General features: G+C 44.9%; 11 protein-coding genes and 1 long non-coding RNA gene across 18 annotated transcripts; 8 read left to right on the top strand and 4 right to left on the bottom strand.

Moving 5' to 3' along the window:
* Nucleotides 1-697: 697 nt before the first annotated feature.
* adcyap1b (adenylate cyclase activating polypeptide 1b) lies at nucleotides 698-3,899 on the bottom strand (the record flags this gene model as incomplete). Of its 2 annotated transcripts, XM_080011499.1 has the most annotated exons (4): nucleotides 698-881; nucleotides 2,000-2,104; nucleotides 2,572-2,706; nucleotides 3,796-3,899. In XM_080011499.1, 4 exons carry the CDS (start codon nucleotides 3,897-3,899, stop codon nucleotides 698-700), a joined length of 528 nt encoding a protein of 175 aa, XP_079867625.1. The 2 variants fall into 2 exon arrangements, with proteins under 2 accessions (XP_079867625.1, XP_079867626.1); XM_080011500.1 differs by lacking the exon at nucleotides 2,000-2,104.
* A 4,689-nt stretch (nucleotides 3,900-8,588) lies between these two features.
* On the top strand, nucleotides 8,589-39,384 carry yes1 (YES proto-oncogene 1, Src family tyrosine kinase). 3 transcript variants are annotated; one of them, XM_080011487.1, is made up of 13 exons: nucleotides 8,589-8,686; nucleotides 22,407-22,698; nucleotides 24,590-24,689; nucleotides 26,115-26,213; nucleotides 27,242-27,345; nucleotides 27,777-27,926; nucleotides 28,440-28,466; nucleotides 29,120-29,275; nucleotides 31,559-31,738; nucleotides 32,523-32,599; nucleotides 35,087-35,240; nucleotides 35,376-35,507; nucleotides 37,242-39,384. In XM_080011487.1, exons 2-13 carry the CDS (start codon nucleotides 22,416-22,418, stop codon nucleotides 37,448-37,450), a joined length of 1,671 nt encoding a protein of 556 aa, XP_079867613.1. In that variant the 5' UTR covers nucleotides 8,589-8,686; nucleotides 22,407-22,415; the 3' UTR covers nucleotides 37,451-39,384. The 3 variants fall into 3 exon arrangements, with proteins under 3 accessions (XP_079867613.1, XP_079867612.1, XP_079867614.1); XM_080011486.1 differs by lacking the exon at nucleotides 8,589-8,686 and adding an exon at nucleotides 9,132-9,307; XM_080011488.1 differs by lacking the exons at nucleotides 8,589-8,686; nucleotides 28,440-28,466 and adding an exon at nucleotides 9,132-9,307.
* A 301-nt stretch (nucleotides 39,385-39,685) lies between these two features.
* Nucleotides 39,686-42,690, bottom strand: clul1 (clusterin-like 1 (retinal)). The gene is made up of 8 exons (XM_080011492.1): nucleotides 42,579-42,690; nucleotides 42,059-42,207; nucleotides 41,644-41,814; nucleotides 40,897-41,347; nucleotides 40,646-40,768; nucleotides 40,313-40,527; nucleotides 40,000-40,178; nucleotides 39,686-39,772 (listed from the first exon to the last, which is right to left on the bottom strand). Exons 1-8 carry the CDS (start codon nucleotides 42,679-42,681, stop codon nucleotides 39,748-39,750), a joined length of 1,416 nt encoding a protein of 471 aa, XP_079867618.1. The 5' UTR covers nucleotides 42,682-42,690; the 3' UTR covers nucleotides 39,686-39,747.
* A 5,064-nt stretch (nucleotides 42,691-47,754) lies between these two features.
* On the top strand, nucleotides 47,755-76,966 carry colec12 (collectin sub-family member 12). 3 transcript variants are annotated; one of them, XM_080011483.1, is made up of 10 exons: nucleotides 47,755-47,957; nucleotides 51,169-51,219; nucleotides 70,014-70,136; nucleotides 73,455-73,541; nucleotides 73,660-74,703; nucleotides 75,006-75,557; nucleotides 75,646-75,791; nucleotides 75,895-76,004; nucleotides 76,179-76,321; nucleotides 76,478-76,966. In XM_080011483.1, exons 1-10 carry the CDS (start codon nucleotides 47,951-47,953, stop codon nucleotides 76,495-76,497), a joined length of 2,283 nt encoding a protein of 760 aa, XP_079867609.1. In that variant the 5' UTR covers nucleotides 47,755-47,950; the 3' UTR covers nucleotides 76,498-76,966. The 3 variants fall into 3 exon arrangements, with proteins under 3 accessions (XP_079867609.1, XP_079867610.1, XP_079867611.1); XM_080011485.1 differs by lacking the exon at nucleotides 47,755-47,957 and adding an exon at nucleotides 50,631-51,029; XM_080011484.1 differs by lacking the exon at nucleotides 70,014-70,136.
* A 1,535-nt stretch (nucleotides 76,967-78,501) lies between these two features.
* On the top strand, nucleotides 78,502-96,356 carry stam (signal transducing adaptor molecule (SH3 domain and ITAM motif) 1). Its single transcript, XM_080011489.1, has 14 exons — nucleotides 78,502-78,620; nucleotides 79,514-79,598; nucleotides 82,507-82,582; nucleotides 84,809-84,904; nucleotides 85,013-85,159; nucleotides 85,839-85,929; nucleotides 86,102-86,297; nucleotides 87,978-88,072; nucleotides 88,476-88,558; nucleotides 88,825-88,912; nucleotides 89,022-89,076; nucleotides 91,858-92,011; nucleotides 92,773-92,894; nucleotides 93,588-96,356. The coding sequence occupies exons 1-14, from the start codon at nucleotides 78,581-78,583 to the stop codon at nucleotides 93,805-93,807; spliced, it is 1,548 nt and encodes a 515-aa protein (XP_079867615.1). The 5' UTR covers nucleotides 78,502-78,580; the 3' UTR covers nucleotides 93,808-96,356.
* A 457-nt stretch (nucleotides 96,357-96,813) lies between these two features.
* On the top strand, nucleotides 96,814-100,766 carry tmem236 (transmembrane protein 236; the record flags this gene model as incomplete). The annotated part of the gene is made up of 4 exons (XM_080010409.1): nucleotides 96,814-97,067; nucleotides 97,703-97,775; nucleotides 99,112-99,241; nucleotides 100,123-100,766. The coding sequence occupies 4 exons, from the start codon at nucleotides 96,814-96,816 to the stop codon at nucleotides 100,764-100,766; spliced, it is 1,101 nt and encodes a 366-aa protein (XP_079866535.1).
* A 2,932-nt stretch (nucleotides 100,767-103,698) lies between these two features.
* On the top strand, nucleotides 103,699-135,295 carry cacnb2b (calcium channel, voltage-dependent, beta 2b; the record flags this gene model as incomplete). Its single annotated transcript, XM_080010408.1, has 14 exons — nucleotides 103,699-103,746; nucleotides 124,150-124,215; nucleotides 126,977-127,099; nucleotides 127,529-127,668; nucleotides 128,191-128,252; nucleotides 128,346-128,371; nucleotides 129,232-129,312; nucleotides 129,463-129,521; nucleotides 129,633-129,742; nucleotides 131,314-131,465; nucleotides 131,753-131,848; nucleotides 133,185-133,358; nucleotides 134,525-134,917; nucleotides 134,999-135,295. 14 exons carry the CDS (start codon nucleotides 103,699-103,701, stop codon nucleotides 135,293-135,295), a joined length of 1,827 nt encoding a protein of 608 aa, XP_079866534.1.
* A 1,655-nt stretch (nucleotides 135,296-136,950) lies between these two features.
* Nucleotides 136,951-155,526, bottom strand: mrc1b (mannose receptor, C type 1b). 2 transcript variants are annotated; one of them, XM_080011479.1, is made up of 31 exons: nucleotides 155,401-155,526; nucleotides 154,454-154,804; nucleotides 152,791-152,961; nucleotides 152,400-152,555; nucleotides 152,059-152,169; nucleotides 151,282-151,419; nucleotides 150,843-151,019; nucleotides 150,145-150,299; nucleotides 149,690-149,803; nucleotides 148,924-149,039; nucleotides 148,647-148,795; nucleotides 148,360-148,559; nucleotides 148,075-148,190; nucleotides 147,727-147,799; nucleotides 147,434-147,587; nucleotides 147,195-147,233; nucleotides 146,754-146,917; nucleotides 146,564-146,625; nucleotides 145,991-146,091; nucleotides 145,731-145,873; nucleotides 145,420-145,525; nucleotides 144,856-144,980; nucleotides 144,693-144,737; nucleotides 143,038-143,140; nucleotides 141,952-142,184; nucleotides 139,778-139,943; nucleotides 139,284-139,451; nucleotides 139,033-139,149; nucleotides 138,287-138,445; nucleotides 138,121-138,153; nucleotides 136,951-138,001 (listed from the first exon to the last, which is right to left on the bottom strand). In XM_080011479.1, the coding sequence occupies exons 1-31, from the start codon at nucleotides 155,462-155,464 to the stop codon at nucleotides 137,757-137,759; spliced, it is 4,254 nt and encodes a 1,417-aa protein (XP_079867605.1). In that variant the 5' UTR covers nucleotides 155,465-155,526; the 3' UTR covers nucleotides 136,951-137,756. The 2 variants fall into 2 exon arrangements, with proteins under 2 accessions (XP_079867605.1, XP_079867606.1); XM_080011480.1 differs by lacking the exon at nucleotides 152,791-152,961.
* Nucleotides 155,527-160,096: 4,570 nt separating this feature from the next.
* LOC307237650 (MAM and LDL-receptor class A domain-containing protein 1) lies at nucleotides 160,097-180,497 on the top strand (the record flags this gene model as incomplete). Its single annotated transcript, XM_080010407.1, has 39 exons — nucleotides 160,097-160,132; nucleotides 160,368-160,605; nucleotides 161,340-161,471; nucleotides 162,158-162,379; nucleotides 162,852-163,114; nucleotides 164,497-164,587; nucleotides 164,691-164,831; nucleotides 165,012-165,128; nucleotides 165,925-166,058; nucleotides 166,149-166,338; nucleotides 166,579-166,698; nucleotides 167,005-167,150; nucleotides 167,295-167,358; nucleotides 167,451-167,528; nucleotides 167,602-167,721; nucleotides 168,336-168,382; nucleotides 168,514-168,733; nucleotides 169,677-169,800; nucleotides 170,406-170,535; nucleotides 170,647-170,725; nucleotides 171,364-171,525; nucleotides 171,736-171,861; nucleotides 171,981-172,196; nucleotides 172,377-172,496; nucleotides 173,181-173,264; nucleotides 173,792-173,868; nucleotides 174,826-174,984; nucleotides 175,626-175,793; nucleotides 176,320-176,428; nucleotides 176,631-176,753; nucleotides 176,857-176,956; nucleotides 177,175-177,334; nucleotides 177,568-177,682; nucleotides 177,887-178,030; nucleotides 178,199-178,332; nucleotides 178,769-178,934; nucleotides 179,920-180,019; nucleotides 180,218-180,293; nucleotides 180,396-180,497. 39 exons carry the CDS (start codon nucleotides 160,097-160,099, stop codon nucleotides 180,495-180,497), a joined length of 5,133 nt encoding a protein of 1,710 aa, XP_079866533.1.
* A 1,808-nt stretch (nucleotides 180,498-182,305) lies between these two features.
* plxdc2a (plexin domain containing 2a) lies at nucleotides 182,306-192,397 on the top strand (the record flags this gene model as incomplete). Its single annotated transcript, XM_080010406.1, has 17 exons — nucleotides 182,306-182,612; nucleotides 182,842-182,962; nucleotides 183,097-183,340; nucleotides 184,150-184,282; nucleotides 186,983-187,206; nucleotides 187,294-187,437; nucleotides 187,776-187,845; nucleotides 188,031-188,153; nucleotides 188,794-188,912; nucleotides 189,007-189,106; nucleotides 189,262-189,357; nucleotides 189,635-189,716; nucleotides 189,819-189,879; nucleotides 189,975-190,206; nucleotides 191,455-191,490; nucleotides 191,902-192,056; nucleotides 192,182-192,397. 17 exons carry the CDS (start codon nucleotides 182,306-182,308, stop codon nucleotides 192,395-192,397), a joined length of 2,463 nt encoding a protein of 820 aa, XP_079866532.1.
* Nucleotides 192,398-193,968: 1,571 nt separating this feature from the next.
* On the bottom strand, nucleotides 193,969-224,689 carry myripa (myosin VIIA and Rab interacting protein a). The gene is made up of 16 exons (XM_080011481.1): nucleotides 224,606-224,689; nucleotides 222,465-222,623; nucleotides 217,238-217,459; nucleotides 211,841-211,977; nucleotides 205,474-205,551; nucleotides 204,735-204,832; nucleotides 204,262-204,342; nucleotides 203,938-204,054; nucleotides 201,489-201,642; nucleotides 200,839-201,365; nucleotides 198,381-200,519; nucleotides 197,195-197,380; nucleotides 196,462-196,623; nucleotides 195,808-195,906; nucleotides 195,663-195,723; nucleotides 193,969-194,574 (listed from the first exon to the last, which is right to left on the bottom strand). Exons 2-16 carry the CDS (start codon nucleotides 222,572-222,574, stop codon nucleotides 194,561-194,563), a joined length of 4,185 nt encoding a protein of 1,394 aa, XP_079867607.1. The 5' UTR covers nucleotides 222,575-222,623; nucleotides 224,606-224,689; the 3' UTR covers nucleotides 193,969-194,560.
* A 3,723-nt stretch (nucleotides 224,690-228,412) lies between these two features.
* On the top strand, nucleotides 228,413-229,565 carry LOC307238501. Its single transcript, XR_013844434.1, has 3 exons — nucleotides 228,413-228,548; nucleotides 228,696-228,800; nucleotides 229,046-229,565. It is a non-coding gene; the product is annotated as an uncharacterized lncRNA (long non-coding RNA).
* The last annotated feature ends 4,501 nt before the right edge of the window (nucleotides 229,566-234,066 follow it).

Here is a 234,066-nt window from a genome sequence, read left to right as displayed (position 1 = left end):
GGGGGGGGGGGGGGATTTGACCACAATCTAAGTCAATCTTTCATCCATCAAATGAGAGGCTATAGGACAAAAAGCCCTCAGCTTGTGCAACAACCTGTACAAACCCACCCAGCCCCATGAAAGGGGTCAGCAGGTCAGTACATGTCATTGAGGACAAACTGGATGTGCCTCACTGCGCATGCGCACTGCTTCTCTGGGCCCGGGTAGGAAACAGACAACACTAAAAAAATAGACCGTCGCTTACAAAAATAAGTATAACATTCAATACTTTGATTGTCTTTTTTAAAATCTATTTATTTTCTGCATATGTAGATGACCTTTAAAGAATTTCAAGCGCATAACGTTGAAGGTGCACACTTATCTTTTTTTTTTTTTTTTTTTTTTTTTTTTTTTTGCTAATTTCTTATTTTTTATTATTTTTTTGTCATTTTGTTTTGTTTTCCCAACATGTTGACATGAAAATAAAAATATTGGTCCACAAAGTATAACTGTGCGGTATCAAGTGCTTTTTTTGTACAAAAAGGAAAAAAAAACATATTATTATTAAAATATTCATTTTTAATGGCTTTACTTCATACATAAATACATGTTTAAAGAACACAGGCGCAATCCACTGTTCGGTCAATTATATCTGAATGAATTTTTTTAACGACTGGATATTTACACAGAGAGGGCAGTTTTGACGCGCTTTGCAGCGCTACAAATAGGCGAGTCGGCGTCCCTTGTTCCTAACTCTCTGTCTGTACCTCCTTCCCAGGACGGCGGCCAGGTACTTCTTCACGGCCATCTGCGTCCGATAGCGGCTGTAGCTGTCGGTGAAGATCCCGTCCGAGTGCCTCTTGGATAAGGGCTCCGACTCTTCCTCCATGCTGCTGTCCTCCCTGCAACAAGACAAGGACGCACACCTCGTTTCAGCCTGCAGGTTGCCACCCAAGGTGCGCTCGCATTATTCCACCGCACCATGGGCCTGTTTATTGCCACTAAGCTTGCTGATAAAGAAAAAAAAAACGTGGACCTTTATTTTGGCGATTGTGTCTCCCATTTTTTTCATATTTCGTTGATTGAAGTCTTGACACAATGCAATATCGCGATATTTATTTTGGACGAGTATCTCGATATCGATCATTTGACGGTCTTTCGGGAGTGAGTAAGTATACTGGTGATTTCATAAGATGTTTACACACAATAAATATTTGAGGAGAAATAAAAATCATTATCAGTGCGAATATTATGACCAGTCTGTAATGTTCCGAAAACGGCATTGCTGTCCTCGTCGTCCCGCCTTAAAATCGACACTTTTACTATGTGACGAGAACCAAAATGCCAGACGATTTAATCTACTCTCATATCACGATATCGACATATCGCCCGGTGCTACTGAAAAAAAACAAAAAAAAACAAAAAAAAACTAAAAACAAAAACAACCCGCGGTTTAAAGCCTTTCAGACAAACTGTCATGAGTGATTCAACCCCAACCCCATGGCGTGTTGTGACGCGTGGCTTTTTAATAGTGGGGCCCGCCGGGAAATGTAATCAAGTTATGGATAACAAGCCAAGCAGGTTTTGATCGATTTTTATCCCTGCAAAATGCCCCCTTCCAAAAAAAGAAAAGGTGTGCGTGCGTGCGTGCCCGCGCGCGCGAGTGTCCGTGTGTGTGTGTGTGTGTGTGTGTGTGCGTGCGTGCGTGCGTGCGTGCGTGCGTACTGGCGCGTGGGTGGGAACTGCAGTGCCGCGCCGCCGCAACAAAACGAAACCGAAACAACAACAACAACAACAACAACAACAACAACACCGATAATGGGCGAATCCAAAGTAAAAAAGAATCAAGCACGCGAGGGGGAGATGGAGATGATGCGGGGGTGGGGGTGAGGGGGTGGGGGCGTGGGTGGGGGGCGGGGGGTGGAGGTGTGGGGGGGGGGGGGGGCGCACGAGACCGTGGGGATGCGTGATGGGGGAAGCGCACGGCACGTGCACGCCGGTAAGAATGAAGTCCCCTTACCCTACACGTATTGTCGTCAGAGAATGCAGATACTGCCTCGCTGTTAACTGACCCAGGATCTCCCTCAAGGCTCTATCTAATTCCTCCTCTGCATGCCTTTCTGTTCTGAGACGATGAAACGCGAAACACACACACACACATCGTCAGTGGCCAAAAAAAAAAAAAAAAAAATTAAAAAATCAAATAAAATCTAAGAAGCGCAGACGGCAACAGCAACAACACCAACGACAAAAAAAAAAAGAATAAGGGTCACAGTAGCCTAAAATGTGCCCAAACGAAGTGGACAATGGGGTCGATTTCAAAGCCGTGGTATAATCCGCCTTTTTTTTTTTATTATTATAATTATTTTCAATCAATAAGTCGCGATTTCATATTTCACACTCGCATAACAACATTTTAGGCTACAGCAGGTATATGAAATTATAACATTGAACGAATAATATGAAGAGGGAGGGGAGGGAGGGGGCAACTCTGGGGAACAAAGCAAGCAAATAACGTTATCGCAAACATCCAAAAGGAAAAATAAATAAATGAATAAAATTGTTGTTAGAATATGAGGAGTATTTATTTACCTCTTTTCCGGGGGGTAGTACAGCGTGTACACGTCGTCCTCTAAGGATGGGGGGCTTCGTATAGAAATCTGGTCGCTGTCAAAGCCCATGTCGGATAAAGAATTCCCATCCTCATCGAACGCGTCGTTTTCAAGTCTGCAATGGGTTGGTGGTGGTGGTGGTGGTGGTGGAGGGGTGAGGGGGTGAAAATGTTATACGAATATTTTAATTAGATTTAAATTTAAGGATCGTTTCATGGGGGGGGGGAAACCACCCTTCCAATTTAAAACAAAACACATCCAATACATTTGAGGCAAAAAAGAAATGGTTATAAAAAGGTCAATTCGATCTTGAAAACGAAAATCACTCCGATACCTGAATTATGTTTAAGGTAATCAAACGAATAATCGAAAATGAGTGGAAACTGAGATTTAAGAGATAAAAATGCGGGGTTTTTTTCTTTCTCTCCGTATGGTTGTATTACACATTCGTATAAAAAAATTGATGTAGTCTGTATTTAATGCCTCGGCGAATGTACACAGGCTCAAGACTCGTTAATTATTTAGAGACTTAGACAATGGGGGCGAAATGGTTATAGCCTACTGGAGCGGTGCTGCAGGGGTTAAGAATAAAAAAAAAAGGGGGGTAAAAAAAACAACTAAAAACGAGTTTAAACTAGAAACTGTAAAAACGCACCTAAGGTATGGTTATATACTTTTGACAAAAATAAAACACATTTTAATACATTTCATAAGGATAAAGCGTTCCCATTCGGTTTGTCTCGCCTCTTCTCGGTGACGCCATTCCGTCGTCATCCCAAGGGCTCTCCAACGCGGCGCCTCTTATTCTTAACAAGGAGGGGCGCGGGTTCCGTGCGCCGTCCCGGCGGACGGACGGACGGCGATCCGTAAGTCATTTTCCACAGACTTTGTTTTTTTTCTTTCCGATTGGAAGATATTTTCCACGTCAAACATTACTCAATTTCTGTCCCTTTAGACGTAGACGCGCGCGCACCCCGCGTAATTACGCACGCTTCGTTTGAAAATTAAAAAATTAAAATAAAAAAAAAAAGTGTCGATTCCAAAACCAACCAAACTCCACTCCGTCGCAAGTCATATTTCACTGCTGTCATTTGCATAAACGTTTGTCCCGTATTTGTTCGGTTCAGATCGAATGGCGACTATTGAAATAAAATGAAATGCATCAAATGATCAGATTTTTAAAAGGCACATTCACACAGCCTACCTAATCTTAGGGTAACTTAGTCCAATAGGTGAGCAGTAAACGCTGTAGTGCATTATGATTCCGTAGATGAGCAAGACTAAAGTCGCTTTACTCGAACTGGCCATGCTGTTAGAATAAGAAAAAAACAAAACAGAAAGATATGTTAAACAGGTGAATGCAGCCACTACAATACAACACACTCACATAAAACACAGACTTTGTCATTTATAACCGGGTTAAAACGTAATGCACAAACCTAAACCGTCTGCATAGTTCTGGGTTTGAGTTGCATTCATCATTTCTATCCATTTCCGTAAAAGTTCAAGATTGTCATTGGGGTCCATAAACCAAATCCATGCAAAAATAAAAATAAATAAATAATAATACACGGGCTGTCCGCGCAAAAGACACAAAAAAAGAAGAGCCAAATCCTTAACTTCACCCAGTCAAATCCATCAACAAATGCCCCCCCACCTCCCCGTGTTTTAGGCACATACCTATAGCAGAGGTGGAAGAGAAGGAGTGCTGGAAGATGCGATGCGGGCGCGGCCGCTGTGGCGTGTGAGGCGGATGGGAGTCTCCCTCACGCACCTCGTCCCTGGGCTGGAGCGCCGCTGCCTTCTCCCGGTGCCGCCCTCGGTGCCGCCGACCCGACTTGTATTCTTGTAACGCGACGTGCGGCCACAGCCACCAAAGTCGAATGCCGCAGCACGCCGCCGTCCGTCCTCGCACCTTCGTCCCAAAGTTTTTGTCCTGCGCTCTGATCGCCTTGGATTTTTATCCACGCATCGTGAGCCTTGCCTCTTTTTTTTTTTTTTTTTTTTTTTTTCAATAAGTCACATTAAGGATGCCACAGACGTCATCGAGCCTTCCTCCCGGAATATAATAGTACAGTTCCTTCCTCATCGATGCATCCGTCAGAGTCATCCCTCCCCGCCCCCCCCCCCCTCCCTCCACCGCCACCGGCACCGCCACCTCCACCTCCTAAGATGGAAGTTTACTTCCAAACTTAATTCTCCCAGAAAGGGGGTGAATGCATACATTTATGAACTTTGCACAAGAGGACGTGACGGCCGGCGCAAATCACCTTCTCCCTCACCGCGACACGACCACGATCCATTCCACGCGTCATCGCTATAAGTCCGATTAGGGTTTTTGTTTTTTTTGCTATATATTTATGTGTGTATATATATATATATATATATATATATATATATGTGTGTGTGGTCATAGCCGGGAGCTGGGAAACGATCATCTGAGTCATATATGAGGGTGCTGTGGTTTTTTTTTTTCCCCCGTGGAGACGGCACCTCCTCGGGGAGCCGCGACGACGGGGACCCCGGGGTTCGAGGCCTTCGGCGGCTGGGAGCTGTCCGGTGCTGAAACGAGTGGGTTTCGACCGCGCAGCTCTCCAAACCAGCCGCGCTCCGCCTCTTTCAAGGACCAAGGACCCCCGATCCGATACGGATTGTAAGCCACGGACGCCGTTCGATTCGATTTGGTTTCTGGAACCCCAATCGGGAAAATAAAAGATTTGTACTGTTAAGATGTGATTTATTCCGCAGTTCCGTACCTAGAGATAACGTAACATCGTCATGTTTGCCCATTCTTTAATGGTGCTATAGGGTCTTGTAAACGAAATACGTTTAAATATTAATCATTCTGCCGGGGACCCCCCCTGGACGCTGTATCTGGACCCCCGGGGGGGGTCCCCGGACCCCGCGTTGAGCACCACTCCTCTGAAACACGTGTCCACTTTCCATGTTATTTCTATCAGCCTGTGTTATGGTGACTCCAGTTTGGGATCGATCAGCGAGTGTCTAAGCACTTATTGTAAAAAGAAACTACTCGGGGGCCTAATGTGCTTTCAACATGCGGGGCCACTGCAGGTTGGCCCTCCACGTCTCACTGCGGGTCATTTTAGCAGAAGAAATCGAAAACTTGATTCACCATTTCGGTAGGAAAAAAAACAACACCCCACGATTGTTTGAGGGGATATAAATACAAAGTAAGAATGGACCACTGAGTGTGTGTGACAACACAGGCGCTAATAACCCCCATATATTCATGCATTTGGTTGGATGAAGCCTGGATTTTCCGTCGCCTCACATATTATCCAGGTCCTTGTAAATAGTCCTGAATCCACCCCCCCTCCCGGGCGCAGGTGAATAAAGATCGTGATACCCTGGCAGGGAGAAGACGATTGAAGGGGTCGGCCTTTTCTTTCCTGGCGTGTTTCTGACGTCATCGCCGTGTCCACTCCGACGCCCGATGACGAACCGGCCCATCCCGGCGTTAGATCCAGGACGTGACTCAAACTGAAGGGCTCAACTTTCAACGCGGGTGCAAAGCGAGAGGACCGCCGGTAGTCCACGCAGCCACGGACTCCGCGCACCGTAATGCTTAACAAACGGCGCCACCATGAGGCCGAGAATAAAAACAGGCGCCAGCCCACCCGCAGACATGTACAGTATGACATCAGGAACGTCGTGCTCGGAGATAAAAACATCTATATATATATATATATATATTTATTAGTAATCAAATGAATTATAGACAAAACAGACACTCTGGCATTTGAATATATTTAACCCTCCCGCTGTGTCGACGACTCTTTAAAAGTATTTCTCCGCGTGGAAGCTTTTCTGCTGCTGCTGCTGCTCTTGAGTGAAACCAAGGTGCATTTGCCACTGCACTGTAGGAAAATACAAATAAAATGTTGATGAATGGAAAAACCCATTCATTATCATAAGGGGAGGGGATCGTGATATGTTAGGGGTGAAAAACACCGTTTCACTAAATATTGAAAAAAAAAAAAAAAAAAATTCTGAATATAGGCTACGGCGGGTCATTTTGAGCCAGGGACATTTGTGATAATGACTCATCTACTGAATGTGTGGTGTGTGTGTGTGTGTGTGTGTGCGGTGTGTCTGTGTGTGGTGTGTGTGTGCGCACTGTGTCTGTGTAGTGTGTGTGGTGCGTCTGTGTGCGGTGTGTGTATATTGTGCGGTGTGTGCAGTGTGTCTGTGTATAGTGTGTGTGTGTATGTGTGTGTGTGCGTGCGTGCACTGTGTCAGTGTATAGTGTGTGTGTGTGCACTGTGTCTGCGTATAGTGTGTGTGCAGTGTGTTTGTGTGTGGTGTGTCTGTGCATGGTGTGTGTGTGTGTGTGCACTGTGTCTGTGTGTGTGTGTGTCTGTGTGTGTGTGTGTGTGTGTGCACTGTGTCTGCGTATAGTGTGTGTGCAGTGTGTTTGTGTGTGGTGTGTCTGTGCATGGTGTGTGTGTGTGTGTGTGTGCACTGTGTCTGTGTATAGTGTGTGTGTGTGTGTGTGTGTCTGTGTGCACTGTGTCTGCGTATAGTGTGTGTGCAGTGTGTTTGTGTGTGGTGTGTCTGTGCATGGTGTGTGTGTGTGTGTGGTGTGCGTGTCTGTGTGTGCACTGTGTCTGCGTATAGTGTGTGTGCAGTGTGTTTGTGGGTGGTGTGTCTGTGCATGGTGTGTGTGTGCACTGTGTCTGTGTATATTGTGTGTGTGTGGTGTGTGTGTGTGTGTCTGTGTGTGTGTGTGTGCACTGTGTCTGCGTATAGTGTGTGTGTGTGTGTGTGTGTGTGTGTCTGCGTGTGTGTGTGTGTGTGTGTGTCCCGATCAACTGCAATTCAAAATAGGAAAATCGAAAGGTTGAGAATGAATCCCTTCCTTTCTCTGTACTCAACCCGTTTGACTTGAATGCTCCTGACAGCTGAACGCACCGGCGCTAGACCCACACAGACACCAGCTCCAGCCCGCGTCGGTAGAAACAGGATTTGGACATTTGATTGCTGTCCACTGCTACGAGACAAATACCGAAACAGGGGCCGGGGCGGGAGGGAGGAGGAGGAAGGCGGAGGAGGAGGAAGGCCCACCCGGTGGCGTGGCCGCCCTTCCATCCGGCACATGCAGCAGCGGTGTCGGCAGGGGTCAGCAAACGCTTTCACAGCAGCAGCGCTTCCATTCACGCGTCCTCGTTACTCTCCGAGACCTTTGTCGCCGCCCTCCGCGTTCTATTTTTAAAACAAGATACAACCCCATTTTTTATTTTCGTTTCACTAAGTCATTCATTCACAAATGCCTGTACCTCATATTTAGAGTTCTCGAATGTATTTAAATGAATCAAGTTGATTTATTTCCCTTTTTCTCTATTTGCAAAGCAAGTCGAACGTTAGGTACTTATTATTTTAATAAATGTATTGTTATTATTGTTATAATTATTATTATAATTATTATTATAAGCACACGAATAATAATAATAATAATTTAAAAACTGTAAATCAAAGGCGTAAACAGTACTAACAGTTTAGATACTAGCATTGGCATTAGCTAATGGCTACTGTGCTAACTGCTAGCATTAGCTGGAGGACGCAGTGTCACCGTCCCACCACAAAGCGTCGGGGGGGCGCTGCTGCCCGCACAGTTTGGGATCTCCGGCGACGGCGGCGCGTCCCGCTCCACGGCCTGGTTGCCGCGTCGCGTCCGTCGCAAATGGTTTTATGTGAGTGGACGAGCGCGGGGCTGAGATTGAGCGCATCGCGGTTAACTCGGCGGCGCCCGCCATGTTGGGTGCGGGGGGGTGGCGTGGGGGTGGCGTGGGGGTGGCGGGGGGGGCTCCCTCCTCCTCCTCCTCCTCCTCCTCCTCCTCGCTGCGAGTGATGAAAGGTTCGACTCTTTTTTTTCAGATTCGGGTCCGAGGGAGTCACTCAACGAAAGAAGAGCCGTTCCATCCTCCCACTTTTTATTTTATTTTTTAAATTTATTTTACTTTAACATCGAGCCAGTCAAACGAAACGGAGAGGGGGGCTCCCGGTGAACTAGAAACGGGAGACAGAAGAGTCGGGAGCCGCGAATGGAGTTCTCACAGGAACCGTTGAAAAACCAGGTATTTACGCGGAAAAAAAAAAACCGCGGACTGTCAATGCGCGGTGGGGTCCCAGAAAAATGTTTAACTTTGAATGTATTCACATGTCAAATGCAGTTTGGTGGAATGGTCGCGTGTGCATCCATTACATTCGACATGAACAATTTCCAAGGCCTTAAACGTGGCCCTCGGTGATTATTTTCGGTTTGGGGGGCGACTCGCTCGCCCGCTGGGAAAAGGGTTCGTTCGCCGCGAACGAGTCGTTCTCGAGTCTCGCGTCGCCTACTCCTTTTGTTGCGCGCTCCTCAATGGAGGCTCCGCCGGCTCCCGCGACCGCTTCCCTCCGTCCCGGTCGACCGTGATCTCGGCGTTTCGACGACACCTATCCCTCCCTCCTCCTCCTCCTCCCCCCCCCGCCCCTTAACTCAGTTCGTCGTCGCGGAGCGATCTTTTCGTCGGCGGGAGTCTCGGGACGGGACGCCATGGGACGGAGCGGTCTCTGAGACTCCCGCGTCGGTCGAGCTCTGTGACGGGTGTTTCCGCTCGGATTGTACCGTGGAAGTGCGTGGGAGAAGCGGCCCGGGACGCATGTAGCCCGATCCAAACGCAGCGAAGGTCTCTCTTCCTCCTTGTTCTGTTAAGGTAAGGACTTGTTCAGTTTGTCGGGGCGCCCGTGGGCCCCGTTTCCAGCCCCGACTCAGTGAATCTGAGAAAGTTGGGACGACCCGGAGCGATGCGGCTCCAGTGTTAAAAAAAACAACAACAACAAAAAAAAAAACCCGAATCAAAAACAAACAAGTCCCGACATCGAATCGTGTTCATTTAGGCCACGGGTGCTCTGTTTTATTTTCATTTTGTTGTTAAACATACGTTCCAATTCGCCCTGGGCTTCCCCCTTCTTTCAAAAAAGTTGAAATGCATTTATCTCTGCTAGTGCAGGTAGAGGCCTGGGCTGTGATTGGCCAATATATTAAGATATTCAACTATTATTAAACATAGGAGGCCTATATATTAAGATATTAAACTCTTGTTAAACATAGGAGGTCTGTATATTAAGATATTCAACTATTATTAAACATAGGAGGTCTGTATATAGCGATATTCAACTATTATTAAACATAGGAGGCCTGTATATAAAGATATTCAACTATTATTAAACATAGGGAGCCTATATATTAAGATATTCAACTCTTGTTAAGCATAGGAGGCCTATATATTGAGATATTTACTATTATTAAACATAGGAAGCCTACATATTAAGATATTCAACTCTTCTTAAACATATGAGGCCTATATATTAAGACATTTAACTATTATTAAACATAGGAAGCCTACATATTAAGATATTCAACTATTATTAAACATAGGAGGCCCATATATTAAGATATTCAACTCTTCTTAAACATAGTAGTTCCAAACCTGGTCCAATCTCACTCCAGTTTACTTGATAGTTGGAAACGACTTGTGACTCTATATCTCATTTGATATTTGCATTGTCCTTTGGGCTTGATCCTAGTCTTAAAATCTCGGCAACTCATGGTCATGTTACAAATGTCGTACCTTAAAAACAATAATTTGATATCTTTCTTTTGGTCGAGTTAGTCAAGCTGTTCCGAGTCAACATTTCCAGTGTTATAAAACCCTATACCTAACCGCTGAACCTCATACTCGCCTGCTACAATTACCTCTAATACTATTGAATAGGTGAGGGGATTTGTCAAAAAAAAAATCAGTCTAAAGTGCTTGAAAAACTGTCGGTAAGGCAGATCTTAAAGTATTAAATTGAGCTCTACCTGCAGACGCCATGCACTTGCAAATGAAGCCTGTGTGTCGTTGGTAATTTATGTAGATTGCCCACAGTGATTTTCTCCCCTCTATGGTAATGCCTGAGTCGGGTCCGAGCCTGTTAGACATGGATCTTGTATGTTGTCTCCTTTTAAGAGCCACACACAGACAGCTGGAGTGGAGCAGCCTGTTGGCAAGAGTGGAGTGAGGAGCACCCACAGGCGGTGTTTCTTGGCTGTGAAAAGTGACTTATGCTCTGCACTAGAGGGAGGAACAATCCGTGCACACCCTGATCTGGCTCCACTTTGCAAAGTCATTTATCAGGACCTTTTTTTTTTTTTTGATCCCAACATCCAAGTGCTTTCTACTAGCGAAGGAAGTAAAACAGTATCCACGTTAGATTTGCCAGACATTAATTTTCCTATCACAGGCCTCCTATCCCATCCCGATAACTGTGTGTGTTATTATTACTCGAAACATTAACACTCTAATGTTTGCTGCACTCGGAGAACAAGGACAGCTCCTCTTCTTTTAGTCAAAGATGGCTCTTGCCGCTCTCCCAGCCTCACTCTGGCCTTTGACGGGCACAGCAGGTGTCCCGAATGTCATGAATGGATTCGGAAGGAAGTCCCCCACCCCCCTCTGCTCGGCATGATTGGCAGAGTTTGCAGGCTGTCCTGGCGATAAGCTCCGCAGTCTGTATATCGGGGCACTTACTGAGAGTTGTACTACTTAATACAGGAGCCATTAGTTCTGCCTCATCGCTTCCTGCTTGAAAAACACTGACTGGGCAAATGTCATCGTGTGTGTGTGTGTGTGTGTGTGTGTGTGTGTGTGTGTGTGTGTGTGTGTGTGTGTGTGTGTGTGTGTGTGTGTGTGTGTGTGTGTGTGTGTGTGTGTGTGTGTGTGTGTCCTTTGATTATCTGGACGACCCTTCCTCCGATCTACTTCACACTCGCCGGGTGTAGTGCTTGGGACCCAAGGACGTGCAGTGTCGAATTTAGCGCAATTTGGACACGTGACGTGTAATATTAATAAATAAAGTTTCAATAAACACTGGGGGCTTCCCGAGAGAAACAGCGTGCCGGCGGGGCTTCAGGGCTCTGACTGAGTCACAGTGTCTTTCCCCTGTGAATGACTTTAACTGGCATTTCCGTCTTCCGTTTTTTGACCACAAGACTGAATCATTGACTTTTGTTAAACGGTGCTATGAAAATGTCTTAAAGTCTGACCTTTTGAACAGGCACGCACTTGTTTGCTGTAATTGAAAATATAGTCGGAAGTGTTCATCTTTATCTTAACCGTTAACTGGGCTGCCAATAACGTCAACTTACCCCAATGTGTTACTGCGGCAGCTGTGTGGCGATGAAAGCGCACGTCTTGTAATTGAATGCTGACTACAGGTTGTGAAGGTGCACGGGGACAACCCGGCGTACTCGCGGCCTGGTGGCCACACCATAGAGTTCTTTGAGATGTGCGCGAATCTCATCAAGCTACTTGCGGAGCGCTTGCTTGCCTCCCCCCCCCCCCCCCCCCCCCCCCCCGCACCAAAGGTTTGTTCCAAGTGACTGGATACGTGTTGCATGACGTTGCAGCTGAAAGGTTTCAACACCCTTTCCAGAAAACTTCAAAGCTGCAACTTATCTGATCGGCTGTCGCAAGGAAGTGAGTTTTGTGTCACAGCATGCTGGTTCGGGGGCGTTTTTCAACGGTGTTCTGGCTTCTTGTGCCATGAACACACTACACGACTTTCAAAGTTGTCCGATCGCTGCACTGTTCACACGACACAACTTTCTGTCTTGTGATCGGGAATCTTGAAGTCGTAGTGGTTTCACACGACATGACTGATCTGAGACAGGAGGTCACACATTACAAGATCTTTCACCAGGAGGAATCCCAGACGAGTCTGTCGGGGTCTCCAAACTACGCTTTATCATGAAAACACAAGTGTGAAGTCAAATCGGAAATGACCCGATACCATGCGAGGGACAGGATTATTAATTTCTATTATTAGATTCTCGATCACTGTAAAAAATCAAATAAAAGCAGAATTTAAATAAGAAATATATTAAAACCCTAGCGAAGAAAAGTCAAACAGGTATGTTGTGTGTTTCCGGCTGCACTGCCGTCTCTCCTCCTCGACTCCTCCCATCACCCCGTATCTGCTCTCATTGGCTGCAGCTCTTCGTGTCACTCCCGACCTGATCCTGAAATGACCAGATATTAAACCTGATTGATATCTCACTGGCGTCTGCGAGCGTTCGGCGAGCAGTCGGATCACGTTGTGAGCAATTCATACCACAAGCTCGTGGCTCACGGGAGCACGCTACGAATTGCCTTCGATCTGGGGCTTTGCTCGGCAATCTCCAAAAACCTGTCAGCGAATGGGGAAAATCAGGCCAGAATCACGGACTGAACTCGGAATTACGCCGCATAAGCATCATTTTACGGATAATACTGACAGGTATGGTCTGGAGCAGCCAGTCAGCTCTTGCCAATATGCTGTTCTTGGGTGTCCCTAAGCTCAGTTCATCCAAGTAGAGTAGCTTAGTCGAGTAGTAGAGAGGTGGGTCTCTTTCCCAGCTATACCGCAGAAGCTTGATCCTCTCCAGCCCAGCATCATTGTGTCATGAGGCCCAGTGGGAAGCAGCAATCCATGTCTCCCTAATCGGACGCTGCACGGTGGCAGTCTGGCAGCCGGCCTCTCATGTCACATGTCCTGGGAAATGCTCGGGCTCCGTTTGTTTGAACACCACAGGCTTTGTGAGTGCCTCAGCACAGTGTGCCGCTGATAAAACTGTGGACAGATCTGTGTTATCTCGGTGAAATCTTTCAACACACATTGGCCATCTCAGTGTGACATATTTTACACTTTGGTCAAAAATGGCCAAAAATATGATCAGTGTTTCAGAACCTTAACAGCCTGATTTTTCTAAATGTGTCTAGTCTCTGAATCCTGTGGATGAATACACAAACTGGGTGGCATTACATTCCATGTGGTGTGTGTGGCAGCAAGCTTACAAACGCCAACGACTGCAGGACAGTCTCAAACTGCAAGTTGTTAGGGGAATTGAATGATGTTTTGGGGGGCGCGTCGGCCCATTTCTCTACTATCCGTAGCATTTTGTTCCCTTGGAATCACTAAAGGAATGGCACATTTTTTTCACTTATCACATTATCTATATAAAACAGCCTCATTAAGGAATCCGCTTGAGAGGGGCATCTATAATCATGTAAATCTATTTGGTGTGAAGTCAATTTGAGCCATCGTTAGTTCTGGTTGATTCGACACAGTAGATAAAACTCTGTTTTACTGTTGCGGATGTAATGCTAATTTCCGGGCGAATGGCATCTATATTCACAAGATTGTTGGATTTAATTTTCCTCATGGGCGTAGGGAATTTGGTGGAAAGATGGAGGGAGAGAAACTAAACGAGAGCGCTGAGGGTGTCATGACAAATCACATGCCTTTTCACGGAATTGGGTAGATAGAGCAGGGGTTCCCAGATCGCGGTCTGAGGATATCACCGGAGGTCCACAGCAAGACCTTTTTATATTTGTCCATTTTAAATTTTTCACTACATATCAGTACCTACCCATACCAATTAAATCTTAAATTTGTGAATATAAGATTAATTCATTCATAAGATGTTGGAAGATAATTTTGCACTCCACACACATGCTGCTAAGGAAGTGGGAGACTCTGATTCCCACAATTGTAAGTCTGTATGTTAAGTTGGCATTGTGTCTTTTTAAATGTTAAGGTACATGGTTCACAGATATTTCCCCCCCATGGTGTCCTGTGACTTTTGGCCATTTCAACCAGTCAGACAAAAGAACTGCACTAGGTGTGTTTTGAACCGGCAAATTGTTTCATTTCGCATTTAAGTGTTCTTCACTGGGTTTTTCCAGACCTTTTGTAAGGTGTGGAAGCCCATTCTGCTACTAGTGTCAGTTTGGCGGGTTCTTTACCCTCATTAGCAATTGTGCTGCTTAGGGTTAGCATGACTATGGGTCAAACTGGCCAGGGGAACTGTAAAGTGTACTATGATCCATGCGGGAGTCTTGCAAGGTCCTGTATTCAACCCTTTCCCTTTGTCTACAACAAAAGATGGCCAGACAAAAGACTTAATTCAGAAGCTTATTTCTGTGTTCCTGAATGGGAGCGGAATTAGCTCTCTGTCTTCTCCAGAAGAGGTGGCTTATTTTTATGGTCCCATATTATACCCCCTTTCAACAAGGTAATAAAAGGTAAAAGGAAAAACAGGAGGGTTGACAGGTATGCCTCAAAAACGGCACAAGAAACACACATCACAATTCATTTTTTAAATACTTACATTTCCCTAGTCTGCATTTTTTATCACGGACAGTTGGTAGGAATTCCCCTTTTAAAAGATTTGTGCTGGTTGGTGCAGGCAACAACAATGCAGTTCCCATGCCTAGCTCTTGGCTTTGACATTAAAAAAAAATAAAAATAAAAAAAAAACAGCGCACCTTCGCAAAGGTGGTTCTCAAGCCCTGGGTGGAGATACTCAGATGGGCGTCCTCATTCTAATGAGCCTCCACTCGACGTAGGTGGCAGAGACAAATCTGAATGCTGACCGCTCACAAAAATGGAGTTGTCTTATTTCACAGTTTGTGTTTAGCAGACCCATCGGAGACCCAGATGTATGTTCACAAGCATTGGAAATGACTTTTTCCATAATAGGTCCGCTTTAAGTGGTTTGCAAGCCAGGCAGCACAAATCATGGCCATTTTAAAAGCAGATAATTAGGAAAGATTTTAATAACGCTGCTGATTTTTAAAAATTAATATGTAGTGAAACTGTGGACATGTTTTAACATAATTGGAAAGAGCTAGATATCTGGATTTCAAGATATCTGCTAGGATGAGGGGTTCACTTTAAGAAGTCTTTCCCTTTCAATAATGTCACCCTTGTACATAAGTTGATTCTGCTAGATGCTGCCTCTTTCCCTCTGTGCTAAAGAGCGACTCACGCAGGTGAAATTTGTCAGCAATGAACCAATTTTACCCGGCAGGTCACTTGCCACCCCTCCGGGAACCCTCAGCTCAGGCTTGCGATCTATTTGTTGGCATTCCAAGCAGGACTCTTCTAGGAGCGTACCGGCATGTGCGGGAACGCTGTCATGCATTTAATAATTGGTGTTTGAACTCATTAGCTTGAACTGCAGGACTTCATTCTACCAAACAAGACGTATCAACAATAATGCCTCCTTTTAGGATTCCTGATTACAGTCGACAGTCTTCCCGACAGAAAACAGTAACTGTAAGTGAAACGGTTGTCTCACCTCATCCACACACGTCACGTGAGGCGAGGGAGAAATTGTCGAGGTTAGGGTCCCTGAGCAAACTTTCGAAAAAAAAAAAACACTAAAGTTTTGCAAGGTTTGTTGAAGGTTTTGACTTGACGATCCCCTTATTATATTTCAGTCATTGTTATGTGATACGAGGGGGGCAAAATTCCTTTCAGAACGGTCAACCTTCTGGTTACTGAAGTCATCTTGAAGTTACCCAAACACCTTGCTGGAAGTTTATTTTGATCCCGAAGGCATCCCTGGCAATCCGCCCACGTTTCCTCAGATCTAAATTCAAATGTTCATGTTGAGCCCGTCGGCTGCTAATATTGTCCTTACTGGGATCACTTGCCGACGGGCACAGAATCTGTCTACTTAACCCTCATCAACACCGTCAACAGTCAAGTTCCCTCAGGATTAGTCAGTCACCCAAGCCAGGATTATGAACAGGCCGATCATACAGCAAAGAGGTTTGCCTTGTTGTACCTCTTTACAGACACTGACACCAGCTCATTCTGCACTTCACCAAGCCATGCTTTTTTTTAGGAGCCGGGTTAGCCTTTGGACCCGTGGAGTTGTTGACACGCAGGTCAGGACAGGGTCAAAGGTGTCTCTCTGTTTTATGTTTACTTCTCTTCTGGTTTGGTTGCTGTTTACATGCCAGCTGCTCCTGTACAAGTGTCAAACTAACAGTTTTATTGCTGATAGCTGGAGTGTCTGTAGGGCTGATTGCAATGTGAAAGTATGTTCAAATGGAAGTACTCATCAGACAATTCAATCATTTCAAAAAATATTCTTTAGATTTTTCAAATGTTTTTTTTTTTTTTGAATACTATAGATTTGGTTCGTAAGTCAAAAGTTTGCATTGTAATTTTGCATTGGGCGCCTTTTTTGTCATCTTCCGCCTTTTATCATATCAAATGACATTGGGCAAATGGCGTTTGACCAATTCCAAAAAAGCACTTTAAAAAGAGAGCAGCCAAAATACAATTAAGCTCTCCTTCAGGAAAGCTCTATGTGTGTTGTAAATGTATGCGTTTGTATTCATTGACTGGTTAAAACAGACCTTGCTCATGCTGTTGCACATATGGGCACTCGGCCTATCACATCCATGACACCATTGTGAACTAATGTTTGACGGTCTTTGTGTAACACGAGAACAGGGAGGCTTTTGTCTGCCAACAAAGCACACATCTGCTAATGTCCACCACTTTGCATTTTGCCGCCCTGATTCAAACCTGACACTTTATCTCCCTCTGTTAAGTTTCCAATCTTGGATCATAAAGTGGAAATTAGTGCAACTATTTAAAAAATACAAATCCCATATTTCATACTTTTTTTTTTTTTTTGTACGTGGCAGTTCTGAAGAAACGGCCATCCAGTGTGTCTGTATTATGCATGTGCTCCGCTATGCTGTTTCTATTATTAGTGGCGGGGTCCGCCTATGTGGTTTTGAATGGAAATCTGGTACCCAATACAGAGGATCTTATGGACGGCGCTCAGTTTGTTGCAATACTTTTTAACACAAGGTTCTCAGTCACTGCATGGCACTTGTTTATACATATGTTAGCCTGTGTACCCTTCCTGTTACTGTGTCTGCTTCCAGTCACTCATCAGTATTGGATTTCCCAAAAGATCAAAATCGTAAGATACATTTTTTATTTTATTTTTTTCCCAGTTTCTTCAAATCACTGGTTTTGAACCATATGTGTTTTGGATTTTTTCTCCATGTGCTCTCTTCTTTGTCCTTTCTTTCATTTTATATTCCCGCGGCCCTCATTTATCCGTCACTCTATTAGTCCTTCTCTCTCATTGTCCAGTTCCTCATCCATCTTCCACATTCATCTCTCGCTTATCTGCTGGCCCACAATTTTTTATAATTGATTTTATTTTTTTAAATCAATATCGTTTGGACGGGGCGGTGTCAATAAGTCATCCATTTGAAACATGGAGATCCATAAATCGATTTGAGGCTCATTAGGGCTTAGCTTGGGTGCTTTTCTTCTGTGTGTTATTATTTCCCTGATAGAGGCCATAGGCCAAGTAGTCTTTTCTGATGAGGAGCAGATATCGGTTTAATTTCCCAAGTCTACATTGCTGGGTGCGAAGAGTTTCATGTACCATTCCAATCAGAATGGAAGACATGTTTAACAGAAATGCCAGGGAAATATTTTTTTCCGCAAATTCGTAGGAAACGTAATAAACCTCAATTTGTTCATGTCAGTCTAACCTCAAAGGCCCAGGCTGGTTCTGACTGTATAGCAATATCCTGTCTGTCAGCACATTATGTCTGTTAATCACATGTTCACTGGGGCTTACCCCTTAAAGTTGATGAGTCAAATAGGTCTGTCCGTCTGAGATTCAAGTTGAGCAGTCGTCTTTTTAATTATTATTATTATTTTTTTCCTCGGTCAGTGTGCTTTACAATCACACGATAAAACAGATAGAAGCTTACAAAATGCACGGGGATAACTTTTCAATAAGGAATTATAAATGGAATCAAATATATTTTTATGCGAATCGTCCGCCGCGAACACGGCTCTCGGTGCGCCCCGATTTCCGAGCCCCGTTCCTCCAAATAAAACAAGTAAAAAGACTGTGGGGACGGGGCTCGGAGCAATAGGGCACGATTCCTAACGGGACATCAGGGGGAGAGTCACAGAGAAAGTGTCCCCATTACGCACGGTTTCGTTCCGTAAAGAGACTTAAAATAAAACAACCTACATCTAAAATAAAATCCCACTGTTGTGGCCAGAGTTTTCATTAGAAAAAATTGGTGCTGGTCCGTGTGTCCTGAAAGATTTGAATTACCTGGACAAATGGGAGAAATTCCGGTCAAATATTATCTGTGTTTAGTGAGCTTAGAATCAATGGATAAGCAGGCTACATAGAGAATGACATCATCAAGGCATTAAGTTGTATAATATATTTCATTCAATATTTTAAATAAAATAAGTGCTGTCAGTTAAGCCATTTTAAAAAATAAAATGTACGAATAATACTGCTTGAAATCAAATAACTTCTGTTCGTTCAGCTTTAGATCGTCCAAACTGATTGGCTTCCCGTTGCGACTTGCCAAGCGTGGGAATGAACAAATCTGCAGACTATTTTATCGAAATTATCCACCCAGCACTTATTTTAATTGTGCTTGGAGGGAATTATATTCACCGGATATTATGACTGAAGAGATTCAAATATGTATATTCAACATATTTTCCCGGTCAAAAACCGGCAATTACCAGATAATGGAAATGTCGGTTGTGGCGTGCGCATCATCGGTACCGTCGCAGAGGGAGACAGGTGCCCCGAACCCCCCCGGCGCCACCAAATAGTCGAATATTCGCATTGAACAGCCTAATCCGATTAGACAAAACTCTTAAGTCGGGTACAGCCCTAATATCAACGTAGTGATAATGAATTCGTCTGATGTAGCTTTGTGGGTAAGGATGTATATATGTCAATTCTATTATGTTAAAATGTAAATCTTATTCGGCAGTTTGTTTTTTTTTTTTTTTTTTACACTCTCCCATCTTGAGGATCTTTCCTGCTATGCTGCAGATGAAATGTGTTTGATTGCGTGCAGCACTGCATTTCATGTCCTCTGCAACGTGGACTTGTCGAATGGGTTTGGTTAGAACTAGAAAGGCTTGCTTTAATGCTCGACTAATACCGAGGGACAGATGATCTAACCCAACAGAAGTAGAAGCTCAAATTGTTCCTGAAGCAACTGAGTAAATTACCAGTTCATCTGCCAACTTGACTTGGGTATAAAGTGCATTATTAAAGGGAAAAGTAAATCATATGCAGACCAGATGTTTGCTGAGTTTGTAACCTCCGCTGCACATGTAATAGTAGAACGCAATATTTTCAGATTACAATATTGTGATATCATTTTTCCAGGCACCACCAAGACCTGAAAGCACTGGCGATGGTGGTAGACTGACCGTGAATAAAAGTGATTCATAAAAACCCATGTTCAAAACTTACACTAATTGGCCAACCTGAAGTGAAAGCGGCAAGTTTTATTCCAAGTTTTAAGTCAACCGATAAAATGACAATAGATCATAAACGACCAACATCAGACAAACAATAGACGTTATGTGACGGGCTTGGCTACAGGTCTCTCGTGTCCACTTCCCTCCCTTCCCCCATGACGTCAACGTTGTTGGACCCTTAGATCCGAGCGTGACCCCAGCAAACACACGTCTCCTCCACCGCCTCCCTTCAGGAGCAGTGGTACTGCGACTCTGACTCATCCCAAATGAAGTGTTCTTGGAGGCGTTGAGGCCTTTCTATCCTGCTCCCGCAGCGCGGTGCCGTTGTTTCGACCTACATAAAGACGAGGAGCTGAGGAAGACGTCTCTAATCACTCCTACACACACGCACACATACACACACACACAACTAGAGCTGCAACAATTAGTCACTTCATCAATTAGTTGCCAACTATTTTGATAGTTGTTTTGAGTCCTTTTCTTTTTTTTTAAGAAGAATGTTTCCAAATTCTCTTATTCCAGCTTCTTAAATGTGAATATTTTCCGGTTTCTTTAGTCCTATATGAAAGTAAACTGAATATCTTTGGGCCATGGACAAAACAGGCGACGTCTCCTTGGGCTTTGGGAAGCCGCGATCGATGTTTTTCAGCATTTCCTGACATTTTATGAACAAAACCACGAATCGAGGAAACAGTCAACCGATTAATCTATAATGAGAATAATCATTAGTTGCAGCTCTCACACACACACACACACACACACACACACATTATTGTTTGCGCCGCTGTCGCAAAGACAACCCGAACACTTTACGTTTTCCTCAAAACCCATCTCCGTGGAAATGATCAGCACCACTTTGGAAATTAGAGAGAAGAAAGAAGCATGTTCACTCAATATGTAAATTGAAATTGTCACAATTTTACTTCCATTTTATATATATATTTTTTTCCACAGTCGTAGACATACAGTATACATACTGTAGACACTGCATTGACCGCTTCGGACCGTTGCTGCGATATGTTAACGTCGCCGCCGTATTGGAACGGGAAATACCGGCCTGTAAACAAATACAAGTAAACGTGGAGTTGCGGTTTTTCTGGATTAAAAGCGCTGTAATGTTTTACATTTCTCAACCGATTTCAATGAGTCATTTTTATATTCAAGGCGTTTTGATCTAACCGGAGTAGATTGCTCCACCTCCGCCATTTCCGCTAATGGTTGCGCATTGGCTGATGCACTTCCTGTGACGCCCTGCCGTTAATCATTTATTTTCCCGTGAATTCTTACCCGGTGGCAGTCAGTATTTCATAGTGAAATTGAGACATATAGGGAACCAATCAAAATGCAGATGGTGTCATTACTCTATACCCATTACACTCTGCTATCCACATTATCTTCATAACGATAAGTAAAAGCAAAAAAAGGTGTATTACTCCTTTAAATGAAATGTGCTGATGTTCATTTTTATATCCTTCCCTTCAATGTATTTGACACCAAATCCTAACCGGATAAACAAAACATTGCCTCAAAGGACGATTGTCCGTGTCTTCTGACCGCGTCAAATTGTCGCCTCATAATCATAGATGTATGACGGGCGCAGACACACACATACGCAGTCACGCGACCGTCGGATAAAAGAGCTCCGAGGTAAAACCTCCCTCTTTATGTCTGGTAGAGTGACAGGCGTCAGGCGGGCTCCTCTTCTCAGATTTGTGTCAGCCGTGGCTCGCTTGATAATGCAGGGTTGCTGCCATAGCCATAGGCTGTAATAGGATCGAGTCCCTGGCTAGGCTGCATTAGCAGGCTTTTGTTGGAAATTTGAGTCATGTGAGGTCAGTGTTTGCTTGGATTCCTTTTAGTTTCGCCCCCCCCCCAATCGGAGCGTTGTTTGTTTCGAGCTCTGAGCAGCCACGATGGCACTATATCAAGGCGCTTTCTTGGTTCTGAGTTCACGACACTCCCTTGTAGTGGCGCTTGCTTGTAACAGTTCAAAGTCCCCGCCCCCCCCATTTTTTTTTTTTTGTTTTTTTCTGTATACAATTTTTATGACCAAAGACTCTTTAATCTCACAGTGAAACAAATGCCAGAGAAAGAAGCAAAAAGCTGTGGTGACTTATGGACTCAGTCCAGTAGATGTTATGCACATAGCCTCAGCTGTAACCCATTTGAACTTGTCTTCATTGACGGAAGAAATATGACTTTATGTCACCGATAATGTATCTGTGACCCCAAACCAATGGTTTATAGGAAAACTCCAGTCATTTGTAACTGGAACCTTATTTTTCAATTATCGGGAATCAACCCGAGTGACTGGCTTCAGAATCTTTTAAATTGGTCTAGTATGGGGAGAATAACTCCAGCCTACTGCCATGCAGCAAGCTGCAATACGTAGTACAACGGGGACGTTGCAGTTGCGATTTTAAAGTTTCTAATGCCAATCACTCAGATTTACTCCCAATGATCGAAAAATAAGGATTAGGTCAAATACAATACTAGAGTTTCTGTGCTGTTCATCAAGAATAAAGTCTTTGACCAGTATTCTTCATTAGCCAATAATGAATTCAACCTTTTTCTATAGGTATTCTATAGATAAGTGTATTGATATTGATAGGTAAGCTCACACAGCTGTTTTCCCTCCCATCTCAGGCTTAAAGGATGGGTTGCGTCAGGAGCAAAGAGGACAAGGGCCCCGTCACCAAGTACCGGCCGGACAACTCCACCTCGGCGCCGATCAACGCCCACATGGGCCACTATGGGCCGGACCCCACCCTCATTGGCCACTCACCGGCCTCCAAAATGAACAACAGCAACTACAACAGCCACGGCGGTGCCGGTCTCACGCCGTTCGGCGGAGCGTCCATCATGACTCCGTTCGGGGGAGCCTCTTCCTCCTTCACCTCTGTGGCCGTGAGCAGCCCCTTCCCCAGCGTAGTGACCGGTCAGTTTGCCCGTGTGTGTGTGTGTGCGTGCGTGCTTGTGTGTGTGTGTGTGTCTGTGTGGAAGTCTTTGTTAGTTGGCTGCTGATTGGAATAACCTTAAATGTGTGAACATTGACAACCTTTGTACATGGTAAATTCATTTGATAGTAACTCGATAATCAAAAGAAAAGTAGAAAAACTAGACTTTGATCTTTGATTAAAATTCACATGAACATTTTCTCATCGTACGTGTCTTAAAAATGTGGGTTTTATGGCTTTAGTGAAACGGTGGCTTTGTGGATTCTTAGTGAGGTATTTGTTTTTAATGGACGGGATCAAAATGACAACCCAACATTTGATTGGGGGAAAAACTGCTTTGGCACATATTCATAAAATAAAGTCCTAATTCCGCAGCCACGTCCTGCGAACAGGGCACGGCTCTAGAATCGATCCCCGTTGCGTGAACAGTTGTGACTTGCGCATTTGTTATGCACATATCTTGTGAGCAACAGATGTTATGCAAATGAGACCTTTTGAAATGAGACAGCCAATACATCAGGCTCAAAACACAAACTCAAAATATCTCCAGAATCAAAATAGCAGACAATGCAGCACTCATGGCTCCTCTGTTGCGAAAGTAGGGGGTGGCTGAGGGGGGAGGGAGGGTTACACTGATGTGCACTGAAGGGCAGTGAAACGAGCAGCATCATCAGCGCACACAGATTACATTTTTGAATGTATGCAAAATTATTTCTGTCATGAGTTCTCAAGAAATTAAATGTAGTAGAGCCAAACGTGATGGTTAGAATTTGGTATGAAATGGTGCACAATGCGGTCTGTCAGCACACACACACACGCACACAAACACACACACTCCTTTGTGTCTGCTCATCCTTCTGTGTCAAAGACAACAAGACCAAGGGAGGGTTTGGATCTACCCCAACCCATTCGACCCCCCCCCCCCCTTATAAAAACATGACACACTCTTGCTTTCTTCCCCGCGCTCGTTGTTCCATACAGTCAAGCTGACAGATCATTAATAATATTCCCGATGCCGCTCTTTTCATTATGACTCACATTAGCCTAATTGGTTTGAAGTTATGCTCCTGCCGCATTTCAGAATTGCGGCAGGCGATAAAAACATATCCCCACTCTCAAGAGGGTAGGGATATATTTGTAGTGAAGAGCTGGTCATTTACAAAGTTGAATTACAAACGTAATATTTACACAGGGCTCTTGCCAGGTCCTGTAGGTGCTTGAAATGCTTGAATTTCGAAATAGCTTGAAAAGTCCTGTAGAAGTCACTCAATTCCTGGTTTTGTTATTCAAATAGCAACCTGATGAAGAAATTCTAGAATCACTTTTATGACAAATTGCCAGGTTATATATAAATTGAATCCAGCATGGCTGGAAATAGACACTCATTACAGTAGATGACAATGAGATTGTTTATTTATATATATATATATATATATATATATATATATATATATATATATATATCATAGATGCACTAATATAAATAAGACAATGACACTTAGATAATATTATATTTTCATATATTTTTACAAGATCACAGTGAAAATTGATTACATTTTTCTTTGCATGAAGTCCTTGTAAATAAAAAAAATACGCTTAAAATGTACTTGAATTTCCCGGATGAACCCTGTATATGGACGCACACAGTATGATGATGAACATTTTGCATACTATATATGTTTATATCAAGAGGTTATTCAAAAGACGCTTTAAAGGGCTGTCTTGATTCAACTTCAATAGAGAGTCATCCTGAGCCCAAAAAACTAAATTCAGGTTGAATCGAGCTTTTTGTGGATTCACTGGCTTCCCCAGACGTTCAGATCCCCAGATCGTTTTCTTAATCCTCGGCTTCTGCCGCTGTCCTACTTTCAGGTGGCGTGACCTTTTTCGTGGCACTGTACGATTACGAGGCGCGGACGGTGGACGATCTGTCATTCAAAAAGGGCGACCGCTTCCAGATCATCAATAACACGTCAGTATACAAAACGACCACACACACACACACACATCAAGAAAAACCATGAATACGTGAACAAACTTGCATGAGCGTGACTGCTCTAGATGGGTTGTCTGAATGTATATTTGTATTTGAATAGGCCCAAAACTGTGTGTGTGTGTGTGTGTGTGTGTGTGTGTGTGTGTGTGTGTGTGTGTGTGTGTGTGTGTGTGTGTGTGTGTGTGTGTGTGTGTGTGTGTGTGTGTGTGTGTGTGTGTGTGTGTGTGTGTGTGTGTGTCGCTATCGTGTTTAATCCCTCATCGGCCTCAGGTCTGATATTGAGGTTTAAAGCTGTCTGGGTTAATGGCTTTCTTTTTAATGGGCCATCTGGTTTCTCCCACATTGCTTTTTCTTCTCTCACGGATCCGATGCACGTTTTTTAATACCGCCACAATCCTCGAGTTTGGAATATTACAGTCGGTGCCTCATGTGAGAGTGTCTTTGCTGCTGCTTCTTTTTTTTCTTTTTTTTTTTTTTTTTTTTTTCTCTCTCTCGTTAAAGCTCATTCACCAGGAAAAAAACTTTCCAACACGAGTTGGTAGAGAACATTGCAGGGCACCGTATGTTAACGAGTCTCCTTCCAATGCACTGAGGAGAGTCCCTGTTTTACATAAACTTCAAAAATGAAAAAGTGAGCTGAGACTTTTACTGCGGCTGAATATCTTAGATGACAGTGGTATTGTGGAAAGTTTTTACATATATTTATTTATATATATATAACTTTATATAACTTATATATATATATATATATATATATATATATATATATATATATATAGTCATAACTTTTTTTACAACTACCAAAAAGAACACTTCCAACAAAGGGCATGTAAGCATTTGCTGGGAGTGATATGCAAATCCCAACTTGTTTCTAAATTCTTTCCAAGTTGAAACCTTAATCTTCCAAGTTTTTCCTTGTGGTCTGTCTTTTTTTTTTATTTAATTTTTTTTTCCCCCCCAGAGTAGATTGTCAGATTTATTTTTTATTTTTTAAACATTATATAATTGTTGTTCTTCTGATGCTTCGAATGTTAAACACTTATGTATGGTATACACCGAATGACACCCATTAGGACTGTCACTATTTTAAGAGCATCATGACGCGATCTCTAAAGGGTCGTTAAGAGCTCCGTCCGCTGTTGGATTTGAGACGGTCAGAAACTCTTGTGGTCTGAGAATATCAGTTTGGTTTGATGTTAAGTCTCCTCCTATAGTGTGAGCTACACTGCCATCATCTGTGATCCCCCTAGTGTGTGAACTACTCGGATGGAGAAAGGTGTGATGCTGTCTTTTGAAAGTGTTTTGGTGTACCCCTACCATTAGAGAGTGAGTGTGTGCGTGTGAGTGTGTGTCTGTGTGTGTGTGTCTTATTGCTGTACTGTGTCTCCCCGCTCTCTCCAGGGAAGGCGACTGGTGGGAGGCTCGCTCCATCAACACGGGGCAGAAGGGCTACCTCCCCAGTAACTACGTGGCCCCGGCCGACTCCATACAGGCTGAAGAGTGAGGCATCTTTCTATCTCCCTTAAATTGAGTCGGCGTGACGGTGCTAGGCACTCGCACCTTGTTACGAGGCGGCACGATGCCCATGACGGGGCAGAACGCAGGACAATGGGGCACTGTAGCCTCACAAACAGGAGGAAGAAGCGTTCCAGTGGCTGCTCGCCCGCTGAACTGTCACCGTTTTTGTTATAATTTTATGCTTTTTGTTGACATTCTTTTGCCTCATTCCATGCATCCCCCCCTGCAACTAGTCCATCCCATGGACTAGTTGCAGTTAAAGGCCAAATATTTTACCTACATGTCCTGACAAGCAATGGTATTCAGGATTCTTGGCTTTATTTATTTATTTTTTAATTTTCATTGACGAGTTGAAAAAAACCTTTAATGGATTTTTTTATGAAGGCTGTAAAGTGAAGCGGGGCTACTCGGTTCCTTTAGAGATAACTTTTTAAGTATTGGTTTAACACTAAGTGAGGTAACTACAAGACTAAAGGATTTGTTGGCAAAAAGAATTTGGAGGAACGTTTGTCCGAGGCCATACGTTCTTGCAGTACGACATTTTAACGACTGGAGGAAGATCCAGCACACATGAGCACAACATTCTCTCCAAAAGCGGCTGTAATGCCTAAAATGTCAACCCCTTGAAAATTCCTGTTTGACAATATATTGATCGAGCGTATTTGCCTAACCTTTGAAAAGTAAAAGCACGGGAATCTTGACATGAGATGTTAAAACAGTCACTGTGAAAGAGGTCAGTTCTCTCATGCGTGGTGTTTGTGACTCCACCAGGGCAGCAAGACTTCTATCATTAAATTGGGGAGTGGTCTACGTCTAGTCAAATAACTGGTTGACTAATAGAGTAGTAGTAGACTCGTCGAGGAGATTTCATGCAAAGTGCTTTTTAGGTCCACCAATGAATTGTGTACAGTAAAAAATGTGAGTTTTTTAATTTTTATTTTTTCATTAATTTTTCTTTTTTTTTTTAAAAGCGTCCTCACATGTCAAATTATTTCTTTGTTTTGGTGCAGATGGTACTTTGGTAAAATGGGTCGTAAGGACGCAGAGCGTCTCCTGTTGGTTCCTGGGAATCAGCGAGGCACTTTCCTGGCACGAGAGAGCGAGACCACGAAAGGTAATGGGAATTATTTTTCCCTGGAACAGGACGGTCAACACAGCGTCAGCAGCCCAAGCTGCACAGTTATTTCAAATGCTATTTCTCAAGAACGTAGAACAGATTTTGATTGGGTGTGAATGAATGAACGTGCATCTATATACTACCTTTTGCAAGTATGCGTCCTGTTATGTTATTCATGTTAAAAAGGGCTTGGTGTTGAGCACTACGCCGATTTGAATCTAGTGCCAAATTGCCTAATTCGATGGCGTCTTTGAGCCGCCTTTCCACTCCTAAAGATGTAACCCGCTGAAATCAGAGCAGACATGAATCATTTGATCAGTGCAACGCCTTAGAAACGGAGTCTGGAAATGAATACGCTCTGCCGCACAACGGCACGTTTCTGTTGGCGATCCGAAATTGACTCGGATGTGCGGCTCTTTTGTGTCCAGGCGCCTACTCCCTGTCTATCCGCGACTGGGACGAGGCGAAGGGGGACAACGTCAAACACTACAAGATCCGCAAGCTCGACAATGGAGGGTATTACATCACCACCCGGGCTCAGTTTGAGACGCTACAGAAGCTGGTGAAGCACTACACAGGTACGTGGGCGAGTCCCCCCCCCTCCGGAGTAATGCCTACATGCATGCAGGTATCATTTAGGGAAATTGTTGTTTTGCAAGGTGTAAGCGACTTTGCTATCTCTGGCGTGTTACTTCAGGGGCACCAGTCACGTGCCCCTGTGGCGTCCCTGCTGAGACGCTCACATAATTGTAAGATTTGTTCGGGTCACACAGAGACGAAGTGTGGGGTAAAGTTTGCCGGTCGACAAACAAAATAAAGAAAAGTTTTAGATGCCGCTGATAACCAGGTGGCTGTTTAAGGGGGGGGGGACAAAACCCTTGTGGTCAACCAACATCAGGATCTCATGTTGTTATGAACGCACAGGTGAAACTGCTTATTGACATGTAGAATACGGACTACTAGGATCCCTGAAGGAGAGGACGTTTGGGAAGGCTGACTCATCACTCCATGATTTGAGGTTGTGTGTCAGCCCGTCGGCACCAGGACTTGTGACCGGCTGGCTAACCCTGTTTTTCCCTCCCTATGTGCAGAATTCAGATGGGACGTTTCACAATATGGTTAGTCTGCTTGGACACTTGCTGTGTCTGGAAACGGGGGGCTGCCATGGCGACCGGCACCTGTCGTTCTGTAGCCCTAAACTTACGCGTGCTTAATCCGGCAAAAGGAGTCCACGTCGCGTTAAATTCTGTCCGTTTCCCCATATATCCTGCTGTGTCTGCTAACAGAGGTGTCAGGTCACAACCTCTCCTAAAAGGTAATTTGAATTGGACTCAACTGGAGCTACTGATCATCAGTATACTAAACATACCAGGCTTTTTTTTTTTTTTTTTTTTTTTTTCGTGAGTAGATGTTGGCAAAATAAAACGAAACGATTATTTTGGTGAATCACACGGACAGTAAAAGTGGTGGTGTGAGTGGTGTGACGATAGTAAAGTGTTTGGGCTTCAGTGTGGTTACATAGTGTGCTACTGTACATCTGTCATGTAGCATGTTGATAATCCCTCATACTGCTTGTACACAGATCAATTTGTATTGCTTTTGCTTCCAAATTGGATTGTGTGTGTGTGTGTGTGTGTATCTCTAGGTTGCTGAGGTTTGTGATAAGCGTGTCATACTGTAGGGCTTGTGGTGGTTTCAGAGCATGCTAGAGCTAGCGCTAAATTAGCATGGTGGCTCTTGATGTATGTTTTTCTTTTCTTTCATTTTTCAGAACATGCAGATGGGCTGTGCTACAGACTCACGACTGTGTGTCCAACGGTGAAACCTCAGACCCAAGGCCTGGCCAAGGACGCCTGGGAGATCCCGCGGGAGTCCCTCCGCCTCGAGCTCAAACTGGGTCAGGGCTGTTTCGGAGAGGTTTGGATGGGTAAGATGCCGCTGCTCTAACCCCTACCTGTGCCACACACTTCAAATCATACAAGTGCAGTGAAATGATAGAAGGTTAAATTCAGTGCGTGCGTGCGTGCGTGCGTGCATGTGTGTGTATACATACATAAACACAGGCACTCTGTTCGTCTTATCCCATTGCTGTGATGAATTAGTCATGGAAATAAGTGACTACATATATGTTCACTTATACAAACACAAAACAACATTTATGAAGAAAATAAATCCCACCAAAACATGTATGAGACATCACAGCATGTGTCAACACCCTAAATAATTGACTAACGCTTTCGTTGTGTAAACACCCGCACTGCCAGGCTGCACCATTCTGTATTCTATATCCATACAAATGTCTTGTTATATTTATCCGGTGATAATTTATGAGGAAGCTCCTTCCTTGGGGAATGAAGCTTGAAGACGCAAAGCCGTGAAAAGTGGAATGTTGTTGTTTTTCCCCCCTGTAAATAGCTTGTTTATTTTTAATCGCAATTGGAGCAGTTTTGTTTTTTTTTTTTGTTGTTTTTTTTTTAACCCCGGTCTTGGGTGTTTTTCATTACTTCCCTCACACACTTGCAGTAATCGCAGGTTACCACCCACGCGTTAAAGTGTTTGCAGTGTCTGCGAGGCAATGCCTTGATGAACTCCAGCCTCTCCTTTCAACTCCAGCCTCATGGTCTCCACTTTTCATAGTTGACTCTCTCATTAGAGACTGTGCTACAAGCCCAAACCTGCCCCCTTGCACCTACTATGAAATCCGAGGAATCTCTTCTTTCCCTACTCAAAATGAGTTTGGCCTCAAGGCTTTTTCATATATATATATATATATATATATATATATATATATATATATATATATATATATATATATATATATATATATATATATATATATATATATATATATATATATATATACACACACACACACACAACATTGTTAAATACAGTGCTTTCACATTTACAAGCTGTTCATTGACAAAGTCAATTCATACCATGGTAAGAAGGTTGGTAAAGACAGTGACATTGGATATCGACATGCTCCCAACAAAGCGAGCGGATTGGCTCATTAAAGGAAGCCGCTCTGAATGCAGAACTGAACGGGGTTGTCTTAAAACACCGCCAAATCGTAATTGCTTGGGGAAAAAAACGCTCGCGGCGTGCAATTTTAGGGCAGCAGTTGTGTCCCAGGCACAGGTGAAAAAAGGTCACCATGCCAATAGGAGTCACAGATATCCTGTGACTTCCTCAAAGCTTATTTGTTTTTCCCGGCCTTTCTGCACGAACCTGGCAAAATGATTTATTTTTTAAAGACCTCTCTCATTTGGGGAACTGAATGCAAATCATTTCCCTGCATTCTCATCAGCTCATAGTACTGGAATTGATTGCATTAGTGTGTGTGTGTGTGTGTGTGTGTGTGTGTGTGTGTGTGTGTGTGTGTGTGTGTGTGTGTGTGTGTGTGTGTGTGTGTGTGTGTGTGTGTGTGTGTGTGTGTGTGTGTGTGTGTGTGTGTGTGTGTGTGCGCGCGCGCAGTATGATTCATTCATGAAGGTCAGCGATGTGATGAAAGTGGCAGATCTCCTGCCTCTGTGTGTGTGTGTGCGCGCAGGGTGTGACTAAGTTGCTCTTGACCAGGAAGTGGTTGGTTGTTTAGTGGGCGTTTGGATACCAGAAGAATCATCCTCCCCCTTTTTTTTTTTTTTTTTCTTCCTCTTTCCTCTCTCTCTCTCCTGGGTTTCACTTCGCGGATGATTATACTCCTGTTGAATATTATCTAAATAGTTGCTTTAGGGGATTAATTTCCTTGGCAGCCGTGGATTACTGGGTTGAAAATGATCTGTCTATAAATCTGAGAATTCGAACATTCCATGACCATCCCTTGCCTATAACATGAAACACTGAATTGGTTTTGAGCGCTGGGGATGTGAGGAAACACAGGATACAAGAAAACCAAACAGAAAACACACTGAAAGAATAATATTTATCCTGACTTTTAAGATATCAAGATTTATTTTTCAGGGTTGAATACAAATGTATTGTTTCCTGTGCATTCTGGTTTGGTAAATGCAGCAGTGCCCCCTAGTGTCGGTGTCTTTACACCTTCAGATCGCCTGTGCACATTCAGACCCTTGAAAGGAGTTTTGGTCGGTGACAACAAGGACCACCTGATTAGTGGGACCATTTATTTTCCCTTCATAGCACATGCAGCCTTCAGGGCTTATGGTGTATTTCCAATGTCGTTGAGTTGTGTTTTATTTTTATTCAGGCACTTGGAATGGCACCACAAAGGTGGCGATCAAGACCCTGAAGCCCGGCACCATGTCGCCAGAGGCCTTCCTCCAGGAGGCTCAGATCATGAAGAAACTCCGGCATGACAAGCTGGTGCCACTCTACGCCGTGGTGTCTGAAGAGCCCATCTACATCGTCACAGAGTTCATGGGCAAAGGTAACGGCGGCCGTTCCGGGGGAAAAAAAACAAACATTCAAAACATCCGGGGCGGTTTCCGTGCCGTTAATTAGCGCCGAGCTGAGCCGCTGCGATTTCGTCCCACGTGGACGCTGTGACGTCGCTCGAGCTGAGGTTTAATTGCCGTGTGTGAATTATCCGCCTTGGAGAGCGCCGCCTACGTCAGAATAAAACGGAGCAATTAAAATTTGATTCCCCCGGCTGGTCCGAACTGACGCTGCGGCTCCTTTTCCCCCCGGCGGTCTCGGCCCAATCGGCGGTGGTTTTTGCTGAGTTCACCCTGTATGAACCGTGGTTCTCAACTGGTGGGTCCCGGTCCCAAACTGGGCAGCAGCAGGTCAACTTTTGACAGTCCGGGTTCAAAGACGTCTGTTTATGAAAAAGAAAAAAAGGAAATCTTGTTTTAAAGAAATCTATTCAAAACATGGACGTCCATGTTTATTTCCACGTAATATTATGTAATAATGCTGCTTTTTGTAATAAACATCTTGAGGGCAGTATATAATAGTTGTTGCTGTATTTTATTAACCTAGTACATAATGCAGTGTTTGTTGCATATTGGGAGGTTACAACAGCAGCCAAGTTTATTTATATCGCCCTTCATCACAGTACAGTCTCAAAGGGCTTCACAAACCCACATTTCACATTGAAATCGACAGCCTCCCCGAGTCTGAACCCTCATCAGGGCAAAGAAGAACTCCCAGAAAACACTTTGAAGTAGAACATTTAAAAGCCCGTGCCAAATTCTGAATCTGCTTTCCAGGGAGTTTACTGGACTTCCTCAAGGAAGGAGACGGCAAGTACCTGAAGCTGCCCCAGCTGGTGGACATGGCTGCACAGGTAGGGGGGACACGCTGTGTGTGTGTGTGTGTGTGTGTGTGTGTGTGTGTGTGTGTGTGTGTGTGTGTGTGTGTGTGTGTGTGTGTGTGTGTGTGTGTGTGTGTGTGTGTGTGTGTGTCGAGTGGTTATGAATATTATGCCGGGGGAACTGCGTGTTAACTCATTTACTTTTGTGTGTGTGTGTGTTAGCTGGTCCCAGTGTTCCAGGGCTACAGTTGGCTCCCCATCTGGCTGTCATATCTATTTAATATCCGAGCTGCCATCTCCACCTCCTCCTCTTCCTCTCGCTGGTGTGTGTGCCGCTCGGTGTCCTCCACCACTTAACCGCCTGGAGCACTTAAACAGCGCTCCTCGGAGGCCCCTTTAGCTCAGCAGTGTCGAGCTGACACTCTGATCATTGCTTAATTTGCCTCTCCTCTTCCGCTCCTCTCCACGTTCCCTCCCTCCCTCGCTCCGCTCCTCTCCACGTACCCTCCCTCGCTCTCCTCCTCTCCCATCCACGTTCCCTCCCTCGCTCCCCTCCTCTCTGCCCAGTGAAGCAGAGAGGAGCGCCACTGAAATTAGACACAGCCACATACACAGTTGGCGACACTGGCTATTGGGAGTGGAGTGTGATGTTGTTGTTGTTGCTGTCTTTTTGTGTGATGTCTTTTGTTTGTATGTTTATTTTGGGGTGGGATAGGTGCATAGCGGATTCGCACCGAAAAAACATTCTTGGAATAGATATGTGATCCCTGTGGTTGTCAACATAGGGGCCTGGGGACCCCCACAGGTCCTTCAAGAGGTTGCAGGAGGTCCTTCCCCAGCAAAACCATGAATGGTTAATCGTCGTCATCCGTCCACCATTTCAGACTGTTTTGATCCTAGTTTCATGGTTATCTCCCTGACTATAGTATAGGCGGGTGAGGACGTTTTAACGAAATCATATCTAACAATAAGAAAATCTTCTCAAATCATTCCCAGAGACTAAATCTCATCGATGGCTTGTGGCCTAATGCGTATCAAATTGAGGGTCCTTTATATGGGAAAAAGTTTCATCCTCCATCCTGACGGCACCGATGGCAAATCGCAAGAATTAAACACGTTCAAAATGTACAATTCAACCAAGCTGACTGAAATGAAACGAGCCATAAACACAACAGCGGCCACCGCGGCACATGCGAGCGCTGCCGAGCATAAAGTAACGTGAACCGTCCATATGCACGCCGTCTCCATGACGCCAAATAGTCCAGAAAATAGCATCGTCAGTTGTAGCCCGCCCATGTTTGTTTACTCAAGTCCCGTTCGATCGCCCACGATTTCCTGTTTCGAGAGTCGGGACTCTGGTAATCCCGCGCAGCCACACCTCCGTCGTCAGATCTGGTGTGGCCGCGCAGGATTCGGCTGGGGTTGCCGGCGGATGGAATCTGTTGTCGCGTGTGGAGGGGTTTGGTGGAATCGTTGCTCTCCACACACTGTAGGAACAGAACTGTTGCGTTCGTCATGAAACGTCGTCATGCGTGGGGTCGCTCACGTCGCCAACATCTGTTAAGATCAGAGGAACCTTGTAGTGCGGCGCACGCCAGGCAGTAGTTGAGGGAAAACAGCCTTGACTGACGTCCTGCAGGAATAATTGCAGGGTGGAGCTCCGTATCAGGTTCCGAGCCGTTAAATGGGGTCGGGTTGGAATGAACGCGTTGAAAAACAAACGAATACCTTCGCGGCGTAGGGCTCGGGGATATGTGAGAATAAACCGGCTGTAGCGGTGTCGGCATCGCACGGTGTCAAAATAACGACGTACCCTTTTGTTTCCTCTTCTCGGGCGCGAGAAGAGGAAACTCTGTGTCTGCGTCTGCTCTGTGTTTCACGTTTAACGTTAGTTAACAACAAACTCCGTTACATCGCCGCGCTCCGCTCGGAGGTCTTCGGAGTGTTTTTGTGAGATCTGCGATAAAAGGTTCCCTTTCGCCGCCGGCCGTGGATCACGCTGCCTTGATGGAATAAGCCCTTTCCCAGCGTTCCTTATCGATGCCCCTTCAGACGGACTCGAAATGTTTTCTTCGCACGTCCTTCTCTGCTTCTTTCATGCGGTAGTCCTGCGTGATTGATTTCCGGCTCCGCTCTTTTGTCCTACTTGAAAGGCCCCTTTCTTCTCATTTAAAGTCATTTTAAGGTCCCTTCTCATCCAGGGAAGGGATTGAAATCCCCCCTCACCAAGGGGGGCCCATAGCTCCATTTTTTTGGAGTTCCGTTATGAATGAATGTACATTGACGTTTCAGTGAGAGACAATTGGCAATTTTGCAACCGGGGGCCCGAAATTCACAATATTAACCTTCAAAGGCCCTCCAAATTACACTGAATTGTCCAACTGCTTAATCTCCACCTCCCCCTTCGCCAAAGGGATCTTTGGCAAGTACTTGGTTGTGTGGTTTCCGTAGTTCCCAACGGCCCCCCGCCGCCCCCGTCTTTACACGCCTGGTGACCACGCCCCTCCCTGTCCGTCCTAGATCGCAGACGGGATGGCCTTCATAGAGAGGATGAACTACATCCACAGAGACCTGAGAGCTGCCAACATCCTGGTGGCCGACAACCTGGTGTGCAAGATTGCCGACTTCGGCTTGGCCCGACTGATCGAGGACAACGAGTACACGGCAAGACAAGGTCGGTGCGGGAACACTGGAGGGCTCAGGTTTCTCTGTTCATTGAATGAATTCCCGTTTGCCACGCCCATAGGTATAACTCCCCACACCAATGATTTTTATAATACAAATCCCTGCTTTTTACCGTCTTCTCCAGGTGCCAAGTTTCCCATAAAATGGACCGCCCCCGAAGCCGCTCTGTATGGACGCTTCACGATTAAGTCGGACGGCTGGTCGTTTGGAATACTACTGACCGAGCTGGTGACCAAGGGAAGAGTGCCGTACCCAGGTAGGCGGAGAAAACCACCTTAATATTGTAAAGAATTGGAAATATCCATGGTTTAGCCACTTGTTTTGGATTTCCCCATCCTTATCTCGGTCTGAGTCACTCCCTAGAACCTTACCGTCATGAGGTTTGTTTGTCACGGTATACACGGCAGAATGCGTCCATATTTTGCCTGTGACAAATCAGACGTCTATTTGGAGCGGAGACCAAGATGATGTTTTCTCACTTGTATAGTCCAGAATAGAACGCTATAAAGTAGTTCATGAGTCAACACAGATGTCTAATTCCTGATCAGTTCGTGGGAAACTCCCTCCCACCCCCATGTATGATTTCTCCTTTACAAGGAGTCTCATTGGCCACCAGTCGCCACACCGCTACCCCCTGCTGTCTCAGCCTGGTACCACAGCTTTTCTGCTGCTGACAGTGCGGCTAGTGCTGATTACAGAGCGCGCCATATGGCAGACCCCGCCACCGGCCCTGATAGGGTACCATCTGGCTCCTGTGTACTCCTTGGCTTTCAGCGTGTACCCTTCGGTCTAATTAATGCACCCTTTCTGCAGACAGTTTTAACCCAAGCCGAGGCAGGCACTCGCAAGGAATCTGTGGCTTTCCATGTCCCTGCACATGTTACATGAAAAGGAGGAAATGGCGGAGGTTCAGAAACTAAAAGTCCAACCCGGAATTTTGAGTCCTTCACCTTTTTTTCTAATCAGTCCAAACCCATGACTGCAACTTATGAGTGAAATCTATTGGCTGGGGCCAAAACATGAAAGGACTTGTTATTTCTGAACCTGCATTTACCCACCTCTGGGAAAATGCAAATATTGGAAATGTAATTATCAAAGAACAGAAGCTGATCGGAAGATGTTTGGAAGGTGTCCAGACCACGCCCAGTTTTCCATTGGTGTTCAAGTAGGTTCCAGAAGTAAGGAACTCAGTGGAAGAACCCAGATGGCTATTTCTGGAAATTGGGAACTGACAAATCTGGTGAGCCCTGTGACCACTGCCCGACCATTCAGAACATAATAGATTAACCAAACGGAGCACCTCAACGTTGTCTCCATCCAGTATTGGCAGCCAGTACAGGGAGATTAAAATGGGCATTATACCATTGGACTCTGCAGATCTAGTCCATATTTTGTTGCTCCAGACGGTGCTGGCAGGCTGGAGTAACAGACCCTGCCACAGGCTGATCTCTTTTTCCCAAAATGACTCTGTGTGTATACGCACTGTAATGCGGTGACAGCTCAGATGCTCACGTCCAGGACATAAATCACCACGGGTGGCCACGACGCCCCGGGTTCCAACTCAGCCTCTATCGCTTTATGCCACTTGGCAGTTGTGCCAAAGCGAGATCCCCTTTCTCAGGGGGTTACAAGGGAATTCGACCCCCTTGAGGGGTGGGGGTGTCATGGCTGTGTCTTAAGGTCTTGTGGCTCAGGTCCTTTGCCGCCGTGTCACTGGGTTCATGAGCATTTTTATTTTTTTACTTTTATTTTATTTTTTTCAAGTGTTCGATTGATTGGTTTGATTCAATTGCCACTCATTGAAATTAATTAAAAGCATTAAAAACCAAACAACCACTTGATGTGCGCAAAACGTATTTTGTTGACCAATAAATACGACGACGGCGTCGCACGCGCGGAGTGATTTGTCATCGGGGCTGGTCTCGACCTCATCACAGTCTAAACATTCCAGATGGTTCCCTCACCGGTTCCTCATGTCTTCCCGCACTAGGTATGGTGAACCGGGAGGTGCTGGAGCAGGTGGAGCGGGGCTACCGCATGCCCTGCCCCCAGGGCTGCCCCGACTCCCTCCACGAGATGATGCGGCAGTGCTGGAAGAAGGATCCGGACGAGAGGCCCACGTTCGAGTACATCCAGTCCTTCCTGGAGGATTACTTCACAGCCACGGAGCCTCAGTACCAGCCGGGAGACAACCTGTAGTGCGGCGCGCGGACCACATGTTCCTCACGGACGCTTATCGGCTGAGAGGTCGAGGATTGGGATGACGACCCTCAGAGGAACGGTTGCCGAAATGGGAGGGTGAAACCCCACCCACGCTGATGTTTCGAATGCTACCAAACCCCCCCCCCCCCCCCCCCAGACCAGCCACACTGGGGTGTCTGCTTTGTCACCCCTGTGCAAAGCGGGAGGAGCACGTGTTGTTGTGCCAAGCAGAGGTGGTTGACCTTTTTTGTTTTAGGTTATACCTTTTTCTATCTCGGGGTGCGAGCAGGAAAAGTGTCCCAACGGTACAAATTGGTACTGAAACGCAAAAAGGTGTGAGAGTGAGAGCCCCACGCAGACCGGCAAGAACACTGTGATCGATCCAACAGGGAGATTCTTAGAAGCGATGAATTCCAAATCGGTAGTTCTATTGCAGTTGCACAGGTTAACGCTCGTTTCAAATGCTAGACCCCCCCCCCCCCCCCCCCTACTTTTATTATTTCCCGTTTGTCTCCCACCCCCGACACTGATGTCTTTAACATTTCGAGTCAAGGTGTTTTGTATGTACAGGAATTAGGATTATTCTTAGGCTGATAGAATTATTATTTTCGTCTTCCCTCGATTTTTTTTTTTAATGAGCAGTATGTGTGTTGAGTGGATAAGAATGTTGCTGTGACTGTAAACAACGGGCGGGTTAAAGTGGTGGAAGGTGAAGCTGAATGGTGTATATTGCAGAATGTATTCAGAGTACGTAGGTGCAAAGATGTGTATTTTCAGCAGGTGCCAACAGTTTGGTAAGAGTGATGGAGGTGGATGGGTGGAAGTATCAGTCTTTTTTATTTTTATTTTTTTAACGAGATGATCTGAATGGCAAATCATGTGGAATAAATCATGTTTTTGTTTTTTGTTTTTTAAATCTCGTCGTTTAAACAGCGGTTTAACCTGTGACATTTGAAATTAGAAGAGGCATATTGATACTTTTCAACCATTTTTGTGTATTTTTATTTTTTTAAGACAGCTGTGAAATTTTAAATTAATCATATGACAGTCAATTTCTATTTTGTTTAGTGCATAGTAGGAAAAAATAAACTATTCACATTATTTCTCTGGACGGAGCACACATCCCGGTGGTTCATGGAGGGACTTCCAGCAGTTTGTAACGCAGCGTCCAGGTCCTACGGTTGAACTGTGTCCTGTGACTGGGAGTTGTCCTGATGGGACAATCCCATAATTACCAGTGTCAAGTCAATATAGTTGTATTTCTTACGAGACACTTATTCTATCTTCAATGTCCATACTACTGTCTTTGCCAGGCCGAGTTTCTCTCCACCAGCATTAACAACAACAAGCAAGTCTTTCAAAATATAAATCTATGCAAATCCATTGATTCTTTTGCAACAGGATCATCTCAACAACACATTTGTTTTTTGACCCTGTAGCCAATACAACCCAAACCGCCCTCGTGAGATGTGAAATGGCGCATTATTTTCAGGCGCAAGGAAGGTCTTTTTCAATCTTTTTTTTTTATTCCAGACAGAAGTCTATGATTGGATGTTTGTTTTGGTTCTTTCTTTATACAGAGAATGAGAATATCTGACTTACAACGGTAATAAGAGGCTTTGGTATTGTTATCCGTTGCATGTCCAAGAGGAAACTGTCTGGATTTACAACGGATTCCGTGCCCCCAGTCTTTTTTTATCATTATTTTTTTTTATTGTCATCCTGGAGGCCTGGAAAAATGGAAATCGGAAAGATGTGCAAATCTATTACATTTCTTTGTGTTCGTGTGCGCTTCTCATGAGAATCTAATATAGGATTGTTCCCAATGGTGGAACTTCATACTAGCTGGGGGGGGTAAGAGGACGAAATTACTGAGAATAGAAACTAATACGATTTTGTACAGTCAAAAAAATAAAATACGTTTTACTTGATGCTATGCTTCAGTAGTGTGTTTCTTGGGGGCCGTGTTACTCACAGAGTGCACAACGCCTTGGAAAGAAATGGACCAAAAGTAAAAGCATAATATAGGAATACTTTATTGTGGACCTCACATCTGTTTCTCATATTTTTTCCAAGAATGTTATTCATCTGTTTGTTTTACATGCAAGACCTGTTGAGGATATGCTCACATTGGTGCCTTTCAACATATTTTTATACATAGCTTTTATTTATTACATTTTTTTAGACTAGAGTTAATAATACTGTGCTGTACTTGGTACATATACATCTACGCTCTAGTTTTAATTGCCACAAGGTACAGGGATGTTCGAGCCAAGACCCGAGGAATGATGCTCTCAGACGGTTTCTTCATCCTCGTCCCTGTAAGCCAAGGGAAACCATCAATTTCGGAATTTGAGAATACAAAATCATAAATATCTATTTGTATTCTCAAATTGAAGAAAAGAAAGCCCATTATAGTTAAAACACAACACTTAAATAACTGGATGCACAAACGGTCTACAGTTGGGTTCAAATAAAACCACTAAGCCGCTTGAGAGTAGTTCCAGGGTTCGTCGGAGCAGGACGTTCTGTCGGTAGGTTCTCACCTGACCATCTCCTTGTACTTGCTCAGCGCCTTCTGGGCCACGTACTGGATGAAGCCGGGGTCTTGGATCTCCAGCTCACCAGGGACGATCAGTATGAATGGAGGAGAGTTCAAGACGTTCACTTCCACTTTGGTCTCTGTGACCGGCGCATTGTCACCGTCACTGCTCTTCAGCACCACCTAGAGGTAGAAATAAGTGTAGTGAGATGATGAGACGATTTATTACAAAGAACATTTCTTCTCAATGACATAAAGGTTCAACATTCCAATGAAAAAAACGTCTCGCTTGGAGCCTTCACCCTCCCCTCACTCACTGTGGTGATCCGGAAGACATTGTCGGGGCTGCTGCCATTGCCCATCACCTTGGCCACCCAGTCGAACTCTGCGGCCATGTTGGTCAGCCAGCCGACCGTCTCGTCTGTGTGCTGCTGGACGATGGACAGAATCTCCTCATACTGCTCCTTAGAAACATCCAGGAGTTGGAACACCTCGTCTAATTCCACGTGTAGCTCCCGCACATTGGGGCACTCTGTGTAAAGTGTAAATGTGCTCTCTTATTCAGATTCATATCAAGTGAAATGTTTTTGCAAAGGCTCTGTGTGGTTAAGATCTGTGTACTATACGCGTCTGTATGTTTGTGTCTTCACCTGTGAGCAGCGACCCCTGGCAAGCCTCACATTTGCTCTGCAGCTGCCAGCACTCTGAGGTCTGTCTGCGCAAGTCTCTGCACAGCTTTCTCTTCTGCAGAAAACGGGGGAATATGCCCTTTGCTAAACCAAACAGAAAAGGAATATCTTTAGAAATACTTCACTCAGATTTGTAAGTTTTTACATCTCCTTAGTTTTTCTTTGAGCTCAACCACTTATGATGAGATCACTCTGCAGGCCACCCCCTGTACCTTTCTTTGTTTCCTCCTCCACCGCTTCTTGGAAGTCGTCAAACACCTGGGTCACCACGGACCCAAACTCGTCCACCACACTCTTGCCAAAATCAAAGAAGGAGTCCAGCACTTCATCCAAGCCGACGCCCTGCAAGAAGCCAGAGTCGCGGGCGGCATAGAAGGGATCGGAGGCGGTCTCCTCCTCCGCCTGGTCGACAGTCCTGTTGAGGAAGGCTCTTTGAAGGACCCTGTCCAGCCTGCTTCTCATCTTGGAGACCAGGGCCATGCTGCGGTTCACCAGTGAGCCCACCTTGGTCATCAGGTGGCTGAAGGAGTCCTCGATGCTGGCCACTTCCATGTCGGCGTAATCAGGGTCATTGAGGTTCTGGTTCACCATGATGTCGCCGGCCTCCATGGGTGGCTCACGGGGCCCAAACCGCCTGGAGACGCTACGGAAGAAGTTCTCCACCTTTGAATGGATGATTGAAAGAGGGGTTGTTGGGATAGTTAAGTTGGGATAGTTAAGGCGATAAATTAAGGAGAACCAATCAGAGGAAGTATTCTTTAATTTTGCAGTCCTTCAAACTTTAGGGGGTCAATTTCCACCTATAGCCTTTACCCTACCAGCCTCAGATATTGAGCTGCATTGCATCAAATGACAACCCTCAGTAAAAGTACCATTAGAGATCATACAGGTTATACAGATTCAAAGGCTTATGGAATATCATTGGGTGTAAAAAAAAAATGGCCCCAGGCATTGGATACCTTGGCATGGAATGTGGCAAAACCTCTTTGGCAGGTGGAGGTGTAGAAGGTCTTGCAGGCATCCTCCAGGCAAGGTCTGCACTTCTCCCACTCCGACTGGAGGGAGTCCTGACACTGCTCCTCCGCCTCCTCCAGCTTTTCTGTCACCTCCTGGGCCAGCTGGGCTGCCCCCTAGTGTCAGGGGAAACAGTTGCCGTTGGTAACTAGGCAAATTTCCACCTAATGGACAATAAAGTTAATTTCATTCTGTGCTATATTTATTGGCATCAGTTTGTGTGTTTGGTTTTACTGATTCATTTGTTCCTTTCTTGCTTTATTCCAATGTTTGTATGTGTGTTTTACAGTACTCAGAGTAAACCACGTCTCCAAGAGTGTGGGTGTGTAGAGTGCTTTGAGTTTTTGGCCGCCCTCTGACCTTCTTCTTTTCACTGCTGCGCTGCAGAGACTTCATGAGGTGCTCGTGCTTCTCTTCATTCTGCAGCATCACCTCCTTCATCTCCTTCACCCCATACAAAGCCCTGCTTAAAGCCTCGTCCACCAACTTCTCCCCGTCCAGAGACAGCTCTGACAGAGGTAATGAGACAGGGAAACTTCTGTGAAATGAATGGCCCTGACCTTTCTTCCCCGTGTGCAAAAGTTCCCTTTCCAAATGCGAACCACGTTGACTGTGTCTAAGGCGGGATGACCATGAGCCAAGTATCCTCAGTGCCCTGTCTACCATGGGCCCTGCTCTGGCCCGCTATAGGTTTTTACTCAAAGTTATTTCTCACCTCATTATATTCAATTTTAATGTAACTTCTTTCCAAAAATAAAAGAAAAATCATTTCATTAGCCGTCTATGCACAACAGTGCACGAAGGCTATACACCATGCTTCCAATTGTGCAGAAACCTTTTCCGCAATTTCATCGTTGGACCTGAATATGACACAACTCACGTTTCAAGGTCTCCTCCGAGATGCCTTTGGGGAGGGCTTCACCGGCGGAGTGAAGGACACCCAGTGTCGCCACCAGAACCGCCACACCGAGCAGAATCCTCATTTTTTTGGAATCTTGGACCTCAGCCGCCGTCTTGGACAGGAAGGAAAAGGCTTTCTGAAAGAATGTGACAGCTATGTTTGCATCTGTCCCTCGGGGCACGTGGACAGCTGACGATAGTGCAGAGTCACATTCGGACACGGGCAGATGGACACAGGAACGACAACTAATCCGGTAAAACCTAATAGGATTTGAGATTCGAGCACACCTTGGTAAACATCAACATCACATGGCCGTACGTGTTCGTACAGCGGACACTTGGTGGCGCTACACATCTGTCTGAATGTGAAAAGCCTCTGTTGTTTACTCCTTGAACTTTGAGACACGAGAGGCTTGAGTCGCTTCCAGTGAAGTATCACGTGTCGATCTCACGTATAACAACGGCTGACGACCAAAATTCCGGCACCCCTGCCTGTCCTCAGCTCGGGCCTTATCCTATAAACTGGATCCACCAAGGTATATCAATGCAGTGTACGGTGACTGTTCTGTTGTGAGACGTTCATCTTTTGATAACGTTATGTTCACTGCATGCAGCTACTTGGAAGCCCATTATGAACACTGTGTTTTCAACTCTGTCCTGTTATACCACATACCACTGTGAAATGACATGATTGCCCCCCAAAATTGTATTATCGTTAACCATTTACCCATACCCATTAACCATTACCCATTAACAAAGTCCTCTACAGTAGACCCCTGCTCTAGAGTAGACCCCTGCATACCGCTTGGTTCAGGTTTACCCTCGGATGTTGACTTTAAGATGCATAAGTAGTTCCCAGCAGGGGGCAAAGCACCTTGCTGTCCCCTGGCCAACACAGCACAACATTCAACCCCCAAAACCCTGCAGGCTCTACGCTGTCACCTCACCATAAGTCCGCTTCCTAAATATTGAACCGTGCTAACGCCGGACCTACTTTATATCGAATGCACTGTGATAACACGTTGCCCCGGGTCAGTCATGCGTGGAGTTTCACAATTTGGATTTCGGAATAAACATACAGTAAAGGAAGTATTAGATCGCCTACACCAGCAGTATCCTTTCAAGAGTGCTTGTGCAATATATCTGAGCGAGCAGACACATGATTAAACAGCCATATTGCATGTTTTCTTAAATACAAGGCCAAGGAATAAGAAAGGTTGTGTAAATATTTTATTACTAAGCACCGATTCCCAGATTCAAACACGCCGTTCCCGCAAAGGAGAGTGATGTTTGACTTGACTTGAGTTTATTGTGACATCCTATCATAAGACCACATCCAAACATGCTCTACAAATTGGAATCAAACACAATTCAAATGGAATAAGGTATGAACAAAATGGGAGTCTTTACAAAAGGAATAACTTACCGGAGGACCGTTAACGGGGAGACGCGCGGTGTTGTTTCTTTATCTGCTCAGGTCTGTCTGTCCTCTTTCCGCCCATGACTTATCCAATTACAGTATTTACCTGGCGCTGGTGCACGCTAATCCCAGCGGTCAGTCAGCGCGCTGCCAGCGATGTGTGTTTTGGCATAGCGGGCCGCAGAGATTAGACACTGCGGTGTTATTTCTTTACTTTTGAATAGCCGAGCGGTACTTTTCCTTTTTCTCGCCCCAGAATGGGAAAGTTATCCAGACCTCCGAAATGCCACAGGTGAGCCTGCGGTGGAACGCCGGATCAATAAAGGAGCGATGTTCTCATTTCGCCTTGTCCCTTTATAATTATATTTTCCGTCCACCTCGGTGTTTGAGTCATACCAGCCTCGGCCGCGGTGAAATACATGAACCCCCACCCCGGTGTGCCGTGGGGTTAGGGAAAACTTTTTTGCCACCTGAAAGAAAGTGAGGGAAGCGTGCGCCAGGCGAGAGAGTTCCTCCATCTCTCTAAAAAAAATAATAAAAATGTGTGTCTTTCACAAGCCGTGACCCGGAAGACAGGGTCCTGTCTGGATCATAATCAGAAGCAGCCGGTCGCGACACCTCAGCCCCCGGACGCTCTGCAACACCCGGTTCCAGTAATGTTCTTATCTGTGGCCGAGCTCCTCACAGACAGCTGGAAAACATCCCTCCGCTTCATGGCTGGTGGTGGGAAAATACACGTCGTGTCATAACTAACAGGGAGTATAGCACATGTGTGATAGAGCTTTCAGTCATTCTTTATCTTCAGGGCTTATTGTGGTCAAAGCTTATGAGGTTTTTTTTTTTATTTCTTATTTGTTTTATTTATTTATTTATATATTTTTGGGGAAGGAGGAGATTAACAGGTGTGAGAACCTTGAGTGAATGTGCATCGGGCAGGTAGTTATGGACTGGGAACCGCTGGGTTGGAGGCCTGGCTTCGCTTCAGTTGAGGACATTTGAGTTCTCCGACATGTACGAAAAAAAGGTCACAGGTCACAGTCAGCATGTAAGCTAAAGACACTGTACAGAGGTTAAAACTGGATTGTGTGGAGTGGGAGAAGTCAAGCTGGTGCAGGTAAAAGGTCTTGATTGATTAAAGCCGACCGTAGGTATTAGGTATACATACCGCACTGTGAGAAATAAACCAACCTGCCAATGGCATGGAGCTAGATTTGTCTACATGTTGGGGATGCCAATAAAAGCTAATGTTACAAATAAATATCATGCTCTGAATGATCAATAATCTCAATCTGTGTAAAGCTTTTACAGTTGCTTTAGCTCGAAATTTAAAAAATACCTTTTAAGTTATGTTGTGAAGAAAAACTCATATTAAATGGTACAGATATCAATGGAGATGGTCCTATTAAGGTTTTAATTCGTCTTTTTTTTAATTTTTGGTTTGTGCAAAGGTTAAACATTCCAAATATTAGTTCACTACACTAAACACACATATTATGTGAGCAACTTTTTAGGGTAGTTAAAGGGTATGGTCACTGTTGTTCAACCCAGGCCTTATTTAAATGTTGGCTCCTAACAAAACTTACCACTCTGCTGCGGCTTCTTACTGTAAATAGGATCCAATGTGGGAATACATTTAAGCCTTATGGTAAGTTTTAGAAAACGGGAAACTTGCAAGCAAGTCATGCATCTTCATCACATTTTATTTTGAACTATTGCCACAGTGGATTAATGGGAAAAAAGGTTTTACTCTTCCGAGAAAAAAATGAAGTAGCGCAACTTCCTGTTTCTTGTTGCGCTAGTCAGCAGAGACGCAACCAAAAGAGCTGATTTGCTGGACAGCAAAAGGGCAGTGGGAGGTCAGAGTGCTGCCCAAAAGGACACGATCTGAAATATGCGCCGGTGGAACATTTAGAGCTTTATTAAACCATCAAGAGCTTGAAATCTGTTCTGGAAAACCATCTGCACATCAGCATAGAAATGAGAATTAGCCTCCAAATGGCAGATAATATTACCTAGTATAAGCATACGTGGGGGTTATAAAAGGGGGCCCCTGGTGCTGCCCTGGTGAGTCCCATAATCTTTATTAGTATAATAAGAGTTATCAACATTAAATACTACTGAGAAGTTGTAGTTGATGTTTGGAACCCGTCAAATGCAGCACCCTGAGCCCCACTCACTTATCAAGACCATGAATTAAGATTCTATTTTGTATTCTCATCAATTGCAACACTGAGAGTGTTCATGACTTTAATCAAATCAGTTTCTTTAATGCAGTTTCCTCTGAACCTGATTGAAAATTTTAAGATTTGGTTAAAAAGTCTGATTTGCTCAGGTACCAAAATTGCAGTGGGAGGTCAGTGTGATACGGTTTGAAATACAAACCGTAGGAAGGAAATAGCAAAGCAACGCAAGTCCAGGACTAGAGTTACCTGTTAACTCCTCTTGCTTTTGGCTCAAATTGTACCCACCCAGTTTTGAATAATCTTTCCCGTTTTTGCTTTCTCGCTGTGGCAGCAGGAATTAAAAACGAATCAAGATAGTTTTGGTTTTTTTCCTCTCCTGAGCTCCACTTATTAAAAGGTGTTTCAGAGACTTTGCTGTTAATGCAATATGGACTGACTGACCACACATGCCCTCCTGTCCAGAGTTAACTTTTCGGTTTTTGTCTTGATGACACTACTGTACATATTTTATCTTTTTGGCTTTGATTTGCAGCTCTTCATAAACATGCCTGTTGTTGGCTGAATAAAACTGCTCACCTAAAAACACAGCTTTGCGTTTCAATTTATCGCGCTGCAAGGTTGTCACTGATTGGCCTTTAGGTACCGAAAAGATTGTAACCTGTACATGCATATCTTAATATTTGTTTAGAATTGCACTGGTTAAAAAAATGTAAGTTTTGTAATGATTTAGGATTTTTTTAAATTGCAATCATGGTAACCGGTCATATCATCCCCTTTATAACAGACCCTATAATACAACAGTATTATGGGTATAATATTATATCAGGTATAAGTACTTTTACTACTTTAAGTACATTTAAGTTAGCAAGTACTTATATGTATTTACTTAAGTAGAAATGTCAATGTGGTACTTGGATTTCAATAAGAACTGAGTACCTCTTCCACCACTGTTTGTGGGAGAGGTATAGTGTGATAAATATCATATAAATACAATACAATATAATAACATAATATAAATAACATATATCGCTTACATTAAAGCTCTGTGTAGACGTCATTACTTTGATTGCTTTTGCACATTAGAATATATTACGTGTTTGAATGACCTCCTTCGTTTTGTCCGATGAAGTTGAAAGATCAGAACTCTGGGCTTAACATCTCAAGAAGAAACAGCCTAGAGGGCGCCGTATGTGGCCCCATGGCCCCCATGCACCAGCTCGGGAGGACATGTGTTCCCAGGGGCCAGGGGCCAGGGGCCAGGGACCCCCCCCACCCGGTGCTCCTCTGGTCCCACCTCCTGGCGTGTACCAGGAGCGCGCTTTTTATACGGATGGGACGGGGGGGTGCGTGGGAGTGTGTGTGTGTGTGTGTGTGTGTGTGTGTGTGTGTGTGTGTGTGTGTGTGTGTGTGTGTGTGTGTGTGTGTGTGTGGTTGTGGTTGTGGGGGGGGGGGGGGGGGTGTGGCGGCGTTTGCAACCTCAAGGTCCTAATTAACCTCCCCGGCTGAAAACACAGCTCAGTTCCTCCCCCTCGGCACCCGACGTGCAGCTCCAGCCCTCTCGACCTGCCGGGAGGACATCGCGGGAGCGCGGCGAGCTGTGGGACGGGCGGACGTGCGAGGGGCTCCGGCGCCGTGGAACCTAAGGCACCGTCGGCAAAGCGCTTGTGGCGTTCGGCAGCGACTCGAGCCTGCCTTCCGCGATGCAGCGGCTGTGACTTCCAACGGCAAGTTCGCGTTTTGTAAGGCACGATGAAAGGTAGGATTCCGGACGTATCACGTGTGTTTGTTTGTTTTTGTTTGTTTGTTTTTGGGTTCCCCCCCCCCCCTCTGTTAAACAGACAAAACAGCAAGATGTGGGAATCGAGCAATAACTTTTATTAACGTTATTTTTGTTGTTGTTATTATTATGATGATTATTCTTATTGCTATTCTGGAGATGTGTGCGCAGCCCAACGCTGTTCTCCTAGACATGAGGAATGCAGGCTGCAGACTCGCGTGGGGGCATCTGGACTCAATTACACACTCGTGTGGAGGTTCGTGGATTGTTTTGCATCTGGCTGCCGCACATCAGAGCTGCGCAAAAAAATAGTCTTTTCTTTCCGTCAGTGGCACGAGCAGAGTATCTGCGGGGAGAGGGGTCGCAGCCTCCCCGTTGCTTTTTTTTTTTTTTTTGCGTGTCATATGGTTTTGTACGTCTTAATTGATCGCGTCGTTTGCACATGTCCACGCACGAAACGTCGCGCCCCCCCCCCCCCCACACACACTTTGTTTTCAAAAGAATGACTTGAGGAGAAAACAGACTTGAACTCGCGTGTAAGGTTTCAATAAGTTCATTAAAGTTGTTTTTCTCCCTTTAAAAAAAAAAAAAAAAAAAATCCAAAAAGCCCTTAGGAAATAATGAATCACGGTTATGTAATTACTTTACAGAACTTGAAAAAAAAAAAAAAAAAATACTGTGGCTTTTAAAAAAAATAAAATTTTGGGGATGAAGTCTCTGACAAACAGGAACGAGCCCCTGCCTCCTCTGGCTTCGAGGATGTTTAAAGCCCCTTTTTCCAGAACATTGACTGGGATCGCAGACGGCGCTCCGGCTGTCGGGGCCGCGGAGGAGACGACACCGCGCGTTCTGCGGAGATGCCTCCTTCTTTACATTTTTTATTTTTTATTTTTAATTTTTTTGCTTTGCAGCCGTGATCCCGCCGCGGCGCCGCTCAAGGAATTCCGTTTTCGAAGTTCATAAAATTGGCCCCGTCGTCAAAGCGGAATGCGCTGGGGCCGTGCGTACCGCCACCTGGAGGGCGCGCTCGGAGGCTCCGCTGCTGGAGCTCGCCCCGTCCTGTGGCGGCAGGACGGCTCCATGGGTGCTGCGATGACTAACATGAATATGTCCAACTCGTTACCAAACCGAACTAACCAGAGCCAGACAGCCCCGCGCCGTAAGTCCGTGATGCGATCAAGATGTTCCCCAAACGCGCTGAAACTCCTCGGCAATGAATGAAAGGCACGGGCTCCCGACAACATTTGCCTTTTTCTCTTAAATCATTCTTGACGTGTGCGTCGCCAGGGATAGAAAAATGTTTTTTTTTTTTTTTTTAAGGGCTGAAATGATGCCGAATCGTTTTCCCGGAATATCTGTAAATAGAACAGAAGGGTTCCAGGTCTACGATGGCCGTGGGGTTTGTCACCGTTCCGGGGAATGGTGACACAAACGACTCGAGGACCGCCGCCATTCAGCTCGGAGGCAAAACCCCCCCCCCCCCATAAAAACAGAGAGAGCGGAAGTTCCACCCGAGAGGAAAGAGCTTCTCCTCCGAGTGGAAGGAGTCGCACATTTCGGTTTAGTAGAGTTTGGGGGAACTCCGCATCACCCCTTTCTTTAACACTTAGTTGGCGGGCGACGATGCATTTTTTTTTTTTTTTTTAATAGCGAACTGCGGATATTATTTGCCGTCTGCCAACGGCGGTCCGTGTTTTCACATCGTAAGACGGAAGCGCAGCGGTGGGTCGGGTCCAGCTTGATGTTCCCCACAAAGGCCAAAATCTGGAAAATATCTGCGGAGATGAGGGCGGTCAGGGAAAAGTTACAGGGCTGGAAATATAAACAGACAGTCGGCGGTTTCCACCAGAAACGGCCGGCAACACACATGACTTAGTATCAGTCTAATGCCTAATGCCAGTTGTAAGTGCCTCAGGGAACCCAGGCTGACGCGGGAACGCAGAGTGACGAGCAGGGGGGGACGCCGTAAACGGGGGCACGAGGTGGAGAAGGACGCGGAGAAAATAAAACGCATGGAACAAACTCGGGTTGGAAGTCGGGCGTCGCGGATCCGCAGCCACGTCCACGCCTGGTTCGGTCCGGGAGTTTGCCGTCCACGCACCTGGTCCTGGCGACAGGACGGAGGCGAAAGCGGCGGTGAAAACAGGTGGGCTTTTGGCGCTTGCTCGAAATGAAAGGAGAGCGCATGCGTCGCGTGATGGAGGAAGCCTCGTCCTCCTCCTCCCTCCTCCTCCATCCCCGCCGACACCACCGAGGCAGGAATTTTTAACGGGCGGGGAAACATGCGGACGAAGTGGGAGGTCCCCCGCTGAGGCGTCACGAGCTTTACCCGAGCCTTTGTCGTCCGGGCCGAGCCGCGGCTCCACCTACCGCGCCGCCGGGGACGCCGCCCGGGGGCGGCGACGCCGCGCGGCGTGCTCCGCCAAATAAGCCGTAGGAGCCGTAGGAAAGTTGGGACGAAAGTTAATTCTTTCCAGACTGGCCGATCGTCGGGCCAAGCGCGGCAGCCCCATTGCCGTTGCAATGAGACGCAGCCGGGTTTGTTAGGTAAACATCCAAAGTTAAAAGTGCAAAGCAGAAACAAAACGCTCGAGTGGGGAATTTGTATTAGCTAAAGTTTTTTTTTTTTAAGAATTTCCGCAGCCTCGAAATGGGCACCCGAGCAACATCTTGGTTCGTATCGTAGATTTACTCTCGCTGCGATGAGGACCTAAACCAACTTGGATGAGCGGATACCGTGACCAAGAACTTTGGATGCAAAGACTGCCGTCGACAGCCTTGGCTCACGCTTAAAAAGCGGATCGACGATGCAGAACAACCAAGGGCGAGGGTGAGAGGTGGACAAGGAGATCCCTGGGACGCGCGGCCCCTCTTTGTTTGAACTGGCCGGCGGCCGACGACACCGAAACCAACCTCCGAGTCACCGTCGTACTTTCCCATGAACGTGGGAGCCACATGAAAGGAGACGGCCGGCGCCCGGGGGGCCCCCTGGGGGCGGGGGCCGCTGCAGATGGCGGCGACCGAGCAGAGGAACTTCAGGAGGCTGAAAAAGTCCGGAAACGGGAGCCAGGGGATTGAGAGACCCGGGTTGTGTTTTGGCATTTGCGAACGCTGAGTGTCTTTTTATATTGATCGTATTTTAAGTTTTTTTTTTGTGTGTTTTCTCCCCCCCCCACCCCTGCGCCGCTAGACGACTTCGCTGATGACGAGGAGGTGCAGTCCTTCGGCTACAAGAGGTTCGGTGAGTCAAGGGTCGCTTTTCAGCGCGTCTCACGTTTCCTTCTTCGTCTGAACGTTCGCGATGTCGGGATGGCGTTAACTCCCCGCGAGTTGTTCAACAGTCCGTATCGTGTCGGTATTTCCAAGAAGTTCACGACGCATGTCACGACCGGGAATGTCCGGGGGACGTGACAAGATCCTAAATAGTGGGGGATTGAACACATCTGTTTTATCCAGGCCTTATTCCAGACCAACCGGCCAACATATTCCGTGTAGTCCATACCTTGTTTCACGGAGAGCCCTCCCTCTGAGGCTGTTTGGTTTGGCCCTAACTGCCATTGTTATTTCACAGTAATTAAACACTTGAAGAGCACAGTCAGGAAAGGCAAACCTCGGCATCCTGGGTGTTCCAGTTGTGACCAGTTGAAGAACTCTGCGGCCACATCAATCTCACCACTGTTGTTTTAATCCAACCGTTGCTATTTGACCCCAGAAAACATATAAACGAAGCAACCGAACCGTTTCCCAATGAACGGTTGCTTTCAGTGCAGTTTCCCACCAGATATCTGTATCGGCGTCTAACGTGACTAAACTGGACCCCGTGTATTTGCTGCCTGCAGCTATATTTACGATTTTTTTTGTTTTTATTCTTTTCTTTTGGCGAAAACCACACCACGGCACCACCATAACTTTCCTGTCATGAGTTTCAGTATCTCCTTCTGTCCGTGGTCAGTGTCCCAGAACCTGTGTCACGTTTCGCCACTGTTGGGGTTGAAACGGTCCCAAACAAGAGTTGCTCTGGGTCTAGTGGTGTTATATATGTACATAACTAGACTGTATATGTACATAACTAGACTGTATATGTACATAACTAGACTGTATATGTACATGACTAGACTGTATATGTACATAACTAGACTGTATATGTACATGACTAGACTGTATACGTCATGCAACTGCACGGCAGCCACCATGGCAGTGGGGAGAGCGTGGCGTAGTTCACGTTCTGTGTCACAAGGATCACTTTGCACATGTCCAGCGTAACTCTGAGCGCTCGCACCTCGTCGACCCGGTGTGGGGGGTGAGGGGGATGACGTTGTTTTAATGCAGTGCGTTCAGCCGTCGCAATTTGAGCATGTCGAAAGTTTATTTATCCCAAGACTTTTTACCGAAAAAGCATTGGTGCACATATTTGTCTGGCATCTGCTTAGTGCAAATGCATTCTTCTGCTTATGGCCACATAGCAGATTTAGAGCATTGGGGGGGGGGGGGGGGGTGAATAGACAAGAACCATCTGTGGGATAGATAGTAAGGGAGCAAATTGCTGGTTCTCCTCTGCTTACATTTTCTCAGCAGAGTCGGGGAAGAATGGCAGGTGCCTTTTGAGGTCACGTTGGCCAAGTTCACACATGCCTTTGTGCAAATGGACAAAATGAGTGGAAACCATACTTGTAAGTTAAAACCACGAGCAATATTTATAAGGAGCATGTTATTGAAAATGACTACTACCCGGGGAGGGGGGGGGGGGGGTTCCTCGAACTTATGCCAGTTTATTTGTGGTGCCTGCTCTGAAGACATAATGACCAAGGACGGAGCTAGAGCTTTGTAGATTTGGGCGGCGTGCGCAGAGTCTTGGTGTGCTGCGGGAGGGACTGAAACCATCGGACACACAAAGAAACGCACCCACCTTGCTCAAACAGGACCTGTCAATCAAGGCACCTTTGCCCTTATGTGCTTTACATCATGTAACTTGTGGCATGAGTTATTATCCGGACTTCTGTTTATTGTTGTATGTTCAAATCAATCAATCAATCAATCAATCATTTTATGGTCCCATTCAGTGAATGGCAGACTATCTAATTGTGTATCCTGAGAGGAGCGTGTGCAGGGGGCGGGACTTGAGGCCTTTTTTTTTTTTTTTTTTTCTCCCCGTGCCTGAGCAGTGCTGTGTCAGCAGAACCTCAAGGAGAAAGGCTGTGGGTGAAGTGTGCTGGATGTGGGGCCTCCGAATACAAGGCGTGGGAAGCGTGCGGGGTGGGGGGGACACGGTCGTCAAACATGATGGTAAGAGTTATAGCTCTTTCCACCTAAACACAGCAAGGCAGGAGTACATGCCATACCAAATTTTCCCCCATTTTACAAGTGATCCGTCATGACCTCAAGAGGCTTTAGAACAGTTATACAACCGGCATGCGATGACGTCTCTCGTGGCAGGGGGTCGGGAGATGGCGAAGCAAGCCATGAGGGAAGTTACACAATACATCTCACTTCCACATGTTTGTCTCAAACGGTGCCCAATAATAGATCAAGACTTTATTTGATCATGGCTGTTTATAAAGAGGAGGAAAGAAGGAGCCGGAGACCCCCACCGGTGTTTTAAACAGCAAGTAGGGGTTCATTTCATTAGTTCATAGCTTGCACCGTGCTTATTGGTAATCTGCTTTTCTTCGCCTTTTTATTGAGAGACGTAGCGTTTGCCAGCAGTATTATTTTCAGCTGAGGAGCAGCATTCTTTGGTCAACTTCAGTTTTTTTCGGGAGAAACAGCAAGTGGTTTTAATTTACGACTTTATTACCAGAGAAGAATGTTTTCAGAATGCTTGTTTATTAGAACATCCTCCCCCCCCCCCCCCAGCCCGTGTGTGCGCAAAGTTTGTGTTCTGTCTTCCCCGATGAAAGATTACTTGCTCGCGTTTTCAATAAAACGTAGATTGCGTGGGAGGGAAAGAGAAGGCCCGGTCTCGATGGGGGGAGAGAGAGAACTGGATCCGAAAGAGTAGACATTAAAATAAGTTAAAAAAAAAGAAGGGATAAACAGCGAAAAATGTCATAACAAAACTCTGTCCAGCCGTGTTGGATTTCTTATTGCTTACTTGTTTACCTCAAACCCCAAACTGCGACTCCTGTCCCTTTGCAGCAGAATAGCATGTGATTGGTGAAATGAATAGTGGGTCAATCCGGGCTTTGACCGGTGGCGGTCAGGCAGGAATGTGTCCCAGACAAGTGTGCAAATCATGCGTCCTGCCTGGGGGTGTTCGTGGTGCGTAAAGAACGGCATGAGGAGTTCTGGAGTGTGTGTGTGTCTGTGTGTGTTTGTGTATGTGTGTGTGTGTGTCTGGGGATGCCCGCCACAGGCCACTACAGGTCACCAGGATGACTCCTGAAGAGCAGGCCCTTTATTCAACCCCCTTGACTTCTGTCTGACTGTCACTGATAGTGACAGCTAACACATCGTACCCCATTTTGGGATATTTGTTTTTTTTCACTTTCAAATTATTTCTCATGCGTGACAGAAGCTGGGGCTAAACATTGGTGAGTTAAGCCTTTCCCCTGAACTGGCTCCCGCTGACTAACCTTTTCAGCTGCCCCGAGGATTTCTGCCTGATGTGAGGGTTTGGCGCCAATATTTCATTCTTTCCATTCATTGCCGAGCACTATTCCAGTTTTCAGTTGCAACTAATCAAATGCTGTGGCGTATAGACCTCCTAAAATGAACAACACCACCACCCGCCCGGACTCAATTAGTGATACCCTGGAAACCTTTGACCACTATCATCATATTCCACCCCGTATGCTAAAAGGTATGTACGGTCTGATTCTGTCCTCAGATTTGACGGGCAGATAAATTCTAGATAAATTATTTATAAAAAAAAACAAAAAACGACGAGTCCGATCAGAACCGTGAAACGTACAAAGACGGGAAACTGAAACGCGTCCAGTCTCTACGGAGACACGTCTTTATACTCTTCGATTTTCTTCTCTTTCTTCTTAAAAATACCACTCAGGCCCCGGACGTGTCTTTTGGCGTCTTTCCACCGTTGGCGTGCGGTGCGGAGACATTGGGACCAAACGCTTCGCTCGCCCGCCCCGGCTGCACGGCAGTGCGGAGCCGGTGAGGGAACGGGCGGACGAGGCAGAGGCAGAACGGGCGGAGAACGTTCATTCTCCGGAGGCGGAGAGCGCAGGACAGGGCTGAAAACCATCACACTGATTTAACAACATTGGCTTTGGGTTATTGCGTCCGGGGACGGCGGGGGGGCTCTGTCCTGTCTCAGTCGGCGGAAGGAAGAGTCAGTGGGGCGGGGTGACGGGGGTGGGATATTAGACACCTCTCGCTCGACCCTTACGTAATGTCTCTGTAACAGTCATCTATGTGGGAACAGACTCCATACGGAACTTTTCCGTAAAGGAGGCTTTGTTGGAATGACCGCCTACTGCCTTTTCCAGATATATTTTTTTATCCAGACAATGTAACGGATTCCATGCGGGAAATGGGGCTTTAGTTGTGACAGGGAGGGTTTTTCTGACAAAAAGTACTCCTCGACTACTGTGATTAACCGCACACGGGAGTTGGCCACTCCTTCTCTTCCTCGTCTGCAACTTGTCAAAAAAACGCTGCTGCTCAGCCGGAGCCTGACACCTGAACGTGGGACCGCATCACCCGCGTAATGGCCTCCCTCCGCTCCCCGATTTTTGGGGTTTTATTGTTAGTTTTCAAGGCACTTAACTGGGTTGGCACCTTCTTATATCTCTGACCTGCTTTGCCTCATTCTACGTCTACTGTAGGTCACTCAGGGCCTCTGGCCAGATGTAGTCGCTGCCCCTTGGGCTCAGTTAAAGCTGAAGGGCGATCGTGGCTTTTCTGCTGCGGCTCTGGAGGAAGAGTTTATCACTGCGTAATATATCTGCTCCCCATATTGACTCTTTGAAAGCCCAGTTGAAAAGCCACCTTTATTCTTTTGCTCATGAAATTGAGATCTGCTGTGCCGTGTCTTTGAGCATCCTGTGTTTGTCTCTTATAACTGTATCTTATTTATTGTCTCTTATGTTGGATTTCAGTTCATTTGTTGAAGCTCTACTGCACTTTGGTCAACACTAGTTGTTTTTAAAAGTGCTTTATAAATGAAGCTGACTGGACTTCAGAGGTGAATTTTTGGGAATGCTCTGGGACTAGGGGTGAAATGGTTGATCGAATAATCAGTGAGTCCATCAACAGGGAATTTGTAGAAGTGAACGTTAGGAGATGCATATTCAGTTTAGTGATTAGTATCATGTAAAAATGCACTACTTACAACTGTTATGAATTACAAAGATCTGTTTTAGTTTGCCTTGATGCCATTATATTGTCCAAATAACATTGATTTGTTGCATAGATTGATAGCGCGATCCCAAAAAATTATCAACAGATTAATAAATTAATAATATAATCATTAATTATCTTCAAACTAAGTATAGGTTTAAATTTATATTGTAGGTAGTTGATTTTTACTAAAGACATTCTCCAGCTGCTCTGGTCTACTATTTTCTCAGGAAAGTGCAGAGTTGTTATCTACAGTTAACTAAGAAAACGCTTTCAGGCCCTAGAGAAGGTTCTCTTTTAAATAGAATTGAATGTTGCTGCAGGTGGACGGGAGTTTTCTGGAGCCTCACCGCCTTGACATTCCAGCCAGCCGGTTTTTGCGCGGTTAGGCCTCAGCAGAAGGTTGTAACGACCGAGGTCGACCTCGCCGTCCCACTGTAAACATCAAGCTGCTCGACGCCACGTGTCAGCAGACACGTTGACCAATAATAACCATAATGATTCTCACAAAGCGTCACCTGGAGGGAGGGCTCCTCTCGGCTGTGGCTTGTTGGGTGAACCTCTTTCTCGAGAAAAGCTCCCACCCATAAATTGCCAGAAGAGCACCGTCATCGCTTTCAAAGTGAGCGACCGGCTACATTTCTTCTCTCAACCCTCCAAATACGAGACCGGTTGAATAAGTTACGCTTGTGCCTCGGAGTCTGGTATATTAACGATAGTCTTTCGGGCCAGAAGTTTGCCAAAGTCCACATCTCTGTTTCCTGTTCCTGGAAAGAAAAAAAAAACAAACAGACGGCATATGTAATATATGTATATTTTTCTTTGTTCTGTTCCGAGGCACAGCACTCCTGACTCCCCCAGTTTGTGCCCGGCCAAGACAGAGGCACGGTGGGTTTGTTTCTTTGGCTGTGATTACTTTGGCCCCAAACCAGCACGCCCCTGCGATGTTTAAAAAAAAAAAAAAAAAAAGTATTTTATTTTTTTCTTTTGCGTTCAGTTTCCCCGCTTTCGATATTGAGGAAAAAAAGCTGTGAAAAAACACGACACGGCCGCACAGGCCCCCGGATTCTTTTCCCTTGACTCAGCCCAGTGCTTGAAAATGTACGTTTCAAGTCAGGCGTTTGTTTGTGTGTTCACATCTGCACATCTGCTACGAAGGAGAATGTCCGAGAGCTTTTCTCTGTCTGGAAGAGCCAACCGGCTCTGACTAACTGCACCGTCGCTATGTTTTGCCGCAAAGGGGTGCCGGTTATAAGAAATGACTATGCTCATTTTCTTGTTCTGGAGGTGAACCGTGGATCAACCACCATGGCTTTTTGGTCACACGTGGTACGCTATCCATCGTTTCTGAGTGGCTGGCACCTTTCTACAACCACTGAGGCCAGACTTGGGTGACGGACCGGCGCGCCCCACACACACACACACACACACACACACACACACACACACACACACACACACACACACACACACACACACACACACACACACACACACACACACACACACACACACACACATCGTGTGCGTTTCCTCGGCTCTGCTCGGCGACGGGCCCCGAAAACCGTCCCGCGCCAGCGGAATCGGGTACGGCGTCGTACCTCCGGGAAGATCTGTTCAGCGCTAATGAGCTAATGGCGGTGGGTGTTTTTCATTTAGTATCATAACTGCCTCGATGGTGGTCCACCCAGTAGGTCTGACCACACTACACCCGGCAGCGCAGATGGTGTGTGCAGAGAGACGGCTTAAAAACCGTAAAACTCTATTACTTTGTACAGACTTTGTACAGACCTCAACGCTGCGGTTTTGGCGGCTCGCCCGCGTGTATAATTAAATACTTTAAACCAACAAGATGAAGAAAAAATAAAAATAAATGTCTTGGCTTATTCGCGGTGTTGTTGTGGCGTGGCGGGGATCAGGCGGAGTAAGGCTTTTTGTTTGATGGCGCCGCGTTTTTATTTTGGGATACCTTCCAAGGCCGAGTTTGTACACTGTGACGCGGGTGATCCTGAAATTGCCTTTCCCCCAGAAAAGACAGCAGCGTCACGGACTAAACTCCAGGTGGAACACACTGTTTACCAGGAATGATTGCGCAGGCCGCAGATTTTACGGTTTTTCACACGACGATAAACAGTCGGCGCAAAAAGTAGAGGCTTGTGAAATGATGACTTCAGAGGTATAGTGCATTGCTGCAAACAGGTTTGAAATCTTAAAAACAAAACACCCGCGAGCCCAGCATGTAGGGTGCTCCCTTTGCTGGCCCCCGTCGCCCGGTTTGTTTTTCGGGGCCAAACCATGAAAGCAGGGGTCTGAATTAGAGGAACCAGTGACAACTCTTTTCCTCCCAATGTGTGTTCCCTTGTTGGAGTGGTTGTTGCTGATCACTCAAATGTGCTCAGTGTAATAACACAATGGAATTAACGACGGGGAAGACTTTTACAGGAGTTGATTTATTGATCTGCGCTTGGTTCTGCACTTCTGTTACCAGATGCCTGCCTCATTTGCTGATGTGTCACAAGTAATGGATGGGGAAATGTTTTCTCTAGATGTAGATGTTTTGCTGTGTCACATTAGCCGGTGGGGTCTCATTACAGGCCCCGGTAGCCTGCCGTGATCGTATAGTGGTTAGTACTCTGCGTTGTGGCCGCAGCAACCCCGGTTCGAATCCGGGTCACGGCATCGGATCACAATGTCACGGCATAAGGGCTGATTTGTTTTATTTTCTCCCGGGGATTAATAATGTGTTATCATATCCTTTCTGTTGAAGAACAGAAAGCTCATTTTATTAAAAAATAAAATAAAAACAGTTTGTATGGCCATTCATAGACAGAGCACAATGTCGAGGTTATTGGTATGACTGACAGAGGTATCTATCTATGTATCTGTCTGTCTGTCTCTCTGTCTGTCTAGCTGTCTGTCCGTCTATCTATCTATGTGTCTGTCTCTCGGGCTGTCTAGCTGTCGGTCTGTCCATCTATCTGTCTCTCTGTCTGTCTGTCTCTCTGTCTGCCTAGCTGTCTGTCATCTATCTATTTATCTGTCAGTCTGTGTATCTGTCTATCTATCTCTCTCTCTCTCTGTCTGTCTGTGTATCTATCTATCTATCTATCTGTCTGTCTGTCTGTCTGTCTTTCTGTCTCTCTATCTATCCATCTGTATAGGATTAATATGATCGTAAGTGAAGAAACACGTGGCAGAATTTAAAAAAAACCAAATTGGCCAACACTCCCTCTGTAGCTCTCACCACAGATGGTTGGACATCCGGGTCAACTGAAAGTCACCCGACTGTGACTGCGAAGGGAACCCTCAGTGTTACAAACACACCCCGCGCTCTGAGAGCCAAACAAGCGTTGGATTTAGCCGGCGAATGCGCTGACGGAGACTGTGGAGCCGGAGGGGCCCCCAGCTCCACAGTCTCCGTCACCGAAGACAATGCACGGAGCGCTGTGAGCGCGATAAAAGAAGTAGTTGAACTGGGGCCACACGTTGGATGCCTTCCAGATGTTCTCAACCTCGCGGCCGAGGAGGCGGTCTCACTCAAACATACCGTGCGTCCCACCTTCTGGGGGGGAAGTTAGATAAGTGCCGACACTTTCACATCAAGGCACCATAGCTGCTAATGTCTTGAAAGCCAAGCAGGAGAGTCTAAATATGTCTATTCCAAAGCTAATCCATGACGTCCCGGCTCCACGGAGCACCTTACATGAATGCGGTTGAATTCTGTCTGGAGCGGCAGCCGCCCGCCCATCCACCCTGCTCTGGTGGAGGGGGGATGTGGAGAAGGTCGTCAAGGCCGGTGAAGTACAACTGCCAGAGGAATCCGTCCAGTTGCCGAAAGCCCCTGAAGACGACGCCAACCCCTCGCGAAACGGCCGCGCCAACGATCCTCCCTCCCAAGGAAATGATTCGAAATTTTTTCAAATCCATGGCACCGAGATGAGGACCGTGCAAATTGTAATTGTGAATAAACTATCTCTCTACCGGGGCTGTCTATTTGTGCATGTATTTAAATTTTTGTTCTTATTATTCATAAATTGTGTCGTTCTGTAGTCGTGCTGTCTCCTTGATGTTTGCACGGTCTGGATTCGCTTGAAATGACCTCATGGTCTCGCGTGCCATCCGTGTAACTCGAGCAGAGGGGTTCAGGGGGTCTCTGGTTCTCCCACCAGAGCCAATAAAACCAGTTTATTGCCACTTTGTTGTTGTTTGGAGTGCATGCATGTGCATGACTTAAATGATATACGGTTCTAATGCACTCCACAAACTCTCGTTAGGTAAGACCTTGATAAAACCCTGACTCACCATAATACCCCACGGACGTCCAAGAGAAGGAAATCTGGATTAGAGGACTGTTTAACAGATACATGTGCTTTCATGTCTTAAGTACTGGACTCTTAGCTTTGAATTGTTGTCATAAAAGTCGCAATCCGTAACATCGTTTTAAGAAGAAGAAGAAGTCCCAGAATTCCACTTGAAACAGCGACTTTTTATTCCCCCGTTCCGTGGAAAGTTTGCCTTCTCCATCTGTTTTTGTCTCAGCCACTGGAGATATTTTTCATCCGAGGGTATTTTTTTTGTGGATATTTATCCATATCAACAGTTTAATGAACACAACTAGCTACGCTGCCTTATCAAATTCACCGTGGCTGCACACACCAATGGAAACAGAGTTTAGAGGAGGACATGCATACGGCAAATATGTTGAATTTCTATTTCTTAAAAAGTGACAGCTCAATAAAATTTTAAATATGGGAATTTTAAAGTGGAAAATCTTACGAATGATCGCTTCAATTTAGATTGAAGTGGTCATTCTGCCCCCAGAGATGTTTAACGTGTAAATTGAATGGGTCTGTCAATGCGTTACATGAACGCACATTCCTCATTCTTCTGGAGTATTATCCATGAACATTGCACATACTGTTGAACTTTGGACGAAGCATTTGCACTTTTTTTGTTCCTGCACAAACTGTACAGCTTTATTAAAGAAATAACAAAAAAAAACAGCCTTATCTTACATATTGTTATATATTTTACTTATTATTTTACATTTATCTTTCATGTATGCACCGTACACCAAGACAAAGTCCTTGTGCGTGTCAACTTACTTGGCATTAAACATGATTCTGAAATCACAGTCAGATGATGATATCTAAGTGGATGAGTTTCAAGATGAAGTCAAGTCTGCGTCTGTGTCTTTATGTACTGTGTGTACTCCGTGTGTATGTGTGCCTGCATTGAGAGCGATCCCATTACATAACGTATGAGCAGGTGCTTCTTGGAGTCTCAAGTTTACAGTTAGTCCTGGGAATATAAATCCTCAATTGCTGAAATAACTTCTGCCAAGACGGTGTGCCTCAGCCCGGCAACCGCTGTTGGCGTCGCATCAAGCTGTTTAATTTCCTTACGTGGTCAATAATTAGGATTTCTTTTCGGCACAGACTTCAAGACCAAAACCTCACATCATCATCGGCGGGATCACACACACACACACACACACACACACACACACACACACACACACAGGGCCTGGGTGTGAGTTTTACATGGAAACTGCTGACTGCGACACATTTGACATTGGATAGCAAATCCCAGCTCACAGAGAATTCCGACTACAGCGGCCAGGCTTTGTTTATGCGGTGCACTTGCGTGCTCTCGGTTCATGCGATGAAGATAAACTACCTATTTGTCATGGTTTGCCATCCGCTAACCGGGCCCACATGTCACCACCAAACCAGACCCAACCCCGCTGTGCGTTCACCTGCTCGATCCCCTTAATAGTCTGCCCGACGGTTTTCTTGGACTACTTAAACCTCCAGTTGTTGCCTCCTCAGCGGTCTGCGGCTACGAAGCCGCTCAGTTGCCATAAAGATTTCAATAAAGCTTCAGTTTAAAGCAGGAATCCATTCCGCAGCAGAAGTTCCCGCTTGTTTTTTCTCTACGATGGCCGTCTGAGACGCTGCGTCGCTGAAGCTTCCAAGAGCTCCTTTTATTTCACGAGTCGCGTCCCGCGGTCTCCTGCGGCCGGTGGGGCTCGTAGCGGTGTGTAGAACCGTGCCGAGGGGCCCCCGCAACTCTGCCGCCCTCGCCGAGAACAGCCTCATCTGCGGATGGTATGGCGAGCAGGTGGACGCCATCGAGAAAACAAACACGGTTGTTGCAGATGTGCGCCGACGAAGTACGAACCGCTCCTGCTCATACCTAAAGCTTAGAGATGGACTTTTAAGGGAATATCTGTATCCAGGCCAAGGAAACTAGACATTTAACATTTGGCCATGCTACTGGCATTGCTGGAAGAACTTACTGAAGCAAAAGTGAAAGAACCATATTGACACTTCTACTTACGAGTATGTAATGATTTTCTTTTAAATGTCCTTGTATTAAAAGTACAAGAACCTGTCATATCCAGTGCCCTGATATAACAGAGGTTATAATTCTGGGCTACGCACTCTGATTTGTTGAGTGGATTGGTTCCTCTTGCTTTGGCTGGAGCGTGATATATACAAATATAAATCTCCTTAACTATAAACTTGAGAACTTTTTATTTCAAGCAAGCTGTAAATAAATGGAAAGCATTACCTTGTAGGTAGCGCCTTCTTTGGCCACTATTGCGGTGTAGAAGAAGACCCGACAATAATGGTTGCCCAGTTGCCCCCGTGCCGAACCAGATTTGGGCCGTTGTCAACCATCTCGTGAAAAGAAAGTGTGGTATACTTCCTAAAGGTTCGAAACTTCCACCAAGGAAAAATTTGTTTTGCTGCCGCGTTGATTTACTCTCTCAAACAAGTGAGAATATTGAAATATGGGTCATAATTAAATAAGATCATTATCACTCAATTATAAAATGATTTGACTTTGGCAACCATTTTGTCAGTCTTGGCAACATACAGCTGATGCATGGTCGCCAACTTGGCCACTGGGCCCTGTAGAATAAAAGAAGCACCAGTGGATGTCCAGTGTTTTTCTAGTCGATATATGTATGTTCTAGTCCTTTCCTGGAGTCCAATAGATATGTATGAATTCCTAACTTATCCCAAATGCTCCCTTGACAGAGGACAGCGTGCTTCAGAGTCAGGTCTAAAGATCTTAAGACTCCGGTGGAGCTTGTCTCTGCCCTCCACCGCAGTTCTCATCTTCCGGTCTGTTTCTAACCCCCCCACCCCCGAAGCCTAGCGCTCTGCCCGGGGTGTCGTCCCATACGTTACTCGCGGTTCCTTGACCACAGGCCGCAGATTTTCTTTTGCATATCACGAAGAGGAAGCGTCCTTCAAAGACGGCCTTTCACGAAGAAACCGCTCCGTCTCACCCGCGGCCGCGAAGGAAAAACCGACATCTCCACTCTTTTTCGTCCCGGAGAACGCCTGGCACGATGCAGGCGAGATCGAATGTTCGCGTGCGTCCTTTCATTTGGCTGCGATATAACTGGGTCCAGATGCCGCGGAGGAACAGGCCCAATTTAAAGAATCATAAAGCTGTTAACGGAGAGTAAAGAGAAAAAGGAAAAAAAAAACAAAAAAACAAGACACGGTGCTCTGGCATGCTCGGCCAGCTCAGCGATTCGAGGACCTTAATGGCTCGGTAATTTGTCTCAGTGGTAACTTCCCCTGTTGGAGAGTGTTTACTTGTTAACATTCCAGTTGAAAACTGTTCATGCCGGGGTAGTTATTAGGGAACAAGACCACGACCCCGGAGAACCCTCGTCCATGGGATGATGGACTCCACGATCACTTGATTTGGAAAGCGTCAATCAAATCAAAAAGCATCACTTCTTTAAAAAAAAAAAAAAATCTATTATTATACATTTATATATATATATATATATATATATATATATATATATATATATATATATATATATCTAAAAGCATCAGTTCTATTAAAGTTCTCAAATATGAAATATTTAATGACAGAAATTAACATTATATCTGATTATTTTCGTACAACAAATCCTAGCTCTTTGCTGTTATATTCATTTCATTTTCATCAATGGAATCAATGAAATATCTACGAGGAAATTTTAATTCACACTTAGACAGACAGACGGATGGACGGACGGACGGACGGACGGACGGATAGATAGCTAGATAGATAGATTTCACTTTCACCCCCTGAGGGTAATTGCAGTGTTACAAGATTGGCAATATACACAAACTCATCGAATAAATATAGGAAAATAGAAATAGTCAGTTGCACATCATGTCTTTGATTTATTCATTTGTACTTCTTTTTATTGCAAACCAGCCTGCTTACTGTGTTGATGTTGTGCTTTGGTCTGTGGACTTTGCGGAATTTGGAAACCAAACCACTTTACCACAAGGCTGAACAGAGTAATTAAACGCTCCGTGCCCCCCCCCCCCCCCCACACACACACACACACACACACACACAAATGTCTATGATCGATCAAAACCAAGTTATTCATCAACTCCTTTTTTAGTCAAAATGCAACAACAGTAAAACAGGTTGAAGCTCCATTTAATAGAATTCTTACTCTGATCCATTGAGACAGGGGCAGAGGGAAGAGCTCCCCGCTCCTTGGACTCTTACTGTAGAGTACACTGCATTTACCGCAGTGTTAATGACCGGTGTCATGCCTCTGCTCATGAAAAAAAAAAAATAAAAAAAAAAAACCCTCTGGTGTGCACAGGCTTTCTTTGTGTTGCTATGGAAATTTCCACTGGCTGAGGCTGAACATAGCAGCGAGTCCAATTGCAGGTACACGGCATAGGGGGGAAAAAGTGCAAGGAATTTCAGTCTTTCCCTCGCGCCCCGAGTCAAAAATGAAATCCAGCTGTTACGTTCACCTGAGCGGTGGACCCCTGCCCTCCTCCAACCCTTTTCCCGCTTCGCTCCGTGTCTTTTCCCCCGGTCTAGTTCATAACGGGGCTTCATCATCTCCCACGTGGTGCTGGTGCGACAGTGTGATACGACGAGATTTCAGTACCACGTCCATGCCAGACTCTGTTGACCAAATCTCACTGACCTTGGATCCCTTTGAGTGGGGAATATGTTCACATTCTGTAAGAGCCCCTTGAACATATCTATACTATGAGTTGGGTCTGGCACAGTATGGGGAAAAGTGTGGGGAATGGAGTGAGCAGACATTAAATAAGATAAATGGAGATAAATGCATGTGCTTTGGCTCATGCTCGCTGAGAACCAATTTTGGTCCTGTCTGTGTGGACTGCTTCCTTTTCCAACAAAAACAAAAAAAAAATTATATAATTATAATTATATATCAAGATCAAGAGATTATTTGTCACATACATACACATACGGTCGTACATATATGCAGTGAAATGTCATGACACCCGGTGATTACGCACAATAAGCTCTATAAGCTCGAAAAATACTCAAATGTGCGTAATCGACACGCGGTACTCGCGCAGGCGGCCGCAGGGGGCGGCGCCACAATCGCGATTTTGGGTTCTATAATTATATAATAGAATTAATTGTCTGTGTTGTATTAAATATACATCTAAATCCTCCTAAATGAAACTTTACCATAACTTACCTCCAGTACTTACCTCACAAAGCTTGCGTCCATGTGTGTATATATATATATATTTATATATATATATACATACACACACCCACCCATATAAATATATATATGTACACACACACACACACACACACACACACACACACACACACACACACACATACAGTGTATATATATATATGTGTGTGTGTGTATAGATAAATAAAGGATCTCTGTCTGTGTCTGTATGAATGGATGTATGTCCTTCGATCATAATGTCCCTCGATAATCCTGACAACTGTTCATCTGATCTACCTCACACTTGGTGGGTGTACTGCTGGGGACCCAAGGACGTGGAGTTATTAATTTGGTGCAATTTGGACACGCAACGTTAATAAACTTTCAATGAACAGTGAGCCAGCGGGGGGCGGGGCTTCAGGGCTCTGCGCCTGAGTCACGAAGAGTCATCAGATTCATCTTCCATTGTGCAAGACAGGACTGAATCATTGTTGTTAAACTGTGCTATGGCCATATATGTGTGTGTGTGTATAAATATATATATATATATATATATATATATATATATATATATATATATATATATATATATATATACATACACACACACACACACACACACACACACACATATATTTATTTATTTTAAAAAATTAACAATTTGTAAATATCAGATTTTTAACCCCACAACACCGATGTGCTACATATACTCCATACATATACTCCATACATATACTCCATACATATACTCCATACATATACCTGATTCACCATCCACTGTACGGCCACCCCCTGTTCTGGTCTTCTGGAATTTATTTACCTCTTGGGGATCGTCTGGCCAGATTCCAGCTTGTTGATTGGGACACTCTGGCTTGTTTCCAGTACCCCCCCAACACACGCACCCACACATGCACGCACGCACGCACACACACACACACACACACACACACACACACACACACACACACACACACACACACACACACACACACACACACACTCTGCACTGTACCATGTCAGTGGATTTAGTGGCGTTTGTCTGTAGTTTATTTAATGGAACGCTCTATATGTGTCAGCATGTGTGTGTGTGTGTGTGTGTGTGTGTGTGTACCGGGACTTATTTAAGACGCAGACAGCGAGAGGCCGCGGACGTTTTATGACACATCGACGAGACGCTAAACGCCGACAGGGAGACGTGGGAAACACAACATGCATTTTTTCTGTAAAAATATGCGATGGGTTGTTTTTGTACCTTTGCTTAAGGGATGAAGCGTCTCAGCGACCATCAACTAAGAGGCTTTCCATGATTGTACTGTACAATATGTTCAAATATTAAGAAAAAGTTGATTGTTTCTTTATGATATGTTGCATTTTAATTTGCTATTTAGAATATCCTCCTCTCTAGGTCTTGCACGGTCACCATATCATTATTTTGTTGTGTAAATTCAAACACCACATAGTAAAAATGTAATTGGTTGAGAACATGAATATGTGGTTTTGCTTCAATAATAGGCAGTAACACACATTTGCTTTTTTTATTTACCAAATTTTAATTTCTGTACATTTAAATAATGAGGAAACTTAATGTGCTCCACATGAAAAAAAACCACAACAAAAATAGTTGAAAAATGTAAATATGGTTAAGTTGAAATATACATTCACATATAGTATATGCATGTTAAAACAAACTTAAAAAAAAACAGCATATACTGTACACCCCCACCCACGTGCATAACACATGTTTACCACACATACACGCTGGAAAACACACACTTACATGTAGTATAGCACCACTTCACCATTGATGCTCTCTGCTGCTTGTTTACATGTGGTGGTGGCCCCAAACCTTTGGGTTAGTGTGATGTATCCCCACTATGGTTCCCAACAGGAGGCCTTCAGTGCACGCACGCGCACACACACACACACACACACACACACACACACACACACACACACACACACACAGGGACAGACATGGCGTTCCATAACCCACGTCCATGGCCACAGCTGGGTCTTTCTGAGACGTTTAGCCATTATGTTTTGACAGATGTGTTCGTCCTGGCCCCGAGCCCCCCCCCCCCCCCCCCCCCACTGCCCACTGGGGGGAGGGGGGGTCTGCGCCATGCGGCTCCAGATGCAGCCCAAACAGGATAACACCACTGGCTCCAGGCGAGAGAGCTGAGCGCACTGTGCAGAGATAAAACGGCAGGCGCCCGTTTGAAGGGGGATCCAGGATCCAGCTCCCAAATATGTGGCGTGTCCAGCGGCGCAAAGGAAAATTAGTTATATAAATAATTATATTCTATGCGTGAACTCAGCTTTGTTGCTTAAAGAGGGTTTAAATATTTTGGCGAAAGACTTCTAAAGTTGTTAGTTGTACTTACGGACGTTCATTGAACCATATTGAGCATCTTGACTCACTAAATTGCTCATTTTTTTAAGGTCGTCGCTGCTTGTCTCTATGGAAAAACATGCAGAACATATTGATTCCACACGTGCATCCACCACCGCTTTCAGTATGCTGTGTTCTCCATGACCTTCAACACTCCTGTCTTAACAAATCTTTCTTAAGAATTATTTTCAGATTGTCGTTTAGACCACGTCATTTCTTGTATTTTTATTTTTATTTTTTGCATTGTTTTTCTTCCTATAATCAGTTTCCTGCCTGGAACCAGATTACAGCTTTCCAAAAAAATTCCGTGTCCTCGGGCGAATGTGATTAAAAGATCAGTTTAACTGCAGAAAGTTCTTTATTCCTGCGCGTGTGCCCCCCCCCCCCCCGCGCTCTCCTCGTCGGGGGCCTCTGGGTCGCTTTTCATAAAGTTCCCGAAACTTCCTGGACGTTCGCAGCGTCTGTAAGCGCTCGGCGTCGGCGCGTCTCACGGTGTTTATGCTCTTCAGGCGACTGGATCCCAGACCGTTTGACACGCCCGACGTGAGCGGCGAGCGGGAGTCGAGGGCGGCCGGCAGTGGGGGGAATGTCGCAGAAAGAGAAACGCTGCCATGTCGCTGTGTTTGCCTCTCCGCTGCATGGACAACACATGGGCGGAAGTTTGAAATACAAAAAAATTAAGAAGAAGAAAAGAAAAAGACGTTGTTTCGTGCTTCGTCGTTTTTTCCTGTTCATGTTTTTAATCGACCACCGGCTTAAGACACAGTTTGCCTCATTTCAGACGCGCGTCGTGCAACCCAAAGATGAAAAGGGAAAGTTTGTCCTTCGGGGACGTTCTTAAAGGCTTAATCTATCTAAATGGGGAGATAAAATACAATATAGAGCCAACACCTCTGACGTTGGTTACATTTTTTGAAATCTTACCAAGTTGTAAGGCACCATGGTTAGTACCATTGATGAAAATAAAAATAAAATATAACTCTAAAATTATTATGCTGGGACCTCAATTTGTTCCCAAAATGTGGTCTTTGTTCCACTGTTTTCTATATTTCCACATTTTTCGTACACCCGACATTTTCACAGTAGTGCTCATGATGCTCAAATTCTGGTGAAATTATATATATATATATATATATATATATATATTTTATTATTATTATTATATTTTTTTTAGGTCATCAAAGATGCAGTGTGTAAAATTTACGGAACGGACTTGGCAGAAGTGGATTATAATATTCATAAGTATGTTTTAATGAGTGTATAATCCCATGGAAATAAGAATGATTGTGTTGACGTCACCTTAGAATGATCCGTTTTTATCTTATCTATCTTTATGTTTCTACGGCAGCCCAGAACTAACAAACCAAACACTGGCTCTAGAGAGGGCCTCTTGCGTTTTTCACGGCCACCGTCTCTTACACGGAAGCTGCCGTGTTGCATCGCCATGTTGCGCCGCCACGGGGGAGGGGTATGAAGTTGGTTGCAATCTGCAACCTTACCACTAGATGCCGCTAAATTCTACACACTGCACCTTTAAGCCTCGTTGATTCGACCAGTTATTCAATTTTTTTCATTCACAAAAATCCTCTTCTCATCACCGATACTGCAGCTGCTCTCTCACAACTGGTAAAAAATGTCAAATATCCTCTGGAACATTAGGGATGTTTTCGCCTCATTAAGCCATTTCGCGTCAAATCTTGTAGTGCAGTGTGTCCAGTCAGACTCAAGACTCTCATTTCCCTCGTGATGATTTAAAGCCCCGTTCTAGTTATACTCGACCTGAGATGCCCGTTTCAGAATGAAATCATACGATGTGAGTCTCACTCACACCCTGTTCCCTGTGCAGGAATCCAGGAGGGTACGGAGTGCACCAAGTGTAAAAATGACTGGGCGCTCCGAGTCGCCATCGCTCTGCTCTACGTGCTGTGTGCGCTGCTCACCATCGCCGTGGCCGTGCTCGGATTCAAAGGTACGTCCGGAATTGATTGGGGAAAGCTCAATCCAAGCATCTTTCTTTTCCTCCCAGAATAAATGATTTTTTTGTCTTCAAATAATACCACGTAATATAAGTACAATATAAATGATGGAACAACTAAAACAACTTACTAAATTGGCCAAATTCAGAGGTTATGATCACTGCATCCTTATGTCCCTCATGTCTCATATCTGAATTAGGAATCCAATTTAGCAAGTCATGTTACTGGTAAAGCTTAGTTGTTCAAATAAATTATTCGTACCTTGGAGATACGGTTTTCTGATTTTTCAAGATCCTGGCACTCCCACGCAACTGCCTCTCCACCAGGAGGTGGGTTTGAGCCACTGTCCATTGGATCGCAAGTCCAACACCTTAACATCTCAGCCACGCTGGTGATGAGGGCTGCCTTCTGGAGCAGTGCTTCTCAACATGGGGTCCGACAACCCCCAGGGATCCCTCAGTTTTAGGGGGGGTACCAAGCAAAATGATTAATAGTTCAACTTCAACATTATTTCATTTACCAGATGTTGGACTGTACAATAATGACTGTTTTGATCATAGTTTCACTGTTATCTCCCCAACTTTACAGCAGTACAGACAGCTGTGGAACTTTGGACTAAATTATATCTAACAAGAAAATTCTTAAGATTCTTCTCAGATTGTGCTCCCAGAGACAAAATATTATCAAATATGAGACCCAAATGCGTGTCAACTCTTCCGTCCTTGACGTGAAAAAAGGTTGAGAATCACTCTTCTAGAGGGTCAGTTGTTTGTAGTATTTAGTAGTTTGTAGTTTATAACTCATTCCTTATGTAGATTTTTGTGAATTCAACAATATTCCCCGTTTGGATACCGACATATCACCCCTTCTCTCTCTCTTCCTACGGTAATACCCTCTGAGGTTCACTGTTTATCCGCCTGTCTTTTTAATGCAAACAACATGCATTAAAACCCCAAACAAGCCACTCGAGGCGGGCGCCGCTCCGCTCCGCAATTTACCACTTGAACAGACACGCCCTTGAGGCAAATCCACCACTCACGCTCCAGCCGCTCTTATCTCCGTGTGTATAACCCTTCACCAGCGCTAGGAAGTGAACTCTTCATGCAACCTCGTCCTTATTGAACAACTCTCACTGTTTCTAATTAGTCTTCACGCTCTGTAGTTCTTCGACACAGGGGCAGCAATGTCCCGTGGACGGAGGAAGCGATTCCAAATATTATCTCGATGGCCATCGCTTGTGGAATGTGGCCAGGCTTTAAACAAATTATAATTCATTATCCAATGAGGAGACGTGAACAGGGCGCCAACCACAAAGTGAATGAAACGGTTACGCACTTTTCATGAAATGGTCCAAATCCAGAACACGCCTTGGCAGCCCCGTGCGCTGTCTTGCGGTGGGTGCCACCGGGCGCACGATGCTCTGGGTTCCACGGGAGCCCACGTGACTTTCCGACGGTTTCGGGTTGTAATGCCTCCCAGATGACCACGCGGCGACCACCCCGGTTTAAACGGCACGCCGGAGCTTTAACGGCTTGGTAGCAATTTGTTGTCTCATGAACCGTGGGTTGACTCACAAATGGACGCCAGTGTCCAAAATAGTTTGATTTTGAAAGTGGGAGAAGACGGCGCAAGACGGATGAACCAGGGTGGTAATATGTCAGATATCAAACTGCAGTGCACGTGTGCCATGTGTGCCAATCACTGTTTCAATATCCTGGCGGTGCTTTGTTGTGTCACATATAAGTCCACTTTGACCTCATTCTTCGGTTAAATATTGTTGCCATATTAGGGACGTCACTGTTAGACGTGTGTGTGTGTGTGTGTGTGTGTGTGTGTGTGTGTGTGTGGGTGTGTGGGTGGGTGTGTAGAGTGGCGATTGTGTATCTCTTCAGGGGTGTTAATGCTCCTTGTTTGGCAGCACTAACCAGCACTAATCCTAAAAATTTACGGTAGGTAGGCTCAAAAGTCCAGTTCAAACTTCAAGCCCCGCTAAAACATAATAAAAAACAACCCATGACGCCCCAATCTCCCATATGGGGACGAGTCGGAAAGGATGTTAAGTGAAGCGGAAAGAGAGGGGGAAAGGAAGGGAGAGAAAGTGAGAAGGGAGAGGAAACAGTACGAGAGTAAGCAATGAACGACAATCTTTGGAAACAATCACTGGGAGCAAGCTCCTTCAGGGATGTCTGGTGTACAGGGTTGGCAAACAAATATAACACGGGGAAAGGAAAAGTCCATTCAAAAACAAATATCGTCACTAGATGAGGATGAGATGGATGAGATGAGGGATGTGCATATTTATATCTGTTATTTTAGGAAATAAAGTAGCTTCTCACAACAGCTTTAGTCAGTACGGTTCAAAGTAATACATTTCAGGTATGATAATTGTTATGAGTGGGATTCTTGGTCTGTAGAGACTACAACTATTTCTGGCCAGGTCGGAGGAGAGACAAAGAAAATAAAAGATTTCGGAGAGAGGCAAAGTCAAAGGGAGGTAGAAAAAAGAAAGATAAAAAAAATAGAAAGCGGGAATGGGGGGTCTTGGACTCCAGCTGACCTTCAAGTAGAACTGTGGTCGCCACAGTTGAGCAACAGTCCTTTGAAATGGACCCTTGCGCTTGTGTTTGTCCCGAAAGCATGTTTTTGTCTTGTGTTCGCCACATCTGGAATGATAACAACCAAAGGGCCTTGGGCCAGATGCACAAAGAAGAAAATATAAATCCAGCCAATAGCCAATGTTTTGCGGCTTTGTGTACATACATGCTGGTTCAATCTAGGATTTATCATGTGCTTTGGGTGCCTGTCTCCCTTTAGAGAAAGACTAGCCAGCCGCAGTTACAGTGAAGCATCTGTGTGCATTAAGTTCTACATTTCAAGGCCTCTTGGTGGCTCAACCGTAAAGTGCATGTACTATATAGAGAGAACGTCTACAGCAACCCGGGTTCAAATCCATTTTCTGCATGTCGCTCTACCCCCATTTCCTGCCTCTCTACGATAAAGAGATAAATCCAGACTAGCTATAGTACTGGTGGTGTTGTGTTAGTATAATCTCTTAGGGTTTTTGTTTTATTCATGAACTAGGTGATGAGTATAAAGGGGCGCCCTCCAGTGTTCAAAACTCAGACTTTACTATCTTTGCGCATGAATTTATATTTTCTTTCGATTTTACCTTACACACAACAAGCAGTTGATGACTCGGTCCACCCCCACTTACACCCGTCACATGCTTGACAAACCACACTTTGGCAGCTTCATAGGTGTTAATTGTTTTGTTTCTGTATTCTGTTTCTCTTGCACTCTGTTTTTCATAGTTGTCCAGAGAATGGATAACGTCACTGAGGGAATGCAGAACTACAGAGGCAAAATCAATGCAGTGGAGACAGACTTAAGGAAATTAGGTGAGCTGCGCTAATGAGTAGCAAATATATTTAAATAAGTTTGTTAGGCACTCTTTGATTATTAACCATGTTTTTGTTTGTGGGTAATATGGATTCATTTTTCATCTTATCCTTTCAGATGATCAGACAGGGGAGAAGTCAGATAATGCTACAAGCGAGATCCAGACTTTCAAGTCTGACCTCCAGACATTACAGAAGCAACTGAATGACATTGCGCAGAGGACAAGCAGCAATCAGGCCATGCTGGATGATCTTCATGTAACTGGAGAAGACATGCAAAATGGCCACATCTCCCTGCAGAGCATTCTAGATGGCAATAGAGCATCCCTGCGAAGGGTTAACCTGACATTAGCCTCGTACAGCGCCATGATTGAAGATCTCCAGACGGACACGGCGTGGATGCAGTCGGAAATCCAAGGCCAGGCCAGAGACCAGGGCCAGACCCAGGTCAACATCAATGCCCTCAACATTACTCAGGCCCAGCAGCGAAATCTGCTCAATACCCTCCAGAAAACAGTGGAGGACACCGGCCAAGCTGTGCAAAGGCTAAAGAATGAATACCAGGGTCTGCAGCAGACTGCGAGACAGACTCAAGCTGACACAGACTGGCTCAAGGAGAAAGTCCAGAACCTCCAAGTCCTGGCAGTCAATAACTCTGTCTTGGTCCGGTCCAATGGGGAAGCAGTGGAGGAGATGGGCACCCACCTCAGCTCGTTGGTCAACCAGATACAGAATGCTTCCTCCATCACGGAGGGACACGACCAGAGTCTACGTGAGCTTATGGACCGCCAGCGAGACCATGATAATACCACCTCGGCCAAGTTCGACATGATGGAAGCGAGGTTGGACAGACACGAGAACCACATGGACCGCGTTACAGGAAATGTCAGCTTTGTGTCGCAGCTCCTGGGCACCATCAGCTCTGACCTCAATGGCCTTAGATCCTGCGCTGAGACCGTGGCTCGCCATTCAGACCTACTGCTAGGGCTGAATGGGAGTGTGGCCGAGGCCAAAGCGGACAGCAATGAGCTGCGATCCCAGCAGGATGAGCTGACAGCTCGATTGGACAAAGAGGTCAGCAACCTGTCAGTGGTCATGGAGGAGATGAAACTGGTGGACAGCAAGCACTCGCAGCTCATCACCAACTTCACCATCCTGCAGGGTGAGGATGGACAAACTACATGAGTCATTTTGTGGAGCATACTTTCCACTAATATAATTTGTAGCTAAAAGTTTCTAAAGAAGAAATGTTTATTTCATCATGAAATGAATGTACAGAATGTGCAAATGAAGGTGTACTTGTCTTGGCCACTTTAAGGAGATTTCATATTTACACCTAAGACTATATTCTGGTGCAAGGATGCATGTGTCTTCTTTCATAATAATAATAATAATAATAATAATAATAATAATTAGTGAATCTGATAATAACTAATTCTGACCACTGATGTTTTCAAATCATAGGTCCCCCAGGTCCAAGGGGCCCCAGAGGTGACAAGGGACCCCAAGGCCCAGTGGGCCAATCAGGGCAGAAGGGTGAGAGAGGGGACATGGGGTTGGCAGGAGTGGCAGGACATAAAGGAGAAAGGGGTATATCAGGACCACCAGGGGCGCCAGGCCCCAAAGGTGCATCTGGGTCTAAAGGTGGTCCTGGGAGTAAAGGGTCCCGAGGATCCGGAGGTCGGCCAGGGACCCCCGGCGACAAAGGAGAGCCTGGTATCCCGGGACTCACTGGCAGGGACGGACAGCCAGGACCTCAGGGGCTACCAGGGCCTCAGGGACCTAGAGGAATGGGAGGTCTTCCAGGGTTTGATGGACCTCGTGGGCCTGTTGGACCGATTGGCGCACCTGGTCCACCAGGGCTTCCGGGACTACATGTTCTAACTCCTCAACCCCCTCAACCTCCCCAGCGTCCCAAACCCCCCCAACCGCCTCAACCCCCCAAGCCGGCAGAACAAACAGAGACCCCCATTTCTCAGCAAGGCCAGCCCCCTGTTGCCACAACCCCAGTGCCTGGTGAGTACAGTACAAAGGGACAGAATGTCTCAGCTCTATTTGATAAAGAATATTTCGAGAATTTCATATCATTATTCATGTATTTCAGGCTGCCCACATCCATGGAGACAATTTGGAGACAGCTGCTACTTCTTCTCTGGTTCGGATTCTACGAGAGTCAATTATGATAGCGCCCAAGCATTTTGTACCAACATCTCTTCGTTTATGCTCATTATCAACAACAATGAGGAACAGGTAGATCGGATCCAATTTCTAAATGATTGATATGAGTCCAAATAATCAAAAAACAGTTTGCAACAAACGATTACTATAGTAACATCGTGGCTGTTCTTTTTAGCAATGGGTGAAGAACCAGATTGCTGGAAAGGGCTACTTCTGGCTTGGTTTGACAGACAGGGGGGAGGAAAATGTGTGGAAGTGGGTCGATGGAACCATTCCAGAATTCACGTGAGTGATTTTTTTTAAACCCGCCTTTCAAGGTATAACCAATTAACTTTGCGTTGGCTACAAGCTTTAGTTAACCAGTTAACTATCCGTCATTCAATTAAGGAACCATAACCCAGGCACAATAAGAGCGTTTTGTGCTTGGTTATTTCACTTTGATTTCGGTTGCCATTTCAGGAGGTGGAAGCCAGGCCAGCCTGACAACTGGGACCATGGCCATGAGGAGGGAGAGGACTGTGCCGGCCTGATCCACGAGGCCAACTGGAACGACTTCTTCTGCACTGACCTCATCGGCTTAATCTGTGAAAAGGCCTCTAGCTGTCAGTAGACGACCCTTTCTCCCATCCCTCTATATTATTGTTCAAAGCTCTCGATAAAAGTGCCTCATTCCCATAAATTGTTGTTTCCCCAAATCATTTTCACCATCAAATGAGTTGTTGGTGTTGAAATCTCCCTCTCTCTCTCTCTCTCCATAGTGAGGATGCCGGTTTTATAGCATTCATCCCCAGAAGAAAACAGAAGATCTGTCTCTGGGAAAAGCTGAAACTGAAGACAATCAAGGAATGGTGGAGGTCTCAGAGAGCTCTTTTAGATGACGAGAGGACGCCAATAAAGCACCTGGCACCCCGGGCTAGTATTACAGAGACAAGGACTAGTCCTTATATCACTGTTTCAAAAGACATTTTGCTTCGCCAAGAGAAAGCGCGGGAATCCCCCTCAACTGTTGTACTGAAATAATGTGTACTGAAGGTAAAATGAGAATGTTGTCATTTCATTAGACTATACTTAATCCTGCTATGGTACAGAGCTGTTGTATAGGTTTGTGTGTAAATAATACTTAACAAAGATACAGTGTTGGTGAGGATAGAATTTCATATCTTAACTGATAATGTTGTTTACCTGTTTACCTGTCAGTTTGTGATTGTTACAAAATATGAATAAAGCGGTACTATTTTTATAATGTCTCAGATGTCCACATGCTCAGCAGTATGTTCAGCTCTTCCGGGTTTTTGGAAACGTCACAGGCCCTTGTTGACTTGAGTTATTGCAATTCCACATGAGCAAACATACAGTGACACAAGTGTCCTTTGAAATTGAAAACGCCAAAGGATGTTGACGTAAACTGAACAATGGCATGAACGAGGCTGCTGTTAAAGGAGCAATAGACAACCTTTTTTTTTTTTGCATTTACTTTATTACGAAGGTAATGTGGATAGCAGAATGTAATGACACCATGGGCGCTTCGATTGTCTCCTTATGAGTCTCGATTTCACTATGCAATACGGACTGCCGCCGGGTACGAATCGATTCATGACGTCGCAGGAGGTGCGTCAGCCAATGCACAAGCGGAAATGGCGGACGGTGGAGCGATCTACTCCGCATACGTCACAAGCCCTTGAATATGAAGACCACGCATTGAAATCGGCTGAGAGGTGCAAAACGTTACAGCACTTCTAATCCAGAAGAAACGCAGCTCCCCTTGACTCGTGTTTGTTTACAGGCCAGTCTTGCCCGTACCAATATGGCGGCCACGTTGACGTATCGCAGCAACAGTCAGAAGCGGTCGACGTATGCTGTCTTTGTATACTGTGTATGTAAATAGAATTAAAGTAAAAATTGCGATCGTTTCGAGTTACCTCTTGAGTAAGCATGTGGTTTCAGTGATGTATGCCGGCACAATATGATTTGGCCATCGAGTTCCATGAAAAATGTGAGTTTGTTAGTTCTGATCAATTTCAAAAGTGTTTCTCTGGTTTTTGCAAACACATTCCTCATAGCGTGAGCACTGTAGAGTTCTTGTGTTAAAGCGGCAATCGGTTAAAAAAAAAAAAGAAAGTCATATTTGATATCTATTCCAGATTGATCTAGCTGCTCCGAGAAGGAGCCGTCCCCCCGCATTCTGCGTTACGCGCCCCTCTTGTTTCCACTGTCGGCGGCGGGGCCCGCCTTTCCGCCCTCTCCCGCCGCTGATCGTCAACGTGTTTCCGACCGTGACGTTTTCGTTTTTCAACCGCACGGTGCCCGCGGGGGTCCCCGCCGGGGAGGACGACCGCACGACGCCCGGCGTCGATTCACACCAACAGCCGGAGACGTTAACGCCCACGTGACCGCGGCTCGCCTGGTTCGACTCTTCGTTTTATTTTATTTTTTAGAGCCGTTCGAATCCCCGACCGAGCGACGAGGTCGGTTCAGGGTCAGAGCGGTCGGTTCAGGCGGAAGGGGGCAAAGTGTGGACCTCAAAAAACCGTTTAGCCCCACTCGCAAAAGTCATTTACTCGTGTCAAAATCATTCATTTCCGATTGATTCGGCTTTTTGTTTCCCTTTTGCCTTGGAGTTGGTGGGTGGAAGATTCCAGAGGCTCGCGTTGAACGTGTCGTTCGCCACGAACGAATCGTTCTCGGGGTCGCGCACCCGCTGGTGCCGTCCGCCCCGCTTACCCAGAATGCTCTGCGTGTTGCCGTCCGTAGGAGTGACTGCGCCGCGGAGCGTCCGAGATCCGTCAGGTTCGCGCTACTATGCATTTTATTGTATGAACTTATACAACGACTGAAAGGGGAGAAGGCGGGAGACACCAGCGATGCCGCTCTTCACGACGAACCCGTTCGACCAAGATGTCGGTGAGTGGAGATCAAGCCGCCGTGGGCTGCTAGTTGCTTAGCGGCTAATGCTAGCATGCTAACGCGGATCCACTACGCCAGCTCGACTGTGCGCCTGCGACAACGCTCCCCGCGCAGCCGTCAGTACGACCTGTTCGCCCCCACCTGTTCTCGCCGTGTCACTGTCCGGTTTAGGTCCCGGACTATTTCAGCCCCGGGTCCGTGTGTTGGGATGTCAGCTGTTTGTCAGCCAGTTAAACCGGTGTAAACAAATGACGAATTTCACTTTGGGACGACATAGATGGATGTCGTTCGACTAGTGTCAGAGCATCCCTATAGAAACAATAGTCAATAAAAGTAAAGCAATAATAATAAGACATATCTGATTATTTGACAACACAGCAAACCCCCAAAACTCCCAAAAGATTGGGAATATAAAATTAACCAAAAAAATTGAAGTTTGGCAATATACAAAAAAGCCATAGCAGAATTACAGATAACAAGGTAAAGCGCAATTTAACAAGGTAAAGCGCAATTTAAAAGACTGCTGCCACGTTGCACTTACAGGAACCACTAATGCATCTCCAATATCTGCTTGGATTTATTGAGATCATTTTAACAGCTTACAGTAGAGCTACACCAGCTATCAAGCTTGTCATATCGCAGATCCTATGTAAGTGGAAGTAGATGTGGTTGCATGTGAAACCACATTGGCTTCCACTGTTTCCTCATATCACAGAGTGCTTCACCTCTTTATTTGCCTTAGTCTTTCCTACAGATCACTTCCCTAATGTACGCACACTCACTTGAGTATGTGATAGTTGCCGTTTTTTTTCTGTCGAGGTTTTGTACTACATTTGAAACCCTTCTGAATGAACAACCCTTGACTTTCCTTTTTGTTTTTATCCTTGCAGAGAAAGCGACCAGTGAAATGAACACGGCCGAGGACTGGGGCCTCATTTTGGATATCTGTGATAAGATAGGGCAGTCTCGCACTGGGTTGGTCCCTTCTTATTAAATTTGCCCTTGTTCTTCACAACTATGATCAAATCAATGTACAAGTACTCCTCACTTAACGACTGAGTTCCGCTAAGTACTAAGTTTTCAGCCATTACTTGAAGGTCCCGTTTCAATTGCTCAACTCACCGTGGTACGCTGTAAAAGAGCTTGAGATAGATGGATTTGACCAAATAGCTTAAGAAGGCTCAACAGGGCAGGACTCTAACTTTTAGAAGTGATTGCCAAGTAGGAAACCTTGCATCAGCTTTTGGTGGCCAAGACGGAAAATGGTATTTTTAATCATTGTTTTGTTTCATTGTTTATTACAACCCATGTTTCAATACAGTGGTACCTCAACTTACGACTGCATCTACTTACGACTAATCTAAGATACGAGTAGCGGTAGTCGCGAAAATTTGTATCGACTTGCGACCGACTGCTCCAAGATACGACCGTGGAAATTTGCAGTTGGCGCATCGGCGGCCAGTCAGCAGTCAGTCAGCGGGCGACCTACATCGTGTATTCACGTAGTTCGTGTCTTATCGATATTTTTTTCATATTTACTGTGTTTGGGGGAAAAAGAAATAGGCAATGATTTCCATTGAAACTTAGAAGGAAATCATAGAAAAATATGAGCATGGTGTATATGGGAAAAATTGCTTCGACATACGAACGTTCTTATAGAAGGAATTACAGTCGTAAGTCGAGGTACCACTGTATTAGGAAAGGGGAAAACATACAAATGAACTGAAATACATTTTTGGGTAATATTGTTTTTAAACAGTATCTTGTTTTAAAATAAAAAATGCAATCATCAGTATCTTGACTGAAGTCTAACTAGATTCTCTTTGTACAGTTTGAACTTCAGGTACTCCTCACTTAACGCTAGTGTAGTGAGTACTGACAGACTGGGAACGAGACTGAGACTGAGAACAGTGATGAGATGAGATGTATATAGTATACCGTATTTTCACGACCATAAGGCGCACCGTACTAAAAGGCACAGTCACAGTTATGTGTGCCATTACTGTATTTAACACACACATAAGGCGCACCGGATTATAGGGCGCAGGTTTTATATACCGGTACATATCCTCTACTACGTTTAAATACCTCTACTGCGTATTTAAAAATAGAGCGGGAGCAAAACTGAGTATGTTTGTGCTTTATTCATGTATTTATTACAAAGTATTAATCAAACCCATCGAAGTCATCATCCTCTGTTTCTGAATTAAACAGCTGCGCTAAATCAGACATGCCAGTTTCCCCTTCTTCGCTGTCAGAGTCACTTTCCGTGCCGTGCGGCTCCTCGGAAATGATGCCGGCTTTTGCGAAAGCTCGAACAACAGTGCCAGCAGACACGTTAGCCCAAGCATCTACAATCCATCCGCAAACTGTGGCGTAACTTGCCCGGCGCTGCCCTCCACTTTTCATGAAACTGTGGTCTCCGTCGGTCATCCATCGCTCCCACGCCGCTCGCAGCCTTACTTTGAACGGCCGGTTCACACCGATGTCGAGCGGTTGAAGTTCCTTTGTCAGACCTCCCGGAATAACAGCAAGCACAGCGTTCATTTGTTTCACCTTGTTTTTCACATCGGCTGTGAGATGGGCACGCATGGAGTCACAGATTAACAGCGATGGTGATGCGTGGAAAAAACCACCTGGTCTCCTTACATACACCTCCCTCAGCCACTCTTTCATCATCTCCTCATCCATCCAGCCCTTTTCATTTGCCTTAATAACGACTCCAGCTGGAAAAGTCTCTTTAGGCAAAGTCTTTCTCTTAAAAATCACCATAGGCAGCAGTTTCTGTCCATTTGCGTGGCAGCCAAGCACAACAGTAAACGACGCCTTTTCATACCCCGTTGTGCGTATCGCTACCGTGCTGGTCCCCTTCTTCTCCACCGTGTGATTCACCGGGATGTCGAAAGTGAGCGGCACCTCGTCCATGTTGGTGATGTGGCTTGGCTGGATGCGTTTGTCGGCGATGTGTTTGCTGCAGTAGGAGTGGAAGCTCGCCAGCTTTTCATTATAATCCGCCGGACGTTGCTGCGCTACTGTAGTCCTGGTCCGGATGGAAAAATGGCACCGTTTCATAAAACGAAAGCACCACGACGGACCTCCTTGAAAATGTTCAATTTTCATTTCTTCCGCTAGCGTTACTGCTTTTAGTGGAACAGTGACCGTCGAAACGCTCGCCCCACTCGTTCTTTGCTCGATGATCCACCGCTCGAGTCTTTCCTCCAACTCGGGCCACCTCGCCTTATGTCCGCGGAAACTCAGCTGCGTCTTCTTCACCTGTCGGAGTTCGTTTTCCATCTTCCTCCACTTGCGAACCATCGATTCATTAATCTTGAATTCTCTCGCGGCTGCTTGATTTCCATGTTCCTCTGCGTAGCTGATAGCCTTCAGTTTAAACTGTGCTTCATAGGCGTGTCTCTTTGCCATTTTAAGGGTTGTTAAGACAACAATGTTCTGCATAAAGCACATACCTGTTCTTTTATACACAATCCACGCCCACACTTCCCCCTTTAACGTTCTCATGGTGGTCTCAACAACGTCCGCAGTAACAACACACATAGGGTGCACCGCACTATAGGGCGCGCCGCACATTTTGAGGAAAAAAAAAGACGTTTATATGCGCCTTATAGTCGCGAAAATACGGTATATAGTGTATATAGTATAAAATGGTTGATGAGCGATGAGATGCTTGATACTGAGAAGCAGTGGTATTGTACGCAGTGTACAATACAGACTGTTAGAGAGCTGGTCGTAAGTCCAAACGTTCGTTAAACAGGTAGGTCATTAAGTGAGGGGTATCTGTATGCACTTTTGTATTTTAAATTTGAATTTACTCTGTTGTATTCTTAAGATTCTTATGATCATTTTGATTTTCATCATGTTCCAGGCCCAAAGAATGTCTTCGCTCAATAATGAGAAGAGTGAACCACAAGGACCCCCATGTGGCCATGCAGGCGCTCACCGTAAGCCAGTTTACAAGTTATTTTGATTATATGCCCCTCTACCGTAATGCAAGCCAGTACAGTAACTTATCAGAACAGTAATCTTGAGTACTGGGGTCCCATGACCCACAGGGGTCTACAACAAAACCAAGAAGAGGTTATTGTCACAGAAATCTTAAATAGGAATTTTCCTTAGTAATTATTAATAATTGTTAATAATTTATGGCAACTTAACTGAAAACTGTTTTTTTACAGGACTCTTTACGATTCTGTCTACCTATTGGGTCAACTATGAATTTATTTTAGCATGTTCTCTCGAGTTGATCGTTGACAACTGGAAAAATATTAGTGCAAATGAATTGCGTGTATACACATTTTATTGGGATATCTTGTTCTTGTTACATACACCAATCAGCCATAACATTAAAACCACCACTATTGCCACTAATATTGTGTAGCTACCCCTCGTGACGCCAAAACAGCTGTGACCTCTGAATGTGTCCTGTGGTATTTGGCACCAAGACCTTAGCAGCAGATCCCTTAATACAGTTTTTACACAGAAATTAGCAGGTTTATCCTGGGTAAACCTGCTAAAATAGCCAATTAAAGCCTTTCACATTGCCAGGAGAAAAGCCTTTTAAAATTGTATTTATTTGATTATTTGTTTGTTTATTTATTTATTTTTAGCTGGTCGACCCAGATGTTTACAACAAAGCCAATCAGAAGTGGAGCCTATAAAAACCTGTCTATTGCAGGGTCATTTGACCTGGGACTGAAACCTGGGTGTTTCCTTCCCACTGATGAAAAAATGTGTGTTACCAGGTTTTTCGCTCAGTGGGAAAGGGGTACAAGTCCTGTAAGTTGCGAGGTGGAGCCCCCATGGATTGGGCATGTTGTTCCATCACATCCCACAGATGCTTGCTTGAATCGGGCCCTAACCTGGGCCATCCACAGGATGTAGAAGAAATCGTGATTCATCAGAAGACGTCACCTTCTTCCATGGTCCAGTTCTGATGCTCACGCGCCCATTGTAGCCGCTTTCAGCAGAGGACAGGGGTCAGCATGCGCAGTCTGATCGGGCTGTGGCTGTACAGCCCCATACGCAGCAAGCTGTGATGCACTGTGTGTTCTGACACCTTTCTATCACAGCAGCATTAACTTTTTCAGTAATTTGTGCTACAGTAGCTCTTCTGGGGGATCGGACCAGACGGGCTAGACTTCCCTCCCCACGTGCATCAATGCCCATGCCCATGACCCTGTCGCCGGTTCACCGGTTGTCCTTCCTGGACCACTTTTGGTAGGTACTAAGCACTGCATACCGTGAACACCCCACAAGACCTGTCGTTTTGGAGATGCTCTGACCCAGTTGTCTAGACATCACAATTTGGCCCTTGTCAAAGTGGCTCAGATCCTTACGCTTGCCCATTTTTCCTGCTTCCGACACATCAACGTCAATTTGCTGCCTTTTATATCCCACGCCCTTGACAAGTGCCATTGGAAAGAGATGAGCAATGTTATTCACTTCACCGGCAGTGATTTTAATGTTGTTGCTGATCAGTGTATGATTTGTAAATAATTATTATCAGTGTTCCAATAGGAAAACTTATTGTCATTTCTGGAATTCCTATTATTTATTTTTCTCCTGTATTTAGTCTAATAACTCGTCCATACATTGGTAACTTTTTGTCCATTTTGGCCCACGCATAGTTAAGGCCACATGTAACCTTGCCACAAATAAGGCCAATGATTGACTAAATTGCTAAATTATTAGGCAATCAATTAAAAAAAAAAAAATTGGGGTAAAAACATTAAATTTGCTGTGAAATTGGGACACAGTAATAAATCTACTTGAAATGTATTAGGGCAGCCAGAACAATGATCGTAAACTTTTCTACCAAGTGCCGTGGTGATATCTTTATATTTGAAGAAAATCAGTCCACAACCAAAAATACAAAGGCTATACCAAGGGGGGCTCTGTGCCTGAGAGGTCACTGTTTGCCCGCATTACAGACTCTGCCTTTAAAGTGAGCTCTGGCTGCGGACCAGCCCACGTACACCCAGTGTTAATAAAAATGACCAATGTTTATTTTTATTGTAGATGTAGTCCCGATGCGAGCCTGTGCCCTACGGAAGTCGGAACACACTTTTAAATGACGTCTTGTGGAGCTAATATGAGTGATGATCCAGCTACTGGATTGCTTATTTCTCGCCTCAAACAGCCCTGATGATTCCTCTCTGTGTGTACAGCTACTAGGTGCTTGTGTTTCAAACTGTGGGAAGATATTTCACCTGGAGGTCTGCTCCAGAGAGTTTGCGAGTGAAGTAAGCAACGTCTTAAACAAGGTAAACAGTCATTTATTTACTGACTGTTGTTTTGGTGTTTCGGTGTTATGGTTGCCCTGCACCCAGCCGCTTCCTCTAATCATCCGCTATGGTGTGTTTGTCCCTCAGGGTCACCCGAAAGTCTGTGAGAAGCTGAAGGCCCTGATGGTGGAGTGGGCGGAGGACTTCCGCAACGATCCTCAGCTCAGTCTCATTTCAGCTATGATCAAGAATCTGCGCGAGCAAGGCGTCACCTTCCCCGCCGTGGGCTCTCAGGTGGGCGGATCCCCCTCCGTGTCAACCAGGATGAAACATGCCGATTCCTGCCTTACGTGGTCTGCTCAGCTTCATGAGGTTTAATGTTTCGTATCGCTTTGGCAATGAAGATTGATTCTCAAATTTTGAAACTGTATAAATACCCACGCGTCACAAGATTGATACCGGCTCTTTTTGAGAATCCTTAATTTAGAGTCCCGACAGGACTGCTGCCCCACTTCTGTTTCCCTTTCTCCTCATTTACTCATTATAAAAATTGTAGAGCCGTCGCAAATACCTTAATCTGCAGTGTTGATCAGTGGTTATAGGAAAAGAACAGCTAAGCTTTATCTAAACGCTAATATACAAGGTTGTATGTTGCCTTCTAATTATTCTTCCTTTTGATGTTGCATGAAATGGCAACTCCATTTTGGAGTTGTATAAGCCCCTAAGCTGCCAAACCTTTCAATTTTGCACATGTGCTTCTGGGTGCATTTCAAAACAATATTTTGTTTTCTGTGAGATACATGGTCTGTTTGTCCCCGTGGTTTTGAAAATGATATTTAATAGAAGTATCTTTTTTACATATTGTAGTATTTTCAAAACACTGATATGCTCAATGCTAGGTTTTAAGTTATTGGTGTTGACTATGTGTTGTTTTGTGGAACAGCTTAACCCCTGGCTCAATCAATGTTTTTAGGCTGCAGAACAAGCGAAGGCGAGTCCAGCTTTAGTGGCGAAGGATCCCTCCACCTCAACCAACAAAAAGGAAGAGGAGGACCTGGCTAAAGGTGAAACCAATGTCCGGATGACATTTGTGCCAGTATTCTTACCTTTTGGATCAATGACATAATACAAACTCTCACAATACAATAGCGGTAATTGACACAGTGTTTGCATGTGACAGCCTTAGCCTCCCCACAATTAAGCCCCCGAGTCTCTAAAGTCTCTGTCCTTGTGCAGCCATCGAGCTGTCGTTAAAGGAGCAGCGGCAGCAACCTCAGACGACACTGTCGAGCCTCTACCCGAGCGCCTCCGGCCTGCTGTCCTCACACAAAGCCGACGGCAGGAAGGTCCGCGCAATCTACGACTTTGAGGCTGCAGAGGACAATGAGCTCACCTTCAAGTCAGGAGAGATCATCACCATCCTGGATGATAGGTGACCGGAAAAAAAATAGGGATGTGAGGGGCTTGTTTGCCTATTCTGGATCTGTTTAAAATCGGATTCAAATTATTATTTTTTTTTTATAAATAATTTTTACAAAGGCGGCTCCGGCTTAAGGGAATCCGCCTTAGATGGAATGTCTTTTTTTAAGATTTAAATTTGCCCTGGGTGGCACAACATACAAATTCTCACCATGCTTGGCTCTTAATGTTATTACCAAAGTGAGACGTTTCTGGGTCGTATTTAACAAATACGTTATAGGATCAAGCTATTATTCTGTCTTGTATTCATTAAAAAAAAAGGAAGCTGGCTCTCAGACGGGAGCCAGCTCCCATTGTAAAAGCCGGCAGGGCCGACTCGCTCACATGCACATACGTAATTATTTTCTCCCTATGTGTCCGTGTTCCCCATTTCTCCAAACAAAACAATTAGAAATAATGTTTTATTTTAGATCATATTTTTTTATTTGTTTTCACTAATTGAACGAAACAAAAAAGGGCCCTGTGCCCCCCCCCCACCGCCGTGTTCGTGCGCTGTGTGCATATGTTCCGTGTCTTTTTTTTAATTCCTGCTTTACAAATCACAGACTGGCAAATAGTGTGATTTAAGATTTGACTGAGAAAACAACTTTCGATGTGTGTATGAGCCATGAACTGCAACTGATAGAACCATCTGCCTCTGTAAGGGCAGATCGTGGAGACATTTTAATCGCTCACGATCTAATATCGTCATAACGCACACCCCTATGTCACGCTATCCAAGTATGCTATCCATCTGAGCTTTAGCTTCTCCCTGTCTCCCAGCGGGCTCTGCTGCTGTGTGCAGTTGTCATGGCTCTTCACACGCAGAACGTAGACCCAGCTTAAAAAATCATCATCATAAGCTTCAGTGGGATATTATTTGATATTTTTCAGCCTGATGGTGCATATCTGAGTAAAGCGACGGTGTATATCGTACTGCAATATTTGTCTCATCCCTAACACACACACTCACATACAACATAGCATGGTAACAGAAGTGGGTGGTAATGCAACATTACCATTAGATGCGAGCTGCTCTGAGTTTACGCCAAAGAAAGAAGATTGCCCTTACATACATACCAATAAAGAAGGAATCCTCTTCAGCCTGTTTATTTTTTTTGTTTTTAGGTTTTTTTAATGGCCAAAACACGACCTTGCTCTATCATAAACTATTCTACAGTTTCAATAGTTGGAACAGGTCTTCCAGGTCCAAAAATATTTCACAAATCTAAATAGCGGCTCTCAATACTGGATCCGTTTGAGACCACTGCAAATTTTGATGTTAATCATGAATAATTTGTGTTGCTAAGTAACTTTCCTGTTGTGGGACTTGAGAAAAGTTGGCCGAGGGAAGCCTCGTTGCCCTTAAGCCAGAAGCAAATAGCTTGAAAATGAATGCTCTTCTAATTAATTTGGGGGCTGACCTTTAAAGGATTCCCTTTAGCTTTCAGAAATGGTTTAAAGCATTCATTGTAAAATGTTGTGAAACTTATAAAGAGCCAGGCCGAAGTATTTTTTTTCTCAGTGGTACAGCATTAAATCCATATACTCTTATTTTGCTGTGTATTACAGATGAGCTGGAAGAGGGAAACAGTCTAGTTCTAATGGTAGTTTTTTGTTTTGCTTTATTTTGTTTTTCTGTCCTTGGCTGCAGTGACCCCAACTGGTGGAAAGGGGAAACGTACCAGGGAGTCGGGCTCTTCCCCTCCAACTTTGTCACGGCTGACCTTACCGCAGAGCCTGAGATGAGTGAGTGCGTACACACACACACACACACACACACACACACACACACACACACACACACACACACACACACACACACACACACACACACACACACACTCCGGTTTCATTCACCATCATGGTATATGACCAGTATTACAAATCCTTCTCTTAAAATGGTTGAAGGACCACTGGCTCTCCAAAATGGACAATAAATAAAATGAAACCATACCATTCTCAATCAATAAAGTTCACTGAGTAATATAAGGGGAGGAGAAAAAAAAAGGATTTGTTCTTCTTGGCGGCCGGAATCTTTAGACGGTGACTCTGGTATTAAGGAGTCCTGTGCCTCTCAGGTCATGTTTAACTCCGTAGCACAGTAGATGCAGGCTGTCCCGACCGATTATTCCTTATTGTAAATCCACAGTTAAAACGGAGAAGAAGTCTGTGCAGTTCAGCGAGGACGTCCAGGTGGAGACCATCGAGCCGGAGCCCGTGTATATAGATGAGGTAATGGAGCGTGCACGGCTCAGCCTCATTAAGCTGTCAAGTGTTGCATTAATAAATGACGAGGTTCGTTCCAAAAATGGGAGAGCCTCAATTTGGATGGAGAAGCGTCCACTTTTACTAAACAAACAATACAGTAACATTCAGACAAATTGTGGTTCATTCTTTATTTATTTTTTTTATTTGACGACATTATTACAATTTTATCAGACTAGATCTTTTCAATATCCAAAATGTATTTTTTTTTTTTTTCTTTGAACCATTTTTAGGAGAAAATGGACCAGCTCCTGCAGATGATCCAGAGTGCAGATCCCACAGACAACCAGTCAGACGCTGTGGAGCTCTTACAGCTGGAAGGTGAGAGAAACAAAACTTTACCTCTCGTTTCCACCACATTATTTTTATTTTAAAGTGGGAGAGTTGATTAATTCTGCCTTGTTTTATTCTGTTTGTTTTGCATTTCTAGGTGCCTGCAACCAAATGGGGCCCCTCATCGACCAGAAGCTGGAGGACGTAGACAGGTGCTCTTTTCACTCTTCTTAAACACGTTTGTTAAGCCTAGAAAGTCCAAGTTCAAATTGCCGATGCTCTATTAGAGTTGAGCCGTCATTTGTTAGGATAAGTTTTAACTGTTTGCTTTACCACAGATGTTTTGTCCTGTGATAAAGGCTTAAAGCCCCATTCCTCCCCCCTCCTTATTGGGGGGAGGACTCCTGTCGTCGCTCCAGACTGCATAGGTACCTGCACTCTGTCGCGCGTGGGGCTCTCGTGGCTGGGGGGCCGGGCGGGGGCGCCATCTGCCGCCCTCTGTTCTGTTGTCCTCATGAGCGGCGGCCGGGAGCTGGCCATGGGCCTGGTGGGGCACAGAGCTGCCCAACATGGCGGAGGCGTAGAGCGGGCAGCTCTACACCCGTGGCTGTTTATTGTGGGTTGGGTGGCTCCGGCTACGGCAGGTGGGCGTGCTGTGGCATTGTCAGGTGCGGGGAAGGGTCCATTTGGCTGCTGCCGGCCTGTTGCGCCCCTGCTATGATCTGGATGCGCTTCTCCTATCTCTCCCAGTGCCAAAGTTATACTCGGCACATACACCACCCAATAGCCAGAAGGGGCCGGCCCCTCAGGGGCTTGCTGTTGTGGGTTTGGGTTGGGGTGCGGCGGGTGGTGGAGGGCCCATATATCTGGTGGTGGTCGGGGGGTAGTTGGTTTACGTCCAGGTGGCCTGTGGCTATGTGGATGGGGGCCCGTGGCTGGATGGGGCATCTGGTTGGCTGTGGTAGGGTGGGGCGGGGCGCGGTTTGGGTAGGGTGTCGGTCTCTCAATGCGGGACCTGGCTCCAGGCCTGCGCTCCGTGCCTGGCACCCACGGCCCGGGTTCTGCGGCTGCGTCTTGTGCATGCACATGGGGGTGGGTTGTACACTACTCACAAAAAGTTAGGGATATTTGGCTTTCGGGTGAAATTTATGGAAGATGTAAAAAGTTCACGCTACAGTGTTATTATATCAGAAAGTAGAGCATTTAAGTAGAAACATGCAATGGTGATTTCCTCTTCTCAAACAATTTATTGAAACAAAAGCCAACAACAGTGGTGGGTTTACCACAACAAAAAATGTCAATGTCTCAATAACTTGTCATGTGCCCTTGAGCATCAATTACAGCTTGACAACCACGTCTCATGCTGTTCACAAGTCGACTTATTGTCTGCTGAGGCCTGGCCCCCCACTCTTCTTGAAGGGCGGCCCTCAGGTCATTGAGGTTCTGGGGTACAGAGTGACGAGCCTCTACCCGGCGACTCAGCTGATCCCATAGGGTTTCTATGGGATTTAGGTCTGGAGAAAGTGCAGGCCACTCCATTTGAGGTGCCCCAGTCTCCAGCAGCCGTTCCCTAATGATGCGACCTCCATGAGCTGGAGCATTGTCGTCCATGAAGATGAAATGAGGCCTGTGTTGTTCATGCAGGGGCACAATGACTGGATCAATGATGTTATTCAGGTAGTACGGGCTTGTCACTGTACTATTCACAAAGTGTAGGGCAGTTCTGTATTGACTAGACACACCAGCCCCCGCTGTAACACCACCACCACCAAAGGCTCGTCTGGTGACAACAGTGGCTTGTGCATGGCGCTCTCCTTGACGTCTCCAACATCGTGGTGGCCATCATTTCTGCTCAACCTGAATGGACTTTCATCAGAGAACAGCACTGAGGCCACTGGTCCCTCGTCCAGCGTCAATGCTCCCTGGCCCCTGCAAGACGATGATGCCTGTGCCTGGTGGTGTGGTCAGGTACCCTTGCAGGTCGTCTAGCACGCAGACCACGCTGATGTAAACGGTTTTGAATGGTCTGATGTGAGACTTGAGTGCCTTTCACCTTCCTTAAATGTGCCTGGAGTTGAGTGGCATTCATCATTAGGTTCCACAGGGCACTGTTCACATTGAAGCGGTCTTCAGTGTGGGATGTGGCCAAAGCACGTCCACTTCTATGCCTTTCTGTGACTAACTCTGTTGCAACCTGCTGATGACACTCTAAGCTCTGTGGCCACTTCCCTCTGAGAACATCCTGTTTGAAGCCTCGCAATGGGAGGTACTGTTGATCAATTGTTAGGTGTCGTCTTGGTTTCATGATGTCAAAATGTGAACAGCATGATGAAGATGACTGTTTAAATACCAGTTCTAATTGAACCAGGAAATGTATTGGTCGATTCATGGATCAAACATCTGTTGTGAATTTTGCCGTTCAGCTCCTTGTTTGAGAACAGCAAGTTGTGCAAAAAGTACTGAACCATTGAACAGTTGGACATGTGCATTCACAAGTTTAGAGAAGGTCAAGTTTAGTTCACCTGTAAAGGATATAGTGCATCTTAGGTTCATCCTGAAATTTCACCCGAAAGCCGAATATCCCTAACTTTTTGTGAGTGGTGTATGTGTGTGCCTCAGGGGAGCGGGGTCTCCTTGTGCTCCCCAGGATTGGGTTATGCCGGGCGTGGGTGTTGCTCCGCCGGCTTCCGGCTTCTCTGGGGGCTGGGGGGTCTTCTGGCGCTGCAGGGCAGAGTGCTCTGGGCTTTCCTGCGGCCGTGGGGTGTCTGTACGGCCAGGGGACTCAGGTGGCTTCGGGGCCTTTTCCACTGCTTGGAGGCGCCACGATATAATACCGACCTTATACACCAGAACTGATTGGTATAAGTCTCGTACACTTACTGGTGGACACTTCACACGCACACACACATTCACACATCACTGTGATTTTGATATTTCTGCTAATGAAATTAAATCAGAAGACTGATTTACTGGTTGGTTTGGGGTTTTCCCAGGAAGCACTCTGAGCTGTCTGAGCTGAACGTGAAGGTGATGGAGGCGCTGTCTCTGTACGCCAAGCTGATGAACGAAGACCCCGTGTATGCCATGTACGCCAAGCTGCAGAGCCAGCAGTACTACATGCAGCAGCCCGCCAGCGCTGCCCAGCAGGTAATGACAGAAAAACACCAAAACTGACAGGAACATAAATTAGTGAAGAACTGCATTTCAAACTAATTCTGCATTTGTTACTTGAATTGTCAATATCGAATAACGTGTGAAATTATATTTCTAGGCAATGTAGTCGGGCTGGGCAATATAGACAAAATCAAATATCACAATATTTTTATACCTCAATATCGATAATTTCATTTTATTTTCAGTTTTATTTTAAACGGCTATTGGTGCTTTCATGAGATATTATTTAAACACAATAAATATTTCAGAAACAATTAGTAATGTGGATATTATGACCAAGCAGGAGAGCTCGAACCAGGGTTCTTACCAGGTCCTTGAGATGCTTGAAGTGCTTGAATTTTGTCCTCAGCTATTTAACTACTGAGATCCCTTTAAAATAGCCCCTATTGTGCTGAAGGGCTTGAAAAATTCTTGAAAAAAACAGGATCACTGGAAACCTGTGATTTTCCCTCGTGTTTTGTTATTTAAATCATAACGTGATTTCTTAACATAGATTATGCCATATATAAATATAATCCAGCATGGTTGGAAATAAACACTTCTAAAAGCAGATGACAATGAGATAGATTATATATATATATATATATATATATATATATATATATATATATACACACACACTGTATATACCTTCCTATTTCACAACCTGTAGAAGAGTCTATGAAGTCTTTCCAGCTAGAACAGTGTATTTATCTGTTTCCCGCTTCTGCGTCTGAATCACACTGGTTCCTCAGGTCTACCCTAATCAGCCCGGTGCAGGGTCGTACGCCATGAGCGGCTCGGTAGTCCAGGGCTACACTGTTCCCATGGAGACGCTTCAAGGAGGGGCCCCGATGCCCGGCCAGCCGGCCCCCAGGTGAGCAGAAAGGTTCCTCTGTTGTCCTGTCCTCTGATGTTATCTAATATGTGCTACAAATATGTATAATAAACACTAGAAGCCCAATTCAATATGGGGGGGAAAAAATTGTCCATATGCAACGATTGATCCACATTTACATCTTTTAAACTCTTAAGGCGGCGTCATTCTGTACAAATACACTTTGTTCTACTATCCAAATGTCTCGGTTCATTTAGATGAATATATTCAAAATATTGTACGTTTTACCTGAAATCTCTTTTGCTTTCTTCACTCTTGAACTGTTTTACCAATCTCCCACCTATGACCATTTAGCATTTTCAAAAACGTGATAAAGGTAGTTGAATGAAAGCTAGTGCGATCCTGATGCTTTATTTCACTTTTAAATACAACGGTTGAAATTTTAAGACCAATCACAGCTGCATCTCTGGGTCCCCTCTGCCGCTTGACAATTACCTCACACTGCAGGATATAAATACACTTGAGTACGCTGTAAAATGTATTTCACGTAGCAGTTAATTCAATAACATTCATTAAAGTGACACTTGTTTTCCCGGCAGCCCTCACTTGCCTTGCTTTGTTTTTGTTTTGTTGTTTTTTTTCCCTCATATCCCGTGAGTCAACGTCCGGTAATCGATTCGGAGGCGATCGATTTTGACCTTGTCTTGACGGCTGCTTGCTTGTTTTCCTCAGCGAACTGCACATGTACATGGGCCAGGTGCCGATCTACGGCGCGGCCCCCGGCCCCATGGCCCCCGCCGACATCCAGTCCTACCAGAACCCTGCCAACGTCCCGGGACCCCCCCCAGCAGGCATGAGCCAGGCCCCCAGCTACAGCGCCCCCTCCAGTCAGAGCATACACCCCCCCACAGACACCCAACAGAACCCCTACCCAGAGAAAGCCCTGCTATAGGGCCCACAGTGCTCGCATAACAAACACACACGCACACGCACGCACGCACGCACACACACACACACACACACACACACACACACACACACACGCACAGCACCAGACTGCGGTCAGAAAGTAGTTGCAGATAATCCTTAGCATTTCTTTTAGCCGGAGGCACTGAGGTTTGTTGCGTTCAAACAGGTGAAATTGCGCCCATTGCACGATTTCACCGTTAAATGCTTCACGTCTGTGGTCCCGGCTCACCAGTGTTGACGGCGTGCTCCATGTGGCCCCGTGCATATTGACATTTCAATCAGATCGGACGTAATGAATCCCGTTGCCGTGGTATTTACACGGAGACACCCAAACAGCAGCCGTGCATTTCCTCCAGAGATATTATGCTTCATATCGTCGCTTTGCAGGGAAAGCATTGGGGTAATATGATCACAGCCTTCTCTTAAACCCTGGAAGAGCAAGTGGGAGTAGTTTATCGCAATCCCTCGAAATAGCAAAAGCAAAAATAAATGAATAAATGAAAAATGTAAATCCTGAGTTGAGGATGGACCTGTGAATCACACATTTTATTTGCAAATACTATGTGACGAAGGTCTGATACATATGCAAGTGTCCACGCACACACAACACACACGACGGAAGTTCCACGCCTAGGTCTCGCAGTTACAGCAACACATGCATTTTTATTACACACACACACACACACACACACACACACCCACCCCGCAGTCTGGGCACAGCCGTATGTGACGACCCTCACTCACACACTAACACGGAAGTCAAAAAAAAAAAACAGACGTGACATGCCACGTCCTTCCTGGCTCCTCTTAAGCTCAGCACTAATTTCCACAATACACCCAACATGGCGTTAAAAACTTCTCTTTGTTAACTGTTTTAAATTTGGGGAGAATAAGTACACTACTTAAAACAATGCTGAGTTAAGCTACTACGTTCTGCGTACAACCTCAACTTTTAGAAGTACTGAAAACTGAAGACACTTTTTTTTTTTGGGGGGAGGGGGAAGAAGGAAGACGAAGACTAGCATGCACGTGACCTTGTATATACTGTATTAAACTCATAGTGAATCCACATCGTGGCCTCGCGTCAGGGTGTGTGTGTTAGCACCGTTCAGTCTGGGCCCCACGGAGGTCGCCGGTATATCGCCGTCGTTCATTTCTTTCCTTTCTTTGCAACGTGAGCGGTTTGGAAGAAAGCTCAAACTGGAGCCCCCACTCCAGAGCCGTGCTAACACTCATTCCACAGACCTGGCCGCGACGGGGGGTCGAGCTGTCTGAAATCCCCCCCCAAATGTTTTTTAAGCATCTCTTTAGTCAGTGTTGAGAAATGGTTTAGTATGTTTTTGAGTGCATTTTAATTTATATTTTGATTCTTGTTATGGTATTTTAAATGTACAGGCAGTACCCGAAGTATGTAATGATTGAGAGATCAGAAGAACATGTGATATTTCGCCTGTTGTATATTGCGTGTTGTATATTTTTTAGTTGCTTGTGTACAAAGTGGAGTTTTGCCGGAGCTCGTACTGTACCGAGTTAAGAGTGATGATCAATTGAAATCCTTCTGCGCGCTTCAAACTTTCACGTCCGATCAAGTTCTATCGAGTTATTGACCCCCAAGTCCGCACCGGCCATTAGTGGATTTAAGATTCGTATACTTCAGAGACACTACAAAATGAGAGAGCCAAGGTGAAAATTGGAACGTGTTTGAGATGAAACCACGTTGTGTTTGTGAAATGAAGTAAGTTTGAAGCGCTGGCGTCTCACAGGAATCCGTGAGATGCTTTGCATCACAGTTATTTGATTTTGCCACGAGGCAAGGACCCAGGTGTTTCACACTATGTTCATATTTATCTCACTTTATTCTTACTTGTTCTCAAAGCAATCAGGCTTTTTTTTTTTTTTTTTGTTTAATATATATAGACCTCAAACAGAAACAAATCATCTCAATTTCGATCAAAGTGTAGCGTCTGAGGAATAAAGCTTATGTTCTACTTCTCGCGGTGCCCCCCTTTTTTGCCTTAAACGCTCAGAAGACACCACTCAGCATCGGCTCAGCAACTGTCAAAATTGTTTTGCGTTATTTGAGTTGCATTTGTGAGCTTTTGTTCAGCTACCCCGGGTGCGTCCTTTCACTCAACACTCCTCAGACAGTGTAAATGATGCGTTGCGCCCTAGAGGGAGGATCGCGTCATTCGTAGCAGGTATTATGGAACAGCAGGACCATACGCCAGTGAGCCACACCCACAGCAAGTTTTTTTGCACCGAAAAGCCGAGTTGGACTGCAGCCCCGACGACATGTTATTGTACAGGATTGCGACGCTGCCTGTTAAGTTTGAAACAAACCCACCTCATTTTAAATGTTCTGTTATGAGTTGTACTCCGCTGTTTGTATGTACTCTTTTAACCATACTTATGAATTGATATTCACAATAAAAAAAAAATAACAGGCCAAATGTACATAATATCAAGCTGTGCCCTTGTTCAATTTGTCTGATCCTCTTTGTTTACTTCGTTTTTGATCCTTTGGCGCTTGCTCACTCTGCCTGAAAAGTGATGTTGGCGCTCCCACAACAACCTCCATGACCTACCTGATTCTCCCACAAGGTGGCGTTGACACGTGAAACTTTCAGGGGCCTTAACAAGGCTATGGGAGACAGAAATGATGACCGTGCAGAAGGGTTTTATTTGGCATGACTTTTTACAATTCAGCTAAAGACTCGTGCCTCGCGTGTGTACAATTCAGCAAATGGCCTCAACATAAATTTCTCCTTGAAGTTTAAGAGAGTCTTTTTTTTTAAACTTTTTTTTATTTTTAGTCGTCTAGTAAAAAGGAGCCGCGTGACCACCTCATTACCTGGATAATAAAAGAATAAGGGCCTGGGTGGAAGCAGAGTCAGCGGGCAGAGTCCAACGGTGGGTTCACCGCACTCCGTGTGGGAGATGCTGGCTCGTGTCACAACACAGGGTTCGGACCCACGGCTCTACCTCGGCCATGCCCTCTGGGAAAACCCTGAAGCTGGTCCTGCTGGAGGTGCTGCAGTTTGCGGCCCTCAGCGTTCCCGTTTTCGTGGTGATGGAGAGGTTTGCGGCCCTGATGCGCGACATAGAAGCTCGGAATGAGACGGCGTATTGGCTGGTGGTGGCCACCTCCGTTGCCTACGTGACCTCCGTCACCCTTCTGGTGTGGGTCCCCCTGAAGTTCCTGATCCTGAAACGGCGCAGGTTCAGCACCAGAATCAGACAGTGGTGAGTTTAAAGTTGAACGATTCTCAATGCATACAGTTTATATATACACAATGTAGGGAAAACTTCAATTATTTTGAGACGATGGAAAAACAGCATAAGGCTGATTAAAATAGGACTTCCCCTCAATGAACAACGAGCTGAGACCCGCACTCTCATTTATTGACATTAATTTACATTTACTTAATGATAGGCTCCATATTTTTTCAACTCAGACTTATTAAAATGTTTGCCATTTCCAGAAAACCTCATAGTCACATCTGCCTCGGTTTATCTTTGAACATGTTTTGATTCACAGTAGTATCACATTTGATTTAAAACTACTGTTTTCAAGTACCGCAGTACATCCAAAGTATTTATAACCCTACATTTTGGGGAGAAAAGAATGAAGCAGTATCAATAAAAAAAAAAAACGTTTGCGACTTTTTTTTATAACATAACATTTGTCTAACTACAATGTGAGCTCCCCGTTATAGGAGATTTATTTTTAGGCTTAAATGCATTCCCACAGTTCTAAATGATGGGAACCAACATTATAATAAAGCCTCGGGTAAAAAAAAACCAATAAATACAAAAGCCTAGCCTTTAAGGTCCAAAACACCAAACGTATGCTTGAATCTTTCTTTTTCTCTTCCCAGGAGACCCGCAGCGTTGGCCCATGTCATCCTGTGTACGTTACCCTGCTTCGCCGTCCTGCTCGCCGGCTCCAAGGTAACATCAACAACGCTGATGGCCCCTGTCACCACCAAAGTATCTGTTGTGGTTCTGCCTCTGTCATGCTCCGGCGGGGTCCTTCGAAGGGTCATATTAGTCGCTAACAGTCCATTTTTGGCACGCGCTCAATTTATGACCCTGTTTGTGAGGGAATTTGTGCACGGTGGCGTTCTTGTAAATCACCATAATTATTCACTGTCTGACAGCTGACACGGCACATTGTTTTAGTGCAAAACACAAGAATCACAGGCTGAACCGTCTGCCGTCATCTGAATTTGAATTCTTTGACTACTTCAAGATGTTTATTTACCACATGCATATAAATGCGATCATACATATATGCAGTGGAATATCATTGCAACGCACCCGGAGATTATGCACAATAAGTACTAAACTGAAAACAATCGCTAACCTAGTTACTACCTAACTGAGTTAACTGATTCCTAAAATGTAATGCAGTTAGTAAATAGAATTATAAAAAATTCTATAAAATAAGACTCAAAAAGGTAAAACTGAGCGGGGGTACAAAATAAAAATAAAGTGAATAGAGTTATGTATATAGAATAGACTATTATGTATGTGCAGATATTTGCAGTAAAGTGGCGTGTGAATAAAGAGAGGTAGTGTGTGTTGAGATATACAGTACAGTTATACATGGGGGGTTATATATATGGGGCCTATATGAGTGTCTCAGTGGGGGCCCCTGGTGAGTTCAGCATTGACAGTCCCTCATGTCTTGCGGGAAGAAACTCCCGTCTCTTCACTTCACAGCGGGAGGTGTTTATGGGCAAGATCCAAAGTATCCACCGCAGAGATGTGTTGGAGCAGAAACTAAAAACTCTCTTCCATGAAGCTCTATAAAGCCTTAATAAACACAAAGAGGAGCAATCTGCCTCGAGTCACAAGACTTGTACCATCTGTGTACTCAGTAACCACTTCAGAACGTAACGGGTTGACCATTAACCCCGCTCAGTCGCATTTGGAAAGTAAAAGCTTTGAATGAAGTGCTCCATGAGCTTCGGCGAATTCATTAAAATGAAATAAACCCGGCTTGGCACGACAGAACTTGTCTAAAGAACTCGTTGCTGTGCACACGAAACATCAAGTGGTGACAACAACACCTTCCCAGGGAGACGCGGCCACAGCATTTACCAGCGTCGCCGTGCCTCTAGCGACTCTTTGCCGTGCGCTGGAAGCTTTCAGCAGCACCCCAACGAGCTCCATCGCAGCGGCCCGTCGGGCACCGCGGCGCCGCGAAACCTGCGGTGCCTGGACGTCAAGCATTCCGGTGGAGAGGTTTGATGCGAGTTTGCCGCTGCCCGGCGCTCCCCAGGTGCAGGTGGACCGGGGGCTGCGGCGGGACCTGTTCACCGAGCTGCCGCCGTCCCTGGTGCTTTTCTGCCTCATCTGCGTCGACGTCATCGAGAGGATCCGCCCGTTCAACCTGACTGGGAAAGATAGAGGTAGCGTCCGTTTGCACCACTTGATTTTAGATATTTAAAAAAAAAAAAAAATGGTAACGTTGTTTGCCACGAATCTTCATCTGCTTAATTTGTTTTATTGACTTGACATTTGTTGCCATTTGTTGCCAATGAGTCTCATTTAGGTGTGTGTGTGTGTGTGTGTGTGTGTGTGTGTGTGTGTGTGTGCGTGCGTGTGTGCGTACTTAATACCGTGCATGTGCCACATATGCACGGTATGGGATCTATCTAATGGGAATCCACCTAGTAACGAACTTCCCCTTCGTAAAAACACAAATAAAATGAATTGAAATGACTTTCCGTATATTAAGACGTAGAGCAGGTTATCTCCTTCCCCACCTGTTGCGTACATTTTTAAATGTCGTCGTTTTCTTCTTAATCCCGTTTGGCCCAAAAGTACTTGGGCAAAACAACGGCAACGTTTTTTTTCCCATTTTAACGCCCGAGTCACTGTTCTTGGTGGTGTCACCTGTCTTGGGCGCTATATTTACAAACCTGTAGATAACTTTCTCATTTACCATTCTTCATTCAGGCATCGGGAACTCATTACTCATTAAAGAACTAATTTGCGACGACGTGACACCTTTCCCAAAGCGTCCCCGATACGAGAGTTTTAGTTCGACAAAACCCGGCTTTGAAAATGTATGAAACTCAGGGGCGAGAGAGAGAAAAAAAAAAAAAAAAGATTGATTAATTGAGATCCAATTTCTCCATTTGAAATGAATGTATGATCTGTCTTAAGATCACGCTCTCAGGATATTTCTCCCACCCTGGCTTCCTTCCAGACACCTGCGTACATCACTGACCTACTTCGCCCTTATTCTATATAAACCGCATCGTGCGCTCTTTCCCTTCGCCACCAGGGGGCCTGGACGCGGACTTTGACGCGCGGAGTTCGGGCCTCACCCACCTGGAGCAGGTGACCACCGTGTCGGCGCAGCTCTACCTGGACCGGGCCCAGGACGCGGCGCCCGCCCCCGGCCCCCCGCCCGAGGCCCCGAACGGCGCCCCCTCGGGCGGGCGGTACGATCCGGCCGACTCCCCCGGCCCGTCCGCGCTCACCTCCCGGGCGCCGAGCGTCGCCTATCTCTACTCCTCCACCCCCCGGTCCCGGTCCCACTCGGGGCCGCTCGGCTTCCTGTGGGCCCGGGACGGGCGGGCGGAGGTCGTCCTCGACGGCTTCCTCTTTTGGCTGGACACCGCCGAGATGCTGCGGGCGGCCGGGCAGCCGGAGGTCTTCTACTCCGGCTGGGCGTTTGCCGTCTTCGCCCTGGCCTTCCTGTCCTGCCTCCGGCTGGTCGTCTCTCCTCGCGACCCCTTGCTGTGCTCCGCCGGCTTCGCCCTCCACGACCTTCCCTTCTTCGTCCTCCGGGCGGCTCTCATCGTGGTGTTTGGCTACGTGACGCCTGTGCTGTACGCCGCGAAAAACGCGCTGGCGTGCCTGGCCTATGTGTACTTCACCTTCCTGTGCCGGCTGAGGATATTCAGGAGGCGCAGTATGTTCTGAGGAGAATGTGATGAAACGACTCGGGCTGGTTCTGCCGCGCCCCAAAAATATTTCAAACAAACAAGTCATATTTGTAAGCGAAATGTTTCCTGGGGCCTGATTTTATGCGATAAGCTTCAATCTAACTGGTATTTATTCATGCTTTCTTTTATTTTTTGTACTAACGCCATTGTGTTTAAATTAAATGTTTATGTTTTTGAGCCTTGGGAACGATGGAATAAATATTGCCACACTATTGACGGCAGTAGTTGATTTAAATATGTCTTTTAACTGCATAAAAGGCTTTTCAGCTGCACCCATTCATGCCTTGTATAAAGAAGAGAGATTTGAATGTTCACAGTAGACCCTCTAGCGACCCTCAGTGGTATTTCAAGAGGTTCCAAGGGGTCCCCCGGATGCTCAGTAATAGTTTAACTTCCACCATTATTCCATTTACATCTGTTTTGATCCTAGTTTCACAGTTTTGCAGCTCCCTAACTGTAGTATAGATCGGTATGGAAGTTCGGACTAAATCACATCCAGCAACGAAGACCGTCGCAGATTGTGGCCCCAGTGACTAAACGATCCAGGTTCCTCGATAATGAAAACAGTTATACTTCTAGTTACCAGAGGACCTTATTAGAAGAAGAATCTTTACTGATGACACAACACACCACATGGCCCACCTCGGGATGGTGGCCTCTGCATTTGCCCCATCCTGGCTTATCCTTCCTCCCGTTGGGCAGCATTTGACAACGCACCCAGGGACCTGGTTCCAAATGTCAATTGCTGGTCAGACGATGATGTGTGCATGTTTTTGGTGGGGGTCCTTACTGATGTTAGATGGAGGAAACCCCATGTGAGCACAGGAAGAACATGCAAACTCCACAAAGAAAGGCCCCTAATTGGGAGATAACCCGCCGCAGCGCAGTGCCAACAGCGCTCCAGGAGGGAATCGAAACCCAGGATATTCTTGCTGTGAGGCAGCAGTGCAATGCACTGTGCCACCGTGCCATCTGGTCAGAGGTCCAATATTGAATGCATTCCAGATGCAACATGTACCTCACCTGCAACATCCGGCAGCATCACGTGGCCCGATAGATATTCTTATACTTTCCAGAATCGGCAGGTGAGCGGCAGTGCTTTCTGTTTTCTTACCGCTAATTTAACGGCGTGTCCTTGGCTCTGGCGAAAAAATAAATGCATCCCTATTTTTCAGCCTGCTCGTCCGGCCTCCCGTGTTGGTTTAATGTGATCAGCCTTATAACTCATCGGAGTGCAACCTTGGCGCCTCTGTGTGTTTTGTGTGTGCACGTGTTTCAAAGCGGGATGACACAGTGATGGCGCAGAGAGATGCCCGAGTATAATCTGCCGTCCTCCACCACGACAGCCCTGACAGAGTTATGCCCCATAGAGCGTTGGGTCTTTGTGCCCCTGACGGATGAGCCAGGGCGGAGAGATAAAAGTACGAGCAAGTTGCCAAAAACCCGGGCGCCCGCCGTCTCCTCCGAAAACGAATGCGCCAAACTTGTAGCTGCATCTTTAGTGACATATCAGGGGTAAATTCGAGGTACAATTTTCACCCGGAGCAGATGCCACACCGAAAAGGTGTTCTGAGATATAGACGGCGCTGGATTAAGGGTACAGATGACTAAATCGTCCCTGTGAGTCACCCGCGGCTGAATTAAGCACCGGGCTCGGTGTGTTTTCATCTTCAGTATTGTGATACCCGCTAATGGAAACTAAAATGAACCTCGCTCCCTTGATATCCCCCACAGCCACAATCATGACTCCGCTCCTTAATGAATCACCTCGTAATCTCCAAGGGGGCGAAGCACGACTACAGACGCCGTGGCTGGAGTCTGTAAGATTCAGTTAGAAGGGGAGAAAAAAAAAAAAAAAAAGGGCTTTCTGCCGCAAACGTATCACTCGCAGACTCGGGGGGAGCTTTGCATTGATTTGTTCAATTTTAACTTCATAGTCAGCGTTTGAGGGGGGGGAAAAAGGGGAATATAATTATCCACGGTGCCTCTGCGGCCCACTCAAGGAAACATGAGAGGAGAGGTTGGGAGAAGGAAGCAACGAGCGACGGATAGAAAGGAGAGAACTAAGCGGCAGGCGCCTCGGACAGACGGGGAGGTTGGGATGCGTGGCAGAAAAGAGAGAGGGCAGATAGAGAGATGAGAAGGAGGGGCGGAGGGCTTTGTAAATCGGAGGGGTCGGAGGCACATTTGAATTCAGGCTGTGTGTCTCCTGCGCTAGAGCCGAATGTTACCTACTCCGGCATGGCAACAGGGAGAGAGCGGCGACTACAGCCCCCTCGACAGAAAAAAACCCAAAACAAAACACAGTGACTCAGGTGGGCAGGAACGCCCCCCTCAGCACAGGACCCCTGAGGAAGAGGAGGAGGAGCCTGGGGGGAAGAAAGGGGAGGAGCCTGGTCGTAAGAGAGGGGGCTCTCGGGCCTGGGTGAGAAAGAGGAGGAGTTTGGGTGCAGCGGGAGGTGGGAGCAGCCAGAGAAGGAGGTGGAGGAGAGAATGCACAGGACGCCCCCCCCCCCCCCCCCAAAAAAAATCTACGAATGTGGAGCTGCTTCCCTAGCTCAGAGGGAGGGCAGAGGGAGAGAAACATGACTGAGGAGAGACGAGGGCTCGGCGGCTTCTGTTGCCTCTGATTGGACGTCTGCAGAGAGAGAGAGAGCGAGAGAGAGAGAGGGGGGGGGGGTGACTTTTACCTTCTTCCTCCACATTCATCCAGATTCGAGGGAGGGTTGAGGACTCTGTGGTGAGGTCAGATGCATTTTTCCTCAGGATTCCACCCTGGAGCCGCTGCAGGTGGATCCACCTGTGCCATGAGGATCCGGGGCTGAAGAAACCCCCTCTCCGCCCGCCCACCCCCCTGAGAGGCTCTCCCAGGGGCCTGCCCCTCTCCTCGGTCTCCCCTGGATGTCTTCATGTATTGCTGTGGGCTGGGACACTGGCGGAGAGTCCAGTCCACCTATGTAAGTGAGCATCACTGCATCCCTTGCAGCATCCAGATCCCATAGCAACAGTGGAGTTGTTATGTGGCAGAGAAGGGAGAGAGGGAGGGGGGGGGGGGGGGAGAGAGAGAGAGAGAGGATGGACTGAGAGAGGAAAAAGAGAAGACATGTACACTAGCCTGGGCTTAAAGAGTAAATAATGCATATTTCTGTCCCAGCTGTGAGAGAAACGCATGCATATTTCATTTTGCCGTGAGTGTCATCCCGAGCAGTGATATTTTATTTTATTTTTTTTTTTTCTGAATAACACTTGCCGCAGATGCCTTGAATTCATTCACATTTAAGGACTTGCATGCAGCGATGAAACATTCTCCTCTGTGTGCAGTATTAAAAACCGGCGCTGGTGTAGTTTGACAAGACGTTGTGTACAACGGCAAGCTCTGACAGCGGTGCCCCTAAAATACTATAAAATAAAAGTCACTCGCACCTGAGGTGATTATGCACATCCTTCATTGATCCAAGCTGCCTGTAAACCCCGGAGCCTGGCTGCGGTTCGAGCCAGAACCCAGACAGACAGTGGAAGTGTCACAGAGCTTCTGTATCTCGTGGAGCGCATGGGAGTTCCTCCCTCCGTGACCCGGTGTCGAGGTTTCCTTCTGTATTTTTTCCCCCGGAGTTTTTCCCTCGCCCCGGTGAGGCTTTATGCCGTTGATTTCCATGTGAAATGTCAATCTTCTGAAGCCCTTTGAGACTGCATTGTGATTAGAGGCTATGGAACTTGACTTGACTATACCCGATGGCCAAAAGCTTGTAGGCAACGATTACATTTCGTGTCATCTCGCTCTCTAGCAGAGGTGTACGGCGTGTCCATTAACGGGGGGAAGGAACGTTTAAAAAGCGATGTACGTGTCTGCTGGAGGGTGAACGCTTCAGGTTCTCACCTGAGTCGCTGGAAGTCAGTGCCTCGGTGTGTATTGGAGGATGGGGGTTTGGGGGAGGGCGGGGATGTTTATTCCGACCCAGCAAAGTTGTCTGGAGGAGGACCGGGTGCACGGGAAGGACGGTGGGGATCTTATTAGGAGCTGAGGTTTTACTGTCTCCTCTAAGACACGCAGGAGTGCAGAGAACAGTCTCACTCACTCACACCCTTCTCTCTCTCTCTCTCTCTCTCTCTCTCTCTCTCTCTCTCTCTTTCTCTCTCTCTCTCTCTCTCTCCCTCCCTCCCTCCCTCTTCTTTCTTTCCCTGTGATCCTTTTTTGCACTTCACGATCACGTACTTTACCTCCTCGCCTTTTGTCCCAGCATGTGGTGAGCCTGCAGAGGACCCTATCATGGCCCCCGCTCCCCCTCAGTAAATAGGCTTACTGTCACCCATCAGCCCTCAGTGGGCTGTCGGTGAAGAGCCACACAGATTAATACGTGCCGCTGCATGCTATATGTGCCCACCTCAGCAACAAGCGCAGAAGGGGGCTTACCGAAATCAAAGCTCAGGGGATAGCTTAAAGCGGTGACACATCAGGAAGTTGGACCTGGAGCCGCTATCCGGCGTATTGTCATTGATTTTTGCAGCCTGTAACAGTTAAGCTCAGACTGAATCCCGAAGCTGACGCATGTGGATATTACAGAAACGTCTTCAAATTCTGGTGTCCAATCAGACATAATGCCCGTTGCCTTTGTGTCTAATATTGCCAATGTTTATGCTGTTCCGCAAATTTTTCACACCCTGGATAATCATGCGTCGTGTTCCCACCTGCACACAGTCAGCATGGGGATTAATAAAAAAAAAACCCCATAAAATCTCAATCAACGTCAAAATCAAGATTTTAAACACACCTCCTACTTGGAAAAGAACATATAGGTTCTCTAAGGTCTCTAAGCTTTAATTCTTGGCCGACTGACGCGGCCTTCAGTGCTGATCATAACAGTGAGGAACTACACTGTGCCCGACTCGCCCGGTCTGTTTGACGGTCACGTCTGGCCCATGTATGTCAAACACAAGAACATCCCGGTGAAAGTTCTACGTCAAAACCAGTTTATCATCCGGCAGGAATATCCCAACAGTGACATTTCTAATGTTTCATCCTAAAGCTTTTTTTTTTTTTAAGTCTTGGGCGCCTGGTTCATTATACTGACCCTCGCTGGCAAAGACCAAAGCTGGATTACGTTAAGTGCTTGCCTGGCTCTTATAAAGGAGGTTTCAGACATCTTCCAGCGTCCTGCTTAGTGGCTGCTGCTTTTCATAAAGCCCCGCTGAGGATGCTGCTCTGATCTGGACCCCTCAGAGAGCAGGTGAAGGACACGAGACAGATACGCCCAGAAACACACCAGACAAACCAACTTTTCCTAATCGTGTACACTGTAGATATACAGTATGTACATACGTTGTGTAGGTACAGCTCCATCGGGGTACTTGTGGAGAGCTGGTTGTGAGCTCATTTTAATCAGCAGGTAAGCAACCTTTCACCTCTGTGTTAGTCCAGTCTTGAGGTAGCATGAATATTACTTATGTAATTATTAATCTGGCCCCCAAACAAGGAAAAAAAAGGTTCCCGACCCTGTGCACAATTGCTTGTCAACCACGTCTGAACAGTGCCGTTGTGTGGTGTACGGAACAACAACGACAACAACAACCGAAAATCACCCAAAATCGTTCCCCTCCCTAAGTGAACAGAAGCAGTATTTTGAAAATAAAGTGTCTGTCCCATTGAGATTAGACTGGAGGAAAATCTCAGGTGTGTAAAACAGCTATTGGTTACTGGGCTTCTGGGCTTTCATCAGTCAGCCGTTCCTTGTCACCTCGGTCCTTTTAAAAGCAATTTGGGAAGAAGGGTTAAAAAAAAAAAGAATCCAACCGTACAACATTTGCCGATTGAAAGAGGCGGCTCTGTGCTCTGCGACCCTAATTGATCTGCTGCAAACAGCCTGGCTCTCAGTGGTACCGTGGATGTGGGAGATAACACTCAGCCTTCTGCTTCGGGGTCATTGGACCTTTTTTCCAGGAGCTTAACATTGATTAGACGGTGTCGCCCAAGGAAGATTTTAAGATGTCTGATGTTCATTGTTGTTTCGCTGCTGCCCGCAATGTTCTCGCCCCAATCAAACACTGAGTTCACTGAGACAGCTTCTCAGTATTTGTGTTTGTATCACGAGGGTAATAATATTGCTTTGATACAGCACCTTTAAAAAAAACAAGCCACAGAGTGCTTTACAGAAAGCAGTGATGGAGTAGAAATAAAACCATTTAAAGAACATAAGAGTAAAACAAATAGACACTGCATGGGAACCAAGTACATTGAGACACAATAGGTAAATTATGTACAAGCAAATCTATTCCCATTTATTGGTGGTTAAATTGTATGCTCTTTGCTACTGCACCTGAGCACCAGTTGTTGAAAACGTAGAAGTTTGTAAATGTCCATGTTTTAGGACGATATAGACTGCAAATATCCTTCTTAATGCAACCTTTGTACAGTTAATGGCGTAAAATTATATATATATATATATATATATATATATATATATATATATATATATATATATATATATATATATATATATATATATATCCAACAGTTTCTATGGATACGGTCTGGTGAACCCAAATTCAGGACACAACAAAGGCTCAGGAAGAGGTGCAAGGTTTATTGTAGAACAGGCAGGTGTCAAAACCAGAGAAACTTATCGGCAGGGAATCAGGGTCCAGCAACAGGCAGGGAATCAGGGTCCAGGGGAACAGGCAGGGAACCAGGGTTCAGGAAACAAGCAGGGAATAAGGGTTGAGGAAACAGGCAGGGAATCAGGGTCCAGGGAAATAGGCAGGGAATCAGGGTCAAGGAACAGGCAGGGGGCAGGGAATCAAGGCCCAGGGGAATAGGCAGGGAATCAGCGTCCAGGGGAACAGACAGGGAATCAGGGTCCAGGCAGGAAATCAGGGTTCAGGAAACAGGCAGGGTCGTAGAAAGGACCGAGAATTCAATACACACACAAACACAACGATCTGACAGAGAGCAATGGGGAGCAGGTTAAATACAAGAGGAGAGACGAGGAAGGTGAAGACAGGTGGTGAGATTGCTGACTGGTGACAGGTGTGCAGTATGATGTGAAACCAGAGACAGACAGAGAGAGCTAGAGGCCGACAGAGGGACCTAGAGACAGACAGAGGGAGACAGAGGGAGACAGATAACAAGCAAACACAGGGCAGGATCCTGACATCAGTCAGCCACACTATATCCAGATAACACATGCAGCATTATTAACATTTCAGGGGACACTGGATAACGTTCTTTAGCAGTTTTTCTTTGAACTTGCCATGTCACATCCTCTGCTACTTCAGGGAAATTGTCGTGATGCTTTTAACTGTGGACATATTCGAGTCGGAAAAACAAGCCTTTCGTTCATAGACAGAATAGGCAGAAAACCCCCCCAAGTGCCCAAGGTCTGTCGAAAACGCAGCGAAATGAAAGACATTTAAGTTGTGACATTCCAGACAAAAACACTCAGGTGGAAAGGAAAGGCACTACTTGTGTGATGGTGGCAAAGATGACACAACCACCATCTCAGCCTTCCTAATTTTGAACCCCTTTGAGAAATGTTGTTCAAAGCGATTTTAGTCATTTCCTCCACGAAAATGAAATCCAAATGTTCCGGTTTTAGCCTGAATACCAAAAAAAAACAATTGGAATGAGACGGAATTGAGGTTGAGATTTGGGAGTGGTGCAGAGTTTTATCCATAACACCGTCAGTCCCGCCACTGTCTCTTTCCCTCTCTCTCTCTCTCTCTCTCTCTCTCTCTCTCTCTCTCTCTTTCCCTCTCTCCTCCCCCCCCATGTGTCTTTTTGCATCTCTCTCCCTCACCGCCTCTGATCTCCCATACCTCCATCACCCTCCAGTCTCTCCATCCATCCATCCATCCATCCATCCATCCATCCACCCATCCATCCATCCATCCATCCCTCTCTCTCTCTCTCTGGTAAATCTCCCCTGTCCCAGCTGTTTGGATGGCAGGGCTGACCACTCGCGGGCGCCAGCAACAACCGCCTCCCACCACCGCCGCCGCCGCCCCATCGCGGCATCACGGAGGAGGGGCGTCGTCCAGCTGTTTATTTGCATGCTCATGCAGGGTTCAAATACATTAGCATCATCCCCAAGTAAGGGGTGGAGGTGGGGGCGGGGGGGGGCGGTGGGGGGTGGGGGGGTCGCAGGAGAAGGACGACAACTGCCGTCCCCGTTCCGCTTCCTCTCTGACAGGCTGACTTTGCAAGCGTTTGGATTTTTATCTGCTTCATTTGATTTCTTTCCGCACCGCTCCACCGCCACCTCCTCGTCCCCGGGTCTATTTTTGAGCTCTTTGAGTTCATCCGGGTTGCGATGTGAGGAAGTCGGATGTAAGATTTGATCTGGGGAGGGCGAGGGGGGGGAGGGCTTTTGGCTCACAGGGGAAGTCAAATGAAAAGCCCGGTCTCCGCACCCTGGATGGGGGGCGGCTGCTGCTGCTGAGGTGGACCAGGTTCTCTAGGGGGGCGGGGGCAGGTGGGGGGTGGGGGGGGTGGTGGTGGCAGGGTCCGCCAGCCGGAGCCTCTCCAGCGCCAAGCCATGTCCAAAGTGCCCAAGAACAAAAATGTCTCCTGGGTGAGTACCGCTCTCTCCGAATGTAGGTGGAGAGAAGAGTGAAGGAGGGGAAGCTTGAGGTGTTTTCTTTTGACTATTTCTGTCGGACGTTTGCTTTGAAAATCCGTCATCTTTGGATGTATTTTCATGGACAGATTTTGGGAGTTTTGATGCCATACAAAATGCAGTTGACGTGCTCGCTGAAGCGTGACGTCCTATATAGAGGAATGCGCCCTGGAGAATAATTATCAAGTTTGTTATCATTATTAAGAAGTCGTTTATCCGTAAAATAATTTTGTTAAAAAAGTTGTTTCGCTTGAACTTTTGAAGAATCAGCAATTCTATGCTATGCTGTGTTATGTTTGTGCTCTTTGATATGGCACCTCAATTGCTGGCGGCGGGGTCCGCCTTTCCCGACAAGAATGCAACGAACAGGAATGCGCAATGAGTGAAACACAGCCGCGGTGCATTTGATTAAACGGCGTGGCGGCAGCGGTTTGCGGTCAGTAAAGCGTTGGTGTGGATGAACATTCACCAAAAATAAGAAGAGCACCCTCGGATGGAAAAACCCCACCGCAAAAAACCCCAAATCCCCACCACCTCACCAAGAAAAACAACAACAGGCAGGCATCAATGGATGTGCTGTTGTTTTTCTTGCACCACGGTGCAGTTTCATGTGAAACTCTGGCACCTGTAGTGTAGTCCGCCCCGACAACCTTCTGGATGTCCACATTAGATGAGACATGGAGGCATCTACGTTCGTATCAGCGAAACTAAACCCTGTGGACTTTGATTGTGCCTCCTCTTCCTGCTGCTGCCCAACGCCGCACCGCCCCAAAGCCCTCGGCAAATCCTCTTCGGCGTGTATGTCAACGCGCCGCCGGGGCATTAAAACAAACAAAACACCTCAGACCTCAACCCTCGAACATGGGACCCTACACTGTGGCTGCGAAGCACCAATTAGGCCAAAGTCACAGACTGTTGGCAGGCAATTGAGTTTTACGACCGGCGAACGATTACACTCGAGTCATTCCAATGTCGATGTTTAAGAGAGAAAGAGAGAGGGAGTGAGTCACCCACAGAAAGTAGGAATACTGTGATTTTATCCGCTTGCTGGCAGTCACTTATTCTGAATTGTGTCTTTTAAGGTCATACACACACACACACACACACACACTTTGGCAGAGGCTTATGGCTAGATGTGTATTTACGTGTGTGACGGAGCACATGTAGAAATGAGCATGTGTGTGCATCCGTGGGCATCCATCGGGGAGGGGGCAGGGGTCCAAGCGTTCACATGTGTTCACATGTGTTGTCGTGGTTCTGTGAATAATGTGTTTATGTGCTTCATGTAAAAAGCCTCCTTTCAGCTTTTGACCGTGACAAGGTGGTTGTGAACACATTTCTTGTGAAAAATCTGGAGGTGAAAAACACAAGGATGCGAGACGACTTTAAACCCTCCGTGCGATTATTTGTTGCGGGGCCGTGTTTATTTTACACAAAATGCCGCTTATACAAATTGCTTTAACGCTCTGACTCATCGGTGCCCTGTGAGCGATTGACTCCAAGGGGGAGCGAAACGCCACTAAAATGCAAAGAATATTTGTAACTTATTGACATTTTGACATAAAAGTTGCATCGCAAGATTTGAAGGGAAAAAAATCCTGCGAAATAAAGGATTTTTGGTCGCAACGAGCACAAAAAATCAAAACGCTGCAAAACCCCAGAGGGACTGATTCATACCTCAACACTGTGAGCGTATGTGCATGTGTGCGTGCGTGCGTGCGTAAATAGTTAAATAAATAATAATAAAAATATTCACATTTGTGCCCAGACTGAAGGCGACTTCCGCAACGGGTGATGTTGGCGTTTTTGGGGCCGCTCCGAGGAAAGCGTCTGGCTCTGCCCCCGGAGGATTTGAGGTTGTCATGGAGCTGATTAAGTCCAGTTCCGCCTGGATCATGATCAAAACCGTCCGAAAGTGCAGGCTTTGCTAAATGAACACCTGTGTCCTGTGGCATCGTGCACCGCCTTGTTTCTGCGTTTGAGAACAGACTACAACAGAAGCAGACCCCACCCGCCCCCCACAGAGGGTGTGTGTTTGGTGCTAACTGAATGGGAGCGGGTTTGCGCTTTTTGCGCATCCACGATTTTGAAACCAAATTTGATAGACTTACCGATTGTTTTAATAATTCAAATTTGGCTGTGTGGTATATAAGATGTTTTCTGTGGAGTGACACACTCGGAACACATATATTTTTTTTGCTTTATGGGGACTTTAACTTGAAGACAAAGCTATAAACCTCCAATTTCTCTGGGTGGCCATGTGGACGATAATGTTGTTGTGTGTGTGTGTGTGTGTGTGTGTGTGTGTTTGTGTGTGTGTGTGTGTGTGTGTGTGTGTGTGTGTGTGTGTGTGTGTGTGTGTGTGTGTGTGTGTGTGTGTGTGTGTGTGTGTGTGTGTGTGTGTGTGTGTGTGTGCGTGCGTGTGCGTGCGGCGCTTAGCGTCACCTCGCCACACGCCCTCGCGCCCCTCGGAGCTCAGCCCCGGATTTTGTTTTTAATTTCTCCTCGCTCCGTTATGTAACGCCGTCCCTGCGCTCCCGCAGCAAAACGCTCCCTGGAGTGTTGTGCTTCCTCCCTCTCGCTTCCATCTGCCACTTCCCTCCCACTGCAGGGCGCGCTCTTGTTTTTACCTGGAATAGTGTCTTACTTACACAGGGCGACAGTACACACACAGACACACAGACACACAGACACACACACACACACACACACACACACACACACACACACACACACACACACAGGCATGCGCGAGTCCCGTGGAGGATTTAAGGAAATATTTGACAGGACTTTTTAAACAGGAGTTATCCTCAAATTTTTATTATTTTTTTTTTTCATATCAAGGACCCTCCATTTGATCTTCATTAGGCCACAAACCCTGTTTGATCAGGTTCTGTGTCTGGGACCCTCAATCTAGGAATATTTTTTATTGTTGGATATGTCTAAGTATTTACTCTTTGTACTATTATTACATTGTCAATTTTTTTGTGAAATAACATTAGACAAACTATTCATCATTTTTGCTGGCACCCATTGAAGGACCCCAGGCTGGGGACCACTTCCACGGGGGACTGGCACCTCTTGTTTGACTCGGCTCTGGCTCTCAAATGGAACCGGGTCTAACACTGCTAACAATGAGGGGTGGATGACTTGCCGCACCTTAAGTTTGAGGGTCCTGTTTTTAAAAGTCACCGTAGTGTAAATTGTTGGCTCGCGCTCGGTCTGCCGTCGCAACTTAAAAACTTAAAAGCCGCGACGCACCGGTGGGAGACGGTCCTCACCCGGACGCTGAGCGGGCGGGTGGGTTGTTGTAGAAGACGATTTGGATCCATCTTCGGTTTGGGTCGCAGAGAGGTTTAGGTCACAGCGAGCTGTGTGTGAAGCAACAGATGCCGTGTCGAGCGCTAAGCCTTTAATGCCCCTCGGCGCTGGGGAGCGGCTGACTACACACACACCGCCTCACAATGCAGATTTAAGTGAATCCCTTCACGCCACTCAGCCGTCGCCTCCGGCGCTACCTGCGAGCCTTGGGGCTCCCTGGAAACACCTCCACGGTCCGAGAACCGCGCTTTTGCCTTTGGGACACCGTGGGATTGTAACCTTGGATCGAACACCTGAGGCCATTTTCAAGGCTCGCTTCAAGGCTTCAAGGCTTCCATGCTTCCGTCCCTTCCACCAGGTGAACAGTGCAATGTAAAGTAGGTGAGCTCCAGCACCGTGGAGCAGCTAAAAAGTGCGCCGGTCACTCCGCCATGCCGCCCAAGAAAAAGGTAATAATAATAATAATAATAATAATGAGGATAGATATATTGATAATATTGATAATAACAATAATAATAATAATAATACCTCTTTAGCCGGTGTTGTGCACGTTTGTGTCGTCCGTGGGCGCGTACGTCGGGTGTGCGTGTCCGCAGCAGGCAGGGCGGCAGAATGCACCATCTGCTGCGTTAATCCTCGTGTGAGGCCCTTCCACATCAGTGCACGGCGGCACAGAGCAGCGTAGAGCCATCCGCCAGAGTGGATGGGAAACGCGTATTTCATTTAATTTCATTTCGACGTGCGCATGTTTTTTCATTGATGTGTGCGATGGGACGCACGTGTTGAAAGAGGAAAAAAAAAAAAAAAAGAACACACACACACACACAAACGATCTGCATCCTTCTGCTGGATTATTGAGGTCTGGAGTTGCATAACAACCAGCATACGAGTGTTATCTGCTGGGAGATCCCGGTCCATCACATGACTTGTTTTATATTCCCTCAGAACGCGCTGTGGACTCTGTGTGACATGGTTTCCACTTTGATCTCTGCCCCCGGGATCAAATGATCTGGTGGAACTTCCACTGGAAAGTCGGTAGAACATCTGAAGAGCTTACGTTTTACACTAAACAGCAAAGCAGTTTCCCATCCCCTCTAGGGAGGCAGACTTCAGGCTTTCAAGACCTACAATGAGACATTTATATGCCGCACTGAAAGGGCCATTTTGTTTTACAGTTCGATGTGACATTATATTTATTCAATCCAAACAAGAAGACGGCATCCAGGCAAAGGTCTGCTCCAATCTCTTTCAGTTCAGCCCAGGTCTTTATTGCCCCTCGAAGGGAGATTTTGCATTGAAAAACACCAATTTGAATAGAGGCAATTCATTTATATTTGTCTTTGTCTTTATGATTGGGCCCAAATGAAAGCAAAAGGACAAGGAAAAAAGGAAAAAACGGAACTGGTTCATCCACAATCTTAAATAAATCAGAATTTATTTGTTGTTTAGTTGTTTTTTTTGCTGTTAAATTTGTAAAAGAAAAACAATATAACATCATTATACTGAAAATCACAAGATGCATCATTTACAGATATGACATTAAGTCGCCCTCGTATCGCAAATGGAATCATATTTGTTGTATTTTTATTATTTTTTTGTATGGCTCAATAGCGCACGGCCTTTCACGCTGAAGCAGCGGAGCCGGGTTTTAGGCGGAATCTATGTCGCAAACTCTTGTTGTGTTGATCTCTGCATCGGCCGACTCTCCCGGATTGCACCGTGCAGCCGGCTCTGTCCTGGTTACGCGGAACAGTGAAAGCCTCTTAGTGGCTGACACCGGGGGCATTACTTCCTCTGCGCTTCTGCTCCTCAGAGAAAGGAAGTAGAGCAAGGCGTCTGGAAAGTTCTCAAAGGAGGGGAAGGAGGAGGAGGCGTCCTCCATGCTGGGATCCGTTGGTTTGTTTGTGGGGACGGTGAGAGGGTTGCTGAAGGGAACTTATGAATACTTTTGGGTTAACATTGATTATCCTCCTAGTGTCGGAGTGAAAAATCAATACAGCCTGAGACCCTTTGGGGTTTTATGCAGTTTACACGCAGTATACCATCAAGAAACCCTACCGCAGCACAAACCGACGGCTCGACGGCCAATAACGACAGACATTCAAAGAATAAACATTTATATAATATTAATATGTATTATTGGCACCTTTGCACCGATAGAAGGAGTTGAAATTAAAAAAAACATTTTTTTTTAAAGGAATTCACGTGTCAAATGCAGATCCCAACACACGTTAACATCCTTCGAGCAATTGTTATCAGACCTCGAGTAAAATATTTGCTTCTAAGCAAGGCCGTAGATGTACAAACGATCATAACCAAGACTAGTTCTAACCAAATGCTTGAATAACCCAAGTCAGGCGTGGAGTCGTGTGGATAATACCGAGTGAACTATTGTGATGTGTATCTGTACTTCATAAGCGCCGGGGGAATATGTATCTGTAACGCTGGCAGTGCCTTCCAAGCAGCGCTGCCGGCTCCCTGCGAAGAGTTTGCATTTGTCTCTGTTCCTCTCCTCTGTCTCACTAAATCCTGGATTGACGCATGCTATCTTAATCTCCTTAGAGGGAGAGAGAGAGGAGGGGAGGGAGAGAGAGAGAGAGAGAGAGAGAGGGAGAGAGAGAGAGAGGGAGAGGGAGAGGGAGAGAGAGGGAGAGAGAGAGAGAGAGAGAGAGAGAGAGAGAGAAAGAGAGATCGAAGAGATGATGGACATCAGTCTTAATAGGAATTTAAAGGGTTTGTAATGAGGCCTTTAATTCTGGAGCCGGTGGTCTTTGGCAAAGTGCACGTCAGGGGTGCCAGCCGGCCCCATATCAGCTTTATGGCTGTATGAGGCAGAGGGCGCAGCGCCAGTCCGTCTCCAGGCAGGTGATGAGAAATCGCATAAAGAGAGAAAAAAAAAAAATATATATATATATATTATCTCAATGGCAACAATAAAAATAATTTAAAAAAGTAAAACATCAATAGCGACCGGGCGTAATGACCAAGAGTCCAAGAGCTGAACTGATACAAATCCACCGTCGTGTCCGAAGCATCGCTGTTCCTCGACCACAGGAATAGCTCCTCGGAAGATATTTACAGAAAGAAATTAGGAATATTTGAGCACCTGGGCCGGGTGCCAGCACCTCGAGCCGACAGGAAATTAGTCACAATTAGATTAGTGACCCGCACGGCCCAAAGAAAAAAATAGAAAAACAAAAGGAGGCCCGGCTTTATCCTTCTTTTGATACATGACGCAGAGAATGTGTTCATCAGCTTTGAGAGGCATATATCTGCAGACACATGATGGAGGGGCAGATCAATCTTTGCCTTAAAAAATCATTACGATCACACGCCCACACACACACACACACACACACCGCACGCCATTGAGGGAGCTTCATGACACCGTGAGATTCAACGAGTTGGGACGCTCGGAAAAAGAAAACGTATTTGAATGATACCGCGATGCGCTGAATGAACATAGCGTATGATTGACTCTTGTTTCTTTCATTTACAAAGAAATCGGGATGAATTGTCAGGGATTTGCCTGCAATGTATCATACATCGCAGTACTGTACGGCGGTACCACTGCTGTGGGAAATGTATCATGTAAGATTCAACCAATTATCATTATGTCACTATGCATTTCACCCATCCTAGTAACTGATGCATCTAGGAGCAGTGGGCTGCCATATAGCGGTGCTCAGGGAGAACTTAAGGGGTTAAGTGTCTCGCTTAAGGACACATCAGCAGGCGACCAGGAGGCGCCGGGGATCGAACTGGCAATCTTCCGATTACTAGACGACCCGCTGTGCCTCCAGAGCCCCTGCCCCCTCATATCGATAGTATCGTGTCCCCAGTTACCCGGTGACACACCTATCTTCATGAACGCCTAATGAAAGCTTCATAAAAAAAAAAAATCCCCACACAATTAATTGTGTATCGAAATTTGGTGTTGAATGAATCCATACGAGATCCTATTAGGGCAATTTGGTCGTTTCGGCCCCGCGTGCCCCCTGACGTAGAGCTCAGGATCCGAGACAATGAAATGCCCTGGTTCGTTTTCGGCACGTTGCGAAGGCTGACCCTCAATCCAAGTTTAAAACGTCCTGTTCGCTTCGTTCATGTTTTTCCAAAGACCTCATCAGCCGTGTTGTCTGAAAGGGTCCCGGTAGGGTCCGGAAAAACCTGTCGTCACCCCCGCCAAGAAAAATCACGGCGCGGAACCGGAGGGGGGGGGGGGGGGGGGTGCTCTGACAGATCCTGAACGGCAGCCAATCGTCTCTGACCTCATCGTCTGCATAAACGCCCCTGGAGACGTGCCCTCGCAAAGTGCCACTTAGCTCAGTGAGACGGCAGAGGGTAGGAGGGGCTCCAGCCGATCCAACCCAAACTGCCTGTTTTGTGCAATCGGTGTTAACATTTACAGTATTTAAACCTGGCTCATTGCTCTGACTGTGTATCCATTGAAGACCATTTACCACTGTTTGTATTGACATTATATCATTTGAGGAGACACTTTCATACAAAGTGACAGTGTTTTGTCTGAGTAGTCAACCCGACTGCGCGTCATCAGCAGTCAGCGCTGTTCAATACCAGCAAATAACCGGATCAAAATCCCGGAATTAAATGAAATTGTTCACAGAATAAGGGAGGGATGAAAAAAAAAATGAACAAAGTGTCTCAGAGGAAATAAAGTGAGATGAGGGAAGAAGGGTAGAAGGGTTCGGGTGGGACCCGAAAAGATGGATTTTTAAGCCCCGGTCACATTACAGCACAGGAATGACTTCAAAGCTGCCAGAGCTGTCTATCTCTCTGAACCCCGTCTAGCTCTCTGAAGGTGTCCAGCTCTCTGAACCTGTCCCTAGCCGCCATCTACAGGTCAGGCAACCAATGTGCTTACGGTGAAGAGTTCTCGCAAGTGTTTTCTTTTGCACAGAGGGTAACATAGAGTCCGGACATTTATAAATACATAAGTAACAGTTAAATAGATAGAGAACAAATCAAAAGACTACTAAGCTCAATGCCAACCCTTTAGATCTATTCATTAGGAATGAGTGTTTTCACGTGCTGGATCCAGAAAACTTCAGATCGAATGGAAGTCAATGGAAAAAGGAGAAACGCTAGTCAAAAAATTATTTCCACGAGCCACTCAATAGCTAAATTGCCTTCTGCTGATGGGTGTCTTGGTTGTGATTTACATAGTGATTGTTTCCTAAACAGATTATTGAGGCTTAAAAAGAGGTACGCTTGGCGGGCTATCATATGAAGTCTCTTGTTCGGGTTCGAGGTAGGCGTGGGTGGGTTTTAGTTTTTTTTTGCTTCCTCTGGATGTCTGGCCGGTTTTCATTCGCTCCCCCTCGTCACACCGAGACATCTTCTGCCGGGGAGTGTAAGCCCAAACTTGAGGCTTCAAATGGACTCTTCCGAAACCAACCGGCAGCGTCACAGACGTCCATCCTTTCCCGCCCCGGGCAGGAAAAGTGTTCTCCGCTGGGCGTTACCTTCCCTGCGGCATGAGAGGGCCGGTGGTGCCAGACGCCGCTTTGTCAGTTCGCTTATGTGGATTGGTTCTGTAACTTCACTACCTCTCTGTCGTGTAAACTTTCAACTTTTCTTCTCTGCTTTAATGCCGGGTTGACTTTTTGGCATTCGATGCATCTCGGGTGACGGCAGAAGTGACTCCTCCTCGGTGTCGGGGAGGAGTATCTATGAGTTATTTCGGTAGCTCCTCTGCGGATACCTGATTTAGATGTGTCTTCAATGATCCGTCGATGGTTCCGGTGATTTGAAAAACGTTGCGATGGAGTCATTGTTCTAACCTGACAAGCATGTTCCAAGGATGGTCAACAGTTCAAAATTTTTTCACCCATGGCTCTTTCTTCACCGAAAGCCCACAATTTAGGATGGGGCGATCCACTATGCTATCATCATGGCCCACGTCTGCTTTGCTTGCAGTTTTGTTTTTTTCTTAAACGGTTTCCATGGAAACAATCTTCCCATGTGTTCACAGCGTGTGCGATAGGCAACGCTATCGTCAGTGGCACAAACGCACACCGCAGGCTAGAGAGAAACGCTGCGCTTGCTGCTATCGAATCGGAACATGGCGACTGAACGTCACCTTGTGCAAGGACAGAGCAGGGAAACAAATAAATAAGTAGAAAATAAATCAGTTTGGGTTTATTTGTAAACAATAGCTGCTTGAATGGATGAGCTGATGGGTCTGTATCCATACACGGATCTGATAATCAAATTGTATTGTGTTTAAATATTGAAATCTATATTGATTATGCATAATATGACATACAAATGTAACCCTAATGTATTATTGCAAATACTATATTTGAATAAATATAATTGTAAAAAAATAAAAGCTCTATAAAAAACCCAAAATAGCTCAATGCATAGTCACATTATACTAGTAAAAGACAAAACAATACAGGTTGCATAATACGTTGCAATAAATTGTGCTGCAAATGAAATAAATGATGAAATTATGAAAATTAGAGTGAAGCCTGATTCATAACTGTCAAAACTACAAATTAGGAGTTTTCCTGAAATTATGAGAACATCTTGACAGCAGAAGTCGTTTAAATTTCTTCCCTGCTCAGTAAATAATGATTGTTTCGACTAATTAAAATGCTTGACTGCCACCTAGGGCGGTCATGATCATCAATTTCAGCAACGATCATCAATTCCGGTGAGGTCAATATGCTGTGTAATGATTGTGACAGCTCCACCGCCACTTCAAGTCTGACTCATCCTCATGTCTGTTTGGGGAAAATATAATCACATCAAAACTTGCTAATTCGACTGACTTGGTGCCACGGGGAATTTTGCATCCAAGACGAGTTGGCTTTTGAGGTGGAGGCTGGAAGCTCCCGGCACTGGAGTCGGAGGCTTTTGGAGGTGGAGGCTCCAGCCTTTTGAAGGTGGAGGCTCCAGGCTTTTGAAGGTGGAGGCTCCAGGCTGGTCGGCTCTCCGGTGACTTTGGGGATGGAGCCAGTCACCATCAGACACTTTTCCTAATGCGCTCCCCTGGCACATGCTGAAAAAGCTGTGTAACCGCTTTTAGTTAGGAAAGGGGTGACCTTCATGGCGAGAGACTACGAGAGAGGAGAGAGAGAAAGAGACACTATGAACACCCCCCCTCCCTCCCTCCCAACCACCATCCTTCCCTCCATCACCCCTCTAGCTTCCTCCTGCCCCCACCTGCTGAGCGACATAATCACGGTAATGGGCCGGGGCGACTCTGCAACAGGCTCTTCAGAGAGAGAGTGTGAAGCGCTATCAGAGGGGAAGGAGCGGGTGATGGAGAGAGGGATATAGCGATATAAGTTTTATTAACGAAACGTTAAATCTGTAGAATACATCGAGAAAATCTGTCTTCCTGTTCCGATGCTCCAAGCCAATGAATAGCAGACATGTATTATTACACTGTCATAGGCTTTTACCTTTATAGCGGTGTAATATTAAAATGGTAATTCATTCATGAAGCACATATATTTTATTAATACTCATATGTTGCACAATGCAACCGTAAGCATTTTGGGGAATCCTACAGGAGGACGGTAAATGCCTCATCAATGCTTTTCACCGTTCCATTCATCGACTATTGATCAGCGCTTAGTGAGCTGAGCGCTGGTTAATCATTTTACGGCGGTGTGACTTTGCGAGCGGGAGAGGCCGTCGCAGTGCGAACAGATGTCGGTGGCAGGCGGTAAACAAAAAAAACTTGCGCCCGGGCATCCCTCCGCCCGGGGGAAGTGATATACTGCATGCTTCCTCCTTCTCCTCCGCTCGTATCTCCTCTTCCACTCTTGCTTGCATAATTCTCTCCCCTGGCCTCTTATTCCTCCGTCTTTGCACCACCCACGCCTGTGCTCACCCACTTCCATTTCTCTCCCGAGAGTCCCTCCCCAAATATATGAATTCCTCCTCCGTGTTTGTCTTTTGTAGTCTTTTCTCTCTCTTCCTTGCCTTCTCGTCCTCCTCCGTCCTTTTGCCTCTCCTGCCCCCCGCTCCCTTCTCCTCTGCAGTCTCTTTGTCGTTCTCTCCCTCCCGTCGGGATCTTATCCTCCGTCCCTGGAGACTTTTAGAGCTCGCCGTCATCGTCGGGTTTTTATCGCGGAAACCGTGTTAAGGTTTATTTTAGCCGAAATCCCATTTCCCTGATTTACAATCTTTGGGGCGCCTCAGCGTCCCACTTCTCAATTCCGATGACCCAACCCCGCTCGTTTGTGTCGTTACTCCCTCTCCGTGCCCCGCACTCCTTCACACATAAATTAATTCCCTCCATTTCTATTTTGCTCTTCCGCTCAAACCTCTATTCATCTCGGACCACGTCGACAGTTCTGCTTCTCACTCCCACTCCGGCGACAAATGATGGAGGATTAATATCCTCACTCTCCTCCTCTCCCCGTTCAATTTTATTTATTTATTTTTTTGCCAGGGTGATTGACACGGTGATCCACAAATCCGTGCTAAGGAAACTGTCACTCTGTGCTATTTCCTCTGACAAACTGCTCCTGACAGGGAGCTGAAAAGAACAGCCTTTGATGGCTCAATACCAGGAAAAAGGCGTTAAAAGGTCTTGACGGACGACTCGTGATCCCGGCATGCGATATCCAGAGCATATCTGGAAGGTGATGCTGTTTGGTAATTTCACTGTTATTTGGTGGGTTTCCACGGTGATAAATAAAGAAGGATTGGCATAGTTGAGGTTCTTCCTTTTCTGTTATTGTTTTTTTTATTCTTACACTTGCTCAAACAATATTGATCAAAGCGTAAGCCTTCAAGTGTATCATCGCTGTTTGTGATTTGATTGATTGTGAGTAGGGGCTGGGCAATATTGACAAAATCAAATATCACAATATTTTCAGACAAACACCTCGATGAAGACAATTTGGGGATGTTTTGGGGATGACTCCTGGTGCTTTCATAAGATATTTACACACAAAGAATATTTGGGAAACAGTCATTAGGAACGTGGATATAATTCATTGGAACAGCAAGATATGAGACCCAAAATCCCAGACGATACCTTGTCTCATATCGCGGCCAGTGCCACCTCAAGGATTTTAACCGTCTTACTTCAGCCACGTCAAGCAGATACACGCCCCACGAGGCGTCCGATGCGGCACTGTGGGAGACTCCACCCACAGGTACGGGTTAAGGAGGGAGACAGACACATGTCGCAGGGAGAATTCGCGCAGGCGGGGGATCTTATTAAGCAACCAACAAAAAGGCTGGCTGCGAAACGGGAACATAAATAATATTAAACTTTGTTGATCGGTTGGTCGGCGGTAGCATTCTGGTCACAGACTCTGTCTCTTCACCACGCTCCTCATGTCACTGCAAGCTCAACAACCCATAAAAAAAACCTTTCCCAGCCGAGTTGGACCGATCAGCACTAATGAGGCTGATCAGGCTGACTCGGCAAAGCTGCAGCGGCGCGGGAAGAAGCCAGCCCTACCTCCCGCAGACCACGGCTTGACCACGTCCCTCGGCTGTCACGTTCCCCCACCACCCGGCTTAGGCTGGGAGGCCACCCAGCTGCTACTTAAAGTGCTGGAAAGCCAGGTACCAACAGGTGATCCGAGCGTTGGTATCCTTCATGCGGTGGAGCCATTGCAGCGGGGCGTGGTCCCAAAAGAGGGTGAATGGGCGTCCCAGGATGTAGTTATGGAGGCTGGCGGCAGCGTACGATGCGGCACCCGGTCCATGAGACACTAAAAAGGTGGGCTGGGGTGTGACAAATTGGTACAACCCGTACACAGTGGAGAAAGCCAATTTTTCCTTAGTTTCTGGAGACAATGGGATCTCCCAGTAGCCCTTAGTTAAATCCAGTGTCGTGAAAAATTTAGCACACTGCACCCGGGGCACAAATTTTGCGTTCAGCTTTGCGCCATCTACACAGAACCGGACCGACTCATCGGGCTTACCTACCAGCATGATGGGGCTCCACCCCCATGCCCAGCATGGCCTCTAATTTTGCCTGTACAATTTTGCGTTTGGGCTCAGGCAGGCAATACACCACAAGCGTACTTTTACCCCCCAGGGTCATCTGCGCGTTGTGGTGTATGAGCGGTGTGCGGCCTGGCAGGGGGGAAAAGCCATTAGAGAAGCATAGCTGTAACGTGGCCACGTCTTCCCTCTGGCCCGGCAAGCGATGGTTACTGGACAGGGCAAGAGTGGGATCGGTAGCTTCCCCCTCGATCACCGGGGTGACCAGAGACACAACACCCTCTTCCTCGACTGCTTTAGGAGGTTAAATCTGAATCGCCCCACCCCTGTCTGACCGCTCAACATCATAATCAATGTCCCCAACCTGCCGCGTGACCACGAAGGGTCCTTGTCACTTCGTGAGTAATTTAGAGCTGGTTGAGGGAGAACCACTAACACCTTGTCTCCCAGTTTCAAAGCTGGGTGCACCAAGTCGCCATAAATTTTCACTACACGCTCGAAGGCCACATGTAGGGCATCGTCCTGTGACTGCTCGAGTGGAAAATCCTCCGTGGAGGGGACCACTGGAACCGGGGCAGACCCCAGTGGGGATTCCTCCGCTCCCTACCTCGTAGCAAGCACTAACATCCCCTCAGCGTCACCGCGCGCCTCGCAACCCTCACATTTCCCTACTGGCCCTGAGCGCACTCCCCTAGCCTCCCTCATTAAAGTACCAAACCCTGGCCAATTCATACCCCAAATCAAGGAATGCCACAGGCGGGAGCTAACTGCAGCCGAAGTCCCGCTAGCTCCCCCGTTGGTCCTTTGGTCAGACCTCACGCCAGCTCCCGGGGGCTAGGCTGCCTTGGGACCGCACACCTTGGCTCGGTTCTCCGCCAGCGTAATCACCCGCCTCCAGGCTGGCGGGGCGGTGGCAGTGGACCAAGATGCCGGTCCTGGCTGGAAGGTAGAGAAGGATCTGCTCATGGACCACCGGGTCGATTATCAGGAAGCAGCCACCTCCGGACCGTGTTCTGCCATTGTTGGGCGCCCGAGGCGGCGTAGTCCAGTCCCCGGAACCGCAGGCAGTGTTCCTCCGGTGCTCTCCCCTTCCCCCACGGAACCGCAGGGTCTGCTACGCCTCCACACCTCTATTACAAGACAGCAGGAAGCGAATAATAATAATAATAATAATAATAATAATAATAAGTAGGGAACTCCACCTCCTTCTCGACATATGATCTAAAGAAGCTTGAGATCAGATGTGGAGAGGGAGGTGGAGTTTAATTCCAATGTGATGATAATAATAATAATTGTGGTCTAATGTAATTTAACTGCTGGTGTCTCACTCCACTCTTGTCTTCTTTTCTCCCTCTCCCTCCCTCCCCCACTGTCACACGCTGTCTTTTTCCTCTTCCCTCTCTCTCGCTCTCTCCCCCGTCTGTCTCCGTCACCCTCTCCCTGTCTCTGCCCCCCCCTCACACTTTTTCCCTCTCTCCCCAGGGAGAGCGTCATGACTCGGATGCCGTTGAGGAGAGGAATGCCCAGGTGCAGCTGGAGAAGGCCAAGGTGAGTCCTGTCTCACCCCCCCCCCACCCCCCCCACCCTCCACCTCCAGCCTACACCCTCCACCTCCACCAACACCACCTGTTCTCCCTCTCTCAACCTCGTCTTTCAAACCTAATGCACCTGAGGATGTGATTACAAAAAACACAGGCATGACATGGGATTAGCGCAGAGTGATATCGTGCCGTTAGAATGAGTCAGGCAGCGGCGTTTCCACGGCCGTGACAATGGTTTTATGTTCCCGAAAAGTCTGAAAAGGAAAAATGTTCAAGGATGCCGGCGATCGCAAAGCGCTTCCAATCATTATTGCTTTGTCAACCATTTTGGGCTGGATGCCGAGTATTAGCACAGTGAGCACAGGCAGGATGCAGCAGAAACTGGCTTATCAAATTTTAAATATGATACAGGAAAGATGGATCCCAGAATAGAGGACCATTCATTTAGATAGTGATTTGTTTTTTTATTCTGCATTTATTTGTTTATTTGTTCATTTGTTTATTTCATTTATTAATATCACTCAGATCTCATGCGCTCTGGCTGTAATTACATTTTTTCTTCTTCCGTACAAGGACAGAGGCTTTTATTCCAGATTGGTTTACCACATCTTTGCTGGAATGGAATTACAGAACAGAAATAGGACGGAGAGGAGGTGCGGCTTATGGATTCCAATAAAATACGACTGCGTGGGATCAGTTTCTAATGCCCTAGAATCCTACACATATTCACATCTTCTGAAAATCGCTGACCCAGAAAGGGCTCGTAATGGGACCGTAATCTCATCAGGTATGACGCCTGGAGCAGTAAACGCAGGAATTGGCCTTTGTGTCAATGATGATGAGGAGATTCCACGTGTTCTCCGATGAAATAAGTTCAAGATCGATACAGCGCACGACCAAACCCTCGCGTGGCGATGACAGCACTGCGTATTTCACTCGGCAGATGGGGATTTCGCGGATCATAATGAACTTATTGACATTCTCCAATGGCCACTAGCTACCAGCGACTTTACATCCACCCAGACAACATCATTTTGGTCTGTAGTTTCATCAGAACCCACAGACCAGATCATCCACCCAGGCCATAAATATCCCTTTGTTAGTAGACATAATGAGAAGATCGTTTTGTTTTTTTTCTTTTTTCTTTTTTATGTTTTGATATAAATTCATGGAGGTCGTTGCAGACAGGATTTTATGTCTAAACTTAGAAAGTAAACTCACATAATTAACCCTTTTCCCTTAGTGCCGGCTACAGCTCGTCCCATGGAACATCGAATTCAATCCTCCCTTGCAGATTTAATGTGCTCCCAGTGGAGCGCTGCGATTAAAGCAACAAAACATGCTCCACGCGGCCCACAGTGAACCAGAAATTCTGTCCCAGTGGGCCCAACTTTCCAAAATGCACTAATTAGCGGCTTGATCGGTGTGTCACTGACATTTGCCTCCGCTAGGATTACAACACCAGCAGGGACTCCATGTGGAGGAATCCCGGCTTCTCTAGTTTACTGAGAGAAGATGCAGAAGCTTTTTCTGCTGATTCCTACACTGAGAAAGAAGGATGCTGTAATATCATGAGAGATGGATAGATATATATGGATGGATGGATGGATGGATGGATGGATGGATGGATGGACAGATGGATGGATGGATGGATGGATAGATATACAGCTGGATGGATGGTTGAATGGATGCACAGATGGATGGATAGATGGCCGGATGGATAGATGGATGGATGGAGGGATGGATGGATGGATAGATATATGGCTGGATGGATGGATGGATGGTTGGATGGATGTATGGAGGGATGGATGGATAGATAGATGGATGGAGGGATGGATAGATAGATATAAGGCTGGATGGATGGATGGATGGATGGATTGATAGATATACAGCTGGATAGATGGCTGGACAACGAATGGATGGATGGATAGATATACGGGTGGATGGATGGATGGATGGATGGATGGGTGGATGGAGGGATGGATGGATAGATGGATGGATAGATATACAGTATGGATGGATGGATATACGGATGGATATACGGATAGATGGATGGATGGATGGATGGATGGATGGATGGGTGGATAGAGGGATGGATGGACGGATGGATGGATGGATATACGGATGGATGAATGGATGGATATATGGATGGATGGATGGATGGATGGATCGATCGATCGATAGATATACAGCTGGATAGATTGATGGACAATGAATGGATGGATGGATAGATATACGGCAGGGTGGATGAATGGATGGATGGATGGATGGATGGATGGAGGGATGGATGGATGGGTGGATGGATGGAGAGATGCATGGATGGATGGATAGATATATGGCTGGAAGGATCGATTGATGGATGGATGGATGGATGGATGGATGGATGAATGGATGGATGGACAGATGAACAGACTGGCAGATAGAGAGATGGTGCTCCGTCAGACAGAGTCCTACATCATCAAGTATCTCTTCTCCTTATGAAGGGTTATGGGTTGTCCTCTGCAAATTGCAAGTCCAGCTTAAATCAAGTCAAAAGTCAAATGTCGCACAACAAACTTGAAAACAAACCCCAGCTCCCGCTCCCTGTAAAATGGGATCGATTCCTTCGTCCAATATGTTCCACTCGTTTTCAAACCGTGTTTTAAAATCTTACTCCATATTTCACGCTCATGCTCCGCAGGTCGAGAGCAGCTCAGGTCATTTTAACGCAAAGGTCAACGTGTTTATTCTTTCATCTTGCGTGTGTCCGCCCGCCCTGTGTCCCTCAGTACAAGCCCGTGGCGTTCGCCGTGCGCTGCAACTTCTCCTACACGCCGGCGGACGACGACAACGTCCCGGTGCCTGGGCAGGCCGTCACCTTCGAGGCCCGAGACTTTCTGCACGTCAAAGAGGTTCGGCGAAGGGAGTTTTTAAATCGCCCATTAAATATCATACGAAGAATTACGATCAACAGTCTCGTTTAATTTGTGCGTTTATTTCGTTCATTTTATGCCGCCATCATTCTTTAGTGTTATCACAGTGCAACAACACGGGTCTTATTGTAATAATTGTCACACACGCACGGGCGCGCACGCACGCACGCACACTAATATGCTTCTGTTTGGCCTTGGCTTGCTCTCCTTTTGGACTCTCCAACTGTTTCAAGGAATCGTAGCGAAGGGGAAAAAATAAAAAAAATCAATATGCAGTTATACCGCTTGCAGCCAAAGGCGTTTTTATTTTTTATTCTTTATCTTTTTCAACGTTATGTAGCAGAGGTTTAAAGTGAGAGAGTTTAAAAACACGCTGAAGCCGTGCCCCGTTTCCGTTCCGTCCTCCAGAAGTACAGCAACGAGTGGTGGATCGGGCGGCCGGTCAAGGAGGACGCCGTGGTGGGCTTCATCCCCAGCCCCGTCAACCTGGAGACCATCCTCATCAGGCGAGAAGTGCAGGCCAGGAAAGCTGCCAAAGCCTTAGCCAAGTACGTGCCTCGCCTCTTCTCGCTCCGCTTTTCCCGCTTCGCGGTCGCTTTCCGTCGAGCGGCATGAAATAGCGGACGATTCGGGGGTCACAATTGTCGCGTCGAATCTGTTTAACGTCGGCGGGGGACGCGCATTTGAACCCGTAAATCCCGCAGTAGAACAATGGACGACAAGACGGATTCAAGATTGAGAAGGGTGATTTCTTTCTTGTGTTATATGTAAATTCATACCAAACGATGAGTCTGATTTGTCAGTAATTGCTAAAATAAAACTGGATGGCCAAAGTTTCCATACATAACTGCAACATATAATTTGTACTTTTTGGCTCATTACGTGGTAATATGTGTCGGTTATGAACTTTAATTATCTAGATGCATCAGCGAGCTCAGCCCTTTAATTCTTAATATTAAATGGTTTACATAATACATAATTACAATACCCCCCTCCCCCGATCCAGTACAGACTTAAGACCCCCAATTCTATCTCTCTGGTGTGAACCGATTTTACGTTTTTCGTTTCAGCAAAGCATCCGCTCAAACGACTCAAGATATGAACGCCAAGAAATACACCCCTCCTTCACAAGGTGCGTTCGGAGTGGGTTTGTGTGAAGAAAAACTCCATTTATTTTTCATGCTTATGCTGTGCGAGCTGACACCCTCTTTTTCCCCACAAACAGCTAATCAGCAAGTTAAAAAGAAACCGGTGAGTGCAACTATTAACATTCACGTCATTTTGCGGATCCCAAAGAATGTCTTTGAAAGGAAAATCTTTGATCAAATAAAATGCCACTTCATTGAACTTATCCTTCGTTCAGAAACAAGCTCAAGTTGGAATTATCAATTATTAAATGATTCATTCAATTCATTTGACACAATTTAAGACACGCTTAATCGATTTAGGCAGAAATGAAGGAAAATTTCGATTTAATGGGCACTTGGCACATTAAATTGAAGAAAAGACACACGGCATGCTCGTGCTTGAAATCACTTTTTACAATTCATCAATTTATTTCACTGTAGTTCCACTCGCCTGCACTAGAGCCCCAGGCGCACTTTCATCGCTCAATCGCTGCCTTTGATTTACAGAAAAAGCTGCCATCAATCGAACGAGGAGCCAAACACGTGGCAGAGTATGAATAATATACGTAGAATGCGACGCAGCCGGCGTAAATGTGAGATCAAGGAATTCTGGCCAGCGTTGCACAGTTTGTCATTTATTTATTTCACTTCTATCTCACTTCTTTTGCTCCAGCCAGGCACTGATCCATCAGTTGGACCTCTGATCAGCAAAAAAAAAACAAAACACGTGGTTGAATCGAAATCCCAGAGCGGAGTTGTATTTTCTGAAACCGGGGGTTTTCCCTGTTTAAAATGAAAAAGGTCAATTTTGCGGTCGTGAGCTAACTGACCGGCATGGCCACAGTGAGAGAAGGGGAAGCAGAGCGTTGGTGTCAATGTTGCCGTTCCGGCTAAAACAAAAGAGGAAACAAAACAAAAATGGCGTCCGTTAGGTGAAGTCCTCCGTTGAAGCGTCCCCTCTCTCTCTCGTGTGGGGGGCTGCAGGGGGAGCAGGTGGCGATGTACGACGTAGTGCCTACCATGCGTCCCGTGGTGCTGATGGGACCATCGCTAAAGGGATTAGAGGTACGTTTTTTTAAGAACTTATTTAAATGCTTTAATGATGGTACACTATCGGGCTTATACTACTATAGTCTTATATTACTATAGCAGCACGTGTTGGTTTAAGCAGAAATGGCGCATTATCTAAATCCAAATCCATGTCTTACCTTCCAGGTTACAGATATGATGCAAAAAGCACTTTTCGACTTTTTAAAACACCGTTTTGAAGGCAGGTGAGTCCTGGTGTGATTTATTTTCCTCCAAATGAATGAATCAACGACAAATATTCCGAACAGTGCAAACAGTCCACTTACTTATCTCTCTCTTTTTTTTTTCCTTTATAGAATTACAATTACACGGGTCACAGCAGACATTTCTCTGGCGAAACGGTCCATTCTCAATAACCCCGGCAAAAAGGCCTTAATGGACCGGTCCAACACACGTTCCAATCTAGGTATCCAAAGGATGTGTGATCTGATTGAATATATATTATTTATACTGTTAATTATATATAGTGTGTATTCTCTATACCCTCCACTTCTCCATATATACTGTATATAATTTACAGTATACTTACCTATGCCAGCTTACATTTAGACCTGTCTATCATCACACTCCCAACACTCTCAATTGAAATGTATTTTACTGGAAATCATATTCGCTCCCCTTATGTAGAGCTCAGGTAAACTATGGTGTAAAACAAAAAAAAAAAGCTTTGGTGTACATTTGTTTGTGGTCCATGCGCTTTAAAATAAAGCTTCGGTAAATGACCGATAATAGGCTCTTAGACCTTTGAGGCGTAGCCAGGTTTCACTGTTTGGGTGAAGCCTGAAAGACAATGTCTACTTCTACTTCTAGATCAAATACTAAATGTACCAAACGTAGGAGGGATTCGATTTATTTTTATTTTTCTCTCTGCTCTGTCTTCCCTGATGCTCTCTGACCCCAGATGCTGCCGGTACGTATCTTCAACAGAAGCCCCAGTTCCTCTCCACTCTCTCATCTTGCCTTATATCCATAGCAACAAACATCGTATTGCTTTTTCTATTCTGTTTTATTTGTTGTTTTATCATTAGTAGGCTGTGATTCACTATCGAGTGCAAGCTGATGTTCTCTGCTGATTTGTTCCGGCGTGTTTTTTCCCGCATTCCCTCAATGTTAACACACTATATTTATCGTCCCATAAGCTATGAACATATGCTTTTATTCCGTTCAGCCGTTGTTTATTAATGGGAGTTCAGGACGGGTCAATTCATCACAGATCCTTATTCAAAGATTCCGGAAGACTCGCAGGCCTCCCAGGACAAAGTTTCCCTGATGCATGCACATTTTTGGCCGCAATCTGGGGTCCATACCCCCTAGAGGGCATTGAAGGAACTGCAGGAGAAATGCAACAAATGCAAAAATTATACAAATATTTTTATATTTTTTCATGTTTTTAATGTTTGTCATTTCAAAATTTTAAGTTTGACATTCTAAAGTTGTACACATTTCATCTGCCTGCTGTATGGTTTGTGTGTAGTGCAAAATTAGGCTACGTTCATATACTGTAACATTTGATTTTAGCCTTGCTGACAAAAATCGGCGAATCAAAACAAAAAACGTCCACATTTGTATATGTTTTTTCCTCAAAATATGTGAATTGTATTGACATGGATTATCTATTGTACATTATATTGAAATTAATTATCTGTTGCACATTAACCAGAAACCACTTCCCATTGATCCACCAAATTAATCAAGGTCTTGAACAGTTAAACAGAATATAAGTTAAATGTTATATTTCTGTACCCTATTTTTGCATTCACCGACAAGAAATTGCAGGGGGTAGACATCTTGAGTACTCACTTCATGACAAGAAGTAGTATGTCCTGTTTAGCACGCCCAGAGCGTCCATGTTTATGGACTGCAAACTGTCATATAGTCCATGCAACAAAATCTACAGGAACGATAGACGACCCAGAGAGAGAAATCTGTGTGTCTGGGTCAAAAGAAGCTGATTCCGTTGTGGTTCTTCCGGCGCAGCTCAGATCCAGGGCGAAGTGGAGCGGATCTTCGAGCTGGCCCGCAGTCTGCAGCTGGTGGTGCTGGACGCCGACACGGTCAACCACCCGCTGCAGGTCTCCAAGACCTCGCTGGCCCCCATCCTGGTCTACGTCAAGATCTCCTCGCCCAAGGCAAGGCACTGAACACACTCTGCGGCCCATGCAAACCCGCTCGCAGGAAACCAGACTTGATGTATTTGTGGTGACATTAAGACCTCGAAAATTCAAATTGAAGACTATTCAATGACATAATGGAGATAAAGTGTTCAAAGTAAATATGGACTATATTTTTATCCTGGGTAACTGCCACCTGGTTCTATTGATGAAGGAATGAGAGTATGAGTATGAGTGTTTGACGTCCACATCGTCCTTCCCCGCGTCCTTCTCCATCTCCTGTCTCCGCCCTGCTGCTCTTCCAGGTGTTGACCAGACTAATAAAGACTCGAGGGAAGTCTCAGACCAAGCATCTCAACGTACAGCTAGTGGCAGCAGACAAACTGGCCCAGTGTCTACCGGTGAGTGCCGCCTAGTGGCTGCTGAGGCATCACATTGTATTGTATTGTATTATTCTATATTATATTATATTAACTACAGTGTTACTATAAAACATCACATTACATTTAACCTCTATTCTTAACTTTTTTTCTGTTTTTCGTCGTGTCTTTCTCTACTTTTCTTTACTATTTTTCTATACATATTTCGATTTTCTATTTATACATTTACCCATATTCTTTCATTTCTGTCATTTTTTTAATTCAATTATAATTTTTCTATCCACACAAGTTTGTCACTGATATTGGAGTCTATTCAAGCATCCGGTTCCACCCCCGTATATCTTTGCATCCCAACGACCTTATCTATTTTGCAGTCAGGACCACAGTTAGTCAAAGAATGGGGATGGTAGCTCAGGCGGTAGAGCTGGTGGTCTAGTGATCTAAAGGTTGCTGGTTCGATCCCAGGCTCCTCCTGCTAGCATGCTGTAGTGTCCTTGAGCAAGACACTTAACCCCTAATTGCTCCTGATGGCTGCATCCGTCGGTGTTTGAACAATTGTAAGTCGCTTTGGATAAAAGCGTCTGCTAAATGTAATGTAATGTAAAGAAACCTTTATTCAATTGCTTAAGGTATATTTGGGGGTATGGCTCTGTTCTGGGACCTCCCCTCCCTTTCACGGAAAGCCTAAGGCGGGGAGAGCAGCAGCACAGACCCCCCAAGGGAACAGAACAAGCATCAATGACAGCAGAGAGGACATCGACAGTCAGATAGAGCATGAAAAGGAGGCACTGGGTTGGTTCCACGCCGTGCTCAATGTCCGCTTATCAGAATCTCGCCCTGGCCCCAATAACGGACAAACTTTATCATCGGGGGATTGTTCTTTTGAAAAGCACGTTTCTACCATTCTGTAGAGGAGAGGTTCAGGTTAAAGTAGAGCAGAAAGCCATAACAGATGGATTTCCCTGCTCCTGCACACAAACCACTGACTACAGTGTGCATTTCCATCACTATATATATTTATATTATTTATAATGATGTGTGTTGGCTGCACTACACACTGGCTTTTATTGCACATATCATTATTAGAGCCATATTTTTACGCGCTAAATATGGCTTCAATACTACTTTATACTACTTCAACTTTGTGGAAGGTTTCGGCCTGCGGCTTTGGATATATTCTTTTTTTTTTTGCCAAAATTCTGCTCAAAATGAAATCCTATGAAAAACAATCATCACGTCATCACGAAAACATATGCAAACATATAAAGAGGAATTATGGGCAGACAGGATCAGCACACAATATATTACATATTATAAATATTATAAGATCTATCTATCTATCTATCCCCTCTTCCAGGAAATGTTTGATGTCATCCTGGATGAGAACCAGTTGACGGACGCCTGCGAGCACATTGCAGATTACCTGGAGTCGTACTGGAGAGCCACCCACCCTCCGGAGATGGAGCCGCCCAACCCGCTGGTGGCCCAGCTGGCGGAGAACACGCTGCCCACAAGCCCCTCGGCAGCCAAGGTACGGCTGGTAAGGTGCCGGAAACGACACACCGACGGGACGTAGGAACAAATGTGAATCACAACTGATTTCGGGCCAAACACTAATCAGAGCCATGTGTTCCCATGTGCTTGTGGCCGTGGTTTTCCACTCATGGAAAAGTCGTGGAACATGACCACAATTGCCCAAAATAAGATAAGATCAAATAAAACAGAATGAAGCATCAGTTTTCTAAAACATAAAACTTGCTTCTCTGTAATCTCAATAGAACATGATGCATGACATATATGTACCGAAATAAAAAAAATTTCTGCATTAGAGACATTGAAGCAAAAAAATACAATTATAGCTGTTCATTTTTCATCGATGCTTGACATGCTCTTAGTATTCGTTTTTTGCATTGTGGATATTATCCAATTCCTAACCCGTGATTACTGTAAGACCTCAATCAGAAACTGGCATCGCTTTTGGTGCATCGCTAATAATAATAATAATAATAATAATAATAATAATAATAATAATAATAATAATAATAATAATAATAATAATTAAATATATAAAATAATAATAATATTTGAAAAGGAATATACAACTGTATGATTTCCACCAGCCACAACTGCTCAAACTGCTGGCAAACAATGGCTACCGCGGTTTGTGATGTAGAGTTTCATTTTTTCGTCACCTCCTCCCATCCCATCTCCTCCCGTAGCTTTTGTCAAGTGTTCATCAGAAATATTTCGATTCATGTGACATTTTCATCTAATTTCTTCCCATTCCATCTCATCCCGTTCCACTCGGGGAATGTGCAGAAATAAGGCCATTCCACTGCTGGTGAGTGAGACGCCGTCAAACGAGTCAGGCTTGGTTCCACCCCTATAGCTGAGATGGATTCTACAGAAATCTAGGAAATCATCAGGAAGACACTTTCCTGCTAGGGTCGTGCTAGGGCTGCGGTTTGTGGGAATATGTGTCTGTGTACAGATACCCTTTATACATACAATATGTGTGTTTGTTTACAGTATGTAAAGTGCAGTTTGTGTGTAACTTATAGTATGTAATTGGTTGGTTGATTGATTAATTGATCGATGTATCGATTGAGTATGTGTGTGCACGTGCATTCATTCAAGTCTCAACAGTGGAAGTATATTTGGTCCGTGTGTGATTTATGGGGTGTTTTTTTGGCCTAGGACGAGCAGAAAGGCAAGAAGTCCGCAGCCACCAAAAGGAAAGGTTCCCACGATAACCACCTGGACCAGGACGCCCCCCTGGCCCCCGCCCAGGAGCATCGGGCCGGGGACGGCCACCGAGAGGAGGAAGAGCGTCTCCTGAGGACCGAACCAAAGAGAACCCAGCACGCCCACCACCATCACCACCACCACCAGCACCACCACCAGCACCGCCGCACAGAACACCACAACAACCACGGCCAGCAGGTCCAGGCGGGCGCGGACCCGCTCTCTGACGGCAGGGACCACGCCCACCAGAGGAACCCCCGCAGACACCCCCCGCAGGGGGACAGGGATGAGCAGGCGGAGGACCTGGGCCAAGAGGCGGAGGAAATTCGCTACAATCACAGACCCGTGCCCTCCCACAGGGACAATAACCACCAACATCACAACAGCAACCACCACCACCACCATCACCACCCGCAGCAGCAGCAGCAGCAGCAGCAGCAGCACCAACACCGTGGGAACAGCCACCCGTCGTCCCACCCGGCCGAAGACTACGAGATGGAGCACAACGAACGCAACCGACAGCACAGGCACCACCAGCACATTCCCAGCAGGACGAACCGCGGCGAGCGCCTCCCCGCTCACAACCACCACGGTTACCACCACTACCACAGCAGGGACCGGGAGCGGGAGCGGGACAGACACCGAGATCGAGACAGGGATCGGGACAGGGAAGATCGCCATGGTGACCCGAGGCAGTGGCACAGGGATTCCCGCCTACACTAGTGACGAGTGGCGTTTGTTGTTTATTCGCTCTGGTCTGTGCTAGGGCTGCACGATTTGGAATGGAACGAGAACCGAGATGAGTAAGATTTGTTCAATTTTCAGACTCTTCGCTCATTTGATTCCGCTGGTGTAACGCACGGTGAGGGAGGCAGGGCTTCCGGTGAACGAAAGTCAGGAGACAGAGTTGGGAGTGGAATCCGCATTGAGAATCATTTAAATTCTGTCGCTATTATTTATGTTTGGTGCAATGCAAAATGTCACATTCAATGTGATTTATGCCAAATGCCTTGACTTTTTTCCTCATTCATCTGAGGATTCCCTCAATCGCTTTCTCGCGCTCGTCCATTCGCTGAATCAAAATCGAAGGGGCTTGTTGGGCAAGTAGCCGGGCTGCTTGAGGCTGTTTTCGTTCACAAATTGAGAGTCAAAGCTTGCGAGTCTTGCGTCACCAGATCCAAATTTTCTCACTGAGGTGTCGGCGACGAGAGCTTTGCATCACGGAATTAACCGCTGGCCCTGGACCAGATATTTTGACATTTATTTCAAGCTGTGCTAAAAGAAATAGAAAACTACAGCACCCACTGGGACTTGCTAAACCCATCCAACCAACTTACCGTATCAACAAACACTAGCCAGCCGTACGGTATTGTGCGTCGGCTGCAGTCGCGAACGGAGACTTCATGCATTGCATTTCGCGGCCCTGAAAGCACAAGTATCCATGCGACAGGCCGGGGTTTTAGTTTCATTACCGAACGAAACGAAAACCTAAACATGATGTTTGCGCCCTGAACCGTCAGAGCCCAATCACGTGCGTTTTTGTTTGCGCTCTTCCAGTTGAGCGCCGTAAAGCGGGGTTCTCGTTGGTCAATATAATAGAGACTATTGGGAGCGGTCGTTCTGATGCAGCAGGATCGTTGTCATGCAGGAACGAGGTCGCGTGGAGGTGTAAATCTGGATTCTAACGGGACCCATCGCGCAGCCCCGGTCCGGGCGTGGCTTCTACGCGACTGCCGCCGCGGTACTGGGGCGGGCGGGTGGACGGGGTGCGAAGTGAAAGCCCTGCCTTTGTACGCAGGCTTTCGCCCCGACGTGGTATTTTCTTTTTTTTTGTCGTTCTGTCAAAGTTTTTATTTCTCTCTGTCATCCATTCTCTCTCTCGCTCGCTCTCTCTCTCTCTCTCTCTCTCTCTCTCGTCCCCTTTTTAGTTCTGCTTCCCAACTATATCGATGGTATCTACGGTGCGTCTGCCCCGACATTTGCAACGAAACGAGCCCCGCCTGTTTCACGTTTGCCCCCCTCCCACTTGGCTCCGTTCCGTGTTCACCTCGTTTTGGCTTTTGTCCTTGTCTCCTTGAATGGACTGTGCGTGTGTGTGTTTTCCGCGGTTTGACACAAAATGGGTTCCTATGTCAAAGTGTGTTTAACGCAAGCGGGTACGTCGGATAACCTGTAAAAAAATAAAATGAAAAAAAAAAGTCGACAGAACAGCCGCTTCGCTTGTTTCTCACGCCCCCGTATATTTAAGAGAACATATATGACACATCAATGTGTACACAAGGAAAGTCAAAAACTATTTTTCTACAGATGACTGTACAATGTCATTATCGGCTTCCTACTTTTCTATCGAAGTTGAAACATATTTATTGACTTGCTCTGTCCGGAAGCATGACTATTTTTTTTAGTGACATTGACTTGTGCTATGTGCTGGAAACTCTATGCATCTTCTTGTGATAAAATATTACAGTATAGCTTGAATACAACCTCTATGCATTTGTATATATGTCATATCTGCCTTTAGTTGAAGGGGAGCCGGAGAGCCTGTTGCACTGGCTCGGTAGATCTTACTTAACCTGCAAGACTGCAGATCTACCGGCCTGAATTAACTTTGTTCCTTTTGCGATTAATTTTTTGTTTGTTTTGTTTATTTTCAATTTGTACAGTGTTTCCGAACTTTGTTCAATAGGTATTATTTTGTTCAAGATCATGTGACATTACGTGATATTTTACTTGATTGATAAAAGTTATCTAACACTTCTCTGTTCTGTTATTTGTTGATTCATCTCACACACACGCGCACACGCACACACACATGCACACGCACGCGCGTACACACACACACACACACACATGCACAACAACAAAAACACATTGACAACAACGAAACTGTATCTGAGATTCCATTTGAATTATTTTTAAATTAAATAGTCAAATCTGCACGTATGCAATTGTGATACAACTGTTATAGTTTGAAATTAGATAAATCTGGTTTAACATTTATTAACCAATGTAGAGCAAAAGCAACTTTACAAATCTCAATAACACACGCACATACACACAAACAATAAACAAACCTCAACCAGACATCCCAGAGCCTATTACGTTCTGTTCCAAGGGGTCAGACCACGCCGGCTCCACTGAAACGGGAAACCGTCGACTGTACAATAAAACCTTTCACCTCGTGTCACACGGTTATTATTGGCTCGGGCTCCGCTTCCTCCGTGTTCTCTATCAGTTTGTCGGTGTCCACCCGGTCGGGGTCGGAGTGCTCGCCCTTAAAGTAGAGGGGGTTTTCGAACGTGGGCAGGTGACGCCCGGATTTCTTGTAGAGAAACAGCGCCACGGCCACCAGAGCACAAACGGCGATGACGATGAGCACGACTGCCAGGCTGACGTGGGCGCGGCCCTCCACGCTCCCTCCCAGATACGCTGTAACAATGGAAACATCATTCCAGAAGGTGAATAAGCATCCATTTACAAGGGAATAAAACTGAGAACGGTTTTATTTAATCCAAATGGAGTCAATTTAATGAAGAGTAACAACTCACAGCCTGTTGGTACTGCATTATCCTGATAAGATACTAAAGAAGGGGAAAAACATTGTTTAAAAACACCATTAATTCATAGATTAAATGAAAACTATGCATAAATGAAAGAAAATGGACTCCTTCACGCTGCTGTTGCTACATACAAGGTAATAAAAAAATGCCTTACCTTTCAGTGTTTTGCAGATATAAGCTCTGTCGTGCCATCGGGCGCCTGTGGTCCATTTCCCGTTCGAGGTGTGGATCTGCCCAAACACCTCCTCGTCAGGGTCATCCTCACCCCAGTTGATGTAGTCCACGGCTGCTTTGTCCAGCCACAACCACTTCCCTGGGTCGACACATGGGCGAGTTGTTCATTGTAGTCTGTAGTCTCGTTTCCTCATTTATGTCATGCTCACTTCATCATGAACTTGCAAAAAAGGCGGGTTTATTTAAAAAAGCAAAAATTATTCCCAACCACAACATAATGAATAATAAAAAACAATTATATGTTGATGCGTATCTTTATACATTAAATTGGCTGCAATCAGACACTCATCTATGCGGGAAGTCATGGTTTATGGAGTGAGAATATTCCAAAAGTTTTTAAAGTTAAAGTTTTTTGTGACTTTCCACGGCGCTCTCATCACCCGTCATCATGGAAATGATAAAGTACAAATTTAAGTCTCTAAATGTTGTAACAGAGATTGCCTTAGAGTTAGAGTTAGAGTTAGAGTTTTTTTTTCCAATTTGTGATTTAATGTTGTGTCAAGCTGGCTGGTGGTGCACAGTCCTCTGTCTAACTGTGAATAGTAATTCACGTGTTTTTTAAAATTAACTCTATCCACATTGACAACTGCGGGTTTCTTAAATAATACTTAACCCAGCGAAGCATTTTTAAAGCTGTTCAAATCAAAACTTTGCGTGTCAGTGCACCTTTATGAGTTTTGAACAGGCCGATCCAGAAGCTGGTGTGGCCATCTTTATATGCTCCAATGGTCTCGGCGATGAAGCTTTGCTCATCAGGATCTTCAATGCTGGCAAGGGTTCCACCTTTTAAAACACACAAGCTTAATGTCAATGGAATATCATTTGATACTGCAACAATAAGCGGCTAAAAAACATGGAATGAATCAAATGTAATAACTTTGCACGTATTCAAATAGTGCAGGGTTAAGGCTACTCACTGTGCCTTGCACAGCTGGAAGCTGCATCCGACCATTCGATTTCATGCGTGATGAAGACATAGCAATGACCCCGAAACGGCAACCAGACGAAGTTTATATCTGAATTTTGGTCTTCTACCTCCACGGGGCAAGTGCCGGGGAAATCCTCTGATTCTGTCGGTCGCACTTCTGAGTGTGGGCGTGAGAGAGGTTTAAACGGGGGCATGGATCGACTATCACACGCTCACAAAAGACGCTAATGTGAAACACATAAATCAAATTTAAGATGTTGAATGTGACAGCTGCTTCACGAACAGATTTTGCTTATTTTAAGAGTCGTGTGATTTGAACCTGCTCATTGTCATGCGTTACATCGCATAATTTAAGCAACTTACAATAGTCAGTTATGTCAAAGTGTCGAACCAAAGCATATCACAGCCAGCTAAAAAATCTTTGGAATAAGTAGCACTAGTAGAGATAAAGAGGATCCTTTTTTTTTTTCTTATATTACGTACCTGTAGTATGCATACAAGCACTGTACATAGTCTTGTTGCAGAAATCAGTCTTCCAAGTTCCATCCACGTCTAAGTAGACGCACGGCATACCAGGGCTTGGTTCTTCTGGAGCCCAGTTGGAAATGCTTAGAGGCCAGCCGCTGATATACTTGAAGTAACCTCTCGTCTGAAAGCAAAAATTGGACCCATTAAACGGGACCTATGATGCTCCTTTTCAACAAGTTAATATAGCTCACTGAGGTCCCAAAACATGTTTTTAAAGTTGTTGTAAAGTAGATTATGCATTCTAGCCATTCTAACAAGCCTCAATACCATTATGTTCCAAAAAACAGGCTGTTTTTTTGTGGGTGGAGCCACCCTCCTGAATTCCATACATTTTAGTTCTGTGAGCCAATGGGTTTGAGCACAAGTTCTGGGTTGTGTTGTATTTAGTCTGTAAAGTTTCACTGATTTTACATTATCAATCCACCAAAATCTGTTTCTGAACAAATTTGAGGCGAGAAATAGGCAATCCAGTGGCTGAATCTTCAGGGATTTTTTGTTTCCTGTAAACTTTGAAAATAAAATAAAATAAATTAAAAAAATACCGCATACATTTTTTGTTTTTAGAACAAAACATTTACATTAACATTACATTTCCATCGTCTGAATTTTATTTAAAGACATTTGGTGTCCAATTTCTATAAAATATTTGTTTGTTTGTTTGTTTGTTTGTTTGTTGAGTTACTCAGATGGGGGCGGTTCTAATTCTACTGAAACCCAGCTCAGCTGAAGCCCAATAGGGTTGGGCTGCAAATGTGAACGGGTTGTTTCAGGACATGTTCTCTGCATTGACAGCTGGCAGAAAACTGACTGAGTTGTCTTATTTCACAGTTTGTATGTTAGCAGGCCCATCAGAGACCCCAATGTACGCCGGTCAGCCACAACATTAAAACCACCTGCCTAATATTGTGTAGCTCCCCCTGGTGCCGCCAAAACAGCTCTGACCCGTGGAGGCATGGACTCCACAACACCTCTGAAGGTGTCCTGTGGTATCTGGCACCAAGACGTGAGCAGCAGATCCTTTAAGTCCTGGAAGTTGCGAGGTGGGGACCCCATGGATCGGGCTTGTTGTTACAGTACATCCCACAGATGCTCCATCGGATAGATCTGGGGAATTTGGAGGCCAAGCCAACACCTTGAACTCTTTATCAAGTTCCTCAAAACATTCCTGAACATTTTGCTGAAAGAGGCCACTGCTATCAGGCAATACCTTTGCCATGAAGCGGTGTACTTGGTCTGCAACAATGTTTATGTAGGTGGTACGTGTCAAAGTAACATCCACATGTATACCCGGACCCAGAGCATCACACTGCCTCCGCTGGCTTGCCTTCTTCTTCCAGTAGAGCATCCTGGTGCCATCTCTTCCCCAGGTAAACACCACCCACACCACAGCCCTCCACATGATGTGAAAGGGTAAGTGATTCATCAGACCAGGCCACCTTCTTTCATTGCTCCATGGTCAAGTTCTGAATCGCCCACGTTCTGACACATGGGCATTGTAGGCCACACAGCCCGATACACAGCAATCTGTGATGCACTGTGTTATGCACCTTTCTATCATAGCAACATGAACTTTTTCAGCAATTTGTGCTCCAGTAGCTCTTCTGTGGGATCGGACCAGACGGACTAGACTTCGCTCCCCGTGTGCATCAATGAGCCTTGGGCGCCCATGACCCCGTCGCCGCTTCACCTGTAGTCCTTCCTTGGACCACTTTTGGTAGGTACTAACCACTGCATACCAGGAACACCCTACAAGACCTGTCATTTTGGAAATGCTCTGACCCAGTCGTCTAGACATCACAATTTGACCCTTGTCAAAGTGGCTCAGATCCTTACGCTTGCCCATTTTTCCTGCTTCCAACACATCAACTTCAAGAACTGACTGTTCACTTGCTGTCTCATACATCCCACTCCTTGACAGGTGCCATTGGAACGACATGATCAATGTTTTTCACTTCACCTGTTAGTGGCTTTAATGTTGTGGCTGATCAGTGTATGTGCCCAAGCACTGAAAAGGTGATTTTTCATGAAAAGTCCCCTTGAAGAACAAGGGGACTTTGTTATATAATTTGTTTTATAATTTCTTCGAGCAGCAGAAGCAGCTTATCAAAATCCAAAACTTGAATATGTACCTCCATTTTGTTCAGACCGATCCATAGGGGGGAATTGTGGGTCAGCGCCCCCAGCTCAATGTAGGCGTGCGTCCACTGATTTCGAATAGTCACCAGCTCGCCGCGCTCGCCTTCACAATGCGTCTTTGCTTCATCCCATGTCAGATTCTTAGTGATGATCTTAATGGAGTCATTGCCTAATTTAACGTAGGTGTTGGGAACCACTTGGTCTGATGAAACTGGGAATTGTTGGTCTGTCGAGGTTGAGATGCAAAGTTTTACAGAGGGAATGCAGAGCATTTTTAATTGCAAGAACACAGACTCAAACACAAACAAAGTAATGGCTTGATAGATTAAAACCTAAGACTTAAGGCAGCATTATGTAACTTTTTCCCCTTAAAATTACAGCTTCAGAATCATTTTGATGGTACGCTGAGTTGAAATATGGAGAATGGCACCTCTTTTCATTCCCAACCACTCCCAAACGCCTGTTCTTGCACTATGTAACTTCTGTGTTCGGGCATGAAACCGCGGTTAGAGTGCGTTTCGCTTTATGGCACTACGTCACTTCCTTGATGTTCGGCTCCGATAATAACGTTTTTTTTTTGCCTGGTTAAATTTATAAAAAAAAAAGAAGTCAAAATGTCCAGTAATAATGCTCATACAAAACGTAGCCGCTCCACCTCCCCGACAGCTCCATCCTAGCCACAAGGAGGGAGGGTCCGAAACAGCAAAATCCCACATACCCAAAGTTACATAGTGGTGCTTTAAGAGAGTATGCTGTAGGCTAAGTGTAGAAAGGACGTGAAACCAGGCAGAGAAGTGGTTTCTCATAGTACGATCATTGTTAACAGACCAGCGGTCAGTATTCAGCAATGTCTGGCCTCTGATTGCCGCTATTGACCAATCAAAATCCAGTTCACAGAGCCGTGTTATAAGCACAGAAAAACACCTGCATAAACAGTATGACCCCATATATTGACAGATGGATAGAAAAAAAAGGAAGAATTTGTAAAGACGAATTGTCCAAAGCCTGTTAATAGTCGATATATCGATTGATGAGCACAGGATGTACAGAATGCGGAGGGTGCAGAATGTTTGGCTTACCGACACTCCGCAGACATATGTATCCGTTGGTGTCATTGCAGTTCTTTGGAATCCACTTCCCAAGCCCAATGCTGGGATGGTTGGATATCACAACACACCTTTCCTGGTGAGGGATGGACAGGAGATGCTTACAAGGATAACTGAGTTTGGAAGCAAAAGCGGATAATTCCTGGTTCAGAAAGTAATGGCTGTAGGTTTTGCTCCAGCCATGCACCGACCCATCAGTTGTTTGTTTGGGTTGATGCTTATTCGCAAATCCACAGGGATGACTCCAAATCCTGGAGGGGCATTTTACATTCTGAATCCGGATTTTCCACCTCTAATGTACAGTAAGCTATATTAAGGCTAGGAATCTGGAATTTTGAAATATCTTCTGACTTAATAGCAATCAAATGTATGCACATGGTATTCAGATTAACAATTTATTACAAAGTTGGTGTCGGAACGTACAGTAACTTAACCCTCTGAACACGATCGGAGCGAATAACATCCTGTGCGCAAAGTTTTTTTTTCAAACAGCAATAAAAAATAAAGAACAGCTTCGCTAGAAGGAGGCCGTTAACAGTTCTGGAAACTAGAGACCCCATATCACATACAGTATATGCCTTTTGGTGCCTATAATGCTTGTAGTTTAGGCTTATCCATTTGTTTACAGATCTAGTGATCTGGAAAAAAAAACTTTTCCTAGTCCTAGTCCTATTCATTTTTAAAGTTGTATCCCCCGATGTGAAAAGAAATGGTGAAAATGATTCCAAAGTAAAGGAAAACAGCTTTACTTGGAAAGAAAAATTGTCGAAAAAGATGCTGCGTCAACTGCTGGAAATTATTTTGACCAGACAGTTGGTTTACAGATGAAGAGGATTATTTTGTAGAAGGCGTGGATGGATCCCTTTGAGGACAAGTAATTCATTTCTAATTGTAATTCAAATGTTTTATTATCATTATTAGCATTATTATTATTATTATTATTATTGTTGTTATTTTTAGAGTGTTTGTGCGTGTTATTTTGTTTGTATGTTTTCATTTTCATGTAATGTAATAATGTCATGCGATGTAATAATTATCCTTCATTTCATCTTTTTCTTTAGCATCGAAAAAAAACAAAACCTACTAATCTCCAGCCCAGGCCCATCAGGTCTGGATAAAGTTCCCCCATCTCAAGCTCAACACCCATTCAATCTCTCCAACTGAGGCCCTCAACCCCATGGACCACAACAGCCTGCTGAGGTGGCCGGTGGACATGCCGGGCCCTCCACCTCCTGTACATCACGATATGTACAAGGTACCGTCCGGTGCATTTCTGAGTCTAAAAACGTATTCATTTATGTTTGCAGTGGATATAAAAAGTAAGAAATTAAATAGACATTTTTGTGTTGTTGTTTTTTTTGACAGTTATGGCATAGTATCTTTCTCAGAATTTGTTTAGAGGGTTGAAACACATTAGAACCTGACATGGTCAAGTGTTTGTCTGCATTATAGATCCATTATAGATTATAGATTAAATGAGAATGTTCTGTCTCAATCAAAATCACAATGTTCCGTCTCGATTCTAACTTGGGGAGAGGGAGTCAGTTGCAATAAAAAATATGTCCGTATTGCCCTTGGTAATGAGGAACACTACAGTGAGGTTCACCTGACTCTTTTGCACAACTTACTTCACTCCATCCACGATTAAAATAAGGTCCATGATGACGGTTCTTCTAAAATGGAGAATCAGGAATGGATAAAAATGTATATATATACATATATATAAAAATATACATAAATATACAACATCAATTTAAAACATAAATTGTAGTACGGCCTCCGCCTACTCACGCGTCCCCAATTTGCATATGGTCTTGAACGGCCGTCTGTCCAGAAAAACTCTGAACGTTCTTGACTATGCAGACCAATCCAAAGGTCGGTAGAAGCCGCCTCTGCCATACGGGTGAGCAAAAAAGCTGCAGCAGCACAGATGTAAAGAGTGGGAGAATAAGGAAGACGAAGGCCTCATCCTGAATCCTTCTGCACTCGTGATCATGATTATTTATCAAAGTTTGGTCAGCATCCATTGCTATCGTTAGTTCTTTACCATAAAGACCCTAATATCCTGCAGGCTGTTTTACAGACAGAGCCCCTCCTGCAGTTCTTTGTCGGGTAAATATTTTAAATTTTGGAATGGATTGACCATGGAGTGTCCTAACTCTTGATTGATTGATTGATTGATTGATTGATTGATTGATTGACTGATTGATTGATTGATTGATGATACAGTAAATCTGCACCTTTAACGCACCCTAAACCTCAGAAGCATCGCAAAAAAAGGCTTCGACACAATGTACGGTCCTAGCTCATGCCATGGGGAAAAGATTATATATTAATATCATACAAAGAACAAACCTTGCACACTTCTTGAGATAATAGACACCAAGTTTCCTCCCATTCCCTTGCACCGTCTTCTGGCTTCGTCCCATTTGTCCTGTCGGTTTTGAACAATCCTATAACACTATTTAAAAAAAAATAAAAATAAAGAAAAGCATTTTTATAATATATATAATATTATACATTTTATAACAGCAATTTTGTACAGAGAGAACTATAAACGGTGCACAATATCCTTGCTATCGTAAACAGACGCTCTCGTTGACACTATAATATGATTTTTCCCATTGTATTGGGCACATATCTTTAAGTTAAGCGTGAACTCTGACCTTAGAGTCAAATCTCAGCCAGTCCATCGGGCAGCCGCCTTTCGGAGCTACTGTTGGCGCTGCTGTGGTGTTGACCTTCGTAGAGGCGCTCCTTTTGCAGATGGATTTCATCTCCAACCCACAATTGTGATTGTGCCAGAACCCTGAGGGGAGAGAAAAAAATCATACAACAACAACATCCCAGACTCGCTTGAGCAGAAAAAAAACAAAACAATAGAATATCTTGAATTTGTTTTTCGCAAAAAACAACTTCTACCGACCAGTGAAGTAGGTCATGGTGGCGCAGTTCTCGTCGTGTGTTTGTATATTCGGTTGATCCTCTTCCCACCTCTGGAACACCAGGGGAGAGTCATCCATCCACCTAGTAAATAAATAGAATGTGATTAGATATAATAATAGATTACAGATAGAATAGAAAAATAGCAATATGGAATAAACCTAAAAGTCTACTTAAAAACAGAAACATTATAATAATAAGTATATTATAATATACAATTGATGTGGAAATGTATCAATATAATATAAAAATCAAGAATTGTTTTTTAACTGTTTTGAACTACTCAAACAAACTAAATTGTATGTTCAATGCATATCGAAGCGTTAAAAGGAGCTGATACTACTGTGTAAAAAATAAATCCTATTTCCTTGACATACGTATGTTAAATGCTAGACAAGATAATATACTTTACAAACATAAACATTGGAAATTTTAAGATAATGTGATAGTACATGTTTGTTTATAATACTTGCTTGTGTTTTTATGCCATAGCACTGAAAAGTCCAGTGGATTTTACTCCTAAATGTTCTATAAAGTTGTCGATGGTCACACGCACCCACAGGAGCCGTCCAGATCCACCGTCAGTCCAATGTAGTAGTTCCCATATTGCTTGGAGACCTGTTCACACACACACGCACGCACACACGCACGCACACACACACACACAATTACCTAATAGTTCTCATACCAGCTGAATTCGATTTTTTTTTTGTCACGTTTTTTTTTTAATTTTCAACACTTTGCACCTGTTTCCACAAAAAGACGTTTTCGGCTTCGCTGTTGATGACCACCAGGTCGCCGTGCCGCCGCTGGCAGAAGTGACGAGCGTCCTCCATCGCCATCAACTCCGTGTTGACATAATACTGGCTCCCACCCCACTCCATCCAGTTGTCTGCCGTGTGGTTATACTCTGCAGCGATGTGAGGTATATTATAGGTATATATTTATTATAAGTATATATTATATCCATCTATCTATTAGCATTTTCATTTAGAAGGTAGCAACCGAATTTAAAGTTCATCTTGGTTTGCCGTGAAACTTAAAACCAATGAGCGTTTGGTGCAACAGTCTCAATCTATTACCTGATTAAATCTTACAGCAAAATAGAAACCGATTTCACTTAAAATACGCAAAATATACCAGAATTTAAACGCAGATACACCCCTGGTCCCCCAACAGCAGTTTACCTGGCGCGGTGTCGTTCGGCGGCGCCCTTGGGGTCACTCCTACGACGGGAACGGACAGAATATAAATGCAAGCAGAGTCGTTATGTATTACATGTGACGTCGCGAGAGCCGTCACTTTGCCGCCTGGCCCAAATTGTTTCAAGATATTTGTTTCCAGGAGAGCTCCTCCGTGCGATCCTGCTCCGACTGAACGGCGACAAAAAAGCGACCGGGGCAGTCCAACATTTCTCTCGCCGTACCTGCACGGATCTGGCACAACCAGTCGTTGTAACTCTCGCAATGCTTGTCATTCCAGGAGCCCTCTTGATCCCACTGGTAAAGCCACATTTCGGTGCAGGATTCCACATTATTCATATTGTTGGGCTCTCCACTCTTCCAGTGTTGGTAATTGAGCTGGTTGAGAGAGAAGAATAAGAAACCGAATTTTGGTCTGTTTTGTCTTCGGACTTTGAGAGAGCAATGCTGCATTACTTGTGGAGTAGACGGTGCGCTTTCCGAAAACGCAGGAAAAGGCGAACGAAGCTCAACTCACCGGAGATCCATCGCTCCATTCGTAACCCGCACCGGGAGTCGGTTCGCTGAGGCCGATCCAGGATCTTCCGTGTCTTCAAGAGTCCAAAAAGAAGAAACATTTTTGACTTTACCAGTCATTCATTTTTAGATTTCAGTGAAGTAAACCTGGAGCTTTTAACCCATTTTGGAGGGTAACACTTAAGGCTTTATGTCTTATGTCTGTGATATGTTCCGTTTTATGTTGTGAATTCTATGAAGTTCGCCGCCGCTTTCTTTGGCCGCGGCGGCCTCGGTCTGGGGTTCCGACCTCAGTCTCGAGTCCGGTGTTTTGGAAGGTCTCAGCCGGTCGTAACGCGCAGGGTCTTACCTCCCGATCCTCAAGTGGCTCTCGCTGTGAATGCTGAGCAGATCCCCTCCGATGGCCCTGCAGTAGTCCCTGGCCTCGAACCACGTCTTCTCCTCTGAGCGAGGTCCCGTGAAGAACTGAAACCCAGAGGGAGTTCTTTTTTTTGTAAGCCTGACTTTCTTTTACCAACTTTACGGGCGAGTTAGCGGAGATGGAAATTCATTATTATCGTCGTCCTCCTGAATTAAATATGGAGCGTACGGTTTATACAAAGATTAAAAAGTACAGAATTTCTGGCGGTGGCACCTTGAAGCAGAGGTTCCTCGACCCGATGGGTGCCCAGCCCTCGCTACACCTGGTGGGGGCGACAGTCGGCGGGACGGCGGTTAAAAGCGCCCCCTCTGCCAGGTGCTTGCAGATGTATTTTGTTTTATTGGCGCAGGGCAGCAAATCCCAGAGTCCGGCGAGGACACCGGTTGTCATGGCAACGCAACCTTGGCGGTGGCCTTGCATCATTGGGGAGGGGAGGGGTAAAGTTTTAAATCGCGTTAATTAACCACAATTATTCGAAAAGAAAGCAAATCGCCGTGTACCTGGCATGTCAGGGCCCCAATGAGTGAATCTAACATTGTTTGTGTTGGTCCACACAAAATCTTCCACGTGTCTCTGGTTGGAGAGACCCAGCCAAAAGTGTTTCTCCGGTCTCGTCCCCACCAAGCTGATCAGGAAGGAGTTGTCCACCCTGCCGGCATTCAAAGACACAAGTCCATCGCAAGTGTCCCGTTCGCCAATTGAAATATCGCGTCCTTCGTCTTGATTAAATGACTTGTTTTTTGACGGAGCGAGGATAAACGCTCGATAATTCTTTACCCGTTTGAAACATCCGCCAAGTAAGAGCCTGAGCTCTTGCAGTCGCTTTGTGCCTCGTCAAACGTCCGGGTCTCGGTCCCTATGAAGTAGCAGTAGGATCCGTGCCTTTTCCAACCCTGAGATGCAAGAAGCAAAAAACACAGCCATGACCGGGCGTTTCTGGAAGCCTTATGACGCTTTCCCACAGCACGGTAGTACGGTTCTCAGAGCGTTTGTGATGAGCACGTAGGCCAGAGCGGGAGCAAACATCTCTGCACGGGTTCGTCATTCACAGCCATTCGTATCCTGTCAACCATCAAGTTAAGTCACGTCTGTAAAAAGAAAATTTCAAACAGTGAAAATCGGGTAACAAAATAAACCTCTTGACCCGGGACCTGTGAAGGTAGAGTTGAGTGTAGAGTGAGACATTGAACTGAGTTTCTGCTTCCTTATATGGGAGAGCACTTCAAGGTTTAGCTCCAGGCGTCCCTTGAGAGGTCCAGGGGGTCCCGGCAAAATGATTAAGCGCCAAACTCAACTGTTTCGCTGTTTTCTTCCCAACCATAGTGTAGAAATGAAATCATATCACATAATTAAAGAAATCTCATCAGTCTGGGGTCCCAGGGACAAAATTGTGTCAGATGGTCTCCGTGGCCTAACGCGTGTCAAGGCCGGGTTCCGTGATTGTGAAAACGGTTAAGAATCACTGCTCCAAACCCTGCGGCGCGATAACAAACAATGTGTGCGCGAAGTTGCATGCTCAATACAGGAAGTGAAATTCACTCACGACTTTGCAGCCTATGTCCATCTCCACTTCCTCTTCCGTGGGTTCGATGACGCTCTGCTTCATACAGATGTAGCCATGTTTATCCCTGCAGGAGCGATCGGCCCAGTTCCCGTTCTACCACCAGAAAAGTGACATTTGTTTAGAGTACTGGGCGACTATCTTACCACAAAAAAATATATATATATATATAAATAATATATATATATATACATATATACTGTTTATATTTTTTTTTAACGGTAAAAAAATAATATTCTATAAATATTTTTTTATTATATTTTTTTAGGTTTGTTTTCTATATGCATATAAAATATATATTAATATATATCAAATATTGATATATATATATATATATATATATATATATATATATAAATATAAAACCTCTAGATACATCAGTGTAAATACTGTCTGTATTGGTCTGATTGGATGACATGTATTTATGGCACACTTACCAGGCCCCTGATTAAAACACAGTTCTCTGTGTTACTGGATGGGCTGGGTTCTCCCATTGCCCAGTTAGTGAATGCAACAATCGCCTGGTCCCTCCACTCGAACAGTCCCTCCGTCTTCAGGTCGTTCAGCCCAATCCACAGCTCGTCGGTACTTGCTGCAGATGTCGGCAGAGTAAAATGGAAAAATAAACATTATTGCTCCGTAAGCATTCGCCTAAAGCGCGAGTTACTTGAAGTCTAATCTCTTTTTAATGTCGTATCAATCACTAGAACTGCGTCACAGGGATCCGTGGTTCGTTTGGAGTTCAGAGCTTAGGCTAAAGTGCATCAAGCTGTTGAGTGTGTTTTGGAAACAGATGCTGAGATAAAAATAAGATAAGATTGTACTATATGAACCCACACTGTGCAGGTCCATGTGGCAGTACCATTAGAAATGCTTGCTATATATTTGAACGTCATTTTGTCCATATGCTTAAGCTCTACGCACCATCACACATCACATCAGTCAAATCTGTGATGAATAAACCACAAATCCGCCATGCTCATCAAAAATCCCCCTCTCCGACTTTCTTATTATATTTTGGGGTTTTTTGGTGAAGTTATTTATTTTAGCACATATGGAACAACAGCATCCTTCAAACGATCCCAACTCTTTAACTGAGTTTGCATCTACTCCTATTCGCATTTTGGGTACCTACCGTATCCAAGTTGGGAGACGATGAAGCCTTGGTCCTCTACGTTGCTAATGCTCGCCAGGTTCCCTCCCTCTTTGCCGCATTCAACCTGGGCCTCTGGCCAACTTTTTGGGGTGCGGTACAGTTGAAAGCAATGACCATTGTAGGGGATCCAATGCCTCGAACAGTGACCTTTTTCAACTATGCACGCAAATAAAGGTGAACTTAAGAGCGTCATCTGTTAAATATCACAATAGACATGTGTACAGGCCAAACACAATTAATTCAAAAAATGGCCTCAACCTGTTATGAAGGAAAGCTTTTGACCAAAACATAAATCATTCAAAACAAAAACATGTATACGGTAGATATAGTGGCAAGTACTAGTATGTCCCTATGTTAGTATGTTCGTATCTTTTGAGCTTCCAATAAGCAATAGAATTGGACAGAACTCCAAATGTACCTTCGACAGGAGCTGGCAAAGACCCGCCTTTGTAGCAGATGTACCCAAACTTTCTGGAGCAGGGTGAACTCTTCCAGTACGACTGCACTGAAGAGTCTAACATTCCACACCGGTTTCCTGGGTCGGCGAGCGGTTGTCCTGAAACGAGAAGATGACTTGATGCTGAGGTCCAGTTGCCGTCCGCTGTAACATTTTGTCTAATAGATCATCAATAAATCATCCATATCCTTATAACATTACACCAAAAATGTACTACAGTTGGTGTCATAGTAACAAGGATATGGACATAATGAATGACTTATAAATAAATCCTATATATATACTGTATATACAGTATATGCTTTGGCTTGGTTTTTGGTTGTCAACATATAAATCCAGTGTGAGTATTATAAAAATGGAGTGGGCGGTTTGAAATTGTCTTGTGGGCCGGTTGTGGCCCCCGGGCCTGTAGTTTGACACCCATGAAAAAACAAGCTCCGCTCAATCTGATTGGCTGTATGTCGATGGGTTTAGCCAATGACATTGTGAGTATCAGTAAGAAATATTGACGGAGAGAAGGTGAACGTGGGGGCGATCTTTTAATAAAAATAGTGGTACCAATTCATACCTTTTTTGAAAGTTATTTTTCCAATGAAGAGACAGAACAAAATGTTCGACGAGGAAAGTCGACTTCCAATTTCCAGAAACGCAACTTTCGAGGCCCTTACTGACCCAGACCGACCAAACGGGAAGACCCGCCGGCCTTGTTTTTTGAGCTGTGATAGAGTGAACACCAACCAGAATCCCATCTGAGATAGCGGAAGGGCTTCCCGTCAGACCACTGCCAGCCATGTTCCTGGCCAAAGATCAGTCCGATCCAAAGACGATAGTTCTCCGTATCGATTAGTCCTGCGAGAGAAAAACAGGAGAGAAGGGGCGTCAGGGCGCTCCGTGCTTGGCTCGGTTTGATAACAGCGAGCTGTTTGTCGTGGAATTTTACATCCTTTAGGAACATTTTTTAGTGATAACGGAGAAATTCTCTCGCTGCCAACGCACGCACGCACGCACGCGGACACCCACACACACACACACACACACACACACACGCACTCCATCCATGCGCGCAGAATGGGCTCTACCTGTAACGTAAGCCTGCTCTTGGGGATCAGTGATGCTCAGCAGTTCGGATCCCTGCTGCTTGCAGCTGGTCTGGGCTTCAGTCCAGTTCAGAGTTGATTGTGCGTTGACCTGGTAGTATGCTTTTGTTATCACATTTTGCTTCCAAAATCTTGTGGCTGAGGATTGATGCAGAAGGGTCGAATAGTTATTATAATAATTACATATGTTTTATCCGTGATTGTGACATTTGGATTTTACCATGTACCCTGACGAGGCTTACTGTGAAGTAAATGCCCAAAGAAGTTAGTTTAAAATCAGGTACAACTTGGCTCAACAACTAGCTTCTTATTGAGCTTGGAAGTACACAAAGTGCCACATGCAGATTTGACCATTTTCACAGTTAATACTCACAGGAGGTCGGACAGTAGCCCCAGAGTTCGTTCTCGTATTTAGTTTGAACCGCACACCACGCGCGGTTAATTTGGGACCGAAATGTAGTGCATTCATCAAACCAGCGATCCTCGTAGTAGAAGGGAAACATGCAAATCTTGCCAAATGCATTTCCCCCAAGAGTGTAAAGTTCTAGAATAAAAAAAAAAGGAGTGTGCATAATAAAGGTTTTTTACACTGAGTCTTAAAATAACATCCGTATTAATGCATCAAAATACCTCAGAACGAAGAAAAAAAGATGAATTATATTTCTCCTCTCCAATCCCTTATTTTGACAAAAGAATCGTGATCTTATTCACAGAAAATCTCAATGAAGGGGAACTGCAACTGTATTGATCATAGGTTCATAAGTAGACCAACAAAGCCAAAAATCACTTTTGATTTACAATCTATTTTAGTGATTCATTCAAAGTAAAGATTATAACAAGCGCATGAAATTCTAGTGTGAGAGGATTTTGATTGTTGGGAGGAGATTTTTCTTTTTTTTTTAAATCATTCTCACATTTAAAATGTTGATATGGTCAATATTGACAGATTGACCGTCAGTTGCTTTCAAGTCATGAGAGAGACACGCCCGTTTCTCGTTAATTGGCTTGTCTGTCTCACCCAGACTCAGACAAGAGGGTCGAAAACCAATTTCATCCCTGTGTCCAGTATCGAGATAGCAACGGCCTGTACCCTAACCGCCTGAGCTCAATGTGAGAGGGGATCGGCTGGCCTCGCTCAGGTAGCTCAGGTATTTAAGCAATGGATCCTGCTTCTTGATGACGAGTATTAATGAAAACATCAAAAAGAGATCTTAATTGTTTTAAATGCACCCACGTTCGCAATTTTTTGATGCATAACCATTAATCCATGCTTTGAAGCTCAACATGTTTCCAGTTCAGTCCAGCTGAGTTTTGTGTCAAAGTGATTGCGATGTGGGGATGGTGTGGTTTGAGCAGCCACACCTGTCCTGGGTCTAGGTAATTGGGGACCCAGGATCAGTGTGGCTGCCTACCTGTTGCTTGTTGGTTGGTCTACGTGCAATAGGTAAAACCTCCACCCCCACACAGTCTCAGGAGAGGAGCCCTGTCATGACCTGTGTCCATCTGCCACATGTTTATTGTGGAGAGGGTTAGGGGCTTGTGCTACCAAGACCCCTCCACACAATAAACTTGCGTTTTCTACCCCTTCGCCTGTGTCTCTGTGCCGGAGGTCCCCGAATACGCCATTTGGGCGACGTATGGCAGGAATACTGCCACAGTTATTTTTTGACGCAAGGCAGTTTGTACCTGGCAACCCCCAATAACGCTTCATAGCTAAGAATTGTGGATGGATAAATGGTTATGCATCAGAATCGTTGGGAATGTAGCTGCATTTTAAGTAAGATCTTGCTTTTATGCTTTGATTTTTATTTGTCATGAAAAATCAGGATATCAGTCAGATTTTGAGATGCTGGAAGGTGCATTTCTGTAATTTCACAGGAGCTACACTAGTTGATCCCCTCTGCAGCCATGCATTGAGCTAACACAGTTAGTCATGAAACTGGTATTTGGGAGTAGATCTCTGACATGATTTTTTTTTCTGTTATTATATAATTATTCAGACTCATAAATGCATGCATCAGTGTTTCGTGACGTACCTCTGTACGTCCTGGAGCAAGCTCCCTCTGTCGTGCCCCGAATTACCATGTGGCTATTGGGCTCTCTAGAGAGAGCAAGATTTTGTCCGTCTACGAAGGACATGTAGAGCTTCTGGCCCTGGAGGGCGAGCAGCGTGCCGTTCCTGCACTCCCACTTCTGCATATTGCTCCTCCCGTTGCAGTCGTAGAGGCCGATGACGCTGCCCACCGTGTTGCCCTGTGCTCCCAGGCACTTCCTCTGGCCGGAAACAAGGAGGCGGTTGTTCGTCGTCCAGCGCACGCTCCCGCAGCTGTCTCCCTTCGTCTTCAGGCAGAGGCTGTTGTCCTTCCTGACCAGGGAGAAATAAGAATCTGGCGGTGGAGGGAAAAAGTTGGTTGGAGGAACCGTTACGAGGTGTAAGAGCCAACCAAACCGAGCAAACCACGGCCTGATCCCATAAGTTCCCGTTTTTACAAAAGCTTTTGAAGGTTTCAAAGTGAAGTACCTCATAGTACCTGGGCATGAATTTCTCTCCATATTTCCTTTTCGGGAATGTGTTTAAATGCCATTTATTTATTTATTTATTTATTTATTTATTTATTTATTTACTTACTTAATTACTTATTTATTTATTTATTTATTTATTCAGTATGAGTAAATAAATAGGTTACAATTTATTTACTAAAATTTTGCAAATAAATTGAGCAAAAATCTAGTCTCAAGCTATTTATAATCCTCTTTGTCTTCCTGCGTGGCTTGCCTGTTAGACTGCGAGGGAACGAGAAGGAATTTGTGCAAAGGTCAACACAGACTGACAGAAATACAGTCTTTGCAGACACCTTTCGGCAAAAAAAACCCTCATTTGGATTAAAAGACCCCCGAGTCACTGGAAGAGAAAAGTTTGTAGTATCACACATTAAAGGCACATTCCGCACAAAGCTCAGCAGCGTAGGATGTACCAGCATACCATCAAGAGCCAGACACTGGAGGGCTTGGAGGAAGAGCACGCTCGCTGCGGTGGTTATCCTCATGGCTGGTAATCCACAGACACCTCTGACACCAGCTGCTGGTATTGTGCTCGCATTGCCAGCTGAGCTCTACAATCTTGTGAGCATGATTATCAATATGATGCATTCTTATTAGCCCTGACACGTTGTTTCACAACGTCATTTTTTTTTATGTGTAAGTGTCAAGTTTCAAACCCACATATTTCAACATTGTGTTGTGGTGAAAAGGAGGGGCCTATGGCAACACCCTGTCTTCCGGAAAAACATAATGCTGATATTGAGCTGATGTGTTCCTGTTTTTATCCATGCAAGAGTGTTATATATACATTTATATTATATATTAATAATGTTTACTAAGGCTTAATGTGAAGTCAAAGAGGCAAAGACATATTTTACGTTACAATTGACATGACATTAAACGTAAATGTTTACTGTTTTTCATTTCTACCATATGTGGGGCAGCACGTGTGCTGTCTCTGGTGAAAGGAGGAAGAAAATCAATATCAAATTGTAGTTTTTATCAATAAATCAAGTGGAAAATGGGCCAAAAACATGTGTTTAACAAGGTGTGAACCAGACATTGGGGCTCCTGAGCTCTCACTATGACAACAATTCTGGGGGCATAACATATTTTGGATTGGAAATATTGAAAAACTAAAAACTATTGATAAAGTTTTGTTTTTTGGCACATTAAGCTTAATGTGAGGTTAGTGTGGCAAAATTACCTAAAGCAAAATAAATAAAGAAACATCTGAATTAATTCAGGACACACTCCCAGGACATACTGGCTTTGAAATAAATCCAAAATCAATTTACACAACAGGGAAGATTGCAGCCTAATGTGGATTAATGGAATCAAATCAAACATATCATTTCCCTGAGCCCTCTACTTTGGGTCATGTCCAAGTCATAAAGTATGACCTCCAGTTTCTGGGAAAATTTTAAACGTTTTTGTGCTATATCGGCTCATTTGGCATCTTGACACACACAGTGACTCTCCGATGGGGAAAGGAGGAAGCCGGCTCTTCATCTTTCACCCAGTGTTCTCCTTCAAGACGGAAAAGAGCTTTCGAGAGCGATGAGGAAGATTCGGGAGCAGACGTTCTCCACTTTCACATGGCGGGATCAAAGAGGGTCACCAACACTCGTTACATTCATGGCAAAATATACTATACATGAAATATGATGTTATTTAAATAAACGTGTATTGCACTTTTTTTTATCTCCAACAAACTTCTGACATAAAAAAAAGCAAACCCTGGCGTTGGACAGAAGGTTTGGAAGAGTTGGATGCCTGGAAATGTATTTTCATCAGTGGTAAAGGATTTTGGTGACGGCTTGTCTTCCTTGATCCCGTTACTTGATTTTTGACATTGAAAGCATTGGTTTTTCTTCTTCTTCTTTTTTTTTTTTTCATTGGCTCTTATTTCACTTTGCGAGAAGGCTGGATCAGATTTTGTCGGTAAACGAACACGACGCGGAAAACCACAGCGTCTTGTCTCCCCGAATCTCCTTGAATTCTCAACAATTCATTTTCTCAATGGATAGCGTATATTACCAGGACAAGTCGTTGTGCAAGGTTTTGGGACAATGATGGCCATATTTCGCTGACTTGATGTTTTTTGTATTGCCTTTGTAAGCAAAAAGAGGAACCATCATGCTCTGTGATGATTCTTATAAATAAAACAAATTCTGCTTCTGCAAATTCACAGAAACACATTTTTGAAGTTGGACATTTGACAATGGGTGGAAGATGGCACTCAGCCCTTTCACCTAAGTAAAAGTAAAACAAAACATACCCTGACATTTAGTTGTGGTCTGTGGCTGAGTCAAAATATGCAAGTACTTGCTCAACAAATGCTTAATTATTTTTGTTGATAATATCAGCCAATATCCTTCCACGCACTGTGATGGTTCTTCATTCGTCACTAGGAAGTCCCAGCGGACAGAATGTATCAGGCCATAAAGACAAGCAAAGGCAACGGCAGGGCAGTTTAACAAGTGCAATGTGGACTTTAGGCATGTGTTATCTGATAAGTAGACCAATAGGCAGCATTGCCGTCGAAAAATAAAGAAAGGCTCCACTCTAATAATCAATGCACACACTTTCGATGCAGGGTTTGATGAGGTCGATTGTGGTCAATGAAAGTTAACTTTTTCCTTTGATTTCTTTTTCCTCTCTTGTCCGTGCGAGACATGAAGCCGTTGTTGACTCTTCTGTCAGGTAAGCGGCCTCAAATTTAATATCACGGATCACTGGTGTTTTCAGTTTACTACTTGTCTATTTCGTGGCTGAACCCGAGCATTGAACGTACAGTATCTGTACTTCCCTAACGAGTAAAGGTTGATTCCATTTTCAGCAGTATATGGTAAGGTGTGTATGGTAAGGTGTATATGGTATGGTGTATATGGTGTGTGGTGTATATGGTGTGGTGTATATGGTGTGGTGTATATGGTGTGTGGTGTATATGGTGTGGTGTATATGGTATGGTGTATATGGTATGGTGTATATGGTGTGTGGTGTATATGGTGTGTGGTTCAATATGGTGTGAGGTGTATATGGTGTGTGGTGTATATGGTGTGTGTTGTATATTGTGTGTGGTGTATATGGTGTGTGGTTCAATATGGTGTGTGGTGTATATGGTATATGGTGTATATGGTGCTCAGAAGAGAACATAAGATTATTTTCCTCATGTATCGTCATGGTTGGCCACCACTTCTATTTGTCACCTTTTGCCAAGATTTAGTCGTGAGGGGAGCGGATGGTAAGCGGGGGACAGGGTTTGACAATTACCAACTTGCGGTCTCGGGATGGTTTTTGGTGGGACTAAAGGTGTTCAGCTCCGAAAAGTAGATTATTAAGATAAGTTAAGTCAAGTTTATTTATACCGCCCTTAATCACTGTACATTCTCAAAGGGCTTCACCAACCCACATTACACATAGAAATTAACAGCATCCCCCGCTTTGAACCCCATCCGGGTGAGAAAAAACTCCTGGAAAAACCCTTTGGGGGGAAAAAAGGAAGAAACCTTGAGAAGGGTGTGTGTGTGTGTGTGCGTGCGTGCGAGTGTGCTTGCGTAGCAAAGTAACAGTTCCGTTGGAGATCATTTGAACGATTACGGTCCCATCGACCAAAGTCTGGGCTGAAGACCAAAGGGAAACTCTTTAAATATATTAGGCCAGAGAAATGCCAAACACCAGACATTTCATTGTCATTGAACTAATATACACTTTTGTAGCACATCTCTTACAGAGGCTTGAGCCGCATATTTTTCCACTGTTGTGTCTTGTTCTATTTAACTGTGGATTCAAATCAGTTATTGTGCCTCATCTATGAGAACTCATGTCTGTTAATAAATTGTTATTTATTATTCTATTGCTATTATATTAGATTCAATTTTATTGTCATTGCGCAGAGCGCAAGTGCTGAGGCAACAAAATGCATCCCTCTGCATTTTACCATCCTCTAAATTGACATATTTCGGGGGACATTGTTATTTATTATTCTACTGCTATTACATTCACATTGCACCAATGACAACATCTAAAGATTTTTTTCCAGGTGTTATTAAATGTGTTTTTTCTTTCTGTGGCAAACATCCATTGTCGTCGCAGCGCTCGTGGTCACCGCCTCGTCCCGTCCGGGTGGCGGGTTCCCGTGCACCTCCGGAGAATGCGTGCCCGAAAAGGCGGTCTGTGATTTCAACAATGACTGCTGGGATCACTCGGATAAGGGATTTTTTGGTGTGTTTGGTCTGATCTCCCAAATATATGAAATTGAAATAAGACTTCATGGGGCAATCATGTTTTTGCGCTACACCTTTTAAGAGATATGCTGACCAATGAGGAGCATTGTATTGATTTGCGACATTGAAAATAACGAATGGATCCTTGTTTTTTTCCACTTTAAGGGTTGTGTGATTTTGAGCATCATTCCTGTGGTTGGAATGATACGAGTAAAGGCTCCTATCAGTGGAGACGTGAGATGGCCAATATGACATCCAAACCTGTACCAGACCATACCACAGGAAGTGTTTTGGGTAAAAAAAAAATAATAATGTTGTTAGAACATATTCCACCTGCGTCACCACGTTGAGCATTTGAAATGTCCTCATTTCAAGTGTTGTGTTTTCCATAGGACACTTCATGTACATAAACAGCAGTTTCACGACAAAGGCTACTTTGGAACGCTCTGTTACTAAGACGCCGGCTCTGGGATGCCAGATGAGGTACTCAGGAAAAGATATCGGCCTGTTTTGATAAATGTTCCATTTTGTAGTAATCAAAGAGACTTGCCAGACATTGTGTGCTGTAATGTGATGAGTGAAACAAACTACACAGAAATATACCAGCAAACGATATATGGATATATGCATATATCGATAAATACATGCATTGAAATATATAAATAAATAAACAGATGTGCAATAAACAGGTATATTTTTTAGAGATTATCCCAATAATATGTTCATTTAAAACATACAGCAGGTAGTAACTGTCTTTGATTTGACTTATCAACGTTTTCCAGCTTCTGGTACCAAATTCTGGGCCCAGGGTTTATTCGTTTGTCGTCGTTTGTGGTTAATATGGTGAGGGACGGCAAAGAGACAAGATTAGTGACACTTTCTACAAGCACGACTGGCTGGGTGAACCACATGGTTCTCATCGGAAATCAACCCGGAGGCTACAAGGTCAGTTGAACCGGAAACACCATTTTGCTCGTCTTTTAGCCCCTACACTGGAGAGGCTAAAAGGTACGGCTTCTAACTAATAGCAGAAATAAATAAATGGATAAATGTATTGATTTATATAACCATTTATAACCATTTTATTTATTTATCATGATTTTTTATTTTATTTTATTTTTTTCCCCACGGTTTATTTAATTAATAATTAATTTACGTTTACATGCTTTACTCTGCTCAGCTGCAGTTTTCAGCCTCGCCGGGTTTTCTGAATGACAGGGAGGTCATGCTGGATGACATCAGCTTAAAACACTGCCAGGAAGGGGACGCGCCTCCTGCAGGATTCACCCGACTCACCTGCGACTTTGAACAGGACATCTGCTCCTGGTACCATGACCGCTCCAGCAGCCTTCTATGGACGAGGCTTCGGGGGACGTTTGCTTACGAGAGCCCGGAACACGACCACACCACCGGTAAAGGTGAGTCTTTTTCTTCAAATTTTTAATTAAATTTACTTACATTTATTTTATTTTATTTTATTTTATTTACTTAATCTTTTAATGGGGGGGGTGTTCTCAACCTTTTTTGGACCATGACCCCATTTTTAGGTGCCCAAATTCAAATGGTAAAATGTTCTTCTTTTTTGTTATTTATTTTTAATTTCTTATTTGGTAGCCAGCACTAATCAAATGTAGGCCTGTTGTTGCCCACTGTGTTATCAAAACTGCCACTGCATTACTGGTCAAAGTGAATTTGAGGGTCCCACAGGCTATTTTTATTAAATCAAAGAGCACGGAGGAAGCTACAAATGGATTACATAGAAATTACGATATATTTCAAAGCTATTTAAAATTGTTTTTTGCCAAAATATGTCAATCGAGAAATTAATATATCAGTCTTAGAACTGTTGACCCTGATATCAAGTGCATATCAGGTTGGCGGTGCTGGGTGGGTGTGAGGGGAATCTGGGTTTTGGGTGAGAAGTATGTGGGTTGTGTTGTTGAGTCTTGATGTATGTTGATTGTTGCTGTTGTGTTTTAATGTGCTGACCCCAGGAAGAAAGGGAGCAACTAATGGGGGTCCAAGTTAACAAATAAACAAATCAGTATGGTAACGACCCCAAGCTTGAAAATGTCTGATTTAATGGTTTGGATTAAATCTCCTTCATATTGTTGTTTATATTGGTGGTTTTTTTTAACCTCCCTTTGCACAGGTTATTACATGTTTGTAGCGGCCAAAGTCAACCGCCCCCCCTCAGCCGTGGCCAGACTCATCAGCTACCCTCAACCTGCAGCTCAAACCATATGCGTCAGCTTCTGGTACCACATTTATGGTAGTAGCATCGGTGAGTGCCTTCCTCATGTAAATGTACCCATAAAAAGATTACAAATCTATATTACAGTATCCATCAGGCTCCTCTCTATGCAGAACCTAACATGGTAATCCATAAGATCGTCCGTGTCCCAGAATTCCATTCAAAACTGCAACCTTTGGGGTTTTTTTTTTTTTCTACACCTGGGTTCACGTTTGTCCTTTCCCTTGTTTTCTTTTTGACAAAGTTTGCCATCTTCTGAGTGATTTTTATTCTTGGTTCCTTGAGGTGGGTGGGAAAGTGCCAAATATTGAATATAAAAAAAAAAAAAAAAAAGAAAAGAATCTCACGGATTACCACTTTAACAACATACCGCTAAATTACAGGCACTTTAAGATTCATCACAAAGCAGTCCGGAGGAAATGAGACGGTTGTTTGGATGAGACATGGAACCCAGGGAAACAAATGGCGCTTTGCTGATCTGACCTTCACCAGTGACGTCCCGATACAGGTTATGATGTGTGCTGTGTTTGGCACCTTGAACATTAAGAGCATGACTTTCAATCAAGATGGAGACTATTGTGCGACCCAACAAAATAATCAATTGAATGAATCTTACTGGGGGGCGAAATCATTTTTAATATCACATTTATAATATAAGCTGCGACTAAGTTATGAATATTATTATTATTGGTGTATTCTCCAGTTTATCCTGGAAGCAGAGGTGGGCGGGACAAAGGGCAGCATATCCATCGATGACATCGTGATGAGCAGTGCTCTGAACGGGTCCTGCCCGCCTGAGAGGGAGTGCACCTTCCAGGGTTCCCTCTGCGGTATGCAGCGACAACCTCAGGCCGACTTCGGCTGGAGTCGGGTCAGAGGGCCCCAGCCGGCCAACTCGTCTGGCCCGCCCACGGACCACACCCTGGGGACAGAGCAAGGTGAGACGTGGGCCTAACCTGGGACAAGTTCCAACATTCCAACTGTATACTGTATATGGTAGGATGGGATTTTATCTTTTGCATGCTGTCCCTGAAAATAACTTTTGGAAGTCGTTTAATTTTATAGTTATAACCAATATTTCAGTATTCAGAGAGTGATAGTAAGACAGGGAATAAGGGGAAATGTATGAATTAACTGGAATTAATTTTTTGGTTAAAGTCAACATGTTTTTTTTTTAGCATTTTGTATTCTTGTTAGGGTAAATGAATACAACTGTCAATACCGCGACTGAATTTGCAATAGCCCAAATACAGCTGCCCAGGGAAACTGGGCAACCGTTAATGTTGAGGCCGTAGAACCTCTAAAAAAAAAAATGATCCATTGATTTGATTAACATGAAAACGTGCATGTGATCACTCACCGTCTAACCACTCATCTGCGATATTCTTACCTTGCACACCTTTTCTCCAGGTTTTTACCTGAGTGCCCAGTTGTGGCATCACCCCGTCGGCTCCAGAGGCGCGATGCTGAGCGGGGTGATGGAGCCCACTCCCCCCAGCGGGGAGTGCTGGATGTTCTGGTTCCACATGGAGGGAGAGGAAGTGGGCGAGCTCAGCGTCTACCTGCAGACCGCCGGAAAGACGAGTACCCCCATGTGGACCCGAACTGGAGACCAGGGAGGTCAATGGAGGCACGGCCGAGTGACGGTGGACAGTCCCCTCGCCAGCTATCAGGTATGGAGGCAAAACAGTCTCTTTCCATCTAAATATATTATATAAGTTATATTATAAGGATAGAAAAACATATGTATAAATTCTAATGTGGTTTTTTTTCTGAATCAGTTTATTCCACCAGAGAAATTGACATATACTGTGATTTTTTTTGTGTGTTTCACTGCAGACCATTAGCATAAAAAAAAATTCTGAAAAAATTAAGAATAAAAATAATAATAAAATAATAAATAATAAAAATTGCATAAAACAATTAAAATTGTCAAATAGCAAAAAAACGAAATAAAAACAGAAATAGTGAGATACATAAAAATATACAGAATATACAAAATGTGATACTAAGGGTATAAATTATGCAGTATAAATTTTGTAACATTCAAGTCATTCTGTTCACTACAGACAGCTTATTTTGTAAAAGATTGATGCAGCTGAAATAGTGATAAGCTTACTCTGAAAAAATAAGGTGGGGGAGAGGGGTGAGTGTGTTTCTTTCTATTCTCAATCCAGCTTCTATATGGTTATACATTTTTGAAATGTAATGCTGTTGTCTTTTATTATATTGTTTTATGAAAGGGGACCTCTGAGGTCCCCAAAGCATGTTTTTGAAATATCCCATTTTCTCATGTTCTATTTTGAACTTCAGAACAAAATCAAAACAATGAAAAACGGGTTATTGGCTTTCTAATTTTGGACTTGTACATATAAGTATTGGATCAGTGCAGTGTTATTTGACACTTGAGAGAGGCTGCACCTCGACCGCGATCGGGCGTGGTTTCAGCGTCGTCAGCGGACACGGCCACAGCGTTTCAGAGCAGAGGGAACCGCAATTTTGAAACCTAATTTTGTATACTTTCGATTTTTAATTTTGGATCATTTAAATTTTGCTGCGTGGTTAATAACACATTTCTCTGTGGTGTGACAAAGTCAGAACACATATTTCTTGTTGCTTCGCAGGGACTTTTAGGTTTCCAAGTTGATGGAGAAAGCATGTCAAATTCGGAAACATCGATATGTCCGCTTGAACAAAAAAAAAAAAAAAAGTGTTGATTTTAACATTTAAGAGTAATTCAGCACAGTGGTTGCAGTGCTCTCATCCACCACACAATCTTTGTCAAATTTATCTAATTTCGCCTCGCTTTGTGTTCTTTCATTCCATTTACTATGGTAACATCCCACATGTTACCATAGTTTTTAGCAGGACCTGGAGATCATTTTAAGATACAGTATGTTTCTCACCATTTATTTCAAATTAGAAAATAGATCTAAAAATATGGAGCCATCAGCAGGAAAATGTGCCGGGGGGGTAATGTAAAATGCGGGTGCTGACAAATAAAAGGGCTCAAAGTCACATCTCAAAAAAACAAACGCATCCTTCTGAACGGCAGGTGATGTTTGAGGCCACCGTAGGGACCGGGCCGCGGAGAGATATCGCCATCGACGACCTCACCGTTCACAACGGCGCCTGTCCCCCACAAGGTAAAGGGTTAGAGGGGTGCAGAAGGAAAGCAGGAGCTCTGAGTGCCATGTTTGTGTGCGTGCTCGTCTGCGCTCGTCTGGAACTCTCGGTGTCTCCCTCCAGGGTTCTGCGACTTTGAGCTGGACTACTGCGGCTGGGTGAACAGCCCCCCGGCGCTCGCTGGGGTGGACTGGGACTGGCTCTCAGGAGCGTCTGACGGGATCTTCGTTCCTCGTGTGGACCACACCACCAACTCGGACTTAGGTGGGTCGCGGGGCGACTTTGGAAAGTAGTCACGTTGCAGATTTTTGACAACCACAAAGCGACAAGCGCTCGGGGACCCACAACATTTGAGCCGCACCGAGCCTGTCTTTTACGCCCTGCAGCACTTTTATGGCCCCGTCTCATTTTCCCGGGAACTGTTCTTCTCCGCGTGCTCCTCAGGACACTTTCTGTTCTTCTTGGCTTCCGGTTCCCAACAAGAGGAGGTTGTGAGTCTGGAGAGCGAGCCGATGGGCGCCGTGGACGGTGGCTGTCTGGAGTTCTGGCACCAAACCGAAAGTTGGTCACAAAATAGTGAGTACAGCTTGGGCCAAGATATCGTGCAAGGGTGGTCTCCTGGACAAACTGCAACACTTTAGTGAGAAATCCTTTTCAATGGTCGCTTGTGGTGACTTTTTGAGAACATAATTTTTATTCTAAAAAAAAACATTTTTTTACTGAATCGTTGGGATGAATAGAGACGGCGTCTAATATTTACCACCATCAGAGATACAGTAACTCCTCATAAGCGGATGGTGTCAATTTGCTGTCATGCTTTAAAATAATTTCCTACTCAATGTCAAAAATGCATCTTTCAAGTGGATAAACACGCGTAGTTTATTACTTTATTTACTGTACAAGTTTAGTTGAAGTACATTTTCATATACAAGGAATTTGTTGCGGTGAGGCTTGGTGTATTTCGGTACAGACAATACGCATTAAAAAGAACAGGCTGATAAAAAAGAAAAAATTATAAAAAAAATTCAACATCAGACACAATAAATAAATAAAAAATCTGCAGCTGTCTTGTGCAATGACAGGCGCAGGGGCGTTCCTTGCACTGAAATATCTTATGTAAAGTTATGTAAATATCTTATGTTCACATTTTTAATACATTTCACTTCATTAATACACTTATATCTCACGGTGGTCTCTCAGAAGACCAGAGCTGTAGATGGTCACGGTCATTTCCGCTCATTTCAGGCCTGATGGTCGTTTATGTTGTTGTGTTGTCATGTGAGGGCCTGGGGGGTTCAGACCTGCGCTTAAAACACATAACCTTCAACATCCTTCACCAGTATTTGTATGGTTCCAGGCCCCTCGAGGATAGAGCTTTCAGTGTTTGTGAATGAGACAGCTGGACTTCGTGGCGTGTACAAATCAAATGGATACATGAGCCAAACCTGGCAGCGGGCCAGAGTTGATTACAACGCATCGGGATCGCACCAGGTGAGGCCAAGTCCATCGCTGTTTCCATCTCTGTTTGAGAGTTTAACAAGGACAGGTTTGTTTGTTTTTTCAATAACCGTTCTGTTCCAGATCATCCTGCAAGCCAGGCGCCCGACTGACTATGAAGGAAGCATCGCGCTGGACGACGTCCACATCCTGAGGGAACCTTGTGCCGGCCTGGACCGTCCCACCACCGCAGACCCTCCCACCACCGCAGACCCTCCCACCGGCTCCACCACCGCCCCCCCAGCTTCTCCCATGGACTGCACCTTCGAGCAAGGTCACACGGCACATGGTTGTTCATGGCCTGCGGTTTTAGGGGTCCTAAAGCTCTGGCAAACTCCGAAAGTGTTTGAAGCCATTCATTTCATTGGATGGATAGTTGGTTGGATTGCATCGGACGGATGGGTGATGCTGATTTTCATCTGTGATCATCAGTCCTTTATGTATTGTAAGGCGGTTTTATTATCTGCAATTTCTTAAATGAACGCTGACATCTTATTTCCCTCTTGTTAATCAGGTCCGTGTGGGTGGACCCAAGAGCAAAGTGACGACCTGGACTGGACGCTGACCAGTGGTCTCCAGTTGGACCGGCCATGGGACGGACCTACCTATGACCATACAGTTGAGAATCCCAAAGGTGCTTTTGAGATTATTAGCTATTCCGTTTTTTTGCAAGTGTAAAGAAAGTGCTTCAAGTCTGATAAAATGGCCATAATGGCCACCAAACGTAGATTCCCATTGATTTAGGTTTTTGTATATCAGAAGTTGTCCGGGAGCGCAGGGTATCTATTACAGTACAACAACTCTTCCCATTCCACATACAATTTGTCAATGCACCTGCGTTGATGCTTTGTTACAATGGATCATTTAAAGATGCAAAATAATATTTAGCCCAAAAAATGAGCATCACAGGTGAGTGTATCCGTCTTCTGCCCCCCACCAGGGATCTACCTGCTGTTAAATGGGTCCGGACTAAAGGATGGCGGGAGTGCGGCCATATCTGTTCCTGTGACCACTCAGACACCTAAAATATGTGTGGGATTCTGGTACTACATGCTGGGACCGTCGGTGCCAGGCCTGGACCTCCTGGTTAAAAATGTTTGTGCACAACTTTCTACTGCCGCGTCGCTCTTCCCCCGAGCTCGGACTCTCTGACGTGTTCGGTCTCTCCGAAGCCCTAATTTAAACATGTGCTTTGCAGACGATGTCTAACGCGTCGGTGTGGTCTCGCAGCGAAAGTCAGGATTCGGAATGGAGGAACGCACGCGTGACCCTCAGTACCAGCGAGACGCGGGAGGTAGTTCTTTGTTTCTACGTATACATGCGCTATATTCTACTACACCCGAGGATTAAAATTCAACCGCCTCGGTTTGCAGATGATGTTTTTAGGCCACAGAAACACCCGCAGTTGGGGATTTGTCGCCATCGACGACGTCACCGTGATGGCCGGCGTCTGCCCGAACAAGAGTGAGTGAAAACCGCTCAAATCCTCGCCACACGTGAGCACAATGCAGACCATCATCTCCGCACACCTTTCTAGACACGTGCGGCTTCGATTCCAACTGGTGCGGCTTTGAGGCGGACCAGAGCCACAAGGGACGCTGGGGTCGCGCGAGAGGCGCCGGGTATGGTTCCGACCACACGTACGGGACTGAAAAGGGTGAGTTCTCGCCAGAAACTTGGCTTACTGTCGTTTGAGAGGTGTCGTTGTCAAACAAGCTCGGCGTGCTATTACGTCAATACGGTAAAAAAATGACACAATTATGAAATGCATCTGAAATTTGCTAAACTGTTGTTGTTTATGTTTTTTTTTATTATAGGTTTCTACATGACTGTGTTGGCAACTTCTAGCGAGACTGAGGTCGCACAGCTGCTCACGCCAGAGCTGCAGCCGTCCGTCGGGATGTGTGTTCGTTTCTGGTCCGTCCCCTGCCACCGATTTATATGTATATTAGTGTCCTCATCATCCCAAAAGGCTTTGATGCTGTTTTCATAATATTTTAAGTGCAATACTTTATAGTGCTGTTTTAAGTTCTGATCATTTTTTTTAAGGTTTTTTTCTCGATGTCCCTATAAAAAAGCAATACCTGTGTGTGTGTGTGTGTGTGTGTGTGTGTGTGTGTGTGTGTGTGTGTGTGTGTGTGTGTGTGTGTGTGTGTGTGACCCCTAGGTACCGGTTGCCAGTCGGCTCCTCCGACGTCCTTTCCGTCCACGTATGGCGGAGTGGGCAACAGGATCCGCCCGTGTGGCAACGGGGTGGTGCTCCCTCTACAGGTTGGGAGGTTGCAGAGCTCACGGTCTCCTCCCCCACCACATTTCGCGTAAGCATGTTCATCCGACATCCCCACCCAGTCTGTCAGTCCGCCAATCTATTTGTCCGTCGCCGGTATATCTGTCCTCACACGTAGAATTTTTCACACCTCGCCGTTTTTCGTCCCTCCTTTACCACTAGGTGGCGTTTAAAGCGAGCCATTCTCTGGCCCCCGGCTCCGCCGTGCAGCTGGACGACGTGTCGTTTAGAGACGGGCCCTGCGCTCCCCGGGGAGGCTGCAGCTTCGAATCTGGACGGTGCACGTGGGTCAACGTGCACGCGGTCGACGGGCACGACTGGGTGCACGCAGACGGGCGCTTCCGCGGCCCCCCTTCAGACCACACCACCCAGACCCCAGATGGTGAGATACTGTCAGACAGGCTCTGTGGGGGACATTGATCAGTTCATAGAAACTAGAATTATTATTTTGTAAGTGTAAGCTAATTTCAGGGAATTACACAAACTCCTGTTCTGAGTGTCACTCCCCCAGCAGGCCGTAAAACCCCCTATCAAATCTATAGCTATTACAGTTCCAGCTTGGAATTCCCATCTAAAAGGCTGTTCCTTTGCGCTCGGCAGGAGGTCGGAATTTTCGTTCTGACTTCAAGGGAACACAGCATTACCACAGTTGGTGCTTACCTTTGTTCTCCCTATAATAAAAAAAAATAATAATAATTTCAATTAATCAGAATTTTTAATTCATCGGAATCAGAATGAATCTGAATCAGGATGAGGTTATAACGGCAGGTGCATTTACATGTACGGGGCTACAGACGATTAGCCTTTAAAAAATCGTATCATTCAGATTTTTTAATATAAAATAAAACAGAATAAAAAGTAAAGTAAAAGTGAAATTAAAAAAAAATTGCCAAATATACACAATAGCCGAAAAACACAGAACAGAAATACTCAAATATACAAAATATACAGAATATGCGAATGGGATTCTATGCACAGGATGGGTTATTGGTATGGGTGTATAGGGTATACTTTATGGTATATTTCCAAATCAACTCTGGACACTCATTCAAACATGGAAAAGCACAGCAATCATAGCAATAGGAATTGAAGTGGAGATAAACTTTGAATGAGGTAGAACGCGGAATTACTTGTAACCAACAAAAAAAACAAAAAACACGTCTGTGAGTAAGACTGTTGGTCATATTCATAGAAAAACAGTCAAACGGTCCTTTGAGTCTTCCCCTCAAAGAATGAATCTTCCTCTCTGCTCCGCTGCCCTTTAACCCAACGAGTTGTTTTTGGTTCAGTTTTCTGAAGGTAAACCTCTACTTCTCCTCCTTCAGGTCATTTCCTGCTGAGCTATGTCCGACCAGCGGGCAGCAGCAGTCGAGCTCAGGTGATCTCAGAGTGGATCGAACCGAAGAAAAACATCACCTGTCTCACTTTCTGGTACCACACGGATAAAAGGTCAGGGCGTGGTTCACTGAAACTACACTCAGATCAGTAGAATTTGGACCAAGGCATATATGCTGAGAATTGAATTTGCGGCTCACGAATGGACGGCATTTGATTATAATAAAAGACAGAAATGTGTTCCCTCTTTGCGCCAGATGCGGAAATGCAGAAAGTGCACTTTTCCAACGGTTGCTGTTCTAACTCGTTTCCCCCAACGATTTCCTCTGGAGGTGCACTCAGACAGCTTTTTTCAGACACCTCTTCAACTTCGTGCAGAGGATATTCTGAATCATAGCTTCTCTCGAACGCTATTTTCCCCGTGGGTGGCAGAGAAGGGATCTTAATTCTTATTTCATTATTCAAAACAAAAATGCAACCTGCCATTTGGGGTGCACGGGAAAAAAACCTGAGGATTTTCAGTCCAAACAGAACATAAAGAACATGCATTTCATAGTTTCGAAACTATGCTTTCACACATCTCTCTCGATATTTTAGCACAACAAACTCTCAAAATATGACAAGGCTTTGCACCTCTCCAAGGCAGGCAAAACCAGTATAAATGGAGTTAGCGACGTCAAGCCCCTTTGACATTCCCATCTCCATCGCGTCTCTTCCAGTGATTCGGAAACGTTGCGTGCTTACGCCCTGCGGGCGCCAGCGGAGAAGCGGCTCCTCTTCCAAACCAACACTTCAGAGACAAACTGGACACGGTTTGCTGATAATATTGCCGGTACCCAAGCTTTCCAGGTATGGAAGACGCTTAAAATGATAAAGGTGACGAATCCATTTAGAGTGGCTTGTCACGCTCATGTGGTTGAAGCTCCATCATCGTTGAAATTGTGTTCCTTGCATGTGGAGGTGCTGTTGGAGGCCGAGGCCACGGGCAGCGGATTTATCGCTGTTGATGACGTCAGTGTCACGTCAGGACCATGTCCAGGTAGAGGGATGGATGGATGGAGGGATGGATGGATGAATAGGTATATAGGGTGATGCATGGATAAATGGATGGATGGGTGGATGGATGGATGGCTGGGGGATGGGTAGGTGCCTGGATGGATGGATGTTAGATGGATGGATGGGTTGGTGGGTAGATGGATGGATTGAGGATGATGGTGTCATGTAGTGTGTGTGTGTGTGTGTGTGTGTGTGTGTGTGTGTGTGTGTGTGTGTGTGTGTGTGTGTGTGTGTGTGTGTGTGTGTGTGTGTGTGTGTGTGTGTGTGTGCATGCGTGCGTGCGTGTGTGTGGATAGATGGGTTGGTCGATAGATAGATGGGCGGATGGTGATAGGTGCGTCGGTGGATGCGTGGATGGGTAGGTGGATGTGTGTGTGTGAATAGGGGGACAGATGGATGGTGGGCGGGTGGATGCATGAATGGATTGACTGTTGGATGCATGGATGGTAGATGGGTGGACAGGCTGATGGATGCATGGGTGGGTGGGTGGATGGATGGATGGTTGGATGAATGGAGGGGCTGATGAACGCATGGATGGGAGAGTGGATGATGGATGGATGGATGGATGGATGGATGGATGGATGGATGGATAACTCAGTTTCCAATCCCTCCGTCCCACAGTGAATGAAACAGCCCAGGGCTTTATGGGATGTTCCTTTGAGAACGGAACTTGCCGCTGGGAGGACATCAGCACCGGCCAGTTCAAGTGGCGGAGGGACAGGAACGGTACCGACAGTGAGAACACCGGACCCTCTGTGGACCACACGCTGGGCACCGAGCTAGGTACAGTGAGCGGCACCGGCGAAATCTGGGGATCGGTGCCAAGTAAAATACAAAGTTAGCCCAAGCCGGTCTTAGGGCTGCATGGAAGCTTGGTGGATTCAATTTCAATTTCATTGTGGAAAAGACACTGGTGTTATTAACAAAATGCTATGGCATTTCAAGTCACTATGTTTAGGCAAAGGTCTTCTACCTTCTCTCCGGGTCTTCCAGGTTGGTACATGGCGGTAGAGGCTGACCGTACAGAAGGGTACAGCTTTGCCGCCCTGCAGAGTCCCACCATGATGCAGTCCAGTGCCAAGTGCACACTTCACTTCTACTACCACATGTATGGAGAAGGTAGGTGTGTGTGTGTGTGTGTGTGTGTGTGTGTGTGTGTGTGTGTGTGTGTGTGTCCATTGCTGAATGGATTTCTCCACACCGCCACCATGTATTTAAATTGCCTCCATTGTGCACAGGCATAGGTGAGCTGAAGGTGCTGCTGAGGGCGGGTTCCAGGACCACCCCACTGTGGTGGCTCTCAGGGGACAGGGGGGACACCTGGCGCCAGGGGGAGGTCCTGGTGGGTCGTATCCCTTGGAAATTCAACATCTTGTTTGAGGCCACCGGGACCTTCAGCCATCTCGGAGACATAGCGATTGATGACATTGGCTTCTCCAATTGCACCTTGCCTGGTTAGGCTAAAAGTTTTACTTTGCTAAAATAACAAAAAAAAAAAAATACCCACTATAAACGATTGCATCATTTTTCAAAAATAATTTTGTTGATGTAAATAACTTCAGCATCAAAGTGATTTATTTCACACGTTACTGTATCTTTTCGTCATCAGTCGTCATTATTTTCAATCCTTTTAGGTCCACAGCCAGTTTGTCCTGAGGATATGTTCGTCTGCCAGAACAGGGTATGTGTGAGTGGGAACAGAGTGTGTGACTTCACCGATGACTGCGGAGATGAGTCTGACGAGCAAGACTGTGGTAAGTTAAAGCTGTAAATCTATCGACTTTAGCTTTTAGCATTTTCCCGATCCCATTTGTTTGCCTTGTCATTTAAAGTGGTAACCCGTACGATTATGTTGTTCAAATAATCCCATATTTTATGCTTTATTTAGCTGGCACTTTTTAAGAAACACCGATTCAATGTACTGGTGTTATGCATGTGCTCCTCTGTATGCCGTCTCCAATCTGGTGGCAGGGTGTGCCACGGTGAATTTCGTAAGCCGGCGTCGTGGTCAATAAAGTTTTGAGTAAAGTGTCAAGACGAGGGTGAACCCGGATGTTGTAAAAAAAAAAAACGTTTTTCAAGTTTCAAATGGAATTCTTGGAGTCGTGTAATACAAGCGGTGTAATTCACCCACACAGCCAATACTATGGATTTCCACTTTAATAACAGTAAAACTATCATACTGACACGTCAAATAATGTTAACACATTTTGGGGAAAAAAATCATATTTATGTGTATAAATATTTCTTTCTTTAGCAAGAATCCCAAAATGTGTAGTTCTGGTGGGGACAAGTTGACATTTGTGTTTGCGGGCTACGGGGCTTCCTGACTTTTAACACCTGATTCTCTCCCTCTCCCTCTCTCCTCTCAGAGGAACAGGGCGTGTCCGAGCGCTGCAGCTTTGAGCAGGGTCTGTGCTCCTGGGAGAACTCTCCAGGGGCCGGGTGGACCCGCAGCAGGGGGATGGACTCCTGGCCCCACCACGGCCCCCCCAGGGACCACACCCAAAACACAGATGCCGGTAAGACGTGTGATTGGCTGAGGGAGGCAACGCCATGGACCAGAGCGATTCAAATACGTTCTTGTTTTGGGGACAGATTTCCCACTTGTTTCCAGCTCGGGATTCATGATTTTGACTTGGAAAAAAAGAAATTGGGAAAAGAAGATAAAACCAAAACTGTAACCATTACGACTGTATTTTGGGATATTACTTTGTCATGTTATGTCATGTTGCTTTATTTAGTACTGCTTCTGCAAACCCATATGTTTGTTGTATTTTGAATGACTTTCAGCCATCAGGTATGAACCAGAAATATTTATTAACTTTACTTATCAATATGTTTTTTTACTGTGTTTACCAGTCAAATGACACATGTGTAATATTAAAGAAATACAGTATTTTGACAGAAACCCATCAACCAATCACAAATAGTGATTTTAAATGGTCGCTACAATATGCCTTCTGTGAGTTGTAGCTTCCGTTTTTTTCTAAAAATTCCACGATCTTTCGTTTTTATTTGTGTTTTTTTGGGGCTTTTTTTTATCCAGGTCACTACATCATCCCTGAAATGGGACAGAAATCAGAGATTCTTTCCAAAACCTTACTACCCAGTTCCAACTGCACTGTAAGTAATTATATTATTAACAGTATATCTGTATATTATACACACAGGACACGATTTACTCCCCTCACACCAACACTCATACACTTCTACCAAACACTACCTGTACTGCCTTCTCCCTTTTAGTAAAAACAAGGCTTATTCCCGCCATGTAGCAATCAAATATACTGTATGTGTCGTCCAATTAACTGGATACCAATTTGAAAATAAAATAAAGTGGGTGAAGTCAGCGGTGGTGCGGTTTGGACCGATAGGGCTGCCATCACATACTTTAGTATTTATTGCCGTACTTATCAGACCATATGAAGAAATTTGCTATTTGCCTTACCCGAAAAGCAGCCTTGTCTTATCTGGGGTTTGAATTTCTGTGATTAGCTTTGGTCATGTGACCTTTACTTTCCTCAAATCCACGTTGGCATAAAAGGGTTTGCATGAAAACCTTGTGAACTCTAAACTGTCATAATGTCCTCACGCATTCGTCTTAGAGGCGCGGCGTCTCCACTGATTTCGCCTCAGGATCCAGGTTTGTCATGAAGTCACCACCCAAAAGTCATTTAAGATTTTCATTTTCATTTACACATATCCATCTAAATTAGAAGGGTCCCATTATATTTAATTTTCTTTTTTTTTTTTTTTTATTTGTTTCATATAAAATGGATAGCACAGTAATCATGCCTTTGTGCACTGGAAACAATTTTTCCAAAGTACTGAGTTCCAAAATACTGTTTTACTTAGACAGCAATAAAATGTGAGGACATCAGGAAAATAAAAGAGAAATCACTGAATCACTTTGACAAAGTGATTCAGTAAGCACACTTCCCACGGGCCCGCTCAAAATGGCCCCCAGCCCGCGGCCCGGGTTTGGCCCCGGAACCACGGGTTGAGACCCACCGCCTCGAAGAATCACCGCAGGCCCCAGTCACCTCGGAGCTGAACCCCAAACTCTTGACTCCGTCGCAGGTGAGGTTCTTCTACTTCAGCCGCGTGGCCGGGCTGAGCGTCCGCACCAGGACGGAGACGTCGGGCGGCGAGGACGCGGCGCTGTGGCTCGGGGACGCCGCGGAGGGCTACAGCTGGCGGAGGGCGGAGGTCGCCTTCTCCTCCACCGCCGCCAGCAAGGTCAGCGAGGGCGGCAGACGGCGGAATAACATAACGTAAAAAGAAAAAAAACGAATATTCATGGAACGAATATTTGTTTTTTTTTGTGGGTTTTCTTTTAGGTTTTTTTTACATCATTGTGGATTTTTGCTTTCGCAAATGCTTCATGTTTTTAATCATATGCTTATCATTGCATCATGATTAATCATATTATTATTAATATAAGCATAAATGATTGTTGATATGTTAATTCTATAAAACAATAGGGAATTTTTAAATTGATTAAAAGTGAGTGGACAGATTGTGGCACGGTAATAAAATCACAAATTCAGAATTATTTTCTTAAAGCAAAAAAAAAAAATGCTTAACTGGAATGCCTGCGCTTTCCTTCTCCTATTTCTATAGACATACAGTATATGACATACATGATAAAACAGGAGTTTCCAAACTGGGGTCCCTGGCCCGCTAGGGGTCCTTGTACTGTAGGGGGTCTACATTATGTTATTATTTATATTGTAAGTTTTTTATAATATTGTGTCCTAAAATATATTAACTCAATTCCACTAATGGTGAGTAGTGAGTTTATACAGATATATTTACAGTGTATATATATATATACACACATATACACGTCTGCTCCCCAGGTGGTCTTCGGCTACCAGCCAGCTGAGAGGGGCATGGTTGCCCTGGACGACATCTCTTTCTCCGCAGACTGTAAACTGGACTCTAACAACACCCAGCTGCCAGATGTACCGACCACCTCTGCTCCACCCACCTCCGCCGTCAGTCCCACCTCTCCAGCCACTCCTCCTCCGACCAGCCCTTGTCAGGTAAACCGGCTGAGATTGATGGCAGGGCACAGGACAGTAGGAAAACTGTAAAATATGCGCTTGCTATATGAGAAACGAAATGCCGTCCGATGGGGCTTTAAAGCCTTAAAAATATAAACCCCCAATTCTCCTTTTCAAGAAGGGGAATCTCACAAAAGAGTCGGACAATCTCTATATGTCATACAAAAAAAAAAGGGTCACAAGGCATGCATTCAACAGCTTTTTCAGGGTTTAATGGACTCATTTGCACTTCTGTAAATCAGCGGTTTTCGCTACATTAGCGCGAACGTAAGAGACTAGAAACAGGAAGTGGCGCTGCTTCCTACTGAGAACCTGCTGTCGCCGACGTTAAAAACCAGTCGTTTGGAATAAAATGTGCCGTTACCATTGATATTATCATTCAAAACTTCTTCCGGTGTATTCATATTTTCTCTTGCTTGTAAAAAAGCGCATATCAGCTAATTGATCACTTTCCGCCTGATCGTCTCTGACCGTCTGCCTCTGTCCCTGTGTTGGAACTGTATAGGATGAGGAGTTTTTCTGCTGGCGGTCGGGGAGCGCCACGTGCGTCCTGGCCAGCTCCAAGTGTGACTACCGCCTCGACTGCCCTTTAGGGGAGGACGAGGAGGCCTGTGGTGAGAGCTGCATTTCCCACACTTTGTTAAATCCCTTTCAGCCGGAACTCAAGTTCTTAGTCGGAGTTGACCCCCGTTCCGGAACTCTTGCGGAAGATCTGACAATCGTAGCTCGGTCACAAAAGAAAGCGGAAACCAACTTTCTTTCGGCCGGAACGTCCCCCCGTGTCTTTATTTAATGGCCGGCTCTGCCCCCCTTCAGGTCCGTGCACGTTTGAGAGCGGCCAATGCCTCTGGAGCGACGCCGGCCATGGGAACCGCCGGTGGCTGAGGCGGAGGGCTGGCAACGCCACGGTGCCCCCCACGGACCACACCACACTCACAGGTGACCCGACGGCTCTGGGCCGTTCTCAAACTGGAGCTGCACGAGCAGCCGGTTTAGGCGTCAACTTGGCAGGCAATTTCAGTACGGTTCCTCCGTTTCCCAGGCTACTACATGAGCGTGAACTCGAGTCAAGTGCAGGCAAACGACGAGGCCCGTTTGGAGAGTCCTCTCCTCCCGGCCTCCTCTCCCTACTGCGAGATTCTGTGAGTCATAGCCGGCAAAATAAATGCCCCCTTTCACCAATGTTTTGTTGTAAAAAAAAAAAGAAATAAAATACATGTTAAGTTAATGTTTGATTCGAGTCGAGTTGGTTTGATTTTGAGGTGAATGAATTGCTCAACCTTACACCCCCACCTACTCCTTCCTAATCCGACACACTCTCACCGTCACCCTTCCTTCCCTCTTTTCGGGTGGGCTGAAGGTTTCACTTCCACATGAGTGGGGAGAGCTCCGGGTCACTCAGTGTGCTCATGCAGCAAGCTGCAGGGAGTGAAGCAATCCTGTGGTCACGCGGTCACAACACCGTCTCCCGGTGGACCCCGGAGCACCTTCCTGTGGGTCAGCACCAACGGCCTTACAAGGTGTGTGTGTGTGTGTGTGTGTGTGTGTGTGTGTGTGCGTGTGCGTGTGCGTGTGTGTGTGTGTTTGTACATTGGAAAAATTTGAATTCATGAAAATATCTGCAACTAAACAATAAAATAAAGCCAGGCACTGTATATAGTGGTGGTAAATGGACTATAATGTTGAATACACTCGTCTGCCAGTATATGAAGCAGGTTCGCTGTAACTTTCATGCAATCCTCAATATCCGTAGATTTTGTTCAGCAGCGAGGGAGGACCCGCTCAAGGGGACTCTGCGGCTGGAGACTACGCCGTCGGCCTTGATGATATTTCCTTCCTAAACTGTGAAGAATCCTTCCGACCCCCAGGTAAACATGGTTCCATGAATAAACGTCGGTACTGTATGTGGCGCTGTAGGTCGGCGGAGAGCATCCAGAATGCATTGCTGCTAAATGCACGGATTCCCGCAATGACAAGACGAAAGAATCCAGGATGATGATTTTCTCAACTCTTGTTGTTGTCATTGTTGCTGTGTCTTTTTTTTTTTTTGGTTTGTTTTTTACTTGAATCAGATTTGAGTGCATACGACTGCTCCTTCGAGGACGGTCTGTGCGGCTGGGTCCAGGGGGCCGAGGATGAGCTGGACTGGCTGCAAAGATCCGGTCCCACCGAGACTCCCAACATGGGGCCCGCTGGAGACCACACCTCGGGCACTGGTCAGCTCGGGAAACCGGCGTCTTTTAATAGCGTCTTTCACTCCCATAGTATCAAGTGCAGATCATGAATATTGCCTAAAAGAGCGATCCATAAAGAGCAATACACAGGTCGCACAACAGGAACAAAAGGTAATCACAGTTGGTTCTGCCAATTTTGTTTGTTCACAGGTCAGTACTTGTACGTAGATGGTTCTCCACCGAGTCTAAGGGGAAATGTCGCCCAGTTGAAGTCCTCACTGCTGCGACCCGCTGGTGGAACGGGATACTGTTTCACATTTTGGTACCACATGTTTGGAGCCACTGTGGGATCCTTGAAGATGTTCCTCCAGACGGCTGATCCCTTAGTGAAAACACTGGTATATGCATGCATTCGTTGAAATCATTTATGGTCTTTGAAATGCCTGGAATCTGTTAGCGATAAACGTCCGTTGTCCGTTTTGGACAATAGAACATTTCAGTTGCCACTTATGGTTGCGTCTGCATTTTGGACCGTGCTCCAAAACCACTTCCTGTTAATTCTGTGTCTTGAGAAATGTACAGGACTAAATTGCCAATGGGTCTTGGCGCCGCTATCGTCCGTTTTTTTTCCGCACCATTGTGAAACTCCTGTTGCGAAATCACAATAATGGAATGGCTCATCTTAAGGGGAGACTTGCTCGAGTTTCATGGTATTGCAACAAGAGGCCGACTCCTCACATCCTCATTGCCGAGTGATTCAGAGCGCCGTCCTTCCTGCAGGTGTGGCAACAGGCGGGAAGCGGATGGGCCGAGTGGCAGGCGGCGCAGCTCCATGTGACCCTGCAGGAAGTGCACCGAGTGATCCTGGAGGCCTCTGTGGGCGGGGAGGCCGGGGTCATCGCCGTCGACGATATCGCGCTCACCAGCGGACCCTGTCCGGCCTCCGGTACCGCCAGGAGAGAGGGAAAACTCAATCACACTGTCCCCAAACGGCTTAAAGCTCGGGCTCTGATTTGTTTCCCCTTTCTCATATAATCCCCATATCACGACTGAAAAATGTTCACGTCTCAATGTTCAAAGCCTTTTGGATCTAGTTTTGGATCTAAGGCTTTGCTTTGTTTCTTTCACCTCTTTTAAACAAGCACTTTTCTTTCAAAACACTTTTTATAGAATAGCAACAATATTTTAGAGCATCTCATTTCAGGACGCTGGTTGAAACTTGAGTAGGAGGTCATCAGATAGCACTTATAAGTATATGTTCCCAATGTTGTTTTCAGTGTAATCTACGTACATTTAGATTAGACATGAATAGAAGGCAATCAAACATCAATCAATCAAACAAGCTAAATGCATTTAATAAAAATGTATATTATATATACAGTATAAATATATATATTTTAGGGCATCAATTTTCATTGACTCCACAGGGAATGATGTTCAACGACTATTTCCCTCTAATTATTCATCTTTAACTACTCCAAGCACTTCTGAAATCATTGTCAAAATAATGCTCACAACAGTTTCGAGCCCCTTTCATCAGATTCACTATCGTTCCTCATTTCTCTTGAATTACTGCTCCAAATCTCAATTCATTCTCACCTAATTCTCTAATAATTTGCTCACAACAAAACTGACCGGCAGCTTTTTTTTTTGCCGGACATATTTGTTGCACTGTAAACGTACGACTTAAACCTGCACCTCAGCGTCTCACTCAGCAGTACAGTTCACCGCTCCGTTTGGAAAAAGCTTCATGCGAAGGTTCCAAAATATTTTTCTGGGAACCGATGGGAGGAGTTGAAAGCACACGCCGGTGTAGTTTCATCGATTTATATCGGACATGGGACGGAATGGGACAAAAAAAATATTAATTAGAACTTCTTTTTTTTTTTTTTTTTTTTTAACTCACTCAAACCCTCATTGTGTCTCTGCAGATTCCTTGTTGAATATAGGTCTCGTTACTGGTCTCACTGTATTGGCGGGTGTCATCATCGCAGTCGTCCTCTTTCTGATGAGCAGGAGGCAATCCGCAGCGTACGTAGTGATGATGATGATGATGATGATGACGGGTTTCTTATGATAATGCTGGCGATAAATGAGATGATTAGAGTGATGGTGATTGTAGCATTAATGACAGTGATCATAATGGAAATGTGACTGTAAGATGATGATGGTTATGTATTAAACACTTCAACAAAAGCAAATGGATTGTTTTCTTTCTGCATCTCTCAGGTGCCAGCCAAAAACCATGAACAGCAACGCGATCGACCAGAACTCTGTGTTCGATTTTTACGACTGCAAAATAGACGTGAGTATTAATTTGCAATAAGGATATACTGTATAACTATAACTCCCACCAGCTATAAGCCCGTGGGGTCAAATTAAATGTGAAAACTGCCTTTCGTTCCAGGGCACAGAGCACGGAAGTGAATCCAGGTTTTCATTCTTCAACAAATTGTACAATGCTTCCTCACCTGGCGTGGACACCACAGAGATCACCTCTGATGTGTAGAGCTGACAACAAACCAATAAATATACGTTTAAAGAGAAAAATATTAAAAACAAATACTACCATGTTTCAGCTTAAGATTGTATCATTATAATGACACCTTTTATCAATTAAATGTCATTTACTATTCCAATAGCTTGTGACTGTGATTGTGAGCTTCAAAAAATCCATTCATTTAGTCTTTTGTAAAATTATCGTTGTAAACATACCTTCATTTGTAAAATAAATAAAACATTGTTTTATTTACATTTTGTCAGTGTGTTTAATAGCTGTCTATAGATTATATAAATGTTTAAAATGAATAAAGTATATGTATATATATAGCTGCAGCCTTGCACTTCCAGGCCTCTGAGCCAAATGAGGCACGTTGCACTCGACAACTTCATGGACTCAGAATAGAAGGGGTGGCGCAGGTGAGTACACAGACACACACACACACACAAACACACACACACACACACACACACACACACTGGCATGACAAAGGCTTGTTGTGGGGCCAAAATGGTACAAATCAAGACTATAAAGTCAGGGGACGGTAAGGTCGTTTAGTCTATTTAAATTCCCCTCTGCTGACATGTGATGTGTATTTATAAAACCTCCATTCCTCTTGTTTCAGGGCGAACGTTTCCAAAAAAGGCACAAAGTGTGACGGTGCATTACGCTGATGTGTTTGAGGGGGCTTCAATACCAAATGTGTATGCATGATCTAAATGTATGATTAAATAAAAGCCTTTCTCCATGAACAGGCGTGCTGACGAATGGTAGTAAATTTCACTCTTGGAGGGACCGCCAGAGGCCTTTCAAATGCAAGAGGGGAGAAGGAGAAGTCATCAGAGGACGGGATGAAGGAACAGGGAACACAGGGAAGAGGCTTCAAATGTACCCACTGAGCCCCCTACTGGTGGAAATCAACCGTTCAGTTGTGGCCAGTTGTATATACAGGTACTCCTCACTGAACGACCGAGTTCCGCTCCTAGGACCGGGTCGTTAAGTGAATTGGTGGACAAGCGAGGACCCGTGTTATTTCACAATTTTGCACAATTAGTACTGACTGGCACAATAGATAACTAATTAACTAACTAACTAAACTAACTTAACTTACTGATTCCTAAAGGTAATTCAGTTGGTAAAAAGCATAAAATAAGACAAAAAAGTTAATATACTAAGTGGGGATACAAAATATACATAAAAGGAATAGAATATGTGACCCAATGCAGCAAAACCCACCATCTCGCGCATTTCTAAAATGGCCAGGAGCAGCCAAATAAGCTGAAAAAAACTTTCTTGAAGGAAAATTAGATTTTTCCAGATTCGTTTTCCTTTGTGGGGTTTTTTATCTGTCAACATATTTTCAAAACCGAGTCTGCTTTATAAACAGCAGGAAAATGTTAAACCATTGAGTTAAATATTCCCGTTGGATTACATGGGGAAACGCATGGGGAAACGCCCGGCCAAAGACGGCGCTCACCATCAAGCCAGAGCTGTGGCCGTTCAGAGTTATGCCATTTGGGCTTTGTAATGCGCCAGCCACGTTCGAGAGGTTGATGGGGAGGGTGCTGACAGCCGTTCACCGCGATCGCTGTGTGGTGTACCTGGACGACCTGCTGGCACACGCCAACAGCTTCAATGGGGCATTGGCCAACCTGCGGGAGGCATCCGCATATTTGACAGGCCGGGTTGACGCTTAACTCGAAAAATGCCATCTGTTCCGGAGAGAGAAGACGTTCCTGAGGCAACATTTCCTGGGCCCGGCCTCCTACAGTACTAGCGCCTGCTGGCCCTTCATTGTGGACGCTGATGCCAGCAACATGAGGGTGGGGACTGTCTCGTCCCAAGGAAAAGGGGGTGAGGACCAGGCGATGGCCTACTACAGTCGGGCACTGAGCCAGGCTGAAATGAACTATTGCGTCACCTGGCAGGAGCTGCTGGCAGTGGCCCCGGCGTTCCGGCACTTCCGACCTTACCTGCATGGCAATCGGTTCCTCCTGTGCATTGGCCAGGCCTCTCTCACCTGGCTACTGAACTTTTGTATCTCTGAGGGCCCGGTAGCCCGGCGACTGGAGGTTTTACAGGGATATGACCTTGAGGTGCAGCACCAGCGCGGGCATCAGCATGGTAACGCTGACGCCCTCTCCCTGTGCTCCTGTGTGGCGATGGAGTGCTATTACTGTTTCTCCCAGTGTTCCCATGCCCCCCCTGCAGCAATACTTTGTGGGCGCCTCGAGGGAGCATGTTGGAGTGGACATCCTTGGCCCCTTCCCAGTCACTAACTCCGGCAACCGCTACATCCTCATCGCCATCCATTATTTCATTGTGGGCTGAGGCGTACGCTGTGCCGGATCAGAGCACGGCTACAACTGCGGAGAGGCTGGTGGTGGAGATGTTCATGGTTTCTGGGTTCCTGCCGAGCTCCACAGTTACCAGCGACTGAACCTCGAGTTCCAGGTGTTCATTGAGGTGTGCAGGCAGCTGGGGGTAAGCAAGACGAGGACGACGCCGCTGCACCGCCAGAGCGATGGGCTGGTTGAGCGCTTCAACCAAACACTGGCAACTCAACTAGCCTTAACAGCCGGTGTACGCCTGCGGCACTCATGTTCAGGCGGAAACTTCGGACGCCGGTGGACCTGGTGTTTGGGGCCCCGCCCGAGCCTGAGATTGCCAGGGGCACGGAACTGGACTACTATCGGCGGCTGACGGACTGCCTGTGGGTAGTCCACGAGTATACCCGCCAGGCCCAGGCCAGTTCAGAGGTGCGACAGAAAAGGGCGGACGACACCCGCTGTCGTGGGCAAGCCTTTGTGCCAGGGGACATGGGATGGGTGTTCTGCTCTACCCTCACAGAAGTGTGGTGGTGCTGCACCTCCTTCTGCTGGGGGAAAGGACGAGCGTTTTCAGTTGTTCGGGATGTTCTGTTGGTGTCGCTGTTGCTGACTGAGGAAAGGACTGTGACGTGGACTGACGTAGCTGGTCGTGGCCTCAGGGATTCTGACGTGTGTTGTCTGTCTGTAAAAAAAAAAATGGAAGCTGCCCCCGCTGGTCATGCGGTGTACGGGACACAGAGGGTGGCTTCTTAAAGACCGTTCTGTCTCGACCAATTCATTTGTTTCATGGTGTAAGCTCGCCACAATCAGTTTTAATAATGTGTTTTTTTATTACCACTTTAATAAGACGCCCTGCGATCTGAGCAATGACCACTAGGCGGCAGCGGACTCCAGTTTTTCCAATTATATTTATATCTAATTGTATTACTTATACAGTATAATCTTTGTTGTTATAGTCTATTCACTGACTATTTCATAATTTTTAATCGTTACTGCATAGCATAGGCCATGTTAATGGGGATTTTAAAATGGTTGTATATGACGTATAAAAGTGATTACGTGACTTTATCGAAGGTCACGCCTCATAATTGTAATAGAATGCAGCAACAGGCAACTGAGATGAAGGAACGTGCAGTACTGCCTACAATAACCCAAGCTTGGTGTTGATAATAATAATTAAATAGATTTATCAGAGGAATTTTGCTCCAGTTAGTTAAGATCATCACTTCACGTCTCACAAAAAAAGCAATTACATCCACGTGCACTGATGCATTCAGCATCACTTTACGACCGTCACTTATTCCCTTTCTCTAACTTCTAACTTCCCCCAGGTGAGTTTGGACCAGTGCGCTAGGTTGATCTGCCCTCCAGACTGGGCCTCCAAGAACAGAGGGTACCCAGGGGTCAAACTCCACCCGCATCTTCAATGCGGCGCTGCTCCACCTGAAAGCCTGAACCTCTCATGTGCACGATGACTGTTTATCACTGATTGTCACTGTGATCACTGTATTTCTTTGTTTTGTCTGTTTGTTGTTTTTGTTTTTTTTACAAAATCTCTCTATGCAATACTTTAATTTTGATTTTTAAAAATTTGCGTTGGGATTTGTGGGGACACAATGATGACACTAATCAACTGCGGGGCTCATTATAGCCAGTAACGCACCTTGAATTAGCATACAGCTGAAAACAAAAAAAACATTTACGTCTACATTTTTTCATTGGACTAGAACGGCCACTCCCTTCATTTTCTTTTGAATTTCCATGTTATAATCAGCCGAACGGTGGCGCTATTCCATCATCAAGCCTACATCGCAGGTTCCAAAACTGGGTTGGTGAGGCCCCCTAGGGATCCTCTGGGGAATTGCAGGGGATCCGACTCATCTTTTTCTATTGTTTAGTTTTGTTGGTTCTTTTTTCTTTTGTTTTGTTATGTTTAAAAAAAAAAAAACAACAAAAAACAAAACAAACAGTTTTGGAACCCCTGGACTAGTGTTTCACATTTAAGTTAGAATAATCACATAACTCATTCCTATTCATGTAACCCACCACTTTTTATGTTGGATGGAATAGACAGAGACAGACAAACAGACGGACAGACAGACTGACGGACGGACAGACACGCACAGACAGGCAGACAGACAGAGCGACAAGATCAGTTGTCTTATCAGCGCTCCTCCTCTCAGTTGGAACCTTGAAGAGCAGACATCAGGTGGTAAAAGTAGGAACTGAACCCCAGATGCTGCTGGAGCTCCAGATGCATTGAGACCCTCGTCCAGTTTCTCTCTCGGTGTATTTCTTGCTTTGGGGGACGGGGGTCGTTGGACGGGGGTCGTGGGGTCTGTGGGACGTTCAGTGGAAGGATGGTGATGGCCAACATACTGCATCTCATCGCAGGGACCGTCATAGCTCTCCAGTCCCAGACAAACAATGTGAGATTAAAGTCTCAACAAGGTAAGTCCAAGTTGGTTGTTTTAAATGTTATATTATACCTGTAAATAGAGGATTAGTGGATTCATCTTGAAATGAGGTGCTGCATGGAGATGGATTATAGGATACTATAGATATATAGTATTTTGTTATTATTATTATTATTATTATTATTATTACAATAATAATGATGATAATAACAATAATTATTATAATAATACTATTATAATTGTATTCTTCTTCTTCTTCTTCTTCTTCTTCTTCTTCTTCTTATTATTATTATTATTATTATTATATCATCATCATCATCATCATATATCATTATATATGAATCAGAAATGTGTTCCAATTGACCAATCAGAAGAAAGAAAGGAAAAATGCTTTACTAAATATGAGGATCAACAAATGAGATGTATTCTATAAAGTAGTAAGACAGTTTTATACTGTCTCAATCATTTGTACTAACTTTGATTTTGTAAATATGTAAATAGTTAGCCTACACTGCAGACACTACTCCTTGTATAAAATGACCAATAATTGCTGTGGTTAAATATATTCCAGTACATGTAGACCTAAAACGGATAAAATCGGACACAATACCCAAAGTGGATTTGAGATTAAAGTCTAAAACAGTCGCATGTTCAAGTCCTGACTTCTCCATCCACTTTCGCAGGAGACTGCCACGTACCATAAGACTCAGTGGCTCAATGAGCAAAGCTGTTGGCTGAGGATCCAGGTTTTTGGGGGTGACTTGACTTGAGGGTTGAATGCCGGCGACGCGAGTGCTTATTTCAAAGCGCCTGGAGACAAGCTTCAAACATGATGGTTCACCATTTGACCTTGGGTAAAGTCACCGGCGGTGACTCCTGTCATTTGATGGTGTTCAGCATTGCTGCCACAGGTTAAAATCCAGATTTTTCCATTCGAGTCCTACTCCTTTGATCACGTGATTGGAGGAGATGACCACGCTTTCACGGTTTTACGCTCAGCCCTGGCCTCCGGGTGCTTTTAAAATGTGCCCCTTTGTGTTGCCGGCTTTCAAAAGCTCACCTGGCATCAAAATCTCAAGTCCTCTAACACTGAAGTTGTCGGCCAAGGACTTAGCTCTGTACCTCGGTCTCAAAGTGTGTGTGCTTTGGTCATCTGTTACTCATGTTTGGGGCTTAATTTTTTTTTTCTCTGAAAAGATCAAACATCATATCAGAAGAGAGAATTATTCCACCATGTAATAATCAAGCGACCACAAATTGGCCTCAATCCTGCGTAACGTGCCCGGGGCCATCGCTGCCCCGCAGACACAGGACCACTATTGGCCCTCGGCAATGTTGACGCATAAACCCACCCTGTCCACCTTTCTCACATGCCGGGGTCTCGGTCCGGTTGGTGTGAAGAATGCGAGGCATGTTTTCGCCCTCTGATGTGAAGGAGGGGGTGGGGACGCTGTTTTGAATGGCGGCCCGACCGTGTGGGCGACCATGTGGGCTGTGCGCTCGCCACATGGCCTCGTTTGTTTAATCATCTGGAAAAAGGGATGCTGGACTTCAAATAATATTGACCTTGTGATTGACACATGGGGTATACTTTCTTTTCTTTCTTTCTTCTAGAATCTGTAAGTTATGTTCCGACCCTGAACATATGTGTTTGTGTTCCACCACCTGTCTGTAAAGTGATGACCGAAAATTTGGATGAAAACGTCACCCGCGTGCAACAACTCAAACGTTTTCTGCATTTATGCAGGGGTCTACAAAACGGGTTTGCAGGGCCTGGCATCTCAAGCAGCCGGGTCCTACCTAGAGCTAGACTCCAGGACCAGGTGGAAGAGGTGGGCATCCAGGCCCAGGTTTGGTACCGCGAGTTGGGGCCCTGACAAAAGGGGCCACTACCGTGACCAACACCATCCAGAGGACACCGACACCGAACTACTGAGCGAGGAGGGACATGAAAATTCCTCCCAGATCGTGGTAGGTCCGTTCTACCGCCGTGGCGCGTGCGCTGAAGCTCGTCAGTGTTTAGCAACATAAGTTGTTGCTCTTTTATTTTTTCGTCAGGATATTGATCATGTCTACTACGCTTCAAAAGTCCATGGGCCCAGAGACCCTGGCATCAAAGAGCCGTGGGTGGACGTAGACCAGAAGCACAAGGAGAACTGGAGGCTCCATGGGTTCCTCTCCAGCAGCCACAGACAAGCAGCGGTACGGACCAGTTCACCAGAAGGGCGTTAGGTAGCTGTTCACAAAGAAAGTTGGTTTTACTTCCTTTGAAAGCAGCTTTGTCAGGAAGATTCAGGAAAAATAATTACCATTTTCACCTTAGGTCTTGAAAATATTCATACCTGCATTTGTATCTTCCCCATTGAGGAAAAGTGAAAAATGGTCCATCTGAAGGAACCGCATCGCAGTGAACTCTTGATTCTTGTCAGACGTGTCGACGGAGCAGTGTGTGTGTGTGTGCGGTGTCGATCCCTGTGATGACTCAGTATTAATGATGCATTTGAAGGTTATTATTCTCTCTTTTTTGGATTTTCCTCCAGAGAGTCAGTCTTTCCTTTGACTTTCCCTTCTATGGCCACGTACTGAAAGAGATCACGGTGGCAACCGGCGGTGAGTTTCCAAAATGACACATCGACATGGTACCCTTTTTGTTCTTAAGGAAATATAAACTGCCGTCATGAACTCGAAATTGAGGTTTGTACATTCTGTATTCTATTTTGATTCGACACTGCTGGTGGACTGTGGGTAAGGTTAGGGTTGGATAACGTGTTTCTCTGTGTTTTGTTCTCCCGCAGGTTTCATTTACACCGGTGACACCATCCACCGGATGTTAACCGCCACTCAGTACATCGCTCCCCTCATGGCGAACTTTGACCCCAGCCTGTCCCAGAACTCGACAGTATTTTACTTCGATAACGGTAAGAGAAAAAGGCGACTGATGGCATAATCCTACGTACTGTATACGTCAGGCCACTTAAAAGATTGTGCCAACTTTGATTTTGTTGCACGGCTCTGTGGAATACTCAACTCTGGTTGGTCAATGGCTGCAATCTGTGGATCAGTTATTTCTGAATAATGACTGCCCATATGTTGGTCATGAATGTTTCCATGGGCGACCGCTTCTCCGCCTGGTTTCACGTCCCTTATCACTCCGCCGACATGCTCTTGTACAGTAGGACGAATAGTTCACTACGTTGGCGCAGCTACACTGCTGTGGATTATTTTTCATAGTCGTCGTCATTTGATTTTAAAAACTAGGCATACAAGTTGAAAAAATATGAAATCCATATTCTGTGTCAACATATACATTTATTTCGTAAGTAGACGTGTAATAAGAGGGATAATGTGCGGCCAGCCGGTCATTGTCGCAAAATAACTCCCGATCACGCTGTTGGGCGTTGTTTAAAAATAATGACCGGTTGGCCGCACATTATCTCTAATTCATACCATAATGGGGCTTAAATGGGCATGAGCAGTGTCATGTGTGATTTTTCTTTTGGAGAATTTGAATTTGTTTTTATTTGTGCCTCGTGTCTGTTTCGACCCGTCTCTCCTCAGGCACGGCGCTGGTGGTCCAGTGGAACAGAGTCCACCTGCAGGACGGCTCGGCTCTCGGACCCTTCACCTTCCAGGCCACGCTGCACAGCGACGGGCGGATCGTCTTCGCCTACAAAGAGGTCCGGGCTCTTCCTCTTCCTCATCCTGCAAATTTGCAAATAAATGTCACCCGTGTGTCCTGTGTTTCACGGTTTTCTTCTCCGCTCTTCTTAGATTCCAATCAACATCAGTGACATCAGTTCGGAGCACCATCCCGTCAAAGTGGGCCTGTCCGATGCCTTTGTGGTGCTGCACAAGCTGGAACAGATTCCCAGTAAGTTCAGGACGGGGAAAAGGGTACATCACAGATCGTTGAAGTCTTCGACTCAAGTGAAAACAAGTAAAAAATAAAAATAAAAAAAGTCAAATAAATAAAGATTGTGTTGTCTAATCGCTCTTTCTGTTGTATCCTCTGTGCCCCTGCTTCAGATCTTCGAAGGAGGACCATCTATGAATACCACAAAGTTGATATCCCCAAGTCCAAGATCTACCATTCTACAGTTGTTGAGATCCTACCTCTTCCTAGTAGGTTCATTCTCACGAGCACGACAGCTACACACCGTACAGAGAGATGGAGCTCAGAACATTTCTTGAGAAATGTTTCAAATTTCCTGCTCGTCCATTGACCCAACTTCATCATCGTTTTTTTGACAGCGACATAACGTTGGTTTTGCCGTTCGTTACCTTTTTAACTCTGCTCCTCGTAAACTTTAAATAAAAAAAAATAAAAAAATTTTTTTTTAAAGAATAACCGTGAGGCTGATATTCAAATCGCTCAGTCCGTTGTGTTCTCCGTCACCAGCTTGCATTCAGTTCTCCACCTGCGGCCCATGCGTCTCCTCTCAGATTGGCTTCAACTGCAGCTGGTGCCACAGGCTGCAAAGGTGAGGAGCAATCTTTGGCCGACGACGGCGCACCTTTGAGATCTTTCTCTTTCTGTGATTTTTTTTTTGCTGTCAATCGTCTGATAAGAAGACTCTCCTCAGGTGTTCCAGCGGCTTTGACCGTAATCGTCAGGATTGGGTGGATCTCGGCTGCCCGGATGAGGTACTTACTTATTTTGTGTCGAACTACATAATGGCGCTGCAACGTGTCTCCCTCTGTCCCCGACAAGAGTCAAGCCCCGTTCCTTATGTCGGCAGAGGAGAGACCTGAGGTGTGTGTCCACGGCACCGGGAGACGCCTCAAAATCCACGCCTCACAACCTCACACACAACATCGGCCCAGTCCCGCCCGGCGGACCGGAGCTCCACGGGGCATCCAGCACCACCGCCCCCACCCTCATGAGGATCTCCACGGCAACGAACCCCACCGGCAGCACGGTCAGAAGGGCCGTGTCCACAGCGCAGCCCCCCACCACCTCACCCACAGAGGGTCAGTGCTTCATACCCAGAAATTAACTTCTGCCGTGAATGAAGATAGAACTTTATTCATCCCCGAGATACATTATGTCGGAGTCCGAGAGTTGTACTGGGTATACACTGGGTATAGAAATATCAAATAAAAAAACATAGAATAATAACAATCCAAAACGTAGAACGTTCTCCTTAAACCAACTGGACCAAGCGAACAAAGAAAAATTTGAACAAATCTTATTCAGTGACTCGTCAAGAACCTTTCGCCACTACCAAGGTTGGCATTCTGCCTGGAACTGTTGAAATAGATGAATTAGCAGATCCTTGCAGTTTTGATCGTGCAACACAAGCGCTAGTCTCCATTATTTATTTATTTATTTATATTCAAGTGTAATTTAAAAACATTTCACGGGTCACCTGGCGAGCTTAGGGGTTGGGAAAAATAAAATACAATTTAATTTTAAAAAAGACTAAAAGGAAAACGTTGGGTCTACAATCAAAAAATCTGAGATTTAATAATTATTAATCTTCTAATAATTATTATTATAATAATAATAAGAAGAAGAATCAGAATCATGTTCTTAATAATAATAATAATAATAATAATAATAATAATAATCTCAATAATAATAATAAAAGGACTAAAGTGCGTTGGTTTTATCACGTTAGTATTTCTCCCCTTTATCACACAAGTGCTGCTCTGTTGCTTCTTCTCGGTGTGTGGGTGATAGTTTGACGACATGGTTATAACTGTTTTGATTTGTGACTTTAACTAAACAGAGTTGTTGTTTCATTTTACCACCCACTGTTTCCAGCTCAGTGCAGCGTCATTCTCGTCTCACCAATAAGTGTTTGTTGTCATGGAAGGGTATCCAGACATAAGGCCCTCTGTCAGGCGCTGCAGAGGCCTGACGTTCTGAGGGTCATGTGGTCAACTATTTCCCGGGGCCCTGTTAGGTCATAGCAGAGCATATACAACGCCATGTTAAATACTGCATACTGTCCTCAGCTACTGAAAGATGAGTGCACGCATGTGTATCCGTCCGGATCCTGGCTGAGGGGGCCGAATTCCTGTCCGTAATAGTAACAGTTCGGAAGCATGGCAGTTTGTTTTGACATGTGCTCTTTCTTGGAATATCAAGGTGGCGTCTTCCTTCCTGGAGAACGCCGCGGCCATAAGGACTGACGCGTGTAGAGAGAACTTTGCTTATTCTGCCTCTTGTTATAGGAGTTTGATACCAGGTGCTCTGTTCTTCTTGACTTCCAGATGACACAAAGATCTCTTTACGCATCAACGAGGCGCGTAAGTCCCTCTTTTTTTTTTTTTTAAACACTTAATGGAAAACCTTGGTACTTTTTTGACCATTGGAGGTCAGCCCGAGTGAGTCAGAATCAGAAGTCTGCCGCGCAACGGGGCAATCGCATCGCCAAAAGAATGCGGTTCGCAATTGTCCCATTGAAAGCAGTTGGCTCAAGCTATTCTCTCAATCGATTAAAAATAATCTAATTCCAATCCGAATATTCCGGGTTGACTTCCAGTGATCAGAATATAAGGTGTAAGGTGAAAGTGGTAAAAATAGTGATGTTTTCCCTGAAGTATGCTCGGATGTCAAAATAAACATTCAGTACGTCTTTAGTAGTGTGTGCAATGAAATAATCAAATACTAAATGCATTAGCATACCACTAACTCTCACCACCACCACCACGATCCAGCCGAGGTGGACGGCGGCGGGGAGAATGAGGAGCGGCTACAGACCGGCCTCCTCGCGGGAATCATCCTGGTGATGGTCATCCTTGCAACGGCCGTCTTTTTCAGCCTCTACATGTACTACCACCCCACCTCCACCGCCAGCCTCTTCCTCATGGAGGTCAGCTACCCCCCATCAGACAAAAACGATTTTCATTACCTCATCGCTGACCCCGCCAGTTCACTGATTTTCCCTTGTGTCATTCTGTTTCCGCCTTTCCCCGAACCGACCCCGCCGACCCACAGCGGCGTCCGACTCGCTGGCCTATCATGAAGTTCCGCAGGGGCTCGGGCAACCCTTCCTACGGGGAGGTGGAGGTCGCGGGGCAGGACAGGGACAGCGCCGTGGTGATAGACCCCAAACAGTCCTTCATCATATCGGCCAGGAGGGAGAGCGACCTGAAGGAAGGCTTCATCGTCCCGGACCAGAGGGAGCGCTTCCTGGGCTCAGAGAGCTCCTGACCGGAACCCCGGGGAACGGAACCGGAATCCCGTAAATAGCGCTGAGAAGGCTTCCGGGGGAAGGATGGGAGCCGGTTCCCCACGTCAGGAGGAGAGGCGTTTCTTCCCTTTGACGCCACCATATTCTTCTCTGGTTCTCCGGTTTCTCAAGCTCATTGTCGCATTTAGAAGACTCAAAACCTCTGTGAGGACGAAATCTTTGAAGGGGATTTTATTCAAGGGCCTCGACTGCAAGATTTGTAATTGTTGTTCAGCCTTTTACATCCTGAAGGATGGACCGTGACCAAGGAGCGCCAGAACCATTTCCATTTCACCGGTTAGGTTCTGCGTCAATGTAAACAACTCCCTCTGATGGCAGATATGTGCGAAGACGCAGACGCAACAGACGGATTAAAACGTGCGCGCGCGTGTGTGTGTGTGTGTGTGTGTGTGTGTACTCCGCCCGCTGCGGTCGCGACATTTACGAGAGCAGGATTGAGACGACGTCTGTCCAGCCTCGATGTTCTCAGAGGCGACTGTTATTCTCCAGGGCTCCGCCGCCCCGCTCCCACACCTCCCTCGGGAGGAGGAATGTCATGTCCTGGTGCCATTTCCTCCGCTTGAAAATACACACCACGCGTTTCAAGTCGACGGTTCCCGCTGCAGTTTGGCTCCATCTGAATTAGTTTCTGGACTTTTTTTTTTTTTTTTCCCTCCCCCCATTTCGGTAGGACAAATGTTTGAAACCGTAAACAGTTTGACATTTCTCTTATTTATTATCTGTTGTTAATCAGAATAAAATCATACAAACATAAAAAATACTGATTATTTTATTGTGCATCAAACATGCTCAGTGCAAGATTTCAAAGATACCATGACCATAAAGCCCCATGTAAGATATTTCCATTCGCCTGAAATTACAGCCTTGCAGTACAGTTAACAGATAATCAATATTTGGCAAAAAAAAATATATAAACATTTTTAATGTAAAATACCATGAAAATACACCAACCAGTGCAAAGGAACTGGGAGATGTCAGTCCCATTCATAGTTGGACGGTCAGGCATTGTATCGGCATTTCCTCCACACGACGATGACAAAAGCCAACGCGGTATCTTAGCTTCTCCCAAAATTCTGGATCTCTGCCAACATCCTGGTCCCTCTCATCCCCTGCTCGTAACTGGAACAACGATTCAGTGGTGTGGTAACTGTTGTTGTTATTGCCAAGTAGAAAGGAGAGATTTGCGCACCGGAACCGCCCCTGGCTGCCTCTGTCTGAGGAAGAACCTCGTGCTCCAAACGCCACGGCATGAGGTGGATCCTTTCAACGGGGGCCGATGTGCGGATCTCTCCTTTCTGCTGAACAACCTTCCTCTCATCCTCCACCCATCCCATTCGGTATTGGATGTGCGTGTCTTCTTTTTATCGCTTTTATTATTATTGTTAAAGCAACATTTCAAATTTGGAGTCTATATGTTGTTTTACGTATGTGATGTCCACTAATTTGGTTCAAAATGTAATACATTTAGAATAAACTAATAACACCCCCTGCCCCCCTCCCCTTCCCACCCCAATTTGAGAATTGTCTTACAATGGTTCGTTGACTGTCATTAAATAGCAGATAAATAAGCACTGCAGTAATAGTTCAGTAATATAACTATGGACATCTTATTTATGCCCTCGATAATACAATTGCATTTTTTCTTGTCACTGTACAGCTTTTAATGTGTAACGCTTTTATACATTACAGGACACTTTACACATTTTTACATGAGGAAATTATATTTTAAAGGGCAAAAATCCAGGAAGAGTTTCACTGAACGACGTTTGTAAGATAAACACTCGATAGACGTTTTCATTTATACAACCTGAAACATAATTTTGTAAACGCTACACCGTCCCTACACCTCAGATCTCACACAGAGTTTGATGAACGCCATCCACTAATGATACAGTTGAATTTTTAAAAAAGCCTGGTCTAATCTCTGGTTCTAATCAGGCTTTTGTAGCTTAATTACCAAGGAAATGTTTGTTTTTATGAAACATGGTCCGTCGTGAGCAGAAAAATATACAAACACAAAATCTGGCGGTGCGTTTAGTGTGGTGCGATTTCTTTGACTTTCGGACGGAGCAGTCTGAGGACGGAGGCACTTCTCTGCTTTAGTCTTCACACGACGGCACGGCTCAGCTTTCCTTTTCTTTTCAGATGTAAGAGAGTGACAATTATGAGACTCAAAGTCAACACAGGGTTCAACCTCTTTTTTTTTTTCTTTTTTTTCCCACAGACCTGAAGCAAAATTTCTATTTGAGAGATTCGACTTACTCCACGGGGACATTATAACTGTTACGGGTGTCTGAAAGGTCAGAGCAGGATGTTTTTATTGCTGACGGCCATTGATTTGCATGAATATTGTTAATGCTGGAAAAACAAGATTGAGTCTGGTGGAGAGAAGGAGGGGTGCACAATTTCAACTGTTTTCACTAACAAGAAAGAGTACCGACAGGCACCATTCCTTTTACTGAACCTGACCCGAAGTCTGGAGTCGTTAGAACGCATTGAATTATATGCCATCCATTTCAAACAGCTAAGACATCCAAAACGTCTCTTTTCTTTAGTATCTGGTTGTTATGGCTCTGGGTATCAATTTTGATTTAGCAGATATTCTCTGATGTAGGTACAGTATTTTGGCCGTGTAAATATTGGATATTGGGTATCGAGTGTTTCTTCCCTATTCAACGGACAATGTTAATTAATTGACACTGGGGTTGTTTGGCAGACACAGATAAGGCCTAATCTTAGACTAAATCACACTTGGATTCTGGACTAACTGAAATGGCCTTTCTCAGTCAGGGTTTCAAATAGTCCCAGACTTGCCCTGGTCTGGGTTTAAAAAATCAGGATTTCCAGAAGGAAGATTAGAGATAATCTAGGTCTAAGTGAAGGCTTAAATATATAATTCATGGATGTGGTCGACATTGACAATACAGAATGGATGATCTGGACTAAGACCAGCACCAAGAACAGACAGCAGGAGCTGACTAGTCCTTCATCACCTTGGTCTAGGACCACTTGGTCTAGAATTAATTCATCTTAAATGAAGCAACGTCTTTTAAAATTCTGTCTTCATTTAAGTAGGATTATCTTAGTCATCACATGCATACATTAAACCCTGTCTGCAAAACCACTCGACTTGGTCATATTGAGCCAGGTCTGCACAAACCCAAAAGTAACCACCCCAGTTGGAAAAAAAAACGAAGTTAAAGGAAAGGGGGAGGAGTCTCTAACCTTTCACGGGCGTGGCTGGTAATCGCCTCCTGAGCTGCCTGGAGGAGTCCAGGGTGGCCGGCTGCAAAGAGAAGCAAGTTTTCATGAACGGCTCTTTATTCCTCCTTTTCCTCTCTTGTTAAACGTGCGTTCAGCCGCTGTGTACCATGACTGGAAGGGTCCTGCTCTTGGCGACGCGCGACTGTGGATCCACGTTGAGGCCCGCGCTCTTCAGCGCGGCGATCCTCGCCGAGATGTCGGATATCTGCAGCACCATGGAATGAAAAAAGAAAGGAAGAAATGTTTCCCTGGACGTCCCCAAAAGGATCTGCACTGAATTCCAACCAAGTACTATAATAAAGCAATAAAAGACATATTCAGATTAAAAGAAACACATAAAACTTAATCTCTTTATTCATTTAGAATTTGAATCCTGTAAAGTGTGTCTAAGAGCCATGACCATACCAGACATTAACCTCAAATTATCCTTTCAAATTATCGCTTTTTGGACATTATGTATGTTTGTATATTTGCCGACTTTTGTTATTTATTTACCATTTCCTTTCGATATTTGTCTTATTTCTGACTTCTGACTGTTAAGCTTTTTTAACTCTAATTGTCTGCACAGCAAAACACCAATCTTCACCAAGACAAATTCCTCGTAAATGAAAACCCACTTGGCCTAATAAACGCATTCAACTTCTGATTCAGAAACAGGACTCCCTCCAGCCTTGTTATAAAATCAACACGTTTCACAGTAAAAAAATAATAATAGAGAAAGCGCTCCGGTTAAACAGCAGAACAGGACTGTCTCCCCGACCTGCAGCTCAGACTGCTGGACCTTGGCGGCAGCAGAAGCCACCTGCTCCTCCAGGAAGCAGAGCTCCCGATCGGAGGTGGCTCCGCCGATGCCCCGCGCGCACTCCTCCAGGTCGCCCAGCTCGACCTCCAGACCGAACACCGAGCCGGCCGCCAGGTACACCTAGACGGCACACACAGCTCAAGTTAAGAGGACAGGCTCTGCATTTTTCCAACCTATTTCCAAAAGGAGATTTATGTATACCTATACTTATACTTATTAGGCTTGAGCGGGAGGTCGTGCCACGAACAGGTATAAAACCTGAGAACCTACATTTACAATAATGCCTGGGTTGAAAAATGGTGAACGTATTAAAAATGACATGCATTATAATTGTAGAGTGAAATAACTATAAAGATTTATAAGGTTCACTAGATTAAAATTTTTTAAGGGAAAATGAATTTCTTAGCATATCCTAAATCCCACTTGATATGAAGTAAAAAGTACTTGCGTTTGCAAACATTTAGACGTGGAAGACACTACTCAAAATGTTGTGATTATATTTATATACATTTGAAAAAAATGTTGGATCTGTTGGAAATGCTATCGTAATGTGGATGTGCAAGTTGATTGTGTGCTTCAAAAAAATGTGTCATGCTGCCTCCGGGAGTAAAGAACCAGCCCTGAGTCAAAGCTTTAGGCATGTGGGCATGAAGGTCAATATGGGTCTAAGTGAAAGATGATCTCATCGTACGTTCTCCTCCAGTCTGGAGAACTGCTGGTCCAGCTTCTTGGGGTCTGCGTCTGGGGGCAGCGTGAGGGCGGGGTGCTGGTTTGTCCTGCAGTCCCCTCCCTCCACCCCCTGGAGGAGCTGCTCCGTGGCATTCAGCACCTTCAGGACCTCCGTGGTGAGACTACGCAGGGACACGGCCGAGTACCTCTACCGTGGAGCCACACACATAAATACTGTATGAACATATATTTACATATAAGCATACTTTAAAAAAAACATGTAAGCTCAGGGCAACATCATAATAACACCGGGGAATTTGGCAAAGCTACACACTAATAAAAAAATTCCAAATGTTGATTTTATTATTGTTTTTGTATTATTAATCCTGCCCTTTGTAAAGCACTTTGGGGCAAGCTTGTTTATAACAAAATGATGTTGATTTGTTTTGAATATATATATATTAGTGTATTATTAACTGTGGTATTTTTGATGAAAGAAATGCCAAGAAAAAAAGAAAAGAAAATAATTAAAGAAAAAAGTAATTAAAGTAGCATTTATTGTTACAATAATAATGATAATAATAATATTGTCATGCTGTTAATTTGTATTACTCTCATTCTCACCTGGTGCAGCAGGGTGGATACATACTGTATTGCTTTATCAAGCTCCAAGCGCCTATGCTAACGCACAGAGAAGAAAAGCAGAAAGGGTAAAAACGCAGAGTGGAGTGTCATCATTGTTGAAGGCAGAGGATTTATTATGATTAATATTTGATTAATTGGGTTAGTTAATTCACAAGTGCATTGCATTAAGGAGCTGTTCTTAAGGTGGTAATATACACGGCGAGTTTGTAACAACTTGAATGTGCAGCACTGGACTACTGTTTGGAAGTATTGTTGGCTAAATTTGGTTTTATAGATTTCTGTCTCGTCTTCTGTCTCTTGGAAAATAGGGTTCCTAACCTAGGGTCTGTGGCCCCCTAGGGATCCTCAACGGAATTGCATGGTCCACAGCCATTTTTGCCAACTTTTGCCAGCAAGCTAAACACACAGTGGTTAAAGTGTGTCCACCTTTTTAGGGGGAGAATGGTCTGCCAAGGGGGCTATCACCATGAAAATGTTTGGGAACCACTGCTTTATAAACTCTTTATAAAGTATATAACCACCGTTGGAAGACTCTACCCTGCACTGTGAGTAGCACGTTTTACATTTTGGATCTCCTGGGGTGACAGAATGCCGTCCTGCTCAGAAGAGATGGTCTGCTCCAGGTCTTCTGCATGGCCGCCTTCTTTTTCTCCAGGCGTTTCTCCTGTCTCTTTACTTCCCTTCTCTTCACCTGCTCCATCATCCCAAAGCTCCTCCACCCTTTGCTGTTCTGCCTCCTCTTCTTTTATCTTCCCGCCTTCAGCCCGATTGGCCGCCTCCTCTTGGCCGCGCTTTTTACTTACATTTTGTTCCCGCTCATTCACAGCATCCATCTTCCGTTGACCATTTTTACTTGCGTCCTCACTCTCACGTCTCGAACAAATGTCACCGAGCAGAAAGGAGGGATGTTTTGCCCCTCTGTTTTCTAAAAAGTCTCTTTCCCTTTCCAGCGGCGTGGGATCACCTTTTCCCTCCGACTCCGAATCTCCGGTCGGCTGCGACAGGTTCCCACGGGGCTCCCCGACCATTTCCTCTTGAAATATAGATTCTCCCGCCGCCTCGACGCTTGTATCCCTCCCTCCTTCCCTTTCCTCTGATTCTTCGTCGGTTCCCCACGCTTCGCGGGTGCTCTCTTTCTTAGATGTCGGGACCTGTGTTTCTTCCTGAGACAACATCAGCATGCTGCTGATTATTCTGTTGAATTCCAGCTCTTCTTCATACTCATCACTTTCTGATTTCTTCCATTCCCCGCCTCCACCCTGTCCACCCGCCTTCCTCTCTTCCTCCTTCCCGTCCGAGTTCTCGCTCCTTTGTGTGTGTAGTAAAATGTGCCCTTGTTGGGTACTTGTCTCATCAATCCGTTTCTTTATTCCCTCCTCTTGCTTTTCCATTTCCAAATCTTTCCCTTCACTGCTTTCGTCCCTGGCTTCTACGAAGTCGTGCACTTTTTTTTTTGGCCGACGATCTATTTCCTTCACCGCTCTTTCTCCCATAAGGTCACATTTTTCAAATTCCTTGTCCTCTGGTTTATCTTGGCCTAAAGCACACGGTCCACCATCCTCCACGTCCTCAGCTGTTCCTCCCCTCTCCTCTCGCCCATCCTCACACTTTTCCATTTTCTGCAGAACCTCATACCCCAAAGCATCCACAAAGTCCAACATTCTCGCGTCCGGCCCTCCGACGCTTTCTCTCTTCTCCATTCTCTCTTCCAGCACTCCGTCCGTCCCGGCCTCCGTGGCTCTCATCGTCTCTTCCATCTCGCCCTCCCTCCCCAGCTCTCCCTCTCCGACTCGGTCCAGCTCGTCCTCCGTGGAGGAGAACTGCGAGGCGCTGACCAGACTGGCCAAGTTGCGCAGCTGAGACACCTGGATGGCCGTGTCCGCTTCCATTACCCACAGGGCCTCCTCGCTTATCTCGCCCACCCTCGCTCCCTCTCCCTCCCCCTCTCCAACTCTGTCTAACTCGTCCTCGGAGGAGGAGAACTGGGCGGGGCTCAGTTGTTTGGCTAATCGGCACAGTTTTCCTGCCAGCTCCTCTCCGTCCCTGTCCACCTCGCTGTGGCCGACTCCGTCCAACTCATCCTCCCTGGAGGAGGACTGGTCCTCAGGAACTTGTCTCTTGAGCTGACGCAGCTTAAACATAAGCTCCTCCGCCTCACCCTCAGTCTCTATATTGTTCCTTTCCATGTCCTCCTCCCAGTGCTCCTCCTGGTGCTCCTGGCTGAGGAGGAACAGTCCATCCAGCCTGTCGTCCTCCTCCGTGGACGAGCTGTACGCGACCCTGGACTGTGCGACCAGCCGGTACAGCTTATACTCCATCATCTCCTCGTCTTTGATCCACTCTTCCTCCATTTCATTTCTGTCCTCAGTTCTCACCGCATCAAAATCTGCCCCGTAAAACAACGTTTCTCCTTCTTGCTGGTGTTCCCTGTCCTTCCTCCCTTTCATCACTTGCTTGTTGTCGTTTCCCGCCTCGGATTCCTCTTCCGTGGTGGAGGCGTGAGAGACGCTGGCCTGCCTCGCTGCCCGCTGATGTCTGGGCGTCACTACCTGCTTCTCCATGTTGACTTTGTCTCTGGAACCACTGCCCTCTGGGTCAAAAGGTTCGGGGGTGCCGTGGGCTCCTGAGATCAGCGTGTCCGGAGTCACAGTGTCTGATGCATGCTGGGAATGACTTGCCAGTGCATCCAAGACACTATTATCCTGTGGGGGATGCACCGAAGAGGTCAATGTATGTATGGCCAATAACATGAAGACATATTACGATAGATATGGTGGTTGGCTATGCACAATAAAATATGAAAATACACACTGAACCTCATGGTAAAGAACAAAATATATAACCTAAAAAATAACAGAAAAACAATTAAAAAAATAAAAAATAAAAATATAAGTGACAGAAAATATTTAACCGGAAAAATGAGATACGATAGGATAAGATAAGATATAGTTCATGATATTTATTCATCACAAGCTAAGTCAACAGTCTCGCGGCCATGCATGTGTTCCCTCTTTCCCTTACCGGCAGTGAAGAAGAAAAGGGCGCCTGCTCCTTCCTTCTGCTCCTCTTCTTGTCTGACCTCCTGACTTTGCTCTCTTTCAGATCATCCCCACTGCTGCTCTCCCCGCCGGGTCCTTCCGGGTTAAAGTTCACGTTGATGATGCTGGTGCGGCGGGAAGACGAGGGCCTCCTCATCTCGGGAGGCACCTTCCTCTTCAGCAGTGCCAGCAGAGGCCTGTGGTGCCTGGAGACGGCCTCGGAGTCGCTCGGATGCTCTGAGGGGTTTCCGAGCCGGGCTCCAAGGGCTTCCTGGATGTTCAGGTTGGAGTCCTTTATCCTCCTGAAGATATCACGCAGAGGAGCGCCTGAGGAGCCGTCGGGGTCCGGCTTCGCTTCGTTGTCTGACTCCATGCCTTCGTAAGCAGACACCACGCTGGACTCCTTTTCCAGGGCGCTGTACACCAAGCTCTTCCTCCTGGTCAAGAGGCTGGGACGCGACAGCTGGGCGCTCTGTAGGGCTATCCAGTTTCCGTCCGAGCTTTTCAGCACTGAGGACGCAACCCAAAGATCATAGAACATTAGCCAAGAAAACACAGGCGGAAAATTAGACGTTCTTTCCAGAATTGGAATCAGAATATGTTTTGGAATGGCATTTTAATCCAAAGACTTACTAGAATTGTCTAGACGCTCGACACTCTTCCAGGTAGACACTGCAGATGCTCCTCCTTCCTTCTTTAGACCAAGTGGAGGTGTTTGGTTCTTGGAAACCTCAGAGATCAATTCAGGAGAGTCGTTGTCCAATAGAGAGAGGGCCGAGTGTGACCTCTAAGAAAGACATTGTAAAGAAAAAGAAAGAGAAAACGGTCAGAAAATAAAACAACAAACAAACTAACAAACACATGAACAAGTCCCTCTCGGTCAAGTCACAGGTAAGTCTCGAGTCATTTGGTGCAAGTCTCAAGCAAGTCCAAAGTCATTTTTCCTTGGGCAAGGCAGGTCAAGTCACGTCGAGTCCTTAGTGAAGGCAAGTCAAGTCCCAAGTCAAGTCACTTTTTTTCCCCCCCAAGATACTCCAGTCCTACCTGCAGTATCCAGTCTTCACAAAGAGAAAAGACAAGGTATTAGTACCTGTTTAATTATGGTATTATTGACCAATCTATCTAACCTGTTCAAAAAGTATGAGAATTAATTTAATTTGTATTATAATTATTGATATTCAGGGGGGAAAAAATGTAGTCAAACAAAAAATAAATAACTTTATGAAAGCTTAAATATTTCTGAACTCCTTCTCAATCAAAAAATATTCCCTCCCCATCATTTTTAAACCATGAAATACTGACAGCCAGACTAAACGTCAAACTCTTTTACATTCCGCCCCTGTCTGTCTGTTAAAAATAAATATTATATAATACACAAAATATCTCAAAAGGTTATGAACAGATTTGCACAAATTAATTTCATTTAATGAAAGTGATTGAATTAAATTTTTGAATCCGAAAGTGATGACTCTTGGCACAGATGTTGCTGCCATGATGATCTGATCTGATTATACCGTGTGTGTGTGTGTGTGTGTGTGTGTGTGTGTGTGTGTGTGTGTGTGTGTGTGTGTGTGTGTGTGTGTGTGTGTGTGTGTGTGTGTGTGTGTGTGTGTGTGTGTGTGTAACGAGTGCTTCCTGTTGAAAAAAATGACTTGCTTGACTAACAGCGTAGTGAATCCAACCATGACAGGGCCCAGTGTGCGCTCCCATACCAGGTACTGTTAGGCTGACACATGTGAACATTGACAGCGTTGAGCATTTTGATATTTTATATTTTATGTAAGGGCTGTGCAATATGACGATATATATCGTAAGACGATAGAAGAATTGTATCGTCTATATATATTTTTGGAACCCAACTGATGCCAGATTTTTGGGCCTGATGCCGAGTCTGTGCCTACAGATTGCCGATGTTTTGACCAATATTTTGTCAAAAAGTGAAAGAACATGTTTTAAAGACAAATTAAAGAATGTAAAAGATGATATTCAATTAAAATTTAAAATTTTCAGAGTTTTCCATGAACGCAGCACGGCTTTCTGCTTGGAGAGCCTTGTCCGTGTCCAAACATGAGTGTAAACAAACATGGATGGATTTATAATGCCTACTCGCCATTAAAACAGATAAGTACAGGATAGATAATCAATGTTTTTTTGTTTATTATAAAATGAGCGATATCAGTCAGGCTTTTATGCCGTTTCTATCACTATGTCGCAAATCATTGTCATTTGGAGTCACCATGCTTTACGGTATCTGTACGTGGAAGAGAATGTAAATAAACCTGGAGGAGCGTGGCCCATTGCGGACCAATCACGGGACACAGAGCTTCACACGGAGGAGAGAAAAAGCACCGTCCCTTGTTTACACCTTCCAACTTTCTAAACACTAACTTGTGTTTGATAAGGAAATCTCAAATTGCATGATTGCAACATTCACGGATTACTACTGTACATTATTTGGCTGTCTGCTAGCCACGACAACACAAGGTGAGGGGGACAACCAAGCCCAACCAAAGTACCATTTTGTTTGCCGATCGCTCTTTGCTTAACACAAACAAGTAATTAGAGTCCTCATGTCTTAAGTCATGTCACAAGTCATTTAATCAAGTATTCAAGTTGCAAGTCATCAAAACAGGGACTTGAGTCAACCCGAGTCGACTCGAGTCCACGTCCCAGTGACTGGATTCCACATCTCTGCAAACTAACATCATTGCGAAGGAGCTGTCTGTGATGACATTTAACATGTATTACATCATACACTTCAGTAGTAACTAATACCTTCTGTCTTGCACATAATAATCTAATGCACAAGATAACCACTAGAGGTCAGCGTACCTCAAATTATGTTTGAAAAGAGTCAAAGATTTGTTATACTTTATACACACACACACACACACACACACACACACACACACACACACACACACACACACACACACACACACACACACACACACACACACACACACACACACACACACACACTTAATCTCATGATAACCTTTTCCATTATACTGTAATCTCTATACATTATTAGCACGTATAGAATCATTGATTCTGTAGCTAAAGGAGGCCTGGTTCCTACCCTGAGGCTCGGCTGGGAGCCTCGACCAGAGGTCGGCTGGTGGGGCGGGATGTCCGGGGGCCAATCCTTGTCATGATCCGGCTTCATCTCAGCCAAGGTCTTCCTCTGATTAATAATCTATTGTGTGATGAGTGAAGAATTAGTAGTTTTGGCAAGATAGTGGCACCAAATTCAGTTGTTTGTCCTGTTTACCATCCTCAAATAGGCCCTGGTCGACTGACATTTCAGTATTAGCCAACAGCTCTGTCTGACATATTAAATCGTACAAACTTTACAAATAAAAAAAACTGCCTTTTGGTTAGTAAATAAATAATAACATCTTACCTTGTCCACAATAGTTTTGGTCAGTTCCTCGGCGAGCTCTCCTCGATGCTGCCGGAGATAGTGTGCCTCATTCTGCTTCTCCTTGTGATTAAACAACAAATTGAAAAAAAACACGCTTCAATATCAGAACTTACTCTAAGCAGATTACTCTTCGTGTTTTAAAAGACGCATGCTCTTCATAATATTACAAAATACATGTGCTTTAATCCCACATCACAGTTACAGCATGAAGTCAAGCTTTGACCAGTTTGAGAAAGGGTCATTTGGGACTCTTCGTCTAAGACCTACTGAAGACAAGACTATCATATTTAAATAAATGTCATTGACAGCCGAAGATGGTCAATCTGTGTTTGAATAATTGGACGCGCAGAATTAGAGTCAGGGGGAGGGAGGAATTTCATCTTACAAAATAAAATCAATTAACGCGTACGGTTTATTCAAAACACACTACACAGGGCTAGCATGTGTCTAACCTGGTTGTCTTGGTCAAACTCGGCCTTGGAAATGGCTTCATCTAAGGCCTCCTCTGCCACACGCATCGCCACACTGAGGGTCTCTGCCATGCTGTGCTCTGATCGACAACAGAACATTCTCTGGTTAGTTTCATCGGGTATCCATCCATCCACCCATCCATACATCTTTCCATCCATGCATCCATCCACCCATTCATTCACAATTCATCCATACACCCATCCACTTAACATCCCTCTATCCATTGAACTGCAGTCCTTTCAGCATCCACCATCCATCCACGCATCTATCTATCTATCCACTCATCAACCATCCACCCATTTACCATCCATCCATCTATCCACCCATACATTCATTCACCATACATTAAAACTGTTCCACTTAGCGCTCAACCCTAGAGCACTTCCGTTGTGTTGACTGGATATGCAGCGTTTTTCTGTTGCACTGCTTTTCCTGGTTTGTGTTTTTGACTTAGCATCGTTTCTGTATTTGCAGAGTGTTTCCCGTTCACGTATTTGTTATGGATTTCACTTAAAGTGGTCGTGCCTCGCGCCTACATTTGTTTCTGTAGCTAGGCTTTTGAAAGTAGTGTTCATCCTTTCAATAGAAAACACACCTTTACTGCATAAGCAATAAAAAAAAGTAATTCCGTATCACTGTTCCTTTAGATTTGTAAGTTGAGGTTGAGTTGACAAATTGCTTTTCCGAGAGACAAAAAAGGAAATTAAAATATGCATGCACCTTCACTTTGTCTGTAGAAAGTCGAGTCACTTCCACAGATGCTGCCACCGTAGACGCTTTCTGTGTAGGTGCTGCCCTCTGCAACCACAACAACAAACAGACAGACAGGTGTAAATATTTACATTGACATTTATTCATTTAGCAGACACGTTTGTCCAAAGTGACTTACATGAGAGGCTAGAAACAATCAAAGCATGCATCGATTACTGGAGCAACCTCAAATTTAAGTGCATGAGCTCCTGTTTCTAAATTCAAACAGATACAACTGCAAGAAAACTGTAAGGAATCAGAATAAAAAGGTGGTGCAGTAAAAAGGTGGTGCAGTATCCCTAACACAGCTAACAGAGGTATAATTTAAGGCACAACTAGCACAATTCCAATTAAAAAAACTGCTATTACTCATTTGCCTACAACTGTGACTTATTCCTCAGTGTTTTGTATTTGTGTGCCTTAATTCGGTTTTAAATCGTGTCTTCCACCGTTGTTGTAAAGCATTTTGGTGAAAAAAAAACAGTTTTTGTTTTAAGTGCTATACACTGTAAATAAACTTGATTGATGACTATAGCGCTGTGAAAATTAAAAGCCTGTAAATGCTGATATGTAACAATTTGAAATGAGGTCCTTATTCTTAATTGTAATACCTAGATGAAAACGTAGGAGAAAATTAGAACAGCAACAGGAAAAAATACTTAGAGATGGGTTTGGTCCAAAATAGAATATAGTCTATGGATCAGCTAAATGGATCATGCCTGTATCAACAAAAGATGCAATACGACAACTTAAGATATAAATACAGAGAATACTGCGAGAAAAAGAAGGCTGTGCCATGACTCTGCACGTGTGATTTGAGACATAGCTCAGTGCCAGCTCACAGCCCGTGATATTTGCAACAGAGTTTTACGCTCCAGTCCTCTCAGACCTGACCTGGAGCTCTGTTCACATAATGCAAACATTCGCACAACAAAGCTGCTGTTTGTGCTTACGCAAGTGCATTAGAGCAGTCTCATGTCTGGCATTAGCAGGGGGGGGGGGGCCTTATCCGTGTACAGCGGCAGGGGGGGCCTGATACGTGTACAGCGGCAGGGGGGGCCTGATCCGTGCACAGCGGCTCCTGGTTTTTGGACGCAGACGGGGTAAGTTCCAATCATTTTAAGGGGCAGAGATAGGACTTAATCCAAATAATACAAAGCACATTTGAAAACACAACAGGGCAGGGCGCAGGAAGCACTCCATTTGATTTCACCTAAGCCCTTTTCCCTGCCAAGTGAACTTTGAGCAGACGAAAGATTTCACAAAAGATTTTCTTCTTTTATCTTGGAAAAAAAGTGACTGACTTTTTATTTTGGTGCTGAGTCAACGGAGAAGATAAGATCAAGAGAAGATCATAAAACCTTCTCAAAAAGCTTAATGGAAAAGTCAGATAATCATATCGGATATTTAATTCATATTGTATGGGGAAAAAATAGAAAAAATAAACATCTCTAAATATTCTTAAATCATTATTTCCTAGCAATATCCAAAAACAAGTGCCAAGTACATGGTGGCGGCATGGTGCCTCAGTGATTAGCATTTTTGCCTCACAGCAAGAAGGTCCTGGGAACGAACGTCAGCTGTCCCAGGTCCTATCTGTGTGAAGTCTGCATGTTCTCCCCGTGTTTGCGTGGGTTTCCTTCTTGTGCTCCGGTTTCCTCCCACCATCAAAGGACATGTATGTTAGGGTTAATGTTGATGTGTTGCGGTGCACTCTCCAGATCATGAGAGGACATTGGCGTGTATTTCGCCACTTCTCAAATCTGAGTCACAGGACTCAAGCTGCTTTCACACATGCACTGCAACCCTGAACTTATCCAGACATTACCCCGAGGAGCTGTATGTGTGAACGCGAATGTTCGAAAAAATAGACCCAAACATTACCCGGACTTCACCCAGGCAGCTCCCTCGTACAAAGTCCGGGTAATGTCCGATTGAGCGGTATGTGTGAACCGAGCAGTTAATTGTCCGGATCATTCACAGCGAGCGAGTGGGTGTGCAAAGTGTTGTTGATGTCTCTATCATGTGCCAGTTATTTACCTTTGTGCGGATCTTAGTTCACAGAACATAGCTGCTGCATACTCCTTCCTGCTTTCTTTATTATGCCTTTCCACTTGTTTATATTGAGGATACATCCAAATACATGGAGCATCCACGCAAAAAAAAAGCCCAACTACTGATAAGTCCGTAGCCTCATCCGCCATCATGGGTGTGCTGTAAAATTTTTGAGTTCTTGATACAGTTTGCCATGAAACAGTTTACTGTAACGTATTAAAAACATGTAACACATGCAAATATACAGGAAACAAATTATTATTTCATAGAATTATTTAAATAAAAAACGATCTAGTTTTTTATTCTAATTTAAATATATACATTCAATGTATAAATATATCATATAATCTAACCAGATTATAATATTTGTTTAAAAATGTATACATTAAACTAAATTCCTCAAATAAAAGTAATTAAAAAGTTAATATTACTATTACTTTTTAATTACTTTTAATTGAGGAATGTAGTTCATTGCTACTGCAAAGTGCATTTGCAGACCCATTGCAGTCCATTTTATTTCAGGTTTGGACTGGATGTGTGAAGCCGTAGGGCGTCTCAGTTCCGTTGCTTGATATTTAGTTTGCAGTGACTCGTTTCTGACTCACTGGACTGCAGTCGAGTGTTTAAGGAAAATGTTTGGTACGTTTCAGCATCAAAGCCAAACGTCGCAGTGCCTGCTGAAATGTCATACAATTCTTTGGATTTTGAATGGTTTTATAACTCACTTTAAGGGCGAAATGTCCTTAATATGAAAATGCATTCAACCGATAATGATCTTCACCTCTGACCTGTTTATTTATCTATTTGCCACAACGGCCATCTAGGAGTATTTACTTGAAACACACACACACACACACACACACACACACACACACACACACTCTCACACACACACACACACTCACAACACATGCACAACATTAAAATGTTATGAAAGTCGGGCAGCAGTCAGAATAATTGGCCAGCAGAGATCTTAAACACACATCAAATCACAGAGCAGAACGCACACACACACACATTTTCAGATGTTGCATTGTAGCATGGGCCTCAAAATAAAAGGTTGACCTTATCAAATAAACTATTTTGGGTTCAAATGTCTCAACCGGTTTATAGGACCGTAATTTCATATCAAACATATTAAATGAGATATAAAAAATAAAAAATGTGTTTTCACATTTTGTCCAGTTTGTCCCAAGCTATGACCCAAATATAATTTAAGATTTGATCCATTTTCATTTATTTAATGCAATGAATTGTGCAGTTTCACTTCATTTGGATCCTGAGTTCTTACTATGCCTTAAGCTGTCTCCAGAAAGCTCTAGTGAATAAAGCAAAAAGCCTCTTTAAACCAACCAAGTCTAGACTTGGCCCTGACAGGCTGTGATTGTCCCCCAGTATAGTGTATATCCTGGGTCACCTTCTGTCATACTTCCTCTTTGGTTATTTGGCTCTAGGCTGTTAGAAGAAAGCCCTTTTTTTCGGAAATTTAGAGAATTGTTATGTCGGCTGTAGACTTAAAAACCTGTGCGGGCTGTGGCGCAAACAGGACCAGCAGGGATACTAACCCGTTGTGGGTCCGATGTCTCGGCCATGCACACACGGAGGCGGTGCTGTCTGACCCGCTCAGTGCATTGCACTGCTGCCTCACAGCAAGAAGGTCCTGGGTTCGATTCCCACCTGGGGATTATCTCCCAGGGTTATCTCCCAATTAGGGGCCTTTCTGTGTGGAGTTTGCATGTTCTCCCTGTGCTCACATGGGGTATACTCCACCTAACATCAGTAAGGACCCCCACCAAAAACATGCACACATCATCGTCTGACCAGCGATGGACACCTGGTACCAGGTCCCCGGGCGCGTCGACAAATGCTCGTTGCCGACCCCCTCACAGGAAGGACAAGCCCGGAAGGTAGACATGCAGAGGCCACATGTCACTGGCCACCACCCAAAAAGCATTTGTGTGTGTGTGTGTATATATATACATGCATGTGTTGTAGTGCGTGTCATGTGATGAACAAACATTCTTCTTCTCAAGTTATCGCCCCATTGGGCAGACATCTTCGGTTCCCTCCCGAGTCACCCCTGTATTGCCGAAAGGCCGCTGAGCGTCTTGTGGGAGGGCGCAGAGGAGGAATTGGCTCTCCCGTCCTTGGGCCTTGTTTCGATCCATGTTTCCCCCAAGGCCTGAGTGTAAAAGGCTTTGGCACCGTCCAACCTCAAGGTGTACCTGGCCGTGATATCGGCCTGTCATCATGGAGTGGATGGTAAGCCACTGTGCAGTCATACTTTGGCATCCAGGTTCATGCTACACCTGCGGGTGCGGTGGCTGGCTCCGGAATGGGATTTGGTTTTGGTGTTAGATGCTTTAGCGAAACCCCCATTTCGAGCCTCTCCAGGAGGTGGGGTTCAAATTTTTGTCACTGCTTCTGCCACTTGTCTCCATTGAAACCCCTGTCCAAAGGTCGTCTCTCTCACTGGATAGTGGAAGCGATCTCATTCACTTACTCCTCTTTGTGGCAGGAACCCTCAAAGGGCCTTAAAGCTCATTCTACTAGGGGTGTGGCTACCTAGTGGGCGCTCTTACGAGGGGTTTCGGTCGAGGAGGTGTGCGGTGCAGCTTCTTGGCTTATCCCACACACGTTCACCAGATTCTACAGTCTGGAAATGACGGCATCAGCACTGGTGCAGGCTGTTTTGACAGCAGCCAGGTGTTAGCCTGCGTACAGAGTTACGCTATGCGGTTGAGAGTGGTTACGGTCAGGTGATACAAGCCAAGCTGCATGTGGAATCCCCACCCATAAGTATGGCGGTGGGTCGGGGGGTTTGGTCATATAATTTATCTCAACACCCTATGAACTGGTTCTTATATGTTCACTTCTGCAGTTGGTCCAGTTGGACTACCCAGACCTGGGGTTCTATGTCTTTCTTGATATTACTAAAGTTTAAAGTTGTTGAAGAACCTATTCAATATTACAAACAACAGATTTGGGATCACTCAATAGTTATAGTTTATCAGCAAAGTAAGCTTGTTTTCAGCTCTGTGCCCCCGTCATGCATCTTTGGTTTCACCTGCTATTGCTCGAGAGTTTCGTGTGAAACCCCTTCCGTAAACAAAACCCAACACAGCCTCATTGTCAACAGACACATGCTTGTTTCTGTCCATCTATGATGAACAAAAATTTCACGAGTTCCTCTCATTTTCTTTCAATCTCTCAACTTACTTACAGAGTTTTTGCTGTTAGTCACCCATTGTTGTACTCGGAACAACAGCACAAACTGCGATCTTACAATTCCTTTGATGCACACATGCAGATCAAGAACATCCTTCGATATTCCGTGTGATGTCAAGTCAGAATGTGAAACCGTTTTGATGAAATAAGGTTATAAATTAACGCGGACTACACCGGGTCTTTGTATTGTAAAAAAATGAGATACCATGAGAACCAAGAAATTTAACTTCTCTGTGGAAACATATCATCCCTGTGTTGTTATGGATGATGAGAAGAGGGTGGCAGAAACCCTCAATTACATCGTGGAACTGGCAGCCAGCAGCGCAAGGCAGCGGGTGCTTGCAGAAAACAATGGAATTGTTGTTGTCTGGTAATAGGTTCTGAAAGTGAAAGATCTGAAAAGTGCCACTTTCTTAAAACTTTCGTTATAAAACAATAAAGAATAAAACAGAATAATACAGGGGTCATGCTACTATGGTGAGCATGAACTTGAAATTAGAAAAATAAAATGAAAAATTAAAGGATTAATTTGAATTATGCATTTGACAATATCTTTATAAATTAATGATTCAATATATAATATTAATGAAAAATAAATAAATAACATACTTAGGGAGAGTATCATATATTTTCACATATTATTTTTTATACCTTACACACTTTAACCCACTGACAATGACTGGTAGTCAGGTAGAGTGGAGGAGTGGTGTTGGGGGTGAAAACTAGAGGATCTTGAGGGGCATTTTCGCTGCTGGAGTTTAGGTGTACCAACATTCAAATAACCATATCTTCTTCAAATATTTCCATGTTCCATGTATGATTTCAATGTATGAGACATCATTTGAAAGCTTACAATCTGCACTTTTATAATCTGTAAAAAAAATGACCTTGGCCTGCTTGTTAAACCAGACTTTGTCACAATTCAGTACATTGCCAAAAATGATAGAGATCCGTGACGAGGTGGTCCAATCGAAATAGACCTGTGACCCAGTTTTTCCATCACAGTTTTAGCATTCATACCTAATAGAAGAATAGTATTTTAGCGGCAGTTTACCGGTTAGCTCGGACAGTGCACTGTGCTCTGACAAGTGTTTCCTGTAGAGGGTCTTCAGCACTTTGGCGCTACCAAAGCGCTTGAAGCGACACTTAACGTTGGTGTAGAACCACTCCAGCGACTGCGTCTTGAACAGCCTGATGGAGAGAGAGAGAGAGAGAGAGAGAGAGAGAGAGAGAGAGAGAGAGAGAGAGGGAGAGAGAGTGGAGTGTGAGAAGGAAACACATGCTGATGGCAATACAAAAGTATGCAAGAGTTCAGGAGGATCCTTGACAGACAGACAGACAAATGTTATCAGATAGATAGAATAGCCTCAAACTGTTGTGAAGGTGGAGGAGTGGGGAGTACATCCTTTCTTGTCATCAGGTCATCCTCTCTCTCTCTCTCTCTCTCTCTCTCTCTCTCTCTCTCTCTCTGTTGTTTTCTCTCAACCCACTCCACCCTCCTCTCCATGCCCTGCACTCTGCGAGTCACAGCATTAAAGGCACCAAGTCCCCTCGGTTCAGGGGCCAACAGCTGAGCTCCAGCCCGATGACATGGTCGCTTATAGGACATCAGCTGATGCTAAACTGAGTCAGTTTAAGTAAGTAATTCACTGCAGTAAGTGCAGTGAATGTAGAGCAATGTGGAGATGGGGGCATGGGGAACCATGCTCTACGTCAAACAAGAGTAGGAGAGTAGGGAGAAAATGGATGAACCCGAGTGGGACTGCAAAGCTAAACCATAGGAACCCAATGGAGAACACCGGTCGTCCAATCAGTTGTCGTCTACTGTATATCAGCGATTCTCAACCTTTTCTCACATCAATGACCCTCAATTCCATACGCATTCGGCCATGGACGCCACTTGATAAGATTTAACCTCTCGGGCCTCCAAGAGGTTTTGACTGTTATATATGATTGAGTCAAAACTTCCACACCTGTCTACACTATAGTTGGGGAGATATCATTGAAACGAGCATCAAAACAATCACAGTCATCATTGTAGATTCTCTAATTGTGCTATTGTCTAATGAAGTTTAATTATTCAGTATTTTGCCGGGGACCCCCTGGAACCTCTACAAGGACTCGTGGGAGGAACCATTGAGAACCATTGGTCTATCTACGGTATGTCGACCAACTCAATATGGGACATAGACCTCATCACAAGTAAGACAGTGTGTGTGAGACACTTACATAGGTTGCTCGGTTTCAAGTGACACGCACGCACACAGGCATGCACGCACGCACGCACACACACACACACACACACAGACACACACACACACACACACGCACAAAATACACTAAGACACTTTTCTGTGGTTGGCTATAGATGAGACTGGATTACCGATGGGCATGAGATCAGATTAATTACATAACCCCCTCCCATGAAGCTATAAATATCTGTATTTCCAGATGGTGTAAGGGCGTGTCATTTGCATGTCCGCTCCCATTTGCGTTAAATCTCTTGTACAGAACAAAGAACAAGCTCCCCATGCTGAGAATGCCGCATAGGCGAGTTTATAAGCTTTAGGCTTGTCAACCTAAAAGTTAATGTATGATATTTCCGACACCTCACTTATTTAAAAAGTCCACAGCCCTGTCCACAAGATGCTAAAGCTGTGCGGTCCAGTGTGAGGCGACTGGCTTGACTCACATCCAGAACCAGTCCAGCTAAAAACAGCACCAACCGGCCATGTTTGTTCTCCAGACAGACACACAGACACTTGATATTCAGAGGAGAGCGTCTGCTTGAACCGCCTGGAGCCCTCAGTGTGTGTGTGTGTGTGTGTGTGTGTGTGTGTGTGTGTGTGTGTGTGTGTGTGTGTGTGTGTGTGTGTGTGTGTGTGTTGGTAGCATTTACTTGTGCATTAGTGTGTGGTGTGCTGTTTATGTGTCTTTGTGTGTTGAAATGTATGTGAGTATGTGTTTTCCCACCAACTTGAAAATACACAACCACAAACTACTAATGTCAGCTTTCTCCAAGTTAAGTTTGTCCAAGGAGCCGCTATTTAAAAAAAACATAAAACATTTGCACAACCACTAGAATGTACATTTGTTAATACATAAGTATATGTTTACTGTTAAAAATAAATGGTTAAAAATTACTGTGAAAAATTGGTGCCTACTGTTTAGGCAGCGGTTCCTAACCTATGGGCTGCGAGTTTAGCAAGTGGGCTGCCAAATCATGGGCAAAACACATAGATTTTATTGGAAAAAAAACCCAAAAACGATTAATTACAAAATGTTTTTAAATGTAAAAGGAAAAAATAATAACTTCATGATATTTTTTCTTTAAAAACTTCTAAAATGCATCATCACTGATCGATAGGATCTTATGTTAGGGCGTACTACGTCCAAGCGGGACCATGATCGACGTGCACCTGTAAATTTTTGAACTTGCGGTGATAAAACAAAATAGTTGGCATCAGGCACACTGAAAAGGAAAGGCGGACTGGCTGGACAGTCCCGCCTGTCAAACAACACGGAAAGGTTCGGAGAAAGTATCGTGCTGAATATTTAGCATTGGGATTTTTCTGGACAGGCACGGAAGACGAACTGTTACCGCTGTGCGTGGTGAGTTCCGAGATTTTATCAAACGAAGCTCTGAAGCCATGGAAACTGCGCCGTCACCCCGAGACAAAACACCAACAGGGCATGTCCAAGCCGCTTGAATTGAAGGTCATCGAGACGTCATGTATGGGCACCGAGAACGCAAATCCCGATCTGTCCAGCAGAGCTGTGCGATTTCTGATGCCTTTCCCCGACGACGTATCTCTGTGAGACTGGCTTTTCGGGGCTTGTGTCATCAAGCATTTGGTGTCTGCCATGCAACATCAGCCTTCTCATGAGGTGAGTCAATATTAATGTGCTGATATCATTGTTAGTTTTACATTACGAATGTTACGCGAAACTTCCATAGATATAAGGTTATTTTTAACCCACCTCTTTTTTTGTTTTACCACTGCTGCACTGTATGTATGAAAATGCATATGATTGTTAAGATATACGTCCTCTGAGAACGCACTGTTTGGCTCCCGTATTACTTCTGGTCAATGCATAAATGATTGAAAGAAGATGAAATTAATAAAAGATGAATGCAAAGAGGCTTCAAGCAGCTTCCTGCGCACAGCACAGAGCCCTGAAGGCCCCTGGGGTCATTTCTAGATGTAACATGGTGTTTTCTGATGTTTAAATTAGTGGTGAACGATTACTCGAATTCAAACGGTCATCGCAATTTAATTGAACGCAATTTTCAAATTACAAAGGCTGCAATAAAAATATATATATATGTATATATATATATTTTATTTTTTATTTTTTTTTGTCAATCTAACGAATAAAGCTGTCAAGGGCTGGGTCTTCCTAAAGGCGAGATAGGCGGCCGCCTATCCAGGTGCGTGTGTCAGCGATGTGCGCAGCAGCGATGGGGTGCCCGCGATCAGCACACCAGAACCGTGTGTTTTTATTTTATTGTACATCTCCTTATGGAACAAAACAAGTGCGTATGGAACGAAACCGTACCCAATGGGGACACTTTCTCCATGACCCTCCTATCCCCCGCCCCCGGCCTATAGCAATGCTTTTAACCGAACCTCTGCACTGCCCCCCGGCGAGACCCGGTGCCCCGCCCAGGCTGCGGTGCGTTGGGTGGGGTGTGTGCTGCTGGCAGAGCCCGCAACACCTGTAGAGTCCAGACAGAGCCTCTTCCAGAACACTGCGTCTGTTTGTTTGGTTTTTTTTACCCTTTTCAAATTGAATTAGCATGAAGCTGTCCCTGACCACATGGAGCAGCGCTCAGTGAATGTGGACGTATGCGCGCAACAAAAAATAATTAATTCCTGCTGAAACAATGCATATTTTTCGAATGCTCATTGCCAGATTTGAACAATCACAAGGCTTGAAGTTAAATCAATGAGTCAATATTCTACTGTGATTGGAGGTTTTTCTTTGTACAATTCAATTGTTAAATAAAGCTATCTTATTCATATCAATTCATGCATCAATATTCATCTAATTTCATCATAACAAGTGGGCTTCGCCCAATCTATCTGTCAACTGTATCTAATATTGTGTCAGTCATACTATTTAATGATTTATTGCTTGGGTTTAGTGAATAATACAGAAGATAAGTTATTGGTACCTACTAAGGTACTGAAAAATTGCATACTAAATCAGAATCATCATTCTCCCAAATCGGTAAGCACTAGTTTAAATATGCAAAAGATAATGTAGATTTATTTGTGGAAGTGTGATCATGCACAAGATAAACAGTTTCTATTTAATGTTGTTCCTGTGACAAGTAAATTGTTTTATTTTTTTACTTGAATCAACAAGTTATTACATTATTACATTGTTTTAAGCTACACATACACACACACATACAAATATACAGTATATGTATACATACATACATATATGCACATACATATACACGCACACATTTTTTTTGGATTATTACTATACTATGATTATTATTATACTATGATTATTATTTTTTTATTGCTCTAGCTGGAAGTCCTCTCTGCACCGGAAAAAACCATGACCTCACACTCTTCTGAACACATTTGGCTTTATTTCAGGTTGGACGTTTCAACATAAAAGCACCGAGACTGTGTTTAATTTTGTTTAATTTTGTGACCATCTGTTCTGCACACTGAGTAGCATTTGACGTGCCACCATAACCTCACGTGCCACTATATTCAATAGGGGAAGAGGTTATTGAATGTATTTACTGAATGTATTTGAATGTATTTATTGAATGTATTTACTAGGGGTAGGAGCAGCCGAAAGAAGAAGGAGGAGGAGTATGTTATGTACCCTAATAGTCATGATCAGATGGTCAGAATGAGCAGCTACCTAAAAAACGCAGTTAAGGGAGTTACTCACTTTTATTGTGAAAAAGAAAAAGGATGTTTTTTATTGCCAGAGGTAAACACTGGTAGTAACAGGCAAATTAAGTTGTACTGACACTACCTGTGTCTTCAACATGTACTAAAATACAGTACGGGGAGGGACCAAATGTGACTTGCATATCATAATATCAAATTGGAATCACCATACAATTAAAAGTCATAACTCACAGTTGGATATTGTAATCTTCACTATACATCAATTTAGCAACTTAGTAAATACATAGAATAATTTACAATTTTTACCCATACCAATAACCTACCCTGTGCTTAGTTACTTGTGTCTATTTGGCAATTCTTATTTTTACTAATTACTGGACTAACTATATTCAATTTTATTATACCATATCAGATTATTTTATTTATATTTTATCCCCAACAATCAAGCTTTTTTTTAAATGCTAATCGTCTGTAGATTTGCATTGGTCCTCACCAAAACGCGTCCTGATTTTGATTCTGATACAAAACTCCACCTGGTCTCTCCCACCCGCCCCCTTACTCACCTCCTCTTCTGGCAGGTGGAGCAGAGCCAGGCCTGGTCCCTCTTGGAGAACGCCCGGCAGGCCCGGCACACATTGTGGTGGCAGTCCTGGCAGCGGCGGCGCGGGTTCAGCAGCAGCGTGAAGGGAGCGCAGCAGCGGATACAGCAGCGCTGGTTGAAGCGACTCTGCCGGGACAGCAGGAGGCAGCGGCTGCCCTCCTCCTCCAGCTCCATCCTCAGCTCACTGGGGGGGGGGGAGGGGTTGAGGGAGACGAGAAAAGGGGAGGGCGGGAGAGGGAGCAAAAGAGAGCGAGAGAGAGAGAGATGGGGAGAGTGGAGGGGAGGGGGAAGAGAGGGAGAGAGAGGCGTGCAGGTGAGACAGAGAGACCGAGGGGGGTTGAGAGACAGACAGAGAGGAGGGCGGGTGATGGAGAGAGAGAGAGAGAGAGAGAGAGAGAGAGAGAGGGGTGGGCGAGAGAAAGAGAGAGAGAGAGAAACGGAAAGAGAGGGAGAGAGAGAGGAGGCGGAGATATGGACAAAGTGGAGAAAGTGGAAGAGCGGGAGAGAAGAGAAGGGGGCGGGTGAGACAGAGATGCAGGGTTGTTGACGGGGGACAGAGAGAGAGAGAGAGGGGAAAGGGCAGAGAGATAGGAGATAGGCAGATATAAAGTGAGGGAAAAGAGGGGGTGAGCTGAGGGTGGGTGAGAAACAGAGAGAGAAAGGAATGTGGGCGAGAGACAGAGAGAGAGGGATGAGAGAAAGACAGTGGAGGGGTTGAGAGGAGAGGACGGAATTTAGAGAGAAGGAAGAAAGACGCAAAGGAGTGATTAAGAAAAGCCAGAAATAGGGGGAGGGATGGGAGCATGGGAGGTATAGAGGAAGAGTGGATTTTTTTTTACAGTATGTGTGAAGAGGAGAAGAGGAAGAAGGGATCACAGAGGACATGGAAGAAACGTGTGTGGTCAAGAAAATCACACACACACACACACACACACATAATTTTGTGTGTATTATTGATTCCAAACTATCGTATTTCCTCAAATATAAACCTGGTCATATAAAAACTGGCCTCTAAAAAACAGCGGGGGCATGGTTGACAGGAACAGTGGTGTCATTAGGGGTGGGACTTAGTGGAGGTAATGAATTAATAGGCGATAATGGAAATCCAAAGAAATGTAAAAACATTGAATGTAAACAAATAAAAATGATATATTTATACATATATATATATATATATATATATATATATATATATATATATATAAAATGAAAGGGAAGTCACAGGATGCATCCCAGCTTATTAACTGTAGTCGCTGTTTGCCACGAGTATGTAAAGGTTGATGCTGCACTTTGTGTTGAATAATACATCAGCGCTGTAGCAGCCAGAGAAATTCAATGAGCTTAAATAGTTAAATAGTGATTCTGAAAAAATAATCCTAATTGACATGTCGGTAGCCCCTTCGGTAGTTCGAGGTGTTATTCACTATTATTCATCATCAATCACTTTAAACAAGGGTGCAGGGATCCTTGAGCTTGTTGACTCAAACTACTCAGCCAGGGATGCTTGATGAATATTTCAGTAGGTGTTAGAACAAATCACATACCATCATTCTACCAATGGCGGTTTAGATTAACAGCGGTGAAATGACCATATATGTGAAAAGTATCAAACTTGGAGACTAAATGCAAACCCTAGAATGATAAGGAGCAGATATCTTTGAAAAGGCGGCCTTTCGGTGCTCCCGCACCCATTACGTCTCTTAAAGTGGTAATCTGCAAGACAATTGTGTTAAAAAAAAATGAAAATAAAGAAAAAACATATTCAACACTTTTTTCTGGTCTACACTTTTTAAGTAACAGCCATTCAATGTATTTGCATGTTCCCCTCTGGATGCTGTCTGTATGTTGTCTCTACTTTTGACCTCGCTCAACGCTGACCTTGTATTTTAAAGCCTCAACACTGCCCCCTGTTGGCAGTGTAAAAATATTAACCTTTGTGGTGATTTTTCACAGTTTTCTGGCCATACTAAGTCTACTGTATATTGAATCTCTTGCTCTCATTGAGAATATGAATTCAAGTTCAAGTAGTCTTCACAGAAAATAATCTTACTCGGTGGAGAAAATGTTGTGGAGGACAAAATCAATACTGAGCAAGAGTTTGAATTCCTACTCTTGCATGGGTGGTCCGCAATTGCTTTTCCGTTTTTAATCAATGTATTTAAAAAAAAAAGTCTATCGTAAATGGCTGATGACAACAAAAAACAACAACAAAAACAAGATTAGCCGTTGGTACTGTAAGCACCTCGCTCCCAGCACTTCTGAAAGTCAGAGCAGAAAGCTCACCATCACTAATCACTTTAGGTAATATCACGCGGAAAAGTGCTCGGGAGACTGCCACACGTCAAGGTGGTTTAGGCAGAATTTACTTGAGTTACATGTGAAGCAAGGTCCGGTCCGAATATACTCCCTCTTTTATCAGGTCTCGTGTTGTGAGCAGCACGGGGACAGAAATTGAAAGGGTTCTGTCCAAAGAATTTCCTCAGCTTGTGGTTCTTGTTACAACACAATGCCAAGTACTCCACTTAAAGCCCTGCTTAAATGCCCCATCAGTCCTCTCGAAAAGATGATTTGAAGATTTTCGCAAAGTGCTTTTTCCCAGGACAATAACACTGACCAAGTGAAGGCTATTATTGTAGACATCTTAGCAGAGGCAACGGGAAGTCGACGAAGCCCGTCTTGCCTCCTGCATTGGGCCGCAAAGGACGAGGGCAATGACTTTATATTTGATGACACTATTTAATATACTTTTATTCTTATTCCGTTATGCAGCTCATTCCCATTATAAGCCATTTCACATCTATTGCACAGCATGTTGTCATTTAATTCTGTGGTGTGGGGATGGTGTGGTTTGAGCAGCGACACCTGGCCTGGGTCTAGGTAATGGGGCCCAGGATCAGTGTGGCTGCATCGCTGTTGCTCGTTGATTGGCGTGACGAGCGGCAGGTAAAACCAACATCCCCACACACACACACACGCACACACACACACACACACACACACACACACACACACACACACACACACACACACAGGAGAGGAGCCTTTGTCATGACATGCTGTCCATCTGCTCCGGGGCTTGTTCCACCTAGCCCACTCTCTACAATGAACTTTTGTGTCTTATATCCTGGGCGGTCGAGGCGGGCGGATCTGCTACAGAGCCTTTCAAGTCGCTTCTCATTTTTCTGATGAGGTTTCACTTTGCCGATCAAAGGGTTCACCGCTAGGGGACCAACATTTCATGTCTGCGGGAATCACTCCGGCTCTGTGTTTCCACACGCAGTCCTAACCTGCTCCACATTGGGAAAATAGGAGGAAGTGATTCAAAGAGCGACAGGAAAGGGCGGTCTCTTCCTTCCTGCTGTTGAGGAATGCTGGAAACCGCAGTACGAGTTTGGTTTAAATTGGTCACTGTTAATGTTTTGACTCTGTCATATAGTGTTGGGTGATATCTAGCTTCATACCACAATAGCCACATTATATTGACATATTTATATTATATATTTAAAAAAACACTCTTTCTTTCTTTAACTCAATTTACCAGATAGCACATTTCCTTTCACAATGTTTTGTTTGGATAAGTGAATAAACAAGTATAACAGTACAGGTACTTCTCACTTAACGACGGAGGTCAGTTTCTACAACCAGGTCGTTAAGTGAATTGGTGGACAAGCGAGGACCCGTGTTATTTCACGGTAAGGGGGCGTGGCCATTGTGCACTAGTGTAGTGAATACTGACAGACTGTGGGAACGAGACTGAGAACGGTGATGAGATGAGATGTATGCAGTGTAGTTTAGTATAGTTTATATAGTATATAAAGTGTATATAGTATACAGTATATAGTGTATACAGTATATAAAGGGTGATGCGCAATGAGATGCTTGATGCTGAGACGCCGCGGTGTTGTACGCAGCGTACAATACAGACTGGTCAGAGAGCTGGTCGTAAGTCTGAACGGTCGTAAAACAGGTAGGTCATTAAGTGAGGAATACCTGTACTTGTATCATAGTAGAAGAAACACTGCAGACCGTAGACATAATTTAGTAAGGACATAGTAACAGTTGTACCTAAACCAATATTTTATCCTGTGCATAGAATCACGCATTGTATATTTAGATATATTTGGCTATTTTTATTATGTATATTTGGCTATTTCTGTAAATTTGGATATTTGATTTTTATTTTTCAGACTGTTGCAGAATGCGAATTGTCTGAATAGAAACGCACAAATCCACACCATGACAAATTCCCCGTATGCAGTACAAAGTACTTGATTCTGAGAAATCCATTGCATATTTTACAGGTTATTTCGGAGGCTCTGTCGACCTGCTGAGTCACGCTTCTTCTCAGAGTCCGACACTCCAGGAGCCTCCTCACAGGGCTCATTCTGGCATTACAAAATTCAATTCAAGGACTATCAAGTACTTTTCAAGCACAATTTTTAATTTTCAAAGACTTCACACAAAACAAATATTATCAATTTTCAATGTGATCTTAATTATATATATATATATATATATATATATATATATATATATAAATGTATTAGGGATGCAACTGTACAGTGGGCTGATGGTATGTATCACGGTTTTGGGGCCACGGTAACCGTACGGTTTCAGTATCTGTGAGTGCATGTTGAAAAAAATGTTTGAAAGTTAAAAGGTGTAAAGAATGTTTTTATAGTAGTCTGCCAAAAATAACGTAACACGTAAATTGCGTAACGCTCTGTGTGCATGACTGTGGTGGGAGGGGGGAGACGGGGTTTAAGTTTATTGGTGGTAGTTGTTATAATTTGCATAAGTTCATCTGATTGGAAGGGAGGTGTCCAGGATAGAGGATAATTCAAATATAAATTTTCCAATAATTATATATATATATATTTAATACAAAAGAGACATATATATACATATATATATATATGTATATATATGTGAATATAGTAATGTCATTGTCACCCACTATTATAAGTTTCTTTTCCAACCATGCATAATCTACTTCGTAAAATCGATTCTGGAAGATTTTAATTACTTTATGATGTGAATCACAAAACCAGGGTGAGTATCACAAATTTTCAATCATCAGGTTTTTTTTCAAGGACCTTTCAAGCACTTCAGCACAAAAGGGGCTCCTTTAGGGTTTCTGAGGGGGAAATTCAAGCACCTCAGGGACCTGGTAGGAAATCCGTCCTCACCTGAGGCGCTCCTCCTCCTTCTTGCGTAGCTTCATGTCCCTCTGCACCACCAGCAGCACGTGCTCCGCCTCCTGCTCCGTCAGCCCAGACAGGTCCAGCTTCCGACCCATCCCTCCCTCAGGCCCGGCGGCCACTCCACCCACCTCGCCGATCACGTGCCTGTTCGTAAAAAGCGCATGAAGGATTTTACTGCAGATGCATCAACTACAAGGGTTTTCATTCCATCCCTAATTTGAGTGTTGTTCAACAAACACTCCAAAATGCTAATCTGAAACCAATTCAATTAAACCATACAGCAGTGTCCTTAACAATAACTTGCTTTTTTTGTATTCTTTTTAAGGCTCTCAGACGGTGATTTATGGATTTCCTGGAGTAGGGAAGATTTTTTTTTTTACATCAATCAACTCTCTTTTGCTGCTTTTTCTGTTTTGGATAACCTTCTCGAGGGCCTGCGTCACATCTAGTCTGTAATCCTATGCGACAGTCGGATCCTCCCCCCTGTGGCCCCCGAACAAACTACGTCTGGGCTTCGCATCCCAAAATATGTCAGGGAAAATGGGAGAGCTTGTTTTTGTCCAGAACAACAGTGAGTAGTTTGCTCAGCTGGACATTTACCGTGTTCTATGAATGAGAGTAACAAAACACATGTTTGTAAGGTGGGAATGTTTTTTTTAGTACACACAATCCACTTAAATAAAACATTTATTGATAGTGAATATGGTGACATCCAACATTAACGTTAATAACGTCGTTATTTTGAAACACATGACTTATTTACTTTTCAGTCGAGTCTTGCCGAGGGGGGTCGGTACACAGGCTCGTCGACCGACCAGGAGCCGGATCAGAAACGTCATTCCTCCTGCACCCAACCCATTACTGTGTATTATTTATCCTTTTGGCCACCAGCCTTTTTGTTAAACAATTGAGACAAAAACTCTCGCCGCGTCGGCAACCCACGCCCAGGAAGGCTCCGTCGCCCTCCCGAAACCCACACCAGTGGGCAGAGAAATTTGAATATTTTTGAATATACACAAATTTTGAATTTGAATGTGAACGTGAGGGTCAAGACCCTGAGGAGGCCCTAGGAGGCCCTTGGAGCAGCCACGCCAAACAGCAGCCAGAGTCCCCTGACGACAGCCGGGCCCTCGAACAGCCAAAGACCCCCGAGCGGAGCTTCCGTCACCCGGTGGTTGCCATTGCAATAATTGGTCCAGCCTGATCAGACTGTCTGTCGCAAGAAAGAAGTTGGGGTGCCGCGGCTTCCTTGTCAATGAACTTCCCAAACTCACACGTCATTCGTCGACGTCAGTAACGGCTCATTAAAAACAAAACAAACCCTCTTGAGCGAAGCAGATTCGGTTCTCACTTCTGCTCTAAGCCTTCCTGAAGCAATATAAAAAAAAAAAAGACAAGAAAAAGAGGATGCGGTCGCTTTCTAAGTAGCTGTGATGAAAAGAATCAATGTGAGACATGGGTGGTTTCAAACCTCTACTTCTTCAACATGCGTTGTCACTATTAAAATACATGTTTTTCTAAAGGAAAGTATTTTAGAAAGAGAGAGAGATACCGTTTAGGTTAAATCGAATACGTACACCGTGAGAAATAAAGTGGCACTTTATTGAAGAAAAAAAAATAAAAAAAATCGAATATTTTGGCGACTTGTTTCGAAAACTTCTCTCGGTGGTTGACTCCCCGTGAAGTGGAATAAAGTTGCGCCACATCCTCTGCAAACGCTCCCTGCCGGAATTGCCCGTCCGTCCGTGGAAAGAGCTTGATTGGGTTATTTCATAAAACTGTAATATTTTTGTATCATTACTCGTGTATCTGTGTGGAGTGAAGCACCCGGGTTTGTTGTTCTCGTTAACAACGTTTCAATATGGCACCATTTCTTTAACCAATCCCCCCCCCCCCCCACACACACACAAGTCCAGGCTTCTTAAAATACAAGTGAAACGTTAAAAAAAATAAAATTAAAAAGATAAAAAAAACATGATGGCGAGACTCGGGGGAAATTACCGGAGCAGCTTACACGCTCGGTTGACATAACTCGAAGAAAAGCGACACAACCTGGAAGTTCCGTTCCTCCCTCGCACGGCGCCGGTCGCCGGAACTGTGTGTCGTTCGCCGTGCGCACCACTCACCCCTCCAACGCTCCGCAGGTTCAAATCCGCCAGGAACCGGGGGCTTGTGGAGCCGCCACCTCCGTCCACTCGCGCGTCGGGGAGGTCTCTCCCGAATGCCGCGGGGACATTGGGACGTTGTCCCGCACAAGGCAGGTTGCTGTGGACGGGGGGGGGCGTGCGGGCACCGCACGCCCCCCCCCGTCCACAGCAACCTGCCTTGTGCGGGTGGCTCTTTAAAGTGGCAATCCGTGAGATTATTTTGTGGAAAAATATTTCCCGTATGTGGTATTTATTGTCGTGTTTGTTTAGCCGGCACTTCATGAGAAACGCGCCATCCCGTGCGTTTGTGTTACGCGCCTGCTCCTGGGGTGTTTTTGCACGGGCGTTTTCGCGCCGAAACAGTCGTGGGGACCTTCGGGACGAGGGAGGTGTTCGCCCCCGAGAACTAGATTCCTTCAAGGGTTTTTTTGGGGGTTTTTTTTTTTTGGTTTTGTCTTTTTTCTCCTGGTTGTATTCGCACCGCGCTCCGTAGCTTTCACTCACTTCACCTCATCAGTCCCCCAAAATCTGCTTCTGAACACATTCCAGGCGAGAAAGAAGCAGTCCAGTGGCTGGCCCTTCACTCGTTTTGGCTCGACAAGACGTCATTTAAAAGTGTTCTCCGACTTTCGAAAAAGCACGGGTTGGCATCGGGACGCTGCACCGTGTTTCATTCAATTAGCGTCGGAAAATGAAATAAGTTCATCTACAATAAGAACACTTTTTTATTTCCGCTGGTCGCTCTGGGTGCGACACGACCGGGGCTCACGGACCGGACTGTCCTCAGTGTGCCGGCTAGTCCCTGCCCTGGAGTAGGAGCAAAACGTTGAAAAGTTCCTCAAAACTGAGTTTTAAGAACTATGAGAGTTCCTGCATGCAGAAACCAAATGGGGACGGTTCCTCCAAAAAAGTTCTTAGAACGATGAAAAAATCCCTTCGCTTTTTTGTTGTTTGTGCATTGGTGCGTTCGGGGGTCACAGTACAGTCTGGTGAACCCAAATGCAGGACACAACGGAGGCTCAGGAGTTGGGGCAAGGATCAAAGGTTTATTGCATATAGGCAGAGGTCAAAACCAGGTGAACGGTCAAAAGCAAACCTAAAGGCAGGGAACAAGGGTCCAGGGAATCAGGCAGGGAACAAGGGTCCAGGGGAGTCAGGCAGGGAACAAGGGTATAGGGAATTAGGCAGGGAACAAGGGTCCAGGGGAGTCAGGCAGGGAACCGGGCTCCAGGGGAGTCAGGCAGGGAACCGGGCTCCAGGGAGTCAGGCAGGGAACAAGGGTATAGGGAATTAAGCAGGGAACAAGGGTCCAGGGGAGTCAGGCAGGGAACCGGGCTCCAGGGGAGTCAGGCAGGGAACCGGGCTCCAGGGAATCAGGCAGGGAACAAGGGGCCAGGAGAGTCTGCGCGAGACCCGCGTCTGCCGGGGATTTCTCTTTCCTTCTCCTTTTCTTAACAACCCTCTAAGTAAAGACATTCCCTTATGATTCTTCTAAGGTCTCCTGTCTCAAAGGTGACTCAAAGTCCCGCCTCAGCTCCGTGGGTGTATAGACCCACTCAGCGACGGGGCCTCCGTAGCGTGGTCTAAATGAAAGCGTACTCCATCGAACAAGAATTGGGCTTTTTGAAATCTGTTTTTATCCCTGTGAAAGCTGGATTTAAGTGTCGACAGAGCCTCTTACAGACCTCACGAACCTCAGGCTGTTGTGCATTGAGTGTTATCCATAGTGCAGTGAATACGCCCACAGGAACTAAGATAGTTAACTCTCAATACAGTATAGGCCATAGGGTCTTTGTTATGTCTTTTCATAAGGTAGTCTGATTGGTGGGGGTTGAAATGATTGAATTGAAATTTTTTTTTTCGGCAGGGCGATTTGCTTCTTGTCCATCTTACCCAGATTCAGACGACAAGGTCAATACCAATTTCATGTGCAGAGCTAGCGATGGGCTGCATGCTAACTGTGTCAGCTCAGTGCATGGCTGCGGGGGGAGTCAGCGAGCCCAGCTCCTGTCTGCCTCCTCCCCTGTCCGCCTCAAAAGCTTAACATTTTTTAAAGCGTAGGCATCAGATATCCTAGAAGTGGCAGAGAAGATGACGTCATGTTAGGAAGTTAAGTACGAGTGACATGTTGCAATTGCTTATCGTGTTTTGACATTCAAAACACTATCACACGGCTCTAATGGACCCTGTCCACAGCAGAAATTTCGACGTCCAATGGGAGAGTAAACACAGCTGAAGTCAATGTCATTAAGACCCACAATCGATGTGATTATTATAGTCGAGGTTATTCCGTCTGCGTCTAACGGTCACTACGCGACCAAATGTCGGCTGTGGAGAGCACCCATCACGTCCGCATACTGATAGCCGTCACCCAGCTCTACTCCCTGATCGCTGGTCAGGGAGTAGAGATTGAAATGTAATGATCGGTTCCAAAGTAAATGTGACTCAAATTGCTGTTTAAGCAACAACAATAACATATGACAATGCGAAACCGCCACAAAGCATATGAAGATGTTGAAGATAATAAGCGAAAATGCGTTTTCCTCATTTTAAAGTGCTTCATTTCAGAAGACCGAGGGGTATTTCGAAAAATATGAAGATGCACATTTTTCTTCATCTTCTTTGCTTCACACGTGGCAGCTGTGCTGCGGAGAAACAAGATGACTCAGTGACTTTTTCAGAGTCAGATTTACGGATACATGAACCCAATAGAGTAGCTTAAATTCACCATGCAGTTGGCAGCTTACACATTAAACTACTGGTTGTGTTTCATATCTCATATCAGCATTCTTTACACACACATGGCAAAGGTACATATTTGGCCAAGGAAGAAAGTTAATTTTACAGCGGCCCCTCCGTGCGTTCCTAAATTGCCATCGCAATTCCACAATTGCTATTAGTATTTAATTAATTGCATACTCGTTCAATACAAATAAAAGGATATACTGCCGTTTCAATGGAGGTCATTGCCAGGGACGCCTCACCTCACGTGTCTCCCCTCTAACTGAACAGGAAGTACGCCAATTCAGCGATTTTGATCATGAAAATGATTGAAACTATTGGAACCGTACATGAATGACATTTATAGCACAGATTGGTAGACAGATATTAATATTTGTGACCGGCCGAAATGACCGGCCCATAATCTGGTAACAGGTTGAAAATCTGGCCCCCAACAAATTGTAATTGATTGACCACGTTCTAAAGTAAGAAAGAAAACACAAACATAGTCAATGCTTTGCCTTCCACAGGGTTGGTTTATTTTCCAAACAAAACCGCTGCGTTGCCTGGGAAACGGGCCCGGTTCCAGACTGCTTTAACTGGGGTGGGGCACTCAGAAATGTTGATTGACTTGTTCACGGTTGCCATTTAGGTCGGAATTTCAGAGCTGAGGGCTTGCACCCAAGTTACAACGATAACAGTGACCCGACGCCACGGCAACACGGTGGCGCGCACCATTAGATCATTAGTTACAGTATTTTGACACGAGGTTGGATGTTGTGTTTACATGGGGACTACGAATTACAGTTTTTCAAGTTCCCATGCCGTGCGCCCCCCCCCTGCCGGTAAACGATTTCCCAACTGGTACCAGCGGTGACTGGCAGAGAGGAACTGAAGACGGTGAAGTCTTGCGTCAGCGGCAATTGCCCAAAACATCACCATTGTCAAAGTGCGTGTGTGCGTGCATAAATCCTGCAGCTTTTGTTTACTTCCCCATTTCCGTGGGTATATATGTATATATATATATATATATATATAGTATAAAAAGAAACACAGCCAGGCATCCCGCAGCGCTTCAACCATGAGCAGAACTGTGCTGCTGGCCCTGCTGGCCGTGCTGGCCTGCCTGCTCCTCACGACCATCACAGCTGTGGAGACGCAGGGACACGCCGCCGCCGCCGCCGCGAGACACACTGACTCGGTGAGGAGGTTGAACTCTTACCACCAATTTTTGAATATTTATGACGACAACAACAACTTTGCAGTACTGGTACTGGAGGTAGGTGATTTGTGTGTGTAAAACAAATCCTAATTTCACCTCTTTTCTTTCTTTTTTTTTCATCATTAGGTGAAGAGAGGGGTCACCAATCCGTTGGTCGCCAGAAAGTGCCGGAGAAGAAGGAGAAAGGGTTGTGGCTCAAGACTAGGGTCATGGTCACTCCTTTCAAAAGAAGTAAGAGTCAATATTACTTTATGCTATTTTCTAAGGTTTCTCTGTTACATCACAATGTGTGAACCCTAAGTTGATGCTTTTAAAAAGACTATCGCCACGATTGGTGTGGTTTTTGGCCAGCACTATTTTCTGTTTCGAGGACAATAATTGATGGAAACGACTCTATTTATGATTTTTTTTAACCCTATTGCAAACCATCAGAATTAAAATTTGTCTAATTATTTGTTTTCCGATTTTCCTTTCAGGAGAAGATATCAATAACTAAGGTACCCGGACGCCTTGCCATCCCTAGACAACCTTCAACATAAACATCATAAACTGATGAATTGGTTTTACAGTAGATGGGGTTGATCTATGTTTAGTGATCAGTGCTGTGTATGAATGTAAGATAATAACCTTGTGATCAATAATAAATAAGCAATAACTTGTTGATTTCCAGTTTATGAGATAATGCAGTGCTCTTAAAGGTGCGTAGAGGTGTGAAGAATTTACAGAACAAATTTGGCATAAATGGAATATAATATTCATCAGCATATTTAAATGACTGTATCATCCCATGAAAATAATAATCGTTGTGTCCTCGTTACCCTAGAACGAGCCGTTTTCATCTACACAGGAGGTATTGAGGTGGTTGCGATCTGCAACATCACCACTAGATGCCGCTAAATCCTACACACTGCACCTTTAAATGACAACTTGATAGTCCAATTTTCTTTGTTTTTTGTTTGCTTTGAATAAACAAACTGGATAAATAAATGTGTGTCTTTGTAAAATATAATATCATGACAACAGTGATAGGTTGATTACATCCTAAGTACAGTCATTCATATTGGTTCTTGGCATAAATAAATGGATAAATGCAAAGATATACCCCTGGGTTTCGAGAATAAACTCTGAATTGTGACTTTAAAGTCTAAATTAAGTTTTGAGAATAAAGTTGATATTCCCAGTCAAAATACATTGTGAGAATACAGTGTTCAGCCCGACGCCAGCTCTGTGTTTCCCCAAGGTGTGCGGGTGCCGTTGGACCAGGATGTGAGCGTGGAGCGGGTTCTGGAGGCCTTGACACAGGAGGTCGGTGCCCAGAATCTGTCCTTCGCCTCATGAGTGGGGCAGTGGTGGTGCTCCTCAATGAGGAGCGCTACGTGGCCCGACCGGTGGAGAGCGGCCTCTCTGCGGATGGCCTGTTTGTGCAGGTTCTCTCCACCCAAGTGGTGATACCTTTGGATAGTCGTCGGGGTGTTTGTGGCTCACGCAGTCGCCTCTCACCGCTGCCTAAGCCCCGCCCTCCACGCCTTTGTGGGGTCCTTCTTCCGACAGCGCATGATGAGGACGGGCGAGATGTTTGGGAAGAGGAGGAATAAACGGCAAAGGGTGGAGGAGCGAGTGCCAGAGATGCCATTTAACTCTCCTAGTGCGTCCCGCGACACCGACACTTTCACCATTTGAGGGACATTCTGCACAGGAAGTTCCCATGAATATAAATTGAAAGCGTGCACCGAAGCCACCACTCCCATATATTTAAAAATAAATCACTATGGAGGTATTTTTTCTTCGCGAATCAAGCCAGCGACTGAGGATTTCCAACACGCGTCCAATCTAGCAAACACTCCAGTCCCGCAATGTTGAAATCAAATTGTTGCTGTCCTGTAGTTTCTTGAGTGCCATCCAACTTTACAACAAATGGTCCCGAGGAGATTTGGTTTATAATACAGTTCCTGCTCTTCCAAACAATGCAGATAAAGCCACGACACTGCGCATGGAGCAAAAAGGGAATCTCATATTGAATGTCAAAAAAAAAAGCATTGCCGTGTGGCTGCCAACATTTTATATTACATGTGCAATGATTGTCATTACTACTCAAACTTAACACTTTCTACTAATCTATATATATAGATAAAGCTACAAATCCATATTCTGTCGTTGACCGACCCATCTCGAAGTAATACGTACAAAATAAATCTACAATGCAATTTTAATTACACGTTGGTGGGGAACGCCACATTTCATATTGTGGAAAGCCGGAAAGTCATATTGTTAACGCAGATATTCTGCACTTCCTTTATTATCGCAGGGCAACGGCCTTTTCCTTGTAGCATATCAGACTCTCTGAGACAAATGCCCGCCCAAACATCCTCCGCTCCGCTTGCGCTTTGATACAGGAAACACAATCTCGTGCCAAGTGCCGGCGTGTCCAGCGGACGCACTCTGACCGATGTGGGAAGGCTCCGTGTTCAACACGGCTCACTTTCCTTACGACATCTGGAATCCACTCTTAAAGCTTTATATCAGCCTTGTGCAGAATTCCATGGGTGGAAAGCCGCAAAGAAAGTCATTTAATCTCGACGGTTCGGAGGCAGTTGTTCATGAGTACCAATTATGTGTCAAAAAGTATGTATGAGATAGATTTGATTTTGTGCGTTCAACAGGTTTGTGGGTGTCTTGATCTCTTTTTAACTCGACTCACTCACTCACTCATGACAGACTAAGTCACTCATAGTATGAATTGATGCATATATAAATGCAAAACATTCACGTTGACTAGTGCCAAACCAGTGACAAACATTGGGCAGTAATCTAATATTTTACATTGTCTCCTCACTTGTTGAGAAATGTTTCAAGAAAAGCATTGTTCGAGACAGCTAAAAGTTGTTTTTTTTCTACATTGACATACATACATACATCACATGATGTTATTTGTGACAACAAACCCTGGTTTATATAATTAAACTCCCTGTTCAAAGTGAAAATGTCTTCTGTGCTAAGTCACCAATTAAACAACATACTGGATTTCAAAACTGGGCATTTTGTTGATTTTTTTTGGAGTGGCAGTTTAACCCAACCAATAAAGCCTGTAAACAAGAGGTTCTTCTGACAGTTAAATCCTATGAGAAAGTGCTGTTTAAAAGAGTACTGCTGTCCAGGTTAAAAGTTCCATGAACCTTAAAGGGGACCTGTTGTGCTCCTTTTCAAACAAGTTAAAATAGGTAATTATTTAATATAGGTCTCTGAGGTTCCCACAACATGTTTTTGCTGAAAATACTACTCAGGTTATGCATTTGAACCTACCTCTATAAAAGTAGTTCTCAAACTTTTATTGGTAGTGTACCCCCTCTACAATTTTTTTTTTCAGCTGAGGATCCCCTTCACAGGCTTTGAGAGAAAAAATAAAATAAAATTAACATAAATGATGTACTGTACATGTCGTGTTTTTTTTTTAAAGATTATATTTAAACAATATTTTTTTCAACACATCTTTTTTTAATTTTCAGTGTACCCCTATTTTATAAGCCCTGTTCTATATCATCCTGTTCCAAAAAAGGGATGTTTTTTGGTGGGAGGAGCCACCCTCCTGAGGCCCTGAGTTCTCTGAGCCAATGGGGTTTGAGCATGGCTTCCGGATTTCGTTGTATTTAGTCCGTAAGCTTTCACTGATTTCGCCAGATTTCATCAGTCCACCAAAATCTGTTTCTGGACAAATTTGAGATTTAAAAGTTTGTTCTGACTTTGATTGCCATGCGTTTGGGAGACATGAACAGGGCCCGGGACTCTTGGACGCAGGGATTTTTGTGTCATGTAAACATTGAAAAATAAAATAAAATAAATAAAATCTACAATAAATATACACACTTTTAATTGGTCTTGTTTGGAGAAACGCACAGTGGATCACATGCCTCAGTGTATGTACCGCATACTTTTTTTTTAAGAAAGAAAGAAAGAAAGAAACAAATCAACAAAATAATTTTTAAAATACTTACATTTCCATCGTCTGCAGTTTATTCACGGACAGTTGCTACTAATTCCTCGTTCTTTTTCAATATTTGTTTGTTGAGTTATTCAAATGGGGGCGGTTCTAATTCGACTGAAGCCCAACGTGACATTTGGGGTTGGCTGCGAATCCCAACAGCTTGTTTTACTACGTTTTCAGAGAGACAGTTCACAAAAAACTGACTGTGTTGCTTGACTTCACAGTCTGTGTGTTTGTTTGCCCATCGGAGACCCTAATGTATGTGCACAAGCACTGAAAAAGTGAGTTTTGCATAAAAGGTCCTCTTTAGCATTCCTCAAAGCAACACTACCTTTTCTAAATAACAGCTAATTTTGATGGTATACTGACTTGTAATATGGAGAATGTTTCATTCCCAGGTCCCAACTGCACTCCAGCCGGCGGGCGCCAGCCCTCACCTTCATTGCGCCACAGGGTTTGTTTCACCCTCTGACTCGAGTGTGTGGGCCGATCGGCCAGGGTGAGCACATGTGGTACCTACACGGGTTGCGCAGTGTTCCCTGCGCCCTCTTTCCCGAGTGCTCGCTGAAGCGGTGAGGTCCGTGCAAGTTGCGCTGTAACCCAGGTGAACATTATATCTGCGTTTGTAACACAGCCTGTTATTGAAACGTGACCAATTAGGTTCAAATTTGTCAAGCAAAATAAATATTTTTTTGACACTGGGCCGAGTTTCATGACAAGGGTGTAAAGAAACTGTAGGGGCGTCAAATCCCAATTTAAAAAAGTGACATAACACTCGAGTCTAAATAATTCATTAAGAAGTCAAAATGAAAACAGTTTATTGGAAAAAACAAAACTTTGGTCCAAAAATATGAACATAAAAACAAAGTCAATGTTAACTATTGGAGAAACATTTCTTTACAAATAAATCAGCAATCTATAAGTTTACAAAAGTGATAACTAAGGCACTTACAGGCTCATTAAGTGAAATCATTTTTAATTAGGCAGTCAACAGGCTTCAATGAACTTCAACCAAAACTAGTTTCCTCTGAAATCAACACAACCAAGTTTCCACTTTATCAAAAACCATAAGTACAAAACAGTTAACAGAAGAAGCCAAAAACTTCAAAGCCTCCGTTGGCAGCATCATGAGTATTTTGAACAGAAAAGCAGTATAATCACACGTGGCATTTCCATATGAGGAACACAAAAACAACCACAACATTCATTTATAACTGCAACCGAAGAGCTCTTTTTTAAATAGATCTGAGGGATGACTTTTGACACAATATGATTTATGCAAAGGATGTTATTACCAATACTCTGACAAACATAATAACAACAACCCTGTATCACCTGCTGTCAAATAAATATAATTTGTTTCAATACTGAACAGTCATAAGTTACCATTTCATTCAAATTGAATCTACAAAGTATCAAACTACAGAAAGTACTTACGTTCTCTTCCTGGGCCGTCCACTAAAGACCAAAGCAACGGAAGAACACGCAAAAAGTGCACCTTGAGCCGTCGGGATTCAC

The sequence above is a fragment of the Zeus faber genome, assembly GCF_960531495.2.
Source record: "Zeus faber genome assembly, chromosome: 12".
Classification (NCBI taxonomy): domain Eukaryota; kingdom Metazoa; phylum Chordata; class Actinopteri; order Zeiformes; family Zeidae; genus Zeus; species Zeus faber.
The sequence above is the reverse complement of the archived record's forward strand: the minus strand, read 5'-3'. Positions and strand labels throughout refer to the sequence as shown.

Bases quoted from the DNA above. Each gene is read 5' to 3' on its own strand.
- yes1 (XM_080011487.1), top strand. From the start codon at position 22,416: ATGGGTTGCGTCAGGAGCAAAGAGGACAAGGGCCCCGTCACCAAGTAC. The intron at 27,346-27,776 runs GTAATGGGAATT...TTTTGTGTCCAG, and splicing joins AGAGAGCGAGACCACGAAAG to GCGCCTACTCCCTGTCTATC. The intron at 32,600-35,086 runs GTAGGGGGGACA...TGTCCGTCCTAG, and splicing joins TGGTGGACATGGCTGCACAG to ATCGCAGACGGGATGGCCTT.
- clul1 (XM_080011492.1), bottom strand. From the start codon at position 42,681: ATGAGGATTCTGCTCGGTGTGGCGGTTCTGGTGGCGACACTGGGTGTC. The intron at 40,769-40,896 runs GTACAGGGGGTG...TGTTTGGTTTAG, and splicing joins GGAGGAGGAAACAAAGAAAG to CAAAGGGCATATTCCCCCGT. The intron at 40,528-40,645 runs GTGAAGACACAA...CACTTTACACAG, and splicing joins CCAGGGGTCGCTGCTCACAG to AGTGCCCCAATGTGCGGGAG.
- colec12 (XM_080011483.1), top strand. The intron at 75,558-75,645 runs GTGAGTACAGTA...CATGTATTTCAG, and splicing joins TGCCACAACCCCAGTGCCTG to GCTGCCCACATCCATGGAGA. The intron at 76,005-76,178 runs GTGAGTGATTTT...TTGCCATTTCAG, and splicing joins GGAACCATTCCAGAATTCAC to GAGGTGGAAGCCAGGCCAGC.
- stam (XM_080011489.1), top strand. From the start codon at position 78,581: ATGCCGCTCTTCACGACGAACCCGTTCGACCAAGATGTCG. The intron at 78,621-79,513 runs GTGAGTGGAGAT...TTATCCTTGCAG, and splicing joins CCCGTTCGACCAAGATGTCG to AGAAAGCGACCAGTGAAATG. The intron at 88,073-88,475 runs GTGAGTGCGTAC...GTAAATCCACAG, and splicing joins TACCGCAGAGCCTGAGATGA to TTAAAACGGAGAAGAAGTCT.
- mrc1b (XM_080011479.1), bottom strand. From the start codon at position 155,464: ATGAGGATAACCACCGCAGCGAGCGTGCTCTTCCTCCAAGCCCTCCAG. The intron at 148,191-148,359 runs GTGCCACCGCCA...TCTGGGTTTCAG, and splicing joins CGAGGAACCTCTGCTTCAAG to TTCTTCACGGGACCTCGCTC. The intron at 138,002-138,120 runs GTGAGTTGTTAC...CCATTGTTACAG, and splicing joins TAATGCAGTACCAACAGGCT to CGTATCTGGGAGGGAGCGTG.
- myripa (XM_080011481.1), bottom strand. From the start codon at position 222,574: ATGGGTCGGAAGCTGGACCTGTCTGGGCTGACGGAGCAGGAGGCGGAG. The intron at 204,055-204,261 runs GTAAGATGTTAT...ATCACACAATAG, and splicing joins CCAAAACTATTGTGGACAAG to ATTATTAATCAGAGGAAGAC. The intron at 195,724-195,807 runs GTACACAGCGGC...TTCTCTTTGCAG, and splicing joins GCAGGACCCTTCCAGTCATG to CCGGCCACCCTGGACTCCTC.